Source organism: Perca fluviatilis, chromosome 16, assembly GCF_010015445.1.
Source record: "Perca fluviatilis chromosome 16, GENO_Pfluv_1.0, whole genome shotgun sequence".
Taxonomy (NCBI): domain Eukaryota; kingdom Metazoa; phylum Chordata; class Actinopteri; order Perciformes; family Percidae; genus Perca; species Perca fluviatilis.
This window is the reverse complement of record NC_053127.1, coordinates 18,854,392-19,064,015: the sequence shown is the minus strand read 5'-3', so window position 1 is coordinate 19,064,015 and position 209,624 is coordinate 18,854,392. Positions and strand designations below refer to the sequence as shown.

The following is a 209,624-nucleotide window of genomic DNA, read 5'->3' as shown; positions in this document are numbered from 1 at the left end:
ATTTTGTTGACCACTTCTGTGCGCAGACCTGCTTGTTCGACTACATGCACATGAATGCTTCAGAATCTGAAACAGTGACAAAAAGTGAAAACAAAATATTTTCCTCCCCACAGATTTTTCTATTTTGGGGAGACACACACAAGGACCCAGTGACAAACTGAGGGCTGACAAGGTGTTCTGTCTAAATGAATCCTGGGCAAACATAGCACACATGGGGTTAATGTTTCTTTAGACCAAGAAAGATGGAGGACACAGTGAAGGACTTAACAGCAGGACCATGGTCGCATTTCCATTCTTAATGTCTAATAATTTGCAAGTCAAATCTGATATTTGTTACGTCCACATGTATTTAAATAAGAAGGGGAGACATAAAAATGAATGGATTATAGCATTGCCGTGAATACATTTGTACCATTTTAGAGGTTGAAGCAGATTCAGTCTGGAGTGCAACTCTGTAAGATATTGGATAAAATATGCTTGCAACATTCCAAGTAATCGAGCATACAGAATATAACAGTTAATCGGCATCCACATTTTGATCAGCATTGCAGCTAAATATTACTGACTGGCCCAAATAAAATCAGAATGATAGAAGCTTGGGATCCATACAAGTAATAAAATGGGTGCAATTCTTCATAGTGTTTGCTCCTGAGCATGACAAGGCAATTTCCTGAGATTCATTTGACTTGTATATAAAGATATGGAGAATTTTGGCATTTGTGTGTAAGGCAATCCAAGTGCCTTAGTGGCCACATTTAATGTGTGAGGGTTTTATGATCTGCTCTCCCTCAAAATAAGGACAGAGATTACTTTGTTATGCCAAGACCATCTCTCAGTAATTTATGACTGCCACTTTTTGTCTCTAAAAGTTGTTTCAGAGACACTAAGAACTCATAAGTAAAAGCACAATTTAGCACATCTCTGCTAACACATTTTGTATGATAACAAACACAAAGTTGGAGCTCATTCAGATGGGGATAGATATATTCGTATTGTGGTGAATCATCCCTTCTGGAATAATTCCAAAAATTAAATGCATCTGAATTTCACAGCCCAGGAGAGAAATTTAAAAACCCACTCAGAGGGTTGACAGATGCTACAAAGATACTCTTTCCATTCTGTCATGAATCACTGCATCTTTATGCTACAATTCCACACAACACAATATGGTGTTGGAACATAGGGACGGCCGTAAGTCTGTCACTCTCTCTGACAGTTTACAGGTTTTAAGGTAGTCCATCATGTGAATGCACGCATACACACTTGCAAATGAGTCTCTTACAGTATACACACGCACAGAACTTACTCAATTAGCGTGCATTAGGGTGACTCGTGCTTTGACAGATACTGTAGGGATTTGTCACCGTGTTTTACCTGTCAGCAGAAGACATCTAGGTGGTTACTCTGTGGCAGAGTGATTCATGAGCCAGGTGCAGAGTTGTACTAAAGCTTGTGCATGAAACAGAGAGGAGGAAGAGTGGTGCGCTGTAAATGTGCTCTTTCAAAAGGAAACATGGGCCAGCCATCTTTAAATTAAGTCATTAATCTAAGACAAACAACCCTGTCCCTGCAGCACATTTAGGATTGTACACAGAGTCAGCCAACCATATCAGAAATATGAATGGATGTCTAAAGGTAAAGTACACCCTAAAACAGAATTCACACTGCGCTGTTCCAATTATTTAAGACATTAAAGTCAATACAAGCAAACACAAACAAATGTCTCCCGGGACTGGTAATTACAGCGTTACAGCAGTTGGTTTATTGAATGAATTGAAATTGAAATATAGAGTTTAAAGGAAACATTCTCATATTCATATGCGTCTGTGTTATTTTCTGTGTTGCTTCACAACAATCTGATGATTTTTTTTTTAATCATCACATTGAAGTGATCTTGGGTGGACTCATACTTTTAAACCCATATTTGTCACTAAAAATATATTTCCATTAATTAATGTAAGGACATTTTCCTCACAGCAAGTTGAAGGGGGTTGAGCATTCAGTGTCATGCTATAGGACAGTTCAGCTGATGCCATGTTTGTTGACACTGGGGCTTGATCTTTGCCCTTCTAGTTAAAGGCCAGTTTCCTTGTCACTACAACACCCTGTCATGCCAGCCTTGGACATATAGTCTCTGAGTTGGTAATGCATAATTTACCTTTATGAATTATTCTATGACCTCTTTGTCTCAAAACCCAATTTTAGGTCACAATCCATGAGCTAATTAATATGATGTCATTGCACTCGGTGAACAAGAAAACTGCTACATTGATAAAGCTTAAGGGACGAGACAAAATGATGAATTCATGCTGTTTTTGCCTATGAGACCATGTCTTTGGTATAAGATAACGTTTCAATTCAATGTTCTGAGGCTGACAAGAACTGAACCCATCCTCCACACTTCTTCACAAACACAAACAGCTTCTGGCAATGTTCCTATTTACTACTGCATGCAGTTTTCTTACACCTACATTTGTAAAGGCGGTCACTGGGTGGGAACTACATGCGGAGAGAGTGGTGGATGTTGCTTACGTAATGCAAGTCATAAGGAGGTGTTTTGAAAAAAAATGCAGTGACACAAGAAATGTCAGACCCAGCAGGCTTCCCACATTAGGAAACAACCTTACTGCACTCAAAGCCTGTAATATTCCTCCCTCTTAAATATTTCTCCTTATAGCTACTTGTTTTGTTGAAACAAAGAAACGTGTAAGGAAATAACAATGCCAGACTTAATCATTAATGTAACATTTTATACCACTGTATTTGCCATCAATTGTAAAATAATCACTGAATTGCAATACTGACTGTGGCATATGAGTAGATCAACTGGTAACACTTTACTTGAAGGTATCTACATAAGAGTGACATGACACTGTCATGACACATGACACAACCCTAACCCTAACCATAACTTGTCATGACAAAAAACAACCGACACGTAATGACAGAACGTTATGTCATAAACATTTATGACTTGTTTATAATGTTTATGACACGTTCATGACAGTGTCATGTCAATCTTATGTAGATACCTTCAAGTAAAGTGTAACTGATCAAATTACATAGGAACAGCATATGTTTCCTCACAATCAGCCTTTGAGAAATGGAAACAAAGCCATAGGAAGCATATAAGTACATTCTTGTACTGAAAACATATGGGTATGGCAATTTTCTACTACAATCATTCCAGCATACCCAGAAGAGGGGTTCCCTCTTTTAAAAAAAAAGGGTTATAACACCAGGTTTGAGTTAGGGATTGTGTTTTAGGTAGTCCTTTAGGCTGGGTAAGCAGCTCCCCCTTTGAGATTTCTTCTCTTCTCTTCTCTCTGCTGTTGGTCCACCACCACCACCTCCTACTTTCAAACACGCTCCTCCTCCATCTTCATCTCTCTCTTTTTCTTTCTTAGAATCAGCCTCTGCCTTCCTGCTGGTCTGCCTCTCTCTATGTAATCAGAAAATATAGTTAATTTACCAGAAACATGTAACAGATACACGTTTTCTATTAAAGTGCTTCTGAGAGATAAAATATCACTGAATTTCTCAATAAAAATCCTGTAATATGGAAAGTCTAAGAAGATTTTATTTATTTAGAATTTATTAATTCTTAGTTAATTTGTCCAGCATCGTTACTTTATTTATTAACTACAAAACATGACAGTACACTGCAATATTAAGTCTGATAGCAAAGCAAATCAATTTACATATGTCATGATAGACGTAGTTATAGAGTCATGGATGTCTAAAAAGAGATTTTAGTGTGTCTTGTGCATAAACTGTTAAAAAAAAAAATTCTAAATGTTGATTTCTCCTCTGTAATGTGACTTAATTCTGAGGGCATCCTACAATATCTTCCATAACAACTTGTTGCACTGCATTTGTGCAGTCAGCATTAAAGCCACCACTCATGCAGCTCTCCTTTAAGTGTTACTTACTGACTCTGCATTTTACTCGTTTTTTTGCTCTACATGTACTTTTGTCATTTTAGTTCCATGATTTTTATTGTACAAGTGCAATTTTGTGTTTGTTTTATGTGATCTGACAATGGACTGCAGATAAAAATTTGCTCTTTGCTAACTCTAAGACTAAAATACATCTAATATCGTTGAACACAGTCCCTTATAAATCAATCAAATAAAAAGTGAAAATGTAAAAAAAAGCTGGTATCAAATTAACACATTTTGACACCAAATCTAACAAACAAATACATGAATATGTGAAGCTCATGATGTTATGTTTTGGTTTTTTAATAAATTCAGTTCTACAGTCATTTTTGAGTTGGTTCACAGTTCATATTATTGTGTCTATCACATGCGCTGTGTGTTTTGTGCCTCACTGACCTCCTCTGTTTGCTCTTGGGTGCCCTCTGTGGCTGGGCGGAGTACTGTTTTCGTTGGGCTTCAAGGGTGGAGGACAGCTGTGGAAGCGGACAATTCATGAATAATGACAATTAGACAGCCAGACATATAAACACTGGTTTAGCTGTATGCACATGTATGTGTGCTTTTGTGTTCATGGCAGGCATGAGCCAGTCACATGATGTCACTTTGAATGTAAAGATTTGCTGCTAAAATGTTGAGAGAGAAAGGAAGTTTCATTGCAGCTACATTCATTTCAGCCCTGCTTGAACCAATAATGTTTCAGCAGTTGGCAGAAAGTCCTTGACTCACGTTTTGTGGTTGAACAGAGACTCGCCTATTATATAACAAGATAGAGCAGCACTGGAGGATGAATGAGAACTCATAACCAGGCCTGAAAGAGAAAAGCTAGAGAGCACACCAGTCTGCTCTCTACACTGAATTATCCTTTTGTAGCAATTAGCCATGACAGCTATTCTTCAGTGTGGCATATATTTTATTAGTAGTCAATAGGTTTGGTTTGAGAGCTACTTGTTCGACTACACGTTATGAGCACTACTTTTGACATGGATGAAAGGGAATGCTTACCTTAGCAATTTCTGAAAGGTATGCCCGCCTCTCATCATTGGTTTTATGAAATGCCTGATATTTGAAAGAAACAGAGGGCCTTATTGTCACATTTTTCCATTCATGGACTACACTTGTTCTAACTGTCAGTAATAATCTGTCTGCTCAGAGTGCAGTGCTTGTTATGTGTTTGCTGCCTGTGTGCATTAGAGTGTATTTCAGGAGGTCTTCAGTGTTAATGAGCAACAGATTAGAACATGGATTACTGGCTGCACATGCTGTGTGTTAAACCTTTATTCAACTAATATCTCACTGTTTGTTGAGCAGAACAATAAACAAAGAACCAAGTCACCAAGAGCATATCGGCCTAGTCGTAGCAGTACGGGACAAAGGTTGGGGTTCAATTTTGCATCAATGGTTGTTAAAAACAAAGAAAGCAAAAGAAAAATATCAGCCAAATCTTGTTCAATCCTTTGCTAATGATGGTCATTTGCTACTGAAACATGTATTACCTAGAAAAATGTAAAGCTGCTTGCCTGAGAAATAATAAAACTGTAAACCAGCAATACTAGAAAAAAATTTCTTCTAACTGAGCTGTGGAACAGCCGCGGTCCACACCTTTCTTTCCTGTTCAATTCTGCTGCGACAGTCCATCAGCTGACTCTGGAGGTCAGACTTCTCTTCAGTCAGGAGCTTCAGACGCTGTCTCAATGTTTCCTGCGGCAAAGTGTTTCCATCAATTAGCAACTTTCATAACAAAGAGGTATAAAAGGTGTTGCATTGCTGATGTCTAATTACAAATCAATGTGTCCTTGAATTACACAGTGATATCTACTAAAATCAAACAATAACAGAATAACCCATGGAGAAAACATGAGTACAAAAATGGATTAGACTCATGCATTATTCAATAACCAAATTAACACATTAGAGCTGGGGTACGGTAAGGCTAGATGAGATTTCTGGTCCAGAACAGAGCAATGAGACTTGATATGTGGGTTTGGAAGCGTTTCTTAAAAAAGTTTTAAGAGTTGCTGTCAGCTTTAATGAATACCACTGTAAGCAGCGTGTTTAAAGACGCAGCATTATACGTTCATCATGCCAGGTCAGCACTTGTGGATCAGCCAGTTGCTGAGTATTGTATTAATAGTTAAATAGTTAAATGTTAGTCAGTGGTGGAAGAACTATTCAGATCCTTTACTTAAGTAAAATTGCTTAGTAGTAATACCACACTGTGAAAATAATACAAGTAAATGTCCTGCATTCATATCAGCAAAAATTATTAGTACTCATTCTGCAGAAAATTGGTCCCCTGACAGTGTTTTACTATTGTATATGATGTTTTTGGATGAATATTACTGCTGCATTAATGTTGCATTTTACTGCTGTATACAGCACGTTTACGGTTGAAACCATTTAACTCCTTTATATACTGTTGGGTAGTTAAATCTACAGCAATCCATCATATTCTATAAGAGCATCATATGTTTGTATATCGTTGCTGTCCTATAAGTATGACGTATCTCCAGAAAGTCAACTTTTTTTCGCTCAGAAAAACAGCTTTTTCAGCTTAGTGAAAACGGCTGTTTTCAGGTTCATCATAAAAATTAAAAATCACCAATTTTAAAATTACATGGTTTTTATTGGACAGAAAGGGTATAAAATTGTTAATGTAATGAAAATTAACTACATGTTCGAGATACCTGCACTTTACTTAAGTATTTCCTTTAATGCTAGGAAAGGAACTAACCCAAAGTGCATGTCATTAAAAGTATCAGTTGTGGTTTCTGACAGAAATAAATAATTTTTCAGATGCGCACAGTGCGCTGTAGACGTGCGCTGTGGCCAGTGGCAAGCGCAGCATAAACCGCGTTTGGTATGAAAGGCTTACTACGGTCATCCCTTTGATACCCTAATGAACATATGTTAGCTCCAACACATCCTCATACCTAAACAACATTATAGGTCGATTTCCAGACTCCCAAAACGACACATACAACCGTTCTATTTACTTCGCACGGTGACGGTGACAGTTCTATTAAAAGTAACAGACTGCAGTTTTAAAGGTCCCATGACATGGTGCTCTTTGGATGCTTTTATATAGACCTTAGTGGTCCCCTAATACTGTATCTGAAGTCTCTTTCCCGAAATTCAGCCTTGGTGCAGAATTACAGCCACTAGAGCCAGTCCTACAATGAGCTTTCCTTAGTATGTGCCATTTCTGTGTCTGTAGCTATTGAAAAGGGGGGGGGGGGCAAGGTAGAGGGTGGGGGTGTGGCCTTGACCAACTGCCACTTTGCTCGTTTGAAAGCCATGATGTCTCTCTCTCATGGGTGGGCCAAATTCCCCGGGGCGGGCAAAGCAGATAAAATGGACCTTATGACCTCATAAGGAGCAGATTCCAGATCGGCCCATCTGAGCTTTCATTTTCTCAAAGGCAGAGCAGGATACCCAGGGCTCGGTTTACACCTATCGCCATTTCTAAAAACTCATAAAGTGACATTTTAATGCCATGAGACCTTTAAATCCATAGTAAACATTCTGAAATGGAACTAGTTAAGTTTAGGCAACACAGATACTTAGTCAGTGTTAGAAAAACATCAGGGATAGCTCACTACCTAAGAACCTAAGATACCTAACCCTAACCACTAAAATGAGGACGTAATGTGACATCATTGCATCATGGACCAAGGTCGGTAAAATTTGGTTAATTTCAACATGACAGTTGACTTTTGGTTTTACATGGGAAACGGACACTGCTCTCCTGAGTGAAAGTCCTGTATTTGTCTGACCCCTCCATCACCCCAACCTGTCTCCTTGAATTTGGGGCTCTTGTACTTTTTTTTTTACCTCATTTACTTGGTTGCTCTCGTGATAATTACTACAGCGTCGAGAGGTTTGCTGCCTAACAAGAAACATAATTGTTGGTCGTCATGAGCTGCTTGCGAGATCGACCCATAAGGTTGTTTTCTGGGTGAGGACAGACTTCTGCCTCAAGGCACACAGACACACATATTTAGACTGTATTGTACAACATTTTGTGTGTAGTGTGTGTTTAAGCATTGTAATTAGTGTGTAGGGCAGGCTACTACTCTCCCATGTTTTGTTATGCAGTGATTGTAGTGCTGTGATTAAACTGTGGTTGATTCAGCCTGCATCATCGGGAGGATGGTGAGCAGCTGGCGTTACAATCCTTTCTGTTCTGCCTGCCTTCTCCCCTCATTCTGCGACTTTGGCTCTCTCTGTTGGTATGTGCTTCTACCTTAAACACATTTCTAGCTCTGTTTGTTAATCTGCACTGCAAAAAAACTTACTAAATAACACCAATACAAAACAGACCAATAAAAGCTCAACAGAAAATCAACACGTTTGCACTCACTACCGGCATGTCATCATAAATTCGGATGGAGGCCAATCGATCTGTGAAAAAGAAGAGAACATTATGTGTGCATGCTTTAAAAGTAATATGAATTTGCTTGAGAGGGGTGAATATATACATGTGGTCTTCTTAATTCTTTACATTTAAGTTGTTTTTATACACTATACAGTTGAAAGTAAAGATTGACTTAAAGAGTCTTCAGGGACGGTGCATTCATGGGATGTTGGTAAGCTTAACATCCTGCCAATTCTGCTCAATACCCCTCTTCTTTCAGAGCAGACAGAGGAGCCTATGACACTAAGACTAAGTGTCCGTCAGTATCAGCCCTGAGCTGCTTTATGTACTGTAATCTTGAGCTTGCCTGAAAGTGTTTTTGCAATGATTTCAATCTTGGTGATGAGAAAGTAAACCATACCGTACTCTGAGGTATTTGACTCTTGTGTAAAGCTTGAATTTAAGTTTACAGATTCCAATAAAAACACAACAAATGTACTTCCAGCATACACCCCTTTTAAAAGCTAGCACGAGCCTGTGCACTCAACTCACCCATGGGGTTTCCTCGTAGGTCCTCCAGTCTCTCATGAATGAGTGACATCTGTCTGTCCAACTGTCCATTTAGCTCAGTCTGTGTCTCATACCTTGTCTTCCACTCATTTCCTGGAACAGAATAAACAGAGGAACCGTCACACTAATAGCCAGTCACATTTGGGGAAAGGAAAATTGCAAACGGCACTGAAGAGTGACTGGGCTGATAGAAACCAGTGGATTGATGGGTAATCTTGCCAATGTGGCTGAAGGACGGTGACAGATAGATAATAATAACTCACTTAAAGGTTACTCACCTTCCCCATCAACACTATGCAGTCTTTCTTGCAGTTCACACATGGTGCTCCGCAGATCAGACACCGACTCCTCAAGCATTTCTCTATCAAGAGTCAAGACGATTTTATTTTTGCAGTGGAAAAAAAACAACCATTTAATCTCCTTAATAGCTTTGTAAGTGATACATTTCCTTCATACAAACTTACTTCATTTCCCTCTCTTGCTCAAGTTCTTCCTGCAGGCGTGCCAAATCGTATTTGCTGTAGTCGCTATCTCCATTCATATTTGTGAAATACTGACATCGACCATAGACTGTCTATGACATCGACTGAAAAAAAAGTTTGTGCCTCGAGGTTTCCATGGAGACCGCTCTTTCCGGCTCGTTCAGGCGGCCTCGGACCACAATGGCCCAGATGAGCGGGAGGTTTGAAAGGAAAACCTCTTCCTCGGTTAAATATATAAATAAATGACAGTACACAAATAAATAGCTCGTAAATTACATATTCGTCACATACAGTGGTTTTCTTGCAAGCAGACATTTCCATGAAGCTTATTTCGCGCTTAATTAGGTCCAGGTAGGAAAATTGACTTCCTTAATTCAACAGTTAACATTATTGGCCTATATACATGCCAGTTGATTTATCTCGCAGAATATATTATAACTGGAAAAACAAGCGCACAACTTGTTTTTCTCCATTTATCAAAACACCTTTCGAGAAACAGCCAATATAAAAATGTAGGCCTGGTAGGCTACTCGCGTAAATTAGTTTATGAAAAACATTTGTGTTTTACATTATTATTGCACTTCCATACAGATCATATAGCCTAGGTAGTCAAGTCAGTTTACTGGAATGTTTTGTCATATACAAAACATACACAAAAAAAATGTACACATTAATATAATGACAAGCATATTATACCACAAAAAGATAATTCATGTAAAACAAAACAATGCAGCCAACCTTGACGTATAGAGATATAAATACAAATAAAAGTGCCCTTAACTTAGGCTAATTCCAATAGGTCAGCCTCGTTGTTTTTACATTCACAGTTATTACAATTAAATATCCACGCCGGAAATGAGTAGCCTATTTCGTTATAATCTGCTAATGAGAAGTTGATCCATCAATCTGACAAAAAACCTTAAAGGAAAGCATTTAACACCCTGTGGGAATCTATTGTTTTTTCTCTTCCTCCTCTTTCTTCTGCTTCACTTTCCCATTTGTCTCTGCCTGATGGTCTCGTTTCTGCGCCTCCTTCCCCTCAGTTTGTGCTGGCTGTCCCTCCGGGATTTCCATAGTGACCTTGGCTGTCTTCTTGCTTACAGTCTTCAGGAAGGCCAGGATGCCCAGATTGTCAAAGTTGTATGAAGTCACACCAATATTGACCATGGACTTGAGACCAGTGTCAGTGGCTTCGCCTGCCTCGTTACCATACCTTCACCACGAATAATATGGTTAGGTGTTTGGGGAAGAGTGGTTTGGTGTAAGAACATAAATGTGGTGGGTACAGAATTAAAATGCTGGAGCAATGTCATATGCAATATTGGTACTGTTGTCATTTACATCAAAAACACTGAAGGTCAAGAAAAACAGTCATATTTCACTTTGTAGTGGTTTTATTAGTAACACACCAGGAAAAAGGGGCTACAGATAGTATGAACAGCAAGAGCAGCACCACCCAACACAAGCAGACATTCAGCTGCAGTTCGCAGACCCAGAGAGACACATAACAGTTGCTTAAACTACATCAAGTCAAAAAAGAACCCAAAACACATACTTTATGTCTTATCTAGATATAAATGAATCGAAGAAAGCTGATGAAAAATAAATTCTGTGTTAGCTGTTGCGTTAGATTTGGAAAATGTCTTACTGAGGGTTATTTTCTGACTTGATCTGGGTTAATAAAAGAGTGTAGATGAAAGAGTTGATCAGTTGTTAGTTCACAAGTCTTTGCCTTTACTCCCACGTGCAGTCATATGTTGCTGGACATTTTTATTAGATTTTCTAAGCCCTTAAATCTGAAAAGGAATGGGTGTAAAAGTAGATCAGTTTCCCAACGTACCAAGAAGAAAGCAACACAGTAAGCTGGTTTCTGATCCAGTTTTCTACTGTTGTTCAAAGAAATCAAATAAAATTAGAAATAGGCTGGAAACAAGATCTACAATAGTTTATCAGAAAGTTCTATCAATTAAATAAAGAAGCGGAAATGTCAGCACTTACTTGTATGTCATAGTTGTGACAGTCTCTGCTGCAACACTTTTGCCAACAAGCTTTGCTCCGGTCTCCAGACTCGACCAAACAGTAGAGAAACCTGGTTTGGATGTAAGTTAAAAAGAGTTTAAGTACTCTAAAGAAAGAAAGACTAGGATTATCCATCTTTGAGCAAATGCCAACACATTTCCAAATGCCAAAACATGACTAAATATTTTGACATTTTATTTTACATAGAGCTATGATATATGTGATAGTGTAACTTTATGTTTGGTCCTGATATTTCTATTATATTGGTACATACCTTGTACACTGCTGACTGCCACAAACTTGGCTCCATCCCAGTTGGAAAGTCCGCCATCTTTGCTCTTCTTTATAGACTCTGGGACCAGCTTAGCGCCCTGTTTCTTCACATGGGGAGCCATTTTGTCTGCCACATGTCCTGCCACCATACTTACTCCATTAACTGTAAATATACATATCAGTCATATTAGTTTACAGTACAGGTGATTAATGACTGAAAGAAAAAAAAAATCAAGTGTTTATTTTTTGTCTTTAGTTTTCTTTAGCCATGGGAAAAGTTTGATTACCACCCAAAAGCATTTTGAATATTTGTCATCATTGTTGCCAATATAATCCTTCCTATATTGGTTTAAATCCTTACCCAAGAACTGGCTGACTCGCACAGCACCCCCGGTGGCCTGTTTAGCCACCTGCAGACCTTTTGTGACACGGGGGCTGACCTCTGAAGGAGTTTCCTCAGGCGTGATATGGTCCCGGATCTTGGCTGCTCCTTTATGAATGGCCCTACCAGTGGCCTCAGCTCCTTTTACAAACTCTAAACTCAACCGTGTAGCTCCTACAGAGAGAAAAATATGGGGTGTTAAATGTAAATTAGCAATATCATTGATTGTTGTGTTGTTAAAATATATATTACAGGCAAATAAAGAGGTGGTTGGACAAGGTTTTCCTTTGCTGCACTCAATCCTGTTCAAGAGAGATTGCTGCAAAGGTAAACAATGTCCTCTAGTGGTCATTTTGTAGATAAATGAACATTCAGTACATACAGTCTTTGAATAACACTGGAAAAAAAAAATTCTTTATTAGGGCACACACATGCACACACACACACACGAGCACACACACACACACACACACACACACACACACACACACACACACACACACACACACACACACACACACACACACACACACACACACACACACACACACAGACCTGTCAAGATTCCTTGTGCCATCTTCTCACTCCAACCAGGAAGTGGTGGTTTGTCCATCTCCCCTGTTGGTACTGTCAGTGCTTCATGCTCTTGCGTGGGACCAAGGGGGATTTTCTCACTCAGGTTGACGACCTCTGACCCTTCCCCATCTGGACCCTGTCAGGGAATACATTAACTCATATTGCTAAACAGCTATAAGAGGTAATATGCTTTTACAATGTGTACATATATCCAAACATGTGACGTACATTACTGTGAGCCATGACTCAGCTTGCTAAGAATGTTTTTACCAACAACTATTTAGTTCTTCCTGGAGTGTCAAGAGAAAAAGATTTTCACGCTATGAGTCACTGGATTCTACAAGAAGGTGTAGTCATTATTAACTAATGTTTCATTTCAACCACCTACTTTTATCTCCAAATAGAGACAAATTGTCTCAACATATTGTTCCACAGCATTGACTCCAACCACATGCATCCTTACATTTGCTCCACAGTAAAGACTGACCTGGACCCTGAGATCAGCCAGCTGTGAGAGGAGGTCCTGAAACGTCTTTCGGTGGACAGCAGGCAGTTCGGAGGACAAGACTATGCCCACGTAGGACCCTGGCATCTCTGACAAGATGTCAGGGAACATGAAGATCCCAGAGTTAGCCAATAGCACTGGAGTTTCTGCTGTCAGCGGGTACTGCCAGTCACACACCTTAAAAACACAAAGACAGACAAAAATAAGGAGGTTGGGGAATGATGAAGGTAGAGCTGGGCAATATATCGATATTATATCAATATCGTGATATGAGACTAGATATCGTCTTAGATTTTGGAAATCGTGATATCGTAAATGGCTTAAGTGTTGTCTTTTCCTGGTTTTAAAGGCTGCATTACAGTAAAGTGATGTCATTTTCTACCCTAGCTGTTCTATTATTTTTTACCCAGACATTATGTCCACATTACTGAAGATTACATATCTTAAATCTCATTGTGAAGATATTTTGTTAAAGCACCAATCGTCAACCCTATAATATCGCCACAATATCGAAATCGAGGTATTAGGACAAGAATATCGCGAGATCTGATTTTCTCCATATCGCCCAGAACCTAGGTGAAAGTCACACATGTACCATCATAACCAAATAAGGTTGCATTCATTTTAAATGATCACAGTGTGACATACACTCACATCTACTATTCTTATCAATAAGCTCAGATCTTTGGAATTTGATCCAAAATCAGGACATGGTGGCTTCTGTTAAGTCCTTATTTGTTTCTCCAGTTCATAAGATGTGAACTGAAAAGCATCCCATGTCCAATGCTTTTTTTCACAATTAACTTCAAATGTAAAAAACAGTAGTTTCTTGTGAGTCATTTCCCAGCAACCACAGTGTCACTTATTCCTTTTGACCCAATGTTCTCCCCTCTCAAAGACACATTACAGGATTTTAGCCCCATCAGGACTTATGTCAGTCATCCACACAGACATAATACAGACACTGACTTGCTGCTGCATCGTGCCACTGGTATGCCGCCTGACAGAATGAACCCTGTGAGGGCGCAGGACACTGACCAGCAGCACAACAGGAGCGCAGAGTCATCTGTTAATGGGCCCATTGTCTTGCTGGGAAACAAAGCAGGGCCAGAATACAGGAGAGAAACAGAGTCATGGGTTGCACTGCAGTATAAAGCACAGCATAATACGCGCTTTGTTGAGGTGCCAGAATACATTATGTTGCTTTATACATTCTATATTGACTCAATACAAAAATCAAGTGGGGTTGATTGTCAGAAGGCTCCACACGAATAATAAACACACAGGGTCAGAGCAGATAAAGTCATACTTATGGATGGGAGCCTGTGCCATACAAGTCAAGGGATTAAGCAATGGAGTTCCATTTCTTAGAATACAGTTGCCATAGTGGAGAGTAATACTGCTTAAACATAATATCAACAATGGGACAGCTCAGTGTTATCAATTTAAGCTGCACATTTATTAAGTTTCACATCACCCAAATATATTCTAAACACTTTTATAGTGTAAAGGCAATGACAACATTGTAACTAGAGCTGAAAGTGAATTAATTGATTAGTCTATTAACTCAAGATTATTTTTGATTATAAATTTCTAAATAAAATATTTTTCAAGCAAAAATGTCTAAAATCCAATGGTTCTTCTCTGCTTTTCACGGTTTTGTATCATTGTAAATTGAATATATTTGTGTTTTGGACTGTTGGTCAGCCTTTGAATCATATTAGGCTCTAGGGAATTAGTGACCAGATCAGAATCAGATTAATCGCTAAGGAAAATAATCGTTAGTTGCAACCCGAATTGTAATGCCTTTAATCAGTTAACAAAATTAGTTAAATTAAGAACAGGTCAGGAGAATAAATTTAAAAACAAATGGTATGTCCGAGTCAACTTCTTTTAAACTTCTTTTCTTTTTAAAAACTTTTAAAAATCAATGTTGACTTATTTTATCATAACATGTGCACGTGTTGTCAAACTCAAAGTGGACATCACCCAGAGATAAAAACAACATCATTTGTAAGCAGAACAATTCTTTGTGACTAGTACTCATTTGAAACATAATTTGCCAACATAGTGACTCATAATTAGTTTTCCCTGGTCTAATAGTGATGAAGTGGTTTAACCTGGGGTAGTTTGCTGTTCACACATACTCACTTCTAAGACATACGCCCAAGGAAAAAGCTTTGCTGACATATCCACACCCACATGCATACAGATACTTATTATGACATACTTATTATAACATACTGTATACTCACATGTAGAAATGCTGAGGGTCTTCCAGCAGTGGAATCCTTGTGCTGACTGTCAAATGCGACGATGCGAAGGTAGCCTGGATGAGACAGGGAGCTGACCTGACCATTTGGTGCCACGAAAAACATCTGCACCCCAGAGGGGATGAAAAGCAGCATGTTTCCATCTCCTTCTGCGCCGGTCTGCTTTCCTGACCCGAGGCTGCCTCCAGCAGAACCGTAAGACAGACTGCGGTGGCCAATAGTTGGCTGTGGTGTGTAGGCTGGAGGCTGGTCCCCTGGGTTAGCCATGGCTATATCTCCTGGAGCTGCTGCATGGAGCGTGTGCATGTGCAGAACAGCAGAGGAAGGAGGCCAGGTAGGGACTGTTGGGGTTGACTTCTGAGCGTTAGCCAGTACGGTGGGGTACAGATGGTGGAGGGAGCTTCGGGGAGGCTGGCTGCTCTGAGCCAGGTCTGGATAAAGATTGGGAGGAAGATCCATCAAAAGGCAGCCCCTCTGGTATCCTGTTGTCAGCTGTGAGGTCTCCAGGTCTGAGAGGTGGGTGTTGACAGTCCTCAGAGTGTCCCTCATCCTCTGTTGAAGCTGCCTGGCCGTGTCCCAGACCGCTCCTCGCTGCCTCTCCGCTCCAGTGGGAACTTCCAGTCCTTGAGTAAGGTGCTGTCGACCTTTTCTGTAATACACCAGGGCCTCTGCTCTTTTCCCGGCCTCTTCAGCAGTCAGCCCACGGCTCAGAGAATGAAACGCCAACTCATACTGGTCCTTGATGAGCAGCAGCTCAGCAGGCTCAGTCATAGTGAGGAGTAGGCTAGACGGGATACAGAGACTAGAAAGTAAAGATTGGAGGCTGAGAGGAAATCAAGTGCCATCTCCAAGCTAGACTAAAGTTAAAACAGCAGTTTCAAGGTTTTTACAGTAATCCAAAAACAATATGTAACTAACATTAGTCAGGTTGTAACACACATATTAAAGAATGAGTTATTGGTGTACTACGGTTTGTTTTTAGGCTTAATGGTTTTGAAAATTACCCCTTGAATTAATTAAATGGGAGACAGAGAGAGTATGTAGGCTACCTGTCACCAAGAAATGCAGCTAAACCAGGTGTGAGAAAGAAAGAAAAGGCAACTTGAGTACATTCTCCAAACTGACATAGGTACTTTGACCGCATTACGGCAGAGTAGATGAATGAATGTGAGGAGAATCTCAGTAATGTTAATGTTGGCGGCTATGACAGGTTGTAAATAGCCTGAGCGAACCCATCAGGTTTAACCTGAATAACAAAGACCAAATGCCTATGGCATTTCTTAAGTCCTTTCTAGACAGCAGATTTACATTTAAAATACCAGTTTACACATGTATTCTTTATATCAGCATTAAATGTATGAAAACAGCAAATGGGTTTTGATTTTGAAAACTGTTACCTTTTCAGAGAACTTGCCTGACAGACAACAAATGATTCTGGCTTACCTTGGACTTCAATATCACCGGAAAGAAAAACCCTAACAATAAAAAAGTGGTTTTATAAAGTCCTTATTCCAGTTTCCGACAGTTCTTCTGTACTTTCATGGGTGTGAGAATGCCTGCATACATCAACATGTTCACTTCACTTGCTGGGTAAATCCGGCACAGCCTCAGGCAGCTACACACATTTCAAACCAACAGGAGCGAGCGACAGAAATGGCTTCCGGATAACACTTTCAAAATAAAATCCATAAACTACATGTCTCATAAGTAGTTATTCAAATAAAAACTGTATTAACAAGGAATCTGAAATAAATAAAACACATTTCCTTGAGGTGTATTAATTTGTTTTACTCCTTTCGCAATACATCAAATATGAAAAATAAAGCTCACAAAAATGCTTGAACATAATTTAAAATCACTTCAAAAGATATGGAAGATGCTGTAATTCATGATTTAAGACATCATTCTGAATTAAATATAGGTATATATTATAACTGATGACTTACCAGCTTTAAAACCCTTTTGTATCAATGTCTTGTCTCCAATTATTAAAATTCTTCAGTCACTAAGTAGGTTTTATTAGAAAGAATTTATTGTATTTGCATAAAATATAAACAAGTCCAGATGAGTGTGGCATTAGCTTATATGGGATTTGCTGTAGAATCAGCTGCATTTATTTTGGTATCAATGTGATTATGTTCTAGGAGAAGCGTCAAAGAAGGGTGGGGAAGTTACTCATAGGAAAGGTAGAACAGCAGGTGCAGTGATCAATGAAACACGACAATACCTGTAAATGGAGAGATAAAAGACATCAATTTAGGGATGTAAAATTGTGTCCTGGATACATTAACAACCCAGACAATCTGCAAACTACATATGACAGAGCCCAAAGGCCTGTAGTTTACATAAGCTGTTGGAAAAATTGTCTTGATTTTTTTTTTTTAACTATAAACTATGCCTTACTTTGAACTCTTATACTTTTCCCTGATGGCCTGTAGTGGGTGACTCTCTGCATTGAGGTATAGCTTGTGGAGGTCAGTCATGCAAGGCACAATTTCAGCCGTGGTATAACCGGTAAAGACATGTAAGTAATCGGGCTACAATATGAGAAAAAAAAATAACCTTAAGTTACATTTTGGCTAATTCCTTGAGAAATTCTCATAAAAAAGGGACAAGACAATGATCTGGACAAACTTACCCAGAGAGATTTGTTTACAGTGTAAGTGGCTAGGCAGTAGGCTCCAGCTGCCACTATAGATGGGGTGTACTGCAGGAATGGATCAATTTCCAGCAGGCTTAACTCTGCTATATACTAGAAGCAGAAAAAAAAACACATCAACAAATCAAAATACGATCAAGGGACATGGAAAACGGAAACTTCAAAGGCAGTGGGCACAAATGTAAATTCTAGCTGGCATTTGAGTTATTGATTTTGCTCACCAGGGCAAGGTTCTCTGTGTTGGCACCGACTGAGTGGATGGACATGAAAAGGCGAAGGAACTGGTTTGTGGTAGGGGCTGCCATCTTGAATGCCAGCCTTTTTAGGAAAACATGCTCCATCTGAACCAGCTGCCTCTTAGTGTAGGTGCTGTCTGTCGTGTACACAAACTCGTTCAGCTCAGGAGGGAAGATCTCCTCATATTTTCTACAAGGTGATAGATCAGGCAACATCAGCTTGTAAATTGTCATCCATTATTAACCCCTTTGTTGTCCTCCCATCGACCATGAACTTGCTGTCCTGTAACTTGTTGCTTTGTTTGATGATTTTGCCACTTTTTTAAACATTTATTTCAACGGTTTTTTTATTCCTTGTCAATAAACCTAATTCAAATGACATTATACTTAATTTTTTAGATAAAAAAGCAGAAATTATGAATTATTTTGACTAATAGTTAAGATCAGAGGATGTTGAATGAATCACAGACTGGTTTATGTCAAAGATTAGTCAGGACACTTTTATAAAACCATTTATAAAATGTTGAAGTTGAATAAAACACCCAAAATGCAATGGAAGTAATCAATAATTTTACCTGTGAAGAATGTTTCATGGGTTCCATACAACGTACATGCATCCAAGTTATTTTGGGGCAATTTGGTTGTAAGAAACCCATATTTCCGATATAAAACAATTGGAAAACGGGTCAAATTTGACCCGGGGAAAACACAAGAGATAAGTCAATTCAACTCCATAAGGTGATGCATACCATGACCACAACATGTTTTTAACGAATCAGTGACTGGACAGGAAACATGTCAACAAATTTTTAGAAAGACAGACTTGCTTACGCAGCAATCATTAATGCAGCTGTGCCGACCAGCTGCAGCTTTCCCCGTTTCACATATGCTGTGCAGGTGAGAAAGCGGTCCAAATAGTTGACAGCAAGGTGCAGAGTTTCAGAACCAAGCTTGTATTCCTGGACGACTTCCACCAGCCAGTCCACCAGGATGACCCGCATGCCGTTGGTGATCTCTGGATGTCTGTCTAAGTAGCCTGGCCTTGGCCTGGACCTCAGCTGGCATTAGAAACAAAAGCAGTTTTCATGAGGTATTTGCAATGAACTGAGGAGCAAAACTTCATAACTATGCCCTGCCCATACACAGTAATATGAAAGAAATTATATAGTGCTCATAGTTCATATAATTTCGCACTTCACTCTCCCTCAAGTGCAGATGAATGTCCTCTGCATACTCGGAAACGCACAGCACCTCCTCTGACATCAGGGATTTATCTGGTTCAGACTGCATAGACGCATCCTGGCATGAACCTACAAGAGTAAAAGCAGTCAGGTAAAGAAAATGAAGACTGAACAAGAAAAAAAAGTCTTAAATATTTTTGTATTTTCCTAACTCACTTGAACTCAGTTCCAGCAGGAATCCCAAATCTGGATTTTGCAGGGCAGAAGTTTCAGCATCCAGGTAATAGCTGTCTGAGACCACTTCTTGACCCGATTCTGCAAGAACAACTTCACAAGCCTCCTCAACATACACATCAAAGGTGGAACTGGAGGGGCGGCCAAGAAAGGTGAGCTGGGAGCTGTCTGAGATCGAACTGTGTTTGGAAAATTGGCTTCCCTGCGGAGAAAAATGAGTCAACATGATTGCCACATTAAGTTGAAATGTGACCGTTCTAAGAGGGGAAAATGAATTGAAAATCACAAAATGTAATGCTCTCCACAGTGCCTTTCTCACTTACCTGGCTGAAGGATCGGCCACGCTGATCGTTTTCTGACAACACACCAAGAACTGTCCGCTGTTTGGCTCGCTGGACCTGCAGTGCATCTATTTTGCTTGGAGGTGAAATGTTTTCTTTGCTAGTGTGACTGCCGCAATGGGCATTTGTGCTGAAGTTCATCTATAAACAAGGAGATGGGGAAAGATAAAGTAAAAAAAAATAGGCCACCATGTCATACAGGAAAGGGAAAGTAACTAACAACACTTAATGAAAAAAGGTTTAACAGGTATGTAAATCATCACATATACACCTGAAAGACACCATATTATTTGTCAGTTTCCTGTACGTATAGTAGGCCTGGTTCCCAACATGGCAGGGGGCCCCAAAAGGGTTTTTATGATAAATCTAAGGGGTCACAAGATCATTCAAAGGATAGCACACTAAAAAAAGAAAAATAATTATGTACTTTTTCCTATTTTCAAATATTTGCTTTTTATTGTAAAATAGGCTACTAGGTTGCTTTAGCTCTAAAAAAACTATTCAAATGAAACAATCTGACAAAAAAAAACATCACCCTAAGCAACTCATATGCAACCTAGTAAACAATGAAGTAGTCATTGCTTTATGTTGGAAACCACAGCAGCATGGTTGTCATATTGCTTAGGTGGTTATGGCCTCCCTGACCAAAGCACAGCATATAAATAGGGCTGCAACTAACAATTATTTTCATGAGCGATTGATTGATTTTTAATAATTTGTCTATACAATGTATGCATTATACATTTCCCAGAGCCCATGGTGACATATTCAAATTGCTTGTTTCCAAATAAAACACCAAATATATTCACTTTACTATCATATATGAAAACAGAGAGCATCAATCAAATCATCAAATTTGAGAGTCTACACCAGTGAATGTTTGGCTATACTGCTTGAAAAATGAATTAAATGATTGATTGTGAATATAGTTGCCAAATGCCGATTACGTTTTTAATAATAGTTTCAGCTCTGCACCTTAAGGTCCAAAACAGAAATAAAGAAACTGAACAAATGAACTTTTACTTAACTGAGGGGGCTAACCAAATGAGTAGCCTTTATATTTAGCAGAGAACATTTAACAGGTTAACGCTCAGTGAAGTGTGAAATAGGGTGCACACATCTTACACTCTCCTGCGCGCAAGTGGACTGGAGATTTCAGAAACATCATTACCATGGTTACAAGAATTTATCAATCACAGATACGCAAAGCTAAGACAAACAGGTAGCTAGAAAAACCAGGCTTTAGTGTGCCACAGAGCACAGCCCAACAATAGTTTCCTGTCGGTTTCAAATATAAAACCGACTACCATCTGTTCTTGACTGCAAACTCACCATAACCAGGGGCGACGTAGCGTTAGTTAGTTCACACTAGTTTAACGTTAGGTCAGGACGGAGGAAGCGAAAACACAGTGCATTCCACTAAAGCGGAGAAATGACCGGTTACTTTCTTATCTGCAGCTTACTTGGAGACAAACAGCGACCTCTCGCTACGTTCAAGCAACTTGAGTTTCCTGGGTGTCGGATGTTATTCGTCCAGTGGGGGGAGTTTTCTCGGTTTCGTTGCAAACTAATCTGTTAACTCCGAACGGTTCTCTGTCAACCGCGTGCCCGAACGACACAGCTGACAGCCGACGACGTCGTGCGTCAGAAATCCCTCACTGGATGTATGAATTTGTAATTTAATTTAAATCAATAAGGGTTCGTTTTTTTTTGTTGTTTTTTACTATGGGTGTGCATGACTACCTCCAGTACAAGTGATATGGTTTGATAGAGCACTTATGATTGGATTGGTTTTCTCACAGGTTGTGATGCTTCAACAACAAAACATACTTTAGGTCTACTTGTATTAAAAAAAAAAATCACAACAAAAAACAAACAATGAAATAGTTACTTATTTTAATATGATAACTGTGTGACATCCCTGGATTAGTTGAAACACTTCAGTTTTCATTATTTTTACAGCTGGTTATTTGTTTAAAAAAATATATTTTACATTTATTTTGATTTATTCTAACTATAATGTATCTTTTTTATACATATCTAATGTTAGTGACTTTCCTTTGGTTTGGAATATGATAAGAAACATTCACTACGTGTTTGGGGTGTTTCAACAACAGCAGACTTTTGGGTGTGGTGGTGGATCATGAGTCGCTCTAGAGACACTGATCTGAAGCGAGCTGTCACCATGTCATGAAATGATGTATGGGTTGTTGATAACTTGTTGGGCAAGAATGGCAGTGTCACGCTTTGAGTAGGTGCAGACAAGATGGGCTTGAGTTTAGAAGAGAGAAGGGCTACGCTAAGTGTAAAGCCATGGGCTGGTGATGACAGCAGTGACAGTACTGAGTCTACTCTTAAGTGAACTGCCTAAACATGTGGAGACAGGTGGTAGAACAATAAAGTTTTTCAGAGAAATCACAGTAGTTAGAACAAGCTGCTAGTTTAATGAAACAGATTTCAGTATGCCTTCACAATTGGGAAAATATAATTTAAACTCCTATACATGAGAAAGATGGGGCAGTGAAAGTGAAGCTTCTCAATATTCTCTAAAATGAAAAAGAAATGTTGTATGGAGCTAATTCTATTGCGCTAACATCTAACACCTCCTCTGGTTCACATCAAAATGTCTCACATCTCCAGAATGACAAACCTTTATTAAACAGAGCTGCAAAACAGCTGCTTGTTTAGCAGAGTGCTATAATAATTATATTTGTGTCCCATCTGTTTCACAAGAGCGTAGTCAGTTTGCCTACCTGTTTCCAAGATTTGCATCTGAGATTTGTTGATGTCATTATTAGAGCATATTGTCAATTTCACTGTGATTTGTTCATGCTCACAAATCTGGATTTTCTCTTTAAACTGGCAACTTGCACTTGATTGCACTACCGCTTTCCTGTTTCTCACACACACACACACACACACACACACACACACACACACACACACACACACACTAAAGAGTAACCTGCCAAGTGCCTGCAAGCTTTACATTGTCCATCAGATGGCAGGCTTTCTCTTCAGTAATAATGGTCTGATGTATTTCATCTGCAGTAAATCAAGCAGACTTTTGACATGCTATGTCAAATAACCATTTTAGGGTTTGTCAGATTATGTAACCATACATGCATTCTAATCACGAGGCTACAACCAGAAGAAATTCAAATATGAGGAAAAACTTTGGATACATTTATAACTGATCATATGACATTGTGACCCTGTTAATTCTAATTGCACAAATTACCACAGAACCTTTGCTCACTCAAAGCGCAGGAATGAAGATGGTGCAAAGCAGTGAAATATTCATTCATTAATGTGACTCAAAGTAGCATGTATCTTTCTTTGCCTGCAAACCAATTGAATGTTTAGTGTTGCCTGAATTGATTCTTGTTATGATGATTAGTATCACATCTGAGTCACAGCAAGAACTACAGCCAGTAAACTATAGAGTCAGGTATTGGAGCTTGGGAGGACCCAGAAGCATTAAGCACAGTGCTGTCATGCTGCTGCTGCTGCTGAGCAGCTCCAGTGGAGCAACAGGGGATTAAGAGTTCCAATTTGCAATCTTTTGGTCACAAGGCTACTTCTTGAACCTTCAGCCAACCGTCACTCCTATACTTTCCCTACGACTGAATTTGATGAAACGCTCCGTCCATTTTTGTGCACTATGTTGTTTTTTTTTGTATGTGCATTTATCATTGTACAATGTGCTACCCTCCTCATTGACCAGGACAGTTGGTTTCACCTCTAATCAAATGTAAGAATTTATTTTTTCTTTCTTTCCTTATATAATTCAGTTGGATTTCAGTTGTATCTTAATCCTTGCTCAGATATGTTGACTGTGTATTTCAATCCATCATTGAGGAAATCTATCCTGCTCAAACCACATACACTTATATTAGGAGGAACATTTTTCCCCCCAAAAGTTTGCTATCAAGCAGAAATCCCCCAGAAAAGTGTTGGTTGATGACATTGGCCATCCTTTTAGCCAGATTAAAGCTGAACATGTATGTTTGTTTTCCAGCCCAGAGATTCATGTAAAAACTACTGTGCCACAACATAGGAAATGGCATTACGGTATCTTTTTACGTTACCATGTCAGACACAGATTATGATTCTACTAAACAAAATGTCATTCATAATGGTAATTCCATCAACAGTGTCCTAATGTAATGCGATTCTGAGTGTAATTCTATATCAGAAAAGATGTAATAAATAAAAATAAAGTAATTTAAACAGTGTAAAATTACAATAAAGGCTAAAGATTGTGAAAGACAACAAAAAAGTAACTGCTGTGCAAGCTACAAAACTAAAAAGATTTTTGAAAAAAAAATCCTTTAGAATACAAAATGCCACTTAAATAGGGCTAATACCAAAACTACACTTGGAAAAAGTAGTTTTAATAATGTGGAAGATAATATTGCCTGTAATAAATGTTGGTATTTAAAGCGCAAACATCATGAATCAATTGCATTTTTCATCTTAACAGAATTACATTTTGACAAGATTACATGTGCTGTTATCTGGACATATAATAATAAAGTCAAAGATAATTAAGTCACTTTTCTCAGACCTACTGAATCTTATTCTTATGCAGTAGTTTTACTTTGTGTCAAGAGCAAATTTTTCACAACCATGTGTAGTTTACAAATTTAAATTTTTGTGCAGTTTGTGAAGCTGAAACAGATATCAATACCAGTTAGCCTGAGTGCCAAGGCTCGGTACAGTGAGTAATTTATGCATTGAAACTTTGGTCTACCACAGAACTGATGAAATATCCTCTCCGTTAGTCCAGTAGAGATGGGCGATAAGGTGGCTTGCTGTGGCTATTTTCTCCTCTCAAAATAAAATTGATATCTGGTGTCACACTGTGCTGAAAGGAGGGAGGGAGCAAAAACACACACACACACACACACACACACATTCAGACTTACACACAAAAACACAAACATGGCACCTGCTCAGGGGAAACAAAGTCTCTCTGCCTTCCTCTGTCTTTTGATCCCTCTTCCTCATTTCCGTTCAGTCCCTGAGCAGATGCAGATTGCTTATGACAGATAGCATTGGTCTGCTGCCATTTCATTAATGTGATGTATTGCTGGTGACAGGCTTGGGCCAGATGGGCTGGGGGGGTTTAAGCATCACCTCTAAAATACTGTGCCATCCAGGAAAATCCTCCCAGCTGGGGATGGATGTCTCATCTCTCGGCAGCACCCTCATCCAGTGGTGTTAGCCCTGTTGCCTGTTGGGAGGGATCATGGCTGGGATCGTCTCTCACCCTGAGCAAAGAAAAAGTGTTCAGAAAACACAAAAGAGGCTACTAACCTGCAGGATAAAGAGATGAAAAGGCAACCTAATCTGTGGAGGTTTACCCGTGTTGAACAGGAATTTTCCCATCGCCTTTTGCTGAAATAGAAGCTGATTAACTTATCATGAGTAAATCCAAATGTAAGACTCACAGTCGATGTCAATTCTCAGTTATCTCTTTATCTTATTAGTATCTGTCATTTTACACACAACACTCCACTCCCCATCAATCCTCAGACATGACTACTCAAAGATAGATTGAAATATCCAGCTATGTTAGTAAATAGTTCGGGAAAACACATCATTAGAATACAGTTAAATAATTTTATTTAATAATACATTTATTGTCATTTCAGGCGGATTAAACTTGAACTACTGTCTGGCCGTCCTTGTGTTTACAATTATAAACACTGTTACAAAGATGGGTCGTGTTAGGTTAAAGGTCCAATATGTAATATTTGTACTGTAATAAATCCAAAAATGACACCAATGCCTCATCAGATATTAAGGAAACATGTTAAACTGAAATAATATCTTTTCTGACAACAATGCTAATGTCAGTATTTTTTCTTTTTGAAATTTACATTCCGTGACGGAATTTCTGTTTGTGTTTTGGCCTGTGTGTTGTTATCAACGGCCCAGTTTGACAGCCAGGCCGGGTTGCCAGATATACCTGTAAAAACGTAAACCCAGCGCGCTACAGCTGTAACGTTGTTACAGCCATGAAAGCAGCACACAAACGAACAGGATCAACGGAGATAGATTCTACCCAACCTAAAAAAAAAAAAGTAAACGGCATGTGTCTAACAGTTGCGTGACCAGAGATGTAACAACCCCCTGGTAAATATTGGAGATGTATTTGAAAGATGGAGACAGCTTAGATCCCAAAAGGATGCAGTATTGGCTTATTTCCTCCTTAACAGGTAAGCATTAGCTTCAGGCTAATTTATCACAGCCACTAGGGACGGGCATTTTATGTCATTTCAACATTTGTGTACTCGCATTGAATTATATAGCTAGAGTACCCGAGTTGGTTACTCGCAAAAACAATTGAGACACAGCCAGTAAAGTGATCCCGACTGGTCCTGGCTAACGCCGCCATGCTAACCCTGTTAACTGCTAAAGTTACCGGGAGGACCAGGCAAGCGGGCCATGGCTGTTTACAACGTGTAGTTCAGCAGCTGGGGCCAACAACGGTGAGTTATTTTAAGCCACGAGAGGGGGGCTGTAAATCGGAAAGAGAGGACTATGAGTTTGCAGTGTGTTTAGCGATTTTTGCCGTAATTCTAAGCCAATGAAGGGTGTTCCGTCGGCAAGGTAGTTAGTGGTATTTTTAGCGTTTTGTATTGTAATTCTAAGCCGAGGAAGTGTGCCTGACTGGAGTGTGGAGAGGACGGTGAGGTTGTTGTGTTTTTAGCGGTTCATACTGTAATTTTAAGCCGAAAAAGTGTGTCTGTCAGTTGGTTACAGAGCTCCGCGTCGTGTATATATCTATGGCTCCGCGTGAGCACGATCTTTTATGACTGTCGATATAGCCAGCATAACGTTAGCTACTCCGCTGTGCTGTGGACTAATGTCTGGCTATGTTTTCAATTCAATTCAATTCAATTTTATTTATAGTATCAAATCATAACAAAAGTTATCTCGAGACACTTTACAGATAGAGTAGGTCTAGACCACACTCTGTAATTTCCAAAACCCCAACAATTACAGTAATTCCATCAAGAGCAAGCATTAGCAGTGGCTATCGCGACAGTGGCAAGGAAAAACTCCCTTTTAGGAAGAAACCTCGGCAGACCCAGACTCTTGGTAGGCGGTGTCTGACGGGCCGGTTGGGGGTGTGATGAACAGTGGCGATAATAGTCACATTAAAGGTCACAGTGACGTCGAAGGTTATCGTGGAAGTTCATGTCATAGCAGGGCACATCGTGTCATACTGAGTAGTGCAGTCCCCTATACCGGATCCAGACTACTCTGTGCATAGGAACATCACAGCAGGGCGTTGCGGGATGTAACGTGGCGCTGCAGAGCATGGGTGGATGCGGCTGATGCAGCAGGATACAGCGGATGCAGCAGGATGCTGCAGGATGCAGCAGGATGCAGCAGGATGCAGCAGGATGCAGCAGGATGCGGCCGGGATTTGCAGAGAATCACAGAGCATAGCTCTGCGAAGAAGAAACATAAGGACTCCGGGGAGTAAACTCCCCAGAGCTCGATTAGTAACAAGCAATTCTGGGACAGGATGCATACAGAAGTAACAAGTAGAGAAGAGAGAGCAGCTCAGTGTGTCATAGGAAGGAAACAGCATCCCCTGCAGTCTAGAATTGTAATAGCATAACTAACTACGAGGAGAAGCAGGTGGGCCGGGTTAGGTGGACGCTGCAACTCCTCACTCCCTAACTATAAGCTTTGTCAAAGAGGAGGGTTTTCAGTTTACTCTTGAATGTGGCGACGGTGTCTGCCCCTCGAACCCAGACTGGAAGCTGGTTCCACAGAAGCGGAGCCTGATAGCTGAAGGCCCTGGCCCCCAGTCTACTTCCAGAGACTCTAGGAACCACGAGTAGCCCCGCATTCCGGGAGCGCAGTGCCCTAGTGGGACAATAAGGTACTAAGAGCTCTTCTAGGTATGATGGTGCTTGACCATTTAGAGCTTTGTAAGTCAGGAGGAGGATTTTAAATTCGATCCTAGACTTCACAGGAAGCCAATGCAGAGAAGCTAATACAGGAGAAATATGATCTCTTCTCTTAGTTCTCGTCAGAACACGTGCTGCAGCATTCTGGATCAGCTGGAGAGCCTTAAGGGACTTATTTGGGCAACCTGATAATAAGGAATTGCAGTAATCTAGTCTAGAAGTAACGAATGCATGGACTAGTTTTTCAGCATCATTCTGAGACAGGATATTCCTGATTTTGGCAATGTTACGAAGATGGAAAAAGGCTATTCTTGAGGTTTGTTTTAAATGGGCGTTGAAGGATATATCCTGATCAAAAATAACTCCCAAATTTCTGACCGCAGTGCTGGAGGCCAGGGCAATACCATCCAGAGTAGCTATATCTTTCGAAAACGAAGTTCGGCAGTGCGTTGGTCCTATCACAATAACTTCCGTTTTGTCTGAGTTTAACATCAGGAAGTTGTGGGTCATCCAGGATTTTATATCCTCAACACACGTTTGAAGTCTTGCTAACTGACCACTTTCATCTGGCTTAATTGACAGATATAATTGGGTATCGTCTGCGTAGCAGTGATAATTAATTGAGTGTTTCCTAATAATATGTCCTAGAGGAAGCATATATAAGGAAAATAGAATTGGTCCAAGCACTGAGCCTTGAGGAACGCCATGGCTGACTTTGGCGTGCTTGGAGGGTTTATCGTTAATGTTAACAAATTGGGATCGCTCAGAGAAATAAGACTTACGTGAGACTAGCATCTAACGTTAGCTACTCTGCTGTGCTGTGGAGTAATGTCTGGCTATGTGAGACTAGCATCTAACGTTAGCTACTCTGCTGTGCTGTGGAGTAATGTCTGGCTATGTGAGACTAGCATCTAACGTTAGCTACTCTGCTGTGCTGTGGAGTAATGTCTGGCTATGTGAGACTAGCATCTAACGTTAGCTACTCTGCTGTGCTGGGAAGTAATGTCTGGCTATGTGAGAAAAGCGTCTAGCAACATTGTTGTGAATGCTGCGGTCTCAGCCTGGCAACCCCCGTGAACTTCGAGTCTGGGCAGGAGGGGGCGGGGGAAACGACTGTCCAGTATTTTGAATTGGTAGTGCAGTAACTATTTTAACCGCTAGCTGCCATTATTACATACAATATTACATATTGCACCTTTAAAGGTCAATTGGCAGCATATATTGGCTCTAAAAGAGGGCCGGCAATCAGCACTTTGATATCCAAGTTTTCAAAGCAACATGAGAAAACAGAACTCTGAAGAGGCCAAATTGTCTGTGCCAAGCTGCAGTGAAGTAAAATCTAAAAAATAATGTAATGTGTGGAGGGGAAAAGTTTGAATACTCCTGACAAACACCAACAAACTATATCAAATACGAGGACTAGTGATCACAAGTTAAAAATAACCAACAGGCAATATCTATGTTGCTTTGTCTGTAGTCTGGAGGTCACATGTTTCACACAGTCTTTGTGCTTAAAGAATGCTTTATTGAATGATCCTCATGCAGATCAAAGTACCTTATGTTGGGGAATATGATGTGGAAATATGGTGCCAATCATTAAAAGGCCCATCACTGTAATGACCCAGGGGGCATGAAAAGAAAATGAACTCGGAGAGAGAAGGGGGATGTTTTGTCAAGACTGAGAGCTCTTATTGTCTGTTTCTTATGATGGTGGAATAATAAGACTACACACACACAAACACACACACACACACACACACACACACACACACACACACACTATAACCAGAGGGTGACACTTTATAGAATATCACAGCATGTGGTGATAACCATAATGATGCAACAAACATTTGATAAAACTTGAATTGTTTACTTTTGGTGTCTGCTTTTAATTCATTTGAGTGAATCGGACGGTGAGAGAGGGGGAGAAAGTAATATTCACTGTTTGACTGAAATGTAGGAATACCTAAACCGACTCAGTAATTATGCACAAAGACAAACGTAGCTTTTGTCCTCATGTCTTCTATACCTTTTATGGCTAACTTGTGCATCATATATATACCCGCCTCTCCATGCAGTATGAATTATGAATGTCTGAAGAGTAAGGACTTTTTTATTTGCAATTTAAGGGTCCCACATCTTTTGGTGCACTAAATTATTCATATATTCAAATGAATCTGACTTTGAGGACATTTTTTCCTTTCTTCTCTTCTTTCATGAATTTAGAGTGTATACACTTCAGAGGGATTGGACAAATTTGCCAAAGACTATTAGTGGTAAAGGTTTTAGTAGAGCCATGGTTTCACTTCACCTTAGGGTGTTTTTTTTTTTTTACATGTGTTGTAGTTTATGCCCCTTTCCCCACAGTAGTATCATATATCCATCTGACTCATTGTTATTCTGGACAAGTACTCGCCTGTCAGGCTGCCTGTCGTGTGTGTGTGTGTGTGTCACAGTTATGCCTCAGTATGTTTTCCCTGCTCCATGCCATCAGATCTGTGGGGCTCATTTTGATTGGCATGACACGAAAAGCTGGAGTGTAGTCCGTGCATATTTATTGGCTGTCTGATCTGAAATATCTTTGAAAACCAAACTGAACATCACAAATAATTCTGCACACCATCTTGGAGACATGGAAAAAATATATCATATTCTTACCGTTTCTCCGAGATTAGGGATGCAAACGTACTTTCTCCTGCAATAAGCAGAAGACAAGGAAAACATTCCGCTTTCCTGCGCTCATTAAATTCTTTAATTTTGCTTTTGTGAGTTTTTCTCTCAGCAGGGAGCTTTGCAAATTGCTGCAGATTACCAGAGACGTAAAGCATATCTGGTAGTGCATCAACAATATCTAGACATTCTAACATATTTGCAACTAATATCTTGACACCTTTCTGTTATCTAAGTATAAAAGTGTTCCCCTGAGTTTAGCAGAATGAGCTTGTCAAACCAACATACACACATATTTTAGCTCAAAATAGTTCCAAAATGCAGTTGCACCCACCCAGTAGCTGCATGTCTTCCCCTAGTTAACATGCAGTGCAGAGACTGGTGTCCTCACAAGGGCAGTGTTAGGATGGCATGGAGTCAGAACATGCTGGGATATCAGGGAATGACACGGAATTGGCAGCCAAGCCTTCTGGGATTAGTGACAAAAACCAACTGAAGCCAAAGCTCTTATCTCCATCCTTCAGTCCTCTTTCTGTTTCTCTCTCTCTCTCTCACACACACACACAAAAGCACACACTTGAGTTTGCACAGAGACAAGCACATGTAGTCCCAGAGATATTTTAAATTTTTTTTTAATTAGATTTCTTTCTAAGAAAATAAAGAATTGTGTGAGTACAACGATAGTATATATACCGCATCAAATAGCATTCGTGTATACACATGACATAGAAGCCATGTGATGTTAGTGAAAGCTGGATTTGGATGTGTAATAAAGTCATCTTCCTCTCATCTCCACTCTCTCTGTTCTCCAATGCTGCTATTCCCCTCCGGTGCCTGTGTCAGTGGGCAGATGGCAGAGGACAGAGGCATCTGTGAAAGAGGAGGCGTCTTTTCCCCTTCACAGAGCAGGGACAGGTGTCTTCTGCCACACGATTAACATCTTCATGAATATCATTAAGGTGCTAACAAGCTCATATATGAGATTCAGGGTCAAGTGCAAAACGTATTTTAGATCAGAGGAGACTGAACTATATTTTAAGTGTTTAATTCCAATAAGAGCCACATAGTCTTACAATTAAAAGAAAGGGTTGGTTCACCCAAATTACAAAAATATATTTTCTCAACTTGAACTAATGTCTGTCACCCAGCTGGCACCCACAGATGCTGTGGACCTTCAGTAGCGGCTGCAGCAACTCAAACCCAGCCAGACCGGAGCTGCTGTCCGCTCCCCCCTCTTTTGCCGGGAGCTAGCTAGTAATATTAGCGTTCCCCGCGGTCCCTCTGCCAGACAGAAGTTCTGATCTGCCTGGGTTCTAGTTGCTGCAGCTGCAACTCGACCCAGTTACAGCAGCAGCAACTGCCGTTTGCTGCTGTCCGCTCTACTTCCAGCAAAGTAGTCTCTGCTGGAAGCACTAATATTACTAGCTAGCTAACTACAAAGTTAGCTTCCCCAGTGCTGCATTCAAACTCTGTCGGAAATTATACAATAATTTAATAATGAACGCTTAAAGTAGCCCAGTAACGTTAAAGGACAATTCTGGCGCAAAACGAACCTAGGGGTTAATAACAGATGTGTACCCACTCTGTCGTTCTCTGGGACATGTTTCCATGCTAATCCAATGTGTTTGTAGCTTGAAAGAAGCTAGCGCGGACCGCTGATTAGCTTACAACGCTAGTATTCGGGGCACAGTACCACTAAAAAGGCTAAAAATATCACCAAACTTCAACAGTAGCATAATGAGGGTCCCTACATGTTAACCTAAGCATTGAGAACTTTGTAAGTGTACAGACAGTTTATTGAACGAAGAGCTGCGGGAGCTCTGTGGAAGGGCTACGAGAGAGAGAGAGCTACCGGTAATAGTAGCTAGTAGGTAAGTACAGCCCTGTTTATCAGAGAGGGGAAATCTTCAGAATATACAAAACACTGCGTCTCTTGGGTGTTGCGACGCAACAGGTCCCACTCAGTGCGACACTCCTGTTCGGTGGCCATAGCTTCACAATGTCCGCAGGTACACCACCAGCTTCCCGAAGTACGAGGCTGTGTTGCGGCATTGACTACCGGTAGCGCTCTCTTTCGTAGCCCTTTCACAGAGCTCCCGGAGCTCTTCGTTCAGTAAACTGTCTGTACGGTGGCTCAGTGGTTAGCACTTCTACCTCACAGCAAGAAGCTTCTGGGTTCGAACCCGGGCCGTTCTGTGTAGAGTTTGCGTGTTCTCCCCGTGCTTGTGTGGGTTTCCTCTGTGTACTCCGGTTTCTTCCCACCATGAAGACATGCATGCTAGGTAACTAGGACTATAGTTGAAAATTAGCCAACTGGCTAACGCTGGTGCATTTACAGAAATGTTCATTAATGTGCATTGTCCTAATCAAATAAATAAAACAGATTATTATGAAAGTGTTTTTTGCCCTCCTTTTTCGGGGCCAGTAAAAATATACAAGGGGCCAGTAAAACTTTGATCTACTGGCCCGAGGGGCCAGTGGGGGAAAAAATGTGTTGGAACCTGTATAGTGACATGGCTTTAGGGATGGCAATGTTGGTTTGTTAGTATGTTGGCCCATCTGTCGGTCGGTGGCCACACCATTTTGGTAAAATATCTTGACAATTATGGGATGGACAGATATAAATGGCCCCCAGAGGATGAATTCAATGACTTTGGTGACTCTGACTTTTCCTCGGCACCATCGGCAGGTTGGCATTTGTGATTCAGAATGAAATATCTTGACGATTATTGGATGGATTGCCGTGAAATTTGCGATAGATATTCAAGGTCACTAGAGGATAAATTCTACTGACTTTAGTGATCCTCTGACTTTTTCTCCAGATCCATGAGCAGGAATTTTCCTTAAAGTTTTCAGTTAAGTATCACAACACCCACTTGATGGATTGATACAGACCTTTGTACAAACGATGTCCTGAGACAATGTTTTCCAATAACTTTGGTGATCCCCAGACATTTCATCTAGCCATAATCAGGTCACATACACCGTATTTTGGTTTATGACCAAATACCTGTGAGACTAACCACATCAGCTTCAACTGTACTTTGTGTTTACTGCTAATTCCCACGTTAGCATGCCAAAATGCTAAACTAAGATGGTGAACATGGTAAACAGTATGCCTGCTAAACATCAACATGCTAAGCATCATTATTATGAGGATGTTAGCATGCTGACATTAGCATTCAACTCACAGCACCGCTGTGCCTACAATGCTTTCAGTATCACAAACACATTTACCTCCATTGTATTGGGGTAGTGGCAGAAATTGCAGATGCAAATGTCAAAATCTGTCCAAATAAACACCAAACTATCTGCTCTGCTAGATACCGTGAGGTAAGTGAGAAATTATTTTGCTTTATAATTTGGGTGAACTGACCCTCTAATGAGGAGTCCATATTGTTGGGTTATCCTATGATTTTTGCTCACGAACAGTTTAGCATCTGAGCATAGTATCAGTATGTTGTTGATTGATGAATCTCAGAATGTTTTTTTATTCCGCCAAAAAAGTATGGCAAGCAAAAAGTAAAAGTATCTTGTTTGATGTTAGTTTCATGCTTTTATTTTCAATTTGTATGAAACAAATTTGTGCACTTTCATAGAACGGCTGTGCTTAGCTGCAGTTAGAGACATACTGTTAAGAGAGGTTAAAGGTAGTTTTTCTTTGGCTGCCCTGTCACATTTGAATCACGATCATTTTGGAAGATTGTGCTGAGATGTACATGTTCTTATATTATCTGTTATTTTTTAATTTTATTATATAAATTTTTGTTTTAACATGTTCAAAATAAAATAAACTAACTAACTAATTTCTCATTCATCTGCCAATTTGGGGTCTCATCTGAGCAGTGCTGCCAGCACAACGGTAGCCGCTTATTGCTCACCACTGTGGATACTAATGCAGTTTGCTGAGAGCAAGGCTGTGTCCCTTACACAAACACTGGGGAGATGCGAAACAAAAGGTTGATTGGGTGTGTGGGAGGGTGTGCATGTAATGAAAAAGATTTATTGGTCAATTATATGTAAGCATTTATCTGGCTGCATGTCTACTAATCCAGCTATTTGTTTGCCCATGTTAACTATGGAAAATCTTGTTAACTGTGAGAAATATTTGCTCAGTCAAAATGAGAGAACAAAGGACAGAATAGATTTGACTGTTAATATGGTCATTATTGAAAGGTGATGAGCAGCAGGGAGAAAAGAGGGAGGGCAGAGACAGAGGAAGTCACAGAGGGAATGAGATTAGAGCGAGCACTACTCCCTCTCTTCTCTTCTCTCTCTTCTTTTCTCTTCACCACTTCAGTAAAAAAACCCATAATTCATTAGTTACAGCCTCTCAATTAGAGACCTTGTGTATGTGTGTTTCCTTTTGTATGTGAGCCCATTCATAGAGAGAATCCACATCTGACAGTGTCTACTCCAGCTGTAGTGCATGTGTGTGTGTGTGTGTGTGTGTGTGTGTGTGTGTGTGTGTGTGTGTGTGTGTGTGTGTGTTTGTGTGTGTGTGTGTGTGTGTCAACCTGAATGACAGAAAGAGAGAGGGAGAGGGAGCGGACAGGCTCATAGGGAAGATCTCAGCAGGGGCAACAGATCTGGATTTGCTCGGCTGAAAACACCAAACACAACAGGATGGATTTCTGCACGACGTGAACGCGACCGAGGAACACCCGCATCACACATTAAAAAAGGTCGGCAACTTTTCCTTTTTTCAACAATTTCATGTATGCTGCTGATGCTTCAGGCTGCTTTTCATGAAATGTTTCCAAATGTTTTTAAGAATGAGACAGAACGGGAACAGTGTTAACCTATTCCTGCTGAATACAAAGAGCCATTATTCACCTCAAATGTATCGGTCTCTTTTCAGTTGTCAGCAACTTTATTCAGTGCGTTACCAGTGCCTGCAGAGCAGTCTTAAGAGACAAACACTTTTACAGACAGATAGGGAGATATATGGAAGACAAAACAACACAAAAATGAAATAGTAAAATGAAGGAAGAGAAAGACATAAATGTTCAATGAGACTTGCAGCGGGGAAGAATTCATGTACATTCAGTCACCAACTTGGGAAATAAGCAGGCTTCCCATGTGGCAGATGAGAAAAAGAGGGAAGGAGTGAGTGATGAGTGAAGCAAATGTCCCCCTAGATTGAGAAAAAAAAGGAGGGTTGCATTAAAAAGTGCCTTTTAGGGCAATGAGAACAAGACCAGGGTTTGTTTGTGTTTAAAATGATGTATGATTCACCCTGTTCATCATAATAAACACAGAGTGACAAAGGAGCTGCACACAGACACACAATCGGTATCAAATGTATTGGCAACTGCACTCAAGTAGAGCAATTAACAGAAATGAGAACGAGGTGTAAAAATATACACTTCACCACAGGGATAAACTAACAGCCAGGCGCGCGCACGCACGCACGCACACACGCACACACACACACACACAAGCTCATTATCTACTCTGGCCACTGACCAAAATATTTTCCAATAAGTTTTAACTTTTCTTTCTGTCAATTATAAAAAGAACTTTGTAACACCTTTAAGATCTCCTCACAATTTAGCTTTTCATGCACTGAATATCTGAGAATCAAATGACTCAACCTACTTGTGGAGCCTTCAAATGCACTCAGGTTCGCTGTGAGATTTTATAATTTTATCACTAATGTAATATAAATTAATAAAAAACATTAGTTTATTGTTTTGTGGAATCATTCATATTCCACCTGTTATTTTAAATTTGGAGTTGTGTCTGTCATTTATTGTCATACGTCACTTGTATTATATTTGTAAACAGTCTTTTAAGGGACGACATTTTTAAGGAAATACTGAAGACTTGATACTTGAGAGAAATAGATTGGTTGACATTGTGTGGGGAAATGGTTGAGAGCTTCTGACGCATATCGAAACATCACTTTCTTCATACTTTCATCATTCCAGCATATGTCTGACCCCTAAGTGGGTCATCTAATCTGTGGTATTGCAGAGGCAATTTGGAATTCATGTGGCTGAGCCTTTAGGTCTGTTTTCAGCTGATCTGGCTCAGAATATAATATCTAACATGTTTGAAATTCAGGCTACTTTTATCTCCTGGCAATCTGTTGTTTGAGCTGGAATAGTGTCTGAATGCCTATGCGTGTGCATACAGTATGTATGAAAATCTTTCATATTTTCACATATATGCATGTATCTGAATGTATATGGCATTCCTGCTATTGGCTTAGCTCGTCTTTGTCTGTTCAGGCACACACACACACACACACACACACACACACACACACACACACACACACACGAATATGGCCCAAATGCCATGACATTTTGCCACACATGGATCTTGTCCATTATTCATGAAAGTGAAAGTGAAAAGCTAATACCATAACTGAACAGACAACAGAAGGTTTATCTTGGAGGTTAAGATTTTAGTAAATAATTTCAATTATTCAACGGTTTCAATTAGAAACAATAGAGTCAAAGGCTACGTTACTATCTTTAGCTTTGTTTCCATCCACTTGTCAATCGAATTTTCTGAAGTTCACTAAAAACATTCATGCAAATAAAGCCGGTGAAAGTTTTTCCATCCAATGGCTTTAAAGCGAATAAAGGCCTATGTGTAATGACGTTACATGCTGTTTTGCGGTCAAATTGGTATATCAAATAGACTTAAAGGTCCTATGACATGCTGCTTTTTGGATGCTTTTATATAGGCCTTAGTGGTCCCCTAATACTGTATCTGAAGTCTCTTTCCCAAAATTCAGCCTTGGTGCAGAATTACAGCCACTACGAGACAGTCCCACAATGAGCTTTCCTTAGGATGTGCCATTTCTGTTTCTGTAGCTTTAAATGCTACTGAGGAGGAGAGAGGAGGAGAGAGGTGGGGCAAGGTGGACGGTGGGGGCGTGGCCTTGACCAGCTTGCGGCCACGGTTGTAGCTCTATTTTCTCATGGGCGGGCCAAATTCTCTGGGCCGCTGTGGGCGGCGGGCAAAGCAGAGAAAGGGGAGGTAACCTTTCCCCTTATGACGACATAAAGGGAAGATTCCAGATCGGCCCATCTGAGCTTTCATTTTCTCAAAGTCGGAGCAGGATAGCCACGGCTCGGTTTACATCTATCGCCATTTCTAGCCACTGGGGGACCATAGGCAGGCTGGGGGAACTCATATTAATGTTTAAAAAAAACTCATAAAGTGAAATTTTCATGCCATGGGATCTTTAAGACATTTTAAGGTTTTTCCATTCATTTTCGCACTGAATCGCACAACATTCAATCTAACATTTGTGAACAAAGTTTGCTAGCCGAAATAGATTGTGCCATCTACCTACAACTGATTAATAGTTGTAATAGTGCTTATGTGCCAGCTAATAGTGACATATTAAGCTATAATAAGACAACGCTATCAAAACATTGCTGATGAAGATAAATCATGGCATTTCTTAGATTTTTGCTATCTAAAATGTTTTTTTAGATAGAATTTTGCTCGTAAATTAAATTTAAAAGGTCTCTCGTCTCCTCGTTCGCTGACTTATATCTGTCTTTGTTGACACCCGCCATGTCTGCAAAGAAAGTGAAAATATGTGGCGGAAATTACCTACAACTTCTTCATTTGTGGTGGGTTGCAACCAAACCTAAAACGTCAAATAACATCAGCCTTTATCGCATAAGTTGTTTACCAATAGAAAATCTAATGAGATCGAATGCAGAAACTTTGTGTCGATATTCAATTGAATTTTACTGTTTTCATAAGGCATTTTTCATTCGATATTACTTAATTTTCATAAAAAGGTGTGGATGGAAACATGGCTTCTGTTTGGCCCTGAATGGGCAAGCTATTGTAAATATATTATATAAATAAAAATAATAAAACCAGACTCACATGAATCTTCAGAATAAACAGATAAAAGTATAGATTTAATGTGTTTTTGCTCTACTAAATAACAAATCCTTATGGGTCCAAGCCCGAGGGGGCTGGGAGCTTGTAACCCTATTGTAATCGCTTTTCAGTTCATTCTTTTTCCACCGCTAAGAGTGTCGCTGCAGCCTAACCCGTGCATGGTGTCTCGGTGCTGGTCCACAACCCTGCAGGGACCTCAGGCACAAAAATGAACACTTCTGCCACTAGGTGGCGCCATAATAGAAAAGAAACACGTTTTAGCCTATAACCCCCATACCGTGCACCACACATTTAAAAATTTTATATCCTCGCGTTCCCTGAATGTAGCTAATGACATGACGTAGGTCACACTGATTTACACCTAGACTTTTTTCGCAGCAAAATCCTCCTAGGCCATGCGTTCGATCTGCACAAAACTTGGCCTATAGCATCTACAGACGGACCTGACAAAAAGTTATCAAAAGAATTCTGCTCCATTCAAAAATGCCACCAAAACAAACTTCATATAAAGTAAATGCTGTCAAGACAAAACTTTAGATTCTCGTTTGGCACGACACTCAAACTCACAGTTACGAAGCTTGGCCAATAGTGGGCGCTATAAATAGAAAATGGTTATATCTCATGAAGCAGATTTTATTTTTGCAAAATCACAAAATATGCAAGTGACCAAACACGAACTTTAGCATATCTCGTCCAAAGTAAATGCTATCAACACGAAACTTGAGATTCTGTTTTGCCATATTCAACTTTGAGGCTCGGAACCAAACTTGGCAAAGATCAGCCATTAGGGGGCTTCACAGATATGAAAAGATTATATCTAATTAAGGGCTTATGTGATTTGTACAAAATTTGGAGGGTACAATCTAGGGCCACTTCTGAGGCCATGGTGTACTGATTGGTCAAAATGGGAGTTGCCTATTACAGCCCCAAAAACTGAATTGGTGCTTTTAAAACGGATGTTTAAAATGAATGTAAATGGGAATCTTGCATTTTCGATTTACTACTTGTATTGAATTTACTACAGACCTCCATGGGTCGTCGAGGGAGACTCGCACCAGTGAGGCTTGGAAAATGTTATCTCTGAAAACAATAGTTGCTACTGTATGATATTATTGGCATATTATTAAAGCTGGTTGATCATTTTCTAACACATCAAACACCTTTAGAGCATAAAACTGCAAAGGCATGTACAGCAAATGTTATAATTTAAATAAAAACAAATGTCAGGCAGTCGTAAAACCCAGTATGCATGTAAAATACACACTGCACAAAAAAATAAAAGATTGTGCAAAATATACTGAGGACAACAAGAGCACAGGATATTTATGTGGACAGAACTCATAAGACAAATTGTGCCAAATATACACTGAATACTCACAGTCAGGAAGATTATAAGGAGATGATAACAAAATGAAGAAGGGTGAGAAACAGATTGAGAAACTGGAGCAGAGGAAGCTTCACGGCACAATGTCTCAGGAGGAGTTTTGCTGAACATACTCTGCCAGCAGAGGATGAGATAGTTTGGGGGAGTGACTTGCAGAGATTGTGCAGCTCAGGAAGGAGTTTGATCAGGACAAAGGGGAGCTTTAGAAGTCAAGGCTCAGTGTCTATAGATACAGGCTGGTTGTGGACAAACAATATGCTCAAGTCGAGACTGAACAAGCAAAGGTGGAGCACAGGGTGAAGAAAGCTGCGGAACTCATGAGGATAAATTCTCTCAAGGCAGCCCAGTTTGAAGAGTGTGCAGTAGAGATAGCCAAAGACTGTACAGAATGTATTAAAAGCTCTTGACGTAGCTGATAGGGCAATGCTGACATTGAAAAATAAATCATGAAAAGTCATAGCTGAGAGTGAAATAAAAGAACATTTCTGAAAGGACCAATTGATGAGCTCCAGACAGGAATATGCAGGGGGAAACGGGAGTATGAGGAGGCTGAAAGGCTCAAAATGCCTGAACTTCCCTGACTGGGAGTGAGGGGGAGATACTTATTCTATGTTAAATTGTCAATGAAAGACAATGTGAGTGAATGCAAGTCAAAGAACGTCTGGCTTGTGATGTCAAGTCGCAAGGAGCGCGGTCATGGAAGGCTTGTATCATGTGGACCCAATGACAGTTTTGTTGTCATTACTTAGAATTCCTCAAGAGGGCAGCAGAAATTACGCACTATAGATTTCAAAGCGACATATTTATGCTGATGTGAAGCGCTGTTCATGTGGTTTTCGAAAAGTAACTGATAAATAATTATCATTTGGTTATCAATTTGGTGTGGTGGTATCAGCCGGGGGGAAAAACAGGTATGGGTAACCCTTATTTTTGCCACAAACTGGGCATTATCAACTAGGGCTGCACAATATATTGTTGTTTTTTTTTAATCGTCATTGCGATATCAACCAGCGCAACAAACACATCGTGAAAGACAGAGATTTTTTGTGTTTGTTAAACTACTGTGTTTGATAAAATATCAGTAGAAAACTACTTAAAAATGTAACTGTCATTCTTTTTTTAGTGGTGCCTTTTTTCAATTCAATGTTCAATTTGTTCAATAAAAGAATGTTGCAAATTATTTCCTTTCATTTGTTTTTAATTCAACAAGAGGTTTGTTGTATTTTAGCAGAATACTGAAAGTACACTTTAATATCTGTTTAGTTACTGCAAGTAATATCGCGATATCAAGCTGATAAAACAATGTTGTTGTATGTCTTTTGAGCTGTTAAAGACGAGGTCTTCAAGCCCCAAAACAGAACATTAGGGTTAAGCAACAGCTGAAGTTAAGCCAGTATCTTGTTACAGAGACTCAAGAACAAGTGAGATTACAGCTCGGTGGGAGAGAGATAAAAACGAGGCACAAAGGGCAGAAAAAAATAATCCAGTCCAGCTTCAAGAGCCAGTGATTTATTCTCGCAGTCTCAGAAAATGCATAAAAGGAGGCTTAGCTGACCAAAGAACTGATCAAAGTCACGCTAGTGTTGTGTGGAGAGAATCAGCATAGAGATTGAGGCTCAGCTGGTGACTGCACCCAGCTGATTGAGTAGCAAGCAAAGCATGATTGCAGAAAATGACATCTTGAAGAAAAATAAAACCCATACATTTAGAGGAAAGTGAGATAATTTAAAGAGCAACTTAACACCTCATTTTGCAGACCTCTAGCGGTTTAACTTCTCACCTTGCTGCAGTGATGTAGTAGTGTACTCCCGGATGTGGTCAGTACACCGTGACATCACTGTTGGGTGTGGTTACAGGTGCAACATCATTTACCCATTAGCCCTTGGTGTTCTCTGTATTACGCTTGGAGCTATTCCTAAGGAAAAAAACGGATTCACTTAACGTAGGTGTGTGTGTGTGTGTGTGTGTGTGTGTGTGTATGTCTGACCTCTTCAGCCTCAGTGGGACTGCATGGCATGCCCTCTTGAAGTAGATTAGCTTAAAAAAGAACTGAACGTACCTTGTTGCCTGGATACAAAAAGCATCATTAAGCCCAATTATCAGCCACTTCAGCTCACAATGATTCATGTTCATCACAGATTTGAAAACAACATATCATTAACGACAGCAACCTATACAGAGCAGGAAAGAGTAGGAGGGGAATGACAAGAGGAGGAAAGTAGATAAGATGATGAAAAGGTGGCAGAGTAGAAGAAATTAAAGCAGAGAGATAGAGAATGAGTAAGTGTGTGGGGGCTGAATATGTCTAATGAAAAGGTGAAACACTGGCTGTCTGAAACAAAACAAAACCTGCAATCACTGATCTCTAATCATGCACTTGTACACTCACACCCACACACGGACACGTACACACAGATAGCGGAACAGATACAGAGATGAACATACATCGACATTGTATGCACCCATAAAATGATGCACATACACATAGGCCTATATTGCCAGGAATGAGGGAACATGCACACGTACAATTTATGCAACACATAACAAAATAATTGGAATGTGATGTAAATATTGTAATTTTATATGATCATGTCGCATGTATAAGAGTGTCACTGTTTATTATGTATGCTCAATATAGCCTGACTATTGTACTTTTGGTAATGATTACATGATATTAGGGATGTCACGAGAACCGATACTTTGGTACCAACTCTGTACCAAAATTCTGAAAACGTGCCGGTACTCATTTTTCCACAGTACCGTAGGTACCGGGGGATGCAGTCCTTCCGGACCTGAAGGGGGCAGTATATACGCCTAAGGTTAAAAATGTTCTAGACTGCCGCTAAATGCTGAAGAAGACCACCGACCAGCACGGAAAAACAGCGAATAGCCCCTCATCTCCCTGTACGGCTTGACCGCATTCAGCTTCTGGCTTTACCGTACATCTACGGCAGGCGGCTTTCACGACTTCACCTGGAACTCCCAAACCGCAAGTGAGTCTATTTCTCTCTGCCGTTGTCTATCACAACGTAGCGTGTGCTCTGATGGCGCTTGTTTTAACGGACCTCTATAACATCAGTTAACTTTAACCAGCCCGGTTCTTTGTGAAAAACAACAACGGCAGCGAGAAACAGATGTAACTAAACATGCTTGCTGTCTGGGAGTGAGAGACGTTACCATACGCTGGCTGTGTGGTGATGCCAGGCTTCAAAACAATGGGCTGTGGGGTCCAGAAGACTGACGTTTTCGTTTTTGTAAATCACGCTCTCTTTGGCCCTTCCACTCTACACCATAACAGAAAGTTGAAACTAAAGGAAAACACTGAAAGAAGAGTGACATGACGCAGCCCCCCCATATTTAAATAAAGGAATTAATGTTTAATGTAATTATTATTAATTTTCTTTCTTTTTTACACACCGTGGTATTGACTTTAGTATCGAGTATCGTGTACTTTTGTTGGTATCAGTACCGAATACTAAATTTTTGGTATCGTGACATCCAGGGTGGGAAATTAACTTTTTTGCCCACTAGCCAAAGTGGCTGGTGGATGCCCAATTTTACCAGCCACTTACATTTTTTACCAGCCACTTTTTCCGGAATTCAAATTTATCAAAGAAAGTGCACTATTATACTTTTAATTGCTTTATTAAATTACTTATTATTAATACATATTTTATTAATATAAATGTATTTATTATGTGTCAGTAGCTTGTTGATCTTTACATTGTTAGTTAATTTCCTATCCTGGCCTGAGACACACATTCATACTGTTTGATAAAGGACTTATTGGACTTAAACTTATCATTGATCTTACAATAACAAGTGTAGCTGTCCTCAATTTAGGTCATCCTGTACGTCTCACCTCCGGTTTTTCCTGCATCCTGTGTGTGTGTGTGTGTGTGTGTGTGTGTGTGTCTCGTCAGTCGCGGGGTAGAACTGAGCAGCAGAGAGCCGAAAGGATTAAAACGGCAGCAGCTCCTTAAACATCGTTACATTGATGTTAAAATGTATACAGGTTGGCAGGACGGTCTGAAATGTTTTGCGCGGTCTTTCGCTGTACGTTTGTCAATGCGCCACTTGTTCGAGAAGTACCTTCTCTTTTTCTTTACTTGGCTCTCAACTGTTTGTACATCCATAGCTACTGCTGACTCCGCGGCGGGCCTCTTAACACCGGGGATATGTCGCCACATTTTTTAACAGATAATTTTCCTTTCGTCTATACCTCAGCTCAGCTAGCTAGCTACATGTGTCACGGACTCACGGACTAGCGCTGAAAACTAGCTACTCGACTATACGTGGTCAAAGCCACGGCTGTGAACGATTTCATTTCCTGTAAGTTCTTCACAATAAAGGTCCTCCGTTATGTTGGTATTTGAATGTTTTTATTATGAAGCAGCAAAATCTGGACATTTTGGGGATTCATTAGCAGTAACGTAACGTGACTCCTATAAGCATTGTGCATTGTTACTTAACAACAGCATTCTTTGACAAAAACTGTCCAATCCGTTACAAGGAATGTTTTACAATCCACCTGCCACTGTGGCTGGTAAACAAGGCAAAGTCACCAATGGCGGGTATTTTTTCAAAGTGGCGGGTGCTAATTTCCCACCCTGGTGACATCCCTATATGATATGGCCTTTTTTTAAGTAGAAAAGCCTAACTAGGTAGTATAGGTGTGAATCTTCACTGATCTCCCGATTCGATTACAATTATCAGGTCAGCGATTCGATTCGATTCAATATCTTGATGCATCACGATGCTTCAAAATAAATTATTCTATTAAAGCCATATAGGATATTTGACTTGACAAACTTGCATTGTCAAGTGCAATGCTCAAGCTGCAATACGTAACTTTAGACTGGAATGATGAATTGTTTGGGTTCATTTCTTTAAGGTAGCTACCACGAAGGTTTACCTATTTTGGATTAGTCATATACCACCCTACTTTTAACCTGCAAATCTATTGTGCTGTATTGGAATAATTGACCCCAGACAACTCTTTAACTAAAAAGGTACTGTTTACTGAACAATAACTTAAATGTATAAAAAACATTTAGCCGTTAGATTGAATAAAAAAAAAAACATAACACAAATCACACCCTTCAAATATGCTAACTGCAATATTTCTTCAAATGATATTACACACAACTACCCCTTTACCAGTTTCTCTATCAGTTTCCACTTAAAGGGGTGATAGAATGATTAGATAGGGTATTTCACACTGTTCCTTAAGGTCTCCTAATGGGGTATGTAACATTGATTGGGCTGAAGCAGGCCGGAGTCTGTGACGGAGGACAGGCAGGGCGGCGATGTAGCAACCCAGGCAGCACCGGCCGCTGAACTCCGACACACAGTCGGACAAAATTTGCAATTAGCCATCCATTTTCGTAAAACGCCCCATATTTGAGCATTACATAGTTGATTTCTCGCATAAAAAAGTTTCAGAAGTGAATTTTGTAATGGAATAGCAGAGATCTGCGTGACCTAGATTCAGAAAACTACCTGATCTCAGGTTAGTTGTGTAGCCTATGTAAATGTTGGGGCGTGACCATTCTCTTAATACACCCATGGGCGTGACAAAGGTACAGGTTTTGAGATGCTTACGTAAGCAACTAGCTTTGTTGAGATTCGCCCGTTTTCAGCGGCAGTTTCAAAATATGAGATTTTCATAGTAAAGGGGTGTCAATGGGATTTTGAGCTTCTATGTATGTCCTATTTACCCACTGTCGTTATTCAACTATGACAGGGTAAAATCGGTTTTGCATTCTATCACCCCTTTAAAACACTCCAGCTACACAAAATGATTCCTCCTTACAGCAGTTTCAATGTAAAACTTACTCAAACCCTATTAAACCACTGGGTTAACACATACACCTACCCACCCACACACACCCACACACAGCGAGAGGAAAAAAAAGAAAAAGGTTGCTCAAGTGGACGTGCAGCAGCCAGCAGGACGTTATCTTCAGTGAAGGAAACTTACAGTTAGCTGTTAGTCCAAGACACACATCTCAAACACGAAAACCAGTCACCAGCTACGGCAAAGTCCTCTTCAGCAGGGAAACACGCTGTCGTCCTCTCTGGTCCAAAATCAGCGTCCTCCGAACCAGCAACTCTCCGCTGTTAGCTCCAACTTTAGCTAGTCCATTAGCTACAACTTTAGCCAGGCACACTAGCACAACGTTTGTTCTAAACCACTGCTGTTAGATAGGAAAAGTGCCGTAGTGTAGCTACACCTCTTCAGCTTCGTTATTCCACTTAGGTCATTTCCAAGCTAACTAGCGTTAGCTTGTTTCTCAGTGTTTTCTTTCCTCTTCTCGATTTGCCATCCTCTCCGCTCAGCCGTGTCTCTGCTCAGCCATTTTGCGTGTGTGTGTCTGTATTTATTTGTTTGTGTCTGCCTGTCTCCGTCTGTGTGTGTGTGTGTGTGTGTGTGAGAAACGGGTTAGCTAGGCTACTGAGAATGTTATTTTTCATTTGAATGTTTATGCCGCGGCCGGAAAATTAACGAGCGACGTCATTGCGTTATAATCGATTATGGTGGGCCACTGCATCGATGCAGAATCGTCCGCGATGCAATGCATCGATTATTTGATTAATTTCAACACCTCTACTAGGTAGTCTGGCTATCACCAGACCAAGCTCAATCTTTTAAGACTGAACATTAGTCTGGGGAGTCTGCTCTGTATTTTCTACTGCACAAGAGGCGTGATCAATGGGCATAGTTCAAATGACTCTGTACGCAATTGGATAGTCCTTCAACCAATCAGACCAACGATCCGGGTGACGTAGCAGCGACAGCGGCAAGAAAGGGTTGCTGCGCTTCGGTGGCCTAGAAATCTAGACGCACCCTAGTGGCAGCAAATTTATTTTGCAGCCAGGGGGGTCTAGGCACTCTCCGTTGGCTTGCAAGCTGGAAAAAACAAATTTTGGTCAGGCCAATCACATCGTGTATAGAGTCGGTGGGAGGGCTTATGGCTGCTGCTGGGATCAGCAGTCTTCTGGAAGACTTGGAGCTACTGTACGTACACACCGCCGCCGACTTGAGCTTCTAAAGATACCGGAAGTAATTCATTTTCAATGGAAGCTGGCTTCTCTCAGCTGCAAGGAGCGTCAAATCTGTCGGCGTCGCGTTTTGGCCGTTTTGAGCATCCAGAGCGTCAATCAGAAAGTTGAACTTTGGTCAACTTTATGGTAATGAGCTATGACGCGGTTCAGCGGCAAGCAGCGGCAAACGGCAGCAACCAATCGGAATATAGACGTCCTTCGTGCTGGCTGATCCCAGAAAAACATACGATGTAAACTTTCGTTCCTACAAAACATTAGCTCCGTGAAAATGGAGGAAAAGCTCATAATCGCCGTTGCTGGGTTCCCTATCATTTATGATATGACGTTGTTTGCGTATAGGGACCAGTTAACGTTACCTGCCGGTCACATGGTCCCTAAACAGTCTGCTCACGGTGAAGTCCTGCACGGGTCAACAGCTGGCGCTCGCTCTGCCTGCATTCTGCTGCGGTTCAGCGGCTAACGAGCGAGCTAACTGCTAACAGACACCGCCGCGACCAACAAACAATACAAATTCTGTCATTATATATGCAATTTATAAAAGGTTTCTAGTGTCAGTGTACTGGCCGTGCAGTGGCTGCTTGTGCTTTTTCTTCAATCGTGTGTTGAACATGATCGAAGAATGCTGCTACGTCAGAGCGGCCAAAGCGTCAATAAGCTTCCCCGTACTTTTTGACAAGTGTCCTCGACAGGGCGGCCAGAGCTTCTTTGCAGCTCAAGTCGGCGGCGGTGTGTACGTACAGTTAAGCTTTTCTTTGAGAAAAGAACAAAGCACGGCACAGAAATCATTCTTAAAAAAGGAAGATGTGTTCGGAGTTTTGCGGACCGGATACGGCAAAAGTTTAATCTATCAACTAGCTTCGCTACCTTCTTCGTTGCTCTGCCTGGTTGTAGCGCTATCCTAGGGCTGGGCGATATGGCCTAAAATTAAAATCCCTGATTTTTTCAAAAAAAAATCGATTTAAGATTTAAATACATTTTTTTCTCCCTCTACTTAAAATCAATCTGCAGATGACAAAGAAAATGTTCAAAACAAGTATTTTGCGGATGCGTGAGATAAAGCTGTTTTCACACATACAGGTAATTCACTTTTCGTTCCTCGCTAAAAGTTCAAATCATTTTAACGTTATTGCGCAACCTTGCCCCTATTTTCACCTGCTGCTGAGTAATGTACGTTAACATCCCATGGTCTCTTGAATGTAGCATACCTGTAGCAAGCTCCTTCGTAGCGATAAAAACAAACGTCGAAGCGGAGCTCCGTGCTACAGAGCGGTGATTGCAAGTTGTTTAAGCCGCTACAGACCTCCGTCACAGCTCAGTTGTATCAGCAGCATTTAGTAGATGTGTTGAGCCACAAAAGAGTTCCACAACACCGCCTCTGGTGCCCAGCATGGTGCTCCTTCAGGTCAGCTGTAGCTGGTGGTTCAGTTATCCGAGAATAGGTGACTCTCAGCCGGGGACAGTGCACCGCGAGCGGCCGGTCATTTTGGCGGAGATTACAGATAAGTAAGTAATGAAACGACTGGTTAAGAAAATAATTAATGTTAGTCCCTGTCGCTGCCATGTTGTTTGTGTATCTCTATGACAAACGCGCGGGAGGAGGGATGAGCCCGTTCGGAGCTACGGGAGCCCAGAGGGGAGCGTCGGCAGATGTTAAGGAGAAAATCGATTTTTCATTTAAACAAATCCACGTTAACTACACATTCGAGTTAATCGATAAAATCGATTTATCGCCCAGCCCTACGCTATCCTATTACGTGCAGAGGGAATTTGAAAGACAACCGTTTATCCCGCCCCTCTGATTGAGCTCCGTCAATGGTGAGTTCCCAGACCTAACATCTTGATGTGGGTCTGGCTTGTCAGGCTAGCGCTTCGGTGGCCGGCTTGTTGAATGTAAACAAGAAGCTGCTTGGTCGCTTCTCTATTGTCATCGTGTTAAACCTGCCAATAGCACGCCAGAGGCCTGTACTACGAAGCAAGATCAACATGGCCTGGATTTCTTTCAGTTACCCAGCTTCACTAACCCTAAAAACCGCGGTCTCGCATAACCTGTGTCACGACGGTGGTTAACAACTAGTTCAGTCAACCCAGGGTTTCCCAATCCAGTGGCGCGCGCGTTGACATAAAAGAGGCGGTGTTTGCACAGCACGACCAATCGCAAACATCTACCAGAGCCGCATGTTTTATATAAGAAGAGCAAATTATAATTCTATATAAATATGTAGAACACAGACTCGGTTTTACAGGGAAAACGCAATACAGTCGCTGCTTCCTAAAACAGGAAGGAAAGCTGGCAAAAAGAAAATAGCCGACGCTGTAGATGTGTAAATCACAACTCTTATCAATATCACTTCCTCATCAGTCAGGACCAAGATCTGACCATAATTACACTTGTGCTTTCCATAAACTGTCCTGGCTTTAGCCTATTATTTCAGTTGCTACCCTGGCAGTGGTAAGTGATCGTGAGAGCAAATAAAATATATAATAAAAACATAATTCAAACCAATGTGCGCATTGCGACACACGGCTCAAGAAGCCGATATATAATCCCCTCCCATTAAAATATATATATTTCATAAAAATAACCATCAGGGAATGTTAACGGGGTTGTCAGTCTCTAAATATTTTAACTTTTATGAGCGCACCCCTCTCTCCCCCTCTCTCTCTCCCTCTCCCTGCGCACCGAGCTCCGCCTGATCTTCTAAGAACGGTGACAAAAATTTATGAAATTGTTAATATACCTGAAATCAAGATGGTCATTACAGGGGGATAGATAGAGGACAGCAGAAGGAAGGGAAATGCATGTGCAGTAAATATCCATACTGTAGGGATGTGACGGTGCATCGTGAATCCGTTAAAAATCTATTTAAACCTCAACCGGTTGAGATAAAAAATCAATGATAAGACAGCTTAGGTGAGAAAGGGGGAAGACATGCAGGAAAGCGTCTCAGGTCGGACTCAAACCCTGGACCTCTGCATTGAGGCATAAGCCTCGAAGGTATATGTGCACCTGCTCTATCAACTGAGCCAACCCGGCCACATCAGGACGCAATTTTTAAACAGCCTAGGGCGTAATGCTAGTTAACATACAGCAGGTAACATTAGTCTACCGTTAGCTAGCAGCTGGCTTAATTAAACACGGTTAAAATGCTGACAGCTAAAGAGTCTAACATGTGTCACTGGAAAAGGATTCCAACAGCGGGACGTCAAATAGTCTGCCACTGAAGACACAGAGGAGACTAGCTGCACTTTGAGACACCGTGGACACCGGCGCTGTAAACAACAGTGACGGGACTTAGTGTTGCGTTTGGGTCCAGCTCCGTAAGCTTGTGTTTCGTTCAATGTTGTTGTAAAATACCCTTCTGCCGTCTAGTGTTTCTTCTTTTTGCCATTTAACAGCAAATGACTGGTGAAAGTTGTTATGAGTTATTGTTATTACATTTTAAATAAATCATTTAAATGTAACGGTAGGGTTCCACACAACGAAATACCTCGCGAATTTTGGCCAACGAAAGTTTGCCTCGGGGGCGTGGTTGCGAAAACAACACGCAAGTCCGCAACATTTTTTTAAATGTCCCGGGCTGTCAGAAGACAGGGCGGTAAAAATGCACAGCAGCAAACCATCGGTAAAATGTTAGCTCATAAATGCTCTGGTAACCTGGCTATATAGCCTAGCTGCCTTGCTATGCTTACAATGAAATGCAATGTCCGAACATGCAAGCGGTTGACCTGTCGGCTAGCTGAATCATTTTGAGTGTTTAAACTATCTACAGTGGTCTATTTGGTGGTGTGTTTGCCCTCTTTAAGTTTGTGTGACATATAAACAACAATCCGTGTTGCTACAAGTGTCAATGTTCGCCAACAAAACATGTAATCAAACAAATGCACAAGTAGCCTAGCTAGCTAGCTGCCTGGCTAGGCTACAATGAAATCCAATGTCCGAACATGCTAGCGATTAGCCTGTCGGCTAGCTGAAAAGTTCGAGTGTTTAAACTAACATATACAGTGATCTATTTAGCGGTGTATGTGCCCTAACTAAGTTCGTATGTCATATAAATCACAATTTGTGTTGATAGAAGTACCAATGTTCGTGTAGAAACATTTTAATCACATCAAAATTTTCATGATACGGCGCTGATAACCTCCGCCATCTTTGTCAGACTTTTTTTGTAACTCCCGCCTCCAAACACAAACACACGGACCCGATTGGTTCTCGAGTGGTCCTCATTTGAATAAAGTTAAACTTTCGTCAACTTTATTTCGCTCCCCTCGGCGATTCGCTCTCATCTCGCTCAATCAGGGCGAATTTCGTCTCCATTCAACCTCAATGAGAGCAAAGCCAAATTTCGCTGTGTGGAAACCTACCGTAACAATATGTCCTTACATAAAACAAGCCATTCTTTAATGTTTATTGTTTTATTTAAGATAAAATACTTATTTCAGTTGCACTTTTGATAAGAGGGCACATCTGCTGTTTTGCACAGTTTATATAAATAAAGGAATATTTTTCAGTCATTTCATTCTGTTAAAAAGAATTGGGAGTTAAGTGTATCGTTATATCCCTACAATACTACAACTCAGAAAATTTGCAGTAGAGAAAGAGTCAACAAAAGTGACAAGACAGTTTTTGATTGGGCTGGGAAGGCGACTAGGAGTATTTGATAAAGAAAACAGTTTGGAGAAGAGAGCATGCAATCAGAGAAAGAGCAGCCTATCCTCTTCCCTCATCATTATGCTGTGTATATCCCTGAAGGTACAGTGGGCCGTAAATTAAAGAGAGCAGAGTTCTAGTCAACTGTTATAATCCAGAGAGAGACAAACTGAGAGAGAATAAAAGGGAGTGAATAAGTGAAGAGGAAAAGTGTTTGAGGATAGAGTGGCTTGCTTAAACGCGACATTGCTCAATAGGAGATAAAGAAAAGTGTTGTACCAGGTCGGTCCGTGTACTTTTTCGTTCATTCGATTTTCATTTCATAAACAGGTATTAAAAAACAAAAAACGAATGGTTATTTGATTTTCGTTTTAAAACATGACATTTGAAATTGAAATACAATGCGTTTTTTCTTTTTCATTGTCGAAATGGGATGGGAGAAATTTAAAATATGCTGTGATTTTCATTTTCTATTTTATATAACAAAAATAAAATCACTCGAAAACAGAAACGAAAAAAGGCTTGTTTTTTTATATTCAGAGACCGGATGTTGTCATTTCCAAGGCAACAGCGCCAGCCTAGCCTACCAGTGTTCAGCCCAGGCCAAAATTACTTTGGAAACCTAGCTAGCTATACTCTTGATAATCCTTGGGGGGAATTTTATTTCATAATGTCACATGTATTTATTACCCTCTCTCCCTGCCTCCCTGTCTCTACCCACCGCAGACAACTTCGCCCGAAGAGAGTCGAACCAGCGGAGCAAACAGACTTTCGGTTCACGGCTGTAACGTTACCGTTACGCCACCGTTAACAATCCCAGCAAACTTTCTGTTGCTGCCGTTAAGCTTGCTGATCTGGCAGAGAGTCACCGGGGGTTCGGGATCAGATCATAGGGATCAGACCTCCGGTGCTGGGTCTAATATTCTAATATTAGCTGCTGCTGCAGCTAGCTAGCAGCTAGCCACCAGCCCTGTGACCTCGGTCCCCGCGGTTCGCTCCCCGGGACTGACTCTGCAGAGTTGGCGTTACCTGCTCTATGATCAATGAGCAATGATCAAGGATTACCAAATTTCTCTCTCATATTGCTCCTCATAACCACTGAAAAACTAAAAAATCTAACCCAAAGTACAATTATTATGGACGTTAGCTGACATTAAGGGTTTCTGCTTCATTAAGGGAAATTGTAAGGAAAAAGCTTAACGTGGTTAACCATTAAGCTTTTTCACGTTAAGCGATTTTTTTATCACTGTTTATAAACAGTGATCAAAAAATCTAACACAAAGTCGTTATGGACGTTATCTGACTGATAACTGACTGATATTTGATTGATCATTGTTTAGGTACATTAAAGTTAAGCTTTTTCACGTTAAGCGTTTTAGAATGTCCCGGCTGCAGCTGAGGGAATCTGTAGCCTATAACTTCCGTTTTTTGCCTCCCTTTACATAAATATACATATGGCTATGAAATAGATCATGAAATACAGGCTTTAGTCATAATACTTCAATAGCCTAAATACTGTATGTTTTACTATGTATTTCGAGGGACTTTTATTTATTCCATCTATTTATATGCACGTTATATTTAAGGGAAGTTTGGTTATCTCACAGACTCAGACTAAAAGCAGCAGCAAGCCTGCCTGACATCAGTCCATCATAGCATATCACTATCTGCAAATAAAATAAAATATGAATAAATCACGGAAGCGGCAGATTCCCAGCTCAGCTAGGCGCGGTAACGCAGCTCTGCAGACGGACCAGAGTCAGTCAACACCGGGAACGCGAAGGGGGGGGGGGGGGGGGGGTAACAGGCTGGTAGCTGCAGGGTAGCAGCTAATATTAGAATAGACCCAGCACCGGAGGTCTGATCCCCATGATCTGATCCCGAACCGCCGGTGACTCTGCCAGATCAGCAACAGAAAGTTTGCTGGGATTGTTAACGGTGGCGTAACGGTAACGTTGCAGCCGTAAACCGAAAGTCTGTTTCCTCAGCTGGTTCGATTGGGGCGAAGTTGTCTGCGGCGGGTAGAGACAGAGAGTCAGAGGGAGGCAGGGAGAGAGGGGAATAAATACATGTGACATTATGAAATAAAATTCCCCCCCAAGCATTATCAAGAGCACAGGTTTCCAAAGTAATTTTAGCCTGGGCTGAAAGCAACACTGGTAGACTATGCTGGCGCTGTTGCCTTGGAAATGACAACATCCGGTCTCTGAATATGAAAAAAAAAAACTTTTTTAATTTCTATTTCCGAGTGATTTTATTTTTGTTATATGAAATAGAAAATGAAAATCACAGCATATTTTAAATTTCTCCCATCCCCTTTTAACCATGAAAAGGAAAAAAAACGCCTTGTATTTCAATTTCAAAATTTGTATTTTAAAACGAAAATCAAATAACCATTTGTTTTTTGTTTTTTAATACCTGTTTATGAAATGAAAATCGAAGGACCAAAATATACACTGGACCGGGTCCGTGTACTTTTTCGTTCATTCGATTTTCATTTCATAAACAGACTTAAAAAACAAAAAACGAATGGTTATTTGATTTTCGTTTTAAAATACAACAATTGAAATTGAAATACAAGGCATTTTTTTCCTTTTCATGGTCAAAAGGGGATGGGAGAAATTAAAAATATGCTTCGATTTTCATTTTCTATTTCATATAACAAAAAATAAAATCACTCGAAAATAGAAACGAAAAAAGGCCTGTTTTTTCATATTCAGAGACCGGATGTTGTCATTTCCAATGCAACAGCGCCAGTGTAGGCTACCACTGGCAGTGGTGCTTTCAGCCCAGGCTAAAATTACTTTGAAAACCTAGCTATACTCTTGGTAATGCTTGGAGGGACTTTTAGTTCATAATGTCACATTTATTTATTACCCTCTCTCCCTGCCTTCCTCTGACTCTCTGTCGCTACCCGCCGCAGACAACTTCACCCAAAGAGAGTCAAACCAGCTGACGAATTGACTTTCAGTTCATGGCTGTAACGTTACCGTTATATTAACGTTACCGTCACAGCGCCAAAGTCTGGTCCCAGCAAACTTTCTGTTGCTGCCGTTGAGCTTGCTGATCTGGCAGAAAGTCACCGGCGGGATCAGATGTTAGAATGTTAGAATGTTAGAATGTTCGCTGCTGCCGCTAGCACCAGCCCTGTGACAGGGTCCCCGGTTCGCTCCCCGGTGCTGACTGACTCTAGTCCGTCTGCAGAGCTGGCGTTACCCGCTCTAGCTAAGCTGGGAATCAGACGAATCTGGCACGCTCGTGTTTTATTCATATTTTCTTTTCTTTGTAGATAGATATGCTTTGATGCACTTGCTTTTAGTCTGAGTCTGTGAGACAACCAAACTTCCTTTGAATATAACATGCAAATAAATAGACGGAAATAAATAAAAGTCCCCCGAAAATAAATAAAAGTAAAACATATAGGTTATTGAACTATAATGACTAATGCATATGTTTATATGTATGCCAAATTTATGTATTTAATAGCCATATTTATGTATATTTATGTAAAGAGGTGCAAAAAATGGATGATCAGTCATTCAGGAAGTTAGGCTACACGAGCTACTCATGGATGTATTAAGAGAACGTGCTACTGCCTTGAAAATGCAACATCCGGTCTCAGAATATGAAAAAACAGGCCTTTTTTCGTTTCTGTTTTCTAGTGATTTAACTTTTTGGTTTATGAAATAGAAAATGAAAATCGAAGCATGTTTCCAATTTTTACATTCCCTTTTGACAATGAAAAGAAAAAACGCCTTGTATTTCTTTATGAAAGTTTTGTTATCTCACAGACTTCGACTAAAAGCAACTAGCCTGCCTGGCATCAGTGCATCATAGCATATCACTATCTGCAAAGAAAAGAAAATATGAATAAATCATGAGCGCGGCAGATTCCCAGCTCAGCTAGAGCGGGTAACGCCAGCTTTGCAGACGGACCAGAGTCAGTCAGCACCGGGGAGCGAACCGGGGACTCAGGTCACAGGGCTGGTGGCTAGCTGCTAGCTAGCTGCAGCAGCTAATATTAGAATATTAGACTCAGCACCGGAGGTCTGATCCCCATGATCAGCAAGTTTAACGGCAGCAACAGAAAGTTTGCTGGGATTGGTAACGGTGGCATAACGGTAACGTTACAGCCGTGAACTGAAAGTCTGTTTCCTCAGCTGGTTCGACTCTCTTCGGGCGAAGTTGTCTGCAGCGGGTAGAGACAGAGAGTCAGAGGGAGGCAGGGAGATAGGGTAATAAATACATGTGACATTATGAAATAAAATTCCCCCCAAGCATTATCAAGAGTATAGGTTTCCAAAGTAATTTTAGCCTGGGCTGAAAGCAACACTGGTAGGCTACGCTGGTGCTGTTACCTTGGAAATGACAACATCCGGTCTTTGAATATGAAAAAACAAGCCTTTTTTCATTTCTATTTCCGAGTGATTTTATTTTTGAAATAGAAAATGAAAATCAAATCATATTTTAAATTTCTCCCATCCCCTTTTGACCATGAAAAGGAAAAAACGCCTTTTTTTCAACTTCAAATGTTTTATTTTAAAACAAAAAACAAATAACCATTCGTTTTTTGTTTTATAAAACCTGGTTATGAAATGAAAATCGAATGAACGAAAAAGTATACGGACCCACTGACCGTACCAACATTGCATTGACAAGTGTTACAGACTCAGAAGGAAGAGCTGGGTCCAAATTGGTGCAACAAATATTATTTTGATTTAAAAGGAGTGACCTGTGCAAAACATATTACTGACAATAGTCAGCAAAGTTGTTCAAATCATCAAGTGGCTTGTGCATCAGCTCTATCGCTGACAGTAGGGGGTGGTAATATCCTGTCTTGCTATAAATTTCTCATAATACTTCAATGTAAAGGCTCAGTAACAACAACACATTAAACATACAAACATACATATTTTCACACCACTTGACATGAGCAAAACTCTCCATTGCTCCACACAATCCGCATGCCATGATCAACTGTTTGCCTAATTATCTACAGGCTTAGGTTTAACCCAATGGGTTTAACTCTGCTAGCTAGCTAACTGTCAACTGTGTAACTGTGTTCTTAAATTTAACTCACTACGAATTCACAAATTAGTATAGGACACAGTAAAAATGTATAAAAGAACACCAAACAAACTACTAGGGTTGTTTTTAACATTAACTAAACATTTCACTGGGCTTTAGCTACTCCAAATGGCCGTTAAGGTTAGTTAATACTTTCCTAGCCGGCGCTAATAACTAATGCTAATCGCTAACACCTAGCTAACGTTATTCGTTATGCTAATCGCTGATGCTTCCGGCACATACACATATCCCAGCCTTGCATGTAGCGTTAAACTCAAATTTACTACTAATTTACAGTATAATTTCCGACCCGAACAATTGTTCATAGTGTTCACAAAAGTTTATATCGTATGTTGTCACGGTCCAACAGTTCAAATATGTTTATCTTACCTGTACAAAACATGTTTATGACAATAGTCAGCATCACTCAACATCAGTGCGGTGAACTCACGATCGTGACTGTGAACGATGCTGATAGCGCTGAGCTCTTAACGTCCTCTGCTGAACTTTTTTCGTACTAGCACAGACCATATAAAAAATGTCTAATTTTTAAATGGGGGCATTCTAATATGCATCTAGTGTTTTCTAAACCAGTTTTCACACGGTAGCCTACTTCACAAATGTACTGAAAATGGTCTGTTAACACCTTAGGGGCCACACATGCAGTTATTGTATTGCAGCTCAAAGGCTCATGGAGAAGGTGAATATAGTTTACTCCACTCCCCTAAATATATAATGTGAAGGCTCACATATGGTCCATTATGAAATGCATAACCATGAAATGGAGAGAAAGGAGGGGAGAGCTGTCAGATAAGAAAGAAATGAGCACATGCCATTGTGAGGCAAAGAGTGTGTGCGCTGACCCCCTGCTTTCATTCTAGTAGTCATGGTCAATCATCCCTCCCTTTGAAGTGTCTTTCTCTGCTTTCATATATCAAGTCAAGACACAAGGCTGGCCTAACCCAAATACAAAACAGCCTCTTTTGCTCTCTGTCTCTCACCAAGACTGTGAACATTTCTGCACCACAATGCTCAGTCACATCGTCTAGTTAGTTTTGTGCCATGCAGTTATTTGCAGTGGAACATTATTAGCAATATCAATGGAGGAGGGTTGGCCCTCAGCTGTCTTTGTGAAAGCTGATTATGAGGAGTTTAATTTAATCAGAAAAGGATGTCTTCGTTTATGAGCATACGCGGCTCCAGGCACCAAGCCTGACAGGCCTTTAATGAGACATGCACTCCCCCTGCTGTTACTCTTTATTATAGTCCGGCCACTATAGCTCTTTTAATCTGTCAATCTCACAGACATGTTAAAGCAGAGTAGTTCATGGTAGTTTTTGTGATTACCCAGATATTCATTACTATACACATGGGTGTTGGACTGTGGGGAAAAAGGGAACTAAGTATGAGGGCCCACAAAGATAATTCAATCAGGAGAGACTTCGTTGCAGATATGCAAGATTTATTTGTAAGTTACATATGCAAAATATGAATTAGTCTTTGGAGATTAGACTCCATCGTATAAAATGCAGATATATTTTAAAGGGTTTAGGAAAACCCGAACATATCCCCGATGGAGTCTAGACACTGGTGGTGGTGGTGGTGAAAGGGGCACGAAGACCAGAACTAAGGAGTCGAAGGGAGCGGTCAGCCGGAAGAAAACCGAGAGTGCCGGGTGAAGATGCCTGGAGGTGGAAGGGGAGGAGGAGGGTCGCACTCTTGCCTGAAATGACAACTGACAGCCGCAGAGGAGAGAACAGATTTAAAACATGGATGTCATGCTGTGATTGGCTTGTGAAATACGAGGCCGAATCTGATTGGTTTAACTGAAAAGCAACTCTCAAAAACAGCTGATCAGTTTAGGAGAAAAGTGATAAAGTTATTGAAGTCTCCCTGAAAGAATTTACGCTGAGCTACATTAGAATTAATAGCTGTGGATGCAGGAATGGCCCATATAGAGAATGCCTATATACAGGGTCCAGAAACGTTGTGCTACGCCCCTGCTTATACATTCTAAATGTTCACATTGCACTAACTTTCAGAACAATTCTGTAACCCCCCACTTCCGAGAGTCATATTTTGTGTATAGTAAAATATATAGCCTACCTTTGTATACTTGACTGTGAAACATCCAATAATAGCATATTGCTTGAATATGGGTATTTCATACAGATTTCATACATTATAACATACTATGGTGATTGCACTTTTTTTCTTTTTTAATGCTGCAAATACATATCTTTCCAAGTTATTTATCTACAGTTTATAATCTCCTTAGCCCTGAAAACAAGTGTTTTAGCTTAATGGTAGATGGGTAAGGTTAACCATCTAGGGCAATGCAATACATATTTTTTTTAATCTGTTCTACATCTTGGGGTTTCTTGAAGTGTTGGCCCTGAATCAGAATTGTAGACATGCTCTGTCTTTTAATCTCAGCCAAAGCTGAGGACGTGGGTGAAAACTCTTGTGTCAGCAAGCATCTGCCATGCTGAAGTGTCCTGGAGGGAGAAAATAAATCTGTGGCAGCTTCAGCAGACAAAAGATAATTTCTCCTACAGGCCATTTAAAATGTTGAAGTGTCTTTCTGTTGTTTTTTTTCACAATAGATCTCACTCATCTTTCTTTTTCTCTCATGCAAATCTATATGGAACATCAGCCAGGATGTCAGGAATGGACGCGCTGTTGGTGGACCGTAATGAGACTGAAATCTCTCCAATAGACAATGGGACCTTCCTCCGTTTCTCCCCAACCTCTGCTTCCACATCTGCGGCTGCCTCGTCACCAGGACGTCCGGGCAACGTTTATGTTTACGTGTGGCTTTTTTTCGGCCTGCTGGTATTCCTCCTGACGCTGCTCATCATCTCCCTCCACAGGCTGAAAAACATCATCTCCTCCTCCTCGTCTGTTCCCGACTGCAGCAGCGAGGGAGGGAGCTCCTTCACCAACATGGAAATCTGTAGCATCTCGTCCCAGAGGTCCACCATCTCCTCACTGTCCACCTAAGGGAGATGGGATGGAGCACATACAGACACATAGACATACAGTATATGTCCATGTGCTTACATGGTAAGCATGCACACACACAAAGCCCATGGAGGTCCAGTGCCTTCTCACTGTGACATACAAATACAAAAACACTTTTTCAGCCACAAAGAAGCGGACAGCATGGCATTATAGTACATTCCGTGCATGTATATTCTATTTCCGGTGGTCCAGTGAGTCAGGTATGTCCATGCGATTTGCATAGGCACAGGTGAAATATAGCTCACAATGTGATGAAGAGGTATTGAGGGTTGAGACTGACTGAACCCCTTTGAGCCTTATTTCAACGACAAAGACAGATGAACCTGAGAAACTGCTCTTCCTCAGCAGGAAAAAGCATTGGAACTATTGTCTTTCTTCACTGTTTTTGTAAAGGTAATTTATTGTACTGTACTTGTCATATTTACTGTGGAACAAATAATATTGCTTTATAGTGCGTACAGCATGTCTCATAATGTCTGTAGACTACAGTACATTGCCAAATCAGAATTACAATAATATTTAAGACCATACATTGTACAGAAATGCATGCTTGTGTCTCAGTTGTTCAGTAAGGCTTTGGGAACTTTTTTTTTTTTTTTTTACCACTTGGCAAATTTCTGTATGATGCCCCTGGGGAAAGGACAAGACATACTGCTGTGGATGTAAAGGTGAGAAAGAAATGAGGGCTGTCTCTTGGACTCTTGACAGACAGTCTGACTGCAGCTATAGACCAGGTCAAAACTGGCATAAACAACAAGATGAAATTCTGGTCCTGAAAGACAGTTGCAGTCTCCATAGTGACTGATGCTCTGAGAGCTCTGTGCAGCTGTCAGCCTTGTCTGTATTCCAAGTATAACTACAATAATGGTTGTTTTGGCTCAACATACATCATTTTTGTTTTAATACCGTAAAATGTTTCTTTGACATGGCAACAAAAATACACACTCGAAACAAATTATTAGAAAAAGATTCATTCATCTTTGTCACACTTTGCCATAAAATTCAATATGAACTGATGGCTTGTAGAGCAGCGATGACGGCTACGAGGCCACGGACAATACAAGGAGTCATATCTGTCAGTGTTCTTATCAACAAATCCTAATTTTTTTCAGTTGATGGTACTGTGTCAGCCAAACTCTTTGGTTCCCCAATCACAGTGTTGACTATTGGTTCATTATCTCAGCTGTTGACAAACATGTATGGTTATTATGTCTAGAACCTGTTTGGTTTAAAGTACAAAAGATGTTTTAAATAATAGCTAAATGTTGGTTTTCAAGTTAACCAGGAAGTAAACTCTTTGTTTTAGCCTGGTGATGTTAAAAGAATAACCCCCTGATTGAACCCCCTGACTGTGTTTTGTTATATTAAAGCTCACATTTTCAGTTCTAGTCCTGCAAACACAAATCATTCAGTGAAAGTAGATTCAATTATTTTCCTTGCATGATTTACTGTACTGGATGTAACTGCAAAGCTGACTTTTGTCCCTGGATTAAATGAATGCAACTAAGGATTCCATCCTCTCTTACACATTGTACATATTCTCTTTTTTCATGCTTGTAAGGGATGTGTTCCTACTTGTATCTCTATTTGATTACTGGGTCTGCTGCATAAGGTGCTTTAATATCCTGTTAACGGAAACTCCCAGCACCATGAGCCCAACAAGTCTACAGCAACTTGTGACGCATGCAATTAACCAAACTCACACCTGAAACTTTACACAGTTTATCTTTAAGAAGCTCCACAGGAGAGGCTTTGAGTTACATGACTTGCTTAAGGGAACTTGAGTTCTTTCATTGATTCGATTTAAGCAGGAGACAATGCAGGACCAGATCCTACAGATGGAAAAAACATACAGCTAGTGCTGGAAATAGAAACTGGACACGTTGTTAAACTAACGCTGCTCTGTACGTCTTAGGTCTGTGTTCTTAGGAGGTGCTGCAGAGAATGACGGACAGTAACAGACTGAAATGTGTTTCTTGAAATCATCTGAAGAAGACTGGTGTCTAGTGAATGCAACAATAACACACCCTTGTGTGTTAAAAAGGAACCTTTTAGTGAAAAAGCATATTTGACCAATAAAAAGTAAAGTCATCAAATTCTTTGCATATTTTATTTTTCTTATCATGATTTTTTTTTTTCAACTCACACATTTCATATTTTACATCTTTGCAATAAAACATGAATACAATAGTTTTTAGGGTTTCATAGATCCAAAAATATTTAACCTTTTTTTGGATACATAAGTTGAACCTGTCGATAGAGTATGTGCATGTGCGCATTTGATCAAGATGGCTTCACACATACAGTACATCTCACATTTCATCCCCTGTTCTCCCTCTTTCCCACCTCTATCAGCTACAGAATCATGATATTGCTTACAACTGTGAGGTTGTAAAACCTAATAATCACACATGAGCTCAACGCTTTAAATACAAACATCAATGCACAAATAATCCCGAAGGGGAAATGGACCTAAACGAAATGGCAGCCGATCAGAAAGAACCAAGCTAATAAATAATGATATGTGATTGGTGCAAAGTGCAAATACAAAACAAACTTTTACATTGATTTGATTCTCTTTTTTTAAATAAACAACAAATGTGGGTAAGTGAAGCTTTCCTTTGCGCTTTCAGTCTTATTCAGCTGATTAAGTCTCCCATCAAGCCTGAACCAAGACTATATGTACATATTTGACAAAACAATCACCAAATATACAAAGGAAATCAAGTCAGTTTTGTGGTTGTCATCCTTGGTGGCACTGGCAAGATCTCTTTATCATTACCATCTCCGGCAAAACAATCACCATCCTGCCGTTATTATCATCAGTCTTGTCAACATTATAATAATAATTATTACACAGTATTTTACATACAGCAAGTCATTAATAAATTAAAGGTGATAAGCGCAGTTTGTGTAGTGAAAGAACATGTGTAGACTCTGAAGGAAGCAGAGCCTTATTTACATAAGAATTTAACCCTGCTGCGGGTAAAAGAAAAAAAAAAGGAAATTAACATTATAAAATAAAACCAGATAAAATCAGATAAGATGAAAATCTAATGAAATCATAACCCAAGGCAATTTTTCAAGGGTAAATTTTAAGATCAAGCCAATAGCACCGGTGTTTGAACAGTGGGGGGCTGGATCAATTCTGACCTTTTCTAATCAGTTTAGACACATTGAAGGAGTCCTAATTTATAGTCCACCCAAATCATTCCCAGACTGAACTCCCCTCAAAGGAAAAGTAAAGAACAAAATTGATAAAGAAGAAATAATATAAGTGAAAACAAAACTTCGGTTCTTTGTCTGTGAAGCATTAAGCGTACCAGGAATGGTAACTGCACCAGTCCTGTGAGTGGTACGGGTAGGATCGACCTCTACAAGGTCTGCTTGACTTGCTCTTCTCCCCCGTTCTGCAGTCTGTCTATTTTATGAGCAGGTTTTGGTGTGTATCTTCGGGGTATTATGGGTCTGTGGTAACACACGTGTGTGTACGTACACGTATGCACAGAGGAAGTTATTTCCACCAGCGCTGCTGCATCCACAACTCAAGTAAACTTCACAAAGGAATAGAGTCTAAGGTCCAGTACTTGTTTTGTCCCTCGTCTCTGTACCTTTAGTTTCCCCGCGTTGCAGATACACAGCAGAATGCATCACCTCCTCTCCCTCTTGTTCTTCTCTCCTCTTTCCGTTCTCCTCTCGATCATGCTGTCCACCTCAGTACCTGTTCTGGTGTTCGTAGTGCCAGCGGTTGAAGTCTATGTTGAACGCCACAATGCTGCCAGACGCCATACCAGTGATCAGAGTCCTGAGGGCAGAGCACACAGAATGTCACATCTGTAAACCAAATTATGCAAATAAAATACATAATTTATAACATAATAAAATAAAAGGGTTGCAGTGCATCAATCAGTCCCTGGGCCCTTGGCCTCATCTGAGGTGTGATTCAAATAACTGCCCCATTACTGATCATTCAGTAATCTCTGCTGCCCCCTTTGAGGTGACCCAGTTTTCCCAACAACAGTAGTCCTGTCTGCATCTTCTTCTGTCTGTCAGAGTGGCACCCTATCTGTTTTACCTCTGGTCATGTGAGAGATCCATGGCACGGATCCCTGCGTCACAGCCTGGATAGATGTAAAGCTGTTTGAAGTCGCACGCCTGCCACACTTCCACAACTCCGTTATCACCTCCTGTCACCAAGTTCTGTCCGTCGCTGCTCAACAGGATCGCCTGGAGAGAGAAAAAGAAGAGACAGAGAGTTTTCAAAGAGGCTCAAGGGCTTCAGTGTGTCAGGCTACAGTATATCGGATTGTTTTTAAGTAAATAAGTACAGTATTCAAGCATGAATATACACCAAAAAGAATATTACAGTATTAACTGAACAGCCTTACCCGTGTGGAATCGTTGACCTCCATTTGTGCCAGCAGTTTTCCATTTATGCTGAAGTTGCAGAAACGACCTCTCTCATAGTAGATGATGCAGTGGCCCTCGCTGGACACTGAGATGAGGCGGGGCCGCTGACAGAGCTCTGGCCCCTCCAGGGCCCTAAGCAGGTCCCCTGTGATGGTGTGGACCAGGCACGGGCCCTCTGAGGAGCAAGATCAAAGCAAAAATTGTCAATATATTTGTTTGAAGAAATCAGCCCAACCTCTAAAAGAAATTCAGAAAACAAACTTTGTGGAAATCACTCTTAGGCCCAGACAGGCCATAATAAAAGACTCACAAACCTTTAGCTCCACTGATGACCAATCCCAGCTCTGCACAGACAGACACACACACCACCTCGTGGTCATGTCCTGTCAGTACTGCCCTGGGAGCAGGGTAGTCACCTGGAAGAGAAAACAAAGTTAGAGACACCATCAACCTCTGGGAGCTGTAGTGTTTTCTGAAGTAGGAACCTACTCATGTAAACAGTGAGATAGGCAAACATTAAAACATGTTGTTTCCACCATGTCACCACTCACTATTGTTAGGGTTGTCCCCAATAATGTGGTGTCGTCCACTCCAGTACCACAGAAGAAGAGTGGCATCTCTGGAGCCTGACACGATGTAGCAGTCTCCACCGATGTAGGACTCCGACCTGGCCAGACACGTCACCACATCCCAGTGGCCAAAAACTATCTGGGTCAGCTTTCCTGTGGAGAGGAAGGAGGAAGACGGCTAAGTCAGTTTGTGCGCTCTACAAAGATTTTTGAAGGCCATGGTTGCTTTACTTAAACAAGCTAGTTAGTGACTAGAGCGTCACTAAATCTAAATCAATAAATCTCTGGACCGATAAATAGAGAAATGTACCGTATGCCCAGGTGCAAATGTAAAAAAGAGTGTTATACTGTAAATCTTCTATAGATCAATACATCTAAACACAAATCTAAATAAAATTGCAAATGCATGACTACATGATCCGCATTTAAAACTGGATTTAATTTCTACCGTGCTTAATGCTCAACATGTCTCATAAATACTACGAAACCTACCCGTTTCAGTGGAGTAAACACGGAAGCTCTTGTCCCAGAAGCCGCAGACCAGAATGTAGCGGTTGTCGGCAGTAACCACAAAACAGTGTGTGTTGATTTGGATGCTCTGGTCCACGAGGTCAGTGATCTGACGCTTGTTCACGCCCGAGTTGTTTGCTACATGGGAGCACAAAAAGTATTCAGTAGATCTAAGTGTAAAAGGCTATCAAGCTATCAAATTAAATTGTATTTTTTTTTTTTTTTTTTCCTTTTTTTTTTCGCGTGTCGTATTTATTTTTTTTTTAATCCCCTTTTTTTTTTTTTTTTTTTTACTTACCGCTCTTGTGTCCTTAATATTATCATTGCATAAAACCAATTAAATCTGCTAGAAAGATTTTTGTGCACTGACCTATGAGAGGGTCCATCTCAATGGGGAGATGATGAGCCTGCTCTAGGGAGTATCCTGGAGCTCCACGGAGGCCTGAAGGATACAAGGATCAAACATTACAGACAGTCTCACATACACACCCGTACATTCACACATCATAAAACAGAGAAGGATAAATGCTGAACCACAACCTCTCATATAATCCCCTGGTCGAGTGCTCTCTGATGCAGGCTTATGTTAGAAAAATAAAAGCCTCAATAAGAAAAGTCACTTGAGCTGCTTTATGATCCCTATAATTACATTATCACAATTCATTAACCTCCCCGCTGTGCTAATGAGGTCATGAAAGGTTAATTGAGGATTTAATTAACAAATATTTTTATGTCAACACTTAAAAATAAGAGTAAACAAACACTTAAATAATCCAATCAAAATCGCCTCAATAACTACCACTGAAATGAACTAACATCTCACTGGGTTTATAAGCACTACAGACTTCCATAAAGTAGACTTAATCGTATAGCTACAGATAATATTTTCATTATGTAATTTATATGAATATGTTTGACTAATCCTTTATTCAGTTAGTCTAAAATATGTCTGAAAATTGTTATAAATGCCAATTACAATTTCATACAAACAGTGATGTCTTTAAATAGCATTTGTCTGATAAATCATCATACATAACCTCAACAACTAATTGATATCAAATATGAAAATTGTAGCTGATGTATTTTCTGTGTCTTGACTTAACAATTCATAGAGTAATCATTTCAGCCCTATTATGAAAATCTTGTTCTCAAGTTCCTCAATTTAGCTAAAATAACAATACTGTATACTGTTAATGTAATGTCATGTTCCATTCTTCAAAGTTGTGTAACATTAAAAATATGTATAACTGAGAATTTTAAGATTTAAATTCCATTTTGTAGAGGATTCCTTTATCGTGCACTCACCGACTGTGTTGTGCCAGCGGTTGACGGCAAACAGCCGGCTACATGTGACGGTGACGGCTGCCGGTATGCTGAGGTGGGGGAGCGTGTTGGCTGCGACGTGAGTGACGGGAGAGTTGGAGGGGAACTTGAGCACCATGATGACATCCTGCTGCATCTGATCCTTAAACATCAGTGGGCTCTGGGGAAGGAAACACTGGTGAGACAGACAGAGAAAGAGAGAGGGACAGAGAGGAAGAGGAGACCAGAGCGGGGAGGGAAGGTTGGGGGAGAGAGGAGGAGGGAAATGGAGACGGAGGAAGAGGGAGAGACAGAACAGATGTGACAAAGGGGAGGTAGGGAAAAGGTATATTAGTGGGAGCACAGGGTCAGAGTAGGTACACACACTGAGGGTGGCTCTAGGGCTAGGAGAGGAGGTGGAGGCACTGGTTGGTCGGGGTTCAGGACTGACAGGTTTGGGTTGACATGGATGGCTCTGATGTGGAGACACGAAGGCCTCGTTCTGCCGAGGGTAGCAGGAAGGACAGAGATACTAAAACATCATTACATACACTTGTATGTAACAATCTCTTAACTGGTATATAGGGATTCAAATATGTTGTAAATATGAAAAATAAACTCCTCAACCTGTCTATAAAAAAAGAGAAACATTGGAAAAAACTCTTTTCCTGTTCCCAAAGTGAACATTTTCAAAATAACAACATCTCAATAAAATAACATGCAAAAAAAAAAAAGACGTGCAAAAAAGAAATATGTATACTTCTGTTATGTACTGCATTTCAGTAGGTCGCAGCTGAGGTCTAATATGTGAGTACAGCTGACTTGGTGTTTTTTGTAAGCATATATGGAGAATACTGTTATTAAACTTAAAACTGAAATACAATTTGCTAAGGATGTCGAGGTATTCTCACCAGGTGCATGGCGGAGGAGCGAGGCGGGTGTGGCTCGATCAGCAGCTGGGAGGGGATCTGACCACACGCCTGAATCTGGGACTCAATCACCTACAGTCGGAGAGACAGAGATGGGGTTACAAACTTTTGAAAAACATAAACCCCCCCTAAATATGCATGTTTGTCTTTTTTGTATTCTTTCTAAACTACCTGCATGTACTGCTTGTAATTTGAATTCATCCCTAGGGAAAACGATTTTCTCCACCATAAGACAAAAACATGTAGTGACTATTTATCTCAGAGATTTATACATTACATTAATCTGATGCTGCCATATGATCTTGAAGGCAGCTTGAGGAACTCATGAGGGGGACATTTCTGCACTGTAATAATACTGTACATTTGTGAGTCAAACTAGAGTGATGTGTTGTCATAGAAACTGACCTCACGTTGCACAGCGTCTGCATTGTCTAGGTTGATTGCTCCCTCATAGGACAAGAAGTTGAACACGTTGAGAGCTCGGACTGCTTCCGGCCCTCGCTGCTTGTAACCAAATATAAGATCAATCCACTGGTGGAGCTGGCACGACACAAACTCGCTCTCCAACGCCTGGTCCAAGTAACGGGTGTAGAGAGAGAAAGAAAGGGAAGAGTCAAGAATACGTTCAGTGTCTCTCAAGTGGATTTAAAGGCAGAGACAACTAACATTTCTTTTAGCTTTTTATATTTCAGGAAAGAAGACTGTCCCTCACCATCCGGTTAATGCGGACAAAGTCTTCCGGTTTCTTGGCCCAGGCGGGAAGCTCCACGTCACACACAGAGACTCCATCATCACGCACCCCGAGCTCGTACTCATTACTGTTAACAAACATCTCAGGCAGGTAGTAGAACTCTGGAATCAGCTCCTGATGGACATGACAGAAACACATTGGTTATTTTAACTAAATGATTACTTCCTAAAATTATGATTGATTTTACAAAATCTGTGCAGATATAAAATATTAAAGCGGACACACATACGAGCTGTTGTCACCAATATTTTAATAACTTCCTCCAGAGCTAAAAATACTTTCAGCTATTAACCGTTTCAACCTCATAAAAATAGAATTGCTTTACTGTAAGTACTATTTTTGACTTTTAATTCAAAACACTCCCTGCTCACTCTCCTCAAAAACCACATATAAACCACCAAAAAATGACCGCATGTTGTATGTCTCTGCCTCATGTGAAAATTCTGCTCCCTAGGTTGAGATCCAGGGCTTTAGACGTGTGTCAATGTCTTCAAGTGGCTATTGACACTCCTCATACATTTAGAGAATTAAAACTAGAATGACTAGCAACATTATGTTTTTAAACTCTGAAACTGTACTTATTGTGTATTTCATTTTAATGTATTTATTTTCAGGAATAGTTACCTTGACATCAGCCGTGTCCCTCTGGCAGTTCCTCCACGAGCAGCCGATGCCAGAGAAGGCTCTCTCCGGATGGTCGAACTTGTTATCGTTGGCGTTGAGGAAAAACGTGGTAAAGGGCTCCTACGGGCATACAAATAGACAAATTCATAAAACAGAATCCTTGGGTCTCTCCTGTGTGCTCAAGCGGCGGCTAAAGGTTAAAGTCTGTAAGTGTGTAAAGTGCAGCAGGTACTTACTATTCTGAGCATCCACATCAGTGTTGAATGAGCAGTAGAGTACAGGGTGGTATAGTGGTGAGGAGGTGTGCTGTCGTCGTCCCACGTCTCGTAGCGTTCTGCATAAAACGCTGCTCGCTTGGGATTCAGTGCACCGATTGGCTGGAAGAAACCGGAGAAAACACCGGCTTAAGTCAAGGATTACACAAGAAACCATACATGCAGTTTTTCTTGTCATACATTATTTAAAACTGTCAACAGTTGAACAATAAAACTAACAAGCGCATGCTCATTCTGATCCTCTGTAGGAGGAGGGAAAGCAGGAAATTACACCCAGTGTTATGTGGCTTTGTTTTGTTCTTACTCTAACTAGTGGAAATGCAACAAGAAGAGATTCCTGCTGAGCCTTGGTATATTGAGTGGTACGGCTTGACCAGTATTTTACCCTTAATTTGGGTTTATAGCATCTTCTAAGCAGCACACATGCTATTCATTGTAAAAAGAAAAAAAAAAGTGCATTAAGTGTTAGGGGTGCTCTAACCTTGGAGAGGTCTCTGAAGTTGCCAGGTAGAGTCAGATCAAGCTCCTCTGAATCATAGTTGGTCAAGACCCAGGGGAAGATGGGGTACTGGTTCAAATCATTATAGGTCCTCCCTGAAGGGACAAAAGATGGATGGGAGAGGGAAAAAATGACATTGATCCATTATAGTTGTGTCACGAGATGGTCCCACACTGTTACAACAATGCTTTATTGTGTATTACTACGTCAGTTTGAATTTTACATAAAAAAATTAAAAAAATAAAATACATGCTATAATATTTAAAGTGTAAAAAAAAAGTGATTTACAGCACTGGTGCTACCAATTTTCAGGCTTCAACACCTCCACACCTAATAAATATGGCTCAAACCTTTAATTAATTGCTGATGCAAGTAAAGATTAAAGTGCCAGACTGGTATTACAATCACACCGACCAAGGTTGTATGTTAGTGTGATAAAAGATGTTCCCAACACAGAGAGAGGCATAAATGCACAAGCTGTTGACAATCTGCTACAAGCCAGCATATGTTAAGGTGTTTAACCGCATTTTCAATGGCTGTCATTTATCTAGATGTGCATTATATATATATATATATACACACACACATATGTGTGTGTGTATGTATATTGTATTGTATTAATAATTGGATATTTTCTAGTACATAAAGGACCTATAAACACAATAAAATAGCAAATGTTTAGCTGCAATAATTATTTTACAATTCATTACCAATTTGTCTATTGTCATTGTGGCTGTTCATATATTTTATATGTATGTGTATTTACAGGTCATACTGGTGACTGTTGCTATGCAAACTGCAGATGAGTTGGAGCTGACAAAGGTTTATCTTATCTTCGAGGTCCTTTATCTGGTCTCTTCATTCAAGTCTATTTATACATTTAGTTCTTTATTCATGCACATTGAGAGAAATACAAAGAAGTCTGAAATTTCTGTCGTTTCTGTCTGTGCGTTATTTTTGAACAACACAGCACAACAGAAACTGTCAGAGAAACCAGATAAGGTCACATTAGGACACTCTCCACAGCAAATAAGCTAGAAAATGTCATCACACAGTAGAAAGAATGGAAGAAAATGAAGGAAACATAAGATCCACAATAAGAGACTTGACAGCTCATGGAATTTGATTGCAATTGAACTTTACCTGCAATAGTGTTGAGGAACATGAGGTACTCAAAGTTGGAGATCTCTCTCCTCTGCCAGCGCTGCGTCATGTTGGACGACTTAAAGAGCTGACGAGGGGTGGCCAAGGAAATCCGCCTGGGACACACACACACACACACACACACACACACACACACACACACAAGTTTATTTCTATCACACCATTAAGAAATACCTCACTAACTCAGAATAGTGGTGGACCAGCTGATTATACTCTGCGCCTACCTGGCCTGGGGCAGGCCGTAACTCGTTCCTACCCCGACCCGTGGGAGACTGTAGACCACCCTTTTCACTGTGGCCTGGTCCGGGAAGTTAAACATCACAGACGCTGGAGAGAGGAAGAGACAAGAGCATATAGACAACATAAAGTCAATCACTCACCATGACGACTAATGTTGAACAGGTACCAAACAGCAGTACAATATACTGTATAGTGGTGGCATTTGTGACAAGACTAGAGCCCAGGCAGTGTTAGTGCTCTTCATTCTGAACTATAGTAGACTGAAGGAATAACATACAGATACATAAAGAGGCTATAATATACTATAGGTCTTACTGCATTCTTTTTCTCCTACAAATATTTTCACTTCATTTTTTTACTTTTTACATATTGCTAAGAGCCACATTTTAAACATCATTTGGATATCTATTTTTAATACCATTTCTTTCTAAACATTGCACTAATGATGGTGCTGAACTTGAACTTTCAGTGGAAAAAAGATACTGCTTGCATATGTGGTATTTTTGCACTTATTATATGTTTATAGGCTTGACGACCATATTTATGGCAGATAATCAATAAATACTATCAGTGGCTGGGATCTTTTAACAGACTTTTGGTAGCAGGTGCATACTGTACAGTTTTGAGAAATTAATACATGTGACTATGTCAGTGCAGACAATAAGAAATCTGCAGACTTACTTCTGTTGGCCATGAAGACCTCTAGTCCGGTATTCTGCAGCAGGTAGCGTCTGGAAAACACCGCTCGGATCTCACTGAACATCCATTTACCGTGTAGACCCTCTGAGTAGGCCAGTACCTGTTGAGGTTGGACATCCTTTGAAAAAAATATTTTAACATAAAGAAAAGCCTATACATTTATAGACAAATCAATCCCAAATGATTTGGATCAATGAATGAAAAGCAGTAAGTAAGTTTGCTTGTTTTTAATAATACAGAATGCCAGCTTACTTTGGCCTCAGTCGTCTTGAATGTAGGATCCTCTTCATCCACTTCAAAGTAGATCTCAGTAGTTGTGATGGACAGAGTGCCCCGAGCCACCACCACTGGAGCTACCAACTGAGCTGGAGTACTCAGAACCACAGGGCCTGGGGTGTGGGGAAGAAGACACGTATTACTCAGGTAACCCTAACCCACACACACAATATATGATGAAATGGCACACATACTGCAATATAGTAATTTCAGGTTAGTTAAGATTGATTATGTATTTGTTTATACTACTTTACATACTATTTAAACAACCCATCGGGTGTGTCAGAAGTCAGAGAGAAACTGGATTAAATTAGGTATTTAGTCTTGCATCAGTTTTTAGTAAATTATGATTTAATCTTATTGAGTCCGATAAATCATCCGGATGGTTAGTGCAGCTTCAAAACTTTCAAATGACTTGCCTTTGGAGGTAAAAAGTCTTGGACGGAAACGTACTAAAAACAAGAGTCATAGACAGTTTACTGTTCAGTCGTTCTGTAGCATGGTGACTGTGTGTGTCTTTATGTGAGTGCATCTTACCAGCAAGGTTATCAATCTCTTTTTCCTGCAGCAGGCTGACAGTGTCATCGTCTCCTTCCAGCATTAACTCCGCCTCTGGGTTCTGGGTGACCACGGATTGGCTGCGGAATGTTTTCTTCGACTTAAGTCCCTCCTCATCTTCTTCTGTACCTATTTAAAGGTGTTTTTAAGTGTGCATGTGAGGGTTGGGTATATGCAAAAAGCAGATATTGACCAAATACAACATGTTTGCATTTGTACACATTACTGACCGTAGTCCTCCAGAGCTTTGAGTGACACGTCGGCGTGAGTGGATCCAGAGGCATTTCGCACAAATCTCCTTCTCCTCCTCAGGTCGTCCTCCCAATAGTCTAGACGCCAGAAGTCATGTAATTGGCTGAAGACATAAAAGAGGAGGAACAAAAAGGAGTCACTTCTGTTGTGGTAGGAAAACAAGGTGTGCATTTTGTGACTTTTCCTTCAAGGACAAGAAAGTTGGAATTAAAGCTGAAGTTACAGGTGACATTTATGCTGGCAATTTCCAGAACAAATTTTCGACAGTCAAAAGGTTCTTCTTTATTGGGTTAAAGGGTAGTATTTGACCATAGGGGTGAGTTTGACAAGCCTTTCCAACTCTGCAAACACCAATAACTGGCTTTAAGATGAGTGGAAAAACATCTAATTGACTGATCTACCCTATAGAGCCAAGGTGTTTTATGAAAAAACAGATGAAAAGCAAGGTTTAGACATCAAGTGTGATTGCAATTTTCAATAAGCATTATGCTAATGTGAACAAAGAGCACTTGAGATGCAATTTAACTTTAATTAACTTGTCATGTGAGTGCAAACAGTGTTTATTAACAGCATGCAAGTTGTGGCATACAATTTACTTAATCAAAAGTGACATGAGGAAGACAGGCCTCAGATGCTGCATGTCACATGTTCTCAAAATAAATCACGTGTCCTCCCTAAGTCTGGAGGCAGCTCTGAATAACGAGCAATCATTGATTTAATGTGTGTCTGTGTGAGAGTCTTTCACAGCTACCCGGCAGCTACGTTGTTAGGATTCAGCTGTCTCTGTGTGCTGAAGTCGATGTACGATTAATTATGTTTATTAAGACATGATTGTTTCATGAAGCCTGCTTTACACGGACCATGTCATCTTTTATGAATATCTATATTTCAGCACTGATCATATCCACACTCTGAAAACTTGAAATAGATTTCCTGATTCTGTGATGTGAAGCTATTGTACTGGCTTCATGAATTTATGGTTTCAATGATGCTACTTTTACACAAATAAAAGCAATAATATACAGTGGTAATGTGTTATAGTGATATGTTCCAAACATGGTGGAAGGTGCTGACTTATTAAAAAATACAGAACCAAAAGAGTCGTTGATGGGGCGGTCAGCTAGTCACGGGTGAACAAAATGAACCAGGTCAGTCTCCCCTGTTAAAAATTAACAAATCGCCTATTGACTACACATACTGATGCCATTTTCTCATTATATGCAAGGAGTGTTCCATGTGCACTCAACTGGTGTAACGTCTGCTGACAAATGACAAAAAATGTCCCCGAGTATAATTTGACACGCAGTTCCTCGCATCTCCTGCTCACCTCTGCGACATTGTCCCCCACGCTCCGTGCTTATTGGTCAGGATGTTGAGGATCTTCTGTTTCAGCTGGTTAGCGGTCACATGATCTCTGTGCTTGGCGGCACTGATGAGGTGATCGCACATTTTCTCCTCCTCTCTCCGGTCCGCAGCGTACTGGGCACAGTTAGACTGGAGGAGAGTGGGAGGTAGGAAGAAACCAAAGAGTGTTACTGTCAGAGATGAGGAGATTGTGGTGACGAGGAGACAGTTGCTGTACAGTATGTCCTCCTGAAACACTTATTGATGCATAGGCACAGGAAATCAGTTTAAATTTACTAATTGGAAGTAGTAATTTACAAAATAATTGGTATTTGTTGGTGACAATCCGTAACAACAATGAGCATTACACATTAGCCCCTTCACATAGCTTTTAACCCGCAGGCTTTAATGATGTCACATATCATGACAAACAGTGCAAGTGGTGCTTTGTGTTTACCTCAAATTCAGCATGTTTGTGTACATCCTCTGCCCTCTGTCTGTTCAGGATGAACTCTGCTTCGTTGGCAACACGCACAATATGATCCTTCATGGCGTGGCAGAGAAGTCTGGTGGAGGAGTAAAGAGAGCGACAAACATTACAGGCCTTAGCAACACCTCCATTTAGAAGAAAAAATCTAATTGTCAACGCAAGGGAATGTAAGCAAGTTTCCATCAATATGGCAACCTTTTCTAAATGATATCAATAAGACTGGTCCATCTGCTGCTAAAGCTTATGTATGGATGGGTACAGTAAAAAACAGTATGTTTAAAAAGTAGCGTCTTTTTTGTGTTGTCCTTTAATTATGTGTAATACCATTTGGAGTCAAATAAAAAAAACAAGATTACAGGCACTGAAAATAGACCAGCACAAATCAACTGCACACTTAATTGCAATGTAATGATTCGATTTCCTACTGAACACACATGGCAATGTGCATTTATCTTGGCAAGGTTCTCATTAGAGCTCTATCATTCCCGTTAGTTGTGTGCACTGATAACACGGTTGCTTTTAATGTGAGAATCACAGTGAATTATATGGGGTGATAATCAGTCTGTGTGATGGATTACCTTCCCTCGTTGATTAGCTCAATGAAGGCCAGTCCAGCGTTCTTCTGAATGGAGTTTTGCCACTCCTAAGTGTAGAGGATAAAACTATCACTGCCTATGTAATTTCATAATGATATACATTTTCTGGAAATGTAGTTGAAAACCTGGTCATTGCCAGATTGAATCTGAGTCTGAGGGTCCTATCTTGCACCCAGCGCAATTGACTTTATACACCGACGCATGTATCATGTATCATGAAATGTATCATGAAAAGTCCGCTGTGCGTCGGGTGCAAACACCCGACGCACAGCGGACTTATCCCTCCACAGACGCACGTCGGTAAATTAGGGAATGTATTTGCGCTCGGGGCGGTTCAACGAATAGAGGAGGCGTGTTCAGGCGCAAACATTCCCTAGCGCTATTTTGCAGTTTCAGAAAACAATTCCGCCACTCAAGCCAAGTCAGTGGCGCGTTATTCAGATGCTATTTTAGGGGCGCATGCTTGGCCATAATTTGGCGTGCGCACTACGCGCATACACCTTGCTTCCCTCATCTACACGGACGCGTTCCCATTTTTGCAAACCATACATGATTACAAGGAAAAATATTACTGAAAATGCGCTTCAGGTGTTTGGATAGATCAGGAGGCACTTTACACTACAGTCCTCAAAAAGTCGCAGCATTCTTTGTGGCTTGTTGTGTTTTACACAAAACTTCATGGATGTGTTGATGACATAAATGAGGAAATATTAGAGGACTTAAGGAGACATGATGTTGAACTACGGCGGGATTGGACACTTGAGGGTCCGGGAGTGGCAATGTGCGATGTGCTCTTGATGGAGCGGATGGACGCAGATGGAGTGGGGGGAGGAGGAAGGGGCACAACAGGAGCATGTGGTGCGTTTGGAGGCCCACGCTTCATGGCTGCAGCAATCCTCTCCAGACTTGAGGAGATGCGCCAGAGAGGCCGCAGCAACATCGCCACCCGGACAAGACGGGCATTTACTACTTTGCCGCATCCCGGACAGCTCCCGCTGGCGTGCGCCAGGCAAATCCGCCGTCATAATAGTAATCCGCCACGGAACAAGCGCGCCAGCTCTCAAAGGGAACGTGAGATGACGCTCTGATTGGTTATTTTCACGTTACGCCCAAACCACACCTAGCTACTTCAGACCAACCCATTTTAGATTTGCGTCGGGCGCAAGAGTCATTTACCCCGCTGGTATAATAGCAACAGCGGCCGAGATCCGCCCACAAAGCTACTTGCGTTTTGAGTTTCATACTTGCGTTTCAGATCGTTAAAATAGGGCCCTGAGTCTGTTTTTGGCTAATCTGTGAATTAAATACATAAGAAATCAAGATACTTACTCACTAAATCCTGAGAATTCAATATGGCTATAAAGCAGTCCTGCTTATCAATTACAACACTGTTCACAATGGCCTAATGTACAGTAGATTGTCTATGGTTAAAAAAACAAACAAAACAAACCATACCACAGCTGTGTGGGTATACGTGGTATAGCCTTCACAAATGTGTATGGATAAATAGAGAGATAGAAACAGCTTTATTCAAGAGAAAATATAGAGGCCCATCCTCTACCATCACCAGTGTAAAGGTACACAAGAACAAGACTGCACAGAATAAGGATGAAGAAACATCTAAAGAGCTTTCTAAGTGTCAATGAAAATGCACCCGTCTAAGAGTGTGTGAGTGTTTTATGTGTCTGTGCATATTAGAGTGGAGACTTCTGAGCAGAATGAGAGTGTTGCTGAAAACCTCAAGCTATCAGAGCTCCATTAGCTCCACTAGCTCTTAAGGCTGTGAAGGACACGTGGGAGCATCTCCTGTTACACCCTTTCCATCCAGAGGATCGATATCTGGGCTAGGGTTCGCTCTCCTGGGCATCTAATGGCAGACAAGGCCAGAAACGGCGGTAATACTATACATGCTGACGAGCAGCTAGGCAGGAGAGTAGAGGGGAGGAGAAAGGAGAGGGAGTGGTGAGAAGACAGGGCAGTGTGGAGAGTGGTAGAAGATGAAAGCATGCCACCGAAACGCTGAGTTAAAATGGACCAGAAAAGCAGAGGTGTCTGATGGTACGGTTGAAGATGAAGCAGTAAAAAAGGAGAGAAGAAAACTGAGACCATGGTGGCAGAGTTGAAGAAAAAGAAGAGAAAGAGCAAAGAACTGAGGGTCTCCTCTCAGGACAAGAGCTCTTAGAGGCAGCCAATGAAACAGACAATAGTTGGGAGACAAACTTCATAATATAAAAGAAAAAGAACACTGGTCACCTACGCTATCAGGAGAAAGCTCTGTATTGGTAAGTGCTTCTCTGTTGTTACTCTGTCTTTTGAGTGTTAATCAGAAAAATAGAGATAGTTACTTTGAATGGAAGTTAGATAAATGAGCCCAATAACATTCTAAATAGATTAAGCTGTGATGCCGCTGTGATGTAATTTTGTTCTTAAAAGTAAAATCCAGTCATGAAAGTGTATGTGATTGACAGGGGAAAAGAAATGTTGTGGCCTTGATATTGATGAGGAAAAACTATGGTGTGATGATGCATATAAGTTGATATTATATTACATCCGCAATGCGCTCATTACATAGTCAACCCTGCCTCACAGGGCAGATCAATAACTCGACAGCTTCCTGTGTGCAACGGACTCAGCTGATGACTATGTGTCCAAAAATATTTCAGAATGGGTAAGAAACCTGACAAATTAAGGATGACTCTTTCAGGCTTTTGGCAAAATGGATATGTGTGAGGACAGTAAATAGAGAGACAGTGAGGGGTTACCAACCTGAGAACACAGCAGCATTACGAGCTCCACCACAGACGTGCTAGACTTCATGCACACTAGACCTGCAGCACAAAGAAATACAGCACAGTCAGGAGCCTCTCTTTCTTTCTCTCTGACACACACACACACACACACACACACACACACACACGAGAGACAAAAATATCATCAAAGAAGACACTGTAGTGTCAGTGGCTTCTGCTATTGTACACAGTCATTGTAGTCAAGTTTATAAAAACCATGCCACAGAGAAGACAGGAACAAACAGTAGAGAGAAAGATGATAAAGTAGAGAGTAAGGGGTGGGAGGGGAAGGAGCAGGAAGGGAGAAGAGGGAGAAGAGGGAGAAATCAACACTGAGACAGTGGATCACGAAAACAGGACGCCAGGAAGCAGGTGGGCAGAGAGAGGAATGCATCACGTTCAATACAACCTGTAATACCATATTAATGCTAACACTGAACAAACAGTAATCCGATTTTCAAATGTCATCATCTAGCTAGCTGTTTGAAAATAGTGCAAAATACTGTGACGTCATACCTGCTTGACGAATGAGTGAAGCAGCCAGCTCAAAGACACTCACCCACTCATTCACTCACTCTCAACTAATCACACAGTTAATACATCCACTCGTCCACTCACTCGTTTCTTTTTCTCTCAGTCTTTATCATACACAAACATCGCGGTGAGGGACAGTGAATGGGGAGACTCCACAGAGAGACGCCAGTTATAGAAAAAGGAGCCGTGTACAGCACCTGTACCTTCTATGAGCAGTTCCTGCCCATGGCTACCCAGCAGTGTCCTGGACAGGAAGGGAGCAAAATCCACAAAAATCTCCCTCAGCAGGGGCGCCACCTTCTCCAGAGCGCGCTCCAGCTTGGTGGTGATACTGTGGCGGAAATAAGTGAGAGGAAGATGAAGAGAATAGGAGTGAAGATAAAATAAGCAACATACAGATGAGGTTAGAGGAGCATGTGAGGAAAAACTCTGGGGATACTGTATACAGTAGGTGAGAAAGGGAGCGAAAAAACATGCAAGAAAGAAATGAGTAGAGAAAACGGAAGGAGAGGACAAATAACAAAGGAGAGGAGATGGAAAAGGCAAGCTTAGAGACGTTAAATAGAAAGAAATAGAAACATGTTTGAAATGGACACAGAAGACACAAAAATTTACAGAATTAAAGTGTATGTAATGATGGTTTGGTATGGAAGTACTATGCCTGGGTTAGTATTGTAAGAAAATGTTGATGGCACTATTAAAGCTAACTGTTAATCAACTTAGCATTGTGAAATGGGTGAAGCTGGAAGTGCAATAAAAGCTAAACCTACAAAAAAGTGTCCAAACTTTAAACTGCAAAATATTGTACAAACTGTATCTTGACTTGCTACACATCTTAATATTAGTGATTTTGTGTGTGCACAGGAGTAGATCAAGTGCAGAGTAAAATAATTTTCTTTTCTATGTTCAGTTAAGAAATGGAGAAAGTAAGGCAGGAAGAGTACAGCAAAGTAGACTAAAATATGGAGCCATGATGGCAGTGAAGTGCATATTCTCAGCCTAAGCATATGACTTCTGAAACAGACCTGGGTCACTAGTGTTTACAAATCTTCATTTGGTTTTAAGCTGCTTAAGGTAGCAGATGGGTGACATTTACATAAGTTACAATAAAGGTTAAAACATGATTTTGAGTCGGTTTAAGCAAACTGTTGCTACAAGTTATTTGCAAAGACAGTTTGACTCAGGTCTGATCTTTAGTGTGGGGTTAGTGTGAGCAGATGGCCATGCCAGAAGTGACTGTGCTGATATAAAAATATGAGTGATGCTAACTGTTGAAGCTGTTAACAAAGATGTCTGTCCGCTCTCCCAACGGCATTCTGGGAACATTAAGTAGTGGATTGGGCGTAGCAGAGGGTGTGTGGTGGAGGTGGGGCAGAGGGGGAAGGGGTGGACGAGTATCTCCTTGCCTAAAACACTGTCCTGCATCTCGGGGAGCTGCCTGGAAGCCTGCCAGAGAGCTAAAAGACTTGAGCTCAGGGGGCGTCTGACCGCTGCGCAGCGCACATTGCGCCACCTCACAATAGGAACTGCAATACAAACCACACACATTCAAACACACACATACAGACATGCACACTGATTAAAGAACACATGCACACGCACGCACGCTCTCTCTCACATGCGTGTGCACTTTCAGAAGCACACGTTAACTGCACATATCATAACAAACTGTCTAAGGAGAGAGTACATTGACAGAAATGTTACAGTACAAACGGCTAAAAAGGAATTATATATTATTTCTTATTGTAATGGTATTTCCTAATTACTAACATATCGCAGATCAACTTATATTTTATTAGCGAGTGTCAGATGCCTATACAAAATACTAAAACACACCTAAAACAGATTTATGTTCATGACAATTTCATTTACATGTTTTTAAACAAGTAATCCATTGGGATTGCTGATATTTTCATACTCTACAGTATATTGTAATTGTGACATTAAAACACAGCTGCCATGTCAGGGATGAAAAGCACCATAGTGTAGACTGAGTGAGATGTGTGGGTGGTATGTGTGCATGCGAGCAAAACATATGTGAGTGAGTGAGTTATCACAGATTAAGTAGTTTTACTAGCTTTCAGAAAACTAATATTATTAGTTAATATCAGCTTTAAAGAGCAATATCCGGATCAGTCCAATATCCTTTTTATGGCTGATAACTCAACAGTTTTTTGTGACTTTTGATTTCTAGTCATTTGTCACGCAGTGCAACTACCAAATTAGCAATTCATGTTTGTCTTTTCTTTAAGATTTGGTTAAACTTTTAACACATCAGGAAAAACATGTTGCATCTACATTGCTCCTGACTTTCTTAAAAGATGTAATGACTAATCAGGTATTTTCACCTAGGCATCAAAAAGCATGTGGGTGCACCCCGGTTGTCCCCAATCTAACCCTAATGTATAATATCAATTATGACTGTGAGCGTGAGCTGCTAGTGAGAATTCTTTGGGAAGGATGAAGACCTAAGTGTGAAGTGAAAGAGGGACAGGAATGAAGTGGAAAAACGACAGGCACCCAAGAAAAACAGACAAATCAACATAAAAACAAAAGCCAAAGAAAAGAGCGGGAGGAAAGTGAATGAAGAGCGGTGCCATGTTGAGAGCTCTGACCTCATATTTTCCACTGTGTCTTCTGGCATGGGTGCCACCGTCTGCACAGCTGGCAGATTCTTACTAGTAGCACCGTTAACAAATGACGAAGAAGAGGAAGAGGAAGAAGAGGCAGAGTCTGTGGCACCTTGACAGGACAGAGAGGAGGGAGAGTGATGAAAAATAAGACAAGTGCTATTGTAACATGAATCAAGCATGACCAAGATAATCACGAAGGATAACAATAAAGGAAATGTATTAATGTCCCGGTCAGTTGCGACCAAATTCAATTTGGATACTATTTCACCGGACGTGCTGCTGCTTGTCTTCTGGTAATGGCCCCCCATTTGTGAAAATAGCTTTGCAATCAATATACAGAATCCATTCAGGGGAACAAATCCATTCCTTGTCCATTATGCATGTATGATACAGTCCAATAAGTCTGACTGGCTGTCAAAGCCTTGAATACAAATCCACTCTTCTACAATGAATGGTCAGTGGATGTGTAATTGATTCTTATCTTGTTATCAATTTATTCTATTCTTCTTTGGGTCAAAGAATATTTAATACATGCTCTTCTCTGCATCTGTTTTTTTCCCGACATGGAGTACCAAATATGTGAAAGGCACATGGTCCGACATCAGAGATGAAATTAACTTTCTTGTTGGTGGCCAGGATATCTTACACTTGCTGTCCTATCTGCAACTCCACTGATCTGGATCCCACCCTTGGAAAAAAACTAAAACTAATCATGAAAGCATCTGCTGGTACTGTTTGTTCGGTTTGTTAATAGTTTGTTCAGAGTAAAGCATCAAATAGTTTTTAGTAAGAGAAGAAACTCAGCCCTGCTTCATGGAGCAGCCTTTGAATTGCTGGAGGCCTTTCACACAAGCACCTTCGTCAAACTGCAGGTGTGTGTCTGCTGCCTTTCCTTAAATGCATAATAGATCCAGTGCTAAAATGAATGTGGGCAAAAAGATCTAAAGATATACAGTAGATTCAGGAGTTAAATTGATAGAAGTGGGTGTGAAGAACATGTGTTTTTATAAGTGCACTACATCTGTGTGTTATCTATCACCTGTAGTGTTGATCATGCTCTTGGGTGTTGCTGTCGCAGCGGCAAAAATGTTGGGTGTGCTGCCGGGAGTGGCCGCTCCACTAGTGGTGGGCGTGCCCACCGTGTTGACTGACAGGCTGCCAGGTGGCGGCTTTTTGACTGGAACCATAACACTCCTGTAAGAGATGAGACACAAAGGCATCAGACAAACCTGCACACACACAATACTCTTCATCGAATGCTCCTCAGTGATATCATGGCTCTGGGTGTTGGTCAGTGTGTGAGAACATCTGTGAGGATGAATGTACAGTAGACTTCAGTCGCCACTGAGATGATGACAATAATAATAATAATAATAATAATAATAATAATAATAATAATAAAGAGAGCACCTAAACGTGTTACACAGTTGTTTAACCCTGTGAAGTCAGTTTTGGGATTTAAATCCTAACCCTATAAAATTAATATGGCCTTTGTTTACCAAATAAGAATAGTTTTAACCTCTAATACTTGTAATCATTTTAAACAGTTTTTTTCACAAACCTTTAAGATACACATCCTTATTGTTTTTACAGTGTCCAGGAGTGTCTCCAAATCACAAGATCATTTCATTCTTTGTTTTCAAACTCAACAACAACTTCCGGGAGCTAAAAAGAATATTATGGGACTATTGGAAGCTTCAGTCAATATCAACATCAGGGAGTATCTTAAATGTCAAACAAATATAGTTATCAAACTAAAATCAAAAGCTTTTCTAAAATTTGAAATACTATCATATGCACAATAACTATTTCAGATTATAGATCAGTTTTTAATTGTTGTAAAACATTTTCAGAAACATAAAACGGTGCTGCTAATATAATTCATATATGCATTTATCAATATGTAGCACAATAAAATCTGATTTATTTCTATTTCTTATAAACTTGTAACAAAAAAACTAGGGATAGTGTGCATTTAAATTTCAAAAGTATGGGTAATACAGCAGTGATGTTTAGACAAACTAACATATCTGTTTAAAAACTATTAAAATACCGTTTGTTAGTAACTATGTATTTGCCATTCATTTATATGGATAAGATGTATCAAGCCTGTCTGCATGGGTCAGACAGATACATCGGGTGGCCATCTTGGAGATAGATATGGAGCTATTCGTGATCTATTATGCACACTGTCTTCAATCAATAACTTAGCTCTCAAGGACTGCCACAGAACAGGATCAAGGAGACTAAGTGTTGCACAGGAAATATAAGCAGGCCATCACTCAGTGAGAGAGTCTATATGTTAACAGTTTAGACAAGAGAAGAACATTTTAACCTTTTCAGACTTTGTTTATGTCCTGTCATGTCAAACAACTTTATTATTCAGCGACAATAGCTTTATCCCTATAAGATTTTAGTCTGACAGTCTAAAGTCGACAAAAATGGGAATAAATAATAAAATCAACAGTCTCAGTCATGATTTATTAAACATACAATGTGTAACTTTCTGCCGCTAGGGGTCTCTCAACCAAAACAATGGATGGTAAACACAGACTTTTGATGACGTTGGGAAGTTGCGTGGAATTATGGGAGTTGTAGTTTTTAGTCTTAAATACCTTCGCTGGTTAGAATGCATCTGTTCACGGACGAGTTTACCCATTCAAGTTTATTCACGTTACGTTTAGTAACGTTTATTCATGTTATTCTAATAAAATAGCTGCAGTTTCCCCAACATAATTATGTTTTTCTTGATTTGATTTTTATTGTTAGATGACCAGTTAGCTAGTGAGCCAGCAAGGTAACATTAGCCAGCAGCTAAAACACAAAATGCGAGGACGTTCGATGCCTGTTGTGCAGCAGCCGAACATCTCTTAGCTGCCCGGAATGATCTCCCCTTCACTTTTCTGTAATCTTAACTTTTCGTTTTGGTGCTTAACCCACATTTTGTCGGGTTAATTTAGCTAACCAAAAAGACAGCTAAACGCGAAGGGGGGAGAAATTCGGCAGGGAGGAGATTTTCGGCACAGACACCGGTAGCACTAACGGAGACGTAGCTAGCTAACGTTTGGATGGCCGCTGTTGTGACTGGCTGGGTCTGATATGGTCCGTTTCCCGACGCAGCGTCGTAAGCACCAGGCACTTGAGTTAAGTGCTGGCCAGGGGGATTGCTGTAATGAATGTGTCTGGCTTCTAGCTGACTGGGGGCTAATGGTAACTAGCTAGTTATATGTCCCGGGGCAGTTATCCGCTCTCATCCCGACTGAGTCTCTCTGTGCCGGGGGAATGAGGCAGACAGACCGGAGTGTGCTAGCTAGCTGGCTAAATTAGCATTAGATTAATCATCTATCTATACAGCTAACGTTAACGTTACTGGTGAACTCATTCGTGGGTTAGACCAGTGCTGTTAACCATGGTCAAAACAATCATACTAAAAATAACTTTATAAGCATGTTGATCAATGTTGTAGCTAACCCTATAATGGTTTTTAGGTCCCCTCGCCTAAAAACCAAAGGGGACCGAGCCTTCTCTGTAGTAGCCCCCAAACTCTGGAATTCCCTCCCACCCCATATCAAATCATGTAATACAATTGCTAGTTTTAAATCAAATCTGAAGACGCATTTTTACTCTCTTGCTTTTAACTCTCCTTGATTCCTGTTTATTTTTATTTTATTTTTATTACAAAAAAATTGTTCCTTTGTTATTTTATTCTATGTTGCATTGTTAATTCTTTCTTTGCCTATTTGTATTCATGGTGCCTCGCACATGCGATTATGTATTTTTAAGGCATATTGTCTCTGCCTTCCCTGTTTTACCTGTAAAGCACTTTGGGTCAACAGTTGTTCGTTTAAATGTGCTATACAAATAAAATGACTTGACTTGACTATCCACCAAGCTTTGCCGTTAACGTTAGCTACTTGTCAACCAGCACATAGTAACGTTAAGTTGGATCAATATTGATATGTATCAATAAATAAGGTCTCTGTTGTATTACTGTGTTGCAAAGTGGCATGTAATCAATCACAAAATTATGCTGTGTGGCAAAAAAAAAGCAGTATTACGGTTATGTACGGTGGCCGGGAAGTGCAATGCAACATTACAAAGAATGAAACACTTTTACATTTTGGAAAACAAATTTACATTTTGGAAAACAAATTTACATTTTGGAAAACAAAATAACATTTTGGAAAACAAATTAACATTTTGGAAAACAAAATAACATTTTAGAAAACAAATTTACATTTTGGAAAACAAATTTACATTTTAGAAAACAAATTTACATTTTAGAAAACAAAATAACATTTTAGAAAACAAATTTACATTTTGGAAAACAAAATAACATTTTAGAAAACAAATTTACATTTTGGAAAACAAAATAACATTTTAGAAAAACAAAGTAACAAAGATGCAAAAAAAAAACACTTTTACCAGTCCCGAAACAAATTTACAAATGACAGATTCTTCACGGAAGGGGAATGTACCACATACCGGAAGTGATGAGGTGTTGTTGGTGGGCGCCAGTCAATTTGTGTTGTTGTGAGTGAGTATATGGCGTCGGAATGAAGTTTATGGTGACTTTACGTGTGGTCGGTGTTTGGAGTTTTTATATGACCCGGACCTGACGGAAACACAGGGAAACGATGACAGCCGCGGCGGATCGAGAGCTACAGCAGGGGGCAGCTGAGTCCGTCTGCAGCTGCAGGACCTGGAGCTCACTGCCCATTCCTGGGAGCCAAAACCGACACCACGCAGCTGGAGACCCAGGCCGTATTGCTGGGCCCGCTGGAGGGAAGGGAAGCCCGGGAGAATCAGATCCAGGACTGAACGGAGCGGACTGTCACAGCCTGCTGAAGTTTAAATCACAGGTTTCCTAAAGGGAGTCTGGCGGGACTCGGACTGTGGACGACGAAACACGACTTAAAGACTCGTTAAATAAATAAATACATGCAGAAATAAATGAATCATTAGTGGGGGAGTGAGCCTGGACATTTCAGTCTGTTTAAACTTCACTTTGAAGCAGAACCTCTTAGTTCAGAAGGGTGAAGTTTCCGTTTGTACTCATATCTGTGAACTGATTATAATAAATATTCTTTGTATTAACACATTAATTAGTCTCTTTGTCTTTTTGTTTAAAAAACTAGAACATCGCATGAGATTTTGACGATTTATAGTGATTTTATTTCCGTTAGACCTTTTGCCTACATTGACGCTGATGCATTAAGGACGGCCCATAGACAGTATATAAGGCAGTGCCTCCCCTGTTCCAAGATGGCGGCTCTATTGACGCATTCGATCCATAACTGCCGTAGTCAAGGCGACATGTATACAAAACCTCATCACTTCCGGTATGTGGTACATTCCCTTTCCGTGAAGAATCTGTCATTTGTAAATTTGTTTCGGGACTGGTAAAAGTGTTTTGCATCTTGTTAATTTGTTTTCGAAAATGTAAATTTGTTTTCTAAAATGTTATTTTGTTTTCCAAAATGTAAATTTGTTTTCTAAAATGTAAATTTGTTTTCGAAAAATGTTATTTTGTTTTCCCAAAATGTAAATTTGTTTTCAAAATTTTATTTTGTTTTCCAAAATGTAAATTTGTTTTCCAAAATGTAAATTTGTTTTCTAAAATGTAAATTTGTTTTCTAAAATGTTATTTTGTTTTCCAAAATGTTATTTTGTTTTCCAAAATGTAAAAGTGTTTCATTCTTTGTAATGTTGCATTGCACTTCCCGGCCACCGTAGTTATGAGTATTTTTTTCTGTCACATTGTATGATTTACAATTACTCCTGAACATATCATCTGGGTGCCGTGTTTCGACGGAAGTTACGAGTAACTAGAAGGTGAGAGGTTATATGACACCACTGACGGATGACTAAAGGAAACGCTCTGTGTCCGAAAATAAAATAACAGATTTCTCTGAGTTTGACATTTGGTCGAAACATTTGGGATAGTGTAAGAACACAACTCATAAAATATATAACATAGGTATGGTCGTTTTTAGACATTTTAATGCAGAAATGTTACATATTGTGTCTTTAACATGGTATTGCTGCCACTAAAAAAAAAAATCATTGTTTTTCTGTTTTTATAGTCTATGTAGTGCACATTAAAAGTGTGTTCCTACAAACAAGCCATGGAGCAGAATTCCCCTTCTTATCTGTGCATTATTGGATTTTCACTAAAGAAATCAATGTGACTGCTGGCAAGTAAACCACATTATGTAAGCCTGTAAATGTTTCCATTCAAAGAGCTCTGTTCAAAGGGGAAGGTCATTTTCTAAATACTAATCAATTGATTGATGTTTGTGTGCACTGTTTTTCCAAAACTGATGTACAGCAATTTGACAAATAGCAGTACACTAAAACACATCAGCAAAAGATCAGTATTGGCCGGAAAAATTGATTCATTGATGGATGTTTCAGGCTGTACTGACTCTGATATCTCTGTCTGTTTTTCTGCCTTTTGTAGGTCAAACAGTAAATAGGACTGACCTGTCGAAGGAGTGGAACTGCATGGGCAGCATGGGGTGTGTCTTCAGGGCAGGATCTGGGTGATAGGGTGTTGGCCCAGACTCCTGTCCCAAATCCCCGCCATCAACTGGAGCAGCCACCAAGCTCTTCAGTATCTCCTGCATTTCAGAGAGAACAACCCATCTGGTGACTACAGGACACAAGCTGTAAGGAGTTTAATGGCTCGACTAATTCGTACCATAACTTTGTACATTTTGTTTTCAGTGTAGGCTATAATATTTATTACGTTGAAAAACATTATTATTGCCTCTGACAAAATCCAACATAGAGAACAACTAACTTTTTTCCAGCAGTAAACTATGACTGTATATGAGTAAGAACAGTGGGCATGTTTTAATGATACATAACCTTAAATAGCCTCACTGAAAGTTGAATATGTGGAAAGATCTTGACTCTATTCAGACATGGCATTAAAATCTTTCTCAGGTTATCCAACCACAACTACACAGATAAAAATGCAGATGTGGCTTGATCACACAAACCATATTTGTACTGAAGGATGCATGGGCTATCAGTAAAATTAAATGCATATGCATTTCTTGACCACATTGGACAACATTTATCAACTCTATCCACAAATTTAGACATATCTGGATACAAGCAGCCAGGTATGAATGGGGGTCAAACAGACCAACCTTGACATTGATGCCTTTGTTTGTTTGGCTGATGCTGGAGATAGACGAAGGCGGGGCTTGGCTGGAGTTGGGGTTGTGAGGAGAATCCAGAAGGCTCTCCTGTGACCTCCTAACATCTGACAGACTACACAATAGATCTGTGCCTCCTCCCCCACCCCCTCCTCCCATGTCTCTGTCCCTGTCTCTGTCCGTCTCTCTCCCCACCAGGCCGAGGCCGAGCCCCAGACCCATCTCCGAGCCGTTCAAGGATCCGGCCACATGGCCCTCCTCTCCGATGCCTGAGTCTGTGTGTGGGAGGCCTGCCCGGGGAGAGTCGTCCACGGGAGTGGGGGTCTGTTTGTCACGGTCAGAGAAGGCTGTGGATGGGTGCTCTGGATGAACACACACAAATCGCAAAAGAATAGAGTTTCTCTTTGCTAAACAATTCCACAACATACAGTATTGTCTGTTTTTATTCAATCTCAGCTATTTCCTACTGCTTGTAAGCTTTATTTATCTGTCAAGTAATACCCTTCTTTCTTCGTCCTTCTCTCTTTCATCCTCAATTGTCTCATATCCTTGACAAAGGTATTGTTGTTAATCTGAAGTCAGTATTCACTGTACAAATGCTACAATGATGAGTCACCACCAGCTCATCCAAGATTACTCTCTAATATTGAGGATATTGCAGCGAAAGAAAAATGAGAATCACCTGTACTGGTTGGGGAGTTAATTTCATGGCGGATGCTTCTCCCTGATAGGCTGGTGGACCTTCCAATCTCTCGCTGGGGTTCCAAAATGTCCCGGTACTTGGATACCATGAGAACTGAGATAAAGTAGACGACTGCCAGCGCCAGAAACTGAGCCTGCTTACTGTCATCCTACAGCAAAATAAAACACACACACACACACACACACACACACACATTTATTCAGTTAACACAACACAAGCACTTGTACCCATATGCATACTGTATACACTAAAAAATACACACAAACAAATACTTACCACATCCCTGAAAACCACAGCTCGAAGACGATTGATGTCTACATCCTGCAGGAGTCTGTCTGGATCCTGCTAAATATGGAAGACAGAATGTCAAGTGTGGTGCGTCATACATATGCATGTTTCCGTGTCAGATTTTAAGTGTTGTGTGCAGGATGTGGATTTGATGTATGTGCGTGTGTGTGTGGTACCTTGCTGGTGGTGGAGGCACTGTGGAGGCTGTCCTGTGACTTGCTGCTGGTTAAGGAGGATTTGCAGCTTCGGTCTCTCTGTCTCTGCCTGCACTCCAGACAGTTCCTCACTGCTACGCAGCATACTGATGGACACAAAAAGGTACAGATTAAACCTGTAAGTATTTTATACTGCATAGGGTTTATTACATGGCATAGCATTTCTTTTTTGATGTACTACAGATGCGTAAATGTATTTGTTTTAAGGGTATGTCCAGTCGATCCAAGAACAATACCACAAAATGAACATGCAATATACAGTATATCAATTTCAATCAATCAAAGACCTATTATAGATAAGGAGATGCACAAAATGAGAAGATAAGAGTTTAATAGTTTATGACTCCGAAATCAAATGTAAAATCTGACACAATTTGAGTGACTTTTATGTTTTCTTGGGTGTCTGTTATGACACATTTATTGCAATGCACACCCATATTAGGCATTAATTCATGATTAATGAATTGGCAGAAAACTAATCTACAATAATTTCTTAATTAATTTTCTTAATCAAAAATGACAAATTCTGTGTATCCAGCTTGACAAGACGTCACCTTAGGCTCTGGGAATTTCTTCTGACATCTTATAGACTAACCGATTAAACGAAATAATAATTGAAAGATACATTGAACTAGCACACACCCAGGCGGAGGCATTGCCTCATCAGCCCTCCTGATGACATGTTCTTCTCTGCTTCAATTTCGCTGAAGTTGAGAGAGCTGGCAAACACCAGTACGTCCACCATGGCCATGAGACGAGACAGGAAGGTGACTGCTGTCTCTGAAGACATGCCCTGTGTCGCCTCAATATTCTCCAGCTCCGTCTGGCAAAGGGAGGATAAATACACACATGCTTGCCAGTTATTCAGTGAAAAACAAGCATGCTAACACAATAAACTGAATGCTTGCTCACTGGTTTTAGAAAGGTGTTAATATATAAAATAATGTAGTATTCTCTTTTTTTATCATCATGTCTTACATGAGCATGACCACAACGGTCATGGCTGGCTATACCAACAAACAGGAAAAGCAACCTTGAGTATCATGCTGGTTAAGGGAAATATATACTTAAATGATGAAATCTGGCAACATGAGGCGTTCTACACAACACAAAGGAAGTACAGCCTGGTAACACACAGGTAATGGTAACAGTGGGATCGTGACAGTAGCAGTGTGGCCTATTAGCAGTAACAGTGGCAGTGTACAGACAAGTAAAGCTAGCCTAGAATATATTTCATAGACAATTAAACAAAGTCCTCTTATGTTGACACCAACCTAAATGAATAATTGACCAAATGTTCAGTATATCTACAATGAAAATAAATCTGAAGGCAGCAAAGCAGGGGTTAAAACTTGCAAACCAAGTGTGTGGTTTGCTGTGTCTCTGCTTCAGTAAGTGGATGTGCAGGGCTGTGGAGAGTCGACAAAGTGCAAGCATCTGGAGGCTCGTCAGAGAAAGTGAGAACAGACATTTGGGGAATAACAGACACACAAGGTGAGGACAGATAGGCTTGGGTTGGTGCTCTTAGCTCTTCTGGTGATGGTGGGAGTCTAAGGCTATTTACGCACCTCTCCCCCTGCGCCTCCTCCCCCAGGAACAGGGGTCACCTCCTCTCCCTTTGACCCCCTCTGGGGTCCGGCTCCTCCTGCCTTCTTTTGTGTTGATACAAATGGGACAGGCTTAGCAGATGTAACCCCTAAGGACTTATGGAAACTCTAAATATATCTTCTTACTCTAATTTTTCCTTATAATCAATGCACCTCCTGGCCTTTGAGTCTTTTCTATCCCCCTTATTTGTATAAAATTCTAACAATGTTAGACTATTATACAAAGTGTATCTAGTTCAGTATATCTAGTTCCTATAACTTTAGGAACTGGATACACGGAGGCAGAGAGGTCAATAGATACAACAGTATAAGGGGGGAGTATTAATTAGCAGCAAAGAAGCACAACAAATAGAAACACTATGCATGTCAGACAAGCAAGGTTTAGTGTCAGTCACAATGGTAAATAAACCAGAACAAAGTATTAGTAGAATAGAAAGAGAGAAGAAACTGCAACTTACAGTGTTGGCACTACTCTTAGAACTCTGCACATGCAAAAAAACAGACAAAAAAGACAAGAAAATACACAGAATACATGTAACACAGAGAAGAAAAGAAAGGTGATTAAAGTAAATAGATTATCAAACTATCAAATTAAGTAGATTGTTAATTTAAAGGAATAGAACAAAGCTCAAATAAATGTTAAAATACTGTGCAAGAAGTGTTAGATTGACAGTAAAGTATATGGAGATAGAGAGGAATCCTGAAATATTAGACATTTTATTTTGTTAACTCATTTTTAAATGCAAGGCCAAACTAAACAACATAACTTTTTGCAAGTATAAAATTCAACTTTTAAGGTCTATGAGATTATTTTAGATTTTTGTATATATCATGACTTTATAGGGTTAAAAAAAAGCTACAAAATGTAACACAACACATTCACACCTATTCAATCGGTGTTTGGCATTAACACCTGAGTTACAGGCCTACGAAGCAGCTGTTGACCTGCAGTTTTCCCTCCTACCACAGAGGGGCAGATAAGAGCCACTTACAGAAGGGGAGGTGGCAGCAGACAGGAGAGGCAGGATGCCTCCACAGGCGATGATGATGTTGTCCACCATCTGAGAAATGAGGTGGATCGTGTTGTGGACGAAGATGATGTTCTCATTGCTGTTTACAAAATCCATCACCGACTTGGTGGAGTGGCTGAAATAAGAAATAAAAGTTGGAGGGACGATACCAAATTACAGTTTGGAAATTGACCCATCACAGGTAACACTTTACTTCTTGAATATGCTCAGTCTAATTTTAAATTTGCAATACATGTGTCATCAATACAGACGCCCTGAAAACAAGGCATAAGTGCTAATAGTATAAGCTTATTAAGCTCACCTCCTCCACACATGCACGTCGGTCTCCAGGGCGAACAGCAGGTCAGTAAGCAACCTCTGGTGCATCGGAGACCACTTGAATTCTGGGATGCGGAACATGGTTGTGCGTGGGCCGGGGCTGAACTGCCGGCGTTGCTCCTCCGTCATGGGCATGCCCCTGAAACCCAGATCAACGCGTAGGTCCCGCTCCAGCTGGGCTGCAGTACGACCGTGGAGGGCCTGCAACATGGTGGGGGCGAAGATTTGGTAAGCCAGCAAAGGGCTTTCATTACATCCCTTACTAGTCTAATATAAAACTTGGCATACATACGTTTATGAAATTAAATTCCATAAGAAAAAACACAGAAGACTCTCTGGGACTTCTTATTCTGTATTCCCTGATTTATTAAATAATTAGTTCATGTTTATTAGTTCATGTTGGGCAGTCAGTGCCTTTCTTCCAAGAGAAAGCTGAGCTTTTAATGCAAATCAATACACACAGACAATAACATTGGAGCAGCCATGTCCAATTAGAGTAACCCAGCAACTTACTTGCAGACTTGTGTGAACAACAAAATCAGATGCATGTACAGTACACGGATAAACACACCTGAGTGGTCGCAGTAGTTTGGATCTTCTTTGTGTCCTTGTCTTTCCCATCATCTGACCTCTCTGTATCAGAGGTGGTGCTGGCTGTGTCTCCCCCAGTCTTAAGCTCTGCGGCCTCTCCCTCTGCCCCAGATGTGCCCTCTCCCTCTGGGAAATCTGGTCTAGATCCCTGGATCTGGGCTTGGCTCTCAGCCTCTGCAATAGAGCTGATGTCAGCAAGGGGGCTCTCGATCTTGAAGGGCCCGTCCTCTGGAAGTTCTCCAGCAGTGTGGCTCTGTGTTAAATCAGAGCCGCAGCTAGTCATGTGGGCCAGCAGGCTGAGGTCATCACTGGCGCTGGTGGTGGAGTGAGCCGGGACTGGGCCGGATGGAGTGGGCTGGTCTGGACTCGGCAGTACAAGAGGGTCTGTGGCTGCCAGAGCTGGAAGCAGCTTCTCGTCGACCTGGAAGAGATAAATGGGGTAATAAAAACATAAAAGAACATTAAGTCATAAGGAAAGTAGAAAGACTAAGGACAGAAAGCAAGTGGACTGTTTGGTGGTATTATATTCTAGATCAGAAGGGAAAGATGTGGCTCCACAGATCCAACTTAAGTAATCAGAGACAATAATCTTCATATCACATCCTACCTTGCTGAAGAGAAATCCATTGTTGCTCGGGACACTGTCTTTCTCGTCAGCCAATGTGATGAGCGGACCCATGTTCCCATCATCCTCCAGGCTGACTCCTGAAAGCCCCAGGCTTGAGCCCATGCCAACCCCTGAGCCTGACGTGTCATCTTTAGGCACCAGATTCCCATTTAGGTTTTGAACTACAGCGCAGTAAGCACTGTCCAGGAGAGAATCCACTTCTACCAGAGGTCCATTCTCTATTACTCCGCCACCTCCTCCACCCACACCTCCACCAAGGCCTTCTGGAGACAAGTCCAGATCATCCAGCTTTACTTCTGTGGCCTCTACCTTCTCTGCTTTAATGTCTACCAGCAGGTCATGGACCTCCACCCTCACCCCCGGACCAGCGCTTTGCTCGCCGGGCGTCAGGGCTTCTCCATTAGGTCGCTTCACAGCGCCCTCTGCAAGGAGGTTGCGCGAGTCCCCGCCAGCCCCCTCGCTGTACTCCGCCTCACTCTCGGGTGTCTGTGTCTGGGAGTTGTCGTCAATCTCCAGGTTGCCGTTGACGACAGGGGCGGGTGTAGCGGAAAGCCCAGAGATGGTGGACACAGAGCCTTTCTTCCCCTTCTTCATGTTTTCCTCCTCCTGGCGCTGGTATTCTTCGTACATCTTAGCCAAGTACTCTTTATGGGCTTCGTAGGTCACCTGTGAAAGATGGTGTGGATATCATTGGTTATGTGATTGGAACACAAGCACTGACAATAGTTAACCTTCACATCAATAACTTCTCCACCAGGTAGTCCTTATGGGCTCATAGATCATCTGTACCAACGGCTGCATGGATGAAACTGGGACGCGAGTCTAAAGGGGCTATTAGAGCATCATCCATAATGTTCCCTCGCTTTTGCACTGCCATGAGAGAATGGGTGAGTTAAATTCCCACCACTGAACAGTGATCAGAGAGATGATCTGTTATTTAAAATGATATCTATGAATCATCAGTCAGCATGATACTTCCTCTGGGCCTTGCAGGTCACTGAAAAATTAAGTAGGTTAAATATAGTCAATATGTACAAATCAATAAGGCTTTTGTCAGCACTTAAGAAGGCTTCACTCAAAATATCAATACCAATCAATATCATCAAACGTAAGGCATGAAATTCTAGTTTATTGAGGCTCGTCTGGATGGGGAAATGGGTATTTATGTTGTTTCATTAATGTATTTCTTCATGATTGATTGATGAGTGTAAATGCAAAATGTTGAGTGTACAAAGACGCTTTTGCTCTTTGATACTTAAAGTGCATATCTCACTCTCACCTTGGAGTGTGCGATGGATAGGGTATCAACCCAGACCCTCCACCCTCCCCATTCGTATTTGATGGCATGGTAGAGCAGGATCCTAAAGATGTTGTACACCATCTCGGTAATTTTCTGCTCCTCTGGGTTCTTGGGGTTGATGTATCCGAGGGAGAACATCCAGTCCTGCCAAACAGAGCACTGCAGCAGGCAGCTGGTACACAACAAAAACACTGTATGTGAGTTGGGCTGCAGCGTGTGCTTAATATTACAATATAAGAAGCAATGTAAGAAGCAAAAGACAAGTAGTTGAATAAATGCTAGTCATTTGTATACTCTTACCGCCGGTTTTCACGGCTGTTACTGAAGAGTTTTATCATGTCAGAAAGAAAGAGTCTTCTGACTTCCATCAGCTCAGCACTGGGAGAGGAGTTCTTCAACAGGGTGGCCACTACCTTTAGAATCACTGGGTGGGAGGTAAAAACCGGGGAATGAGAAGAAAAAGGTTCAAAGCATTTTGAACGAGAGAGAAAAATGTGAGGGACAGGAGAGTGAGAGGCAGATTAATACGTGGGAGATGGCAGCAGTGTCGGCTTTTGAATTGAGGCTTTGTTTACTCGCATTAAAACAACACTGCATTATTGGCAGACACAAGAACGCAGCGAGACACGGCAGATGCAGGCTACAGTGTTTTTGTACTTACTGGGATTCTGGATCTTGACAGTGGAGTCGGGCTCAGGGTGGGGTTTGTGAACCACCTGAGTACAGACCTGCTCTGTCAAAATCTGCACACACAGAGGATTAACAGCTGTCAATTAAAATGCCACGACTATCACTAGAATTCTGACAACTTACAGACTAAAAGGGCATCACTTCATGCACGTTGCTATAGCATGTCAATGAGCCAATCACCTACCTCATACAAAGTGTTGTAGGTGGTGACGGAGACCGTGTTGGTGTGCATCATCAGCCTCTCCCCCAGCAGTGTGAAAAGACTGTGCGTGTGCATGATCTCTACCTTCCTCCTGCAGGGAGACATACACACACAGTTTGCCATTCATAACAGAATTTATGACAGCTGAAATTGACAGTGATTGCCACTGGCCTGATGACAGTCTGATATTGGCAGGTGGCACCATGTGGCCCTGTCAGTTATGACGGGACCAAAGAGGATGAGAAATGAATACCAACAGGAGAAATTAACAAGAGACATTAACCGAACGGCAACACTGCAGGCGGCACTGGGGCAACGTTTGCATGGCTGCAAATCATTAACTTTAACAATTAACCTTGCCAGTGGGTGAAAATTGTGTCTCTAAAAGGCTTTTAACTAGAAAGAATCAGAAATCAGGTTTGACTAACTTTGAGGATTTAAAAAAAATTTAATTAAGCCAAAATTGCTTAGAGCTTCTGTATATTCCTGACTGTAATCAGGTTGTTAAGAACAGGAAATAATGGAAAGTTAGTAGAATAACCATTCACATATACATCTAAGATCCTTTAGCTCCCATTATCATGTTTTTAATGTTTCAGTTTAATCAGTTACTAATTTTACTCTCTTTTAACAGAATAATTACATTGTACTGAAATATAGATAAACAGTCCCAAATAGAACAGGAACTATTAAACTGAGGGCATGATGGCATACTTTACACAGAAATAAATACATTATGTCTATGAATCTTGGTCTGTCATAATAAGACAGCGCCATGAGACACAAGACAGCGACTGTGGTTAAAAATATACAGACACACACACACACACACACACACACACACACACACACACACACACATCTTTAAATGAAATGTCAAAATAGCTATCAGATCTCCATTAGTTGGTGGACTGTTGTAAGCTACTGTCCTCAAAGTGATGCCCTGTTGATGCCCCTGCAATACAGTTTCACTCTGCTTTCAATCAGATGTGAAAACGAGGGGCTACATGCTTGCAATTAAGAAACAATATCAACAGCAACACTGCAGAAAATATCTAAAACAGTTGTTGATTAGATATAACATTGACTCTCAAACTACAGTTTAGATACCCAGTATAATTCAATTCAATTTTTCAATTCAATTTTAAAATTGGATGTAGTAGTGTAGTGTCAAATCATAACAGAAGTTATCTCAGGACACTACAGATAAAGTAGGTCTTAGACCACACTCTATAATTTTACAGAAATACAACAATTCCCCAATATAATCTGAATTGGTTTATTTTTAATCTATGAGATCAACAATACAATAAAACATTTCAGTGGCTCCAAAATCCTGATTATAGCAGAAAATCCTATTTTTATCCAGTTTTTTTAAGACAATAAATCATCAGATTATTGGTAAATCCCCCCGAAAAATAGGTTATGTTTAATTAATTTATGAAATGTCTTTAAAAAGTGTAAAATATCACTAAATTGCTTCCTGGATAAATATTACATTTCCATAAGTAAACATAAAAGAGGCAGCCCTACAGGATGTTTGGTTGGAGCAGATGTGTAGTAGGTGGGGCACTAAAGGTGCAGGGCTCAGGTGCAGCTTGGCAGCCTGCTCCCATGTCGTGCAGGGAGAGGCTTGCATGTCACATGGGATGAATAAATCCCCAGCATTCATTGCTGCTCATCAAGGTTCCACCTCCCTGCCAGTGCACACTGTCAGAATGATTATTCCGCGTGGACTTGATGATGGGGACATTATCTTTACGTACACAAACAAACAGCCCTTCTAAGGCTCACTGGAGGCTCGCCGCAGTTTTTACTGCAGTAGGTTTTCTCACACTCTACAGTATGTGAGGCCTCTCAATCTAACAACTGTGATGCAGTATTTCCGTTGTGACATAAGAAAATATTTAAGTTCTCCCTTATTTCAGTGAATCACCATTTACCGAGCACCAAACACCACATTATATACCAGACAGAAAGCACAGAGATATAAAAAGGTACTGACTTGTGACCAAGGTGCTTGAGGAAGTAGCCCAGGACTTTGAGGGCTTGGACGCGGATACTCTCGCTCTTAGAGGCCAGAAGCTTGCAGATCACCCTGTAACATGTCAAACACAGCCACACTGATTACATATCAATGAAGGAATTATAATACCTTAGATGTAGGCTAAAAGTAAAATAAAAAAACAGTTATTCTGTGTGTGTAGTAAACACCTGCTGCCTGACACTCCGTAAACATCCTCCTCCATCCAAGTTAGCAACACATGTGCTCAGAGGACATGAAAGTGAAAAGAATGGGACACACAATACAGTTTGCTGACTAGCTCTGCGGCAACAGGAGATTTACCATAGCAACAAAAAACACACCAATGTGCAGTTGTGCTTTAGGGGACTTAGCAGCACATTTTGACTCTGTCTTTTAGAAAACATGCTGCCTGGCTGAAGCTACCCTTCGTACATGTTATATCAGTATTGTAACTGACCATACAAACAATAGCTTAACCATGTAGTAAAGCATTTAGGTTGTGGTTGCTGCACAAAACGTTGCACAAAATGTTTTTGCTCATCAGACAAATCATATAATGAAGACAAAGGTCACACATTACTTTGTACAATAAAAAACAGAGAATACAATTGCTTGTCTAAATCTTTCACTGCTTTTAAAATCTTCACTGCTGAATTTGTAAATTACTTTGAGTCGCTAAAAGATATAAATGAATGAATGAATGAATGAATGAATGAATGTATGTATGTGTGTATGTGTAGCATTCACCTTATTCCATTTCTCTGGTCAAATGCAGGAATCATAGATGCTGGGTGTTCAGACATAAGAGCTACCAATAGCTGGAGCACGTCGTGGATATTCTCATCCTGCAGAAAAAAGAAAGCGAAGATGAACAGGTGAAAAAAGAAGGAAGAGGAAGCCCGAATTGAAAGGACAGACGACTAGAGGGTTACAAGGACAAAGAGAGAGTTGTAGGGGTGGACAATGAGGGGGCATTGTGGAGGAACAGGTGGTATTTCAGAGCAAGAATAGATATAATTGTTACAGAAGAGTACATTCTGTTCAGTCCATTGTTGCGCCATTTTTCATGCTGTCACAGCCCCGAAGCTGACTCACACTCTTACTCGTTTAAGTGGCGCACAAATTATAATGCACATTTTGCCACCAGCTCCACTCAAACGCTTTCACTGTCTGTGTCTCACTCTTTTGCCCTCTCTGACAGTCTCTCTTTGGCACAGAAATTAGCATTTACCTCATGCATGGTCAATAGGTAGTTGAGAATGCTTTGCAGCTCGTCCTCCTTCACGCCCCGGTCCTGTGAAAAAACAGACATGGCATCTTTAAACGAATCATTCATGATCTTCAAGTGTTTTCACATTTTCTTAACCTCAGATGACTTTGTTTATTCTGCTCCTGGTTGATGCATTTTGACCGTTAGGCACACACACACACACACACACACATAAATACAGGAACAAATCAATACAAGCACACACAAACACAAAAGACACAGTGCTTCATTCAGGCTGCTGATCTATAATGCGATTCCACACACACACACACACACACACACACACACACACACACACACACACACACACACACACACACACACACACACACACACACACACACACACACACACACACACACACACACACACACACACACACACACACACACACACACACACTTTAGATTAAGCCCACGGCCCCCAGGAGGGATAAAAAAAACAACAACAGAGGACATAATGGAAAAAAGTGATTTCTTGCAACTTAAACTATGCGATGAAGACAATGGTAAGCCATTTCCCTTTACTGTACCTTTAGTATGAGTTGTTTGAGGAAGAGAAGCATGAAGGCTCTGAGCGAGATGATCTCCTTTTGGGATGGCCGTGGTCCGTCTAAACAATCACCCAAACAAAAGAATAATTTCCTGTTAAAAATTCATTTTTATGCACAAAAATGATCAGCTAAATAAGTCTGTAGCTCTGTCTGAGTGAGCCCTACTCTGTACTGATATTAGGTTCTATTAGGGAAATCCTGAAGAGCAGAGAAAAACATGTTAACACAAGCGCACATGCGCACGCACACACACACACACAGACACACACACATATATGTACACACACACACACACACACACACACACACACACACACACACACACTATCTACGATAGAACCGTAAATCAGGTAATTAACTCCAGAAGCAATGTGGCAATCTGGATATTTTATAGTTGTACTAATCTAACTGATAACAGCAAATACTTGGCAATTCATGTGATTGACGACCAAATGATCCAAGCCAAACAAGCACTGTAATCCACTGTATCTACTTTAAAGCTCTGGCACTCCATCAGCTCTTTGCTGTGGTGGGCTACAAAGAAATAATCGAGCAAAAAACACAAAAGCATCTGACGCATAACACAAGCATTTCCTCATGTGGGTCTGATGTCATTGCCTCTTTCTGAAAGGTCCGACATCTTTGTTATTCTTGAAGCATTTAGCTCAATTTTGCCATGATTTATAACTGCCACAGGCCTCCATGACCTTCAATCATGTGCTTTAAGAGCCCCAAATAGCCACCAGGTCCAGGAAATGTTGTGTTTTCAACAGTTGTGTTAGTTCATTCTGAAATGTGGCTGCATTTGGCTTCAGCAAAGGTTTCCTTTCACCTCTGAAATATGGCACAGTAGCCCTTTTGAAAAGAGGAAAACCGACAACTCAGATGTCGGCATTGCATTTGATATTGTTGTAACTGAATTTAATTCATTTTTGAGGTGTTTAATGTGTGCGCCAGATACACTAGAAGCTTAGGGCTGTGATGAATCGGCTCAAAACGGCTGCCAAATAACTAACTAATAGAATATGGTGCCAAATAGAAAAGATGCATATGTTCAGACCAAAGCAAGAATGATATAAGACTCAATCTTTAGAAATAAGGGCATTTTAGTAAAGCAAAGAGAAACATAAAAGACCGTGTGTGTCAAAGGAAAATACGAAGCTTCTCCCGCCGTAATTTTGTAATGCTCTGCTGCCCTTGAATCGTATGAGCGTGTATTGTTTTCATCTGTTCACCTGCTCTACACAAAGCCAAAACATGACACTGAAGCACTCCCCTGTGATTCATCATCATTATCTGTCAAGCTGGTACATGTTTATGGAATTGTGACACTCACCATCCATCATGGTTACCCAGCAGCTCTGTGTCAAACGTTGATGCACCAGGTGAACGTGTGCGAGTGCAACCTCCATTTTAAAGGTCTTTTAAGAGGATTTGAGCAAAGCTTATATTCATCTAAACCGCTTCTCAGGGGCAGCTTTAATTATCGTCTTTTATTCTTTGAAATTAATTTTCTTCTTGTGCTTCTTTTATCCTTTTATTCCAGTCATTGTGAAAAAACTGTTTTATTCTGCCAGATAATGACGACCTGTGAGGAGTCAGAGGTTTTTTTCGTCGACTCTGTGTGTGTGTGTGTGTGTGTGTGTGTGTGTGTGTGTGTGTGTGTGTGTGTGTGTGTGTGTGTGTGTTTTGACTGGAATCCTTGCAACAACTACACACACAAGTCAATTTGATCTAACTATAATTAATTTCTGCAATTTGTTTTAGTGTCATCATTTAAGAGTTGTTTGTTCATCTACATTCAGTCTGTGTGTTCTCAAGATTACTTAAGGACACGTAAGATATTTAGTATCAGATTAGATTACATTAGATCAGACAATACATTACAGGGCACACAATAAAAAAGAAAAACAAAATACATGAAAATAATGGTATTACTGAGGTTGGCAGAATAAAACAAAAATAAATAGAAGTACTTTTATGTCATTAATTTGTTTCAGCTTTATTCTTGTTTCACTTAAAGCTATAGTGAGCAACTATTTTATATGAATGGACATCCGTTACATTCAAGCCCAACTTTCTTTATTTTATTTTTTTTGGTACGGTACACCCTTTTTGTGGTTCTAAAAGCAATTTTTAAACATCAAATGGAGCTATTTGTTAAATATGAGGAAACTATGTATTTATAAGAAGGTTTTCAAAGCATTAAAAGCAGGTGCAGTGTAAGAATACACTAATACTAAAACTGAAACTGAAAAGATTTACCCTTATTACTTCAGACTGAGGCATGGTTAAATACATTTCTACCCACAAAGCTCATTGTAGGTTCAAAATATCTGCCCATTACTATGCAAATTAATTCCATCAATGAGTATCACACTCTTACAGTATAGGCACGTACACACATATACTGACTTCCAAGCCACAATTAGCAAATCCTTTAACTATAACGGCCATTAGTACGTGTCTGAGGCTAATTGCTACCGTTATCAGTGGTTCTTTATGGGGCTGAATCCCAGCAGTCAAACAGCAGTATTGCCAAACAGAACGGAAACCAGACAGCCATTTGATTAGAAATTCCAAAAGCTCCCTTGGATCTGCCAATCAAACCTGTCTGTTGCCATGGCAACATAGGATGCGTACTCATCGTCAGTAGAGGGTCCCCAGCTAAAAAGAGGTTGATTAGAGTGAAAGACCTGCTCCGACCTTTCTGAAGCTCTGGTGTGTGGCAACAGTGGCTGTGTTAATACCGCTGAATTACAAAGACTGTGAAAATATTAAATTTCCTTTGTTGCTGTGTTTGGAATATGATGATTTGATGATTGCACTGCTTTTTCAAATATGGACAAATCTTTTATAGTTTTGTTTACAAATACACTGCATTTACAGGAGGCACAAAAGGATGTGCATACATTTCAGTTTGAAACAATTTAATAATAATAATATACTAATAATACATATATACTAAAAATAGATTTCTGTTATACAGACAATACTGTTATTCTTAAAGCTACATTGTGTAAAAATTTCTCCCATCTACAGGTGAAATTGTATATGACAACCAACTGAGTATTACTTTCTAGCCCCTCCCATTCCGATGGCGTTTTAACTCCTACAGTGGCCGAACCCGAAATTAGCTCTTATTATCTCCATCGTTTACACTAGAGATGGCCCGATACCATTTTTTGCTTCCCGATACCGATTCCGATACCTGAACTTGCGTATCAGCCGATACAGAGTACCGATCCGATACCAGTGTGTTCATTATGTTTTAAGTTCAAGTTCAAGACCTTTATTTGTCCCCGAGGGGCAATTAGTTTTGCTGCAGTAACAACTGTATACTACTATCCCTGTATGGATGTGATATGATTTCTATCTTTGTCAGTCTGGCTCAGGTTAAACTCTTTGTGAAACATGAACAAACACAAACAATGAATGCCACAGAACTTTCTTTTATTATGCAGTTTGACAGTAAGTTGTAATGGAAAAAGAACATAAATAAACTACTTTAACGTAGATTTTCTTTAGGGCTTTATTACGTGGTATCGGATCGGTGCATAAACTCTAGGACTTCCCGATACCAGCATTTTAGGCAGTATCGGAGCATCTCTAGTTTACACGCCGCTGTTCTAGCCACTCCAATATTAACTTTGGTCTTGTTGCTTTGCCTGTCGCGTTGTCGTTTTAATTCTCTTTTTCGCTTCCCTGGCGAGTAATATCCCCCTGGCATTCGTCACGGTGCCATTGTAAAAGGGCAAAAGGCCGTCATTCGAGCGACACGCTCATATGTATTCTGAATGATTCTAAATGGCAGATTCCACGCTTACAAGAATACTTTGATTAGTTGGTGGAAGTAATCACACATGAACGAGCACATATTTGTGAAAGAACAAAGGGTTTTTTGCTAAAAAATCAAGTCAAAAAATTACACAATGTAGGTTAAAGATTAAACAAGAATGTTTTTTTGTTTTTTTTCCCTGCAATTATTCACTCTCAAACATGCAGAAACATTTGCAAAAGGGAGCTGCTTAGCCTTGCTCGCACCAGACAGTGGTTGTTAAAGGGGTGATAGAATGCAAAACCGATTTTACCCTGTCATAGTTGAATAACGACAGTTCGGTGGGTAAATAGGACATACATAAAAGCTCAAAATCCCATTGACACTGTAATGGGAAAATTACATTTAAGCACAATTCCTTATATTTTTATGTTTAATTTGTACTTTACTCCTCTCACAAATGCTGGAAGAGTCTATCTCATTTCCCACATGTAGATTTTGATTCTAACTTTGTGAGACATCCAGTCTGGAACATTATGTGAGCACTGTTAGCCTGAACCGATAAAGGTACAAGGTCACCCTAAAACTACCTCATGTTTTCCCATGCCAGTTAAGATGTAACTGGGGGGTGAAAGTCATACAGGGAGGAGGAGGTGAGATGACTCCAAGATGTCTCTTGTATTTTTCTGATTGTCTTCACGTGTATCAGATTGCCTGTCAAAATTGTAGCGTCATACTAAGCCAAGTGCGTGTGTGTTGTCACTCTGAAGATGCATAAAAGCCTAGTGTTTCTGTTCACTCATTTGAGACACTGACTCCACACTGGGCTGCGGCCTTTTTTGAAATCATGTTGCTCCTATATTTGCAAATGTATCTTTTTTAATAAAATACAAAAACCCAACTTGGTTCTAGTCTCAGACTGTCTTATTTGTTTCAATTTACTAAACTCTGAAAACTCTCCCCCCTGCTGCAAAGGAAACTTCCATAACAACACCCCTTTATTATGAAAATCTCATATTTTGAAACTGCCGCTGAAAACGGGCGAATCTCAACAAAGCTGGAAGTTGACGTCAACCTCCCAAAAACCGAATCTTCTGAATCTAGGTCACACAGATCTCTGCTATTCCATTACAAAATTCACTTCTGAAACTTTTTTATGCGAGAAATCAACCATGTAAAGCTCAAATATGGGCCGTTTTACGAAATGGATGGCTAATTGCAGATTTTGCCTCGCTGCCTGGCCTGCCTTCCTTCACAGACCCCGGCCTGCTGTGAGCTCGATTGAGCTCCGTCAAGGCTAGCAGCCCACAGCACTCCATACCCGCGCAAAGTCACCGCTTGGTGGGTGAATGACTACCAAACGCCGCTGCCTGGACAGAGCTCCAGGGCCTGCAGTTCCCCTCTTCCTAATGCCAGGTGTGTGTGAGTGAGAGTGCGGTCAGCGAGCTTTTTACGCCAGCAATCTCTTACCACAGATTCTAGTTAATCTTAAAATGTCTGTAATTATAATATGTTGAGTTACTTAAACAAAAGATTGAGTAAATAAACGCCGCTTGTCCGCGAGTCTCATTGATAGAGCCTGCGGCTGGATGTAGCTCTATCAATAAGAGCTAGCTAGCCTCCCCTTAGAATTCCTTCTTAAATTCACAAATATTCATTAACTTGAAATCGGACACTGTTGTTAGCTTTATAAAACCCTTAGGTAGATGTTGTATACGTGGCGCGACAAAATTCAAACTCGAATTACACCGAAAATGAAGCTAACTATCCGTGATTTGTAGCTACATATAGCTAGAATTGAAGGGACAGCCGCAGCTAACGAAACACCTAGCTAGTATTCACAAAGTCTTCACAGGCCTTAGGAGACCTTAAGGAACAGTGTAAAATACCCTATATAATCATTCTAACACCCCTTTAAGGGAAGGTAGAGTAACCCACTCACACCCACTGAATGCATGAATTTGTCTGTGTGTAACATAAATTACCACTTTCTTTCCTGTCATTATCTCCATTTTGAAACGATGATCAAATAGCCATCTGTATTTAATGCAATTTAAGGAAGCTGTAATTATTTGACCTGGCATTACATAATGTACTTCGCAAATTTGCAAAGCCATTAAACATTCAGTTAGCTATTTAAGTCTCATTGACTATTGACTTTAGGTCTTCATGGTGTTGTTTTCAGTGGTAAGATAAAACTGATTTGAGAAATTGAAAGCCTCTTTAGCACAGTGACTCATCTTAAAAAGCTAATCTCCATCAACCACATATAATTAAAGGCTAATTTTAGTTTCTGCATGTAACTATGGTTACTGTAGAAAAGCTCAAAAGTTATTAATAGAAAGCGTTGAAGTTGAAACCCTACTTACTTTGGCACCTCTGCATACCTAGCAAATCGCTGCATGCTTGTCGGATACAGCCCGCTCAATTCTGATGTCAGAAAGGTGTAGGGGGCTTCAAAAGTAGTTTGACCACCCGACAAGAAATTTTAAAAATACATGTACATTCAATAGAGAATAATATGCAAATAAAGCATCTCTATATTCCTATCATTACAGTATAAATCACAATTTGTTTTGCATATAAAAAAGGTAAAAACCAGTTGAGTCCATAAAGTAATAACCAATATACATAATGGAATATTGTGTTATTGCTGTGTGTATTGTGTAGTCAATAGTTCAGGAATAGAGTCTTTTAATCTCTAGTGGTGTTCATTAATCAGTTATCTCTTTTCTAACTTTCTTCTTACAGTGAGAATGTCTTTATGTGTGCAGGTGTGAACCTACCAAGACCTTTGGGGGTGATTCCACTGCACTCCAGCGGGTTGATGGCCCAGTAGTAGTACTTCAGAGTGTGCATCAGCTGCAGGACGGTGCCGACACGGCGGATGGTGGTGTAGATGGTGGCGGTGCCGATGAACTCCGATGACAGATATGTGTAGAGGGATAGCTGGACTCTTTTTTTTTTTTTTTTTTTTTTTTTTTTTTTTTTTTTTTTTTTTTTTTTTTTTTTTTTTTTTTTTTTTTTTTTTTTTTTTTTTTTTTTTTTTTTTTTAAAAGGAAAAAAAAAAAAAAAAAAAAAAAAAAAAAAAAAAAAAAAAAAAAAATATAAAAAAAAAAAAAAAAAAAAAAAAAAAAAAAAAAAAAAAAAAAAAAAAAAAATTTGTTAGTTTTTTGATAAAAAAAAAAAATTTTTTTTTTTTTTTTTGTTTTAAAAAAAAAGTTTTTTTTAAAATAAAAAAAAAAAAAAAAAATTTTTTTTTTATTTTTTATTTATTTTTTTTTTTTTGTTTTTTTTTTTTTTTTTTTTTAATGTTTTTTTTAAAAAAAAAAAAAAAAAATTTAGGGTTTTTTTTTTTTTTTTTTTGTTTTTTTTTTTTTTTTTTTTTTTTTTTTTTTTTTCTTTTTTTTTTTCTTTTTTTTTTTTTTTTTTTTTATTTTAAATTATTTTATTAATTAAAAAAAAAAAATAAAAAAAAAAAAAAAAAAAAAAAAAAAAAAAAAAAAAAAAAAAAAAAAAAAAAGAAGATAAAAAAAAAAAAAAAAAAAAAAAAAAAAAAAAAAAATTAAAAAAAAAAAAAAAAAAAAAAAAAAAAAAAAAAAAAAAAAAAAAAAAAAAAAAAAAAAAAAAAAAAAAAAAAAAAAAAAAAAAAAAAAAAAAAAAAAAAAAAAAAAAAAAAAAAAAAAAAAAAAATAATAAAAAAAAATAAAAAAAAAAAAAAAAAAATAAAAAAAAAAAAAAAAAAAAAGGGAAGGTTTATTATTTTTTTTGTTTTTTTTTTTGTTTTTTTTTTTAATTTTATAATAAAAAGTTTTTGTAGATAATTATTTTTATTTTTTTTTTTTTTTTTTTGAATAAAAGGTTTCATAAAAATTATTGTAGTACTGTAGCATCAAAACTGGGAATTTTTGTTGTGATTCTCCATGTTGACTGATTTGGATATGTATTGGGGAAATACATTATATTTTCCTCAGTCTGCAGCATTGGTCTTGTGTAGTGTTTGGTGAACTTATTGTATATTTGCACTTCTTTGTACTTCATTAAAAAAAAAAAAAAAAATTTTTTATAAAAAAAAAAGTGGTAATTTTTTTTTTAAAAAGGGGAAGAAAAAATTTTAAAATTTTTTTAGGTTAGCAACAGCAGTGGGTAACTGGTTCAAACAGAATTAAGTCATAAGAAACGTGTGTGTTTCACATGGTAACAAAATATGTTTTTATAAATTAGTGTATAGTTTTTGCAAGAGTGTTTCATTTTGCAAAGGGTCTGAGGTGTTCTGCTAATTGGGTGTAGTGTTTTGAAAAACAGGTCACTGTTTTCAAAATAGTGCTTAAGCAATCGAAAAAAACAACTGTAATATTCCCCTAACTAATCCTATCCATCTTTCGTACAGATTGGAGTCTGCTGAACGCTCACAAATCTCTGAGCTCATTACAGTGACCACAATGCTAAGGACCAGCCTTAACGAGGCAGCTCTAGTTAAGCGGATGAAATTAGCGGAGTGCTGCGGCCTGACCATACCACATCGCAGCTCATCTAGAATGGAGAGCGCACTCGGCTGGCTTAAATGGCCTTCATTACATTGCTTTTCACACATTGAGCTGAGGTGTTTGTCTGGTGCGATTTACAACAGGTTTGGCTGCAGAAAAGCCTAAAATTCTTTGATCATAGCACAATAGTTTGGGCGGGACTGCTGCAAAAATAGCTTCTAACAAACATTTCTCCATCTCTGAAGAAATTATGTTTACCTCAAGTGCTTGGTGAAGTACACTTTATTTTCAGTGTGAGCAAGGAAGGCATTATGAGATGAGGTTCTGATGTGATCGCTTCAAGTGTTTCCTGTCCTGAATATGACCTAGGATATTCATGCCAATAATGAAGGTAATGATAATACCCTGAGAAGTGGAAAATAAGACAGCTCAGCTGGAGACAAGAATGGTAAAGTGGAGCTAAGATTAAAGGATTCAATTATTTTGTGTGTGTCTGTTGCTGCTTAGTACATTTATTATATTTGTCTTATTATTATGACCCTGTTGAATTGTGGTAATGTTTACTAGCAAGTCATTGTCAGTTTCTGTCTTGGCACTCAATTGAAGGTAAAAACCTAATAGGCAATCACATAGTTTAGCCACTTCGGACTGTTTCCATGTGTCCAAGGTTGATATGTTGTATTCTGACTTCACTTATTCTACGGAGCTGCAGCAACTGCTCACTCTGATTTCTTGTCTTAACTCCAGCATGCCCTGGAGAGCGATACTACTGTACCCAGGAGCCAATCGTGTCTCAGGGTCAGGAGGAGGAAGATGGCGAGTCAGGAAGTGCTGAAAATAATGGAGGCAAGAGCTGACTGGCCCGGCGAGAATGCCAGAAACACTCACATCTAGTTCAGAGCGAGAAAAAAAAGGAACTACACATCTGTCTCCTGTCCTGGGGTCTTTTCAAATGTCACTTTCTGTCTTTGTTTCCTTTGTTTGCCTGTTCGGTCCTTTCCCTGCGTGATGTGCCAGCTCCTCCCTGTGTCCGGTTACCTCCTTTGTTATATCATTCTAAAAGGGCAATGGGCACTAAGATAGCCCCACTAAGAAGTTAGTCCCTTCTTTCTCTTCGTTTTATATTGCTTGTTTAAATTGTCCTTGCATTCAGAAAAATCCACCTGAGCACTATACACATTTTTCATGTTGTCTCTGTCTGAGTCTGTGTCTATCACCCTATTAGTTTTCTTATTCAGGCCACCTTTTTCTGTTTTTTTTCTTTGCAGCAAGGTCATGAAAACACACAAATAAACAGACCTTGGCAGGGGTGTGTATCCAGATGGCAGCGTTGAAAAGGACATGGTCACAGAGCTGTTTGAGAAGAGGCGCTCCATGAGGTAAACCATCCAGATACTTTGCGAAGGACAAGAACTGTTCAAGTACTGCCCTGGTGATGTGGACTCGTGACGACTGGACAGAAGACAGGAAATATAAACTGAGATTTAACCAGACTGAATGGTCATGCAAACCCCTTTTTTTTGTAAATGACATTGTTGTTTTGACTCTAACCTAAAACAGATTATTTATACGTGAATGTTACATATACATTGATAATAGGTTCCTGGGCAAGATGCTACCAATAGAGCACCAATAAATATTATTTAAACTGTTACAAAAGATAACTGCATCCATACAGTACAGTAGATACACAGTTGACATGGTTACTGATTGACATTTTAGTGACACAGAAGACACGGAAACTAAATGAGAAGGGGTTCAGCACAGACACAAAAAATACACAAAAACAGCTATGTCTGAAAGTGCAAATTTGAAAGTGAGAACATTTTTCAGATTAGTAAAAATCTACAAATAACTTTAAAATGTATTTAAATTTTGTTATAGTTTTATTTAATTTAAAATTATATAGGTTTTATGTAAATGGTCGTGTCAGGAGAGGCTGTCAGCCTACAGTATAGCCAGTGTAACCCTGGTTATATGGTGCCTATGTTGCCTTTAGTCATTCATTAACACCAGTCTGTATTGTAAGTCATGTGATCTTTCTTTTTGCACACGTGGCAAACTGTTAGTTCCTGTTGCAGCTAGAAGAAACAAGACTAAATTAATAAACATCTATTTGTTGAAAATTATGTGCATGTAAAATTCAAAAACTCAGCACTCAGTTGCTTGTTTATTAGGTACACCTAGCTGAGAATAATGAAGTCAAGTACAACAGTCCAGAAATCCTTCTTCGTGAAGTTTATAGTGTTCAGTTTTTGATTCAACTTGTGATCATTTAGGAGGATGCAGTTTGTGGTGCTGTTGAACTGTATTGCATCATACAGAGAGATGTTTCTGTTATTTAGCCTAACCTCGCGGATATAAATGGCTTGGACAAAATAATAGAAACACCCGACTGCACCTAATAAACTTGCAACTTAGTGTACAGCAGATACACACGGGCAATCAAAACATAACACATTACAGTATAAAACCGGAGGTCTTATAAGCTTTGAAAAGTTAGTTAAAATCAAGGTTACTTTCCTTATTCACCCAACAACAAAGAAATATGACATGTAACACAAACTCTTCACAGTTGAGGCCTTTAACTGACCTTCTCAAGCAGGTATCCAATCACCAAAAAGCCCTTTCCTCCCAGCATTTGCTCCTGCATCGCCACTGAGCTCTTCAACAGCTCCACCAGGAACGCCAGCAGAGTGGCACTGCAACATACACATTGTGCATACATATTTCAGTAATACTGCATGGAAATCATTGAAGGGTTTCTACATGTTCTTTACTGGAGTATCATGTGAGTAAAGAGATAAGAAACACCACTCCATATTTGCTTCACATATATGCCCATACCCACATTCATCTTCTTTATTTGAGGAAGTCTCGGATGCAGCAAACATTATGTGGAGATGCTGCCTGATATGTAACTGCATTAAGGCTCATGTGATGGACTGGTATCGGAACGATCTTGGAGCGAGAAGAACGCAGACACTCTGAGTTTCTAAAAGCAGCTCATTGCTCCAGGAAAACGACATAACTATTTCTTCCTTTCACACTTAGATGCCCTGCACTCTATAATCGGTTATTTCTAGCCTGCAGCGTAATTGTAAGGTTGGTCTTTCAGATGAAAGACAATTCTTACACATACAGTAGAAGACTCATCGTTATCTAATGTTGCTCATAGTCTCTTTTGTCACTTCTTTAGCCTCGTTGGTTTCTGGGTTAATTTCAGGATCAGCTGCAGTACATGTGGCATTAAACCAGTAAATGTTTTAGCTAATTTACTCTAACAGAAATCATTATACTTTCTATATCATTGCATTCCAGGCAGCCACTGGGTTGTTTTTGTAGACCACTCACCAGACTGTGGTGTCCACACTGCTGTCATTGAGCTGTTTGTAGTCCACCTGAGCGAAGAGAGGGAACAGGACCTGGATGCCTCCTATAGAGTGGATGGCACTGTGGATGGAGTGGGTAACAATGGCCTTCACATCCTGTGGGACAGAAATGGACTGTGAGTGCTGAGAAAGACTGTACTGTACTGTACTGTATGTACACAAAGATAAAATCACACACTCACTCATTGCCAATATCTCATATCAGACTTACAGTAGAACATCTACTGCATGCCTGAAATACAATATTACAACAATTTTAAATGATAATTTAAGCTCATAATTTTTTGGGATTTGAACCCCAGAATATTTTGTTGAGCACCTATTTGTCAGAAATACAACTGACAGACCTGATTTGACAATGGTTATATATGTTGTTCTTTGTTTATTCTCCATTAGCTTCCTTTCACACGTCCTGATTCACATCTATTTGAAGTTTAATCGATGATCCTGAAGTGCAATGAAGACCATCGAGAGAAAAAAATCAATAATATGAAAATGAATTAATTATGCCAAAACTCCAAATTCTCTAAATTGCCATAGTGCTGTACATGGCACCTCTTTAACTCTGTAACCTGTCTTGTGCTGTCTCGGCTCACTGAACTGGAGATGACCTCTACCAACTAATTGAAATCACTATCAAGCTAGAATACAATGAGACTCACTTGCTGCCTGTTTAATTGTGAATTACAGTAATCGCTGCTTCAATTGCTGGTGCATTTTTCGCACGATGAGCAAAGGAGGAAATTCTTAGGACTCAAGATGAGATACAAAGAAGAACCACTATTAGCAACCAGTCTTGAATACAGGATACTTGCTGAAATACAATTACAAGCAATATCCTCAAAAGATAGAGCAGGGAGAGTCTCAGCAAAAGCTAAAAATTGTGAGCTTCAAGACATTGGTATTTACTGCAGGGCAACTGTCTTTCACAAGGTGCATTTTATAATTTTCAGTTTTAACTTACATCTGTATTGTCCTTCTGTGATACAGGGGTGTGAGTCAGCCTGTGACAAACCAGCCTGACAATCAGACTGAACTGCTATTTCATTTAATTTCAAATCAATCATTCATACATGAATCGTTGCACAACTCAAGACATGTGGCAGTGATTCAGAGATCTGTAACCAGGCTAGTGATGAGCAGCCACTCGCAAGATTCCAGCTGGACTGACCTGTAGCATGAGTGCGTGTGGTGAGTGGACGAAGATGGAGGCGTTTTCCCTCGGCGACGACTCCAGGCAGAGCTGGGCATCAGTCGCCTTGGCGTTGTAGGTGAAGGAGATGGAGCTGGCCAGCTTGCCATCGTACAGCACCTGCTTGTGATGCTCAGCCAGGTGGATGTCACTCTCTGACTTGAACTTGAAAGTGCTCTGCAGTGATGGAGAAAGAAGATGTGAAAGGTTGTGTGAGAAAAACTTTGAACATGAGAGACAAATGACGAAAGAATTGTGAGCGTGTCTGTGTGTTCAACCCAAAATCGAGGCGGTTTAATTGCAGCATGAGCCGTGTGTAAACAACACAGCATTAGCTTAATGAACACAGCGCTAACTTAGGAACTAATTCAATTAGCCCAGAATAAGAGATGGAAATGGCCAGCGGATGTGTGGGAGAGAGGCACTCAGAGCTCAAAGTTTATCTCCTCTCTTTGTAGTCTACTGACACATTTGTGTTATTTAATTTCTGCATATTACGTTACATTTGTCCTGCACCTAACACCAACTATAGCCTTTTCCATTAGTCTTCATCTTGTTGAAATATAAAATATCTTTATCATGGACTATTTTACTTGTAATTTACATCCTTGAGAGGATATTAGTTCCTCATAAAGTAATACTGATATCAGGCTGGCACATTTGGCATGGGGAAACTAAAGAATTGCATGGAATGTTGTCTCCTTTGCTTAGAAAAATTATATATAAAATGTCTTTTGTCCACACAGATATTGCGGGAAGTGTAGGCTGCACTGTGTGTGTACATCTATGTCTATATCTGTCTGTGTGCACAGGTCTTTGGGTCCATGTGTCCTGCAGCAATGCTGATACACACATGAAGCCCCGCAGATGAAAGGCCAGCGAGTTGCTCCGCCACCCCTTTGCAGCAGCTCCAGGAAAGGGGCGGCAGGGTCCCCAGGTGCCTTTGCTTAGCCTGACTGCACAGGAAAGCCCCAGGCTGCTCACAGACCTGCAGGCCCGTCTTGTTCTAAACCTTTCATCTGAGGTCTGCTGTAGAAAATGTGCTCTGAGCAGTTTTCACCATGCAGCACAGAATTTCACACTGAAGCAAAGAGTGCACTGCACAATCGAGAAGTCTGAAGAAAAAAAGCCCCTCCACGTTGTAACATCCTTATCTCGGTCCAGGGACTGAATATAAATCTGTTTCCTAGCACTGTTTTTACCCTTAACGTTCTCCTTCCTTCCAATTATCAGGATCAATTGTGACACAAAAAGCTTCCTTAAACAAACCTATAATCTGAAGCACATTTTCCACACACACTTAAACACACATTCTTGCCAGCAGAACATTATTTCCAAGAGTAATTCATGGTAATTACATGGTAGGACTCTGACTTAGAACATATTACTTTAGTGAAATAAAAGAGCTGATGACCAGCGTTAAAAAGTCTATCTATTAAACAGCTGTGTTAAAATAGCTTATTCATTAAAAGTAACCAAGAATACTGCAGCCATGTGAAAGGATAATCAATCACAAACACAAATATATTGCTCTTCGGTTTATTTTGAAGGTTAGTGGGCACTCTACACGAAAAAAAGCCTGAATTAGAACTTAATACACTTATTAAGATGGAAATTTTTTGCAGTGTAAGCCCATTTATTGTGGTGCATTTTTGAAGTGTGTGTGTGTGTGTGTGTGTGTAAATGTGCGTGTGCATGCGTACTTGTGCATATGTATAGATGTGGCTGCGTAAATGGGAGCTTTTTTTATGTTGCCGTGCTAAACGATGAAGGTAGGTAGCTGAAAATGTAAAAGAGCTTTGCCGACTCTTAAAAGTGTTAAGGGTTGTACCGAGGCATTTGACAAGTAGCGCTATCAGCAGAAGCATGCAAGAGTTAAGGAAAGTGTGAATTTTTACATGTGTAAAGCTTTATAGCTGAACTCAAACACATATGTCTCCCTCACCTGGTTACACAACCACACCTGTCACACCTGACTGCTGCAGATACGACACAGGCGCCTGCAGTGATAACAGCACACACACACACACACACACACACACATACACACACACACACATACACACACACACACACACACACACACACACACACACACACACACACACACACACACACACACACACACACACACACACCATTCAGCTCAGCCTGGGCCTCCCGGCATCTCCACAGTTTGCTGAATGACAACCAGTTCTCCAAAATGAGTTCTCCAGCACATGACAAAAATGTTGTAAAACTTATTTTGGCAACTTATTGAGGTTATCAAATGAATAAATACCTTAATAAATACAAATCTTTGGTATAATTTGAAATGTTTCAATACTAAATGCAATACCGATTGTAAACTTTGAGTTTCAGTTTCAGTACTGATACCAAACAGCCATGTGAGAACTTTGCCTAATTAAAATCTAAAATTGATCAAGGAATAAGTAAACAAAAGTTAAACTCTACCAAGGCATTTGATGCCAACTTTCAGATATTCTGTGCTGAGGACACATGTCATTCAGTACCAAACTGACCCATGTACAAATCTGTATTCTTGGAATGATCCCCTAAAAGTTTATTAAAATGCACAAAACAAAAAGGCTTTCAATAATAGTATTATAAAACCTGAAAAATACACACATGACACATGTGCACGCAAGAACACACATAGAGACATACAATGCAGGTGTCCAGATAGACTGACACGGTCCATTAATAACGTTGCCCCGCAATGAGGACATCTGGACTCCTGATGAAGAGTGCAACCAGCAACACACTCAACAACATGTGAGTGACAGCACACACACACACACACACACACGAAAAACAAGATGTTATAGTCCACCTTCTTCTGTCATTACGAGAGCATGGAAGTGCTGAACTGCGCACACGTACAGACATTCGTGCACACAGCATGTCGGCCATCATGTGCCGCGTCGAGCGAGAACACCCTCACTGTGCTGAAGGCTTGTTTAGCAGAGCGAGCAAAGTGTCTGTCTGCTTTTTGCTCCTCATTACTGAACAGTAACACTGACAGGGGATGAGACTACATACAGCTATGCACATAATATACCGTACATCATACAAAGATACAGTTCTCCTTATCACTGCTTAGGCAATACTCCAGGAGCAGCTTGTCATATATACACATCCACATCAGTGTGAAGTCGTGAGAACAAGGACAAGCCCATATTCACATTAAGACAGGAAGCTGTTTGACACAAGCTGAGTCCCACTGGCTCTCTCCTTTAGCCGACCGAAAAACCTGCACACTCATCATTACAATAGCAGCACCGAGGCCTGCGGCTTTGAAACAACTGAGCCATTTAATGGCCTCTTCTGGGCATCTGAGAAGCCCATTCTGCCATGCAGAGAGGCAATCATCTGACTGATCAGCCCCGGGAAACTGTGGGCTGTGGCAGAGAGAGGAATCAGTATTCATGGCCGAGAAACTGCAAACCCCAAGCATGCAATCATTAGGATGAACATGAGAGGACTCCTACTCTGTAACATTCTTCTGAGAGAGTTTGAGAGAGAGAGGATAATCCATGCTCTACCTCATGCAATATGTGTGTACTCTGCATGTTGTCAATATGTTTCTCCATCAGTGTGACCTCATCATCAGCCTCATATCCATGCAGTCTCATAAACAAGCTGTAAGTGGCCTGAGGCGTGCAAGTCTGCCAAAACAAGAAGCAGACAGCTGGAAATACATTGCGACATCTCAGCTTTCTCCGATAGCCAGGCCACGTAGGAAAGCTTTTTTGCACACCTCTTTTGTCGGGCAGGTGCGTAGAATATGATCAAAAGTAGCAGATCAGAAGCTAAGAAAATGTCCCGCACACTGACCACTATGCAAGCAAAAATGTATTTAGAAAAATAAAAAGTTTCGGTCTTAGACCTTCATCAGGTAAATTCTCTCCGATAGCCAGGCCAAAAGGCAGAGATGGTGATTTCTAAAGATATAAGTGCTCAACACCCTACATTGTAAAGCTTTATTTGATTAATTCTTAAAAAAACGACAGAATGCAGAGTTGTGCCTAGACTTGTAGTCTAAAGGCAAAATCCCCCCTTGCATACTTCCAAATTGTAATTTCCAAACATCAATTTGTGATTTCTCAGGAGGTATTTAATGATAGTGTAGTAATTTACTTTTCATTGTGCCCCTTTAATCTCAATCTGCTTCATGTACTTTAACTTTATATAGTGACTTTGTTCATGACATGACACATGAACCCTAACCCTAACTCTAACCCTAACCATAACTTGTCATGACAAAAACCGAATGACACTTACTAAAAGAAGCGTTATGTCATAAACGTTTATGCCTGGTTTATAATGTTTATGACACGTTCGTGACAGTGTCATGTACCTCTTATGTAGATAGTTCAAATACAAGCAGTCAGATATCCTGTTAAGATTCGTGTGAAATTTCAAAACGGCATACCCAAATTAAAAGTGGTACAGCTCCCATATACTTTGACTCTCTGGGGTGTGCCTGACATCATTGGAAAGGAAACACTCTCGATTTTTTGTTACAAGTGTCAGGGTGATTCTAGGCCTTACTGACACAGAGTTACAGAGGGTAGAATGGAGGGTTTTTATTTCCGTCCAAGTCATACATCTGTAAAATGATCAAAATAAAATACTGTAAACACATCTGGTGATATACAGATACACCCAGGCCATAGCAACATGTCTCAGGTTATTATAGAAAAAATCCAGATGCCAAAAGACTCAAAAACTGATTTTTCTACAGAAATGTCTGTCCGTTTTGCTGTCATCGGCTTTCATTGGCCATATCAGAGGCAAACCTGAACGGATTGGCTCATATGAGATGTCTATCAAAAGCTTAGAAGCTAGGGAATTCGATGACGCCCACTTTGAGCATGTAGCAAGCTGGGCAGAGAAGCTAGCGGCGATAACAAGTGCGGAAATGGAAAACTGTTTCGCGTTTTTCCCTTGTGATTCGGCCAGAAACTTCAACATTGTGAGGCGAACAGATTGTTTTGGAATATAAAGCTTGGATATTACATTTCCTTGGACTCTTGGGGATTTATGAAAATCAAGTTTTGGGAAACATACCACTTTGTTGCTGAAAGGACAATGAAAACAGGTATGGATGCATTCTCAACAGCTGCGCAGATTACTGATGAATTGTTTTATTTTCTGTAACTGCTACAAATCATCTTATGCTTTGTATGTGGGCTTAAATTAATCATTAAAGGCTAGGCTTTCAATTGGTGTGTATATTTGGAAGATTTTATTAAAAATAAGTTATTAAAACGCTAATGAGTGGAAGGTTTATCGAGGTTACAGCGACGCAGTGTCCCGTCAACGGGACAGTGATCCTTGAGAGGATATTGAACAACAGATTGTGTATATATATATATATATATATATATATATATATATATATATATACACACACATACATACACACATACATATATACACACATACATATATACACACACATACATATATATACATATATACACACACATACATATATATACATATATACATATATACACACACATACATATATATACATATATACATACACACATATATACATATATATATATACATACACATATATACATACACATATATATACACACACACACACACATATACACACATACATATATATAACACACATACATATATATACACATACATACACATATATATATACACACATCTATATATATATATATATATATATATATACCACATCTATATATATATATATATATATATATATATATATATATATATATATATATATATATACACATACATACACACACATATACATACATACACACATATATACATATATTCACACACATATATACATATATACATACATATTAAGACAGATGTAACACCTGAACACCACGTGTAACTTTAGTTAGCCACGAGCAGGGAAGTTAACAGTTAAAAGTAATGGATAAATGGTGAAATAGTTCAAAGTAATGGATGAACACTTGACATAGTTTGTGAAAGATAATGAATAAATGGTTTAAATAGTTAGCTAAAAGTAATAGCTATATATATATATATATATATATATATATATATATATATATATATATTATATATATATAATATATATATATAAAACATGTATAATATATAATATAAGTTAAAATAGATAGCCTCTGGATAAATGGTTCAAATAGTTAACAATGGATAAACAGTTTAGATATTGGTTAAATGGTAAAATAGTTCAAAGTAACAGATAAATGGTTGGAATACTGTGCTTAGCTTAAAGTATAGCTTCTGCCACTCCAAGTGGTAGTAGTAAAAATGCTCACTTAACCTAGACCAGACCAGACCAATCTAAACACTGACAATCATAAAGCAAACATTTTGTAAAAAGATTCACTTCTAGAAACATAAAAATGTTAAATAAAATCCAGTTCAAATTAGTTCAAATGAACACAATTGGAACATAACAAGTGATGTTGATGAAGGGGTAGTTGAGTTCATCTTATGGGGCTGTGGGGTCTAAAAAAAAAAAAAAACATGTTCGGAACCACTGCTCTAGCCTATGTAAAAGCACTACACCTATTTGTCATAAAACTAATGCTCAGAAAGAATGCAAAACCTACACTTCATACTCTGGCACCAATACACCGGCTATTTCTGTGATTGACAGCCCAAGAATGATTGATGGCCTCAACAACTTCTAGCTGACTACATGAACAGGGAAAGACAGCATTAGGTAAAAATTGACAATGAAATCCTGAGGTTGCCAGGATATTCTTCCTGCCAAACGGTGCATGACATTGATGCGCAGTAAAGCATACAGAGAATGTACAGTATGGTGAGTGATAAGGTAGTATGTGGGCCCTGTCTCACCTTATATCCTGGGCCAAGTTGGTGAATGGCAAAGATCTGAGCTGGGTTGAGAGCTTCACTGAATACGTAAATGGCTCCCAGCTGACCACAAAACACTCTGTTAGCATCCGCTGTCTCTGATGAACCCAGGAAACACTTGTCATAGCTCTGAAACAAAAGGTAGGGTAGGACACAAGAGAAGATTAGCTATCATATCAGACATTTTAAATAATTATAGCAGTGACGTTTGGAACCCAAAGCTGACATAATTTAACATGATTCACTGTTTAGGGTCATTTTGGAAGAAGGTAATTTTTTATTAATTGTTCAAAACTTAACGAATTCTAGCTCTGTTGAACTTGTAAACGACAGCCACAACTCTCTCTTCTAGATGGTGTGCTTTTCAGTTTCAGGACACATTAACACCTTAGAGAATAAATGTTTAAAGTTTGTTGATCTTTACATTTGAAGACGTCTCAAGAGTTAAATAATTATTCATTTTCAATATCTGGCCATAAGCTATCTGCACTGTGATGAACACAGTGGATGGTGAACAAGCAGATGAACTTTTCTAATCGCTCTGTTACAACTCTTCCATTCTTTCTGTCCACTCGCCTTTCATCTACTCCATCCGTGATACCCTTTATCACAATGAGATCTTTACTCCTATGCTTCTTCAAAGTGATGAAATAATAATTTATCTTCAGCCTTCAGGACAAAACAAATCTGATAGCATCAACACATTTTCAGACCTGATCTTTCACCTGTATTCTAGATGTTCTTTTTTTCTTACGAGTCTTTCGGTGAGCTGCGTGAACTTTAAGACATTTTACCCTAAGGCCAATGAATATGTTACAGAGAATAGCACCAGCCCTTGGTAATTGCAGCAATTTCAAGAGCCAACCGGAAAGAAGTGTAATGAAGGCTCTTCTGCTACTGAGAGGTCAGGCTACCTGTCCCCTGCTAAATGGAGAAGTTGGAAGTTGGAGTTTGGACGAGCTGTGCTGGAACGGGGCCCAAGGGCAACTCCAGCCCCAGCTGATGAATGCAGAGGGCAAACCTCAAATGTTTGCCAATATCACAATAGGAGGGAAGTGTAGAGCCAGACCAACACCGGAATTCTGAGGCTGGTACAGAAGCCCTTATTTGGGAGTAAACTTCTGATACCAACATATGATTTACAGAAAGTAGTTTTTAGCAAAGATCAGTCAAATTTGTTTATGAGTTTTAATTAACCAGAAGCAGTTGAAAAATTAACTCAATATTCATAACCAACCCAGCACCACCTACGTCCTTAAGTGTGCTGTTTTCCGAAAAAAAAAAGTGAATGCATATAACAACACAAAGCCTCTGTAGTAAGCCAATATCTTACATCATTGGTGTTGACGTGCCAGGCCATATCGCCATAGGAGACCAGTTGACCGTTAACATAGCAACGGATCTCGGAGTTCCTCCAGCGGTTGTAGATGTGGACGATGCTGATCATGTACCACTGAAAAATACACACATTCACAAAGAAACAAGATGAAACAAAAAATAAATTAATATGCAACAATGCACCACATTAAAGAATGAGAAAATCAACTTTGTTTGTTATCCTTTAGGCTTTTATATTTGAATGGTAGAAGTGGGAGTTTCTCTTCAGAACTGTTGTGTTGATTGAGACATTTCTGATGTTCTTGATGTAAACAGTGCTGTTTTTTGTTTTTCGCCTTGTGTGTTTGAAAGGTGTTGCCATTGCCTGCCATACAGTGTCTATACTGATGAATTTGGATATTATTTTGTACGTTGCACTGTGGCTAAATTCATTATATTGACTAGACTACTGACGTGTTGTTTGCACCTTTGCACTTGTTATTTAATAAAAATGAACATTTGGGAGGTTTTGATACACGCCTCCTGCTGTGCAATGATTTATTTTAGATTTTTTAGTACTACTGTTAGTTTGTTTGTATAAAGATGTCTGGCTTGGTCAAAATGTCTTTGCAACACTTAGAACGCTTCCTCTAACAGCATTAGCTCTCTGTAAGAGCGTTAGCCAACATGAAAGATTACAATGTGTCAACCTCATTCCTTTGCCAGAACTCTCTTCCGAAGCTATCCCTTTTGCTTACCTTAATATACCATTAATAGTGTGCATGTGTGTACGTGTATGTATGTGTGTGTCTTGATGAGAAAGCATCTTCCCTGGTGACAATATGCACAGGTTCCCTGGAGGGAAGGCTGAAATGGTGAGGAAGAGTGCGGTGGGGGGGAGCTAGAATTTTTTTGCTGGTGTATGCATAGCTTAGGAGTGGACAATACCACACGTATTGCACACACGCACACGTGCACGCACACACACACACACACACACACACACACGACAAAATGCATGGACATGGTGACTTATTTATATATAAATTGATCAAATGGAACCACTGGGAACTTTGTTAGGCAGTGCAGAGATTCTACTGGGTCAGCAAATACTGCAGAAGGCCATCTCATCAAGTGAATGGGTGTGTGTGTGTGTGTGTGTGTGTGTGTGTGTGTGTGTGTGTGTGTGTGTGTGTGTGTGTGTGTGTGTGTGTGTGTGTGTGTGTGTGTGTGTGTGTGTGTGTGTGTGTGTGTGTGTGTGTGTGTGTGTGTGTGTAACAGTACCAGAATGCTGACAGCGCGTAAGAGGGGCAGTGTGCAGGTCTTAATTGAGAGACCTTATCTACACTCATCAACACTCCTAGTGAGTGGAAGGATAGATAGAAGAAGAGAGCAGCAACACACTCCTGATGCTGTCTCATCTAACAAGTGGCACAGCGTTACTAAAGTCTGCACTGACAATTATTCAGTTGAGTGATTTGGTCGGTGTGTGTTTTCTTACCTTGCGGGGTTGGAAATCATATTTCACACAGTGCTGAAAGCCTTTTCCTTTTGACTTCAGTGATGTCACGATGAGGCAGTTTCCCACAAAATGAGCAGAGTAACCTATTCCTTTACTGGTGCGAAAACTGCAAGAGAATCAGACAGGGTTACACTCATGTTAGTTTGTTATCAATTTAAGATCTGTTAGAAAAGAACTTTATTAAAACTGATGTTACTTCTTAATGAATGATGCAACAATTTGATCTTCTGTGTGACTAAATTACATGTTCATCATTACATCTCATTAGTTTTGAGAGAAAATAAATGACAGTTTAAAAAAAAATTGTCAAATAAATTACATTATGACCGTGTTGTCTGGTTTCATCTGTCAGACCAGCTGTATTGTACATAATATAATATTTTTGTTCCACTATAACTGTAAAAGGTCAGCTACATCAAGGGAAGTCAACCATTTTTCAAAGATAAAATTGTACCAAAAGAAACAATGCACAATTTAAGCCAACTCGGTCATAAAAAGCAGGATTTACATTTTTTTTCAGGATTTTCTCTGCAGCAGCATCAGGGGTCCCAGATCACAGGTTCCTGGAAAAACACTACTAATCTCCTTCCCTCCATTCCCCCCCAATCATATTTCTCTTCCCACACTGGCAACCTCCAAGTCTCCAGTCTCGCAGCTATGCTTCTTCACAAAAACAAGACACATTTCACTTCTAAAATAGGCCCACAAGGATCACACACGTAGCAGAGCCAGAAAGCAGATATAAATCCCTCTGAAGTGAATCCCTGGTGCATGTTAGGAGAGCATACAGTGTGTTATCACAGCCTTCATGCAGTTGTGGAGGCCACTATAAGACAGGCGGCTGGAGTAGCAGCTGCATCTGGGAGAGGATGATAAGACCTGGGCCAGAAGAGAGGGGGGCACCCTCTCGCTCTCGCATCCGCACTTACCATGATAACTTGACAAATGGTTACTAAGGCAACAGGATTACATCCTGACACTTTCCCTGATCAGAGCTCATCCCTGCGATGGTATCTGGAAAATATATGGATGCACGTCATCCTTCTTGTTAACGATTAGCTCCCCAGTTCTCTAGCAAAACCTTTCTGTTCATAATGAATTGAAGTTGGTTTCTGTGATGGTGGACACCGCTGGTTAGCGTCACAGACTGAAGAGGTGGACGGAAGAAGCCAAGCAGCAGAGTAAAGGAGTTTAATTTAATAAAAGGTCAAAGCTAATGAAGCTTCATAGTGGCTAACAGCTTGCACTTACAACACTAACGTCGAGGCCAGCGAGGTCCAGAGCTGCACGACGAGCCAAGGAATCCACCCAGCAGCACGCTCATAATGGAGTGCCTTGACATTTAAAGTTATGTTCTACTTCATTATCTGTTTATCTATTAACTTCCTGTCTGTCATTCAGTCTGATGATTTAAATGTTTGAACTATTTCACATGTTTAAATGTGTCGGTAAAGTAACTCTTGGTAAATTCTGTTGAAAATTATACTGAATGTATAGCTCTGAAAGAAGTTACAGAAAAAAATGTAAAGACAAGATTGGTTCAGAAATTCTTTATCTTGTACAAAGTGCATTCAGCTATAAGATCAGCTCTCTGTCTGAGGCCAAAAGATCTGTCAACTGGTATGAAACCAGCTGGCCACGCGCACGCACGCACGCACGCACGCACGCACGCACGCACGCACGCACGCACGCAGTACAGTCAACAAGATGTAACTTCCTTCACAACCAGTATAATTTCTTAAAGCTGTCGATAGAAAAGTTGGTATTTCTGCATCTTTTTTTCTCTGTTTGAGTGCTGAAAATGGAGAACCTACAAAGAAACCCTTCATCTGTGACACAAAAACCTGATCGTTTACCATTGGTGTTTTTAATTCCTCTGTAACTGCGCTGGCAAAAATATCAACGTGATGTCATTGGGTCAACAAAACAGGCAAAGAAATGAAAGATTTATGGCCAATAGAAATAATCTGACAGTGCTGAAGTATTAAAGAGTGGATATTTTAAAGATGCTTTCAGTCCCTTGAAATGGGGGAAGTATCATTCGTACACTTTGGACATATAATGGCGTTCTGGCTCATAAGCATAGCATTTTAACTAGAAAACATGACTGATGGATACATTTTGATAGAATACTGTACCTACATATAGGCAAGTTTGTAAACTCAAGGCCTCTGTGCATCACTGTCTCTTTTCCTTCTTTTTTTTATAATTTTCTAAAATGTATTTAGTTTAGTTTTTGTCTAAGTCTATGTTTTCCTTTAATTCTATTTTGTTGTATGTGTACTGATTCATTTTTCTGATGGATATATGTGTGTTTAAATTTTTCTGTAAAATTAATAAACTGTTAAACATAACAAAAGATGCTTTCAGTCCCAGTTCCCATTCCAAGGATTTTATTTTCATTATGTAGAAGTCCAGATGAATGGCGTTCTACTTACCAATAGAGGTACGGTTTGTCTTTATCCACATTGATGTTGTTGAGTGGATCCTGTCTGAACCAAGTGTTGATAGTGAATCCGTTCTGGTAAGGCCATTTGGCAATTGGCGGCAATGCTATGGCCTGGGGGAGGATACACACGTTAGATCAGCTCTTGTCAATGTTTATAGCAATCAATATACAACTCAGCCACTCATTACTTCATTTTCACCATTCAACTCCTTGCATTGGTGGTGAAAAGTGCCAATTAAAATGTGCTGACTGACTGCAACGAAGCCATAAAGGACTCCTTAGCAATTTGGGTGCACAAAGAATAAATGTGGCTCATTTTTGATAATGATACTCAGTGTGTGTGTTTGTATATTTATGCAGTCTCACCGCTGCACTGCGTCCTGGAAAGTTGAAGAAGGTATCAGGACCATGTCTCTGAGGCATCTGATTCAACACTGACAAGAGCTTGATAGCATGCCTTGGCTGGAGGAGAGTAGAGTACCGGAGAGGAGAGGAGAGGAAAGGAGAGGAGAGATTGTCATTAATATGTGCCAGCTGCCAACTATCAGAGGCACAGAGGGGAGACTCTGTAAAAAAAAAAAAAAAAACACGGTGTGACATCATATAGCTACCACAACCCCACTGGATCAATAACTCTTCAATCAACTCCGCCCTCCCCCAACAACACCTCATCAATACCATGGCAACCCTTAATCGACCTGTCTCTGGAGACTGGAGAGGGCTGCTGGTGAAGGAGAAATTGCAAAAGACTGGGAAATAGGAGCAACGTGGATGGGGTGGGGGGAGTTATTAGACAGAGGAAGTACAGAGACAGGGCTGATGGGATGGATGATGGTCTTGCTGTGGACCACTGATCAGTGGCCAGGGGTTGTTGATTGTGGTTGTCCTGAAGCCTGGTAGAGGGGCGATTGACGAGAAGGGACGGGGGTGTATTGACTTAGCTAGTTGACGTCAGCAGCTGCCAAGGCATCGCTAGGTTGCACACCTCACTAAGCCAACAAGTGAGCAGAGATAGCAGAGGAGAAATTTTTGCCCTGAAGAACCATTCCAAATGGCCAGATAGAGTTCGGTTATAAAACATCAACTAAACCTAGTGACAGCAAACTACAGGGAACAGTTAAGATGAAGACAACAAGTAGCACTATAAGTGGAATTTGTACTAAGCGCTTCCGACACTCAACTCCTGAACTAATCCTTTTAAGAGGTGCTTAAAGTTAACTTGGTATTGTAGTTTTAAAACTAAGAATGAATCAGTAACTGCAATGCCCATTTCTCCCCACAGTTTGTGGATAATTTAGGCAAAAGACAAAATGTATTAATCAAACTACAGCACGTCTTGACTACGTCCACTGACAGTAATCACAACCAAAGAAAATGCCTATTTGGTAACACACAAGAAATGTTTCTGGGCTGGCTGTGCAAAGGAAGAAAAAGTTAGAGACAAGGAGATTGTGGCCAACTGGAATCTCCATTACCTGGCATTGCCAGACTTATTCGCAGTTGCATATTAATTCAAAACTAATTCGCAACTAATAATTCACAACTATTAACTATTAATTTGCAACTAATTCGCAATTGCATATTTCAGTGCTTGGTCCATTTTGAAAAAGGAAAAAATGGAGGCCGGGTCACAAACCTTTTTCAAATTACAGCTCAACAGTAGACTCAAATATGTTCCTGGAAACATTTTGGGCGAGAAATGCAATACAGTAACAGACTATTGATTTATATTTGATCAGTAATGCCTAGTTTGACAGTTTGATTGGAGTTTTGTTAGCGTGGTGTGTTGCAATGGACGGAAAATGCCAGTTATGTCCAGTAACTGACGCTCCTCTGTCAGTGATCATCTTAAACCCTCCCCATGTGAGATAAATGGATGGGGTTTGTTGGAAATCTGTTTGAATGGGAGTGGGGCAAGATGTATCTGCGAGAGGAAATTAAACATGAGCTGGCAGATTCGGCTGGTTTCCAGGCTAGAATCTCCATTCACCTGGGGAAGAAGAAAAAAAATGAGCCCTTGAGCAATGCTTTTACTCCTGTAGAGCTAATTGGTTGGTAATAATAGAAGATGGTGTTTAAATGTACAGTATATAGTGTGTGAATATATGTCAGGGTGTTGAAAAAATGTCAACCTTCCCAAAGGGACTCACCTAGAGAAAAAAACATACTGAATTCACAGTGTTTCACCTTCACAGCTGATGAGGCTGTCACTGTTTTTTTCATCATGGTTCCATCACTCCAACAAAAACACACTCAAACCTTTGTTGCGTTAATAATGTTGATTACAAGAAAACAAAAATGTTAAACGTGAGCTAATTAGTCCTCGTCATGACATACACTCGCAAATCAATCCAAACATGGATACACACACAGACATAGCTACACACACCAATCCTCTATTATTCTAGTCTATCAGCAACATTAAGTGACATCCAGGCTAATGACATACAAAACAAGCTAATGCTGTATAATTAATCTAGTATAAAAACAAAATGAAGCTACCCCGACTATTAATTGTGGAATACTACTTTTTAACAGCAATTAGTCAATGTGAAATCCTGATTCTTTTTTGATATTTTTTCAGAATTAATCTAGAGTGAAATTTATCTTTAGCTTTAACTGTAACATATGGCAATGTGTTATTAGAGAAAATCAAAATAGCTGCTGAATCCAATCATGAACTAGAAGTAGTAAACAAGTTTTCTAATGTATCTGTCACCATCTGGGCCTGCCAAGGGGGTTTGGATTTAAGGTCCTTCTCCCACTGGAGTGGTAGTTGGAGCAGCAAAAGTGATTTTTCAATATAAAATATAAATAAATTATTTTTTCTTCACTTTTTGCAGTGTAAATGTTTGTTGCCCAGCACCTGGAAATCACTGATAGATGTGGATGTGTCTTTTAAGCAAAAGAATATTACTGTGGTCATAACAATAACAAAACACCCTGATGCGCACACACACACACACACAATCTAAAACTCTTTGAAGTGTCCACCAATTTACCCAGATGCCGTTGTCTCCCCTCAGCATACTGAAGAGCAGCTTCAGCTCCTTGACTGTGATGCTGTAACTGGCCATGACTCCCAGCATGTCCACCAGGAGGTCTGAGAACACACAGGCAGAGGCAGATAATGAGCACAAGAGAGCCCAAACAACCAGAATATGTGTGTTAGAGTGTGTTTGTCAGTCAGACCTCTACTGACACTTCTCTGATCAAATAAGGTGAGGTCATTAATAAGACAGAGTTTGTATAGTGAGTGTTGAGCATTAATCAGTGCGGTGAAAATTCAAGGGAATTCCAAATTATCAGAGCTACACACAACCTTGACTCTGGAGCAGAGTTGCTGTGCACAGCATTACTTAATAACCTGAATGTGTACACCACAATGTAAATTCTTCTTGCCTTAGTATATATTGATCTTTATACATCAGGTAATATGAGGCCAAACACACTGAGAATGTGTTAAGTACTCTCAGGCTTCCATATTGTGTACAAAAGGCTTGTTAAGCAATGTTGATTTATTACTATAAAATGTATCAATAAACTCCCAGATACTGATACTATTAAATTAATAACCTTATGGAAAATGACATACTATACTGTGATGGTGGTCTTGAACAAACTTGGACTAAATGTCTTATGTCCAGTTTGTGTCCATGTCTTTAAAGGAATTATTTGACACACTGGGAAATATATGCTTATTTGGTCAGAATTAGATAATAAAGATCGATACCATTCTCATGTTTGTACGCGTTTGTTTGGTCAAAATAACCTTCCTGCCTCATTGCCTTTCACTTTCCATGGATCAGAAACAAATCAGTGGTACAGCAAAACCCTCTCAGAGTGAGGCAATCTGCTTACAAAGGCTCTTCTCTCCCATTAGTCCTGCTAAATTTGAAGAGTAATATTTCATTAGCCAGAGCCCAGCGGTAGGGAATACAGCAGAGGGCTAGCTCATTGAGGTGCTTGGTATAAGAGGAAAATACACAATGTCCTAGATTCAAAACCTAAGCTCTGTATTTTGTACAACCAATCCATGTAGGTCATTTTAAATAGTTTTTAAAAAGTGTTAGAATCATGGTTCAGAAAGGAAGTGTGAGAGAATTGGCATTAAATTGATGAAAGCAGCGCATGCTCTGCTGTGGTGAGCAGTAATAAGTCATAGAAGTTATAAAGCACATGATCCTGCGGCGGTAGGTAAGACAGAGAGGACACTGAGGGGGAGGGAAGGAGAGGACACGCATGCCGAGGCATCATTAAAGGGAAGTCAAGGTCAATATGATCATGTAAAGGCCGTGTATGTTCCCTTTTGCAATCAAGCTCTCTCTTCAAATCGCAGCACGCACAGAAACATACTGAGGTCATTATTCTGCCTCTGCTGCACCGGTGGGTTGCAATGGATGTCTGACTGCAGGGCAAACATCCACGCACACTACATGAGTTACAGTATGTTATACAGGAAGAAACTGAGATAATGACTTCTCAACCTGAAGCAGCTTCAATCTTCAGCTTCAGTTTCAAGACATGCTATGTTTTTAACATGGCATGTGGCTTTTACTCTTTTCTCTCTATGGTATTAAAGTTGTAATCCAACTATGCATACTGTACAACACACAGGTGAATGCAGGTGTAAAAATCACTACATATGTGAAATTTCTACCACGGCCAAACATGTTGAGTATAAGTGGGAAAAGCTGATTTAAATAACAAAACTTCACAACACCTGTCTTTGTACTCACTTAACATCTATTTTGGATTAAAGAATGTATTAAAATACTGCACAAAATAATATTGTAAGACTCATTAATTGACATTTTACTGAAAGTAAAGATATATGAAGATCAAAAAAGCTATCTGCTTACATGTGTGATGTATGTTTGTCTAGTGGGCAGTAATGCTGGTAATAGAGTTAATCATCATTTATCGAATTTCAGGGGGGAATTGTGTGATGTTATGATCTTATTGTGTTATCCTTTTAGCTTTTGTCTAAATTAATGGCTTGTAGTTTTTGTTTTAAATAGGTTGAAAGTAGAAATGTAGTAATTTCATGAGTGATTGTGTACACATTTGCCATATCAGTATATTAATACTGAAGAAATATAGTGATAATGATTTCGACAGGTGACCCCTCCATATTGTTTTCTGTCACAGCTATATGCACATAGATGGAGAGTTGCTTCACCTGCGATCATGTCGTCCACAGTGCTCATCTTGAGCAGCACCTGCTGGATGAGGCCGACCTCGGTGCTGGTTTGCAGGTTGCGCACACTCTTGCGGAGGATGGCGGTGAACATGCTCCAGATCTCAGCCTGGCACGTCACCTCGCAGTGGGACAGCAACTCCACCATGCAGCCGATGCTCTCAGCCTCCTGGATGATGAAGTTCATCTCCAGGTCAAACTCGCCGCCCACCAGCTGGAGGAGGGTGAGGGAGAGAGAGAGAGAGGCAAGAGGAGGAAGAAGACAGGAAAGAGGAGGCGGGGAACCAATGGAAGGTGGATAGTGAAAGTGTTAGGATGGAGGGAAGGAAAAAGAGGGGGAGGGGTGATGAAGCAAGTGGGAGGAGAGAGAGAGAACAAAAAGAGAGAATGATTTAGTAAAGCATTTAACCTTTTGTCTGTAGGAGAGGTAAGCCTGGCGTCTGATGGATGCTGATTGTGGTTAGGAAAGCATTCTTCTGCCAGGGGCCGCACATACGGCAACAAATAAATGTCCTTGATCTACACACATAACACACACACACACACACACACAAACACACACACACAACACCCCGTCTGCTCTCTCTCTAATGTGGGGAGCGCAGCACTCTCCTCTGTGAACTACAATCACTCTCAAAATACAGCAAACATAAAAATGGCCCCCTCTACTGCCTCAGATACACACATAACCATGCAAACACACACAGCTGCACACACACAGATACTGATTAATTATACATATTTCAGTCTCTGTACTCTCAAATAGCATTAGTCAGAGGACATCATACTTTTAAAAATCGGGTGAAAACGTCCTGTCTCTTATTGTGTGGGGCACTGTAATTACTTGAAAGTAGATCCTTTATATCACTGTGCCTCTCCCTCACACACACACACACACACACACACACACACACACACACACACACACACACACACACACACACACACACACTTATGTGCCACGTGAACACAAGCATACCTACGCAGTTCATGCTCAGCATACTATACTATCCAGGAAATGGTAGCCATGGCAACCAACAAGCTAAAAGACCACCATTGAGGTTATTAAATCAGATGGAACACAAATGTGCAATAGGTTATGAGAAAGCAGCAGAAATAAATAAACACACCACACCGGACTGTGACTATGGTCTTTGCAAAGGCAGAGAGAATGATAGTAATGGATAACTCAAGTACAGTCAGTGAGTTTTACAATGAGATGAAACGGACAGAGTGACAGGTTCAATTTGCATCCAGTCAGATATGAAAAGTGAATGTTTGTTGTGTTCAACAAAGGGTTAATTCTCGATAATTCATTCCGTATGTGGTTAAACAACCTTCAAACGAAAGAAAATATTCTAACTAGAGCTGGGAATTCATTCAACAATATTGTCTGTGCATATCTCGTATCATAATGAGATGATGAGATTATTTCTATGGTTTTAATCTAATTTATTGCATAACAGTGGAACACATTGCTGGCTTGAACACCAACAACTGAGCCATCTCCATGACAACTGAGTAAACTCCATCCACTGACGAAAACCGTTATTTGTCTAAAAGCTCTGAAAAAAGGTAGTAATTACCTTGACTTGAGGATATTTTGTCTCTATACATAGTGTGATACTATGTAGCAAATAAGGACATTATTTTATACATATAAAATTGTAAAATTGATTTGACAAAATATCTTAAAGTCAAGGTAATTACTACCTTATATATATTATAAAAAAAAATATATATATATATATATATATATACATATATACACATACATATACACACACACACACATACATACACACACACACACACACACACACACACACACACACACACACACATACACACACACACAAACGTTTTGCTGCTACAACCTCTCTTGGTCTGGTATGACAAGTAGCTTATGGTGGTCAATGTAAGCTAATGTAGCAAACTTTGGCTAAATATTTACATTTCTGATTCAGCTCAATGACTTTATGAATCTCTCCCACTTGTGCTACTGTTAGAGTAGTTAAGCATTATCCTACAATTGTCACTTAAGGATGCTGTTCAGCAAAAGTTAATGAAGTGCATTTCCATCCAACTATTTGTATACACATTTTTCAGTGGAAACCAGAAGAACAAAATCCAAATATCACAAAAAAGGTTTTAGGCTTGGCAGAAATGGATGAAGTTGATAAAACCCAGTATGTGATTAGGGGAAGGTGACTCAGCAAATACATCATTAGGTACATGAAGCATGTTAAATATCACTCAAGCTCCTATTACTTTAACCTTCCTGAAAAAAACAGATTAAATAAACATAAATGCAACATTTCCATCACATTTTCCACATTGTTTTACACTGAGGTTTGTCTGGAGCTCTTTTAATTACATGATCTCATTGGACCCTCTTCTTCTGCAATGACTTTATGGCACCCAATTGAAGAATTTGCGCCATCAGCCTTTTATCTCTATGTGCTCAACTCACAGAACAACAGTAGTTGATGGAGTAGATGGAAATTAACCCATTAATTCGTGTTTTCTTTCGCCAATTTTCTGAAATTTCTGTTAAAATTTGTTCTACATTAGGATGGAAACCTGTCTATGGTCTTGCTTTAAATAAACTGCAGATGTGTGGATTTAAATGAAATACAACTGACCCCAACCCTGATGATGCTGGAGCACCTTGCAATAAAACAGGCCATATATTACAATATTGACATAAAATGGAACATTAGCTGCAGCATTACACCAGCATTTATTACAAGTTGCCCCATTGACAGACTTGGTCTCAGCCCCAGTAAGACATTTAACATTATTATTATTAGGCTTTATGGCTCTTTTCTTGCTTTAAGTTTAACTAATGCTACCTTTTGATAGATCAGGTTTTAGACTTAGGGCCTCCTATTCAAGCAAAGAATCTTATACTTCTACCTGCTCCTCATTCTTTCCCTCTCTTCGGACAGACTAACTGCCTCTAATTTCTCAATTTCATTCCGTGCCCCCCTCTCTCTCTCTCTGTGAAGTGAATTGATCCAGTGCACTCAGCCAACGCACTAGCACAGATTAGAGAGGACCTCTGAACAAGGCATGGAATAAAAAGGGAGAAGAATTAATTTATCCCACATCGAATTTTCCCCTCTCCTCTGAGGTTCCCAATTATAGAACACGCTGGGGACTACTGCGTCCTACACCATCTACATAACCTGCCAGTCTGAAGGTGCTCGATATACCATGCAGCAGAAGCTTAAGGGGAGACTGCAAGGATAGTCTTTGTAGAAACTCGTGCGCAGCAACTTCATCATGGAAACACACACATCCCCAGGGCATACCTACACATGTATAAACACAAGCATAATCTCTCTATGCTCACACTTACCACCCGTGTACAGAGCATCACTGCAAGATGAGAGGGGTGATGCAAACGACGGCAACAAATTGTGTCTCGTGACCAACAATACAGAGAAAAAAAAGAGGGCAAACGCAGGAAACACAGGAGGAGGAAAAGAAGGAAGTGCCCAGATAATTATTATCTCTCCTCCATCCGAAGCAACATCTGGAAAGGCAACTAAAGACTGGGTGACCCTGCCAAGAGCCTCCTCCTGGACCACGAACATCAGGTGACTTGAAGAGGCAAGGACAGTCAGACAGAAAGAGATGGAAAAAAGAAAGGGTGTGAGAGAAAATATTCTTCAATCACGCTCACATCAAATATATGTTCTCATTTCATCTGGCTTCTATAAAAATGATAGATGCTTAAGCATTTCCACGCCCATTATTTGCTTGAGTAAGGCTTTTAATTGGTGTATAAATAAACATGCTGACTCGATGGCAATAAGGTTGATCACAAGCAGCTTGAGCACACTCAAGCGCCATCATCGTCCCCACTATGCACACGGACAAAAGATCACTAATTAGTTTTATGAGGGAACATGCTTGTTTTGCATAAACACTCGTAACCTCTGATCTTTTCCTTCACCCAACCATGTGTGTCCACAATGTCAGTTCCTACCCCTCGTCTTTGCACATGAAACCTAAAGTTCTCACAAAGGGACGAGTAATCACATCAACGAGCACGCACAAGAGGCCTTTACTACCCCGACACGTACCGTGGTGGTTGAAGGACAAAGACGCATAAACATGGGACCCACATTATGCCACTCGCCTTAGGATAAACGGGCTTGGCAGTGCCACCCCCTCTCCCCTCTAATGCAATGTGAGCACTGACCTGACTGTCTTCTTGGCAACTGGTCGAAGGCATTTGTTTTGGCAGCACCATGACAATGATTGCTCCCCAAGTACCGCTTATGTCTGTATGTTCCATTCACACAAAAAAATGTCAAGCAGTTGCTAAGGGAAGTGACAACCTCTTTCCCACGATCAATGTTCAACTGGGTTTTATAAACATGGTACGCACTCAAGGCTGGAGTGTGTTTGTGCTGATGCATATAAATGTGTCTGCATAGAATATGCAGTTGTGCACTAAACACTGGAAATAAACAAAACACATTCAAGTACTATTGAATATAACATTCCCCTTGTATTGTGACCAGAGAGCAAACTTTATTTCATGCTTCAGAGCATTGCGTGTGTCATTATTGACCCTGAAACACTTTCCGTAACAGTCTGAAATGTAAGGATATCTTCCACTGGATTTATCCCTGATGACTAATCTACTTGTATTGTACAGTAGACACCGCTCACATTTTCACTCTCCGATAGTGGTTATTATAAAAGTCTCATGTAAAGTATTGATTCTGTTCTTGCACAATTAAAGTTAATTCATTTCAATTTTATTTATAGTGTCAAATCACAACAGGAGTTATTTCAGGACACTTTACAGATAGAGTAGGTCTACACCACACTATAATTTACAAAGACCCAACAATCCCCCCAAGAGCAAGCATTTGGTGCAACAGTCAGTCCCTCCAGAAAAACGTGACTACGCATAATTCAATGCATAATCAGCCAAAGTCCGCATATTTATGCGGGGGGCGCATTTTTATAACTACGCCGCACTTTCGCCGCATAAATTGCCGATTTCAAAATATGCGGGGCTTGCATGATTTCATAATCCCCGCATTTTCGTTGCAAAAAAGTCACATATATCTTAGCAGAAAGTTGAAAAATGTAGCGTTTACTTCACACAAGAGCAGCCATTTCCCCTGTTGCCATGAAGTGACGTACGCGACGTGAACATCGTCGAAACGCAGGGTGTTGTATGGGGGAATCAAACCGCAGTTTTTGCAAGTTCCCGTAATTTCATCGCATAAAATTCCATCGCATTTTTTAAGAAAACGTGCCGCATAATAAAGGATTTTTGCCCGCAACAATCACAAAAAAACTCTGCATTTTTCTAGAAGGACTGGACAGTGGCGAGGAAAAACTTCCTTTTTCCAGGCAGAAACCTCGGACAGACCCTGACTCTTGGTGGGCGGCCATCTGCCGCTGCCAGTTGGGACACAGAGTGATATCTTTCCTCCCTGTGATTTCTAATTCTGCCCAGCTTTGCAGTGCTGCTTATTCAGACCCTGAAGGAAGCTGGCATCACTCTGGTTGTGTCGGGGAGGTGGGAGTATGAGAAGGGTGGGGGTCAGTGCCAGGACCGTCTTCACACCACAAAGAGCTTATATGAGCAGGCCTCTCGTCCAGCCAAAACCAGCTCTCGTAAGGGGTTGATAAAACAAACACTCCCTCTGTCCATCTGACCCTTTCTCACCAGCTACGCTGCTCAGAAACAGTCCTCAGTCACTCCAGGGCAATGGCCCTTTTTCCCTAAAGACATTCTTACTGTGTAGATATAAAATATATGATGGCTGAATTCCATATAGCTGCTTAAGGTTTCAGGGTCCTGGTAATGTGTATGCTGATTCACTGTCACGCTGTTAGCATTTTATAATCTGACACCTGAACTGCGGTTAAACCTGCAATAGTTGATCTTTTGGCCACCAAGGGGCAGCGGAAACCAGCCGTGAAGACAACATTGACATATCATCACCTTTTAAGTTATTATCGCAAACAGTTGCTTATTTACAAATCCAGCAGTTACAGAGCAACGTTACCAATAGTCACTCTATTTTAGCTCTGTTTTTGGTCTCTACCGACTCCTGAGGTAAATATCTCGCTCTTTAGCTGCTAAATGCTCCACTAAGTGGACTAAGATAGTCACTGACTTTGTTCGTCTGCCCTTTGATGCTGAGCAAGTAGTGTACAGTGGGTTTTTAGAGCTTTTCCGCAGAAAACAGCTGAATGCTGCGTCCGAAAACAACAGTTATGACAGGAGTGAGAGTGAATAAAAAAAATGAGCTGAAACTCAATATAAAGCTCTGTAACACCAAGGGAAGTTGCCGATTCAGGTGATGATTCTCTGTAGATTCATCACTATGAACAACCGCTTTCAAATTGTCACATTGTTTTTACATTATCATTTGACCCATTTATTAATTAGAGCTACTTTAAGGTTTGTTTCAAGCAACTAAAACTACTTCTTTAAGGTTAGGGTAAGATTGTGGCCACAGTTAAGAGAAACTAATGTTGACTGTTGATACTTTGTATGCCCAACCATCCACTGAGAGATTTTGTAATGCTATACAAATGCCACAGTATGCATTTGCTTTTGCAAGAGGAAAGTGATTATTTGTAAGACCACAAGAGCTCGCTTGTCGAAAAAGAGTAGCTAAGTAGAACAATTCACTTCGACTGTTAGAAATGAGCATTCAGCTCCTTCGCATCTGCTCATGCTAAAAACAAATAGCCATGCAGACTTTATACTTTTACAAATACTCGTGTTTATTTTGTACCAGAATGGGGATATTTACCAGGTAAATTGTCAAGTTACATGAACATTTAAAATACTGCAAAAGTTCCCCTTTTGTGGTTTAGTGTAATTTAGTGTGATAATCCTGACCCATCTGAGAGAGTAATAGAAAAGAAAATAATACATCAGAAAATATTGTGTGAAAATGCTGTCTGATTCAGGTATACAGTACAGGCCTTGTTCATAGCAGACATTTTGACTTGTCTGTTCTTTATTCATACTGCTGGTTTAAATTTCATTAGTTTTAGCATTTAAATGCCACTTTCTCACTAGTATTTTGAAAGGTGCTACATTAATTAAAATCCTCATTGTTTAATTTAAAACGATCTCACTCGGATCCACCGCAGCCCATTATGTAGTGCTGTGATGGCACATCAAACGAGCCATTACACTGGCTGATTACTACTGTTGAATATTGGATGACTCTCAAGGCCAAACCTGGCAAAAGAGGCACCTGTTGCTCATTACAGCTGTCAGAGATGACAGGTCAAAGAGGCGAGTGGACGGTCAATAGCCACCTCATATGCCTCTGCACATTCAATTGAGCCTTTGGAGTTGGCATCATCAATATGCAACTTCAAAGCCCCTGAGAGTGAGCTGGAGAGGTGCGGACATGTGTATATGTTTGTTAGGTGTGTATTTGTGTGTGTGTGTGGCTCATTACTCATTTGTGTCCCCTGAGTGAGCCGCGGCCATTCAGTCCCTTTGTGTGCTGAGCGAGTGAGGAGACGAGAGGCCCATCTAGACATGAGATCACAGATTATGTACTTAACGCTTCACCAAGAGGGCTCAGCGGAGCGCAGGAGAGCAAAATTGAAGGAGAGAAAGGGAGAAAAACAAACAAGAGCATGAACGCCCTATTGCAGTAGGAAGCCGATTGGACAGAAGAAAAAACAGTGATGAGAAAGTGTGTGTGTTTGAGAGAGCGGACATGAAAGATTGAGCAAAAAAGTCAATGAGGGCGAGACGACGGCTGAATGCTATTGTGCTTTCTTATCAGGGTGGCAGAGCGATTTTATTGCCCACAGCCTTACAGTGTGCAGTGGAGGGCTTAGTGCTTTGATGATGACCCTAGCAAATCTCTAAAAAGATATGGATTACACTGGGGCTAAAATGGCCACTAAACACTCAATAATCCACATTCGGTTTTCTGCATGATCTCTTTTGGTAAACAGCATTGATAAGAGCAGCATTTATTTCTATCACTGGCTCAGATTCATATATTTAGGATAAACGACTCCTCTTTTCCAAGGCTTTAGTGTGAGGATCTATGTGGGCTCACTGGCAAGAGTGACAAGAATATTTAGAGCTAAAAAGAAATATATATATATATATTCTTTTTTTTTAGCTCTAAATATTCTTGTCACTCTTGCCAGTGAGCCCGAATATATATATTTATATATATATATATATATAAATATATATATATATATATATATATATATATATATATATTTATATTTATATTTATATATATATATATATATATATATATATATATTTATATATATATATATATATATATTTATTTATATATATATATATTTATTTATATATATATATATATTTATTTATATATATATATTTTTTTATATATATATATATTTATTTATATATATATATATATTTATATATATATATATATATATATTTATTTATTTATATATATATATATATAGGCAAAATCTGTTCTAGCGAGAGTCATTGAGGCACTGAAATGATTAATTAATTGATTGATGACTCTACTGTGTGCACTCTTTTTTTTGATTGCTAATTGACAGTGGGCACAAATGAAGCCACATGTGCAAAACTCTAACCACAGTCTGCACTACCAAGAGTCACCTGAGCTAAACAGATTACATCACCTGCAAAACTTATTCCAAACAACACAACTCTTCACACATGTCTCAAAACCGGCTCAGTGCAGCCAGACACTATGAACAATCCTCCTCGAGACAACACACAGTCACTCAGAACACACAGAGTAAACACACTAGCACCAAACACCAATACAGAAATGAGAAACTTTTGATCTTACAGTTTGAATAATTTGAGTGATTTTCACACAAATCATTTTTTTTAAAGAAAAGAGTGAAATTCTTTCACGTTTTTTATTTTTATTTTATAACATAACCAGTTTTTTAGGTAAACAAGAAGGAATGAAAGTCAGCAGTTTGCCTAATAGATATACAGTATATTTTTATTTTGTCTAGAGTAATTTACGTAATTACTGGGAAAAAAAGTTACAAACTAAAGGTACGTGATAGTACCAAAGAATTGTGGGGCTAATCCTGCCTCTCTCCAGCATCAAGTTTTCATCATCACATTGGATGTCCTCTCTTGCCATGCACCTGCATCATCTCTAAATACAAATAATTAATGTGTGTTTTTTTGTTTGTTTTTTATTGCTTTGTAACCTCAGACATCATATCTGAACCTATTGGTATCTTTGCTCTTTTTCCTGTTCACTGTTTCTCTCGAACGTTACAATGTATAAAGGTTTTATTCTTAATTAAAAAAAAGAAGTCTTTCTGAGTTTTCCCTATACAGTATGTGATCACTAACAAGTCTAAAACAAGATACCTGCTTAGTAAATTCAGTGTTGTGCAGGTTGTGGTTAAACCCACGTGATAAGCGTGTAGACTTTTGAAAACTGTGTTGTTCAAGCAATAAAAAAACAAACTAGAGTTTGGTCCACATGAACTGCTGCTGTGCAGAAGGTGGTTAGAGTTTTGCATGTCATTTAGTAATCGAAAAAAACTGTAATCTACAGAAAATAATAATAATGATTTAGGTCATTTGTCATGGAAAACTGCCAAACATTAGCTGGGTCCTGTTTCTTATTTTTGCTACTTAGTATTGTGTTACATGATACTAATGGGAATATCTTTGGTGCGGATTTTAGTTTTTCTTTGTTTTATACCAATATAATAATAGATAAATGGATAATAACAGGATTAGGAGGAGGATAGAAGGATTAGTTGAAGCCCTAGTTTAGTAACTCTGGAAAATAGAAAAATTAGGAAAGCAGTAGAGAAGAGGAAAGAAAAAGTTGCATTGGAAAAGGGCAGCGTATGTGTCTTTGCAACTGCCTCTGTGATTGTAATCACCAATGACATGTTGACTGACTGTAGCCTCCAGACACAGAGGAAGGAGGGGGGGGAGCCCCCTGGACTGCATTACCCATGGGCCTTTGTACCAGTGTCTGCACAGATGGCAGATGGGACGACACATAGCCCCCATGAAGCCCTGTTCAGAGCAACAACCTCACAATCACACAGTCAACACACACACACACGGCCCCGCGAGTCAGCAAAATAAACATTATCAGCCATGAGTGTATGGAATATCTAAGAGATGTTATGCATGAAGTCTGAGGCTTTTACCTTAGACTTAGAGGGAGAGAGAAGTCAAGTATGCTGCAGAAATCACAGCAGAGTAGTTTTAGGAGGTACGCAGAGAAAAACAAAGTTTTAAACACATCAGATGCTGCAAAAATACGATTACATAAATCCACACTGGATATAAGGGAGGTTAAGGCCAGGACAAGCTAGGCAGGTGTGTGTGTGTGTGTGTGTGTGTGTGTGTGTGTGTGTGTGTGTGTGTGTGTGTGTGTGTGTGTGTGTGTGTGTGTGTGTGTGTGTGTGTGTGTGTGTGTGTGTGGTAGTGGTGAGGGATGACAATATTTAATAAGATGTCTAAATATAAGAATAAGAGAATGTTTGATGTAGACCACAAATGCTTCTCACCACAATAAAAATGGAAAACGGATTATGCATTAAGGGAGGATACATACTATAATATCATTATGGATGTTAGATTAAGCAATTGTAGTACATTCTAAATGCTATGCTCAAATGTGTACGACGGTGTAATTTCATTACGCTGTCAAACTATATCTCAGTCAATTCTGTGAACTACCTAGCTATTTTGAGTAATTAACATTAGGTGACATAGGAACATATGTCTTGAGTCTGCCAGACACACTATAAAACAACAGTGATGATGCAAATCCCTTAAGGCAATAAAGTAACCTCAGTGACATGAAAGTAATTTGATTGAGCAAAATCTGACACCAAACAAACCACTGTGTCGTTTAAGATTTGCATGAAGTCTGCCATAAATACAATGAGTGGTACTGCACATGTACAGTATATCTAGATGATGCATAATATACCAAAGTGCTTAGTATTATTGCTCTGCTAAATGTCCGTCCACCACTATGGTGTTCATGGTCCCCAGAGAATAAATACTGACTTTGGTGGTGCCCTGGCCCTGACATTTCCAATAGCCACTAGATTCCAGCGCCACGAAAAGGTTGACATTTTTGGTTAAGAGTCTCATGCATACACTGTATAAAACAGTTTCATGTTCTGAAAGGTAATTGATAGTTTGCCTTGAAATTTGGCACAGATGTTCATGTTCTCTTCAGGATGAATTGTAAAAACTTCCGACACTTGCATTTATGACCAATACCTGCAAAACAAACATTCAAAACAACATTCCCATCAACATCAGCTGTACTTTGTTTGATGCTAATTAGCATATGTTAGCATGCTAACATGCTAGACTAAGTCACTTCACTATGTCAGTTTGTTAGTGTTACAAAGCTAGGCTGACCTTGGCTCGTACTACAAAGAACACACAGCTACAAAAGGCTAACCTAGCTCGTAACAGTTTTACATCGTCTCCTCTCCCTGCGTGTGTGCATTTAACGTGAGACCTAGCGGGCCTGGATAGGTGTATGTTTTCATTGTATAGAGCAAATTCTGGATTGAAAATAACCACAAGCAACTATGGTGTAAAGCAAACCCAAAGCTATAGAATGCATGGATACCTGTGTTTCGCATTAATACATAAAATAATTCAATTAATAAAATAATAAATAAAATACTTTTTTTTAAATACAGTGAATCTGCAAAATCATCAGAAATCATTATAGTTGGCAATCAATTTATTCATAATATTTTTGAAAGCTCAGGGAAAGTTTACAAACTAAAAAGGAACTGAATTGCAGATTGTATGGCAAATTAATTGATTATGGATGTAGAATATAGCCAGATTATGTGCTAAAAATAAGTTCTATGTACTGTATAAGCCATGATGCATTGAATAAAAAAATTGCTATTCCAGTCTGTACCATTTCATGGCTTGATTTGGCATATGGGAAATGTCATGTATGCATGAATATTGTCGTCCTAGGGCAACAAAAGCTTGTTTCCAATCTGCTAGTGTGATCATGTCAAGAGCACTGAGCGGGGAAAGTGACAAATTCCAATCAAGCAACTGCTACCTCCAATTTAGCAAATAACTGTACGCTTTGCAATTCCATTAGATTCAAAACACAGAGAATTGTGTTCTCAGTGCCAAGAGCTGTACCCTGGGCACAGTTTCCACAAAATAACCATAAATATGAGTCTGTACATACATCAAAGAGAAGCTTTGAGTGTTCCCATGTATTGGCTTGTCAGTTTCTATTAACACTGCCAGAAACCAAAGCGGAAGAGCTGGATAAAAGAGGAGTGAGAGAAGGTGAGATAAGAGAGTAATACCTGCTGTGACTCCAGTTCTCTGCAGACCAGTTCAGTGTGCTTTTCCCCGCCTCCAACATCTGATTCAAAGCTTGTCAAGTGCAAGCTTAAAACATACTGTGCACACACATACAGACAAATGTGCACAAACGCTCGCACACACTTGACAAAAATCAGCCACAACACATACTGTGCATTCAAAGGTCTTTTAAACAATTCATTGCAAAAAGGTCTTAGTCATTCACACATACACTCTCACTTAGCTCGTCCCTAACACACTCATACATGTTCACAGCAGCAGCAGTTCACATGAATGACAGCATGAGTACACACATAAAGGGGAGACTAAGGAAAAGTGAGAAAAGTGAAAGGATACACACAATCTTCCCAAAAGAATCCAATAATAATGAGGTACAATTTCATTAGCGCTCACACAGATTTTCTCCTGACAGTATTGATTGGGGCTGAGGAGGAAATCTGGAGCAGATTTGTGAAGAAACTTGACTGAACCACAACTCCCAAGCTGACATATGACAGCTTGTAAAATGTACAAAAGTCTGTTTACTGGAGTGGGAGGAGCTTTAAAAAGAGCTGCGAAGCAAACAAGAACAGAGGAACGGCAAAGAGGAAGAGATCAAGCAAGGAAAGGGAGACTGCAAGAAAGTGAGGCCAGAGGTCACAAACAGGCCAGAAAGGAAAAGCGCAGCAACAGTAATGGCGTGAATGTTTAATCGGGAAGGCAGAAAGAAATGACAGATAGGCAAAGCAGACAGACAATTACAGCAGACTATTTTCAGCACAACGGACAGCTCCTGATCTGTGCTGACAGATACACTACAGAAGGAAGCTAAAGTAGAAATCTTTCACTAGGGCTGCAAAATTCATTGACAAACAGCCAAAACTGCAACTGTACTAATTGCTGTATTAATACAGTCAATATTTCCAAGGACTGAAAGTCTGTGACGGCAAAATATGGTTTTGACATGAAATCCAAAGTTACAAGAGCTCTGCTGTTTGTAAGCTCCGCAGCAAAACAGAACCATACGGTTCACGGCCGATATTCTTATTCTCAGAAATAAATCCAGGTCAGAATCTCACGCATGCACATACACACTGCAGGGATTGAGGATCAGAGCCAAGTGATCACAACTCTGACTTCATCCAACTGCAGTTTAAAATGTCTGCCACCTGATTGGCCAGAGAGGCTTAGTAACGGATCTAGCAATAAGCCTTGTCACACGCTATTGGGCAACAAACTATTTTTTTTTCTACTTTTTGTCTTACAAAACACCACATGATACTCTAACACATGTTATAACGCACAGTGTTTATAGATTCACATAGCTGTCAAACTAGATGATCAACAGCATCAGAACATCTGCAAAAACCTCATTTTAATGGCGAGTTTAATTTGCATCATGTTGGAAGGTTTGACAGAAACTACAGTTAAAAGGTGTCAAGAGTGAATAGATCGGTCAACTACAAAATGCAAAAACATTATAGAGATTTATGCTACCAAATACACAAACAAATAGGTTGTTCAAAGTTTGGAATTATGCACTATGCCTGGTAGGTAGTTTGTCTGTCTGACAGCAGGATATCTAAAACATGTCTTTACAGATTTCTATTAAATTTGAAGGACAGACAGCTTGTGAGCCAATGAACACACACACACACACAGTAGATGTTGGTAGTGATCTGGATTTAGAATTTCTCCCATTAAAAGCTAATTACTGCAATTTTCTTTAACCATGAGAGGGTTGGAGATTTTAATTTATATTCAATGTATATTCCCTGCAAAAAAACAAATCAATTTAGCATTTAAATGTAGTGACAGAAAGTATGTGTTTGAGAGTGTTGGAGATTTGCTTAGAATCATGCCTCCCAGCTAAAATAATAATCCATCGCACTTTCTCATGAATAAATTTACATCTTTTATACAACACAATACCAACTCAAGCTATGGTCATTTTAACTGAGTTTTTCTGCAGTTCATCCAGTGTCACCAAGTAGGGTCCTTTCCAGGAAAAGACGACAAAAGGAAGGAATGAACAGGACAAAAAAAACATACAAAATATGGGACACATGCATCAGTAGTGGTAACCACCGTGTTTGATCAAATAACACTGGAATCACTTAAATCTGCAGAAAGTCAAACTTCATCTACTAAAAAGAAAATGAAAACTATTTCACAATTCTAATAACATTATATAACAAAATACTCCAGACTCACAACTTGCTACAAAAGATGTCAACAATTAAAAAATCTTGCAGGTCATGACTTTGTGATCTTCGTAATTCAACACTTAAAACTGATAACTCAACCAAACTGATTAAGAGAAAATCTAAAATCTATGGTAGCAAGGGAACACCTGCCCTCTGTCATGGAAATGTCTGAGCCTTACCAGACCAGTATCATAAAGTATGTGTTAAGACCTCAAGACTTGGTTTAATAGAAAAGGAGCAAAGGCAACTTGTCTCAAGAGGTCAATAGGAGAGGAGAGCAAGAGAGAGAGAGAAAGAGAGAGAGAAAAGTGTCAAGGCACAGAGAGAGAGAGAGAGAGAGAGAGAGAGAGAGAGAGAGAGAGAGAGAGAGAGAGAAGAAAGAGCACAAAGAAAAACTAGGAGGCAGGAAGACAATAGCATCAAGGAGAGGTGGTGATTGAGAGACATGTGATTGAGAGACAAATGAGACATGCAACTGAATTTTACCAGCTGCAGAGAGAGGAGAAAGGAGACATAAGATGTAGTAGGGGTGTTAAGTTAAGGTCTTTTAGAGTTGTTGTTTTTTGGCCTATTCTACTACCAAAAAGCACATTCTGTCAAGGACAAGAGGCAATTCAATTTTCCTCTCTTTTCATTTTGTTTCCTCAAGACAGGCAGTAGTGAGGGCATCCTTGAGTGTTATGTCACGGGAGCTAAAGAAGGAAGGACTCAAGGCTGAGATTTGGTACTTTAACAAGGCCTTCGCGGCTTATCTTCTGACTCGACTCAAATGTACTTATTTCAAAGAAGCTGACAGGAAGTGAAGTCCTACAGGGCATCCTACTTCTTACACCTCACAGATGAAAACAGAGACAAGGAAGTGTAACTGAGAGTAACGAGTCACAATTATCTCCTTATTTTTCCTGACTTCTTAACTCAGGCCAGTCTGGTGGCAATTCAGGATCACTATTCTGTTTGTTTGGTTTGGGGGAGTGTATGTGCTTTAGCAGATAGGATGTGTGCATGCAAGCGTGTAAGCACTCGCACACACACAAAATTGTATACGTGTTCACCATTCACTGAAACAATAGAGAGTACTGTTCCATTAAGCCACAGCTGATGGAGGATAAGGCAGGCAGCAAACAGCTTCAATGAGTCTCAGTAATCCATCATCATAAGAAGGTTTAAGAATGACACACACATGTAAACACACACACACACACACACACAAAATGTACAAAGTAGGGTTGGAGGGGTTAGTGGAGCATGTATGTTATTCTGCAAAAAGACCACACACACTGTACACACAAGATAATCACATGTTGAGTTAGATGACCAGAAGATGTGGTACTGACCAGAAGAAACACAGAAACCCATTATGCTAAAGCCAAACTTGGCTCTTAACATATTATAATTTTAAACATTTAGATGAAAACAGTTTAATGCAAAGAATCAGCACCAACTTCTTCTCTGTCGAGGGGTTTCTGTGCTTCAGGCCTGTCAGTGTGTCAGCTCTACTTCAGACTTTTCCTCCACAGTGGACAGTGGTAAAGATGTGCTGTTTGAAGCTCATGTTGTTTGAAGAACCGCAGACACCACAGTTAACAGTGTAGCATTTGTCAGAAGCTTGTGCTTAGGAAGTAAAATCTAGAAAGGGAATCATTTGAAGTTTGCATTTGTGGTGATCGACTAAGATTTAGATATTTAGCATATTTTGACCGACGCAAACGTTTTACATACGGAAACCATATTTTTCACATCAGCTCCTTCTGTTTTTACACTGGGAAGTTTGTCTTATTTGCATGCCCTTAGGTATCTAATGCATAATACATAATACTTTATCTCATAGCTTCCATTACGATGGAATAATTTACAAACCGTGCCATCATCCTGGAGGATATTTTCATGGATAATAATGGACAACTAATATATATGAGTAAGCTAAGTGAAACTGCAACAAAGTATGACACTCTGATGAGATTAAGTTAAGTCTTAGATGCTTCACATCTACAACCCATGTCTATTATTCATAAGGCAGATGAGTGACTGAAATACAGATTACTGATCACAAGATGTTACATTTCCATTAGGTAACAGAGCTAGTAAAGTAATCAAAGTTAAACGGCCCAATGCAGCTGCCATTCAGTTGGGTATCAGTGGCCAATAAGGTAGACTAACTCTCTTCTAGTCTAATTCCATTTAAATAATATTACATTTCCAAGTTACTACAATAGTATTATATTATACATAGTGTATATATAGTATTAGTATACTATAATATTATTATAGTAATAGGATGTCAAATTCAAGCACACAAAAAAGTTTCCTATCAAAAGGTCATATAAACACACAATCCATTCTCAAATATCACAGCCCATTGCCAGCATGCACTCACAGCCTTGATAGCATTTAAGAAGACCAAACAGAGAAAAGAAAACAAACATTTGATTTCAAAAGAATTAAGTTTTGTGTGGTATTGCAAAGTCTAAAATATTATCAGGAGGAGAAAAAACCCTGGGAGTGGGAGGGAGTAGGAGGGAGGGTGTCAAGTCTGAAAAACAAATAGACCAGATCATAAATCATAAATATTAAGTTTGGAGGCAAACCCATCCAGTCTCTTTTGCAAGCAACAGAATAATGTCTAAAGCTATTGGTATAAAGTTAAAATATATACAGTACAGGCCAAAAGTTTGGACACACCTTCTCATTCAATGAATTTCTTTTTTATTTTCATGACTATTTACATTGTAGATTCACACTGAAGGCATCAAAACTATGAATGAAAACATATGGAATTATGTACTTAACAAAAAAGTGTGAAATAACTGAAAACATGTCTTATATTTTAGATTCTTCAAAGTAGCCACCCTTTGCTTTTTTATTAATAAGGGAATAAATTCCACTAATTAACCCTGACAAAGCACACCTGTGAAGTGAAAACCATTTCAGGTGACTACCTCATGAAGCTCATTGAGAGAACACCAAGGGTTTGCAGAGTTATCAAAAAAGCAAAGGGTGGCTGCTTTGAGGAATCTAAAATATAAGACATGTTTTCAGTTATTTCACACTTTTTTGTTAAGTACATAAGTCCATATGTGTTCATTCATAGTTTTGATGCCTTCAGTGATAATCTACAATGTAAATCATGAAAATAAAGAAACACATTGAATGAGAAAACTTTTGGCCTGTACTGTATATTTAAATAATAAAATATATAAATAATAAGTGTGCATGATCCATAACAGTGATGGCAAATTAACACTCATTTAGTCCATTCTTTAACTGAAAAAGAGCAAGAATTTCCATATGTGACCCCTGTGCTAACATGAACAAACACAGACTCCAAGACCTATTTGGATTCATACATTAGCTTTATTATAAATAATAAATAAATAAATAATAAATAGAAGTGTGATTCTCTGCATTCACATTCTGTATTCCAACATAATAGTTTTCCTGGAACCAGAGCCTGAATGTAGCCAGGGTCTAGGAAGGGAGGGGAGCAGTGTGGATGATGGGGAGAGGAGGCGGCAGGGGTAATACTGAGTCACTACTGCCAGTTGTTGGCTGCAAAACCTCTTCCTCCACCTCCATCTACCAGCACTTCTGAGTGGGAAAGTGCTGGCAGGAGTTTGTGATGCAAAACCTGCATCTGTGTACTGATACCAGGACAGATGGGTCAAGTCAGTTTATTAAATGGTTATCTGCTTTGCGTCGCAGGTCAAAATTTCAATTTCTCCAATACTTACTACTACAATATAACTTATGGCCAATTACCTGCGATCCGTACTTTGTGATTGGTGCTAACTAGTTAATGTTAGCATTCTTACACGCTAAACTAAGATGGCAAGCATGACAAACATTACACCTGCTTAGCATCAGCATGTTAGCATTGTCATTATGAACACGTTGGCATGCTGATGTTAGCATTTAGCTTAAAGTAACACTGTGCACAAGTACAGCCTCAAACAGTCATAAGAGTGGCTGTAGACTTGATGTTGCTATAACAGCTTTCTTCCCTTGCAGGATGCAATTAAGGGCTTTACTGGATGCCAGTAGCATTGCGCTGCATGCTGTCTCTGAACTTGTTTTTCCTGTCTCTGGAAAGTAGTTATCTTACATCCCAATCAGTCAACTGTTTAAGACAGATGTGGTTACTGGATAAAAGACTGTTTAAGATTTAATATGGCGCCAAATGGTGGCACAAAATGCTTGAATTTTCAGGGTCGACTTCTGAATGACAGCCACTGCTCGCACAGAATGTTATTGTTGAGCAAAGTCTCAGTACTCCAGAGTAGATTAGGATACTGTTCTTATTTCCCTTGCTGACATGGACCAGATCACACAGACCTGCCTTTATGATGTGTGCTAAAACCAGTGCCGCCGCAGTGCTAGCCAGGCAGTATCACATCCACAGAAAAGGGACACAATAAAACAGCATTATGTGCCACTGTCTGGTCTATTTAACGAGTGTTCAAAACATATCTGTTACCAAGGCATTTCCCTTATCAAACTGCACTGTCTTGTGAAAAATCCCTGTCTAAAAGCTTAAAAATCCTTGTTTAGCCCTCCCCTTCATCTACAGATCTCTGTCATTACTGAAGTGGATTTATTAAATGAATTCCTTGAGGAATCGTAGCTCTCATCTGCATTCACTAGTTAAAGTCTATTTAATGGGGATAACATATTAGTCTTCATTCATTGTTCACTCAGTGCAGAATACGGATGGTAGCAAGAAGAAACTAAAGTAGAAAATGTTGTGGTTTGATAGTGAGTGTATATCTACTTACCAGTCTAATGTGGTGTTAAATGACGTGTTACAACTGACACTGTTTTTCATGCTGCAGGGGGGGGGTAGCAGGAAGATGCTAGTATAAAATAACATTAGGAGTAGTTGTTAAATACTTAAGTTACACACACACACTACAACGTTTGCTATAATCAACCTTCAGCCACTGCAGTATGCAGCATGATGAATAGCTACAGTTAGCCATACTTCACAGTAATGCAGATATGTGTGTGTGTGTGTGTGTGTGTGTGTGTGTGTGTGTGTGTGTGTGTGTGTGTGTGTGTGTGTGTGTGTGTGTGTGTGTGTGTGTGTGTGTGTGGGGTAGCCAAGGGAGAAAGGCGAAGTAGGCCAGCATGAATATAAAATCACCCTTGCCAGGCAATGATGTGGGCTACAAGAAGGAAGGGAGCAGAGAGAGAGAGAGAGTATGTGTGTGTTAGAGAAAATGTGCAGATGAAGGTGTATGAGAGAATAAAGCAAGAGTTTGTAGGAACACTCATTTATCAACTCTCTGGGATGTTGGGGGCACACACTCACCGATGCACAAACACCAGGTAGTTCAAACAAAGCAGCTTTTTATAAATGTGAAGATCAGTGCATTGTCGGGGTGCTAGACTAAAACACACACACACACACACACAGCACACACACACAGACACAGATACACACACACACACAGACACAGATACACACACACACACAAACACACACACGTTTCAACAGCGTGTTTGATCCAAATGTGCCATATGAAGATTCTATAGAAATGATACCCACAACCCCCTCCCAACAATCACACACACACATTTTAGGGGGAAAAAACACAAAAGAGCCAGACACAATGGCATGAACCAGCCAGACACAATAGTGTAGTAATAAGGAGTATAGAGGAAGAAAACGCTTCCTGTATCCTTTGTATGGATATTAGTGCAGAAATGAATAATTTATTAGGCCTTATAGTTAAATAAATACAAAATAAATAACACTTTGATAACCAATTTTTAGTTATTTATTTAAAGAAAAAAAGAAAAAGAAAAAGAAAAGCATAGCATGATTGACAACTCTTGATACTTTACTGTCTATTATTAAAGTATATTCTGATAAGTCCTCACCACCGGAAGACCTTAACCTTGCTTAACAGTGTCATCTAGTAGACTTCTCCTATTAAAATGTCCAGGTATATTTTTCAGTGTAAATTAATACAACCAAAACCAGTGAATATAATTATTACAAGTTTAATTAAAAAATAGTTTAGATTGATAATGAAATCCCTGTGATTGAAAATGAAAGCCGTAAAGAATGTAGCAAGCAGAGGTGTGAATGTTTGGTTTAACAGTGATTACATTTATAGTTCTGCAGTTGGCAATACACACATGCTTTGCATGTGAAAGTAATGTTTCATTCATTATATCAACTCTTGCAGCAGACCAATGCAATCTATTTGTAACAGATTTCTGACGTCTGATGGTGATTTCTGCGACAGTGCTAACTGAATTGTTACAGCACTATTAGAAAAGACCTTGTACTACTCTTTGCATAGCAGAGGTCAAAATACAAACCAGTAAATTTATATGAAAACTAAGAGCTTTAAAAAGTAATTGAAGCTACTGCACTACTCAGTTTCACTCTCTTAAGAAATGACAAATAAACAAGAATTCTGGAAATAAAATAGTTGAAATGAAATAGTAAAAGAGTCAAAGTTTCTTTTGTCATCTCCCTCCGTCCTTCTCTTTAACTCCACACTTACAAAAAGCATGGCTACAGTACGGCAGATATATGGTTAAGAGCAAATAGTCTCCCTCCAGGATTTTTTAGCTCGTAATGGGGCAATGATGAGTGGAAGGAGAAAGTGAGTCGAGAATAGGAACCAGAGAGGAATTGCACAGCAGACAGCTCCATTACCTCCTCACAATAGGGATCATCCACATTCATCCACCAGCCCTTCACCCAACCAGGGATTCAAGGAGCAAGGGACAAGATTACACCAAGGGGTTAGGGAGATGGATGTACTTAGAGGAGATAAAGAATGGAGAGACAAAGGAAACGACAGAGAAGTAACAAAAGGTGTCGTTAAGCAAGGATGGGACATTTTTTTCTGTGTTCTCCCCATTCCCAGAAGGTGCCCTCACCCAAAATCTGACGTGGCTTATCCTCGGAATAAATCCCAGCATGTGGAAATAGAAGCTAAAGAAGGATGAGGAGGAATTTAGAGAAGTGGAGCAGAATTCAGGCGCTGTAAGACACGGATCGGTCAATGGTTTAGCCTGGATTCTTAACACCTCATACTTTCACACACATACAAATCAGACTTAAACACAAATGGTGTTATGACTTAAGTCCAAAAAACTGAAATAGAAATTATAATGAAGCCAGTAAGAATCAGCACTACACCTTAAAAAGATGAATTTGCCTCTGAAAAAGATCATTATGGAGAATTTTGCTAGTACGAGGATTTGGAAGCAACAGGGTTTTTCGTTTAAGGGACAACTTAACATTTAGGATTTTAAATTGGCAATTTTACTTTGCTTAGATATTTGTCACAAGGTGGAAGGGGTAGTGGAATGGTTTCTAAATTTGTCCAGCATACGTCAGAGCGTGGGCGCCTTCACTTTTACAGAGGGACGCTAACCATGCAAACAAGCCAGCAGAGGCTCATCCCACAAGCTTCTGATGATAAAAAATGGCCGATTTAAACTCAAAATCTCAAGATATCTCTAACAGGCTTCGTGCTTTATGTGAAAGTGTGCGAGCACTCAGGTCTTCTCCGGTCCATGGGACCCCTATTGTATTTCACTCCTCTATCACCGGGAGCAGAGGAGAGGGGATACACACAGCGAGATGAGGCTCCACAGGGGGGCTGGAACTCATCAGACCCCCACTGAACACCATACAGCTGGACCTATGGTACACTCGAGAAGAAAAGAGCACCTGAAGGACATTCACAGGCTTTCCATTTTCCCCTCTAAACTTTCTGAATCCTTCTCATCATTTCTCTCTCTTTAGGCTGCCATCTTTCTTCCTCTATCACTCTTTCTACAGTCAAGATGAGCATCCTTCCCATGTCATCTGTTTCTAGCTCTCTGTCTCTCTCCGGCTCATGCAGGGGTCATGACAACCCAGCTGTGTGATAGATTGCAAAGTCATTCATGACCTTGCAGTGGAAGCCACACCCTCTGTCCTGCAACTCTCCGACAGCACGTATGTATGTATAAGTGTGTGTAAAAGAAAGGGAGAAAAAGGCATGAAGTGTGTGTGTGTTCATGCCGTTAAAGTGGCAGCCCATTTAAAAACATTTCAACTTGTTATTTTGTTCCTTGGGTCAGCACCAACACAGTTGCTCACTGGCTGTAGCCCCCAGGCACAAACTGACTAAGCTTCTCTGCAGCATTACAGCAGCTAATCTTTCCCAAAAATAACCCCTAACAGCATCTCGCAGAGGCCGGAAAAACGCTTGGTAAAAACAAAATGTGCATCCTCTTTCTAAGACATTTTTTTGTTTGTTTCAGTGTTACCAAAAACACTTTTCTTCTCTTTGCTGCAGCATTAGCCTGTGGTTAATGTTCCCTCCCATTTATAAGGTAAAGCCACACCAGCAGTTTTACTTTACAGAAGTTAATTCAGTTAGCAACTATTTTGATAAGCGGTTAATTGTTTCAGCAATTATTCAAGCAAAAATGCCAAAAAATCCCAAGTCCAGCTTTTCCCAAGCTTGTCTTTTTCTAATGTGACAGTTGGTTGGACATTTGACACAAGATGTCACACTAGGTTTTAGGAAATTGTGATGGAATATTTTCTCCCATCTTATAGACTAAACAATTCATCAAGACAACAGTTGGTAGATTAAAGTGTCTATATGTAACTTTCAGTTTGTGTTGATTTCACCGGCCCCTTCGGACAAAAGCGGTAGTGTTTTTACCACGCTTGCTGTCGTTTTAAAGTCTAGGAGTTAGTGTTACCGGGAGGTCATATAGTTGATGATGAAACAAGGAACGTCCTCCTTAAATAATGGCAGTTAGTTTCAGAAACACTGCAGAGCTGGTGTGACATAGAGCATTAATACAAAACCACAACCACAATTCATTTGACAATAAAACAATGCTGTACACCGCACATTTTTGTGCTATAGCTACAGTACAACCTAGCATGTACTTGTATTTATGCAGAAGTCCATCAAAGATCATTCTCTACACACACTAGCAAGGCCACATATGATTCATTAGACTATTTAAGTCTGTTAGTGGGATGATTGTTATGAGAGTCATCTGCATGGCAGTGCGAGTACACGATGACGCATTGTTATTCCCCTGCATGGCCGTGCAGGCAGATTACAGTGCTGCAGGGAAATAGTTAGCCTCTGCCCTGAGTGTGCAGCCACAGGGCAAACTTGGAAAACAGTCAAACTGAATGTTGCACTGGTGGTCCAAACCACCTCAGGGCAAAACAACATGTCACATAATAAGTTTTGAAATTGGGTGACCTATTCCTTTAATAATCTGTGTATAATCAGCATGCCAATGTCACTGCACTCCAGACAGAGGGTCAAGCAGTGTTTAACACATTACAAAACATAGAAATATTCTTTTTTTCTAATGCTGCCCTCATTTTTCCTTCTTTAAATTTTCCAAATCTACATTTTGCTCTCTTTTTTTGGGATATCCCTCAGAAAAGAAAAACATGAATGGGTTGCTTGCTACTGTATGTGTGCAAATGATTGTGCGCTGTGTGTCTGTATTTGTGTCTGAATGTCAACATACTGTATGGATATCTGAGTAGGTGTAATTTTTGGGTCTGTGTGAGTGTCAGACTCTGTGTTTTGTGCTGACTCTGACTCTGCTGGCTGTGGACTAGGTATCAGGTGACCTTGGTGATTGTGGAGTGTGTGGACAAGAATAATGAGACGTTTGCTAACAGAGACTAAGTGAGACCACTAAAGGGGCTCAGGTGGGGGACTGACACTGCCAGAAGGTATTGCATCTGACCAAGAAGGAAGGTGAAAGAGAGAATGAAAAGCAAAGAACAGGACATGGAGACCAAGGGTGAGTGTGTCACCAATCTTTTTCCATGCCAGACAAACACTCCATTTTGATCCCAAAAAAGCATCACAACTAGATAAAGCTGTCTATAAATAAGCACGGCCAGCACTGCCATACTAAGGCAAGCACAGAACTCCCTGTAGATGCATTTATACGTCAATTTTTCAAATAAAGATATGATGGTACAGTTCAGATAGATCACATGTCAACCCTCTTCCTTCTGTCAACAAACATGCTTCCTCACCTGGCTTCCTCCAACATCCAACATCAAAATATGTCAAAGCCAATAACCACAGTCTGGGGAAAAGTGGTGGACCATTTTTTAAGAGTGGAGGTTTCAATCCACAGAAACACTAGTGCAGGGAAAAGAAAGCACTGACCTCTAAAGGGATGACACAACCATTAAATGGGTCCATCACCACACCATAAAGTATCCTGTCCTGTAGAGTGTCATGCTGGTCCTCAACCTTTTTGGCCCATATTTGTAACCCATTATGGCCAGTTGAATACATCTTATGGGTTATTACCTTATTGACAAAAAATAGATATGGTTGCGGTGTTTCATCTTTTTAGGGGCCAGGAAATGTCAAACTATTCTGTGATTTACAAGTAAAAAAGCAAGGATTATAGGAAATAAGTGTTTTCTGCTTCCCTGTCCCGTTTATCATCTAATGACCCCTCAGATGTATCATCTATGGTACCTAAAAGGCTTGACATACATCCACATACTTCAAGACAGGTGACAAATTAAAAGAAAAAAAGGAATAAATGAGAAGAGCAACATGACAAATGCAGATGCTTCCAAAATGGTTTGTTGAGTATGAAAATCATGTGAATCATAGCCTTCACAGCCACCATATCTCAACCTAGCCAATGGGAGATTTTTTGAGTGATGTGTCCAATGTGCTTTCCACACAAAATCAGGGAATACCTTTTGGAAAATCTGTGTTCATCTCTCCAGTAGAGATCTAGAGACTAGATAATCTAAAGCAAGGAGCATTGAAACTAGTCTGGCGGCTCATGGCGGCCAATCACCTAAGACGCCCGATTGTATATAAAACCAAACTAATTCACTGATGATCCAACTACAATATAGCTGTACACCTTTCTGAGTTATTCAATCCTGTTTAGCTTGTTGTTGCTTTTTAATACGGGAGTTACTCAAGCCATTAAAATATTAGCTCATAATAGGAGATGGAGAAACAGACAGACAAAGAAAGAGCGTGAGAGATAGAGAGAAACCCCGTGGCTGAGTACTGTCACAGAAGTCCGGAAGTGGAAATCAGCACCAGGTGGTCGAGCGTCTGGAGGCAAGCAGTCAAAGAGCAGTGTTGCCTTGACAACTGTGATGCCTTGTTAATGATAATAACTGAGCACCTCACCACTAGCAGCCCACACATATAATGTAAGTGTTTCTATTCTGTATGTGTGCACTGCATACTACTGCATCTGCACATTTGCTTTATTTAAAAAAAACTAAAAAAACATTATTACTAAAAACAAAAGTATGCCCTATGTTCTTGGCTATACAGGCAGCAGTGCTCAGTTGTTTGCTGATGTTTCAGCATCGCAGCAGCCAATGTTCAGACCCGAGTTGATTATTATTGTCTTTTCTCCTTTTCTTCTCTTTCTTTCTAGAGACAGTACAGTTCATCACTCGCCAAAGGCCAACATCATGCCATACATAACAGGGAGCATATCTGATCCAGCCGACAAGCCATCTGTTCACCCAAGCTGCAGTGGGATCTGATCAATACAGCCACGGTGGACGGTAAATGTGGCTGCTGTGGTCTCCCACATTGACTGGAATAATGGATCAGCTTTTGGGTCACAGTGGACTCATTGTACCAGCAGCATGACCACTGAGGTTTCTGCCTCAACACCTCTTTGTTTCAACTCTTTTAATTAAGGAGCTGGGCAGCAGAATTCCCTAACAGGCTTAGCTATTGGCAGCCTCGCAACCACAACTGATTGTTCAATTCGGGATTTAGCGAGTAAAGCTTTGTATGGACAACACATAGTGCTTTAATTTGTCAGGGTGTCAGGCCTTTGCATGTTAATGCATCAGACCAACATTCACGGATAAAGTGTGGGCCTAAACGCAGGTATTTATGTAAAATGGGGTACATTTCAATTGAACGCTCTGATGAGCTTTCACTGATCTGATGTGGACCAATCCAGAGTCCTTTCCTCTTCCGCTGCATCAGCTGGTGATTTCTGAGCACATAGCCACTGCAGCATCCTACCACCTCATCCTCCTCCACTCTCTCTCTTCTCCTCCCCCACCCTCCCTCAACCCCCTCTCTTCCTCTCCACCTGCTTTTAAATGCATGGCGCTGCCTTGCCAGGCCAGTCTATGCAGGCAGCATCTCTCCTCTCAGCCCCTCCAGAGTGAAGGAGGAGGCTGTGGAACAGGATGGATGGTTAGCCGGTGCAGCCAAGGGGGTGGGGGTACAAGACAAGGTCGGAGTGAGCCGGCAAAGCCCCCCTGCTCTACTATGTAATACCAATAATCGATTGGGAGATGAGAGGCGACCTGAATCCGGACAGCTCACCAGTCTGACTGAGAAGGAAATGGTTTAGCCCAGCTGTAGGCTGTCCTGCTCCAAGCATCCAGTGAGTAAATAGGTCACAGGCTACATGAAACCCTGAAATAGTCAACCTCCAGAAAGCACTGCACTGAAATTAGGTTATAAATTACATTATTCTACTTCTTCCTCAAAAGAGAATGAATAATGATCAGAGCCCTACTCTTCATGGCAGATATGTAATATCATGCGGTACACGCCATCCTGATGCATGGAGGAGGGAAAACAGCCTGGCAGCATCCAACACGTCTTATACAATCCTAAAGCATTAGTCTTCAAGACCTACATCTGCTGTACATTTTGCTCATCTGTTTCGTAACGGGAAACGCATGTCAAAACGCATGTCAAAACCCCCAGCTGGATTAAATCCTCTCATGTGTAGGGTATAGGCACAGCATGGCCGACACAACCAACCTACGATGTAAGGGTAAAGATAGAAGGGGGGTGGCAACGTATATCTGATCCATAAATAAAATGATCGCTGTTGGGAGCACAGCAATTTAAACCACTGGCCGTTTCACAGCTACCATACATCACTCCTTTGCGCACAGGATGCAGGGCCGTGCCTTCAACAATAGGCCTGATGCATAATTTTTAGCCATTCTCGTACACACACATATGTCGATGGATAGCATAATGCTAGTCGGCCTTTGTCTGTGTTGGATTGATTTGGTTTCAGTGCTCTACGGACGCTACCTGCATGATTTCGCTCTTTAGGAAAACGAAATAATTTCGTTTGGGTCTCGGTGTTGTGTTCACCATTGTAACCATTCGCCGTTTGTTACAACCTACCTATGCATCATTTCAGGGTAGTACATATCGGGGTCATGAGAATAGCCTGCATACACTTTCCCCTATCCACTACAGTTTGACTGCAAATATGTGTTTCCTTGTTGCACCGCAAACGGGTCATTTAGTCAACAATGGCTATAGTGATTAGACTACCCTCCCTGCCTTAGTGGGGTTACATGCTTCATTCAGCTGGCTTTATAATAATACAGTTTCAGCTTATTTATCCTCCAACACACAACCTCATGTATGCTTCTATCTGCAGAAAAGAAAAACCCCACATCCATCCTCCGAACAAACAAATGACATCATCCTCTGAAAGCCACACAACCATGGGAGTGAAGCATCGTAAATAAAACATAGCGGGTTAGGACACAGTGATTCTACTGTGTTCTATGGCTGCCTTTTTGTGTTTTCTAACAGTTTGGTGCTGTTTCCACTCACCAGGTTCAGCACAGTCTCCACGATGTCCCTGTTGCTAACCTCTCCGACCTGGATCAGGCCCACCAACACGGCGAATTTCATCTGGATATTCCTGATCGGGACAGCGGGGTTGATCACCCCGGCCGGGAGGACCATAGAGCCGGCTGAAGACACCATCCTTTCCCCGGTGGCGCCGGAGCCAGCGCCCGCGGCGACCTGCTGCTGCGGCTGCTGCACGGTGGAGCCCTGCGGAGGATGGGAGTCTCGGTCTGTGTCCGTGAGCGAAGAAGCAGAGTTCGGTGGTGCTGAAACCGGCTTCTCGCTCGACATTTCCCCTTGGAAACAGGGAGGAGAGGAGCGGTCGCCGCTGTCTCTCACACCTGCTCTACAAGCCCGAGCGTCTGCTGCTGCACAAAAACCATCCACTGCGCAGGAAAAACAAGGGAGAGCGGTGTTTCAAAACCCCTCGGAATTCACCCTATCCTCCTGAAAATGTGTAGGGATTCATAGGGCTGGGGGAAAAAAGGGATGGAGGTTTGACAGAATGGTAGTCTACGCGTCTCTCTCTCTCATTGGCAGGTTGCAGTCAGTGCGGTCGTCGAGGAGAGAACGCCATGTTGACGCCCCCTGTCTGCGGCAGCGCGCTCTAGCCACGCATGCGCACTCGGCAACTTTCTGGTAGGGCGCTGAAGCAGAATAACATGGAGCCATCCATGCATGGGTTCATACACAGCACAGCACCACCTGCAACAACTGGGTGCTTTTGGTTTTGGTTTGGTTTTTATTGTTTTTAGTAGGCTATTCAATGGCGCTGGAGATGTAGGCTAAATGTGGAATAGTGAAGAAGTGCTGAATAGACCTACAGAGATTTTAAAAAAAAGCAGCAATAGGCCTACATACTGGTGGGCATATTGTGGGTGCAGTTCAGGGGCAATTCAGATTGAGTTCAAGCAGTTTAGGGAGTCTGGCTTCCAGACGGAGGCTGTTCATATATTCAGAAGCCATCCATCTCTCCCACTTATCACTGTCCCCAGTTTAACTCTGTACCTTTGTTTCCTCATTAAGCATCACTGGATTGCTCTCCTGACACTCATCTCAGGAGGGCTCTTGTATGATTGTCTCACCGTTTAGTACACACCTTACCTCCCCACCTCTCTTCTTTATCCTCCTCGTGCCCTCTGTTTTTACAAAGCATCATTCTTATTTCTTCCAGGCCGTAATGTGGAATATTTTACCCTAAAACTCTGCTGTATGTCTTTGTATGGTAGGAAAAAGGAAGGCACTTTTAGCAACCTACTCACTTCTTTTCCACAATTTGATTTGTTCCCTTCAAGCTAAAAAACAGTGGCACACATGCAAACAATTGCTGCATATTTAAGTATCTCAAGTAGCTTCCATGGATTCAGTTTGAATTATGCTACAATGTCCTGCATGCTTGACTGTGTCTGGATGTTTTTCTTTCAGTTGTTTTGATGTCATGCTCTCATGACTCACAGGTCCAGCCGGTGTCTCCACACACACATACAGTATCCCCCGGTGGCTGCACAGGCCATGGCTACTGGTTCATTACCTGTATGCGTACATAAGCCTGTTTCATACTCCATGTGTTCTTCCAACAGGACGCATCTGCTGGGTAGGATTCCCATTAACAAAGCGACTATAGAGGCTGATTTGTCTGAGTGTATTTTCATATAGGCAGTGACGCCAGTCTGTTTGATGTCTCGCTCCCCATTTTTCTTGAGATGCTGACAAGGTGGGGGTGACATGGGAGCTATGTGTGAGTGTGTTTCACATTTGTGAGATCATTAGAGAATCTTACAGATATAAGCAGAGGCCATCTCAGGTTTTTTTCCTAAACCCAAATCTCCAGCACAAAGGAAATGAAGGAGACAATCACATATACACTCTGTCAGATGCACAGTTGCACACAACACTTGCATCTGTTACACACTTAAACTCGGGTGTGCACACACACACACACACACACACACACACACACACACACACACATACACACACACACACACACAATGGCAGACTCTCTCTCACACACAAACACACTCCTCTTTGTTTTCAGACAAAGGCTTACTTCAGCAGCTTTGTCATGATTCCACAAAAGACTTAACCGGGATCTGGTTAGTGATTGGGTAAAAGCACTAACATTGTTCTTCTCTTTCCTTCCCTCACTCTCTCTCCTCCACCTCACCACTCTCTTTCCCCTCCCTCACCTCCAGTAGAGGTGCAGTACTTGTGGGCAGGCAGTCATTTTCCTCTCTGTTCCATTGTACCTTTGTAGAGATGTGTGGAGGTAGTGCCAGTGTCTTCTGTGGGCAGGTGATCAGAGTGCTGGAGCTTCAGAGGAGGCCAGGACTCCGTGAGGATCAGGCAGAGAGAGAGCAGCCGAGGTGATGTCTTGTCAGAAAGGGTTTGATCAGTGCGTACAGGAGAAAATGCAGTTTGTTTTTTTGGCGATTTTTTTTCTGCGTAGTGGTTGCGGTTAGATTTGGTTTGACAAGTATCCACTATCAGCTGTTATTTAATAATCGGCTGATGAGTCAGTGATGCCTGGAAAAACGACACAGATGTTAGGAGTTAAATTAGCAGGATAAAAGTCCAAAGGTTTGAATTTAAGATGTTATTATTCTGCTTCCAAATCTATCTCTCTGCTATTAGGAGCAATAGAAAAGCAGACATCTTCATTTATAAAGGTCTGACCTCAGGCAGTGATAGAAACACAGGTAATAACTTCCTGTTTTCACAGACGGATGTGAGTAATCATCAAGATGGCTATGCGTGTGTGTGTGTGTGTGTGTGTGTGTGTGTGTGTGTGTGTGTGTGTGTGTGTGTGTGTGTGTGTGTGTGTGTGTGTGTGTGTGTGTGTGTGTGTGTGTGTGTGTGTGTGAGAAACTGATTACAGAGTTTGCACAACCCAGCAATTGCTGTCTCTTAACATGCAATTCGTCAATTAAGCAATTTCATATTATTTCAGTTAACAGATCAAATTTGACAGAGAAGATACATTTGATTTAAAACATAATGAGATGAATGAGTTTGAACCGAATGTTTTTGTTGTTTGCCGTTATTTTTGTCAGTTTCGGAATAATTTTTTCTCTATTTATCATCGTTTTTCAAACAAAGACAGTGGTAAAGACATATCCCTGTGGCTGTCATATTGTTGTGATGGCTATAAACAAGATGATATTTTATAATCATTTCTTTTCAGTCATATTCAGCCTTTGGGGGGAAAAAAATAGATAGATGCAGTTTTGTTTGTGTGTGTGTTCTTAACATTACATTCTGTATATTAAAGTAAAGCAGAAATCAATAAAATTACATTCTTGAAAACTGTTGAAACATGATTTGTGTTAAAACATATAAAAATGTCACCCGACATAGTTTTTTCCACTTAGTAATAGACTAAAAGACTTTAAGTCCACACTCTGAGGGCATTAGACAAGGTTTTCTTATTGGCTCCTTTACTTAGATCCTCTGCAACCTTGGGACTAAACACTTTCAACAAGCAGGTCATACTCCCTGTTGCCTTCACTTGGTTACTCTAATACTGGTGGAATTGCAAAGGACAATCCTCAAAGGACACTCAAAGTAGCTTATTAAAGTTTTAAAGATAAAAATAGTACCTATGTATCAGTCTGAAAGAAAAAGCACATGAGAAGAAAAAAAAAACATCCTGCCAGAATCTTATAACCTCAATATTGGTCATTGTCATGTTTTAGGGATTACACACTCCTCCGTGGGTTAAGAAGATTAGACTATCTTTGCTTTTATGAATCCCCTCTGGGTGAACTCAGAAGTGTGCGGTGATAAAGGTTTAAACAAGCCTATTTTCTCTTAGTCAAGGAAAAGGAGATAAAGGATTGACAGGAACAAAATTTTCCAATAGAAAATATTTTTGAAAACTATTCTTCTGTGTAAGCTATGCAACAGTACCTCATTTTCAGAATGGCGAAAGACATCGGCTCGTAGTAACACTCCCTTTGGTCTGGAAAGCTGTCACCAGGGATGAAGGGGCCAGTTCTTTGACAGGGGCCACAGCCCGGGATCAAGGACACAGCTCTTTGACTGGGATGCAACGTTGGGCTCCTGAACTTCAGTAGTGGCCATGAATAAGCCATCTGAGATCAAACAGTCACTTCAGTTTGATGGAAAAGCTTACGAACAGTACGTGGCCCTGAGTTTACAAGGCCAGATCTGAAAATGTGTACACCAGAGAACAGTGAACAATGTACAAACACATCTGCTTGTTAGCAGCATCTGCATTTCTGTTGTCAGGACACGTGACAATGATCCAGTATGGCTTAATCTCTTCAACCCCATGGACCCTCAACCCCCTGATGAGTCAATTATACTGCCAAGCATTGTTCAAACCCTCAGAACCTTAAAAATTCTACTCAGATTTCCAAAGAAATAAAATCTGACATGTTGAATTACTGCATAAACAGATGCACAACACAACCAGAATTTACTGAGTTTAGATATTTTACTCAATACAAAAGTGTGATATAACGTTAGAGGCAGTGGGAAAAAATTGTACTGCATTGTACTACACCGCTGATATTGTTTAACAGTGTAAAAAATGTGTTCTTCATTCAAAGCTATGCATAGGAGAAATTTGTGAATTAAAGGGAAACCGTTAATGCCCCTTCACATGCATGGTACACATTGTGTCAGGACACTGTGGGTAAAGTGTGCAAAATGGGAAAGTGCAGTAAATTACCACATACAGCGAAGGACACTTACCTCCAGGCAGACACAGTTTGAAACTAGCTGGTGAACATAGTGGAGCAGAGCCAGATATTTCCCTCAGTAGTTGGTGGAGACAGAGCTAAAAGAGAATCTAAAAAAAGCTAAAAGTGAATATAGACTCATTCATCAGGTGCCAAGAAACACAACTCCAAATGAATGATAAATAGCACATTGTCATATTTTAATTAATTGTACAAAATAAAATCATGCATTCATTAAGATATCTAAATTTTACTAAATACCCAAAACACCCCAGGGCCCTGGGTTCATCACTTAAGAAGTGTCCAAGTAGCACTTTAAGGTGTATTCCAGAACTAACATGGAAGGTCATTTAGCAACAGTGAAGGTATTTTCAGAATCCTCAAAGACTATTTTTACCATCTGGATGAAATAATATATTCGGTCTGCTGCAGGATAAAAAAAGATGGTGAACTTGTGTTCTAAATTGTTCCTTACAGGGGCATAGCACAAAATTCTGGGCCCTGTAGAAAGGCATTTTCTATGGGCACTTCCAGGCATCCCCAGCTATTCATTCTAGCATCTTTATGGGCCCTCCACGAGTCCCCTTTTTCCCACCAGTCCGACGCCCCTGGATCGACCCTGGATTCCCTAAATCGAACAAAGACTTAGAAATGCTGAATTCTTGGGATTACACAAGAATCATACGATCACATATCAAGCAGCGGACCGAACCTGTAAGGAGCTGCTAGCCACTACAGGCGTGGTTTCCGCACCCCCTAGACTGTTCATTGGAAACCAACAATGATGGATGTGACGGACAGATGGGTCATCCAATCACCTGTCATGTATTTTTTTTAAAGTGCCTGCCTTTTTCCAAACAGTTTTTAATGATGGCTTCTCAGATGGTTCTGGCAGATTACTCTTTGGGCAATAGACAAAATATTTGTTTACCCAGATAGTTAGAGGATTCTGGAAAGTGCCTTTTAAAACAGCAGTAAGTATGATCACTGGGTAATTATTTTTCAGAAAATCAGTTGTGTTGAACTGTTCTTGAGGAGCTGTTTGCAGGTGAGGCACCTGGGTCTATGAGCCTGAGAAAGGGTTCCAGTTTTGTTATCACATCCAACTGACCTTTTTCACTCTTCAATATTGACTCTTCAACATGATGTAACATGAATAATGGCTCAGTTTATATTTAGCTATTGTTGTTCCAGGGTCCTCATGTTGTGCACGCTGGATCACTCATGGTTCTCCTAAAATGAGTGGAGCCATCACTGATGTTTTTAGTTGCACTTGTGCTTTTACTGCCATAAGAGTCAAAATCCACATTTCTGCTGTGAAAAAGGGTTCCATTAAGTACTGCACTAGTACTTGAAATCAGTTATGCACTGCAGATATGGATTTGGCAATTTGAATAAAAGTGTGTCCACTGCATTGCATTCAATATACTGTATGCAGTAGTGCTCACCTGTTTAGTATATCTTTGTCATCTTGTCTTTTCTGTAGAACTCCACTCCAAAAAAAAACAAAAAACATTAATACGAGCAGTACTAATGAATTTGCCCTTGTCCACATTCTGTTATGATAACCCCCATAGTCCATCGCTTCACCAGCATTTCCAGACAATTTCACTGTGATGCACTATGCTTCTGGCTGCAACAATATTGAACCCCACAACTTGACATGAATTTACTTGATTGTAATTTTCCATGATCATGCTCAACTTGTTTGCCAAGTAACAATGTGATTAGGGACCTTGGTAACTTAAGTACATATGAAATACTGCAAACAAAGTACTTGATGTAGGTTATACCACATCTGCATTAATATGTGTGTCTATTATGGCACAAAATGTCGTCTGAGGGTTTTATCTGATGCAGTCTGTGCAGCAGTGTTGAATTCCCAGACTTAACAGACTTAACTTACTAACAAGCTCCAGGTTTCAACCTTATGTACTGACAGATTTGTCTTTCTTTTATTCTTTTGAAACGTTTAACACATGCTTCACTATTTTTTTTTTCATGAATTGTGCATATTTTTGGTTGTAGTATGCCAATGCCAGAGCATACACTCAAGGATACTGTACACAGAACTGCCAACATGGTTTCATCAATAATTCATTCATTAGGTAATTTATTCATTAATGACCTTACCATGGATGTCTGGAAGAAGACTGTGGATTAGCCAGTCTCAGAGGAGATACATCTGTTTCTCTCTGTGTCTCTCTCTTTCTGCTCAGCTTTATAATGTGAATGTGGTGCAGATAAAGAGCAACAACATTAAACAACATCCAAAGTCCATCACTACAAAATTCAACTGAGTTTTTTGGATGGTGTGAATCATGTTGGTCTCTTTAATGATTGCAGATAAGATATTTCTTTCAAATCCTGCTATTTTAGTCTGTTAATTAGAGAGTTACATAAGCAAGGCAGGGTTAAGATTAACCAACCCTCCTACAAAAATTGTCTTATAACAGTGATGGAGGAGAGAACAAAACATAATGCATTAGCTACAGGTCTTTTTCCGCATTAAAAAATCAAATACTAAACTACTACTTCCAATTTAGTATCCGACCAAATGTGAAATATGGTCACAATCTTCCCGTCTGTTCCTGAGTTATTGCGTTGAATTATGACTAGAAAAGTGTTTTTCTGGAACATTATGATGTCCCAGTGAAGTTGACCTTTGACCTTTTTGGATATAAAATGTCACCACCAAAACCTAATAATTTCATCCTTGAGTCCAAGTACATTTGTGCCAAATTTAAAGAACATTCCTCACGGCATTCCTGAGATATCGCGTTCACGAGAATGGGAGAGACATATGGATGCACGGACACACCGACGGAAAACCCCGAAAATATAATGCCTCCAGGCTATTGCCGGCGCAGAGGCATAAAACAGGGCTCAAGTTGTAGCCCACAGCTAACTAACTGACTCCATGGCAACATTATACTTTCCGTTTACATCCCCCAAAACCCTGTAAATAATGGGAATTTAACATTATTTTTTTTTCATGCAGCACTATGAATGTGTTTTTTTTTAACAGTACTGAGGCTCAGAATCATCACCATAGTCATATTCCTGGGACACTGACACTCTTTTCTATCAATTAAGATACTTACTCTGTGTTTAAACCCAAGGACATATAGCACTGGGGATATAAAGACTTCTTGAACAGAGGTAGTAGCTGGACAGGCACTCTGCATGAAAGAACATTGATGATCTCATAAATCCCTCTGCATTTTATCTGAATACATTAATAGCCAGCATTGTCATATCACATGGAAATTTCTTTTGCACAGTCAATGTCTTCATAATTTCAACATTTGCTTAGAAAATATACCCCTCTGGAATAAGGTGGATTCACTTGGGGAAAAAATCAATGCTCGATTCACCTTGTCAGTAATCCTTTTTTTTCATAGCGTAATTTGCAATACGATGTTTCTCATCCGTCAGACTCCATGTACTAAAGTACACCCACAGTGCAGATGATCATTGACATTCAGGAGCTGTAACAGTGTGCCCTACATTTGAGATAAAAATCACTGACATGTTAAATGAGGTAGAAGTTAAAGTAATGTTTCATTCATTTCTGTTTTAAAAATGGCAGACATCCTGGCTTACAGGGAGAACAGCATCTGTATTAAAACACCTTCATCGCCCTCTGTGAGGGTCCCCATATAACACGGCTAAGTAGGTAAATGTGATTGAGTATTGATCCGAGCTGTGGAGGTTTAGTTTCCTGCATCCATCCATTGAAAGGACACAAGGAGAGAGCTGTGAAAATCTTCATAAGGAGAACCCTGTGACACTAAAGTTATCTAAAATATTTTCCATGGCAGAATCCAGTGTGGCAACAGCACCACTCAATGGACACAAGACCACATAAACAGTAAAATATTATGTGTGATAATGTATTTTCATGCTATTATGCCTTTTAAAACATGTCATATATAAGACTGAAGAACACAGAATACAATGTTATGTTGAATTTTTTATTCTCTTGTTTAGAAACAATGGTTGTTGTTTTTCTGTCACTTTGTCAGAAATGACCAAGCATAAATCCCCCTGGTCTCAGCTACTTAGATAGGTTTGGAGCCCCTCCCCACACAGCCGAGGGCTCACGTCAATGTCACTCACTCAATCTTTGTCATTTTGTTTCTCTCATACACACTTATTTACACATACACACAACACATGCCACACCAGCTGACAGCATTCACGCAGGATTTGGTGACACTGTAGAGATATTGTATCATAGCAACACCATAGCAACGACTACAGCCGAAACAAAAAAAAGCCCAGGCAGTGCCATGGCAGAGCAAGCGTTAGTCTGCTGTTGCTTTAGTAGGATGGCGTGTAGAAGGTTCACATTTCAGCATATCAATATGATAGGAAGACCCTGAAAAGCTATGATGTTTGATCTGCTGGCACAGAAAGCGTCATATTTATTTACAATAAAGGCTGTACGTATACCTAAAAAGCAGATACACAGGCACATCCATCCATGCACACACCCACACACACACAATTTCAAACATGCTTCCCAGAAGCAGTGAAATGGTCACATGTCTTAGACATTGTATAACATGATGGCAAAAAAGTGATACAATAAACATTGATATAATGGCAATAATAACATTAAAATAACATTTAGATAAGATTAACACTGAAAATAGTGACAGAACTAAATCAACAGTGATATCCAACACAATGTATCCATAACGGCACATTTATGGAACAGATGAATGTTTCCCATTTCTGTGATCCAGATCCCTCATGTGCTTGCTTTTCCTGAACTAGTGCACTTTTCACAATGTAATGCGACATGTAGCCATATTGTACTGGTCCTGGTCATTCCAGATTAGTTTTTAGAGCACTGGGATTTATGCATCTTTATCTGTGGAAGGCTTGATCATAATCAAGAGCATTTTATAAATGTGCATATGTAAGTGATACATTCACAGCTTAGTTTATAGATGGACAGATTAATAAAGAATTGTGGCTATTACAGGCGTAAGATGTAAATATTTTTTTACATACTATGAAATCAGTAATAGCTAGATCAAATTAAGGTGTTAGAGACTGCAACCATGTCATGATCACGCCTTATAGTGCTGGCTGTTTTATAAGGTAATTTCTTTTGCAAGATATGGGATAAGTAGATGAGGATGTGGAAGAATGACCAAGAGCAATAAATACCAAAAATACTCTCTGTCTGCACAACCTCATCCCCCCGATAATGCACATGGTTGCTAGCCAATTATTTGAGACATCAATCGCTATTCAAATAAGTTAAATAAGCCATTTTAATATTTGAAATTGCAAACTAACGTTTGCTCCGTGGGGCAAAAAATGGCACTGAAAATCATAATGTATGAGATAAATAAGTAGTGATATGTTGTTCTGCAGAATTAATATAATTACTGTAATACAAAAATTCATTTTCTGTGTGTAAATGACTGTAACTCAGTAAGGTATGGTACAGTAAAGCTCAGTGTGGCTCAGCAGCGTGAAAAGACACTAAAGTCCACTGCCTGAATGATTCCTCTCCTGGGTCACTGGTTCTCAGGTCCAGCTGCTCTGGCAGTGTGACCCAAGATAAAGCTTGAGTTCTGGGGTTTAGATTTTGGCCTCAGTAGTTGTCTGATCTGGCGGGTGAAAAGAGGAGCGGATCCTCTGGGCTTCATTAACACACAGGTGACCAAATGCTTTGTTGTACCATTCTGGAGATCTTCCCCTGTGACAAGAATATCAAATAATGCATATTAATGATTGCAATGTTTATTAAAAGCTTTACTATCAAAGCACTTGAAGTCTGCCCAAACCTGAGATCCACTCTGGAGATATGGGTGAGCCTGGTCCTTCCAGTCCCACAAGGTTCGAGGAGGTACTGTGACTCCAGCACCACCCCCCTCACTGCTCCCGTGCGTGGGCTGTCATCATGTTCGATGGACACACACACCAGCGTACAGGAGCCTTTACACAGGTCTGTACGCCATGACCTGAGTGGGCGGAGAGACAAAGAAGAGAAAAGTGGTGAGTTCAGTCAGGCATTTAATGTGGGCATGTGAGATATTGTTTAGTGAATTTCTTTTTTCAGGACTGCAACTAATTATTATTTTCATTGTTGACTAATCTGCAGATTACTTTCGTGATTAATCGTTAAATTGTTGGTCTATAAAACATAGGTACAAAAAATTTAAAATGACCACCACATGTTAATGATGTCTTGTTTTGTCTGACAAACTGTCCAAAACCAAAAACTATTCAATTTACTATAATGCAAGCCAAAAAAAAAGCAGCAAATTCTCATATATGAGAACCTGGAACCATCACGTTCGGTGTTTCTGCTTAAAAAAAAAAGACTTAATAGCTGCCAATTCATTTTCTTTCAATGGACTAATCAACCAATTGTTCCATCTCTACTTTATTATACAGTACGATATTTTAGAAATGTATTTTAGGGAATGTTTGAGCAGGTTGTTTTGACTTAAAATACATGTTGTGATCTGTCCATCTGTTGGTATATAGATAACTATATTCCAAATCACACAAAAGCATGCCAATATTTTAAATTAATTAATCCTGACCTTAGTACCACATAGTCACAGCTGGGTTGAGGTGCCATGTTGCCACAGGAGTACTGGTACACGTCTGTCTGTTTATCCAGCGTCTCCAGAACCTTCTCCTGCTGTAGTTCAGTCTGCCACAGAGGGCGCTCTCTCAGCAGCCGCTGCAGCACTTCACTAGGAGTTGCTGACACCTCAACACACACTCGCCACCGCCTCAGAGGGTTACCATCTCCCACCTTACACACAAATACATCATGAGTGTTTGATTTATACATTATACATTATCTGATCATGTATAATTTGAACATGTGGGTCTCCATGCACAGAGATGTGAAAAAAAATTCTTTAATTTCCGTTTTTATGGCTCACTAAACCTCTGGAGTTAAACAGTCAAGTTGAGTCAGGTTGAAGTACTTGATTTATGCTTCCTGTGGAGAAGCTAACTGAAAATTACACAAAGTATGCAAAGTAGTGTAATCATTTCAAATACATTTATGAAGACGCTGATATTCCCTGTCTTTCCTTCTTTCTTTCTTTCTTTCTTTCTTTCATGCCCTCTCAAAATCCCATGATATTCCAGAAATTCAATAATCACATACCTTTTTAAATGCCAGTTCTGTATGGGCAGTAGTTGAGCGAGACACCCAGCCTCTGCTTTTATCTTTGGCCTCTTCCAGCAGGTTCTGAACCAGCCTTTCTAGGTGTGCATGATAGGATACCTCCTCATCCTCCTCTTCCTCGTCCTCATCCACTTCCTCCCCGTGAGCCTTGCACAGCTCTTCCAGCGGGGGCACCATCAGCTCAGCCTCCATGTAGGAGTTACGTGACTGGGTCACCATCTCCTCTGGGATCTGGGAAAAAGCCGGAGGACGTGCATCACATCACATCGCACAACACAAAAGTACTACCATGTCTAAAGCAGAAAATAGAACAATAAAAAATGCTATTTGACTGGTTGTTCATTTGCCATTAGAGCAGTAGCATATGCACTTAGATAAATATGTCATACCAGCTCAAGGTTTTTTTTTTACAAAAGTGGAACAGTTTAATATCAAATCTCCCTGCCTTTTAAATATCATTATCCTTCAAAAACCTTTAAACTCCAACACTTGTCACTTTCATGTTTTGGACGAATGACACTATCCTCTGTGGGTTAAGAAGATTTAGTCATTCTTGCTCTTATGGAAATGCTTACAACCACTTTACTGTACACAGTGACAGCTTTAAGGTAATGATTAGCTCATTAACCACAATTATACTGAGGCCTTGAACAATAACAACATCACTTTGCTTCACATAGTTATTTTTGTCTGTTAATGTCACATATTAAGACGTGGTGGTCATGCATTATTTTTTAGCCAACACAATGAATTGTACAGTCATTTCATAATTTTTTTGCTCTTATGGAAACACATATATATATATATATATATATATATATATATATATATATATATATATATACACATACATATATACATATATACATATATATACACACACACATATATATATATATATATATATATATATATATATATATATATATATATATATATATATACACTTTATATATCTTATACTATTTAATATCGTAAATCCTAACCTGAAAGAGGTGCTGGCACTCAGTGATCATGTGTGCCAGGCCCTGGGTGGCTGCCAGGTTTTCACTCAAGTCTTTCTGATCGGGACGACCTGTGGTGTACTTCCTCTGGATTGACCTTGAGGAATTGAAATTATACAGAATATGCAGAACATAAATTATTTGAGCATTTACATAGAGGAACAGAAGAATTAACTTATTGAGGTAAAAGCAATTTCTATTATAAGGAGTTCTTATACATATGTAAAGCCTTTATGCAAGCTGTAACATAAAACATAAAATTGCGTAAAATTGAATCTAAACTGAATCTAAAATCATATTAACAGGATATAAACTTCTCTTAGACCCCATGTTGTAAATTATTTTGCACGGACCAAAGCTATTTTTCCCAAATTAATCCATACAGTGCTTCAATAACCTAGTCCTTGCAGGTTGGTGTAGCGGGGTCATGCCAATTGTTCATAATAGTTACACACTCGTTGAGTTTTTCTATGTAAGCATCATGTAAGCATGTTTATCAGTTTGTGAATGCACCTTGGTGACAGTGCTTCGTTCTTCAGTATGCTGAGGTGGAAGAGCGAAGGTCCCAGACAAACAGCCAGGTTCATCGGCGTCATCTGGTTCTCCTCCACCAAGGAAGTGACATCACGCAGGAAGCAGAGCAACGTCTGCAGGACCTCCCTGTTTTCATCTGGCATCAGCAAAATGGCTGCTCTGACAGCCTGCAACCTCTGCTCCTTTGGGACATCTAATGAAAAAAGGATGTGAGGAGGAATGATGGCTGAAAGAATTAGTCACAGTCCCCAACATCCAATCTTTGATGTAGTCTTTTAGTGCACACATGCATATTTCATAAATATAAATCATACATACAGTAAGGAGACAGAAATGTACTTTTTATATCAAACACTGTCTGTCAGATTTGACTAATGGTGTCCAGAATTTTCCAGTGATACATTTCATTATAATAAGATTTGTGATCATTTGAAACATATGACACAGTTTGCTGACTACATTTTCACTAAGGCCAGCTAAACAATTAAAAACCATTTACAATCACATCCCCTGAAGCAGATGTTACAGCATTCAAAGCTCCGAGGCAACTTACACTGGTAAATATGCAGGAAGGTTTCCCCCAGCTTGCTTGTTAGCAGAGGTTCTGGCAAGTCTCTGAAGAACTGTTTGACCATGTCGGCCACGTCGTAAGCTGACTGGTCCTCGTAGCTCACAGAGTCGGGGGACAGCTCACACTGCTGCCTCAGAGCCTGAATACGAGACTTCACGCCAGATTTGCGAAACAATCCCACCTGAGACAGGAAGGAAAGAAGAGTCAAACAAAGCCAATGAAGAAGATGGAAAAGAAACAAGGCAATTATTTGCTTTATGTCGGCTGCCTCATATTTGAAAGCACCAGCAACCAGGTGTTGCTTTTTTGTGAGGTGTCACAAGCAACAAATGTTGGAACCTACAGGTTTAATGCATTTTATTTCATAAGCTCATCTTATGTAGCCTGACAAGCCAGACCCACATCAAGATGTTGTGTCAATGGTAACCCCCCCCGGGGGGGGCCACAAAGGGGGAGAAAAAAGAGGTTAGTTGATAGATTAAACTTTTGCCGTATCCGGTCGGCAAAACTCAGAACACATCTTCCTTTTTTAAGAATGACTTCTGTGCCGTTCTTTGTTCTTTTCTCAAAGAAAAGCTTAACTCCAAGTCTTCCAGAAGACCGCTGTTCCCAGCAGCAGCAGCCATAAGCCCGCCCACTGACTCTATACACGATGTGATTGGCCTGACCAGAGTTTAGTTTTTTCAGCTCGCAAGCCAGACACCCCTGGCTGCAAATTAAATTTACTGCCGCTAGGGTGCGTCTAGATTTCTAGGCTACATCTTATGTTTTATTGAATGTAAAGTGTGTTGCAGATAAATGTAGTGGAGTAAAACGTGCAATTCAATTCAATTTCCTCTAAAATGTTGTGAAGTAGAATAACCATAGTTCATATCATGTAAGAACATGAAGGGTACTTGAGTGACAATGCACCACTGATTAGCACTATGGTCAGAGGACATGTACAGACTCTTGTAAATGCTGTTTTCCTTTTCTAACCTGGTCCAGACAGTGTGTTCTGAGGTGGCTGAGGGCCTGTTGTAAACACAGAGGGAGCGGAAAACCACAGCGCTGGACATGGATGATGAGGGGAACACCAAACACACTCTTCTCTTTGTAGTCTGGCACCTTCATGCGCTTCATAAACTTGGGCACAGACCTGGGAGCGATAGACAGAAAACCATTAGGGAAGTGCGTGGGAGAAAGAGTGGCCTCTGCTTTAATTATCGTTCTCTTCATGCATATGCTGGTCAACTCAATTTCCCTCTCGGGGATGATAAAAACAAACAGGATTGATCGTTAAAAACACAAGGATGTGCTTGTGTTTGCAGGTCATGGTGACTGTTGGCTGGTGGTGTTTAATGATACACAAACCCAAGTAGATCTAGTCTAGCAGACAAAGTTGATGTTATGGTTTTGTGTAAAGGTGTTGGTGCATATGGCCCGGTTGTTTCAGCTCTGATGTAGAGAAGTTAAAGGAAGCTGTAACAATAACAGAGGCCATTGCAAAAATTGTCACACACACATACAGATCAGATACCCACCATGTCCAGCCATGTTTATTTGACATTGAGTATTTCTCCATGATGGCGGTGAGGCGGAGCAAAGAGAACTTCTGCAGGAGGCTGAGCTGGCCCGCTGATTGGCTACCGATCTGCAGTGAAGATGCTGGCTGGTTCAGATGATCAGATGTTCTGAAACTGGGCCATCGTAGACTAGAAAATATCAGTTAAAAATGTGAGACAGAGTCAATGTAAAAGTCAATTTAATAAAGCATAATTACAAATTGGGTCTTATTATCATTGTTTTGGGCCATTTTACCTATCTGTAATAATACCATTGTACTAAAAAACGATAATTTTCTATAAAGAAATTCAACGATCATACTTTTTGTTTGAAAACAAAACTCCAGGTGAGCCAAATAGGTTTTGGGGAGAAAAAAAGGTGAAGAGTAAAATGATTACCCAAACTGCTCATCTTTAACATCCATCATAGTATATAGAACAACTTCCTGGTTCACCTTTGACCTACTGCACCACAGTTTTTTTTTTCCTGTACAATGAAGGATTAGTACTACTGACATTTTTTGGGTGCCCTCACTGTTGGTTTTACCTCCAAATAAATTGGTCTAAATGATCAGGCTAAACTGTTAGCCGACTGTCTGACCGCTCGTTTCTTGCCACGTCGGACTTAGTTTTAGTTAATTTAGTTAGTTAAAAACGTTATAATGCCTTAACAGCTTCTCACCGTGGTCTTGTCAGCGAGGCCCCGACTCCAGAGTCCCGCCTCTCCCGACTGGTTCCTGTAGAATCAGTGTCGTTCAAGGAGACCCCATCTCTTTCGCCTTCACTGGGCGTGGTCCTGCCCTCCCCTTCCTCCTCTCCCTCCGCGGTCTCATCCTCAGGCAGCACACTGCGGCTCCAGTGGTCCACTATTTGCTGCAAACCGCTGACGTGCTGAATGATGTCATCTAGGTGAGGGAACAAATTGTCCTCTTTCTCTAAGTCCAGCAGGTCCCCTGTGCTGGCGTAAAGGTGGGAGCCCGGTACGTTGTCGTAAACACTCACCCTGCTGCCCCGTGGAGCTCCAGGACAGGGGGGCTTGGACAAAGGTTTACCAGACCAGGGCTCACCCAGGCCATTGGTGGGTGAAAAAGTTTGGGCTTGTGTCTGGGGGCCATTGTTCCTGTCACCAGGGGAAGGCGCCAGGCTCTCTATGGATAGAGCTTTTGGAAAGGTGCCTGGTTTATGGTCCTTGGGGATGTGAACAAGGAGGTTTTCATATGAGTGAAACTGGTTTCTGCCAAACTGGCTCTGTCCTTCACTCCTCTTACCTTGAGAAGGCAGCTCCATATCCTCTAAATACATGCTGCTTCTCTTACTGGCAGTACGGTGTTTTGTACACACAGGCTCCTTCACACTGGAGGCCACTGTCTCGCTGCTGGGGCTCACACTCACCGTGGACTGTGGCTTACAATCATTGGTAAGGGAGACAGAGGAAGAGTCACCATCAGTTTGGTGGTTGTGTTTAGGGCTGTGTTCTAGTTGGCTGATGGGTGTACACTGGAGCATCTGCAGTGCGTGAGGCTCCTCCCCCTGTAACACTGGCCCACTGATGACCAGTGGTGGCCTGTGATTTGAGCTTTTCCGCATGGTGGACGGCCCCCACGTGCGCATTACTTCCATGCGACGTAAAAACTCTTTGGCTTTACTCCGCCCTCCTTGCCTATGCCTGCTGCTCTTGATTGGCAGGGAGTTGTAGTGTGGAAGATCCCTGGCTGGTTGGTAGGAAGCAGAGAGTGATGCCATAGATATAGAATCAGGCATGGCAGAGGCGGAGTCCTCACTGTGCAGCGAGGAAATTTCTGTGATCTCCTGCTCGCTCAGGTCTGTCAGCACACTCTCACTGCTCACTGTGCTGTGCAGCAGACCCTCCCCTTGACCTGTCGGGCTGCTTTCATTGGTGCTGTCCAACAGGAAGTCTTGCAGGCGAGACCAACGTCGGCTGCTCCACTCGAAGGTCCACCTTTTACTGATAGCCAACGGGTCATCTTCATCAGAGTCATCACCCTATGGAACGATGAAGGAGGTATTACAGTGTCAAAAAATTGCAACACAAAGCCCTAAATAAGAGTTACTATAGGATTAAGATTCCCTGTTGTGGTTACACATATAAACTTAGTTCCTTTGGTGTAGACCAAAGAAAAATCATGTTTTATTTTACTTCTAGTTCATTTTGAATTTTATTATTAAAAAATCAAAAGTTGTAAACGGTGTCACATGGAGTGATCATTTCTTTTATTGGCCAGATTTGGAGATCTAACCTTCATCATCAGCAATGGACATGAGCACTAGTCGACACTGCAGCTGAATTTTATAAATACCATTAAAGTGTGATATATAGGGTAAACATTTGACATGGAGTCAGTTACTCTTTTCATTTATTCAGATTGAACGGCAGAATTCTCACCAACCTTAAATCAACTGGACCAAATGCAAAAACACTAGAGTTACTGTAAGTGTGAACATCAACATGAATCCCCTTTGAAGAACATGGCATCACATTTTCCAATGTACATATGAATCACTGACCAGCTAAACACAGATTCTATTACAAGTAACGAACAAAAATTAAACTATAAAATCCCTCACAAAGATATTTTAGAAATTTGTCTATTCATGTCAGCTGACAAAGCATGAAGAAAACAAAAACAAAGAGTGTGTTGAGATGAAAGCTTGCAGTTAAAATAATGTGTCTTACTTTCTTCTTGGGGTGGCTGACATCCAGTTTCATGGAGGCACACTTGTTCAGAGTATTTAGACGTCTGCAACATAAAAACAAAGTAAGTTAAACGTGCTAGAGCTGGTAGGTTGGATATGTTCTGTCTGTTGCTGTGTGTTTGTTTCCTTCTGAACTGTCACACTCTCACTTTCACTCTCTTATCTCTCACTCCTCACTGCCACTATCTCCCTTTCCTTCTGATGTTTTCTGACTCTATTCTTCTCATTACACTATCTATATCCCTTTCTCCCACACAGCCTTTTTCTCCTCCCTCTCCTTCTCTGGTATCTCTCTGCTGGGAGTGATCCACACCCTCAACGAGGGCATCTCCCCCGAAACACAGCCGGCTACTCCTTTCCACTTCCCTACCTCCTCCCTTAATCTGTCACACATCCCCATTCCATGCTCTGAAATGCTAGGGGCAACATCTTTACCAAAAAGTCTCTCCCCATCCTTCCCACCCACTTTCTCCCCCCTCCTGCACCTCAGGGGATGTGAACATCGACTGGTTAGGAGGGTGGTGTCTGCTTTGGTGTCTTTCATGACGGGATCATTAAAAACATGTTTTGGGGCTTGTGACCTCTGTCATTTGAGATATTTCAGCCTGTAATAGCAGACTGAGAAAACCTCTTTTGTTCAATGTTTACTTTTTTCATACAAACTGGCAGACAACGGGTTGTATGTTGCTACATATAAACCAGAAAAAATACCAATAGGATACAGCAAGCTGTCATATCAACTGTCTATCTTGCTGAAAGTAAACATTCAAGCTAGAAAATATACAGAGGGAGCCACTGTAGTCTCCACACCCTGTATTTCTGCTGCAGGATGGTACAAACAATTCTTCCCGGTTGAATATATCCATGCAGATTAAGAATTGTATGCTCCATATACTATGTAGTCTTGCAAGCATGAAGCAGTATAATCTAAAAATTAAACAGCTCTGGAAAAAGTGTCTTACAGCTCCTGAGGAGGTTCTCAGGGGGTTTAATGTGTATTCTCTCACAATATAGCTTTTAGGAATCACTAACGCTATAATTACCACACCCTCCTCTACCATAGACATTGGAGAGGCAGGCGTGAATGGAGAAGAGAGAAAAAGATAAGGGGCATTGTTGGTGCAAGCCGGGGAAACTTCAATGAGAAGAGAGGAATTGGAGATTTGAAACAAAGTGTGCAGAGGGACTTAAAACACACATTCAAAGCCATCTGGTAGAATATACTAGCATCCCCTGACTCCTTCCCCATTGCCTCCACCCCTCAGCCCCCTATTTTGCCCCCTGAGGGTCTCTGCTCTTTGAATGGGAGATCAGAGCGTGGCAGAGGGGAGGCGAGGTGACCAGATCAAAGCATGGCGTGTCTAAAAAGCAGACAGGGGATGGGGAGTTCATTAGGGGCTGGGGTCAGACCTCTCATGATTAGCGGTGAGCACCAGGCTGCAGGGACAAGTACAGAACCAGGGGGACGAGAAAAGGAATTTGTGATTTTACTTATGTTAAATGTGCATGCCAGGGAGTGAGGTTTGCATGTGGGTGTATGAACATGTGTGTTTGTACAAGTGCCCTTACCGACATAGAGGCTCCACCAGATCCCGGTCCAAAAAGTCGTGGTCCTTTTTCACTGAGGAAATGTCAATTGGAAACTGGGAATCTGTCAGAGAAAGTCAGAGAGACTGAGTTTTGTTAGTTAATGAGACAGCAGTTTTCTCTGCCAGTTTAACCGTTAATAAAGTATGTAAAGCATGGCACAACTGATGTTAACACCTGTCATCTGCATGAAGTTTACAGAACATGCACACACACATTTTTAAACCCCAAAATAACTTTAATTCTACCCATGCCAATGCCAAAATGACTCAGGGCTTATATTTTGGTGATTCTCTGTGTGTGGTGGCAGACTTCAGGCATCATGTGTGCCCAGGAGCAGCCGCAGAGTCCCAGAGGCCGGCATCCATAACCCCACATTACTGGAGCTCACAGCAGTCTCTGTCTCTGAATGTGTGTGTGTGTGTGTGTGTGTGTGTGTGTGTGTGTGTGTGTGTGTGTGTGTGTGTGTGTGTGTGTGTGTGTGTGTGTGTGTGTGTGTGTGTGTGTGCTGCATTTTAAGAGCTACTTCTTAGATTACTGGGGCCATTTCCTGTTTGTGCCTCAACTATATGAGACCTGATGATCATCACATGAATGACCGCCTGTAGGCTTTCCAGAGAGGAGGGAAGATTGCAAGATGGAAGGAAGTAAAGAGGGAAGAAGACTGAATGAAAAGCAAGAAAGAAAAGACAGACAGACAGACAGAAAGAAAGAAATAGTAAGAAAATGCAGGCTGGAGAAAGGTGGAAGAGAAAAGAGAAGCTGTAAGAGTCCCAGCAGTGATAACAAGGCCTTTCCCATGACCCCTCCCTCTGGACAGGAACTAAAGCCTGGAAATAGAATGCCGTGGCCCAGAAGATGGGGATACGGAGATGGAGGGATGGCAGAAAAAGAGAGAGATGGAAAAAATAAGATCAGAAGCAGGATTGAACAAAAGGAGAGATATGAAGGGGCAAATATTTGTGCGAAACAACGCAGCTGGGTAAATGCTGGACTAGGCTACTGTGTGTGTGTGTGTGTCTGTGTGTGTGTGTGTGTGTGTGTGTGTGTGTGTGTGTGTGTGTGTGTGTGGTGTGTTACCTTCATAGAGCTGGGCGTACTGTGGAAATCCCGCAGCTCTAAGCCAATCACATGCCTCCTTAGCCTCAATCTCTGTAAAGCAAAAAAAGCATGCATGTTGAGTACACACATCCACATATTGATTATATTGATTTTGGGGCATTTATGGTTCTACCCTGTAATATGAAAACCCAACGGACTGATGTCTTTTATGGCCAACTTGATATTTAGTGTTAATTATTTGCTCTCTAAAAATAAACAAAAATAGATTCAAAGGCAAAAAATAAAGAGCATAACATTGTATTTGTCCCTATCCCAGCATTTTTAGCATACGCTGGAGGAACATCTCAGGGAATTACATTTTCCTCTGGGAATTCACTGGAATGATGAGATTCGAAAAGCTGGAAGTGAGCCAGTGAGGGACAAAGGAAACAATTTACACAGTTTAACATTATACATCCTGTACTAGTGATATCCACTCAGATAAACCAGATGTCAGCCGTTAATGCATAAATTTAACAGACCTTACATGGCACCACACCCCATTAGGTGCTGCCGCCAGCACCACAAGACTTTTACAGGCATTTGTTTTACTACTTTTTTCCACCAGCGTATGTATTTGCTCACACTGCTAAACTGCCAGCACTGCACTGTTATGTATGTGTGTGTGTGTATATGTTCTCTTTATGAGCAGACACTGATTAAATCCCCCTCTGCAGAGATTTGTGCTGACAAAGACATTTGAATGATCTTGGTCCCAGCGATCACAGGTTATTTAATTTTTTTTAAACGTTAAAAAATACAGCAATGTAAAAGATATAATATATACACAGACACATGCATACATAAATACATACATGCATAAACCCATTTACATCTATGAATACACACACCCATACGTAAAACAAACTGGGCAAGAGAGAGAGTGGGAAGCTCAGGGTTTGTAGGAGGACAAACTCAAAGCAAGATCAACAAATTATGTAAAAAAAAAAAATAAAGAATGGATTACAAGGTCATTACAATACAAAATAAGACAAGTTTTAAGTTCAAAATAGTATAAACTTCCACAAAAAGTTGTTAAATATAATGTCACTCGTTAAAAAAAACACCAACAGCAACATTATTTCTGCATCATTCTGCAGTCTGCAGTCGCTGCACTTATCTCAAACCTTCTTCAAAAGCCCACTCCTACTTTCACTTGTCTCATTCAATCGTTCAGAGGTGCTGGCAGTAAACGGGAGAGGCACCGCAGAAACACAGGGGACAAAGTTCAGTAGGGCAAAAAAAAGCATCCTTCTTCACCATCAGAGATGAGAACGGTCTGAGGAAATGATTCTTTCACCACAATCCAGCAATTACATTCCTCTCCCGGCATTCTCAGCATAACTCCTTTCTCTCTAAATCACATATGAAGCAACATCAGTGCAGGTCATGAAAAATATTTCTTGTAACACTCTGAAAATAGACTGGAGAGACAGAGAAACGCCAGAGACAGCCTGTGGGGTGAGAGAACTGAGAACTTACTTGAAGCCCTCATGATGCGGGTGATGACATGCTTCTATTTCTTTCTCCTTTGCTCAGTTTCCTCTCCATGCCATAGCACATCCACTCGCTGCTATCCAGCTTTCCATCAAGTGGCAACGATTCTGTACTTTTGTCCTCGCTGCCTTTCCAACTTCTGTGTTTACAACTCTGCCTCCCTCTTCCAGCCTGCCCCATGCAGGTTTTCTCTTCCCTCTAATTTTCTCCTTAACCGCCTCTCTCGCACTTTCTGCTTTGTTAGGATCCACATACAATATCTCTCTATTTTTACAGGTCTCTCTGGCTTCTGCTGCACTAGACTCTTCACCTCACTCTTGTTTTGGTTACTTGATATTTCCCTCTTGTTCAATCTTGTGTAAGTTTCTTTTTACATCTTTCATACAAATGTAATTTTCTCTTAACTTCTGTTCCTTTGTCTTTATGTCTAATTAAATATGTTTCCCTTTCCTTACATTTTCTCTCTGTACTCTTTCTGCACCTTTCTTGCTCTTAACCTCGTCTCATCCCCTCACGATCTTTCTCTAAACAAAAATACATTCCTGCATCTATATGTCCCATCTGCTACTTTCACTGAAACCTCTTCATCTTTTCTTCCTCTTTGCTCCCACAAAAATCTGAAAACCAACTCCACATCTTCTTTGTCATCACCAGAGCTGCTGTTACCCCGTCATGTCCATGGAGGAAATGGCTAATTTCAGCTGGCGTTTGCATCAGCCAGCCTCCGAGCTCACAGACGGATGACTGGTGGACGCTAACTTCAAATGTCAGCTAAAACCTACTGGCAGGCCAGCAAGGAGACTCTGACCTCAGCCGCTTTCTTTTGCTTTACTGTACAAAACTGCAGACAAGAACAATGTGTGGGAGAATGCAGTGTATACACACACACATGCATTACACACACACCAGCGCAGACATATAGCACAGTCCAGATGTTGCCCCCAGTGAGTCAAATAATACAAAAAGAATGAGACAGGCAGACAGCTGTGGTGGGAGGGGGGCAGCGGAGATGGACAGACCCTTTGGGAAAGCCACAGGGAGGAAGACATACCACACCAGCTGCTTATTTACTGAATGTAAGAATTAAAAGAATATAGACTCTTTTTAGAGAAACTAGAATGCAGAGATGCCGATGAAGAGCTTCTTACGATGAAGTTAAAGGATAAGTCTGGTGGCATTCTATATGTTCTTATAGTCAACAAATCCTATGAAAAGACCATGTTCCTACTAACAAGTGTTGTCTGTGTATCCAAAGCCTGATAATTTCTGTTTATTCCTCTGAGCCACAGACCTCCATTGTCCATTTTAATGTTGTCCATTAAAAACATATCAATGAGTGTCACCATTGCAAAGGTTGGCATTACAATGAACATTGGCACTGTAGTTTATTTTGAGTCAACATACGCATAAATACTCATGAGTGCACCAAATCTTGAAAATAGTCACCAATGCACTATTTACTCCTGTTTGAGTAATTTTTTCCTAAAAACTATTTTAGGAAATTACTGAGCCTAAGCTATTTAAAATATGAAACTATATATTTCAGGCAAATACTTTTCAGATGAACTTCGTGAGCTTAGAATTATAAGGTTCTATCTCCACTTTTGGTCGAGATTGAGTTTTTGACATAATCTGATCCATTCGGTGTTTATTAATGCCTGTGTGGTGTTATTTTTGTAAAAAAAAATATTTTGTTAGTTATTAATATTAGATTATACTACATAACAGTTTTGCCAGCTGGGATGTAAAAACTTTGATTGTCAATATCTCAGAACTACCCTAAACGGAGATAGAACCTTATAATTCTAAGCTCACGACCTATAGATGAATAAATGAGAGATACTTGTACATCCTTACTTATCAACTGACCTTCATTACGCTGACTAGTGTTGCATCAAAAGTAATCAATAGTTATAAATAAAGTTTTTTTTGAAACACAAAACAGCGTGCTTCATCACAGTGTTTGTGTATGTTGGCAATGCATCTTTGTGTTTGTGCACAAAGGTGCCAAGTGGTAAAGCTCCTGTCAGCATGGGAACAAAGCACTGCTATTCATCTGTGCAGAATGTAATCAAAAGATTAATTAGTACACAAACACGTTATTAGTGGGCAACAAAACACACAAATGCACTCAGTCGGACACAGCTAATCCAAGCTGCCTACCGTGTTTTGCCTTCAGTCTATTCCATGCCACTGCATTCCTGCTGTGGAGAATATATGACAACAGGCAGCAAGCCACTAGAACAACAGCGGGGAAGGTGGACAGATGGTATGTGTATGAGTGTGTGTGTGTGGGCGTGTGAATGTGGGCCTCCATGTGTGGGACAAAGAGGCTGTAAGGTAGTTCCTTACATAACAAGGACTCAAGCTATGTAACATAATACACATAATACAAGTACCCCAATGTCTTCACAGCCTTATTCTCTGAAAGTGTGCCTTTGCCTATCTTTGCTCTACCTTTAATTTACTCCCTGTTAACACCAGTAACCTTTACTTTATGACTGCCTTTTCGCAGTGTTATGTCTGCCTTGTGCTGGGTCTCAAGGACCCTGAAGTGCCTTGCATGACATCATTTCCTGCACTGAATTTCCCAGGCGTCCAGAGTGGCATGTGAGCTAAGAACAGCAACAGGAAGTTCCTGGACTGAACATGTCAGAGGAAATCTGGATGGGATAATTGTTACAACAGAGAGTAGAACTAGAGAGTGTTCATTTTAAAAAGTTATACTTAAATGATGTTTAAGTTTAAAGGTGTTCTTTCAGTCAAAATTATTTTGACAACTAGAGAAGATAACCACACTGATAAGGGGCAGAGAAGAGACCGCTTATAGTTTGTTAAGGCCGTATAGGCATGAATTGAGCAGTCAAAGTTCTTCTACAGGACTACACACACACACACACACACACACACACACACACACACAGGCTGCCTGGAAAGCAGCCATATTCCCACATAAGCTAAATCACTTAGTCCTTCATGTTTAAAGGTCACAAAGGGAAAAAATAGTGAAGAAGGCAGAGGAGGAGTGATGGGAGAGAAAGAGGGATGAAGGAAGGAAGGGAGGGACGTTAAGGAGGAATATTTCTGCCCCGTCCCGCATGGCTCATCTGCGATGATGTCACGCACAGGAATGTACTGTAAAACAGCATCAACACTGGCATGAAATCGGTACAGGTTCAGGCGCAGCGCCTCTTGTGCAGCACTCAGTGAGGTTATATGGCCCTGGACATATACAATATGAGAGAAATGGCAGGACTGCTGTGAGTTAGCAAATGACCATAATCATTAACAGCACTGAGTGTTATGGGTAGTGTTAATAGACTATGTTAATGGACCTTTTTCACAGCAGAAATGTTGACTTGTCATAGTAGGAAAAGCACAGCTGAAATTGATAACCTTAACGATGGCTCAGTTCCATCAAGTGTCCCAGTAAGCTGTTTCAGTGAGTCAGCATGCACAATACCAGGGCCTCTCCTAAGTGGAATGAAGCCATCATTAATGGTTTAATACCAGGGCCTCTCCTAAGTGGAATGCAGCCATCATTAATGGTTTAATACCAGGACCTCTCCTAAGTGGAATGCAGCCATCATTAATGGTTTAATACCAGGGCCTCTCCTAAGTGGAATGAAGCCATCATTAATGGTTTAATACCAGGGCCTCTCCTAAGTGGAATGAAGCCATCATTAATGGTTTAATACCAGGACCTCTCCTAAGTGGAATGCAGCCATCATTAATGGTTTAATACCAGGGCCTCTCCTAAGTGGAATGCAGCCATCATTAATGGTTTAATACCAGGGCCTCTCCTAAGTGGAATGCAGCCATCATTAATGGTTTAATACCAGGGCCTCTCCTAAGTGGAATGCAGCCATCATTAATGGTTTTGAATACAGCTGTGCTTTTCCTACTATGACATGTCAACATGACTGCCGTGAAAAAGGTCTATGGGATGAGATCGGATGAGACTGAAGGTGATCAGGTTGAGTATTTGGTTATGCCACTTTTGCTCCAGCAGAGGGAGTTAAAGCAATGTGTCACGGCAATGCATTTTACATTTCTGTCAATTAATAATTAAATGGCTTCAGGCTATGGTTACATGATGTATGTATGTGCTGCTTCTTATTTTGCCATTCATTGTTAGAGCATTTATTGTTAGCTGGCTGCATTGAAACAGTTTAGTGCTCAGTAAAGCCTTGTGGTTAGGCAGAGTAACATGTGGTGAGTATTAACTTTTACTCTGACAGATGCACTTAATGAGAGTTGCTCTAGAGACAACTGCCACTGAGTAAGAAAATACGGACTGGTGATACTTTAAAGGAAATCCTGAATACATGACAGGAGAAACACAACAAATGCAGATGCTTCCACACAGGGAACACAGGGTCACTGAATGCTTTGATGAGTATGAGTATGTGTGAATTTCCTTGAGAATAGTGTCCGTTTTTTAGAATGCATATTGTGTATTGAGTCACTTTTCCAGCGTGAACAGACTACATTCTGAAAACCTGCGTGAAATCTAGCACTTTGGGATTAATTTGTCAATGAAAGCTGCTCTACAAATAACATGTATTATTATTATTATTATTATTATTATTATTATTTAGTATAGATTTGTGACAGAGCTTCTTTGTTGTTTTTTCCTTTAACCATGCAACAACTGATTTTGTATGGCCACGTAGCAAAAAAAACAGAAACTAGATGTGAGCCCAACACTGATATATTAACACCTTTTAAGTTGATATAGCAGTTGCCTATTTCCACGTCCATCAGACACAGAGCAACATCATTCATTTGGAATCATGTTTATGGCCACCTGATGAAGGTGAGTCTGATATTCACTCTTCTTTTAGCTTTAATTCCACAGGACAGATGAAGACATGAAAGGGGAGAGAGAGGGGGAATGACATGCAGCAAAGGGCCGCAGGCCGCTGCATCAAGGAGTAAACCTCTATGCGTGCCTGCTCTACCAACTGAGCTAACCAGGCCACAGATAGTCACAGTTTTTGTCCATTAGGTGCTGAGCAGGTAACATAGTAATTTGTTAATTGTTATTATTTTTGCTGCTTTAATCTGTCACCCATCTGTATGTAGACCATGTGCATATATAAAGCTAAATGTACTTTAAGATTTGAATTGAACTATTGCTTTTGAGAAGTTTCAGATGTAGATTTGGTTAGGTCACCGAGTTATTTCATATTTAAGTATGCCTGAAACTCTACCAGCTGCTAAGACATGGATTGCAAGTGTGTATAAATGCAAGAGGCAGGGAGTGAAAATTAAATGAGTCATACCATCATCCAAAACCAGCACAGGCATAAACTTGCTTCTCCATCTACATTCCTCACCTGCCACAGCTGTCATGTCATATCTCTCTCTCTCTCTCTCTCTCTCTATCTCTCTTTCACACATATTAGTTTTTTTAGATGCTTCATACAAGATATGGCTCGCACAGACACATTTGTCAGCAGGGGGTTAAAAAGAAAACTTAACACAAGACCTGACAAGTTTCTGCTCCCTCATAAGACCAAGTTATGTGCCATGGTGAATCAAAAAACAAAATCTGATCTTTAGGTGTACAAACATTGCACCTGGAAAACCCGGGAGAATAACTAATCTTCTACAATGAACTAAACAAACATAAGAATAGCCCAAAGTCTCTTTCTGAACAGTAGGATGTTCTCTTCACTCTTCGGGAAACGAGTCATGTGACGGGAAGTTGGGGAAGTAGCCATGGAATACAAGTTCGGTCGGCAGGACATAGACAAAAACAATAACACTACAGTCCTTCAGGCTTTGTTATGACTTCTTTCAGATTTATGAAAGACATCTTTGGAGGAGAGGTGGCTCCATATGTTCGACTGATTACAACCAGAAAGTTTGCGAGTACTGCCAATCTGTAAGTGTGTAAGCTCTTGCCAATAAAAGCATATTTAAAAAGCGTGATGAAACAGAAGATAGATCTATCCCTCTTTGGTGTTGCATAAACCTCTAAAGAATAGGTGTAATGTTGAAAAAAAGACTAAATCTTCCTTTTTTCTTGAGAGAACATCCAACTAATCAGGTAAAAAGACACTGTAAAACCAGTCACATATCTAATCACGCTGACGGACACATTAAAACGTTGCTATCACTCTCTCTCTACTTCTACCTTGTTCAAGCCTCCGTAGGAGCTGTTTGCGGGCAATGATGCGTGAGAGGCGCAGGACAGAGCGCCGTCGAGGGGTGTCACCCAGCCTCAGGTAGTAGTCCTGCCCGTCAGGTGTCATAGCCTCTAGACAGGTTTCCTCATTGGTGCTGTCGCCGTCACTCTCGCAGTCATTACTGTCGCCCTTGGCACTTTGATCAATGCTGTCCATGATGTCATCAATTTCCATACTCCAAGTGTCTGTAGCATCAGCACAGTCCGTGCTGTCGTCAGCACTGACGGTGTCAGCGCTTTCTGCATTGTCCCTCACATCCTCGTCTTTGGCAGCTTCTATTGCGTTTGCATCACCCACACGCTCCAGATTGTTGTTTGCTGCCACTTCATTCCCTGCATAATTTGCTCTTTGTGCCACACTGTCCATAGTCACTGCCACATCTTCCATAATGGTCATACTGCTGTCCACAGCCTCCATAACATAATCTAATCCTCACAAACCTACAAATCTTCCTCCCTCTCTCACCCTGATGAGTTGTTGTGAGAGCACTCCTGAATTCCTGCCTCTGACATGCCCTCACTGGAAGCCAAATCAGCTCCACATCCGCCTGCCTCCTCCCTTCAACTAACAACAGTCGAACAAACACACAAACTTCATCACACCCCCACCCACACACAAATGTTAACTCCACAGCTGAGATGGGAGTAAGACTCACAAACTCTTGCTTCCACAAGGTCTTTCCTTTTGGTCACATGACCAGCAGCCAATTGCACAAGAGCCTAGGGAATACTGCCCTGCTTCCTGACACTGTGCAAAAGACACAATTTGGTACATTACTCAGGCAAATGTGTGTGTGTGTGTGTGTGTGTGTGTGTGTGTGTGTGTGTGTGTGTGTGTGTGTGTGTGTGTGTGTGTGTGTGTGAGAGAGAGAGAGAGAGAGAGAGAGAAGCAAATATCTGAGATTGGAGATGTGATCAGAGTGGGGAAAGGCCCGGAAAAATTACTATCCCAAAGACCATATGTTAATGTAACATGGGAAAGGGCAGAACAATAGAGTGTGTGTGGGTGTGTGAGATGCTGAGGAATGTATGTAGGAGCAAATCTATTGTTACTAAAGTTGAGTAGGATTTTAATGCCATTGAGAAAAGTCCACACCATGAAGTTCATACCACATGAAATTTAACATAACTGATGCAGCCCATATACAACACCCACATTCCCTGCTTTAGCAATACATTCAATAACACAAATCTGTTGTGTAGATATAGTAAGCAATGCTAATGTCTAAAATGTGTGACTGAATGATGCCATAAAGTAACCAGTTTGGAGGATAAATGTATGGAATGCACTGAAGGACTTTGACCTAGTTTGACATAGTGATTTGCCAGGGTCATTTTAAATCATTTTAGGGAGGTAATAGGCAGGGGGTATGGGACGGGGGTGCACATGAAAAGTAGGTCATAGCAAAGTCAATTTCAGGACACCAGTCAAACACTCATAAGCACACACACACACACACACACACACAGACCTGATCTCACAAATGAGGGGTATTACAGCAGTGGTTTTTAGTCACAGTTACAGGTCATACACAAGTGAATAGTCTGAAGTTGTAAAATATAAAATCTGTGATTCAATTTGATGAGACTGCCCTCTTGAGGAAATCTGGGACAGATTCATTTACTTTTTAATTATTTTTCATGTCAGTCCGATACACTGGCAAATACGCTATGCAGAGTACTGAGCAGACTTTCCAACTGATGCAGGGAACATCAGGCTGACACAGTAACATGACAGTGAACTAAATAGATGTGTGTCTCCTGTGCCAGTCCATTTACAAATAGACTGGCACAGGACAGGGCTGTAGTAAGCGGCCAGTAATATAATATCCATCTCTCTGTCTCAGTTACAGCCGGCCAACACGGAACAGAAACTAAACAGACAAACTGAAGAGGAGACTGAAAAATCATGTGCAGTTGTGTGACGGTAAAGATTAATCAAATATGCGGGGAGTGGGGGCACAACAACAAACAGTTGGACAATGTGAAGAAAATAAAATACAATAGCCTCATTTTGTGTGACTCCAATGTTCAGATTTTTGCAAGCCGTGATCTCATACTATTATCATGACCCAAACTTTTGCCTCTAGTACAGGATATAAAATATAAACTATATCCCTGAATACAAATTCTCTTTGTCATCATCTCATCCATAGCTCCTGAAGAATGTGTTTTGGTCTAAATATAATTGAAGATATATGTATAAATAAAATAGAAATGGCACTAACATTTATTGTAAGTCTACCATGTCCATGTTTAGGTGAATGCTTGTACTAAAAATCTATGTGATACAATATATATGTTTTAACAATCACAAAGATACAAGTAGAAGTGAAAAAAATGGCAATATTAAAAGACAAGTATAAATAGGAAAAGGGTGCTGGTCGGGTTAAAAAAGCCCTTTCGGGAGTGTTTAAGTGATCTAAAGGATTGGACACTAATGTAACCATTCTGAGCTCCACAGTCAGGGTATTCCCAGGCTTCATGGCTGTGACTCTGAAAGCCTGGTCACCTTTAATCTTTAACCTATAGATTTAAATACAGCCAAGGGACCCCATTCCTTACATGGGCTCAACAGAGATTAAAACCCCTATCTACTATGTGACAAACTAAACTAATGTGTGTACTTCTTCTAATCTTATACAAAACACATGCAGCAGGATCTTGCATATTCTGGAGCAGTGTAGGAAGAATTGCTTGTTAACACAGGTAAACAAGATCCTTGAGGGAAACGAGAAAATTAAGCTATTTGACATGTTGCTGAAGGCTTTGAAACCTCAGTTTGTTGATACAGCCTTGAGATTATCTATGAAAGCACACCAAGAGGCTGCTGAATTTACCTTTAATTGATTGCTCAATTCATTCGAGGCCACTAATGAGAAATTCACATTGATCAGCAGGAAACACATAACATCATTTAACTACACAATCATTGGGTTTTACTCACAGCTAGCAGAGTATTGTCAGTACAGCGAGTGAGAATAATGATGATTCAGGGTAATGGTTTGGATTTGCGTAGATTCATGTATCTGCATATATGTTTTCTAACAACCCCCCCACCCCACCCCAAATAATACACATAGACCAACACACACCAAAGCAACTAAGACCCACAAATCCCACATGCAAAGGGAGACCCGACCCCCACTGCTAACCTAAAAACCTCTAAATCCAGGTGCTGTGTACTCTCAGTTTACACACTCACACACGGATGACTGAATGGAAACATAAACACAATCACAATTTACTTCAACAATCAGTTCAGGTCACTCATCTGTTCATTAATGCATCCAACTAGTTATGATCACAGTTGCGAATGTGTTTTTGTCTTGCTAAACTTGAATGATGCTGCGTTATCTGACTGCATCTGACAATTAATATTGCTATATGTGCGCTTGTCCTGTATACATTATTACTACTGTGTTCCTAAATGTTCATTTTTGTTAACGTTAAGCTTCATGGAGCAAATTCATTGTATTCATCGCCCAAATGTATCATTTCCAGACAAATACAGTTTCAAATTGAAAACATCTGACCAACTCCTAATGTGGACTAACTTATACAATATGTCATTGCTGCTAATTCAGTGGAAAATGCTCTGCTGAATACCAGCATTAACGGTGAGGCCAGATGTGCACATTGTAAGGTTCCCTCATCTCAAAATGTGATCGAGACAGATGTGAACTGTGTGCCTTGTGAGCTGATGGGTTAAGCAGTGGGGTGAGGGAGGGGTGGTGGAGGAGGGGCTGAGGGATTCAGGGTTTTGGGACAGGATGAAGGGTGAGAAATTAGGGGAAAGGGGATTACTGAGGCAGCAGGTGCTCTCTGAGGCTCCATTTGACTGATATTCCTTTCTTATTAATTGTGTACAAAGCATCAATAAAGCAATATTCGGTCACCCACCATGCAATAGTGAAAATTATCTTTAAGATTGCCTAAGTAGCCCCTTGCTGGTCACACATTTTGATTAGATTTATCACTGCTATGCACTTGATATACGCCTGACAGGCACAGTGACTGGGACTGATCGTGGCCTGTGGTGATTTGTGGCGTCGTGAATGTGGGAATGTTTATCTTTTAATTTGCTTAAGAGGCAGACATTTTGGTAATTACATTAAACCGAGGAGACAGATGCAGCTCTCTCTATCTCTCTATCTCCTCACCTTCTCCTCCCTCTCTGACGCACAGTTGAGAGAGAGACAAGTCTGCGCATCCAAGCCACTGTAAATATAGAGCGAACCGACTGACCCTCCAAACTTGGTGCATTGGCGCCTACATAGAATATTTGACTCCATGCACATGTATGAAATGCGTAATCCAAAATTAAACCCCCTCGCTCTCTCGATGCAGTAGCCTAAGCAAAATAGACCATTCTCTAGATTAGAACAACAAATGCTGAGCGAATGGCATCTGAAGCCCCGGCTGGACTCCTGTCCACAGCACATGCCTGCGCTGTTTTCAGCACTAAATTTGACAATGACCTTCCCAAAATATCAGGGAGCGCGCTGCGCGTGACGCTACAGGCATAACATAACACAGAGGCTATATGCAGCACATAGACTGAGATAAACTTTTGTCTTCAATATCCATAGCATCATTCAGCAAAGCTGTTTTAAATCCCATAGCGGTACTGAAAAAAGGCGTGAAAATGATGACCTCCAACAGTGACAAGCATAAGACAAATATACATCAATGTAGTCAGAAAACAATTTCCAGACCATGATGTATCTATGTTTAATTTTTAAACACTATGGGGTGCCTTAAGGTAGCAGTCCACGGCTCATGCTGCTGTTATTTAGCCTGATATATCTATTAGACAGACTTGTGTCAGTCAAAATTTGAATTGTATTGGAACTGTAGTATTCCGCATATAGGCTATTAAAAACAAGTTTCACTTCCATTGGTTTTTGGCTCTCTGACCTGCCAGCCGTCTCTCCCGGACATTCCTCCACAGCAGATCCCAAGCCTTGGACGTGGAGTCCCGCAGCTGCTCGCTGATCGACCGCCGCAGCTGTAGCTTGGCAGATCTTCGCTGGGTTGTCATTGCGGTGCAGCCGGACACAATGTCATACTCCCTGACTAAAACCAGCGCTCCGTCAATACCAGTTATTCCTTAATCCTCCCTTTATTCCACTGTGAACTGGGACAGTGCGCCCCGGCTGCTGCGTCTAGCCGCAATGGTCGTCACCGCTTCACCTGGTATGAGGCTCTCGCGTTGCGTCACCTTCCTGCACCAGCGGAGGCGGATGAAGTCCTATTCAGAGGGTTTTGACCCACTAAGATATACTGTTTGAATTAATCCAGCATTTAACGCCCTCCTCAGCTCCCTGTTCGAGTCATCTTGAAAGGGCGAAGTGCAGCAATGTTTCATAACTTCTGCATGTGAGTCTGGACTTGTGACATGGCGAGCCAGATGTGAGAGGCGGTTTCCCCCCTCCCCATGTGTAAGACACTCTCTCTCTCTCTCTCTCACACACACACACACACACACACACACACACACACACACACACACACACACACACACACACACACACACACACACACACACACACACACACACACACACACACACACACACACACACACGTTCTCCATGACCCAAACCCACCTACTCAAACAAGGATCTCTTTCAATCCCCATGATACACACTGATAACACACACACACACACACACACACACACACACACACACACACACACACACACACACACACACACACACACACACACACACACACACACACACACACACACACACGTTGCAACTGAGTTGTGTTGCCAGGAAAAGCTTTCTTTAGCATCTCTGGTCATTTAGTCACAAATCTAACATTACAGGGCAGGGGGCAGGGCACAGCAACAGACATGTTGGGCTTCAGTAGTGACTGACTTAATCATTTCCCTTATTTTCCCTATTACTTCCCTTCCTTTCCAACTGATTCATGTTTCAAATCTTAAAGAAATAATAACAAAACACACAGCAGAAGTCAATAAAATATATCTTATCAACTTTAAACATTTCAAAAAGTATGCAATTTAAAAACAACAGGAAACTGAGAACAGCAGCAAATTCTCACACTTGTGGAAATAATGTGCCAGTTATCCTCAGGAATAAGAAAAAAATAATCCAAAGCTTCAGTAGGTTTTTCATTTAACTGCACCAGTAGGTGCTTGGATCACAATATGAGTAACTGAATATGTGCTTGACTAACAGAGATAAAGAGGAGTGTACTCAACAACATACATGCTCCAGTCAGCCTGACAGCCTAAAGTGAAAGTGCACAAACATCAGCCATCTGAGCTGTCTCTCTTTGTGAGTCACATTCCCCCCTCTGACAGGTCAAGAGTTTCATTCTGAGCTATGTGCTATTCCCATGTTATCCCAGGAATGTCAGACAGAGTGATCGGACCGGCCAGGACGCTCTACAGCTGCCGTCTGCCTGACACCATCGGATGTCCTGTTGGTGGTGTTGAGTTCCAGGTCAGCATGGATCCATGAGCAGAGACCTGAGTCAACATTTCGGCCTGTCGGAACATGCTTGACATCCAGAGTAGTCAGCAGAAACCACTTTACTATAATGGTTGACTGTCATAAATGGGGCTATGAATAATCGCTTGGGGAAGAAAAATGTAGTCTACACTCAAAATGTGATTTCTGGAGTCAGATTTGTTCCCTATCATGTTGAAGGGGAGAGTTACTAAGGCTGGAGTTCATGGCCCTACTTTCCTGCCTTGCCCTGGCCTGATGTCTGCTGACAGTTTAGCTGTGGTGATATATATTCCTGAGTTACACCACTGAGATTCATGGCTGGCACTGGCAGTCAGCAGTGATGAGAGGGAAAATGTTTTAGAGGGAAAGAATGATGAACAATGAGGAGCTGAATGGAGGAGTGACAGAAGGAAGGAGCTGAGGGGGGACTAAAGCAGTCGATTGACAAGAACACCAACATATAGAACAATCTATGTGGGACGAGAGGAAGAAAACATGCTAAATGATTTATGGAATAAAATATCTGATGAAATTTCCTTTTCTGTTTCAAAAAGTTTAAAGTGATTCACAAGCATTATATTTGCAAATAGGATGAGACAATTTTTAAAGTCACACGGCATGTTTCTATTGCATATAATTATTTTCAAATGGTGAAAATGAAAGGAAGGAGACTGGGAATAATGGGACCGTATTCACATTGCAAAACAAGTTGGTGAAGAGTGGAAGAAATGTACAATTACCTACTATTGACGCATAATATAAAGGCAGTCATCGCCCCTATTTACAGCGCAAAGCCGTTTTCTGATTCGATTTCCGATTGATTTTTTACTTTATATTAGCTACAATACATCAAATAGGTGCAAGGGTAACATATGCACACTAACATCATGACAATGTTTCATTTCCTAATGGTTCATTTGAAGTTGGTGTGCAGACATTACACATACAAATGTCAAATATTGAGCTGCAACTATCAATTATTTTTATCATAGATTAATCGTTTTTTCAAGAAACAATATCTGTAGTAGAAATAAAATAGTCTGTGTGACAGATTGCATGTGCATTTATTTTTCAGATGTTTGTACAACCACATGCGTGTGGTCGAAGTTATGCCGTAACTGATACACACATACACCAAAATAGGTTATTTTACAACCATGAAACAGCGTAACACCAAAGTGTAACATAAACCCTGAAGGTACCAGACAGAGTGACGGCACGAAGACCAGCTTTCTCAGCACTCAAAGAGGCATGAACATACTTCGTACAGACATGAAAAGCAAACGTATGCAAATAATGTTAAACCCACACAAATACAAAGCATGCCTAAACTAAAGTATAAGTGGATGCATATGTATTCAGTTTGAGCATACACACACATTACCTTGTGACCTGAGTTGCCTGTGCAAATGCGGTCATGTGTGGGCCGTGGGATTAAGGACATTATCACAGCAAACTACAGGCACAACTGGTTTATAATCAGAGCACTTTGACATAAATCTGAGAGGATTAAGTACCATTGACATGTTTTGTGTTTCTTTAAATCCTTTGAAACATTTACTACAGATACAAGTTATATGGTAAATTTATTGGGATAAGCAGAAGAGTGACCGAAAAGAACATTATCTGGAGACAAATTTCACAAAACAAGCTTTATAGCAAAATTACTGCAAAGTTAATCTAAAATCTTCTATTGACTTGAATCCGCATCACTAATGTCAAGGTCCCAGATCTGATTTTGTTTTTGAAACTGCCGATTTTTAAAGGGGAACTCTACTGATTTTACATGTGAGCTTCAGTTTACTCGTCTTGAGTAGTACTACTCTGCCTGTGAAAACAGCTGTCTTCTGAGGCTCTGGATGGAGCTTTCTTAAATCTTAAATCTTAACCCAAACTAGAGACTAAAAGTCTAATCTGTTTCTTGTGAGTCCCCTGATTATACAGAAGTGACATACAACATTGATACACGATCACCTTTATCAGTGATTGAGAAATTATAACATATAGATCTTTAGCACAGCCAAAAGTGACCTTTAAATTAAAAATACCAGCCAGCTAATTAGAATGCAGCATTGTTGAAAAGTCATACAGCTTTTTCATTTGCTTTTTTAGGAAAGGATGAAGGATGAAGTGTCTTGTAGCACCAGTATGGAAATACAATCGGACCGGGTGGTGGAGACTGAAAGGGACAGAAGAAACTTTAGAAACAGAGTGGATTGTGGGTTGAGGTCGAGAGACAGAAAGAGTAAGAAAGAAAGAGGCCACAGGTCAGAAATTAAACACTTCTGTGTGAAAACCACAGAACTTCCAGTGACATTGGTTTTGTATTTCTCTGCTGTGATGTTGAAGGCTATGATATGTGGATGGTGAGCTGATCCTTGAGGTCAACCTCTACCCCGGGCAGGAAGAGAAAACACCACAGGAGCACTGTCTCACAGCAGCAGCCAATCAAAACACTAACCTAACACATTCCTGGGCTCAAACAGCCAATCAAAGCATCACAATGGACATGTTCTGTGGACGGACCCGGGATCTCATTTTCAGAACAAATACACAGCAGAGCATGGGCGTCTCCACCAGGAGAGCAATCAGATCTTGCAGCGGTTACAGAAATGGACAAGAATGGTTTGGAGAAGGCAGGATTGGAGGCAGAAAAGAGGAGGAAAAGATGGAGCAGGGGATGGAGGTCGAGTTTCTCCCTCTTCTTTCTGTCAGGTCATTTCAGGTTAGGAAATTGGGTCAAAAAGGGAGCATGATGAGTCAGAAATTCTGCACAGAGTGATGGTCACAAAGATGTTCAAAGCCCTGTCTTTTATTATCTGTCTCCAATGGCTAGAAACTCTCTCTGTGGTAACAAAGTTTTTTGGCAATACATATTATACCGTTGGAAAGCCTGTTTAGTTCCCTTTCAAATATTGCCCCATTTGTAAGGAACATGCATTTGTGGGATGAGCAGCAGCGCTGAGTATGTGGGTTGCGCCCATGAAAAATATGCCAAATCTTCTCTGCCATTGCCAAACAGCTTATTCTGCAATTGACTCGTTTGGTGTTTGATGGCTTGGATGATTCTGCCTATGGCAGTTGGATCGTAGGGTCAAAGTGTGGAGAAGACGCGGAGGACGCTATGCTGATTGCTGCACCGATAGAGTAACACCTGTTGGTGGAGGCAGTGTGATGGTGTGTGGCGGCATCTCTCTCATGGGAAAAACGAGGCTTGTCATCATTGGAAGCAATCTCAATGCAGAGAGATATAGAGACGAGATTCTGCAACCAGTGGCAATCCCATATCTCCACAGTCTGGGACCGAACTCTATCCTCCAAGATGACAACACTCGCCCCCACACGGCAGGGTTTATCAGAGACTACCTCCAGAATGTGGGAGTGGAGAGGATGGAATGGCCTGCCAGCAGTCCTGACCTCAACCCCATTGAACACTTGTGGGATCAGCTTGGCCGTGCTGTTCATGCCAGTGACCAACACAACCACGTTGGCTGACATGCGACAATAGCTGCTGCTAATGCTTGCTCTTGGGGGAATAAATGGAATTGTTGGGGCTTTGTAAATTATAGAGTGTGGTCTATACCTACTCTATCTGTAAAGTGTCTCGAGATAACTCTTGTTATGATTTGATACTATAAATAAAATTTAATTGAAACATTTAATTGAATCCCACAGCAGTGTGTGACCAGGCTGGTGACCAGCATGAGGAGGAGGTGCCAGGCTGTTGTGGCTGTGTATGGTTCTACTGAGGCTCCTCATTCATTTCTTTGTGAAATGAATAAATTGTTAATTTAAATTGCCAATATGTCTTGTTTCTTCAAACTTCAATCATCCAATACACCAAACGAGTCAATGGCAGAATAAGCTGTTTGGCATTGGCAGAGAAGATTTGGCAATTTTTTCATGGGCGCAACCCACATACTCAGCACTGCTGCTCATCCCACAAATGGATGTTCCTTACAAATGGGGCATCATTTGAAAGGGAACTAAACAGGCTTTCCAACGATATAAGATTTATTGCCAAAAAGCATTGTTACCACAGAGAAATAATCTACCAAAAAGCATTGTTACCACAGAGAAATAATCTACCAAACACAAATTTCCTTACTTTTTGTGCTAAGTTTATATATATAAATACTGTAGCAAAACTACAAAGAGCCATATGAAAGCTGCACTTTCATATGGCTCTTTGTAGTTTTGCTTATTTAAAGCTAATGTACTTGCACTTGCTACTTATTATCTGGAGTTTGTACCTTCAGGGTTGAAAGCACTTAATTGGAAGTCACTTTGGATAAAAGCGTTAGCTAAATCGCATGTAATGTAATGTAATTTTAAACTGAATTTTGAATACATTTGTCTGTTCTGAACATGCAACTTCCAGTTTCCAGGCATTTCTGTCACTGACTCTCCTGCACTGTGATAGTATTACTGTAAAAAGTCAATAGCTGTAAAGGCACAGAGTCTGGGTTAGTGAGTTCAGACTGATCAATGATTTAACACAACCACGTGATCAAAGTATGTGACAAAAGCATCTTGTCCAATCCACTCCTCTCTGCCAGCTTCCTTAAATTTACACATCTGCTCAGCTACTGTGTACCCTCTTTCCCTTCCTCCTCCACCTCTCCCTGCTCATGTTTTCTCCTCTTCATCCCTTCCACTGTCTCCCTAGTCTCTGTCTTCTATTTTCAGCAACACTCATTCATTCAGGCCAAGCTGCTCAGCTCACTTGACTCTACTGTTTGAAACCAAAACACACACGCATGCATAACCCGCTCATACCTATACTGTATGTAGTCTATATGCACAATGTTTCACTTCCGGGATTTGCTACGGTGCCGCCGGAAGTTCCGCCTTATGCATGTCTTTTTCGTCTGATATCCGTTTTTAGTAAACCAGAGCATGTTTTTCTCCCAACGTGGAATGCTGTGTGGACTGGCGAGACTATACTGTATGTCACCTTAACAACTGCTTACTTGAAATCTTTGGGTGCAAATGCATTCAAAACTAAACAAATGAGGAATCCAGACGGTGAATCATCTTCATACAATAAAAGCATTCCTCATCCAGTAAAATAAAATGTCTGCAGCTTCAGTGAGCACCACCAGTCTGCTTTAAGTGGAAAACCTCCGGATTAAATGAAACCATTGAACAGATGGCACTGTGTAACCTTGACATTCCTAGCTCATACTATCTCTTTTCAGTGATCCCTGAAAGCACGCACGCACGCACGCGCACACGCACACACACACACACACACACACACACACACACACACACACACACACACACACACACACACACACACACACACACACACACACACACCTAATCATCTTACTGTGAATCACATAGTAATTCCATATGTTGCTCACTTCCTCAAAAAGAACATTTCAAAGAGCAATGCAGCAGGATTCAAATCACATCTGTTTATGTGTTTACTCGTGTTTGGTTGATGTATTTGCTTCCTAAGACGGGGATCAGCCCATTTAAACAGCTAATGTCAGCATTTAAAGAAAAATAGAAATATCATATAAAGAGCCTCAAAGAGGTTTAGTGATTTATCTGTAAAACTGTATATTATCAAAAACATGTAGTTTCACAGAAAACTAAAGTTGCTTCTGTATAGTTACAAACTTTTATGTGGAGGTAAATAAAATATAAAAGAAGTAAAGGAACAAACTCAATTGCACAAAGAAAGTATGTCCTTTCTCATAGATCTATGCTTGAAACATGAAATATTTTTAAAAAATCACCACCATGTTTAGTATTCAGAGGTGATATTGTTAACTTGACCCTTGACTCTGATACATCAGACTGTGATTGACAGGTCCTTCCTGCAAAAGCAAAGGCAGTGAAGACTGAAGACTCAACAACAGAGGACATGAAGAGGGGAAGACAGACGATGGCAGCACTGGACATCCCACATTAAGACAAACAATAAAAACGTCATGTAATTTTTGTTAAAAGCTTGAAGTCATTTGATTTTCCAGTGGAAGAAGGGGGGGGTTAAGTTTGATCTTCACTAATGTACAGTGGAATGAAGAAATAATGCATATTTTTATAATATTTTAGGATACATATGCTCATCATGTGTCATCACAAAAGAGCCTGAACTGAAACGGCAAGAATACAAAAAGCCAATTATTATACCTGTTCACATGTGTTTGAATCAACAGTATCAGTGTGTCTCTGTCAATATTTCTGCACCAGCCGTCAAGGAACGCTGCTCTGGTCAATTCCTTCAGAAAAAAATGGGCCAGGAGGAAAGTTGGTCAGGAGCTACTTCTAAGTGTCTATCCCAGATACTGTACTTTCTCGCTCTCTCTCCAGTAACAACAACAGCAACTTCTCGCTTTTCGTCTGCAAAAAAAAAACTAGAGTCAACTACGTAAGTACATGGCTTGGAGTTTTCCAAGGACCAACCTGCTTCCTCAAGCCTTTTATGTGTGCTAGTGTAGGGTTGCAGGACCACACACAAACACATACACAAATATGCACTCATATGTGTGTCGCCAAACACACATGCCAACACATACACACACAAATACACAAGTAGTAGAGTTTTACAATCTTTCAGCTCATTGTTTTGGTTTTGTGGCCTGCAGCTTTACTGTCTTGGTTCTCATCTCATCAGTGTTCTTTACAGTCGTAGTAGGCAGAAAACAAAGGCAAACAATAATTACAAACCACTTTATTTGTAGTTAAAACCAAAAGTGAGCACACCCTAAATGGTAATAATATTGCACATGAAAACTTTGTGAGCACAAATGTGTAAGTATGGTAGGTCAACGTTGAACCAGGAACTCGAGCTGTAAATGTGATGGATGTTGTTAATCAATTTGATAACTAAGTTAATAATAAATCAAATTGATCATTCATTGATTTTTAACATTTTTGACATTTACAGTCAGCTTTTTTATGTGGAAATTCAACATAAGAATATAAAAACAGTGTAAAACAAATATACATGAAAACTTTAAGGTCCCTGTTATTCCATGTTTTGCCACATTAATCTTTTCTGTGAAAGTAAACTTGCATGAAACATTGTTTTATCATTTATTCAAGTTTTGATTACTGTGACCTAATTTGGCTCACCTGGAAACAGAAGACTAGTGTTGTATGAAATGACATGGTATATAGTAACAACTTTAAAATAGGTTGGACGGATGTCATTTGCTCTTCCTACAAACATAACGTATATTCTCTAGTGAGTTGTCAGAAGATGTACACATGACCATATTATTCTTAAGACAATCATGGTCTTGGAAAGACCTTCTTTTATATTCCTGACTTCTGGGTTTTGTGATGAGGTTTATCTTTCTCTTATCATTGCGCAATAATAATTATTTAACCATCAATTTATCAGCGTTAATGTGCATTATTTTATAATTGTTTGAGTGCTTTCAGATACATTCCAGGACACTCCTCACTTCCACTACATGTTTTTAATTTTTGAATAGTTTTTAACTGCTCTTTAATGTTTTATGTAAAGCACTTTGAATTGCCCTGTTGCTGAAATGTGCTATACAAATAAAACTGCCTTGCCTTACTATTTTCGGGTTTAGTAAATTACCATTAAGACTTAAGAGAGAGTTAAGGTTGGATAAGAGGTTTGGGATAGAGTAACAATATAGATGTACATTAAATGTGTTTTTATTTGTTTATTAATGCATATTGCAAGTCGTGTTGCATGTGTGTTCTTATACACAGAGAAAAAATGCATAAGAAGCAGCACACAGGACTCATAGGGAGGTTAAGGGAGACAGAAATACTATCATGCAACACAGTAAACTGTTACAATGAAACAAATCAAGATGGAAAATAGACAAGGAAACAAACAAAATCACTCTGGGGATTGAGTTACAGTTTGAATGATCAGAAAAGGGCAGCAGAGGGCAGAAAGACAGAGGGAAAATGAAAAGGGAGAGGTGAGGGAAGAAACACAGGGAGGGACTGGGACTAAAGCCAAATCCACTTCCAGACTCGTTAAAGCACTGCTGCAATATTCAACACACACAAACACACACACACTTACTAAGCACTGATTAAATAAGGGACCTCCTAGCATCACAACCTTTAATGTATGCACTCTGGTGGGTCTACACAACACAGCTACACACACACACACACACACACACACACGTTAACACCACAACAAGCCACCGTCATTAAGTTATAAAGGTTTATTGCAAGTTAATTGCTGAGCCAACTGCTTTTCTGTGTGAGGTATTGTATGCATAACACACGGGGCAGTAGTAGAGGTTTTCCCTGTCTCAACATCATAGACACATGTACTGACGGAACCCTCTGATACTGATACTTTTACACAAGTTAAAAGAACATTTGAAGGAAGTGTGCAACTTTACTATCAGCTAAAAGGAGAGAAAATCCTTTGGGTTAAATAGCATTGTGAAAATGTGTGTCAGAAATCGGCTGAAACCCTCCAGTCAGATATATTAAAAACATATTTACAGACATGCAAAGGACACACTAAAAGGATTTTAGGTCGAGATTACCCAGCCTCCCCGAGCGTTTTCCAATACATGAAACTTCTGAAGGATTATATGTTTTTTTATAATCCTGGACTGCAGTGAAAGTGTAGAGAATGTGTGTCAGTGTGTGTTTGGTTCATGCCAAGGTCATTGGTAGCTTATCAGTTACTCTGAAATAGCAGCACTCTTCTAAAATATCTTTCAGTGGCAATTATTACCAGACCAGTAGTCGCGTACTCATCCAGCTGTCTGAAAAGAGCTGGAATAAACACCTGGTACAAAACTATGTTACGTGATGAGTTAACTTCAGAAAATCCTTCATGTTCATTAGATATTGCCAGCTGAATTTTATATTATTTTTCCAAAATGATGAGTATTCTGTGAAGAAGCCATTCTTTTTTAAAAGAATACGCCACCGTTTGTTGAAAAAGGGTTATTCACCGTCTCCTCTATATTTATATAGGTGGGCAAATGCATTTTTGTATCAGTGCATGCATTGTCTTAATCCGGCGCCGCCACCGCTAGTTTAGCTTAGCGTAATGAATGGAATCCTTTGTTGCCATAGCTAGCTTCCTCCTAATGAGTCACAAAAATGGATGAAATTGAAATCGGTCAAACGCGTTAGCTTTGTAAGACCATAGAGTATAAATGCCATGACGAAATTCAAGGTGTAAATATACGCAATGTATGTCGAAAGTCTAGCCGCGATGTTTCCCCATTGGAATGAATGGCAAACAGAGCTATAGCTAGCTTCCTCCTAACAAGACCTCTCAAATTCACAAAAATGGATGAAATTGAAATGCCATGACGAAATTCAAAGTGTAAATATACGCAATGTATGTCGAAAACCTGTGGAGCTCCACGGGCTGCCGATATCTCTATGCCCGAGTAGCAGTGCTTCGGCTGTAGCCTACTTCCACCCAATATAGTCCCAAGTCAATATCTGCCTAGGAAATCATCTAGTCTTAATCTGCATTGCTATTTTTATTCGTTGTGAATACTCAGGCCACAAGAAGTAATTAGGTTTTGTTTTTATTGTTGTTGGGTCACTTTTACTCACGACATGCTACACGGCAACAAAGGATTCCATTCATTACGCTAAGGTAAACTAGCAGCAGCACCGCCGGACTAAGACAATGCATGCACGAAAAAAAAAATACAAAAATGCATTTGCCCACCTATATAAATATAGAGGAGACGGTGAATAACCCAATTTCAACAAACGGTGGCGTATTCCTTGAATTTACAGTAATGCACTGGGGAGTGACAGATGAGAGTTAGTTATTGATCAAAGGCATAAGTCATAAGTAAATCTAAAAAATTGCAACTGTATTATCTGTTCTGCTGGTCTGCATTATCGTATACACCTTTCAATTCCTGTGTGTACAACTTGATTGACTGCTTAATTTTAAGTATTCAAATTGTATTTAATTCGTTCTTTTTTATTTTATATTATTTTCCATCTTTGAGCTTGGGCAGGATATCAAGTAGCTCCATTTGAGTTTAGAATAAAGTTGAAAGTCAGAAAAATCAGGTTTTGTGCATGTGTAGTGGAACTGAGGTAGCAGTCGGCACTTTGGCGGTGACCTCAAAGATTAAGATTATTGAAATGCAAACAAATTTGAGATTAACGAAAGCACTTAAGCATGTATACAAAAATACTCCTCTGTTATTGCATATTAATTCTTCAGAAAAAAAAATGTATTGAAAATAAATCCTTTCATCTTTGTAGGGATTACAATATTTTCCTCAGTGGCTTGAGGGCAGATTTGAATGGCATGCTTTCTCTCTCATAAACACACCCACAGACAAGTCACACTAAAAAAATACATCAAGAGATAGCCCGTAAGTTACGACTTCAAGTCACGACTCACGACTTGGTAGCGTTCCAGGCAAAGTCACCACAAACCCTTCTAGCTAGCGTTAGCTAGCGGCTACCTAACTGTAACTACAACGATCTGGTACGAGTTCACGAGTAGTAAGTTACGGGTTTGACTGCCGTTCCAGGGCACTTTCACGGGTAGAAGGTTGTGAAAACACGAGTTACGGGTTGCCTGGAACGCAGCATAACTAACACCAATAGTTCTGGTTGGAACTCCCTAGGAGGAATTCCCTGTTTATCTGGCAGAAAGCAGACTGAATGTCAGCTATGTGACCAGAGATATGTGCATATCATATCCTGTCCCTTTTCAGCTACCACACAGCCCACGCTGTGTGGTAGCAAACACTTGATTGATTAGACAGTCCTCAAATGAGAGGAGAAAATAAACACCCTCAATTGAAAAAAAACAACCTGAAGCATGAAAGCCCAAACAATGAAACTAATCTACACTCCTCACTCAGCGCTGTCATGTTTGTATAAAATGTTTCTGTCTCTCTGGCGCACTCACGCACGCACACACACACACACACACACACACACACACACACACACACACACACACACACACACACACACACACACACACACACACACACACACACACACACACACACTCTCTCTCTCTCTCTCAACCTTGTCGTATGCCACCAATAGCATCACCTCTGACCTCCCTGCAGCCTCTGGGGCCTCATTACCCATACTGCACCTCTCCTCCATAGACTATCATTGATGGTCATTGGAGACACCCCAACATGTACACACATATAAACACATGGATGTGTGAGCTCACACATACACATACAGACGAAACACACAAAAATAAACAATCCCGCAGCACGGCGAATGCGAGACATCTCCCTGGGTTGCCGTTAGCTACAGTTGGCATGACGCCTGTGCATGTCAATCAAAAAGGGACACTGAAGATAAGCGATATGGACAGGGGTCAGAGTTGGACTCATTAATCATCTCTTCAGACTCTCGTATCACTGTCTCTGCATGGGAACTTGAGTCCCAGAGAGAAAAGAAAAAACAGAAAACAATTCAAGACCAAAGGTAAAAAAATATATATTAATGTTATTTTTAACACAGGATCTCAATTAGAAACCTCAGTTTTGTTCTGGTGAAAGTATGATAAGCTTCTGAGTGTTATCACAAGACAAATTCCACCAAACCAAAACTTCAAAGCATAAAGTATTTGTATTTTTTTGTATGAGCTCTTCCGCATATCTTTGTTTATGCACCTGAGTGTTATGTATGTGTACAGGCAAGGCTGTGTGTGTGTGTGTGTGTGTGTGTGTGTGTGTGCATGTGTGTTTTAGTAGAAACAGTATATCATTACTTCTGGGTGGTTGAGGTTTGACATACTGGCTGGGAATCCAGTGGGAGCCATTCCCAGAAGTCCGGTTTTATCCCAAAGCGGGAATGCAAACAAACCAACTGAATGGATACTCAACGCACAGTATCCCCCACACACACACACACACACACACACACACACACACACACACACACACACACACACACACACACACACTTTAAGGGTTATCATACCTGCTGATTCACTGGTCATCCCTGCAGCAGCCTGAGATGAAAAAAGAGAAGAAAATACACAGTGAGTAACAGAACAAGAGCAATGAAATACAAAAACTTAGTGGATTCACATGAAAAATCTCAAGCTTTGGAGAATGTAAATTCAATATCAGCCAAAGGCAATGACTCAGTTTCCTCTTCATACAGCAGCAGCAGTAGTATACACTGAGAAAATGATCCAAATTTGAAATCTGGTTCAACCAACAGAAACAGATTTCTGAGTGTTTATGCCATACGATCATATGAAAATCCACCAAGCCCAGACAGCTAATTTGTTTGATTATCAACCAAGTGAAGAATGTTGTTTAATTGGGTGACATCCACTTGATGAATGTGACTAAAGACCCTTCAGGAAAAGAAAAATAGATGATGGTACCTGGTGTAAAAATAATAACAAGGGTAGAAGAAGAAAGAGAGCGAGGGAAGACAATAAGGTCAAGAACAGTAACAGTTAATTCCACCAGCAACAACCCATGACTCAAATATTCAATAGCTAGAATGTTAACACAGGAAATTAAAGCTTAGACTCTGATCATGAGGAGTACATCACACACACATGCACTACTTCAAAAGTCCCTGAATCCACAGTTCTGACATCTGACAACAAATACAATCAGGGAACTTAATGTCCCAGATTGATTTCTCACCAGTGTGTAAAACATTATCAAAACACAGACAGTGTATCATGAATGCTGCCACTTTCATAGGAAACCCCCACATCCTTACAGAGGTCTTCAGGAGCTGGGATTTACCAAATGATGCACCTGCAGTTTTGCAATTACTCAGGAAATTCTGCATGATTGCCCATGGGCTTTCCTCAGCCCTGAGATCATATACTGTAATTTACTAAACAAATAACGCATCATCTCAGCTGTCAATTCAAGTTTGTACAGAGGTGTAGTAAGATTTGAATTTCATATAAAAGCAGTGCTTTACATTTTTTTTGAAATTCTTCAGCAGGGAAAATATCTCTTACCAGAGAATGCCAACCATCACCCATTTATGTTTAGTTTATAGGAAATGATGATCAATAATGTAGATTTCTTACTTTGGTATATTATTAACTATATTTCTCTTGCAAAATGTAAGCAGACAAAACCCTAAAATTGCCACAAAAGCAATCTTTAAAGTGTGGATAGCTATCTGCAGTAGCAAGCAGTTTCACTGATGATCAGAGGATCAACAAACAGCACGTATTAAATAACCATCTCACCAAAACAAAATAAAGGTGTGTAAAAGTTGTTTAAGTCATCCAATCACCAATCAAAAATATTACAGTACTGATGTGGTTAATAGATGAACCATGAAATGTTCAATGCTTGTTTTAAAATTATGATAAAACAATGACAACAATTTTATTTTTGATTACTGCAATTCTTGCAACAAATATAATTCTAAATTCAGAGCTGAAAAGAACATGATGTACCTGTGTGTGCCTGTGTGCGCACATGTGTGAGTGAGTGTGTGTGTTTATGTCAGTTTGGACAGCTGTAGTTTATCAGTCACGGTTAGGGGAAAATAAACCCACTCCTTAGCATCAGTCTGATTCCACGGCCCCTGCCGCTCTACTACACACGCACTCACACACGCAAACACACATACATACAAATCCACAACTAATAATTCTGACACGGTCACTAAAGGCATGTACCACTGTATTGTGCAGAGGCATGCCATCTCTTGTGAACATCCCAGTTAATTTATTTTTTGCTGTTATGAAGATGTAAAGACATCTTGGTAAAACGGGGATATATTTAATGAAAAAGTGACAATGTGTCAGATTTAATTGTTGTTTAAATAGCATTAAAATGATATTATTACAATTTGTATATGATTAGTAAAATGCTCAATATCAATATCAAATCAATAATTTTCAACTAAATTTAGCCCAGATGTTTAGAGCTCTTTTTACTTGCAATCCACCAAACAGTGTTTATGGGGAGCATACAAGCTAATAAATAATAATAATAATAATAATAATAATAATAATAATAATAAGTAATAAAGGTATACCATACTGAGAAATTCTGGCTCTCAGTCACAAAACAATCGGACAAAACAATCCCAACTCAAGGTCCACTCACTAGCTTTTTCCAGAACTTTTAACACACGTGTTCTGTCAAACTACTATTTCCAAGACCAATAATGAAATTTCATGCTCAACTTATGAGTAAAAAAGAAGTCTTAAAAGCGCAAACAGCAGTGTGTATGCCAACAGATTCGTATTCATAAAAACTGAGAAAATTAATCCACTGATGAAGACCAGGTGATGTGGTTGAAAGCTCCAGGTTGTCAAGCTACTACCAGTGTCAAGAATCAACTTTCACCATTCATGTTTTTGTTATTTACAATTATAAAATATCAGTATCAGTTAATCCATTTCCCCATGTTTGCTCTTTGCCTCCCTTTTATCTGTCTGACAGTTGTATCTGTCTGATGGTGGTGTATTTGTGGCAGTTTCTGTTGTTGCCGCAGTGCTGACACAGAAAAAAGGTGACCTTACATACTGCTGGATGAAGCAAAGCTGTCTCATTGTTTTACTTTCACCTACAACAGCAGGGGACATGCAGACTGGACAGAAGCCCAGAGAGATGGAGGAGAGACGATAGAAGAAACAGGAGGGAGTAAATTAAGGTTTTTAAAGAAATAGTCAAAAGAGAAAGTGAGGAAAAACATTTGCTTTCCTTTAAAGAGCTTTGGGTAGAAATTCCTAGTGTAAGAGATATACTATACAGAATATAACAAGGCAGTGTAAAGATCACTTTGTTTCAGCACACTGTCCCAAAGACCAACAAGTCACTGTCCACAGTTTTATGGCCTGAGCCTGAAGGTTTCACTCAAAGGATGTTACAAATTGACTTTGGTAGACATCAAAACATTTCCTCAGATGGTTAACTGATCAAATTATAGCAATCAGACATATAGCAATGTCTCTGAAGCTCCTGTCTGCAGGGACAGCTACAAAGTGTTGTTGAGGTTGTTTAGCACAAACTCAGCATCCAAGCTGTTTCTAAAGAGTGAGTGAGGCATTAGTTAACAGAACGTTTGGACTAAGTCTGTAAGTTAATTAAATTGAGGGTAAATCACAGACATGATATCTGCTTGTGAGTGGTAACCTGATGTAACAACCAGTAGACAAACACTGGGCCAGAGCGGGTTTAACATGGGAGAAGCTGCAGTAGACTGTAGCCTGGTTGCATTTTTGATTAAATAAAGTATTTAGGGCAAATTTCAGGTGGTTTCGTTTTGTGGCAAAAGATACACAACTGTATTTTCTGTATCTTTCCAAACAGCTTTCTATCTATAATGTGTAGTGAATAGTGAGCAGGCACTTGCATGCACAAACATAACCACAAACACTCATTATAGTTATTCATTTTTGACTGGATGATTCACCGCAACGTCAGTCCAAACAAATACACACCCACAGAAGTACAGTCTCACTCACCCTGGCCCTTCGAGCATGGAGATGTGTAGGGGACGAGAGAGATGAGCGGGTCAGCGGTCTGCTGCGGGTCAGCGGTCTGCTGCGGGTTAGAGGTTGCGAGCGTCGCCTGGTCAGTGGCTCAGGTTTGTCTGAAGCTCTGGAGGTTCCCTGATCCTGACTCGGCACTCTACTTGCCGTCCTGCCCACAGCTGGATCACCCTGGGAGGACAGAGAAGAAGAAATCAGATAGGGGCACAGAAAAGATGCTTCTTTAGCCAAACACAAGACGCTATAACTGCAAATTGAGATGGAAAGTTCCTTCTTGACATTGGAAACAGCAGTTCTCAGTAGCTTTCGATCAAAGCAGATTAAGTTGTCCAGTGGATATGAAAATACAGCTCTTAAAATTGTCTTTTTTTCTGAGCACTTAAAGGACTTCTCTTCTATGTTGGCTTAAAAGCTGAGATCGAAAGATCCATCTTGACCTTGGAAACAGCAGTTGACAAATATAATCTCATCAAAAGGCCCATCCTGTAACTTTTAAGCCAATACAAAAAATCCTTAGTGTCCAAGAAAAATTTAAATTTGAACATCTCCTGGGAAACTCTCTGCATAGAAAGATTATATGATATAATGAAAAGGTTTGAGAATGGCTGCTAAGTGGACTTCGTGGTGAGGTTGATTTTGTCCCCTATAAAGCTAATGTTTGATACAAGTTATGAATAAGGCAAGTCACAGTCAAAACGTCAAATAAAATAACATGCATTTTTTTCCCACATCTGCTCTTCAATGGTGCCAAATCCAGCATTTTTACCTCAGTATAAAATCATCGATTCAGTTGTTACAATTATCACCATGATCAATCATACAAAACTGTATTCTTACTGCTAGTGTTTCTCAAGATTACAACATATTCTGTAAACCCCAACAGTTATTGTTTCCCCCTCTTTTTC

The 209,624-nt window shown here is 40.2% G+C and overlaps 7 protein-coding genes across 39 annotated transcripts in view; 1 reads left to right on the top strand and 6 right to left on the bottom strand.

Annotated features, from left to right (window-relative positions):
* Nucleotides 1–2,729: 2,729 nt before the first annotated feature.
* ccdc169 (coiled-coil domain containing 169) lies at nt 2,730–9,873 on the bottom strand. 2 transcript variants are annotated; one of them, XM_039778410.1, is made up of 8 exons: nt 9,330–9,873; nt 9,144–9,226; nt 8,848–8,958; nt 8,302–8,342; nt 5,541–5,639; nt 4,944–4,997; nt 4,338–4,414; nt 2,730–3,442 (listed from the first exon to the last, which is right to left on the bottom strand). In XM_039778410.1, exons 1-8 carry the CDS (start codon nt 9,404–9,406, stop codon nt 3,250–3,252), a joined length of 735 nt encoding a protein of 244 aa, XP_039634344.1. In that variant the 5' UTR covers nt 9,407–9,873; the 3' UTR covers nt 2,730–3,249. The 2 variants fall into 2 exon arrangements, with proteins under 2 accessions (XP_039634344.1, XP_039634345.1); XM_039778411.1 differs by having other exon boundaries at nt 8,305–8,342.
* Nucleotides 9,874–9,944: 71 nt separating this feature from the next.
* Nucleotides 9,945–17,002, bottom strand: sparta (spartin a). 3 transcript variants are annotated; one of them, XM_039778409.1, is made up of 8 exons: nt 16,819–17,002; nt 15,358–16,177; nt 13,085–13,279; nt 12,577–12,733; nt 12,001–12,195; nt 11,641–11,802; nt 11,346–11,436; nt 9,945–10,560 (listed from the first exon to the last, which is right to left on the bottom strand). In XM_039778409.1, the coding sequence occupies exons 2-8, from the start codon at nt 16,144–16,146 to the stop codon at nt 10,299–10,301; spliced, it is 1,851 nt and encodes a 616-aa protein (XP_039634343.1). In that variant the 5' UTR covers nt 16,147–16,177; nt 16,819–17,002; the 3' UTR covers nt 9,945–10,298. The 3 variants fall into 3 exon arrangements, with proteins under 3 accessions (XP_039634343.1, XP_039634341.1, XP_039634342.1); XM_039778407.1 differs by lacking the exon at nt 9,945–10,560 and adding an exon at nt 10,724–11,143 and having other exon boundaries at nt 16,819–16,997; XM_039778408.1 differs by lacking the exon at nt 9,945–10,560 and adding an exon at nt 10,724–11,143 and having other exon boundaries at nt 15,358–16,159; nt 16,819–16,996.
* Nucleotides 17,003–17,258: 256 nt separating this feature from the next.
* ccna1 (cyclin A1) lies at nt 17,259–25,520 on the bottom strand. Of its 3 annotated transcripts, none has more exons than XM_039776919.1 (9): nt 25,169–25,520; nt 20,009–20,167; nt 19,668–19,887; nt 19,465–19,580; nt 19,102–19,328; nt 18,256–18,460; nt 18,014–18,127; nt 17,779–17,912; nt 17,259–17,602 (listed from the first exon to the last, which is right to left on the bottom strand). In XM_039776919.1, the coding sequence occupies exons 1-9, from the start codon at nt 25,241–25,243 to the stop codon at nt 17,551–17,553; spliced, it is 1,302 nt and encodes a 433-aa protein (XP_039632853.1). In that variant the 5' UTR covers nt 25,244–25,520; the 3' UTR covers nt 17,259–17,550. The 3 variants fall into 3 exon arrangements, with proteins under 3 accessions (XP_039632853.1, XP_039632854.1, XP_039632855.1); XM_039776920.1 differs by lacking the exon at nt 25,169–25,520 and adding an exon at nt 21,359–21,634 and having other exon boundaries at nt 17,261–17,602; XM_039776921.1 differs by lacking the exon at nt 25,169–25,520 and adding an exon at nt 21,490–21,634 and having other exon boundaries at nt 17,261–17,602.
* A 9,312-nt stretch (nt 25,521–34,832) lies between these two features.
* Nucleotides 34,833–61,804, top strand: LOC120543720 (serine-rich and transmembrane domain-containing protein 1). Its single transcript, XM_039776918.1, has 2 exons — nt 34,833–35,318; nt 59,341–61,804. The coding sequence occupies exon 2, from the start codon at nt 59,346–59,348 to the stop codon at nt 59,685–59,687; it is 342 nt and encodes a 113-aa protein (XP_039632852.1). The 5' UTR covers nt 34,833–35,318; nt 59,341–59,345; the 3' UTR covers nt 59,688–61,804.
* An 8-nt stretch (nt 61,805–61,812) lies between these two features.
* Nucleotides 61,813–158,745, bottom strand: nbeaa (neurobeachin a). 26 transcript variants are annotated; one of them, XM_039776893.1, is made up of 62 exons: nt 158,141–158,745; nt 129,945–130,176; nt 127,765–127,865; nt 125,129–125,224; nt 124,752–124,873; nt 122,293–122,419; nt 120,808–120,927; nt 119,457–119,603; nt 112,572–112,769; nt 111,363–111,496; nt 110,602–110,710; nt 109,308–109,460; nt 106,308–106,476; nt 99,723–99,802; nt 99,152–99,214; nt 98,668–98,765; nt 97,900–97,992; nt 95,877–95,985; nt 95,664–95,745; nt 95,303–95,426; nt 94,982–95,174; nt 93,682–94,368; nt 93,055–93,495; nt 92,467–92,684; nt 92,127–92,280; nt 91,593–91,616; nt 91,096–91,179; nt 90,170–90,350; nt 89,489–89,613; nt 89,301–89,369; nt 89,004–89,172; nt 88,313–88,683; nt 87,639–87,775; nt 82,192–82,346; nt 81,135–81,261; nt 79,926–80,045; nt 78,717–78,850; nt 77,963–78,024; nt 75,179–75,243; nt 74,568–74,676; nt 74,094–74,260; nt 72,745–72,869; nt 72,494–72,643; nt 72,376–72,408; nt 71,933–72,069; nt 71,663–71,798; nt 70,966–71,068; nt 70,721–70,836; nt 69,560–69,672; nt 69,040–69,180; nt 68,804–68,923; nt 68,141–68,293; nt 67,834–67,998; nt 67,411–67,500; nt 66,503–66,680; nt 65,568–65,639; nt 65,180–65,335; nt 64,670–64,840; nt 64,433–64,534; nt 64,097–64,293; nt 63,784–63,935; nt 61,813–63,513 (listed from the first exon to the last, which is right to left on the bottom strand). In XM_039776893.1, the coding sequence occupies exons 1-62, from the start codon at nt 158,447–158,449 to the stop codon at nt 63,423–63,425; spliced, it is 9,159 nt and encodes a 3,052-aa protein (XP_039632827.1). In that variant the 5' UTR covers nt 158,450–158,745; the 3' UTR covers nt 61,813–63,422. The 26 variants fall into 26 exon arrangements, with proteins under 26 accessions (XP_039632827.1, XP_039632825.1, XP_039632824.1 ...); XM_039776891.1 differs by having other exon boundaries at nt 66,503–66,695; nt 89,301–89,366; XM_039776890.1 differs by having other exon boundaries at nt 66,503–66,695; nt 158,141–158,744.
* An 8,082-nt stretch (nt 158,746–166,827) lies between these two features.
* LOC120543712 (stAR-related lipid transfer protein 13-like) lies at nt 166,828–192,202 on the bottom strand. 3 transcript variants are annotated; one of them, XM_039776880.1, is made up of 14 exons: nt 191,711–192,202; nt 179,077–179,148; nt 177,979–178,060; nt 176,390–176,453; nt 174,377–175,698; nt 173,674–173,844; nt 173,129–173,288; nt 172,133–172,331; nt 171,559–171,772; nt 171,028–171,142; nt 170,021–170,272; nt 169,440–169,657; nt 168,675–168,851; nt 166,828–168,586 (listed from the first exon to the last, which is right to left on the bottom strand). In XM_039776880.1, the coding sequence occupies exons 1-14, from the start codon at nt 191,832–191,834 to the stop codon at nt 168,469–168,471; spliced, it is 3,288 nt and encodes a 1,095-aa protein (XP_039632814.1). In that variant the 5' UTR covers nt 191,835–192,202; the 3' UTR covers nt 166,828–168,468. The 3 variants fall into 3 exon arrangements, with proteins under 3 accessions (XP_039632814.1, XP_039632813.1, XP_039632815.1); XM_039776879.1 differs by lacking the exon at nt 191,711–192,202 and adding an exon at nt 186,740–187,468; XM_039776881.1 differs by lacking the exon at nt 191,711–192,202 and adding an exon at nt 180,580–181,760.
* A 3,099-nt stretch (nt 192,203–195,301) lies between these two features.
* The window catches only part of LOC120543715, a 27,534-nt gene continuing 13,211 nt past the window's right edge, over nt 195,302–209,624 (bottom strand). Inside the window, exons 4-6 of the mRNA XM_039776887.1 lie at nt 208,693–208,890; nt 205,206–205,236; nt 195,302–195,459 (exon numbers count right to left, since the gene is read on the bottom strand). Of these exons, the coding sequence (XP_039632821.1) occupies nt 195,389–195,459; nt 205,206–205,236; nt 208,693–208,890 (300 nt within the window). The 3' untranslated portion in view covers nt 195,302–195,388. The remainder of the gene's footprint in view (nt 195,460–205,205; nt 205,237–208,692; nt 208,891–209,624) is intronic.

What these genes read in the sequence shown, in the direction of transcription:
- LOC120543720 (XM_039776918.1), top strand. Translation starts at nt 59,346, where the DNA reads ATGTCAGGAATGGACGCGCTGTTGGTGGACCGTAATGAGACTGAAATC.
- ccdc169 (XM_039778410.1), bottom strand. Translation starts at nt 9,406, where the DNA reads ATGAATGGAGATAGCGACTACAGCAAATACGATTTGGCACGCCTGCAG. An exon ending in GCATAGTGTTGATGGGGAAG is followed by an intron (nt 8,959 to 9,143) that starts GTGAGTAACCTT and finishes ATTCTGTTCCAG; the next exon opens with GAAATGAGTGGAAGACAAGG. An exon ending in TTTATGATGACATGCCGGTA is followed by an intron (nt 5,640 to 8,301) that starts GTGAGTGCAAAC and finishes ACTTTGCCGCAG; the next exon opens with GAAACATTGAGACAGCGTCT.
- LOC120543712 (XM_039776879.1), bottom strand. Translation starts at nt 187,208, where the DNA reads ATGGAGGCTGTGGACAGCAGTATGACCATTATGGAAGATGTGGCAGTG. An exon ending in CCTACGGAGGCTTGAACAAG is followed by an intron (nt 179,149 to 186,739) that starts GTAGAAGTAGAG and finishes TTTGCTTTACAG; the next exon opens with AGATTGAGGCTAAGGAGGCA. An exon ending in GCCTCGCTGACAAGACCACG is followed by an intron (nt 173,845 to 174,376) that starts GTGAGAAGCTGT and finishes GATATTTTCTAG; the next exon opens with TCTACGATGGCCCAGTTTCA.
- nbeaa (XM_039776890.1), bottom strand. Translation starts at nt 158,449, where the DNA reads ATGTCGAGCGAGAAGCCGGTTTCAGCACCACCGAACTCTGCTTCTTCG. An exon ending in CACACGCACTCATGCTACAG is followed by an intron (nt 111,497 to 112,571) that starts GTCAGTCCAGCT and finishes TCTGTCCCACAG; the next exon opens with GATGTGAAGGCCATTGTTAC. An exon ending in AGTGTGGACACCACAGTCTG is followed by an intron (nt 110,711 to 111,362) that starts GTGAGTGGTCTA and finishes TGTATGTTGCAG; the next exon opens with TGCCACTCTGCTGGCGTTCC.
- sparta (XM_039778409.1), bottom strand. Translation starts at nt 16,146, where the DNA reads ATGACTGAGCCTGCTGAGCTGCTGCTCATCAAGGACCAGTATGAGTTG. An exon ending in GGCAGTCAGCAGTGTACAAG is followed by an intron (nt 11,437 to 11,640) that starts GTATGTACCAAT and finishes CATCCAAACCAG; the next exon opens with GTTTCTCTACTGTTTGGTCG. An exon ending in GTCACAACTATGACATACAA is followed by an intron (nt 10,561 to 11,345) that starts GTAAGTGCTGAC and finishes TTCGTGGTGAAG; the next exon opens with GTATGGTAACGAGGCAGGCG.
- ccna1 (XM_039776919.1), bottom strand. Translation starts at nt 25,243, where the DNA reads ATGAGGGTGCTGCCGAGAGATGAGACATCCATCCCCAGCTGGGAGGAT. An exon ending in CCTGCTGGAACTGAGTTCAA is followed by an intron (nt 19,581 to 19,667) that starts GTGAGTTAGGAA and finishes TTACTCTTGTAG; the next exon opens with GTTCATGCCAGGATGCGTCT. An exon ending in ACACAGAGAACCTTGCCCTG is followed by an intron (nt 18,128 to 18,255) that starts GTGAGCAAAATC and finishes TTCTGCTTCTAG; the next exon opens with TATATAGCAGAGTTAAGCCT.